Here is a 288,358-nt window from a genome sequence, read left to right as displayed (position 1 = left end):
TTTCTCATTATTGAAATCATATTTTTGGAGTTCATGAGTGTTTTTACTATATTTTTGATTTAGGTTTGGTTACGAAAAAAGGAAAAGGTTTCGTTATATTTCGTAACCTGACCTTAAATGGTAGGTTAGGAAATAATAGGAAAAGAAAGAAAGATTATATATACATATAGTGAATAGCTATTGAGGTGTTGATTATGATACGTGTGTATCCGCACAAGTGTCTTTAAAAATAAAAGTACAGTAAAAAAAAATTAATATTTTGTCAATAAACAATTTATGCACTAGTCCACCCATGATTCTAAAGAAAAAAAGTTAGGTTACCCCGTCCATTTGGGGGGGGGGGTTAAAGCTCCCATGGGATTCAAGTGGAGGTAACCTGACCTTTTTTTCACAGTTAGGGAATATTATTGATTTATAACATCTGTGAAGTGATACTATACTGATGTTATCATGTGTTGTATTCGCACATCAATCAGCAAATCGTTTGCCATGCCTACCTGTCAATCAATATATCATTCTCAACTTTGCTCCAGACCAATAACACCTACCGTCTATTTACCGAGGGAGCAGCACTAGAGTGCCGTATCGGGAAACTAATTTTCTGCGTAAGTTATCCGACATTTCTCATCGTTCTCGTGTTGGCTTTCTTGACCTTCGCCGAAAAAACATTTAACTGTCTATAAAGTGAAGCTTTCGGTTTGTTTACGATTTATATCTTAAAGCACTCCTTGAAGAAGATATTAAAGGGAACAGAGAGATAATTGCAAATTCAGATTGAGAGATTATATTTTGCATTTTATACAGAACCTTTCATAATGTAGTCAACATAAAAAAAAGTTAGCTAATGTAAACACTGTGTTACATTTCAGGAGCATTAGCCAATAGCAATAATTCACAATTTATAAATAAATAATAGCAATAAATTTTATGTCCAAACTGAGAACATTTTGTTTCTGCACATCTGCCATATTCTATTTGTCCGATTTTAATGATATTATCTGACAATTTTAATTAACAAATGTAATGTACTGCATACGGGTAGCAGTAACCCCAGGGTAACATATCAACTGGGTGGTACTACACTCAGGGTAGTGCTGAATGAAAAGGATCTGGGGGGTAATTGTGCAGTCAGATATGAAGTTTTCTGAGCAGTGCAAAAAAGCTACAAGAGTAGCTTATGGTGTCTTGTCAATGATATACAGGAATTTTGCTAGCAGGGATAAGGGGGTGATTGTCCCCTTATATAAGGCAATGGTTAGGCCACACCTTGATACTATATACAGGTCTCGAAGCCTCATTTTAAGAAGGATGTAGAGCTGCTGGAACGAGGACAGAGAAGGGCAATGAGTTTGGTGAGTGGAACAAAGGGTTGATGTTACCAAGAAAGGCTTAAGTTCTGCTGGAGACTAGGCACCTGTGAGGTGATCTAATTGAGGTGTTAAGGCCTTAAATGTATTGAGCAAGCTCAATGCTAATGGGATTCTTCCTCCTGCTCAGATTACTCACCTGAGGGGACATAAATTCAAATTGAGGAAAGACAATTGTAGGATAGATCTGCAGAAATTTGCCTTTAGCCAGCGGGTGGTTGATAGTTGGAACAAACTTTCATCTGTTGTAATGGAGGTCAGCAACTTAAATGGATGGGTGAAATGGGAAAGTAGTGTTTTTTTTTTTTTTTTTTCGTTGATGCTATATAAGCTTGCTTTCTTACATAAAAAAAAAAAAAAAAAACTTTCCCATTTCACTGTATACGGGTGCATAATTGGGAAGACTTGACAAACATTTCTAAAAGACCTTAATATAAAATTTCATGCAGACGAATGGATAAAGAAAATAATTGTTGGATTTCTATTGATCCAATGTTAATGAAATTTGGAATGGCTCTACAAATATTTCTAAAAGGCCCAAATATAAAATTTTATGAAAATCCATCCACTGGGAAATCGGGTTATTACATGAGGAGAGAAAAATAATTAATTGCCAATTTTCTATTAGTCTGATTTTAATGAAATTTGAAATGTCAACATTTTTTTAAAAGACCCAAATATAAAATTTCTTGAATCTGTCCAGTGGGAGTAGAGCTGTTACACGTTAGGAGCATTAGCAACTAAGGCCATATTGCTCCAGGGATATGCGGTGGTCATTCCCTGACCTTTCTGCATTTGGTGGTCACGGGCTCGAACCCCAGTCTAATCAAGAAGTGTGCTACGCACTACTGCTCCTGCCCACCTGGCTATGGAGGCGCCTGTGTAACTTGTGGACTGCAAGCAACTCCTTGCATCACACATAGACAACATTATGAAAGGGTCTGTATATCCATTTTTCCATTTTGAGAATACATAAAGAAAAAGGAAAGAAAAGCCACTTGTGTAGATAAATATAATGTAGATACAAATGAGGTATTTTGCTCTTAAAAAAAAGTTTTTTTCACACAAGTGTGTAAAAAAACATTTAGCTGTCTATAAAGTGACGCTTACAGTTGATTTATAATTTAAAGTGCTTTACAGGAGTTATTAAAGCATTTCTTACTGTAACTTGAATTTTTCAGTCTCATTGGTTTTTTTTTTCTGTATTAAGAAATATAAATTGCCATTTTCATCCAGCAGCTAACTAATATTTGGCAGTTTTAACTCAACATACTATTGACAGCTCAGTGCTGTCAATAGTGTGTTGGTATTAATAAAAATAAATAAGACTAATTATTTATTTGAGCTTTAGGGAAGAAATGTATTTGCTAAGTGAGAACAGAAAAAACATGTCTCATCTCCCACCTCAAAAGATTTTGATATTTCTAAAATAAAATGATAAAACAACATTTTCTAGATATCATATATTTTTATTTTTTCAGAAAAGTATTTCATAATATATTTTTTCTTTATAATTGTAATAAAAAATTGATAAAGTTTATTGAAACAAGCTGGAAAGAAAACTTTATGAAAAACATTCAAATAGCCCAACAATTTAGAGGCCAATTTTGATGATGCTTTGAAATCCTTATGGATATTGTTTTCAAGACTTAAAAATGATATCCACAAGGATTTTGAACCAACGTCAAAATTAGCCTCTAAATGGTTGAATTATTCGAATGTTTTCTGTGAAGTCTTTTTTTCAGCTTGCTTCTAATAAACTTTATCATTTTTTGCCTTTAAAATTTATGCGGATTGCAATGTTGTTTAATCTTTTATTAAAATTGGTTAATTCCCACATGTCTTTCTCCCAAGAAATTATGAGTATTTCTTTTGAAAAATTTTATGCAGCTTTTGCACTGATTACCAAATTAATAATATAGTACAGAAAAATAACCAAAAAATATTCCTTGATATTTCACGCCATTGATACATCAAAACTATTTCTATAAACCTAAACTATAAAATAAGTTTTAAAAAAGAAATGGAAAGGAAGTTTCCTGCCCCATTTCTAGTGTTTAAAATTTTACTGCACACCACCAGTTGATATAGAATCAAAAATATTTAAAATTTATCATGTTATACTAAACAATTTGGTGGTTAATTTGAAAGTAGTTGGGCTTTGCCTTTATTCAAGCATTGAATTTTATTTGTACAGTATTCAGTTACAAGCTTTCTTTTATATACAGGAAGTATTTCAGTAATACCTAAGCTTGTTTAAATATCCTTTGCAGTTTTTCATGATAGTTAACATGACAAAAATTTATTTAAACCCACCAAGCTAGTATCAAAAGTTATTTTAAAGTTTTATTTTTTGCAAAATAATCAAAGACTATAAGGATAATAAATACATTTCACTTTTAAGATGTCATCTTTTGAACTCCTAAAAATGCAAGACATTTTGTCTCTAGTAACACTATAAAAGTACTAAAAAGAAAAAAAAAACTAACTACCTCACATAATGCACTAAATTACATCTTAAGTACCATAACTTTCATAAGTTGTTTTAAAAAAAAACATTTAAGGAAAATAACTTGTAACTTCGTTTATCACTGTTGAGCATTTTACTGTCGAACATTTAAAATATTCTACTGAATACCTTAAATGGTTGTCTTTTTTAGCAGTTGTGCCACTATGTTTGAAAATAATTGGTATTCTGATACATTAACCAAGCCATCAACTCAAAATGGTTTCTATACAGAATTAAAGCATACAAAATATGGAGTAAAGAAAGTTACTCTAGTCCTCATGTTATACTCAAATAACATCAGAATTTGAAATATTAACAGACTAAAGACATAAAAAGAAGAAAAATAGATTGCTAAGATAGTTTTGTATACATCAGACTCTAAAATCACCATTGATCATTATCATTTTCAAAATTTGATCATCTCTCTCTCATAACTCCAATTGCAATATGGTTTAACTCTATATTACTGTTGAATGATGGTAACACAAAAGTTATATGATACACATTTCTTTTCCTAAATTAACTAAAAAGTTACTTGCAAGAGGAAGTATCATTTGATAACTCCCATTATCAAATGATACTTCTTCCTCTTGTAACTTTTAGAGTGCTCAAGTGTCAACAATGTAAATTAATAACAAATTTACTTGTATTTACATATTTTACTTATTTTAATTAAATTAAATTAATGTTTTAATTAAAGTTAGATATTGAGCTGCCACAAGCATATTTGTTTTTTCTTCTTGATGTTCTTTAAAATATATGTTTAGACAATTATTGAATAAATGCTGCTGTAATCCATGGCTGGGATATTAAAAAAAGGTGGACAAAGAAATCTCTCAGTTTGAGCAAGTTGCCGTTTTCTTGAATTATCTAGAAATTTACAAAAAGAAAAAAGAAATAAAGCTATCCATGTATATAGAGCAGATGATAATTCAAGTGCATCACTTTGACTGGTGGGAAACCCTGAACTAAAATTTGAAATAGACACTGTTTAGACCACTGCATGCAGTCCGTATGCAAATTAATTGCAACCACTGTTATATACATCTTCACTACAATAAAAGTAGATGCATCCACAGTAGCAAGCAAAAGTCAACATGATACCACAAATAAAAGATTGTGTTTTGTTGCCACGGCTCTTTTACCAAAACAGTAATAATACCTTGGCTATACTTTGGGAGTACCATTTTAAAAAACAAATTGCTCAAAATGATGGGGAAATTCACACAAACAGGTGCATTTCCAACAGAGGATCCATGTGTGATAGCCGTTGCTGTGACCAATGATGCCACATGATCAGTGTTGCAACAACTAGATAGTTTTATATATATCAGGCAACAAAGCACTTTGATCCCTCCTACAATGATTTTCTTGGCACAGTATAACTGCAGTCCTTTTTGCACCAGTAAAATCAAAACCAACCAACCACCTACAATGGTTTCCTTCCAAAATTGGTCCTTGAGGTTGTCACAGACATTCACTCAGATATGCCAGACAAGCTGTACTTGCTACCTGGGAGTCTAAAACACTGATGGAACTGATATTCAGGTGACACTCAAGTTCGGCAAAGTCCGGATGGTCTGTGACAGCCAAATCCTCTGCTTGCACCTTCACGATGGTGGGATTGTTAGTAAGCCTGGGTATAACCTCCATGCACAAGCACACAGTGGGTGACCACCCAGGTGTGAACCAACGTAAACAGGGGTCGAGGTGTGGCGCTCACACCACATGGAGGAATGCCGCCCCTCTGTGTTACCAGGCAGTACTAGGTGGTAGATGACTCTCATTAACCAGCGCAATACCACCACTTTGCTTATTGGAGGCTTGAAGTGGTGGAACCCATGTTTAGTCTCTAGAGCTAAGTTCTATTCAACCCTTCCCTATCTCTTCCATCATGCAATATCATTGATGACTTTTGAGGTTATGATGAACATCGTGGCAAGATCCAATCTTCCTTACATTTCGAGGGTACAGCTCTAAAACGGTGTTCACAGGACAGACGCTAGTTAGTACACCAAACCGAACCTATTGGTAACTTCTCTAGGAGGCTTCTGGATCAGCTAGTGTATAACCTTGCTACCTCTACTCTGCCAGATAGTCACTGGAGGGAGTCCGAGTAGTGTTTATGCGGAGGGCATTGTCGAGGCCACATTATGTCAAGGATCTGGGTATATTCTTACAATGTGTACGCCATATCCAAAAATTTCATTACTTCTTACAGCATGTTCCACCCACTTTTTCTTACTATTGAATATACCATGAATTGTCAAACCAATAGAGTAAGCTTATATGCAAAAAGATCTAAACCTCCCAAACACTTCTTTCTAATCTCAACGATGTCCATTTCCACTTGCAGTCTGCCAAACCCCATGTATTTTTTCTGACTGAATCTCAGTTATTGGTTGATTCAACTACTGCTCATCTCAGTTGCCCAAATTATTCGCTGTACGATTCCTTTCGCCTCAAAGATGGTACTTGTGCATATGTCCATTCCGATATTCCCTGTCTGAGACTTGATAATTTGGAATCTCCTCTTTTCGATCTTCTCTGGCTTAAAATCTGTCTACCTCATTTTGTCAAATTCATCTGTTGTCTCTACCGTTCTCCCAACTCCACTCATCAATTGGAGCTCTTTGACTTCCTCTCTTTGCAACTTGACCTTCTCTGGTCCAACTTTCCTAACAGTGAGGTAATTTTCCTTGGTGATTTTAATGTTCATAACTCCAGCTGGCTTCTGTTTTCTAGTCATACCGACCCAAATGGTCGAGATGCTGAGGCTTTTGCAATTACTAATGATCTTGCACAGATTGTTCATTTACATACAAGAATACCTGACAATCCTAACCATACAGCCAATACGCTTGATCTTTTTCTCGCAAACAACCCTTCTAAGTACACGGTTGAAGTGAGAGGTCCTTTAGGCACCTCAGATCACAACTTGATGATTGTCTCTTCTCCAATGGAACCTTTATCTCATGACTATTCCCAACCTCGTATTGTTTGGCATTACAAGAATGCAAAATGGGATGACCTGCAAGATTTCTTTTCCTTGGTCAGATTACCGTTTCAAAATTTCTGATGTCAACATTTGCTCAGATCGTGTCAGTGAAATTATTTTTGCAGGAATCCTTTATCCCACACTCCACTTTAAAATTTCGCTCTTTATCAAAACCTTGGTTTTCCATTAAATGTGCAAAGGCTGTTCAAGAGAAGAACGTTGCATATCGTAATTGGCTTGTTTCTAATCTTCAGTTTCATTTTCTGCCTACACCAAAACTTGCAACAATTGTAAAGCAGTATCAATCAGCCCAAACTGGAGTTTGTACAGGCTAAGAGTAGAAAACTTGCTTCTTGCCCTAATGGGAGCCGAGCATTCTGATCTCTTGCCAAAGCTATCGGCTGCAACTTTTGCCCATCTCTGCTCCCACCTCTCTCCAAACCAGATGGTTCTGTCATCACTTCAGCCAAGGATAAAGCTGACCTGCTAGCATCCCATTTTTCTTCCAACTCATGTATTAATGATCTTGGTAAAACACCTCCCACCATTTCTAACACACTCCATTCAATGCCTCCTGTGGTCTTCCGTCAGAAGGATTTTGATGAATCTTGATGCTAAGAAAGCTCAAGGTCCCGATGCTATTTCCCCACTTGTTCTCAAAACCTGTGCTCCTGAACTTACTCCTGTTCTTTGCAGCCTTTTTTTCACTTTCTTATTCCAAAGGTGTTTTCCTTTTTCTTGGAAATTTGCTCATATCCTAAAAAGGGTGACAAATCCCTCCAATCCAATTATCGGCTAATTGCAATTACTTCTTCTCTTTCTTAAGTAATAGAGAAATCAATTAACTGCCAAATTTTAAACTACCTAGAAACCTTCCGTCTGATCAACAATCGCCAGTATGGATTCCGTCAGTGTCGATCCACTGGGGATATTCTGGCTTATGTTACCCATTTGTGGACTAATTCAATGGAAAAGTTCGGTGAAACACAAGCAGTTGCTCTCGATATCTCAAAGGCTTTCGATCGTGTTTAGCATAAAGGTCTCCTAAACAAGCTTCCATCTAATGGTTTGCCAACTGTTTTTTGTATTTGGTTATCCAGTTTTCTCTCTGATCGCTCACTGAGGATGATGGTAGATGGCTCTCTGTCTTCTAACTTCTCCACTAATGTCAGTGTCCCCCAAGGTTCAGTTCTTTCCCCCACTCTTTTCCTCTTGTATATTAATGACCTTCTTCCATTGAGTGGAAATTCTATCCATAGTTTTGCTGATGATAGCACATTGAATTCAACTTTCCATTTTGAGAAACCTTGCCCTGCTCAATCAGCTTCAACTTCTCGAAAATCTGCTACCAATTCCTTATATGCCAATCTCCATGTAATTCTCCAGTGGGGCAAAGACAACTTAGTTGATTTCAACTCTTCTAAAACTCAGTCTTGTCTTATATCTCGCAAAAAAGATTCTTCTGCTCCTATGCTTATCTTTGGTGACACTCTGATTTCTAGGCAAAATGATATATCTCTTTCGGGGATTACCCGATTTCTAATCTCTCTTGGCACAAGCACATTACAAATATTGCTTCCTCTGCATCTAAAAAACTTGGTTTTTTTCTTTCGCTCTCGGTGTTACTTTTCTTCCAAACAGCTGTTCACTCTGTACAAATCGCAAATCCGCCCTACCATGGAATATTGTTCCTACATCTGGGGTGATGCCCCCAAAACCTCTCTCAGGCTTCTTGATTCCATTCAGAAGAGGGCAGTTAGGTTAATTAATGATTCATCTCTAACAGAGTCTCTCCACTCGCTGTCTCATAGACATACTGTTTCTGCTGCATGCCTCTTCTACAGATATTTCCATGGGCACTGTTCTTCTGAATTGGCTTCTATAATTCCCACTCTCTCTTTCAAAACAGTCCGAACATGTGCCGCCAACATCCATTTACTGTCCAACTTCAAACTTACAGAAACAACTTTTCATCTTCCTCATTATTCATTCAACTGCTGTTTTCTAGAACCTTCCTTCATACGTATTTCCTGAAAATTACAGTCTACAGAAGTTCAACTCCAGTGTCAACAAATATCCTTTTTTGTCTTCTGAACCTCCAATTCAAGCACAGTACTAAGTACTATAGGTTCTAATACCTCCCGTGTTTGGGGTTTACATTAAAAAAAAAAAAAAGATCCATGTATTGCACTTCCCCAACAATGCACCGACTTCACTCAATAATTTCTGGCTAGGATGGAGATAGATAACATCTGCCTTGGAACATCTTATTAGTATTAACCACATGGTGCAAGGAAGCCCTAAGCTTTTGCTGCACCACATAAAAATAATAATTAATTAAAAAATTATAAATAAATAATAAAACTACCTATTTGATTCCTTCCTTGTGTATGTGTCTATTCAGCTGATCTCTGAATTTCTCCAAGCTGTCAGCCTCACCCACCCATGGAGGTAACTTATTCAGGCTAAAGACATGAAACACTAGGTAAAAGAAAACTTTCTACAATCTGGTCTAAAAACCTCTTTTTTTGTAATTTGAATTTATGGCCCATAATTCTGGAATCATTTCTAATAGTGAAAAATTTCATGTTTAGTTTGCTTTCTCTTCTCAGACCCTTGTACACCTCAAAAAGGTCTCTTCTAAGGTACCTAGTTAAACTCTGCATTGTAGTCCACATATTTAAAGTTTTTCATATAGATGTCCCTTTGCCAATCTCACTCCTTCAAGAAGCAAGATACTTTTTTTTTTCTTTTTTTTAGGTGCAGCCTCCATACTTGAAACAATATTCCAATTGCCTTCTGCAATGGGCGCCTCCGTAGCCAGGTGGGAAGGAGCAGCAGTGCGCAGCACACGCTTCTTGATTAGAACGGGGTTCGAGCCCGTCACCACCAAATACGGAGGATGCGGAAAGGTCAAGGAATGATCACCGCATATCCCGGAGCAATATGGCCTTAGTTGCTAATGCTCCTAAAAAAACCAACAAAACAAACAAACAAACAAACAAGCCTTCTGCAATAGGATTATGAATTTTCTATCTCTACAGGGAAATCTTCAATAAATCATCAGGTGGGATGCTATGGATCTTCCTTGTCATGTATCTATATTCCACAAGTTTAGACAAATACACTAACCGTTTAAATAAACTGATTTAATGATAAAATAATACTGAATAGTATACTGAAATGATACAATAAAAACTGTAAAATAATAATTTACCAAAAACTGATTTACTTTAAAACAAATAAAAATGAATTGATGAATTTGACCGGGCCGCATAGATTCTGGGACCGCAAGTGGCAGGAGAGTTTGTGGATTGGATCATCTGGTAACAATTGTATGAATAGAGATAGGGGAGTTCAGCTCCACCCCCTTTTGGAGGCTGTGGTCCTTGCCAGAGACAAACGTTTTAATTTGCCTCACTCCCAGACCATTTCTGGTTCCAGCACACGTGAAAGGAGGTATTGAACATGTGCCTGGTCAGACACGTGTGCCGTGAGCCTGATATTTAAGGTTGTGTCGCTTGAACTTCATTATTGTTGAGAAAGGAGGCGGATGCCCCCGAAAGCTTCAATGGTGTTTTATCGCTTTTAAATTTAAAATTTTTAATGTATTTTAAATTCATCAATTCATTTTTATTTGTTTTAAAGTAAATCTGTTTTTGGTAAATTATTATTTTATAGTTTTTATTGTATCATTTCAGTATTATTTTATCATTAAATCAGTTTATTTAAAGGGCTGGTGTATTTGTCTAAACTTGTGGTATGTATAACCCCAACCTTAGAGGCCTTTTTGCAGATATGTATCTATATTGCTCACAGAATGTCACATCTGATGTATTGTAACAATTCCATTTCTTCCTTTACTGTCTTTAGTTAAGGCATAAGACTACATGCTGATTAAAACATAGCTGCCACTTTTCCAGCCACCCTGAAGTATATGTAAGCCATCCTTTAGATGTGGGAGTCATTTCTAGCTAAAGAGTAGTTTAAATATCCGTAACTGTTCGACATGGTAAACATCACCTCCATATATTATTGATGAAGTTCCTCTCCAGTGCTCACAGGTTACTGTTTGTTGTGAGTTCACAGAAAACTTCATAACTAAACCATTCCTTAGAGAGGTTGAAGCATGTGATTCTGAAATATACTATTAGGGTGAATGTCACTGTGATCTTCTCCAACACCACGCATTTCCTGCTCTTCAAATGAGAATATGTTTGAGCATGCAGGATAGAACTCTACTACACACTGCTCATTGGTAAAAAAAAAAAAAAAAAATGGTTGCTTTGAGCCACATTTGGAAATGATTGCATTTCCCATCATTTTGCCAATATTTGACCTCCCTACTCTCTCCAGAACTTAATGAAGATATCTCAAGGATAGGGTTTATCAAGGCAAATTCAGTCTCTGGCTGATGTAATGAAAGCATAGCAAGGCATGGTGCCAACATTCCTCATTGCATACTTCAGCAACCATGCTATATTATGCTTCAAGTGCACTTGCACTGCAAATGCCTATGTCGAGCAGTTTTATCTACACAGCCTGTAGCTTCTTCACACTGTACTACTAAATCCAGTGAATTTTGCTGGTATCAACTGTAGCTGCATGTAGTACCAATTTCACTCTGGTATTACCACATTTTTCATTTTCACATTGTCTAGACATTATCTGTTCCAAATTTCATTATTGGGCAATTAATGGTTGCCACCAGCATATGGTCAAAGAAAAGCACTTTCATTGTGTGTGTGTGTGTACACATATATAATGATATTTACATTCTTTTGTCTGCAGATAAATTATCTTAATACTCTAATTCATAAGTAACAAATCAGCATTATAAAATTTTTCTACCCCTTAAATGTGCTACAAAATTATATTTGGCCACATAAAAAAATAATAATAATAACAACAACAAATAAGTTTGAACAAGTCATACTTGAGGCTTTTCGTGGTTCAAAATAACGATTATGGTCTTATACCATAGGGAACTTTAATAAAAGTGAATAAATTGTTATGAAAGAGATGTCCCATCTGCACCAAAGTAGGCATAAAAATATTGGCAAGGTTTTTATTTATTTATTTATAGTATAGAAGGGTTGAGGATTTATTAAAATTGTTTACATGTACAGGGTCAGGCAAAAATTTCATATTTTAAAATTGATGCCATGTCATAGCAATTGCAGTGGGAGTAATGCAGTTTGTGTTGTGGAATAGAGTACACTAAAGCATTCAGTAAAAATGGAGCAGTGGTCAAAAAACATGCATTTGCTGCAAAAACATTTTTTAGATCAGGTGACTGATTACTCAAAATGAGTTCAGACACCACTTCAACATTGGAGGAAATGGTAGTGTTCCAAGTCAAAAGACCATAACACAATGGATTTACAAATTTAGAACAACAGCATCTATAACATACATGAAACTTCCAGATCAGATGGATATGGCACATACTCCACAAAACTTGAAAGACTACTGTTACAATGCAATCCTTAAATGTCTGTTAGTTGTCAATCAGGAGAATTGAACATTTTGGAAAACAACATATTGATTTAAACATATTGATTTAAAGTTCCATCTATATAAAATGCAAACTGTTCAACAATTACTTGTTTGTGACTTTTATACGTCTGAATTTTTGCAGTCTATTCCTACAAAAGGTGAATGACCAAACTTAATTATTTAATTTTGAGTGACAAGGCCCACTTTCATTTGAATAAGTATGTAAATAAACAAAATTTTTGATATTGGGCAGCCAAAAATCTACATCATCTTTGTGAACAACCAATTCATAGCTAGAAGGTTATTATTTGGTGTGGAGTGTCTGCATCATTTGGTGTGGGGTTTCAGCATCATTGGTCTATACTTTTTTGAAATACCAATAGTTCAGCTGTCACAGTAACTTCAACCCTAAACCTGCCCTTAGAAATTCTTGCAGATTCCTACAAATTCATCAGCCCTTACAAATTTTTTCAGCACGAGTAAACATGCTTCAACAATTTGGATCTTCACCAAAAAAGGAGCCAATTTCCATCTAGTTTCAAGGGGATGGTCTTATGGCACATACTGCAAAACTTTCCAAAGACAGTTTAAAGGAAATGTTTCCAAATCACATTGTCTCATTTTGATAACATAAATTGGCAATCATGATCACCAGACATATCTTTTTATGGGATTTCTTAAAATCCAAAGTCTATTATACTATCCATGGACACTTGTGCAGTTAAAACAAAACATTTATAATGAAATTGAAAGAATACCACCAGAAATATGAAACAGAGCAATGGACAGTGAGAGAATATGAGTAGAGGATTGCATTCACAAAGGTCTCTCTCTTTAAGGGACACAATTTGTTTGCAAAGAAATTTGAAAATGATGTCCCTTAAATGGCCACATTTAAGGAAAATTATTTTCAAAACACAGAGGAGTGTAGCATTAATGCTTTTGATGTATATTATTCAACTGCAATAAAAATATCTTTGCTAATTTAAAAAAAAGTCATTCATTCATTTTTGAAATGGGTAATTATCCTGTTGAAGATTTTTGTTCTTTTTTTTTTTTTTTTTTTTTTTTTAGAATGTGAGGAAAACAAGTTTATTTTATATATATATATATATATATATATGTTATAATAAATATAAAAATGTACAGTTACATGGAAAGCCAAAAGCCAAAAAAAAGAAGTAATAGCTGAAACATAAAAGAATACCACCTACTGATGCCAGCTACCATTATTTTTTTATTTTATTTTATTTTACAGGTCACTTCCCTTAAAATATTTCTTTTATGTTTCGGCTATTACTTCTTTTTGGCTTTCCGTGTAACTTATATATAAATTTTTATATTTATTATAACATGCATATATATACTACATCTGCATCCTTTGCACGCTTTGGTGCATTTGACATATTTTTCAGTCTATTTTTATTTTTCCCTTTATTTCCACTGTTTTTAATCCATTGGTACTATATTTGATATTATGTATATACAGGGTGTTTCAAAAGTGATGGTCAATAATTTAAAGGTGAACTGTGCAGACAGTTCACCTTTAAATTATTGACCATCTTAAATTATTGTTCACCTTTTGCATATTTTACAATATGCAAAAAAAGCCTAGTGAACATCGGTCCTTAAGTGAATCGTTTTTGAGATATTGCACATTTTTATTTGGGATCCACCACTAACACGTTTGTTTAGGTTAGGTTATCCTCATTCTCTCCGTTTCCCCTCTCTCAATGCTCTGAGACATAGCAGGCATACTAGTACTTGTCAAAGGATAGTCAATATGGAAAGATGTTACAGCAATGAAGAATATGCGGACATGCACTTCATGTATGGTAAAGCCAACGGCAGTTCACTCAAGGCTGCATGTTTGTACCAAGAAGCATTTCCCCACTGAAGACAGCCCAACAGGCACACGTTCATCAGGGTACATCAATGCCTTAGACAACACGGGAGCTTTGCACATGGAGTACGAACAGGTAGGCCCAGAAGCATAACACCTGATGTTGAGGAAAGGGTGTTAGAAAGAACATCCTGTAACATGTAACATCTGTAAAATCCTGTGGTGTTGAAACAAAAAATTAAAATGTATTATCTTATGTTTAATAAAACCACCCTTAGCAAAGGATTCACAGCATTATGCTAAACTGGTGCTCCCACAGTCAGTGGCAGATCTTAACAGAAAATGTGCATTATCTTGAAAACGATTTGTTTTACAGCCCGATGTTCACTGGGACTTTTTTGCTTATTTTAGTTTGTAGTTTTACTAAATTATTGACCATTTTTGAAACACCCTGTATATATATACACTGTGCTGCCACTTTACTAGGTACACCCCTGCTGTGCACACAAATGGTTTGTCCCACAATGTTGCAAGTCACATAACCACAGTTGTGGATATAAATGCAGCAGAACAACCTTTCTAGTATCAGTTAAGCGTACAAACAATAGCAAGAATGGGGAAAAGGAGTGATCTAACGGACTTCGAATGTGGCATGGTAGTAGGTGCAAGACGTGTTGGACAAAGCATCTCTGAAACAGCAGTTCTCCTAAACTTTTCACACACTACAGTTTCAAGGGTGTATTGAGAATGGCGCAACGAACAGAAAACATCCTCTCAACGGCACTCCTGTGGAAGAAAATCACTTGTTGATGAGAGAGGTCAGAGGAGGATGGCTAGAATTGTGCAAGTAAACAGATAGGCCACAATGTCGCACATCACGTCAGAATACAACCTTGGTGTGCAGAACAAAATATCGCAACGGACCACTAGTCTCAATTTGTCGCGAATGGGCTGCAACATCGCGTACCTTTGTTATCAATGAAGAACAAGAGAGCATGCCTCCTGTGGGCACAGCAACACCAGCACTGGACTATCGAGGATTGGAAAACAGTTGCTTGGTCTGACGAGTCGAAGTTCCTGGTGCATCATGTTGATGGAAGGCTCAGAATTTGGCAAAAACAACATGAATCCATGGACTCATCATGTCTGATGACTACTGTACAAAGTGGTGGGGGCAGTGTTATGGTGTGGGGGAATGTTTTCTTGGCACACATTGGGTCCATTGATACCCATAGATTCACATCTGAATGCCACATCGTTGCTGACCAAGTGCATCCGTTCGTGTTGACAGTTTATCCTCAGTTAGATGGTTACTTCCAGCAGGATAATGTGCCAGTGCACAAAGCCCGCATCACTATGGAATGGTTCCAGGAACGTGACAATGACTTTTCTTTGCTTCAGTGGCCCGCTCAGTCTCCAGATCTCAATCCTATTGAACAGCTTTGGGATAGGCTGGAAAGGGCTGTTTGCTGCAGGCCTACACCTCCATCGAATCTCAAGGAACTGCATGACACACTCATGTCTGCGTGGTACTCCATTCCTGCACAACATTTTCAGCATCTTGCTCAATCCGTGCCTAGACGAATTCAGGCTGTTTTGAAGGCTAAAGGAGGCTCAACACACTATTACTGTTCGACACACAGTTAGTGTACCTAATAAAGTGGCAGCACAGTGTATATACATATATATATATATTTTTTTAATATGAGCTAAGAAAGCACTGAACATTAGGTAAATAATGCAATATTAACTGTGACAGGATTTACATCCTTCTACACATTGCTGTAGTAAGGATGTAAATGTAAGGATGTAAGACTACAGTGACAAGTTGTCTTATGTTTGTGCTACTTATTGGTACAACGTAAAGCAACTTATCAACTTACAGTTTGAGAGATCAGACTTTTCATACATTTTTGTAAGAGTCTGCATATTTCTTTACCCGTGCTATATAACAAGGATGTGAATCCTACTATAATTGTACTGTGTTATTTACAAGTTCAGAACTTTCTTAGCTGATATTTGAAAAGTTACTATTGATATCTTTTGGTATCTCTCATTGTGTCAGTTTACACCATCACTGGGTTGTTGTGTCTTTTACTTGAGGTGCCTAACCACTCACTGATGAGGTGGCACTGCACACTAATAAGTAACATACTTCTTTTAGTGGAATGCAACATAAAGAAGAAGTGCAACCTGTGCTATATAATAAAGATTAAATCCTACCATTGGCATACTATATCAATAATCCATATAGTTGTTATCCTCTTCTAGTTTCTTTTGCATCCAAGTGCAATTGAAGGTGCAACTTTGTTTCGTGATTGTTGTTTTAAAGGTGAGTAAAAGTTGCGGAATTATATAACTGTACTATAATTCTGGAAATGTGATATCCAGAAGCTGTTATCTAAAAGCAAATTTTCATTCAAAGTAAATGTTTTTGGAACTAGTTCCATCAAATTTTCCCATAGTTCAAAATACTTCATATAACTGAAACTTGATTTAACGGAAACCTTTATCTATTCCTGTAATAACATTTATCATCAAGCCAATACTTCAGTATCTCTTAGAAGCACGGATAATTTGCCTTTCACAACTTTCTTTTCTTTTTTTTTTTTTTTTCTTAACTTGAAAAGTAAAAATTACTACCCTTTTCTACAAAATTTAATAAGTGTGAAGTCCATGTAATGTCTACATTAACGAAGCAATGTATACACTGAAGTGTTTAACATCTAAATACTTTCACTAGCTAATGTACTTCGAATTCTATTCTATTGGCTATAAAGAAAATGTATCACTAGTAAACAAATAATATAATTTATTAATATTTGATGTTCTGATGTGTATTTGTTATTCTGGTATATTTGGGTCATTTTTACCTTAAACAATATTTCAAATAAAAAGTCCTCAACAATGCACAAAACCGACTGCTTGACTGATGGGCTCAAGTGACGTTAGTGTGAATTTACATGACAGTAAGAAGTGCATATTATTGCTATGTGCATGTATGATGTTACTAAAAATTTGCTCAGGTCATTCTTACTCATGTATACTGCTGTAGAAATAATTATTTCATGCCCTTATTTCAAGCAAAATTGAATGGTAGAGAAATTCCATTCAGAGGTTCCCAAGGAGTGGGGCATGTCCCTGGGGGCACTTGTTTTTTTTTGGGGAGAGTATTTTTATGAAACTTATTTTTTAACAAAATACAAGGGAACAATCCCACTAATCAGGGACTCACATCTGGTGAGTATGGGTTTGGCACACTCAGGGTTCTGAGCTGGATATCATCATTCTTCTCTTTCTTGGTGATTCCCTTTTATTTCTCTCTCTCTCTCTCTCTCTCTCTCTCTCAGGGTAACTGGGGAATTTTTTTTTTTTTTGGCTGGTGCGGCATAAGCCTCAGGCTTCCTTGCACCATATAGCTAATAATAATAATCCTGGTAGGAAGCATATTTTATTCCAATCTTTGATATTAAATGTATTGAAGTATATATTAATTTATAAAATTATATATGTGAGGAGGGAGTCAAATAGGTAGTTTATTTTATTATTTTTAATTAATTAATTTTTATTATTATTTTTGTTTTTTTGGCTGGTGCAGAAAAAGCTTAGGGCTTCCTTGCACCAAGTGGCTAATACTAATATTCATAGCTAAATTATGTCAAATCTGTTCATCTGCACTTCTTCTGGAGGAGAGGGGGGGAATGAAATTTATGAAGTATTTTAAGGGGGAGGGACACAAGGTATAAAAGTTCAGGAGCCTCTGGGCTAGATAAAAGTTACTCAACAGGCATCTTGTGTCATTTTTACAATTATAGCACAGTGTTATGCCAGTGAATAGTATTTGGCTATACACAAGAAGTACGAGAAGGGGTCAAAAAAGATTTTATTCACCCAGAAATAATTGTGATAGAAAGACAATTTTTTTTGTTTGATATCTTGAAGTCTCTATAGCAATTACATAAATTTTGGTTTTGATCTGAAATTAGTTTTTTTCTTCTTTGCAGTGCTGAATGAAGAGAAGTATCACAATGGATAAAGTGGAATACAAATCACTGATTCAATTGCCCTTTCTGCAAGGGAAAAACACCCAAAATAATCCCAGCAGAAATGGTCGCTGTTTATGGAGAAGACTGCCCAGGTTACCATGGCCTACCTTAGGCCTAGGCAAACTCAGCATGTGCCTAGGGCCTGCACTTTGGGGGGGGGGAGACCTGTAAATAGCAATGAATACAGCCAAAATCAGTGATATCCAGTAGTGTAATAACAGGCATGAGTGCTTGTGTTCCTTATAAAATTTGCAAATAAAATATACTTTCAAATTGCAAGGTTGTAGCTTCTAGTCAAAGGGTGCATGCTTCCGAGATGTTAAATTTGCATATATTTCCTTATAAATATATGCAAATTTATTTGCTTTACATTTTTATATTGACTGTAATCCTAATTTTGGACTATATTAGATTTATGAACAGCCTTTAGTTCCGTGGAAATTTATCATTAAATAAATGAAAATCTTAAAATTCTCTCAACTGCTTTATCAATTAGTTAAAAATTAAATGGAAATAAACTTTTTTAAACTTTTTAAAATAATCACATCGAGAAAGGTGCACCATCTCAATGTATGTCCATAATGATATGAAGCACAAACCAAGATGGAGGCTTTAGTGATCATTATCAGTTGGTTAGTAAGGCCAGAATGAAGAGGGCTGATTATGTGTTTCAATTCCCGTGATGCAGTTTGTTCGGATATGGAAGTTTGATGTTTCTGAAATTCCAAATTGGTGAGAAAGCTGAAGGTAGTTTGGCATTAAGAATTAAATATTGTGTGTTATGTTTAGACCATTCTATTGCAAGTGATTCTATGATAGTCAATTTGTAACTGGAGAAGGGTTTTATTAAAACTATTACAGAATCAATTTTAGGTTGATTGTTTGAAGAGTGAACATGGGTGGTGAGTTTGGTGGTATGATCACTACCCATATTCTACACAATCCTCTTCATTCTGGCCTCACTAACTAACTGGTGATGAGCACAAAAGCCTCCGTCAGGCTCTTGGTTTTAGTGCTTCATATCATTATAGTTATACATTGAGAGGGTGCACCTTTCTCTATGTAATTATTTTAAACAATTCATTCCATTTAATTTCTGCCTAACCAATGAAGCAGTTGAGAGGTACATTACTGAGATTTTTTGTTTTCCATTTAGAGAGAGAGAGAAAAATCTTTATTGCAACACAGATGATGATTACATAATAGTGTTGTTGCAACTACACATCACAGCACAGTGGCCAGAGGTTAACAAAGTAATATAAAGGCAAGGTTGCCTGAATAAATCAAAAGGATAAAAGCATAAAATAATAATGAATAAGCTAATAATAAGTAAGATAATAATAATAAATAATTAAGTATACTAAACATTAAGTGATTATACACACACTTAGTTACAAATGTCCTAATTTTCGGATTATAATGTTAATTTTTAAAAATTTTTTTAAATTTATTATTATTAAAGTAGGGTCTAGGAGCCCCTCAGAAAATATTTTGCCTAGGGCCCAAACACCCCAAAGATAGGCCCTGCAGGTTACAGGGTTGTTGCACATTGGTATAAACAATTCAAATGCAAAAGAATCTTGGTGCATGATGAAGAAATCTCAGGACACCCAGCAACTGCTGTAACAGAAGACAGTGTTGCAAGAATTGAGGCATTAATCCTGGAACCTTGCCGAATTAGTGTCAAAAGACTAGCTGAAGAGCTCCAAATTAGTGTGAGGTCTGTGGAGAACATCATCCATCAACAGTTGCATATGAGTAAAGTGTTTGCTAGATGGGTTCCCGGACTTCTGACCTTACCAGGAGAAGGGGAGACATAATGTGCACACAAAATGTTATTGCCATGCTAGGAAAAGCAAGAGCTTTTTTCATGGCTAATCACCACAGATGAAACTTGGATCCATCACTATGATCTTGAAACTAAACAAATGCAAAACAATGGAAGTATGCAGAATCACTATCCCCCAAAAGGGCAAAGGTGCAACAAAGTGCTAGCAAGGTGATGCTGTCAGTTTTTTTTGAGATCAGTATGGTGTAATAATAACAGATTACCTTCAAAAGGGCTGTAATGGAGGGCAAAGTATTATTCCAGCCTCCTCATAAAAATACATGCTGCTATAAAGAAAAAAGAGAGGGAAAGCTGTCAAAGGTGTGCACCTGCTCCATGTAATGCCTCTACATATTCCTTGCATGCTGCAGTGAGGTGTGCCCATAAATATGGACTTAAAGTATTGTTGCATCCTGCTTATTCTCTTGACCTTGCACCCTCAGACTTCTTCTTTTCTGCCCTGTAGTTCTTTTTTCATGGAAAACACTTTGCTGCTGATGATGAGATGATTTCTGCTGCAAAGTCTTGGTTTGAAGGACAGTTTGAAGATATCTACAAAACTGGCCTGCAGAAGTGTACTGAGAGGTGGCCAAAATGTGTTATTTTGTCTGGTGACTACATTGAAAAAGTTTAATAAATGGCGTTTGTTTGAACCTTCTATCACAACTGCTTCTGGGTGAATATAAATCATTTTTTAACCACCCCCAACTGTAGAATCTATGTTTATGAATTCTGAATACCTTATTCATTTGTTTCTTCATTTCCTTCTTCTTTTTTTTCTCCATTTTCTGTAGCCTCACTATTTTCTTCTTTTGTGCCATCTCCTTTTTGGAAGATACGTTGTGCCTGCCGGGCTGCCTCACGTTTTTCTTCTAAAATCTGAAATGAAAGGAAATAGTTATGATAAGAACAAGACTTGAATCTGTTCCAACTGAGAATTATAAAACCGACTACAAACTTTTTAGAAACTAGGCTTTCCTTTCCTGCACAGCTTACATTGAAGGAGGGAGGGAATGCCTAAATTTCTTAATCTTTATCTTTTCATAATTCTTGGTTAGTGCAATAAGCATCTTGTTTCTGTTGTTGTGATTTCCAACCACAGAGAGCTTTTCTACAGAATGAGAAGAAAATAGTTATTCAATTCTAAAGGTATGAATCAATGTTGGAACAAGGGCGGGGTAGAGAGCCACTTATCCCATGCACAACAAAGTCAGGTGCATAACAATGTATACAAAAGCTAGAGACATTCTGTATGATATAGAATGCTTCTAGATATGTTTTTGTTCATTTTAGGAATGACTCAATTCATTTCTGAAATGCACACAAGGGTTATTTACATCCAGAAGTATAAATTGCAGGATATTTTATTTTATTTCTATTTCTTTGTCTTAGCATTTTCTCTTAAGATGTGCAATACAGTAGAGTATAGTACTGTTTTTGTTTTTGTTTTTTTTGTAAAATTAGAAATAAAATCTAAGAAAATTCTTTTACTGATATTTATTTTTACCATATATCATTATTATAACAAAGGAATTTTAGTATTTATTTAAAATAAATTTTTTTTCCAAACAAAAGATGGTAAGAAAACACACTCACAACATTATCACTAATATCTGGATACCTAGAGATCTGTAAACCTTTATTTACAGGAAAACTAATAATGTGTGCTGAAACTATTAGTCTTTATTAGTTTTTTTTGTTGACATTTACAGATATTTAATTATATCTGTAATATCAGACATTATATCTGTAATATCTGATATTTTCCACCTTCAGTCTTCAAAGCAGTGACCAGTTCAGCTCCGTTTTTTTGGGCAGTCTCTCCTTATACATGCTGAATGATCAAGTCATTCCACGTGTTCACTATACAATTGAGGTCAGGGCTCAAAGTTAGTCAGTCTAACTTTTTGAATCTCATGTCCTCAAATAAGGCTATTACAATTCATGCAGTATAATGTGAAGTGTTGTCCTGATCAGTGCCGGCCACAAGCATGTTCAACCGGTTCTGTCAAACAAGGCCCCCACTCAAACATACTAAATAATAATATCATCCGTGTCTTTTCCACATTTTCTGTCAACAAGCTTACCACTGTCTAAATATCTAGTTACCCACATTATCATCATTCCAAGAGCTCTTGCACGAGTCGACTTGAAAATTGCTAGAAGTAGAGCATATACTTCATCCTCAAAGTGTATGTTTCGTTTGATATTGAAATAAACATTTAAAATAGTTTCCGTAGAAAGAAGAAAATTTCCGCATAATGAACGGATTATGAGAGATTTAACTGGGAACACATTGTTCACACCCCAAAGTTCAAACTTAAAAAAAAATGTTCCTTTTTGATCATCATATGTTATCCTTTTGCACAGTTTCACTAAATTGTGTAAAAGGATAACATATACATTATACCTTATATTATACCTTATATGATAGATTAAATTATTGAATGTAAGTGAAATAATCCTTATTTATCTGTTCTGTTTAATGTAAATCTATTTTTTATTTTTCATGAGTTTCATTTGATTTTTTAATTTTTTGCTTGTATGCAAGCAGTAGTTTTGAAACAATTCTTATAAGTTTTACAAGGGTGTCTAATTTTGAACATTATTGGTGAAATGATTATTTCCATATGTATCTGCATTTTTTTACCTTCCATTTCTAGTATAGCATCAGGCAGATGCTTCTTATTAAATTTTTCTGTTATGTTTGCTGTACATTCCATTACCTATCAATTTGTAAGTGAAGCCAAATTCTCCCACGTACCTTTGCCTACCAATATTCTGTAACTAGTTATACAGGTTTTTCTGTTTTCATTTCAATAAATTATGAGACAACTTTTTATGTGGCATTTAACAAATACTAGCGAGCAAAAGCATCTATCTTTCTTCTACATAATTCTCACATAGCATCTATGAGATGGTAGTGACAGGTGTCTAATCTTTCTGTAGAGCTTTGATTTTGACAGGTAAAATATGGACATTTACTTATGTTGCATATGCCAGATGGATCAGTGACCTTTAAATTTTTTTAAAATATAATAAACTTAGTTATTTGTTAGTTATTTGATTTTTAGGAGCATTAGCAACTAAGGCCATATTGCTCCGGGATATGCGGTGGTCATTCCCTGACCTTTCCGCATCCTCCGTATTTGGTGGTGACGGGCTCGAACCCCGGCCTAATCAAGAAGCGTGTGCTACGCACTGCTGCTCCTTCCCACCTGGCTACGGAGGCGCCGATATAATAAACGCTTTCTTTATTATCATTATTATTATTGGTTTCTCTTGTTTATTTTTGTTTGCTATTTTTTTTAATTGGGTTTAGAAAGCCATAATTAATAGATCATCATTTTCAATTCAATAAAAAAGCTAAAAATTAATTTTTTATAATAAAAACAGAAAAGGTATCACACACTCCACATGGGTGTCATTGTTAAATTAAGGGCACAGCTGATAGAAGCTTAAGAAAAAATAATTTATACCTTATATGATTGGACACATTTTGCATTTTTGTTAATTCCTTTCATTATATATAAATACATTTTCACAGATTGTTGATGTTCCCATATTATAATATATTAATTAGAGTAACAATTCTGGCCCTGAATAACAAATTTAATTTTCTAAATTGGGAATGCTTAGAAAGTTCTAATTCTTCATGAGCCCATGAGTAACCATGAGGACTTGGTTACTCATGGGCACTGCTGCGCTAAACCAAATGTGCACATGTGTTTTGGATTTCCCTTCCCCGTTTGTGTTTCAAGCTCCCAAACAAGGAAAGGGGAGGTGCTGGATTAAGTTCAGCTGAAGAGGTACCTATCAATATTCAAAACAAGCCCAACAGCTGATGAATGATAGTGTAAAAAAGACATAAGAAAAGTTGGCACATACATCTTGCTCTAAGATATTATCATTACATCATTATATGGATATAAAAATTGCTCCCAATTTACAAACCACTTTTGAGGAACACATGATTTCGTTATCAATTCCCGCTATCCTAGTGGAACCAAGTTAGTAGGGTTTGTAATAATATGATATACAGTATTATCATCAAACTGGATATGATATATCCAAGGATTTTAAAAAAAAATTCAGATAAGTTAATGATCTTATAATCCTTGAATGCATAATGATAGCTAAAAGATTTTGAGTGGGGTTACACCAACGTCTTTTGAGTGTAAACGCTAAATTTTAACTTGTTATGCATTACTCTAGCTGAAAACAGCTTTGACTAAACAACTGTTTCTCTCATTTGTTACATGTACTGAAAATGACAAAATTTAAACAACATGCAAACTCTGAATTTTGCTGTAAACTTAGCCACAGAAACATGTGATATGCTCATTAGTTTATTGAGAAGATACTATGACATTGTTATCTACATTGTTAATATTCTGCATTTATCACTAAAATAATAATTATTTTTTTTTAAATGTCAAACTTTTTGATCTAACCTTGTTATATATACACTCAGTGATCAATGAATTATGACCACACCATCTGTAATGGACTATGCTACATAGCATAAAAAAAAACAAACAGCTTCTTACACTAGAGCAGTTGTAATTTCTATCTAATTGTGCAAGTTAAAGTGAGTCAGTGTAGAAGTTATGGGATGTAGTAAAGCTATCATGGACTTTCAAAAGGGCATTGCTTGTGGGAGCTCATGCGTCAGGTGCTTCTTCCATACCAGACATGGCATGTTTTGTCATCCATTCATGGCACTCTGTAATTAAGGTGTACAAAGAATGGGGTCAAACCACTTCCCGCCAACAGAACTGTAAAGGATTATGCAAGATGGATGTTCGTGGTAAGCAAAGGGTGTAGAGTGTTGTACGCACTCAACAGTAGGTCACTGTGCAACAGCTGCCTTCACAATACAATATGGAGAATGGAAGAAAAACGTTCCAAATGATGATGTGCTGCACATTCAAATGTATGGGGTTCCAGAGCTGATGACCCAAGGGACACCCTCTCCTCACTACTGACCATTGTTGACATCAAAAGCTGTGGTGTGAACAACACACTGATTAGATACTGGAGGGCTAGAAACAAATGTGCTGGTTGGAAGAGTCCAAATACCTGATGCAACATACTAACAGATGCCTTTATGTGTGTCACAAGCAACATGAGTCCATGGACCCATCGTGCATGGCTCCTGCTATCCAGACAAGTAGGGTGGTTGCTTAATGTGAGGCATCTTTTTTCTGGCAAGAACTAGGACCCTTGGTGTGTCTGGACCAAAATTCCTAAGAGCTGCTGGTGAGGTCCACCAGCAGCTCTTAGGAGACCATGTGCACCCTGCCATGTTGCATTTTTCTGAACAGAAATCGGATCTTCCAAGACAATAATGTGTCATATCATTGGGCCTGCACTATACAAAAGTAGTTCAAGGAACACAGTGAAGATATCACTCATCTTGATTGGCTCAAAAAATTGGCCTGACTTCAATCCAACTGAACACTTGTGAGATGTTTTAGAAGGGGAAAAAGAGATATATGGATACACAATTGTCATCTGTTACGAAGACGTGGAAAGCCTTGCAGGCAGCACGGCTACAGATCTCTATGGCCATCGTTAGACATCTAGTGGGGTTGATGCTAGGCAAACAGCAGCTGTTATCCATATGAATGAGAGATTGGGATAGTATTACCAAGATTGACAGTGATGTGCAACTGATGGTGAGATTAAGTATAAACTCTTCAAAGGGGTTCAGTAACTGTTTATATATATTTTTAAACATACAAACAAATGGCAATAACATTTATCCTTTATTCTCCACTTATCTTATAAATTTGACAGAAATAATAAATACTGAGGTTTTTATAAGTATAACTATAATAATTAATGTAAAAAAGTATTTTATGTGTTGTTTGCAAATATACATTAAGATTTTGTTTACCTCTTGTCTCCTTTCTTCTGCTTTTTGCTGCTTTTCTTCAATTTCCTGGACTGTCAATGCTCCTTGAGCCTGCTCTTCAAGACGCTGAAAGTATATATTAAGCCAGAAGAAGTCAGCAACTGTAGTAAAACTTATTCAACTTTTTATAGTTTATAATATCTAGGGCTTGTGTAGCATGCAAGTATGGAGTTACATATGTCGTAAGTTCAAGCCTGTGGCTTACCATAAATATTTGTCTCCGATTTCAGTTAGTAGGTGTGTTTTAAGATAACTTGGCAACCTTAATCTTCAGACTGCAGAAAGCAGGCTATCTAAGTGATGTGTGTCTTCTTTCTGACTCAGTGGTTCCAAATTAAGTAAAATGAAACATCAGTCTTTAAAATTTAATTTGTGTGTTTCAGTTTTGAGGAGCATAAAGTGTTATTCAGATATCAGTTCTTCTTGAGTGCCCTGCTAGAAACATGTCCAAAATCTAAGGGAAACAACTCTTTCCTACTATTGTTTACATGAGAGATAGTATTTGAACCCTAACCTTTCAAATTTGGCACTTTATGTAACCACCATCTTGTCATAAGAGATCAGTATACCTAATATTTAATATTTATATTGTTCTACAAAGTAAGCTTACTATTACATAGTGCAATAACTATGGATGGAATCCAGAGTTGCTTCTGCTGTACATAATATATATATTTAAGATTCTACTGTTAAATTGATTGCTTTATATGAGATTATCATTAATGAAAAACTTTTTTTTTTTCTGGATGGTAAAGTTAATTATTATATTCCTTGTTCTTATTAGTAAGCTTCTGGAATAATCTTCCAATTTGTTTATCAATCTGATTCTACAATAGGTTTTTGCCAGAAAACTTACGAAACAATATTTCCAAATAGTGCCCAATGCAACTTCAGACCTGTTGGATTCCTACTGCAAACTTCTAATTTATATACTACACAAAGTTGCATTCCTCTATGAAACCTCTCTTAAACAGCACCATCTCTGCTTAATTAAGTTCTTAGTCTCCTGTCATAGATTCTGCTTAACACTGATATTTGTAAGCCTAATTCTACTTTTTAAGCTAATTTTATTTATCATTTAAGACCACTAAGATTGGAAATTCTGTGTACCTGGAGTAGATAATAGAGTAAATGAAAGGCTTCCAAAATTCTGCCATCAAATTTTAAATTACCTTGTATGAATTCTGTTCCCTATTTTTAATCAGGATGCTTGTTGTGTTAAGACTAATTTGAAGACTATAATGGAGCTTGTATAAGGCATTGAGCCAATGCATATTTAATGATTTGTTAAATTAACAAAACATTCTAATCTGAGGGAATTCTATTCCCTCATTTTCTTATTGGTTAAATATATTAACCAATTAAACCAAATAAACATGCAGTTTATTTTGTTTTATTTTTATCATTTTAAATTCCATGTGGGTGCTGGGGGTGAAGGATGCCATGTTAATGTATTTTTTTTTTTATTTTGGCACTGTTAAATAAAGTCATAACAGTTTCAACTTTGTGTCAAAAGTTGTACAAATTTTCTGTTAATTTTATTCCAAGAGATGAACACAGAGTTTGTATAATGAAATAATCAATAACCTAAACGTAAATTTGTTTTTTCCATAGAAAAACTCATAAAAAAATTCAGTGCACCATTCCAAGATTTTCCATCTTAATTATAGACCATGTCTCTTTATAAAAGTTAGGCTTGTGTGTGGTACCATCCCACAGTGTTATAGTTATTACACAAATGACCACTACAGTAGACTTTCTTGATTTCTTCCATCTCATGCATAATTTAATTCCTGTAAGAGTGTTCTAAGGTAATTTTGCATATTCACAAGAGTAATAAAACAAGAATAAAGTAAAACTGAATTTGAGTTAAACTTTGAATAAATTAATGAATTCAATTTTTTTTTAACAGCAACACATACAGAATTCAGAGTGCATATGGTAGCTTTACCATGAATATTAATACACTGATGGAGTAATAGCTAAAGGTTGTTAATAACAGCAATGACAATACCCTACTGTTACTACTGCAACAGGATCTATTACTATTATTATTAGCCATATGGTGCAAGGAAGCCTGAGGCTTATGCTGCACCAGCAAAAAATAATTTCTGAACTACCCCGAGAGAGACAGAGAGAGAGAGATAAAAGGGAATCACCAAGGAAGAGAAGAATGTGATATCCAGCTCAGGACCCTGGGTGTGCCAAGCCCATACTCACCAGATGTGAGCCCCTGGGGTTAGAAAAGTTGGGCAGACTGGCTGAGAGGTGGCAACTGAAGTTTAACATTGACAAATGCAAAGTACTGCATATGGGTAGCAGAAACCCCAGAGTAACGTACTAACTATTGTGTGGTACTACACTCAGGATAGCGGAGAATGAAAAAACCTGGGGATAATTGTGCTGGTTATGAAGTTTTTGATCAGGGCAGCATGAGGTCTTGTCAATGATATACAGGAATTTTGCTAGCAGGGACAAGGGGGGTGATTACGCTCTTGTATAAGGCAGTGGCCAGGCCACACCTTGAATACTACATACAGGTCTAGAGACCTCATTTTAGGAAGAGCAATGAGATTGGTGAGGAGGAACAAAAGGGTGCTCTTACCAAGAAAGGCTTAAGTTCTGTAAATTGCAGCGCCTGGACACTACACACCTGCACAGTGACCTGATTGAGATGTATAAGGTCTTGAATGGTTTGAGCAAGCTTAATGGTGATGGGATTCTTCCTCTCACTCAGATTATGAACCTGAGGGATCATAACTCAAAATGAGAAAATACAGTTATAGAATAGATGTGCGGAAATTTATTTTTAGCCAGCAGGTAGTTGAATGCTAGAACAAACTTCCATCTGTCATTGTGGAAGCTGATAGCTTAAATGAATTCAAGGACGAACTAGACAAACCTTTGGAGCAAATGGATGGATGAAATGAGAATTTTTTTTTTTTTTTTGGCCAATGCTGTTAACCTTGCTTTCTTGCATCATATGCCTCTACAAATGCTAATGCTTTGACCAAAGCAAATGTTACCAATATGCATAGGCAAAGCTCAAGATGAAGTATAAATGGCATAGAAGTAAGTAGCAATGCATCAAATAAGATATCTAAACAAGGTATAATGATATACAAAATTGGCAAGTTATTTCAATATTAACAGTAATAAAACTTTTTCAAACAAAATTCAGTGTGTGTGGGGAAAAAAATGGAACAAGATAATAAATAAGATATGATGCTAGTCATATATCTAGAAATTTCATTTGTGGCGGCATCTGCCAAAGGGACAGAAAGAATTTATGTCAGAAAATATTCCTTCTCATAATACAGAATATTTTTTTTTTATTGGGAAAGAAACTGACTCATGATTCTAGACTAGACGTGCTAGTGGCAATTGTCTCATGCCTGACTTTGCCATGTGTAAATCTGCTGAATTACCACAGCCAAGCCTTTTAAATGATTCATATTATCTACTTACCTTTTGTATTTGTGGAGGGGGACATTTTTTGGGTGCAACATTTTCCTTATCTTCATCTAAGGGAATATCAAAAGCAACTGGTTTTGGAACTGTAGGCTGGCTGAAGGCAAATCTTGGGACATGATTTCTGCCCCATTCTGGTAATGCAAACAATATTGCTAACTTACTGAGAAAAAGTAATAATAAGTAGAGGTATGAAAATAATACTTTTACTATGTAAAGATTAATCATTTACTGTACAATCTGGTTGAAAAACACTATATAAAAGGAATTTTATACTAAGTGTTTGTAATAAAAAAAAAAATTAAAACAGTTTTTCATTTATAAAATAAATTCAATATAGGTTAATGAATTGATGTTGGTCCATACAGAATCAATGTCATGAGGAGCACACTAACACCCCTACTTACCTGCACTAAATTAATGTTAAAAAGACCATAAATATAAACTGTGGGAAATGATGCAAGAAAGCAAGCTTATATGATATCAGCCAAAAAAAAAAAAAAACTGCTTCCCACATCACTTGTCCAACCCCTTTAACAGATTGTCTAGTTCTTTCTTGATTTCTTCAAATTACTCACCTCCACAACACCACGTGGAACTTTGTTCTGACAATCAACTGCCGGCTGGCTGAAGGCAAATTATACTATATCCTTCCTCCATTTGAATTTATGCCCTACTTGTGTGTGTGCAGTCTAAGCAGGAGGAAGGATACCATCAGCAATGAGCTTACTCAATTTATTCAAAATCTTGAACACCTCATGCAGCTGTCCTCACAAGTGTAGAGTTTCCATATGCTGCAATTTACAGAACTAAAATCTTTATTAGTAAGAGTACCTTTTGTTCTCCCTTCACCATTCTCATTGCTTTGCTCTGCACACATTCCAACAAATCCACCTTCTTCCAGACCAATGCGATACTCAAGATGTAACTAACCATTGCATTATGCAACAGGGTAATCACCTCCTTATCCCTGCTGGCAAAATTCCTATATTATTGACAAAACCCCATGAGCTCCCCTAGCAGCCTGTCCGGACTGCTCAGTTACCATCTAGGTCTTTTTCTTTCTCTCCTACCTTAAGTGTGATACCACACAGATGGTATGTTATTCTGGAATTATTGCTACCCATAATGCAAATATTTAATATTGACAAATGCAAAGTACTTTGCATTTGTCAATATTAAACTTGATAAATGCAATACTTCTCAGCCCATTTTACTTAACTTTTCTAGATCTCATTGCAGTAGCATACCTTGATTACTTCATTAACCACCCTTCCAACCTTTGTATCATCTGTAAATTTAGACATTAAGCCTGACATGCCTTTATCAATATTATTAATGAATATTGAAAACAACAATGCACACAGCATTAGACTGTAAGGAACTCCACTAATAGCACTGGTCCATATTTATGGCCTTTTAGCATTTATTATTAGTAATAGTGGCATATAATCCAAGAGAGCAAGCTTATAAAGCAGCTAAACTTTCCACATCACTTTTCTATCCCCTCCAATAATTTGTCTAGTTCTTCCGTGAATCACCCCCTCACTAGCTGAAGGCAAACCTCTGCACATCTATCCTGCAATCATCCTTCCTCAATTTGAATTTATACCCTCTCATGTGTAGTCTGAGCAAGAGGCAGAATGCCATCAGTTGTGCTTGCACAATCCATTCAAAACCTTAAACATCTCAATCAGATCACCTCGCAGGTGTCTAGTCTCCAGATGCTGCAATTTGCAGAACTGAAGCTTTTCTTGGTAAGACCCATCCTTTTGTTCTCTTCACCAATTTTATTGTCCTCCTCATTGCCTAACACGAGGGCTCCATACCTGTATGCAGTACTTGAGATGCAGCCTAACCATTGCCTTGTACAATGGGATAATCATCTCTCGTTTCCTACTACCAAAGTGCCTGTGTATCATTGACAAGACCCCATGAGCTGCCCTGACAGCCTGTCTACATTGTCAGAGAACCTCATATCTGACTGCATGATTACTCCCAGGTCCTTTTCATTTTCCACTGCTGAATATAGAAGTACATTAACCCCAGATTAATGTACCACACTTTTGGTACATTAATCTGGGATTACCACTACCCATATGCAACACCTTGCACTTGTAAATTTTAAACTTCAACTACCATTTCTCACCCATTTGCCTGTATTTTTTAGCTCTTAATGCAGCAGCTTACCCTGATTACTGTCATTAACCACCCTGCCAACCTTTGTATTATCTGCAAACTTAGACATTAAGCCTGATATATCTTCTTGAATATCATTAATAAATACAGAACACAACAATCAGCCCAGCACTGAACCATGGGGAACTTCAATAATAACACTAGTACATTAAGAGCAGTGTGCATTAATAACCACTCTCTGTCTTCTCCCACTCAACCATCATTTTATCCATAGCAGTAACCTGCCCTTAATGTCACACTACTCCAATTTGTATATATTTCAGACTGCAGTATAATTGCATTATTTCTTTAACCAGAGACTCCATTATTTTCTCTAGAACAGAAATTAAACTAACAAGATCTGTAATTTCTCATCTCACCTTTTGATATCAATTTCTTGCAAGAAATTATGACTCAGGTTTCAAAGTGAAATTTAAACTCTGTGCTTAGTAATTTTTTACTTTGTTTTCACATGAAGAGCTGCACATGCCACAAGTATGACTGCATGTCATGGGTTGGCTACCCATAGCATGTGTGATTTAGACTATTTACAGTTCAATTTTAGTGTTGAATTTACATGTTATATGTATTTAATAACAGATGTGATATTCATAATATTCGCACAACTCTAGAATTACATCCTGACATCACAAGGGAATAATAAAGAATCTCTTTGTTGCAGTAAAATTTCTATTGTCCACCAGTGTGGTTTGCACCTGGCCTATTGTAATCATTATGTACCTTCTCCGGAAACCATCGCAATAGTCTTGTGTGTACGAGTGTGTGAAAACACTATGTTAAACAATCTCATTTTCTCTAAAAAAATAAAATCTAACAGTTAAAAAACAGAGGGACTATTAAGAAGAGGGGACTCTTTTCTTCCTCTCCTCTTTTACTGGTTCTAAGGTTTGCCACTCTTCTTTGGAGAGTGATAAACCCACCATTAACTGACAATTAGTATTACATAAAACCAAAGATATCATTCATTTTGCTTGGTATCATTCATATTATCTACTTACTTTTTGTATTTGTGGAGGTGGACATTTTTTGGGTGCAGCATTTTCCTTATCTTCGTCTAACGGAATATCAAAAGCAACTGGCTTTGGAACTATAGGAAGAAATTAGAATTAACTAATTTGAAACAAAAAATGATATTTTTATGTGTAAACATCTTTGACAACACCTACTAAATTTCTAACAGCTAGAACTGAAATCATGAACAATGTAATTTACTCTCACACCTGCTACTTACTCTACCGAATCAACGTTTGGAAGAGGTTAGACCAATAGCCTAATTACTCATTTGATTGTAGCTATTTGTTGAATAATAGATTGCAAACAATAGAAGTATTTATATTGTTACAATCATACTATCATGTCGGATCATTTACTCTTTCATGCTTTGTCGCAAATTACACATGCAGCGCTACGAGATCTGCAAAAAAAGACAGTATCCATTGCATAATACGCTATCGAAACTATGACAACGAAAGAAGTGCGAGATGGTAATGCTGCATATTCCATTTTGCAACGAGGAAACAGAGATACTGTCAGAGATTAAATATGTCAAGATCTATGATGACAATGAAGATCTCATACTAGATCATAAATTGTATGAATTGTACTTGGACATTCGAAAAATGATTGAAATACATGTCAAGACAATGACGACGCTGACCCTGACGAAGCATGCGGTGATGACCTGCATAGCCTTGTGATACGACTGCAAGAAGAAGACTCCTTTCGAAACTTTTACAATCATCCAAGCAAGTGAATGGGGATCTAAAGCTTGCCATGCTCAACTGACTCAGTGAAATTGCAAAGAAACACAAAAACTTGATGACCAACGAGGACTTCTGCAACTTAATGAGAATGACCAATGACAAGCAAAAGATTCTACTCGTACATGTAATTTGGAGTATGTTATCTCCCAATCTCAAACCGATTCAAATATTCTTCACCGACCCAGTGGTTGCAGAAAATCATTTATGATTTTCCTCTTGATGGAAATATGCAACCGCTTCAGTAATACAGACAGGTACAGTAATGCCTACATTACATGCACTTCAACTAGTAAGGCCGAAGCGCATGTAATGTAATGATGTTGGATGTGCTCAGAGCTGGTTTATGCCAGCTCTGAGCACATCCACTTCTCTGGTTACCAAAAGGTTTCTGCCATGGGTAGCAATGGTTAGCCCAAAGCCACCTAAGTGGTATGCCCTGAATCATAAACATTTTTCCATCACCAGCTGGTTTATGCCAGCTCTGAGCACATCCAAGATCACCTCCCATGATCCTTTGCACAATCTTCTCTCCCGACTCCGTTTTTCATTGTTATGAAACAGAAATACGTCAAATGATGCCATTTCCACGTCACAAAATCACAACAAATTAATTTTACTACCGTATGAAATTTAGTAGGTGTCGCCAAAGATATTTACACATCAAAAATAAATAAATAAAAAGTCTAACACCTTGCCCTGTCACTCCAGAGTCCAGTCCTGAATCGGATCGAACACTTTTGGGATGAACTGGAACACAGTATCAAGATGCAGACAGCATGTCCCTCTTCAGCTGAACTGCCAACTGTACTAAAGAAAGACTGGATTCAATAAATATAATGAAATATTTTGTACCTTACAAGTTATCTCCTTCAAAATAATTGCCTTGGGCTGTTCCATACATTTCTTCCAAGCACAAAAACATTTCTGGAAGTAACCGTTCTGTGCTTAGAAGTGTGTGTGTGTGTGTGTGTGTGTGTGTGTGTGTGTGTGTGCGCGCGCGCGCACGCACGTGCATGCACTTGAACACACACTTGTTTTCTGGCCAGCAACTGGTGAACAGAGAGCAGAGGTAGACTGGCCACAAGACTTACTAGAGGCTAATGGAGACTGGTGCGATTTTAGCCATAAACACTAGTATAAGCTTGCTACGAGTTTTCCCTGGTAAGAATTTCTGACCCAGTCCACCTCTGACAGAGTGCATTGTGAGCTGAAGCATTGTCGTCGTGGAGCATCCAACCATCCTTCCACAATTCAGGTTCCTTCCTTCGAATTTTTTAATTTCTGTTCTGGGGAAAATAATGGAGTTGCTGATTAAAGAAGTAATGCAGGTCAATCTAGACAGAATGCAGTTATACTGCAGTCATATCGTGGATTTGTGAAGAGGCAACCTTGTCTGACAAATCTGGATAATATGATTTAGTAACAAAGGAAATCGAAAGCTTTCCGAACAGCTTTTGATATTATTCCATGTAAAAGAGTACTGTACAAATCAGAGCAGTAGGCATTAAAGCAAGTTACTACTAAGGATAAGGGGATTTGACTGCAAGAAGACAAAGAGTGGTTATCAATGGGCACTTCTCTTCTTGGATTAATGATGTTACTGGAGTTCTGCAGGGTACATTGCTGGGCTCAGTGTTGTTTTCTATTTTTATGAATGATACTGATGAAGGCATATGAGGCTTAATGGCTAGGTTAGCAGATGATACGATGGTTAGCAGGGTGGTTAATGACAGTAATCAGGGAATGCTACTGCAACAAGATTTAGAAAAATTAGGCAGATGGGCTGAGAACTGGCAACTGAAATTTAATACAAAAATATACCAACTATGCAGTACCACACTCAGGTTAGGGGAGAATGAAAAAATCTTGGGGTAATTGTGCAGTTAGACATGAAGTTCTCTGGGTAGTGCAGATGGACTGGTAGGACAGCTCATGGAGTTTTTGTCAGTGATATACAGGAATTTTACCGGCAGGGGTTATGGTCTTGGAAGGCTCATTTTAGTAAGGATGTGAATCTATTAAACTGGTTGCAAAGAAGAGCAACAAAATAAATTTGACTTTTCATAGGAACATTGTACAGCCATAATATAAATGTAAAATTTTGGAAGCCCTCCCAAACTTCCCTTTGAATATATTTTTCCTAATTTTCTCCAGCACATACCATGGAATTTTCCTAGTTGGCCAAAGATTTACATCCCCAACTGCTTACCACTACATTTTGGCATCTACAGGCCATTTTGACAGCTGAGTTTAGACTCACAACTGGATCGCAGACAGTGTTCACCTTAATTGGTTCATCAGTGACAAATGCTATTGCAATTATTATTATTAGCTATATGGCGCAAGGAAGCCTAAGGCTTATGCTGCACCAGCCAAAAAAAAAAAAAAAAACTCCCTAGTTACTCTAAGAGAGAGAGAGAGAGAGAGAGAAAAAGAGAGAGTCGAAAGGGAATCACCAGGAATGAGAAGAATGATGATATCCAGCTCATTAGAGAGTGTCCCGTGGCTTTCAGAGGAAGGACTAAACAATATCTAGGCAGGGAGAGAGAGAGAGGAGTCTACTGCAGGCACTATTTCAATCATCAGCAGTTTCATTTTATGTTTTTCACATTTTCTTTATTTGTTTTTTTTCACAGCAAGAGTCTACTCATATACCGCAAACAAGACGGTTTGGTTGCAGCCTATAAACAATACATTTTATAAACTTTTTATTACATACGTATCTGTATTGTTGAAAGATTGCATGAAGATAAGCTTAGAAGGCCTGAATAAAAAAAAAATTAATGAAGCGATTGAGATATATGCAAAAAAAAAAAAGATTATTATAATACTTACATGTTTGATTATGATTTTTTTGCAAATTTTAATTGGTGATTTTCATATTATTAAATTTTGATTATTGTCAGTAATGTGTGACTTTTGTGAGCTGATTATTAGTATTTAGATGTTAAATAATAAATATTTCCTTTTGTTTCTTATTTTGTTTTCTCATATTCTCTTATTAAAACATTCATAAATATACAGAACTGCTTGTAATGTATACATATGTTGTAAACATTAAATAATAATAATAATAAGATATATACACATATACTACATGTACCCCCGAAGTTTACATTCCCCTGGTGCATGTATCCCCAAAGTTTACATCCCCCCTGGGTGCATGTACCACAAAACTCCCAAATTCTCCCCAGTGCATGTACCCCCAAAGTTTACGTTCTCCCCTAGATGCATGTATCCACGAAGTTTGCATTCTCTGCTTTTAGGTGTACACTATCAGAAGCATGAGTGTCAGATATATGGTGATTAAAAGTAATCGCCATTTAATTAGGACTACGAAAGGGTTACACTAAGTATTGTAATGGGATAGTCATGCCAAGGACATGCACTATGAGAAGAGGAGTTGGCCTCAACAAAAATCATAGCATTTGAACTGCTGATAGATCCAAATAAAGTTTTGCTTCTGCCACTCCACATCAAACTAGGACTTATGAAAAATTTTGTGAAGGCATTGTGAGTGAAAGGTCCTGCATTCATATACTTGCAAGAGAAATTCCCATGACGTAGTGCAGAGAAGATCAAGGCAGGCGTTTTCATTGATCCACAAATAAGGAAATTTTTCAAAGATGAACAATTCGAACGTGTCCTTAGTGACAGCGAGAAATCAGCTTGGAAAGCCTTTCGAAATGTTACGAATGGTTTTCTAGGAAATGTTCAAGCTGGCAACTACAGGCAGCTTGTGGAAGAGTTCATTACTTCCTACGAAAAACTGGGATGCAACATGTCATTGAAGAGGCATTTCTTGCACTTACACCTGGATTTCTTCCCACCAAACAGTGGTGCCGTCAGCGACGAACATGGCGAGCACTCCATCAAGCCATTGCAGCAATGGAACAAAGATACAAAAGCAAATGGAGTGCCACCATGTTAGCCGATTATTGTTGGATGGTGAAAAGGGATGCTCCCAAAGCTGAATACAAGCGAAAGGTAAAAAGGTCCCATGTTTGATACAGGTATGTTCGTAGCTACGTCTTACTGCCATATAAATAAAAAAATACCTTGTATAAATATAAAAAACTACTTTTTTTCGAAAACAAGGGCCAATCTGCCATTTTAAGCACTACTTCCACGTCGAGCACCCAAAACTCTATACTGTAAACTTACTTTCGTGCCAGTAACAAGATATGACCCAAAATTTGTTGTTTAGTGTAATCAGGCACCGAAATCCAATAAAACAACATCTAAGTGGGCCAGCTGGCAATGTTATACAGTGATCTCTCTCTCTCTCAACTCTGCTGCATTTTGTGTACAGCAGCACCTGAACTTAATTCAACTCTGCCATGGTACTCTATGATGATACATTATTATTATTATTAGCCATACGGTGCAAGGAAGCCCAAGGCTTATGCTGCACCAGCCAAAAAAAAAAAAAAAAAAATTTCTGAACTGCTCTGCCCTGAGCGAGAGTCAGAAGTAGAAGGGAATCATCAAGAAAGAAAAGAATGATGATATCCAGCTCAGGACCCTATGTGTGCCAAGCCCATACTCACCAGATGTGAGTCCCTGAATAACTGTAAAACGGCCAGAAATCAGTTTGATACACAAGACCTACACTGACATCAGGGCCGCTGCAACCCTATGGGTTGCCAGTAATCCAAATCAAATTTGCCGCCCCAAAATATTTGGATAAAAAAGGCGTAAATAATTATTATTAATTTATTAATAAAGAAAAGAATTACAACATATCTCACGTGTAATATAATGAAAAAAAACAAACAAAAAAAAATTTAATTCTTTAATCGTACCCACAATAATAAAATAAAAGGAAAATTATAATGCTAAAAAAATATTCAAATTTATATTTCCTTGCTTCAAGATGTGCGAATTTATTAATTAATTCGTTTATGTTTATTTTTTCCAAAAGATCATTTTCTATTGAAATTATTGCCAAATTAGAGATTCGTTGTTGAGACATCGTCGATCGTAAATAATTTTTGATGAATTTTAATTGTGAAAAACTCCATTCACCGGAAGCAACTGGAACTGGTAAAGGTAGAAAAATTCTTAATGCATCTACTACATTTGGAAAATGTCAGTAGCGAATTAAGGTCGGTTGAGGCCCCAGGTGCAGAAGAAAATATTGGGCCCATTAAAATAAGGGAGAGAGACAGGGAAAATAAAAATACATGTTAACCATTTTTTTAAATAAATAAAAAAATGTACTATTAATGTTTTATTTCCAATAAAATTTAAATATAATATATGTTTAACATAATTAATAATAGCATAATAATAATCACAAAGTTTTGAACTAATAGTTGAACATATTAGTTCAACTAATTTGTTGGGGTTTTGCGTGGGCCCTTCAGAAGTTGGGGCCCAGGGCGCGCCAGCCGTTAAATCCGCCTCTGGGAAAAGTATCTGTAATATCGTTTTTAAAAATATATTGTAAAACTTGGGTAATATTGTCTTTAATATAAATTTGAAGTACTCTATTATAAGTTCTTCAGATAATGCTAAACCATCAATATCGGACTCATTACATCAATGTCACTTAAATGATATAATAAATTGCATCTGACCATTTTTTTTAAATTCAGAAATATTATAAAACATTTTAAATATTTCTACATATTCCTTCATATTTGTAAACCTTTCAGTTAACGAGAAAATTATTGTGTCCGTAATTTAAAAGAAAAAAATAATTTTGAAATTTTATAGCAGATCCTGAATAGCTTGAATAGCGGATCCTGAATCTCTGTTTTCATAATCGAAATGGCGTTTTTTCAATCTTTTCCTTACAGTGCTAAGGCCTCATACACCAGTAAATAAATAAAAATTAAAAAACAATGAACTGAACTGAACCTTTGTAGACATTGTAGTCCCCATATTCAAATTCTGCATGGCGAACGATAAGCTAAAGGATATAGGCCATCTATTTATTTATTTTTATTTTATGTAAACCCCAAACACAAGAGGTATTAGAACCTAGAGTACGTACTTAGTACTTATTTTTTAATTTTTTTTATTTACTATTTTTATTTTATTTATTTATTTATTTATTATTATTTTTTTTTTATTAGTTTTACTTTGTTTGCTGGCATCGGTAGAATTTACTGAAGCGGGATTATTCCCTGCGGGCTGGTTAAAGAGAGGTGGGGAATTTGGGGGGGGGGATAAATTTATTTTATTTTATTATTATTTTATTTATTTATTTTTTTTTATTGTTATTTTTATTTCCGTTTTTTTTTTTTTTTTTTTTTGCTCCTAGGTTTGGGCAGCCTAGAAGCGGGAGACGCGGGCACCCATCAGACATGCACAACTGCTGGTAGATGCGGGATTTTTGCGTTACTTACACAGACAGTATAGTAGACCCACGTGCGGAGACGAACACCGGGATATGGTTGCCTATGTGTGTTGCCTGCTTCCTGGTGGATAAGTGGTCTGCCTACTGTTTTTTATATAAATAAATAAATAAATAAATATATATATATATTCCATTTGGATACATGAATATAGGTGGAGATGAACATCAGTCTGGGCGCCACCAGAGACAGTTACACATAAACTGAACTGAACTAAACTGAAGTACTTAGTACCATGCTTGGGTTGAAGGTTGAGAAGACGAAAGAAGATATTTGTTGACATTGGACTTGAACTTCTGTAGACTGTAATTTTCAGGAAATACGTATGAAGGAAGGTTGTTCCAGAAAACGGCAGTTGAATGAATAAATGAGGAAGATGAAAAGTTGGTTCTGTGGGTTTGAAGTTGGACAGTAAATGGCTGGTAGCTGCACGTGTTCGGACTGTTTTGAAAGAGAGAGCGGGAATTATAGAAGCCAATTCAGAAGAACAGTGCCCATGGAAGTATCCGTAGAAGAGGCATGCAGCAGAAACAGTACGTCTATGAGACAGCGAGTTGAGAGACTCTGTTAGAGATGAATCATTAATTAACTTAACTGCCCTCTTCTGAATGGAATCAAGAAACCTGAGAGAGGTTTTGGGGGCACCACCCCGGATGTGGGAACAATATTCCATGGTAGAGTGGATTTGCGATTTATACAGAGTGAGCAGCTGTTTGGAAGAAAAGTAACGCCGAGAGCGAAAGAGAAAACCAAGTTTTAGATGCAGAGGAAGCAATATTTGTAGTGTGCTTGTGCCAAGAGAGATTAGCAGTAAGGGTAATCCCCGAAAGAGATATATCATTTTGCCTAGAAATCGGAGTGTCACCAAAGATAAGCATAGGAGCAGAAGAATCATTTTTGCAAGATATAAGACAAGACTGAGTTTTAGAAGGGTTGAAATTAACTAAGTTGTCTTTGCCCCACTGGAGAATTACCTGGAGATTGACATATAAGGAATTGGTAGCAGATTTTCGAGAAGTTGAAGCTGATTGAGCAGGGCAAAGTTTCTCAAAATGGAAAGTGGAATGCAATATGCTATCATCGGCAAAACTATGGATAGGATTTCCAGTCAATGGAAGAAGGTCATTAATATACAAGAGGGAAAGAACTGAACCTTGGAGGACACCAGTATTAGTGGAGAAATTAGAAGACAGAGAGCCATCTACAATCACCCTCCGTGAGCGATCAGAATAAAACTGGATAACCAATTACAAAAAACAGTTGGCAAACCATAAGATGGAAGCTTGTTTAGAAGACCTTTATGCCAAACACGATCGAAAGCCTTTGAGATGCCAAGAGCAACTACTTGTGTTTCACCGAACCTTTCCATTGAATTAGTCCATAAATGGGTAACATAAGCCAGGTAATTGCACCAGTGGATAGACACTGACGGCATCCATACTGGCGATCATTGATCAGACGGAAGGTTTCTAGGTAGTTTAAAAGTTGGCAGTTAATTGATTTCTCCATTATACAGCTGAGAAAATACAGCTGCAAGTTACAGGCTCAGAAAAAAACGATAAGTTTTTGCTTTTTATTTACATAATTGTTATTTTATATTGTACTTAATATGTAGTCTTATAGTTCTAATTACGCTGGTTATTTTTATTTTAATTTGTATAAACAGTTTTTGTAGATATACGTAATACTTTATAAAACCGTTATTTCATTCGAATATTGCAGGCATTGTTTTTGTATATAGTGATAGGGAATTCAAATTTTTAATTGAGGTAGTTAGGTAGCTCTAACGTATAATTATAGAAACAGTAATACGCTTCACTGTTTCTATTAGATAGCGTAGTATTGACATTTAATTTAATTTAATTTCTTGATCTTATTAATTTAAAATATCATGCCACAAACTAGAGCAGCAAAGCAACGGGCACAAAGTGGCAGGAGTGCTGTGACTCGGGGAAGAACTGCGGGGGACGATTCTCCAACGCATCACAGCCTAAAAAAATGTGCAACTTGTGAAATGTTTGCCGAACTATCTGGAACGGAACATGATATTGCCATGGGGGATGTCTTTGTGTGTGCGCAATGTAAGGAATGTAAGGAAATCAGGGGACAACTCAGCGTTGTTATGGGCCTATATGAGAGTTTGAAGGACAGGGTGGATGCCCTCGAAAGATCTAAATTGAGGGGCCCATCAGGCTCTCAGCTGCCCACATCAACGCCAGAGCTTGCACTTGGTCATCAGGTTAACTCCATTGGTTAACTCCAGGGGCTCACATCTGGTGAGTATGGGCTTGGCACACACAGGGTCCTGAGCTGGATATCATCATTCTTCTCTTTCTTGGTGATTCCCTTTTACTTCTGACTCTCTCTTGCCTAGTACAGCATAAGCCTCAGGCTTCCTTGTACTATATGGCTAATAATAATAATAATAATAATAATAATCACGCAACACAGCGGCAACCCCCAAGGCAGATTGCGCTTGTCCCAAAGGAACTAGTTGTTGGTGACTCTATTGTCAGGGAAACGGGAAATATATTGTGTAAAAAGGATAGGTGGAACAGGACCAGGGTATGTCTGCCAGGGGCAAAGGTTGATGACGTTGTAGAGCAGATATCATCTTTTAAGGGCACAAAAGGTGATATAGTTGTACACGTTGGCACTAATGATATTAAGAGTAGGAGACCGGCAGAATTACTTAACAAGTACAGATCACTGTTGAAAAAAAGCCGTGAAGTAGGGTTGAATTTGAAAGTGTCTGCAATTCTGGTCAGACACGATAGAAGGAGTATAAGATGACAGCCTTGTCGATCAGTTCGGCCCTGGAAAGATTGTGCAAGGCTCAAGGGGTAGAATTCTTTTCAGCCTGGACTGTACTTGTTAACAGGAGAGATTGCTTCTACAGGGATGGGATACACTTAAATAGAAAGGGTGCAAGAATATTTGCTGATGCTATCGAGGCAGTGTTAGGTGGGTCGGAAAACTGATAGCTTGGGGGGATACAAAGACTAATAGTTTAACAGTAGCCATAGGCAGAGGTGAAGGTGATTCTTGCACAACTTCTATTAGAATAAGTAGCGACCTGGAGCGAGGGGTGTTGGGGGTTTCAGGGACGGATGTCAGTCATCGTGAAACAGGTGGGTATATGGGATGTGTTAGAGTGGCTGGGAATAGGAATAGGTGCATGTATACTTGCATGTATACCAATGCTAGAAGTATAGTAAATAAATTTGATGAATTTGAAGTGTTGGTCAAGACGTCAAAGGCGGATATTGTTGGGATATCAGAGACGTGGTGTCACCCAGATATAAGGAATGCCGAACTGGAATTTGGGGAGTACAATGTGTACAGAAAGGATAGACAGGATAGGAAGGGAGGAGGAGTTATGCTGTTAATAAAGAAAAATATAAAATCAAAAGTGCATCCAGTTGATATAGATGAACAGTGCACTGTTGAGTCAGTTTGGTGTGACATACGCACTGCGAAAGCAAAAATTAGAGTAGGAGTGTGTTATAGGCCTAATGACTCGAATGAGTACAATGAACAATTGTACAGAGAAATAGAGTGGGCTAGTAAATCGGAATGTCTTATAATGGGGGTTTTTTAACTTCCCAGATATTGACTGGAACTTGTAGGTTGGGCACTCACACACTAGTCAGACTTTTGTGGATTTATTGGATGATTGTTTTCTGCAGCAGCATGTTCGAGAGGCAACCAGAGAAAGTAATACTCTTGATCTGGTTATCAGCAGTGATCATTCATGTATTAGGAATTTGCAGATAAAAGAACCACTAGGTGGCAATGATCACAGTGTACAGACGTGGGATTTACTTAAAGATTTAATTACCATCAGGGGTAAAGGAAAGGGTTTTTGCTTCCGTAAAGGCGAGTACAGTGGTCTCCGACAGTTTTTAAATTCTGTACAGTGGGATCAACTGACGATGTTACCAACAGTAAATTCTAAGTGGGAAGCATTCAAGGAATTAATCGTGGAAGCTACTAAAAGTTTCAGTTAGTTTAACTTCTGTTCCGGGTAAAATAATGGAGTCGCTGGTTAAAGATGCATTGCAGGATCATCTAGACAAGACTGCAGCAATAATTCAGACACAGCATGGGTTCGTTAAGGGAAAGTCTTGTCTGACAACTTTGATAGGATATTATAATGTGGTTACAAAGGAACTGGATGCAAAAAACAATTTTGATACCATATATTTGGATTTCAGGAAAGCTTTTGACACTGTTGCGCATCGAAGACTATTGTACAAATTGGAGCAGAATGGTATTAAGGGTAAGTTGCTACAATGGATAAAAGGATGGTTAAGTGCGAGAAGACAAAGGGTGGTAATCAGTGGGTGCTGCTCTTCTTGGACTAATGTTATTAATGGAGTCCCACAGGGTTCGGTGTTGGGTCCACTGTTGTTTTGTATATTTATCAATGATATTGATGAAGGTATATCAGGCTTAATGTCGAAGTTTGCAGATGATACAAAGGTTGGCAGGGTTGTTAATGACAGTAATGGCAGTCTGCTACTGCAACAGGATCTAGATAATTTGGGCAGATGGGCTAAGAAGTGGCAACTGAAGTTTAACCTTGACAAATGCAAAGTACTGCATATGGGTAGAAATAACCCCAGAGAAACGTACCAACTGTGTGGTACTACACTTAAGGTGGTAGAAAATGAAAAAGACCTGGGAGTAATTGTGCAGTCAGATATGAAGTTCTCTGAGCAATGCAGACAGGCTGCCAGGGCAGGTCATGGAGTTTTGTCAATGATATATAGGAATTTTGCTAGCAGGGAAAAGGAGGTGATTATCCCTCTGTATAAGGCAATGGTCAGGCCACGCCTTGAGTACTGCGTACAGGTCTGGAGACCTCATTTTAGGAAGGATGTAGATATACTTGAGCGGGTACAGAGAAGGGCAACAAGATTGGTGAGGGGAATGAAGGGATCCTCTTACCAAGAGAGGCTTAAGTTCTGCAAATTGCAGTATCTGAAGACTAGGCACCTGCGCGGTGATCTGATTGAGGTATATAAGGCCTTGAATGGATTGAGCACGCTGAATTCTGATGGGATCCTTCCGCTTGTTCAAATTACGAACCTAAGGGGGCATAAATTCAAATTAAGAAAAGACAGATGTAGAATAGATGTGCGGAAATTTGCCTTTACCCAGGGGGTGGTTAATTGCTGGAACAAACTTCCATCTGTCGTTGTGGAAGTTGATAGCTTGAATAAATTTAAGGAGGAACTGGACAGGCATTTGGAGGGAATGGTGTGATTTTTTTTTTTTTTTTGGCTGATGCTGCATAAGCTCATACATTTGCTTTCTTGCATCACATGCCACTACTACTATTACTACTATTACTTTAGAAAGAGTAGAAGTAATTGCAATGGGACGATAACTGGACGGGGGGGGGTTGTCACCCTTTTTAGGAACTGGCCGGATATGAGCAAATTTCTAAGCAGAAGGAAAACACCTTTGGAATAAGAAAGTGAAAAAAAGGCTGCAAAGAATCGGAGTAAGTTCGGGAGCACAGGTTTTGAGAACAAGTGGAGAAATACCATCGGGACCTGGAGCTTTCTTAGCATTAAGATTCATCAAAACCCTTCTGACATCCTTTTGACGGAAGACCACAGGAAGCATTGAATGGAGAGTGTTAGAAATGGTGGGAGGTGTTTTACCAAGATCTTTAATACATGAGTTGGAAGAAAAATGGGATGCTAGCAGGTCAGCTTTATCCTTGGCTGAAGTGACGACAGAACCATCGGGTTTGGAGAGAGGTGGAGCAGAGATGGGCAAAAGTTGCGGCCGATAGCTTTGGCTAGAGACCAGAATGCTCAGCTGCCATTAGAACAAGAAGCAAGTTTTCTACTTTTATCCTGTTCAAACTCCAGTTTGGGCTGATTAATAACTGCTTTACAATTGTTGCAAGCTTTGGTGTAGGCAGAAAATGAAACTGAAGAATTAGAAACAAGCCAATTACTATATGCAACGTTCTTCTCTTGAACAGCCTTAGCACATTTATTGGAAAACCAAGGTTTTGATAAAGAGCGAAATTTTAAAGTGGAGTGTGGGATAAAGGATTCCATTCTTGCAAGAATAATTTCACTGACACGATCTGAGCAAATGTTGACATCAGAGGTTTTGAAACAGTAATCCCACCAAGGAAAATAAGAAAAGAAATCTCGCAGGTCATCCCATTTTGCATTCTTGTAATGCCAAACAACACGAGCTTCGGAATAGCCATGAGATAAAGACTCCATTGGAGAAGAGACAATCACCAAGTTGTGATATGAAGTGCCTAAAGGACCTCTCACTTCGATCGTGTACTGAGAAGGGTTGTTTGTGAGAAAAAGATCAAGCGTGTTGGCTGTATGATAAGTATTGTCCGGTATTCTTGTAGGTAAACGAACAATCTGTGCAAGGTCATTAGTAATTGCAAAAGTCTCAGCATCTCGACCAGCTGGGTCGGTGTGACTAGAAAACAGAAGCCAGCTGGAGTTGTGAACATTAAAATCACCAAGGAAAATTACATCACTAATAGGAAAGTTGGACTGGAGAAAGTCAAGTTGCAAAGAGCTCGAAGTGATTAGTGGAGTTGGGAGAACAGTAGAGACAACAGATGAATTTGACAAAATGAGGTAGACGGATTTTAAGCCAGAGAAGATCGAAGAGAGGAGATTCCAAATTGCCAAGTCTCTGACAGGGAACATCAGAATGTACATATGCACAAGTACCACCTTTGAGGCGAAAGGAATCATACGGCGAATAATTTGGGCATCTGAGATGAGCTGTAGTTGAATCATCCGGTAACTGAGATTCTGTCAGAAAAAGTACATGGGGTTTGGCAGACTGTAAGTGGAAATGGACATCGTTGAGATTAGAAGAAAAAGTGTGTGTGGGGGGGGGGGAATGCTGTATGAAGTAATGAAATATTTGATATGGCGTACACATGGTAAGAATATACCCAAATCCTTGACATAACGTGGCCTCGACAATGCCCCCCGCATACACTACTCGGAATCCATCTAGTCACTAGCTGATCCGGAAGCCTCCTAGAGAGTTACCAATAGGTTCGGTCTGGTGTACTAACTAGCGGCCAGTCGGCGAACACCGTTTTAGAGCTGTACCCTCAAAATGTAAGGAATATTGGATCTCGCCACGATGTTCATCAATCCTTCAAAAGTCATCAATCATACTGCATTGATGGAAGAGATGGGGAAGGGTTGACCGGAACTTAGCTCTAGAGACTAAATATGGGTTCCACTACTTCAAGCCTCCAATAAGCAAAGTGGTGGTATTGCACCAGTTGATGAGAGTCATCTACCATCTAGTACTGCCATAGAGGGGCGGCATTCCTCCATGTGGTATGGGCGCCCACCTCGACCCCTGCTTACGTTGGTTCACACCTGGGTGGTCACCCACCATGTACTAATGCATGGAGGTTATACCCAGGATTACTAACAGTCCCACCATCGTGAAGGTGCATGCAGAGGATTTGGCTGTCACAGACCGTCCGGACTTCGCCGAAATTGGGTCCACTTGACTTGAATGTCACCCGAATATCAGTTCCATCAGCGTTTTAGACTCCCAGGTAGCAAGTACAGCTTGTCTGGCATATCTGAGAGAATGTCTGTGATATCCTTAAGGACCATGCGGACCTCAAGGATCTGTGCGAGCTCTGCAGTTAGCGCACAGATGGACAGCATACACAGCTGTTCTCAAGTGTTTCAAATGTTTGTCCTATGGTCGTTCACCCAAGAAAGCAAAGCCCACATAATTTTTTTTTGATGTAGATAAGAGCATGTCCAAAGATCTTTCCTGAAGGCATATCTGAATTGCATGCTGTAGCAGAAAAGACAGTGAAGTAAGGCTGAAATTCACTAAGAAATTAAATACCACAACAGAGCTCTTTCTATTCAGACATATTCTACATGTTAGCGAGAGAATTTTTCACAGACGGCCAGCACACGGGTTAAGGGCATACACAACTGTTCTTGAGTGTTTCAAATGCTTGGCTTATGGTCATTTAACCAAATCATGTACAAAAATCCCCCACCACCACAAATCTGCAAACGAAATGAAATAGGCACACCTATTTCAATATCTTTTCGGCAATTGGAGTAACTGGACAGCATTACAGAAATGAAAGCTCAGTTGGATCAGGAAAGGGGCAATCGTCCCCCTCCCCAAGAGCGTGAATAAATTGGAATGAATACAGTAGGGCCTCAACATCCGATGGTAATTCATTCTACAAAATCCATTGTATGTTGAAAAAAATGTAAGTTGAAACAAATAACACATTGATTTCCTGTAATTTGTTCCTGAACAATACATAAAATAGGTATTTCTTACAGGTTATACTTCATTCAAGTCTTTACCTTAGACTTGAAGCGCAAAGCTGATGAAATAAATGGTGGCGTAGTGGTAGTGGTGGGACTATATGAAGCGTCAGGTGTCTTTTCAGTCTTTTGCTTGACGTTGGACAGTTTCTTTGCGAAGAAATTGTCCAAAATTAAGAAAAGTGGTGATGAGTGGCAAAAATTTGAATTGAACAAAATCAAATTGTGATTCAAGAGATTGAACAAAATCAAATTGTGATTCAAGAGATTGAACAAAATAAAATTGTGATTCAAGAGATTGAACAAGTTTGGGATCATGGCCCCTCGCATTATCCAGCAGGAGCAGTTCCTACATAGGAAGTTTATTTTCCTCTTCACTGAAGGACAGAAAACTCCAAGCTCACATTCACTGAAGATATACAGTATCCTGTAACCCAGGTCTTCTTGTTACTGCGCCAAAACACTCCGAGCATGCCTTTGTCGACCTTTTGTTGTTTAAATACTCTGGGGGTGTTAGAGTGACACACGCACAAGCAAAGGCTTCAGCTTAAAATCTCAAGAGGCATTGGCACCCAATGGGAGAGTGAGCCTATGTTTCATAGGCTTATACCCAGGTAAACTAGCCTCATCCTTAGTGATGTACGTTCTGGGCATTCGCTTCCAAAAGAGGCCTGTTTCGCCAGTGTTAAAAACCTGCTGGGGAAAATAATCCTCCTGATCAACAAACTCTTGGAATTCAATTTCAGCTGCTTTTTTTTTTTTTTTTATCAGCACTGGATGCGTCCCCATGCCTTTCAACACTTTTGATATTCGCCCTTTTATTGAAGCGCTCGAACCAGCCTCTGCTGGCTTTAAAGTCTTCAAAGAGCACAGCACTGCAACTGGTTGATGGAGCCTTAAGTTTCAGATCGTCATAGATCTGAAACTTAAGGCTTCAGATCTATACTTAAACCTTCTCCCAACTCCTAGAAAAAACGATCTGGATCCGCTACTGGTAACATGTAACCAGCATAAGAAGCAGAGATGTGATGAACTTTCAATGATGCATGGTTATTCGTGCAAGGCAAGAAAATATGTCCATCTCTGAGGCAGTGCATCTAGCGAGCTCTTCATAACTTACTGCTGTGTGGTGTACAGTGCCTTGACTAAGGTGGAACATGCAGAACACTTGCCTTGGGCGTGAAAAAACCAGCTGTGCAGTCTTATTAGGCACGTTAGCCTAATACATGCATAAAGCGCCTATTGTTTTCTTCATAACTAGTGGATGGATTTTTTTAGAAAATTTTATATTTGGCTCTTTTAGAAAGTTTTGTCAACAAATCTTTTAATTATCTCATAACCGAATTTATATTTAAGAAATATAATTTATATGCACGTCGTCTGTTGCGTGTGCTAGTGGAAGCTCTTATTTAAAATAAGAGGACCGGAACAGAATATTAATAAAATTACTTTTTTTGTAGACTGCAAGTTTCACAAACAACTTCATGCAGTCACCTTAATGATGATGTCTCAGATAAGACATGAAATATTTGAAGCAGATTAACTTCTATCACGACAAATCAATGTCCCACACAAAATGCTATCTAAAAAAGGGCGGCTACATCTTTGTCTATAACGGCATTATCTGACCACCTCACCTGCTTTGTGTAGACACATGCCAAGCGTTGCACGCACGAAACGAAAGAAAAAACGTTTTCCAGCTACTGTAGTTTCGAAATACAGAACTTACCTTTACACTGAATGGACATGGTAGATGAAATCAATGAATGGAACACGTACTGTTTCTAGTGAAGGCTTTCATAAAAAGAAAGATTCCGAAGTTCTTGGAATGATCGAAGTCTACGCCACAACTTTATTCTTTTGAACCATTTCAAGACAAAAGTGAACTTTTGTCTTGCCACACTGACACAGTGCTTTTCCACGGATTAAGAAATATTCTCAGAATGGTAACTATAAAGACTACCAGCGGCTTAGCAATACATGGGTTTAAATTAATTATAAATAACTGCAAACTCTAGGATGAGTTCAGTGAACCTACAAATTGATTCACAGTGTAGTATTTGATACCTTTCTCTAGGAAGAGACGTACGGTGATGAGGACCTCAGATGTTAGAAGAAATATTCTACTAGAGTGATACAACGGAAGGGAGCACACGGAGAACTTTTCCCAAGCTCAAAAAAAAAAAAATAAATAAATAAAATAAAATAAAATAAAAATAATCAGGAGTGTAAAATCTATACAAAAAATACAGCTAGAAGCATTCTACAAGCTGAGTGAAAATATCTAATTATGGTACTAGTGGGGAAGGCATGTTTTTCATGTTTTTTTTTTTTTTTTTTTTATATATATGGGCCGACTGCATAATGAATAAGGCATTGAATATAAGGCAACAAAATTCGTTTCTGAAGCGCAAATTAATTTAGAATAAATATGCAGATACCTTCTGAACACAGGAATGTCCAGAAGCTCGGCAAGGAATAGGGTGGTTAATACATTTAAATATAAGAATGATATAGGCAAGTTTTTGTACATAATAATAAAAAAAAAGGAAAAAAAAAAAAAGAGTTTTTTCCAACTCAATATTTATTGAAAATTTTCTTTTTCTCTATGCAATAGAGCAGAATTTCTCCATGCAATAGAGCAGAATTATCCCCGTGGATAAATCAATCGCCCCCTGGGGGGCGTTTGAATTATCCACAGGGGCGTTAGGCATGACAGGGGGCGGATGGAGCACCATCAATGATTGGCCGTTACAAGGGTTTTATGGCTTATTTAAAAAAATGCTGTGCCAAATATTATTACTGTTCATTGTGTCATCTGCAATCTATCTGGCAAAATAGATGGAATCTTACCACAAAAGGGCAAGTCACCAAAAAATTTATACCCTATGTCAGTAGGGTATATCCTATCTCCCCGTCCTGGTTTTCCCCTGGCTTGCACACCACCTTCCTTCTTACCGGACACTGCTCCTTCAGAGGGAAACTCCACGAGCTGGGAATCTCCGACAACCCGAGCTGTAACTGCGGTCAGGAGGAAACCTGGGAACATCTTATCCATGACTGTGACAACTATGAGGACCTCAGATGTCAGCTATATACACGCAGCAACTCCTTGCTAAGAAACCGAGAAGAAATACTATTGCAAGAAGAAGATAATTACCGGGCTTTCACCGTCTTTGCCCGCGAACTCTTTGAAAGACAAAGATCCCTTCCACATCATCACTAACCTATGAAAACACAGACGTAACTACCTGAGATGACTGCGAAACTCTGAACCAGTGACCACCTGAAGTAGATACAACACAGGAATGTAACGAACTGGACCTGACTTCTGGACTTGGACCTCCACCGGACTAATGCAAAGACGAAGATTGCAACTTGCATTCGGACCTCCGAAGGACCCGAACACAAAGGTAAAGATTGCATCTTATGATGCCATACAGCCATATGGCGGCCCGGCTCTGTCTAGCCTGCTTTTTACTCCTCTTTCTCTAGCGGGGGGGAGGGGCCGGCCTGTGTCTCCTCTCCCTCCTGCCACCCCTCTTTCTCCTCTGGTGGGTCATGGGCATGTCCCACTATTTCAACAGGGGTCATCTTCCCTATAGACCCCTTACTTCCAATTTCCAACCCCCCAGTCTTCCACCTCCCCTCCCATCTCTTTCCACAGCGCCTACTCCACACGTACAAATTTAAAACACCAAAATTCATGCCCGACCTATTAGGAAATCTTATCACCTCCAGCGCTTATTCCTTATAGTCCCTCTAAGCAGCGTATAATATACCATCTGTGCCCAAGAGAAAAGAAGAATTTTTATTTTATTTATTTTTTTATTTTATTTAATTTTTTTTTAGGTCCTAGCCACTGAAATCTCAGGAAAATAGGTGGTAGGACCTGCCAGAGCAAACTTTAAGGGAACACCTGGCTGGCCTCCACGTGGCGGAGTACGTAAACGACAGGTCCCATCTGGGGCCTGGCGGCTAACAAGCCAGAGGAACAAGGGGCGCAACACATGACCCACACACTTTTAAACCTCTGGCCTTGACAGCGTACTGTCCTCGATACAAAGAACATACGCGGAGATGGTGTAAATCCCTGGTGCCGTTAGACCCAAAAATACTCTGTACTCTCTGTGTCAGCATTTAGTTGCGAAAAAACTTGGTGATCAACTGCACAATTCTCTACAAACTGTTATTACTGCTATAAACAAAATTAAAGCACATTCTTTGAATGATCGTATATTTCGAAAGCTTTGTGATCAAAACAGTGAAGATTTTGAACGATTTCTACTTCACTCCGAGGTTCGGTGACTGTCAAAAGGCAACTGTCTCAACAGATTTTATGAACTCTTTGATACTGTTGTCGAGTGTTTTGAAGATAGCAACGACCTTAGTAATGACCTCAAGAAAATGAAAACTGATATTGCTTATCTTGCAGATTTATTTACTAGATTCAACTCAATGAACTTACATTTACAAGGACAAGATGTAACTCTTATTAAGGCGAAAACTCAAATTTCAGCATTTATTTCAAAATTAAAGCTTTTTATGCGCAACGTAGGACGACGTGAATTGTATCAATTTCCAAATCTGTTGGAAATAGAGAAAAAGGAAAAAATAGCTGATGAAACTCTACTAACTTTTTGTAATCATCTAGAAATGTTGCACAGAGATAGGCAGGAAAGGTTCGAAGATCTCCTTAATTTGAAAATTGCAGATTGGGTTATAAATCCTTTTTTAAATAATGACGATAGTGAACGTTTTATAGAAGAAGAATTGATTAAGTTACAAAATGAAGTTGAACTGAAGCCCAAATTCATATCAGGAATTTTTGTTACAAAAGAAAATCCCTGACCATTATCCTGCATTGTGGGGAATTGTAAAAAAAATTACTTATTTCTTTTCCAGCATCATATCTAGTCGAAACCGGTTTCAGTGCTGTATCTTCAATTGCTGACAAAACAAAGAAATTGTCTGGATGTTGTTAAACGTGGCGATTTACGACTTCTACTTACAGATATTAAGCCTAATATTGATAAGCTAATAAATCTCCACCAAGCTCATCCATCGCATTAAATATTAAAATATAATTAACTATTTCCATTAATATCGCGACTTATTTATGTAATTAACTTTATAATTTTTATGACTTAATTTAAGTGACTATAACTGACTTTATTTATCTAGTTGTAATTTTTTACGAAGAAGGAATAAAAATTTATTTTATTTATTTAAATAGTTTTCTTTATAATTCACACACATACATGCAGCGCTGCATTTACGTTTTTGGAGGCAAACAGACAAATATTCATTTCAGTTATTTAGCTTCACTTTATATTGGTGGGCTAAAAAAAAAAGCCCTGGCGAGGGCTTTTTTTAGGGGCCGGTGATCCAAAAAAGTTTGAGAAGCACTGCAATAGAGTAACGGAAATTTCAACGCGAGTTCACCCATTAAATTGTTTTGGATTGGGTTCTGGAAGGACCCAATCCAAAAAAATAATGAATGCCTAATAAGGAAAATATCCCTCATTACACCATAACAGCCAATGGTACGATGAATTTAAACATGGCTAAAAATATACTAAAGACAATCAAAAGGTACAGATGAACCATCTGATACTGCCAATGTTAAAACAATTGCCGATGTAGAATCACTATTGGAAAGCAGGCCTTGGGCTTCGGGTTGCATACCACAAAACTTTCTAGAGACTAGCGGCAATTTTAAATCAGTTTGTCGCTAGAAAGTTTTATGGTAGAAAAACTAATTGTGAGGCTTATAAAGATTTCAAGGATTGCTAAAGAGGTGAGTATATCAACTGGCGACATTCGAAAGACCACCCATAAGCATTGATACACGTCTAAAGCAGTTACAAGATGAGAAAATTTATCTTTACATGATCGCAATATCGTGTTGTTGTCCACTGATCTTTTGCCTCTTTTCTATGCAAACTGACCTTATTGCTAGTAATGTTCCAAGTGGTAACACGTGGTTTCATCACTGGAACCCAGAGATAAAATTCTCTTTTAAACAACACAGCGTTACCCCCTCCAAAATAACTCATGCTCAACCATTAGTAGGCAAGTAATAGCACAGTTGGTAAGATCGCCGTCCTCCTCGCACAGGGTGGAAAAGATCCGAGTTCGAGTCCCGTCGATGACGGGAGGAATTTTTATGGGCCTTTTTCACAACGTGGCCGAGTTGGTCTCAGGTGAGGATAACGTGGTTTTTTCTCTTGAAAACTCTGGTTTTTCATCCAGCAAAGCTACCTCAGAACATACGCAATTTACAGACAATGCATAATGCTCCTAAAACCCTATTACAGCAACAATAGCGTTGTTCGGTACGCTATTGAAGAATATCGTTGTGAGCAGTAAATTACCCATGTACAAACTAAACTATTATATTAGGCCGCCCGAATATTTTTATTCATTTGCCATGTATTATGTACGTAAATTGCGTGTGTTTCTACCCACTGAACAGGCCAGTTGGCTCCACAGTAGCTATCACAAATAAACAATAAATTTAACATTAAAAAGGCCTTGGAATCCGGTATTCACGATAAATTTTAAGTTTATACTTTGGGACTGTGCGATGTCCCAAAATGTCCAACCCACTGTGAAACTCCAGCTGCTCTTGACACTATGTATGGCTTTTGTATGCAATCACAATGAATTTATAAACTCTTCTAGCTTTTTACTTTTCAGTCGGTCACTAGAAGACTGAACCTTGCCATTCAACTATTTTCTTATTGGTTTATCTCAAACCTTTTTAAAGAAAGAAAGTAAGAGATTCTTAAATGCTAAATTTAACAATGCCTCGAAAGCTAGTTAATAATTCTAATATAACCGATGACAAACAAGCCTAGTAATATATCACTACCTCTTCCACCGATAGTAAAAAAATAACTGGATACTTAAGCCCTCGCCGTCGCACAGTGGTATAATCGTCCTTAGCTTAGGTTCTAATCCCATTAATGACAGAGGAATTATGGGCTTTTTTTTTTCACAACGTAGCTGAGTTGGTAGGTCTCAGGCGAGGTTTTCATCTCTGCTAAGCTGTGGTCTTTCTTTCAGCAACGGGCAATCGATTAGGACATTCAGCGTGCAGTGAATAATATCTGAATTCAACCAACTCCAGAACTGTCCTATTTTAACCAGAAACACGCGTAAGGAATTGAAGAAATTGGGAACTGGCAGTCGCCCTGCTTATTCGGAAGTCACTTGTTTTAGAGAAACAATCATTGGTGCTGAGAATATCATGATTGGACAATGGAAGAAAGTCATGTAGTCAGAGGAATCACGATACACTGTTTTGCATCAATGGTAGTCAGAGAGTATGGCGAGAACCTCACAAAGCGACGGATTCTTTGCTTTGTTAAGACAACCTGAGCATCTGGAGGTGATATCATGGTATGGTGAATGTTTAGTTGGCAAAGACTGGGTCCGTTGATATCGGTGGAATGTCGAATGTTATCCAGGGAGTACTTGAATTTTGCAATGTTACACTTTCATCTCGAAGGTGATGGCCACTTTATAAATGAGAACATAACACGGATTTTCACCATCTTCCCTGGTCCCCACATTCACCTGATTTCAATCCTATTGAGAATGTGTGGGATATACTGAAAAGAGCTATTCGGCAACGAAGTCCTCTTTCTTCAACTTTGTCACGGCTACCTATATGTTGCTGGAAGATGGTTACAATCTGATCAAAACGCACTAAAACACCTTATAGAATCAATGCCGTGCCGCACACTTGCTGTCATTCGAAACAAAGGAGGCCTGCTTCAATACCGAATAAAGGTTTTTATTTTTTTTTGGATAGGGTATGAATTAAAAATGGAAATAATTGCTACAAAAGATCAACTGTAATAGAATGAAAACTCCTTCATCCATTTAAGACATGAAGAGACAATGTTTTTTCCGAAATGATATTCTTCTTCTCCTCCGCAACACAAGCAGTTTATATTGTATAGGGCTATAATGATAATGCATATTATGTATTATATGTATATAGTCCTATATACATATAATACATAATATGCATTATCTCTCTATACATTAAAAAAAGTTTTCCTCTTAGTGATACTCATTCGAGCCAATGGGAGAAGAGGGCGAGGCAGTTACGTCACTACAAATGCAATTAATTATTGACAACTGCCTCCATAACGTTTACTAACCTCGTGCACGTGCTTCACTGTCTAACATTTAATGTTCCATTGTAACGTTTTTGTATATTAATGAATATTGTATATTTGTAAATAGTTTAGTATTTTGTAACTATTTTAAATATTTTGTAAATATCTTAAATATTTGTATAGTTTGTAAATATTTAGTCCTGCTCTTTTTCGGATGCAACAATATTCCTCATGCATTATGGAACCCGAAGCAAAAGGCCTTTTCCTAAGTGACCTATGCGAAAGAAGGTAAATAATTACATACTGATGTTTATTCGACCTTGAAAATTCCGCGCACTACAAATGCACAGGTAAATAATTACATGGGTTATTTACTGATTAGATATCGATCAGTGCGTTTCGACAGGTGTATCTTTTACGTAGAAAAGATTTGACTTACTCCGTATACCTCTACATTTTACGTAGAAAAGCGTGCGCGGGGGTGGGCGAGCAGGGGGCGAACCCCCCTAGTATTTATTGAAACAAAAAATTTAATGAAAACAGTTAATAGTTGCTGCCTATGCTAAATCGATAAAAGCACAGTTCAGTCGCTAAATAATGAATCGTCAGACCAAGGATAATCGAATTTCGACATTACATTTTTATGAGTGCCACTTAAGTTCAATTACGTGGCTTGTAAAGGTCTGAATGTTTCATATAGAGCGTAATGAGAATGGTTATAATAATTCTATACTATATAATAATAAATAATTATTCTTTAAGCTTTCTCATTAAGTGTTCCTGGTATTGGACACACGCGATACAACCGCAAACGAACAACTTTCTTCAGTTCAAAAGAATTCATTTTTTAGAATATGTGTGTCTTAAAAATTGTTTTAAAAATACTTTAAAACAATTGTTATTCCTACATACACGCTTTTTTTTTTTCCATACATATCACATAGGCTATTCATATATTGTAACTGAAGCACTGGATATTATGTTGGCTGACGTGGCTGATTGGAGGAATGAATGGGCAATATGACAAATGCACAAAAACGAAATGTTTTCTCGGTTGGTGCACAAATGCCTTTGGTTTTTGAAGAAAGAGTTTATGTAATTTTTTTTTCATCAGTTTCAGGCCATGAATCGATCCTGAAAACACAGCTCACATATTATTGATCCTGAAAATACAACCCACACTGTGTATCTACGATACCTGTGTATGAGGGGTGTTTGAAAAGTTCGTGACCTGAGTATGAAGGGTTTATTTGAGGAATATAGTAACATGTTACTTTTCAACATAGTCCCCTATTTCAACTGAGTCAATACACTTTTGGCACCTATGCTGCAATGCGTTGATTCCAGCTGCAAAGAAAATTTTCTCTTAGACTTCCAGGAATGCATCCATTGCTACAATGACGTCACTGTCGGTGGGAAAATAGGTTGTAGCCAGGCATTTTTTTTTCCAAATTAGGAAATAGGTGAAAGTCCGATAGTGCCAGATCTGATGAATATTGATGTTTTCATGCAACCGCCTCGCAAGTTCTGCGTAATATGCCCCGTGACTGTCTGAAGTCAATCCAACTAGCAACGCTCTATCAGCACCCAAAAAAAAAAAAAAAAAAAAACCGATGTCATCACCTTGCCAGTAGAAGGAATCGAATTTTGTTTGTTTGGCAGGTGGAGAAGAGCTGTGTTTCCACTGTTTGGACTGATCCTTTGTCTCCGGCTGAAAGTGATGAACTCGTGTCTCATCCATGGTTACAAACCTTGAAAGGAAATCTGGATCTGCTTGAAAACGATGCAAATGTTCAATATCGAACAGTGTTGCGAACTGTCACTCGTCAATCATTCATCACCAGCTCATGCACACAGTCAATAACTTCTGGAGTAATGGACGTTGAGGGTCATCTTCCTGGCTCTCCCTCCCTCGTTTAAATTCTACTGCCCACTTCTTAACCATGAAAATAGGCAGGGGGCATGCTCCCCCAGTATTGTAACCATATCTATAAGAATTGCCTTTGACCTTAGTCCCTTGTATTTCCAAATACTGGATGACTGCACGGTGACTGAATTTGTCTATCTTTCTTCATTCGCACAACTTTCTTGACTTCAGGAGCTGCATCATTAAAAAAAAAAAAAAAAAAGTTATTGAAACTTCATGATACTTGGTGGTCACTGTTTGAAGTGTTATATATTAAGTACAGAAATTTTTAACACTATCCCTTTCATACTCAGGTCATGAACTTTTCAAACGCCCCTCGTACATAACACGTTTTGGTAAATTAAAGAAAAAATTAAACATCTGGTTAGAAATGAGAAATTTTTAAGATCGAGTATGACTGCTACGGGCTTCAATGATCTCACAGGATTCGTGGGATTAAATAAACAGTGGAGACTTGAATAATGGAGGAATCTAATTACAAGAGTTAAAATAAAAATTCGAAAAAAAAAAAAAAAAAAGAATAATAAAGGGGATTATATTACGCTATATTTTCTTGGATTGATGCCGAAATTTCCACTGACAACTTTTCAAAGATGAAGAGTGTTTGCTAAAGAAGTGTCATGTCAGATAAATATAAGTAATATAAAAATATATAAATGAATAAAAAAATATTCAGCGCTGGAGATCCAAAAGAAACGGATCCTATCATTCAAACAGTATGATGGATAAAGCAGCCATACCAAACATTCTGAAACATATCGGAACTTATTTATCTTAACTGAGAGTCTAATTGAAATCACTAAGCAAATGAGACCAAATTTTAATATGCACACTCATATGCAATCTTCGCAACATTGATTTGTTTGTTATTCTTCTCGTTTATTATTCAAAGAGGTGATTGATGTAACTCATGCAAGTAAAGCCAAAATATTTTGAAATCAAAAGTGCACGTTACCTGGCACAGAAGATTCAGAATTCCCAGATGCTCCTGTGGACTGAGATGCTGCACACCCCATTGCGAGTAGGTTTTCCTGGAACATCATTAAGAAAACGTGAACGTGGTTAAATTCGAAAAGTACGAACTGAGAATTAATGAAGCTGTATCATTAAAAATGTAAACTGATTTGTTCTATTCAAAACAGCAGAAGATGAGGAAAAGTAGTGGCAACGATACTTATAGAAAGTACTATTTATTTGCATATCTTTGATAATTAGGTTCTCCATGATGGCAGAAAATTATAATAAAGTAATGTGCCTCCCCACCCACATACACACTTGGAGGCGATAAATAGAGTTCACAAACCATGAAGCGCAAAACGGGGCGAGAGAGAGAGAGGGCTACTTGAATGTGAATCATCGGTACCCCAGCATAGGAGTCTGAAAATGTTATATAAATCTGGACCTTTTCACTATTCCAAATGTGTACAAGTGACCTTCCTGTGGCTTGCAACATACCTTGTGAAAGGGTGTACCCCAACAGGGACCTTTCATCTTGGGAAGCAGATCAGGGTCAAAAGGAGTCGTGTCAGTGGAACATTGCGGATGTTCCAGTGTTTCCCAATTCTACTAATTTAGAATGATCTCTTGTTTCCGGGTTTTTCGTCCAGCAAACAGAAAATCGACCTCAGAACACACACAATTTACAGACAATATACACGGAGCAACAAGGCCTTAGTCGCCGATGCTCCTAAAACAATAATCAATCAATCCTCGTTCCATTCGATGAAAATGTTGTGCAAAAACCCTTATCTGTTGTACCGTTCCAGATGCAGCCTTTCAAATTTGTACCGGTGCCACTGTTCCATCATTTTCATTACTCTTTGAAACATTGTATATATCCTTAGGATGTTCTTCAACATATACAGTCAAAAGCTGAGTTATGTATCAATCCTAGCGACTTTTATATGGGCCTGGCTTCGTTCCTGAGGACGGAAAGAGGCAACCGGAAGGAGGAAAATACTTATTGTATATATACGTATGTGTGTGCATTAATTACAAGAGTTGGGATGCCAAAGCATGGTGAATTTTTTCCAGAGCCAACCCTGTAACTTATGATAATACACATAATATTTTCATAAATATTCGAATTCCCACGAACTTTGAAAATTATAAACTGAGTATATCTGCTATCCCATTCGGTCCACAAAATATCAACCTTTTCGGTGATCGATCCAGTCGGTCCCTGCGTGCAATACTGCTTTAAGGTCTATCCCAACATCAACTCCAAGTTGTTGCCAACAGAAAGATAAAGACTTTGCACTTGCTGTTTACCAGTGGAGTCGATGAGAACGTGGTTCCTCATAAACACATTGTCACAACCAAGACGAAGATAACAGCCCATCCATAGACAGTCCCACATTATGCAATGCATCACCCCTCATGATATCAAGCCTAAGCCTCCCTAACACAACGTCATCACGCGACATCATACTTTGATCAATGGTTGCTATTCGTGCTTTTTTAAACATTCTTCAGAATGGCTTGAAAATACTACTTCAGTAGTATTTTCAAGCCATTATACTACTACTTCAGTAATACTATTCCTAACACTTCCGACTGACTAACCACAGCGTTATGTAAACATCTAGTACATTACAGCAATGTAAATTGTACTGGATATTCTACTGCATAAGATGCTTTATGCTTACACAACAATGTTGCTACTACTTTTCCCACAGTCCTCGTATAGACAACATCAAATTATAGCAAAGAACAATTTTGAAAACGTACAAGTACAGAAGAAAATTTTTCTATTTATATCTCTAGTCATTTCACTAAAATTATAACTAACCAAGAACATTTAAAAATATTTTTATGTTATTTACTATCTTGGTTACAAAATAGTAAATAACAAATAAATTGAGAACGGGATGTAAGTGTAAAATGTTAGCGAAGTAAAGCACAACAATGTTAACATAAACAACAACAGCCAATTAGTCGGAACATTACATTTCCATGTAAGGTCTTCTTGCACTTATGTTAGAAGCATGGTTCAACGTTCAAAGTTGTGAGTTGGACAACAGGTAGGAAGCTACTAACAGGGTCCAACTGTTCGGGCATCGTGATCCACTCGAACGCCAACTTTCTGTGTTGCTTATCCAGCTTCAGACAACCCAATGTTCCAACATATCAAATAATTAGATAATGTTGACTCACGAGTATTAAAGGCACTGCATACTTTTAGACACTCATTTCCTCACTGTTTTGTTTGCCAACTAACATTTACACACGTTTTTTTTATAGCACATTCAGATTCCTACGTTAGGGTGGTTATGCACTGCGAGTTTTCAGTTAAAGTCATCCATTCTTTCTAGGTGGGCAATTTTAATGACACAGTGTATTTAAACAACCAGAACGGTGTGAGCTTAATTTTGTTTCAATCAGACACTCCAGCTCAATTCAAGTACTGATCCTGGCATATATCACGGTTTTAGGCAGAGTATTTTTCGGCTTTCCCCCCTAACGCCGAATTCCTTGCTTTGGCATCGAGGCTATATTACTCGCTTTCCCCGTTCTCACTTTCCCCGTTCTCAACAGAGAGGGGTATAATTTTCCAAAGACCTTTTTCTTTACATTTTCTGTTTTGTTTTTTTTAAATATATAATTTCATCCCACAAAAAAAAAAAATAATAAAATAAAATAAATAATAAACAACAGAAATAAATAAATTTGCTTTTGAACATGGATGGACACAATCCATTATTTCAATTAGGGGAAAAATCATTCCATGATTTCTATTATACTTGACTATATGATATTTCCATAATCGAACGATTCAACTGATTATGAAAAATAATTTGATTATGCCCATCATTAAATTTGAACACATCAAATTTACAGATAGGAAATACTAGAGCCTCACGATGGCGGTAATCTGAAATAATCGAAACCCTTAATGATTCCTTTTTATCTCTCTCTCTCTCTCTCTCGGGGTAGTTCAAAAATGTTTTTTTGGCTGGTGCAGTATTAGGTATGAAGCCTTATGCTTCCATGCACCATATGGCTAATACTACTACTAATAATACTTCGTAGGTCCTCCTTTTGCCCTCAGTACAGCAGATATCCGACGTGGCATTGATTCAACAAGATGTCGGAAGAGTTTGGGAGGTAGGGCCAACCAAGCTGTGCATAATGCGGTCAGCAATGCAGGTGTGGAGGTGATTGGTGTATCCAGACGCCTTTCCATAGTGACCCACAAGTGCTCTATGGGATTGATATAGGGGGAGTTCGGAGGCCAATCGATATGCTGGAAGTCAGAACTGGGGTCCTCAAACCATTCCTGCACAGCAAGTGCCCGATGGCTTGGTGCATTGCCATCTTGGAAGACACCATCGCCATTCGGGAAAAAGTGTAACATAGTGGGGTGTACACAGTCAGCAAGCAGTTGACGATAGCGGAGACCAGTGATACATTGTTCCACATGCACCAGGGGTCCAAGTTCCTGCCAATGAAACATGCTCCACACCATACAACCACCTCCATCGGCCTGCACTTTTGACACTATGCATGATGGATGAAGAACCTCATGTTGTTTACGCCAAATCCGAACACCACCATCTACGGTGTGGAGTAAATAACGTGACGCATCCAACCAGCACACCTTCTTCCAGTCTTATAACGTCCAACTTGCATGCTCTTTGCACCAGGCGAGTCTTTTACGCCGATGAACCTTGGTTAGGAGAGGATGCCGTAGGGGTCGTCTGCTGGTATAGCCCATAAATGCGAGCGTGCGACGCATGGTCATTCCAGATATTGTTCCGGGTTGGCCCATGTTGTATTGGGTAGTCAACTCTTCAACAGTGCTACGCCTGTTCGACTCCTCGGACCCGGCGCTCACCTCTAACATCAACCTTTCGCTGACCTTTGCAGTTTTGCCGTCAGGTCGTTGTTTAACCATTTTTACGCCAGTCCTGGTACACTTTAACTACGGCGGCTTTCGACCACCACACCAGTTCAGCCTTTTGGAAATCGAGTCATCAGCTCGTCAGTACCCACAATCTGTCCTTTATCAAAGTCCGATAACCCCTTCCTTTTACCCATCACGCTCGAAATTTTACTACCTACTGAACCACTGACACCTTATCTATGCTACGTAGGTCGACTAACTCCGCTCTCGTACCTCACGTGGGCAACGGGTTGCATTCAGTTTTCATAAGGGTGGTCATAATTCAGTGATCACTCAGTGTATATTCGTTGTAATAACATCGCGTAAGTTGACTCAACCCAGGGCTTCTAGCTGTGAAGGTCTTGTACAACAGTCATGTTCATTCTTCTCGATGTGCAATAAAGAGTATTTTATTGTTCCGATATTTTAAAAGTAAAAATGATTCTCTTTGTAATAACAATGGCTGTCCGGAAGGAATTCTAAGAGAGATGTAAAGTCACAGTGTCAGAAACGATTATTAAAAAGATGTTATTTCGGTTCCGACAAGAATGTTTAAAGGAAATTTGCATTTCTTTTAATATTGAATTAAATTCCTCTTGGAAAATTTTAGAAAAAAAAATAATATACACTCTGCCCAAAAGTTTAGAATTACAACTTATGACAACAGTTTTAGATAATTTTTTTGAAATTAGCTATGACAATGTAAGGTTTAATGTATAAAAAAACAACACACTGCAAACTATATTAAGAATTATTTTATTAAGCATTGGAAAATTTACAGCAAAAATATTGAAATGATTAATATTAACCACTATACTGATATTTTCATCAAAATATCCGCCACGAGGTTTTATCACTGCGTTACACAGACGTGGCAGTCTGGAGATTAATTTTATAATAAAATCTTAATAATATTATCAGATTATATTATAATATTTTATAGCAGATAATATTATAATATTATCTGCCTTACACAGACGTGGCACTCCTGGAATGTTGTTGCGGCACCTTAGGATGCCGCAACAACATTCCAGGAGTGCCACCCGAATAATGAAATTCATCTGCCGTGCTGTCTTATGTCTGTAAATTGCGTGTGTTCTATGATTGATTTTTCTGTTTGGCTGAACGAAAACCCCCAATTTCTGGGGGAAAACCTTGCTATCTACGACTGAGATCGACTAACTAAGAGACGGAGTGAAAAAAACTCATTAAAGTTCCTCGCGTCATCGACGGGATTCGAACCCGAGCCTTATTCCCCCTGGTGTGGAGAGGACGGTAACGCTACAACTGTGTTACACGCGCAGACTGATGTTTAGGTAATGTAGAGTATATTTAGTGTCAAGCGGCACCAGGGTTTTTCCCCATCTCGGCGTTGCTTTCATTGTAGGTGTGCCAGTTCACTGGAAAGGCCAGAGATTTAAAAGTGTATGGATATTGTACTGCACCCCTGCTGAGGCAAGCCAGGTATACCAGCATTATAATTATTTACTCTGGCAGTTCTTCCTGCCACCTAATTTTCTGAGATGATGTTTATGTAGATGGTAGACATCAGAGTGGCCAGCACATGGATGACTGGACCCAGGGTATCCCAAAGCATGACACCATTACCACCAGCTTGTTTTTGTTCCACGGTGCATCCAGGCACCATCACTTCCCCAGGTAAACGACGCACACGTACCCGGCCGTCCACCTGGTACAATAGGAAACGTGATTCATCAGACCAGATGACCTTCTTCCAATCACTCAAGGTCCAGTTTCGATGTTTGCGTGCCCATTGTAGGCGTTGTCGCCGGTGAACCATGGTTAGCATAGGCACTCGGAGCGGCCTGCGGCTACGCAGCCCAATTTTCAGCAAAGTTCGATGTACTGTGTGTTGTGACACATTACTCCCGTCAACAGTATTCCAATTACCGGCGAGTTGCGCCACAGTCGCCCTTCTGTTGCCACGTACCATCCGGGAGAGCCTTCGCTCACCTCGAGCATCGATGACCCGTGGTCGTCCAACATCTCGCCGGCGGTTCGTGGGTTTTTCCTCCTGGGACCACTTTCGGTAGGTACTAACCACGGCTGACCGTGAGCATCCCGCCAGCTGTGCCGTTTCGGTTATGTTCTGACCCAGTCATCTGGCCATTACAATTTTACCCTTGTAAAACTTGCTTAAGTCCGCTGCCTTTCCCATCTCAAGAACAAGAGTAACACTGATTAAGGGAGCTCAGTATCAGGTGTTTTTTATACCGTGTTCCGACCCGCGCACGCGCCGTAGTTCACCTGCAGTTGCTTCGATTTGCATAACGACTCGCTGGTCATAATGTTTTGGCTCATCGGTGTATAATATTGATCATCTGCTGGGGAAAAAAAAAAAAAAAAAAACTGAACTTAAGGTAATTTACTTCAAAATAATTATCTTTAATTATTTTGAAGTAAATTATCATTCATTGCGTACGGCCACTGCAACCAATAGAGGTCACAATTCTATTTTATTGATTTTCATTGGTTAATACGAATCCTCCATTAATGGTTATGTACCTACGTACAGTTTTATTTTATTTTTATACTAGCATGTTTTCATTTGTTATTAGGTGCGGCAGGCCAATAATGAAATCAGAAAAATCCTAGTCGTTTATGAGAGTTTAACAACCTTTTCTGTTAGTACAGATCAACTATTATCACACCATAAGTAATCCACTTATTCTGCTGCCAAGTATCAAAATTACGCGGTCTCCTTTAGGTATGACCGTTCTACAGATTCATGACTTCTGAGAAGTTCCTGATCCAGCTTCAATGCGTCATTGTTATTTATCACAGAGCATATATTCATCTTTCTGCTAATGTGGTATCCATACGAAACGTGATGTGGATCTATGCTTTTTTTTACTACAAATTTTGAAAGCTCACCACTTTAACATGGCTCTCGAGACTTGCTCGACTTCGGAATTCTCGACAAGACTGTTGTTAAGGTAATTAAGAATTCTAAACGGTTAGTTTAATTAACCTTAATCTGCTAGCATGTCGTCTGACAGACACTACTTTTACATTTTTCTGTTATTTTTTTAAAATCTGGATCTCTCCCTACCAATGAGGGTTCTCTAATTGGTTATGCTCTACTTTCAGTTTTCATTTCGATGTACTATGAATTATGAGACAACGTTTTTGTTTGGCGTTTAACACACGTCAGATGAGCAAAAGCGTCTACCTTCCTTCTAGGCAACTCATATTCCAATGTGGTGTCCGTGAGACGCCAGTGACAGGTGCCTAATCTTGCCATAATGCTATGATTTCGCCCACTAAACGTGAAAAAATGACAAAAATACTGACGTTAACGTTTCGTCTGAGTTTCAATCTCTGAAGTGATCAATGACATTGAAAATTCTAAAAAGAAGAATAATTTAAAAAAAAAGCGATAAAAACTATTATTAGTGTCTTATTTATATTCGCTCTATATTTTTAAATTAAATTTAGCAAATCATAATTTTCACAGTTTTAAATTCAGCAAAAAAGTTATGGATTATTTATTTTTTTTTAATCCCCCAAAATCGGCCAGTGAACACACTTGTACAGACTTAATACACGAATTATTTATCTATTAGTTTGCAGATTTCTAAAACCATACAACTAGTGCATTATGACTAAAATATTAGTGTCTTATTTATATTCGCTCTATATTTTTAAATTAAATTTAGCAAATCATAATTTTCACAGTTTTAAATTCAGCAAAAAAGTTATGGATTATTTATTTTTTTTTAATCCCCCAAAATCGGCCAGTGAACACACTTGTACAGACTTAATACACGAATTATTTATCTATTAGTTTGCAGATTTCTAAAACCATACAACTAGTGCATTATGACTAAAAGAGTCGATGCATCGACCTTCCGAAATAGATTTATGATTTCTTCTTTTTTACCAGAAAATTTTCAGTAATTTAAGAATAACGTTAAGAATAAGAAGTTGAAAATGTGTGATTATATATTCACTCTTAACTAAGACAAAAAATAAATAAGTGAATAAAATTAAAATAAATATATAAATGCACTTACCGTAATGATACTTTCTGTATACTGTAATTAAATTGCCAAGTGACTTGTGTGAGAACACACTTGCGCTTCGTAAAGTGGAATTAGTTGACAAGCAATAATAAAATTCCTGGAATAATGTTCCTTAATTTTCTATTACTTAGTATTAGACAAGATAACAAATAACAAATCTCAATTGACTACACTTTCCTTCATGAAGTTGATATCACCATTAGACATTTGCCTATTCTCGAAGGGTGGCAAATTATGCTAAATATTTTCGTGATATTGTCACTTAATTATAACAAACTTATTGATAACTGAACTTACCACCATCTGTCTGGTCACTGACAGGAATGCACAACTGCTCGTTTTTCTATTTGCCAGTGTTGTCGCCTTTTTCCAACACAGCCACGCGGTTACCATGACGCCAATAGACGATTCGTAAACAGACACGCGTGGCACTGATGGTTTATCGAAAGTTTTATAAACCGATGTATCCCCCCCGAATCGGATATGGGAGGATCAGAACTAACACGGTGACCCAGAGACATAGATCGTTATGTATTTCCACGTGTGATGGATGGCTTATTTACGCTTGAAATGGGAATGTAGATTGTGGCGCCGCGTGATGGCAGTTTAAATCAAAAATTGATTCTCGTTTTGTTTTGAAGCAGCAGACGATACACGAGTACAGTAGTCGATATGGTGAAATATTTGTGTTATTATTATTATTAGCCATATGGTGCAAGGAAGCCTGAGGCTTAAGCCACACCAGCCAAAAAAAATTCCCGAGTTACCCTGAGAGAGAGAGAGAGAGAGAGAGAGAGAAGAGTCAGAAGTAGAAAGAAATCATCAAGAAAGAGAAGAATGACGATATCCAGCTCTGGACCCTGGACTCTTCATTATGACAAGCTTGCCATAATGAAATATATGAGCCGGTGAAAATTGGAGTAGTGTAAATCATCAGTTTAAAATAAACTTAAAAAAAAATTACTTACACCCATCTACATATTCTTGCATCTGACATATTCTACTTAATCTTGCGTTATTTTATTTTGGGAGTGAATTAAGTTCCAAGAGTGACCACAGAGAGCAACGAGTAATTATCGTACTGAATGAAAATGGCAAACTATTTAGAAAGAGTGGTGTAAGTCGGTTGCAGGTTATGTTTCCATCGTGAAAAAGTTTGAGGAAATTGCGTTTACTCATTACTGTAATTATTTTCCAGTAACAATTTTAAAATTTTGCAAATCAATTTACATTTTCTTAATAATAAATCACTTTGGATAACCTTGATGTTGGTAATATTCATATTATTTTGAGCGTAGTTTTGCTATTATTATTATCCATATAGTGCAAGGAAGCCTGAGGCTTTTGCTGCACCGGGAAAAAAAAAAAGAAATTTTGAGTTATCCTGAGGGAGAGTCAGAAGTAGAAGAGAATCACCAAGAAAGAGAAGAATGATGATATCCAGCTTATATGTGGACATTTTTGAACAAAAATATATTAAAATAGTGAAGATGGCATCAAGCTCCTCACACAAAAATATTTAAGTCACTAGTTAAATATGCAGTGGACTCGATATGAAAAAAAAATCGTCCTTTTGAAATTCTGTGCAAGGACCCGTTAAGATTTTATGGATTTTCAAAATAATTGAGATCAATTATTGCAAACCAGAAATTAAGCTCAACAAAAGGACCAGTCACGAAGTTGAATAAAAAGAATATGATGGAACTCTTGCCATTTATCCTCCTGTGTGCTACACCCCCCCCCCCCGAGGAAATAGAAGACAAGTGCCCTTTAGGCTTAAATGAAAATAGAAAGATTAAAAAACATTTTTAGCTGTTAAAATTTCAGCATTTTCTAAGTTGTTCGCTTATTTCGTGCGAAAATTCAGAAAACACACCTTTTCGATGTTTATTTAATGATATTTCAACTCTTTTGCTATGACAATTACTAATATGTTTCTTAATTTTTTTTTTCATTTTGGATACAATGACATGTTCCTTGATTTTTCTGTCATAAGACACGAAAATATTCAGAAGAGTATAAATTTAATTTACATCATTCTGATTTTCCAGTTGATATGTAAGCTTATTTTCAGCTTAACTACGTTCTTGGCTTTATTTAATCTTAATTAAAGTGAATTATCTTTATTATCACATCTTATTTTTAAAAAAATAATAAAATAAAAAATATATGTATATACATATATTTTTTACTTATCACTTCACCACACTGCTACTAAATCACGGTGAATTTTGTATTATAAAAAAATAATGGATTACCGTGTTAAAAAGCTGCATTTTACTTGCATAAGTTTCTATTCTTGAATTCTTTAGCAGCATGGCATGCTAAATGGTAAAGAAGTTGGTTTCTTAATAAGGCTGATAGTTAGGTAGATGGATCTTCATGGGAGAAAATAAATGCATTCAGGGAGTGTGAATATAGTTATCCCTGCCTCCCAGGAGGGGATAACTATATTTTGAGTTGTAACCCCTAAACATACCTTTATATTCTAAGCCATCCCCCCAATGCTCTTTAATAACCATACCATCCTTACTTTAATAATCATTCCTCCCCGGGGACTTCGTGTACCCTTTACTTCCTCGATGGCAGACCTGGCCGTATAGTAGTTTTACCACTGATACTTTAATCACTGCCATTACTGATAAATGATTCTTCACCAGTTGGCGCACTTGTTGTTGTTATGTGGTTTTTAGGAGCATTAGCAACTAAGGCCATATTGCTCTGGGGATATGCGGTGGTCATTCCCTGACCTTTCCGCATCCTCCGTATTTGGTGGTCACGGGCTCGAACCCAGGTCTGATCAAGAAGCGTGTGCTGCTGCTGCTGCCCACCTGGCTACGGAGGCACCCCTGGCGCACTTGTTCAAGAAATTCTATTTTCATATCTATAATGAATCAAATCCTTATGAAGATCAAAAAATTCAAACAAGTCTATATGTAGTGTGAATTAAATCAAAATATTAACTGGAATGAGTTGCAACTGAATTTGAAAAGAACCCTACGTATCAACGACTGGCAATCTATATTTCATGACTTGATTAAGAATGAGAAAGAAAACGAAAATGAATTATTGTATTATTCGGTATTTAAAAAAACTCATACAAACAAGATATTACAAGGTGGAGTATTTAATTCAAATCAATAACAATAATATGATAATATGATACGATAATTGTTGTTTCAGATTTAGATCGCAAAACCACGACGTTCACAAAACAGTTCGTTAACACTATTGATCCATCTCGAGTTTGACTCAAACGAAAATAATGAAGGAAGGGCAACTTTCAAAGGCTGAGTAGTCTATGGAACGGTATTATAAAGGAGGGGAAGGTATCTTCTGCACGTTATTGGGTTTTAGAGGCATCAACCACTTTGATATATTGCACCATTGTGTATTATATCTCTGTTTCTTCGTAACTAGCATTTTTTTTTTTGCAAAGTAGCATTTCTTCGGATGTTTCTTCTGTGAGGGACACAACAGTTAAATAATAATAAAATCATCATTACCAGGTCATAAATTGAATTGACAATAACTAATATCAAATTTGGCGATCATTACTATAATCTGTTATTAAATAATGGTGCAGTTGTTCAGCAAGATAGTTATTTCAACAGTTCTCGAATTTTGCTGGATATGTACATTTAGGTTCTACACTACCCAGCAGAGTAGAACCTAAATGTAATTATAGCACGAGTACGGAAGATTGTGAATCGACAGATAAAGGGGAGAGGGGAATCTGAAAAAGCCCTAAATAACCCAATTTCCTGCGTGCCAAAACCAATATCTTATACGTATGCATTAAAAACGATAACAACAAAGGAGATTTAGTTCAAATAATGCAGTTAAAAGTTCGACGTTGAAAATTTTTATTCGTACAGTATCCTATTTCTCTCAGATTAAATGTATTGAGGTATATATTAATTTACACAAGTATGTGCATTCTAGCTAAATTTAATGTCCTTTTTTCACTCCGTGGCTGAGTTAGTCGGTCTCAGGCGTAAATAGCAAGGTTTCCTCCCCAGTTTCTGGGGTTTTTCGTCCAACGAAACCAGCAAATCGACCAGAGAACACACGCAATTTACAGACACAAATACGGGTTTATGTATTAAATTACGGGTAACCCTAATATAATAATTTGTGTTTGTGTGTGATGGTATAAACTGCTTGCTCAGAGCGTAAATTAGCTAGACACGGCCGTGTTTTGATGTAATGGGAGGAAGGATAGTGTTATTCTGAAAAAGTATGAAATGAAATGGGAAGATGGGCCGAGAAGTGGCAACTGAAGTTTAACATTGACAAATGCAAAGTACTGCATATGGGTTGAAGTAACCCCAGAGGAACGTACCAACTGTGTGGTACTACACTTAGGGTGATAGAAAATGAAAAAGCCCTGGGAGTAATTGTGCAGTCAGATATGAAGTTTTCTGAGCAATGCAGACAGGCTGCCAGGGCTGGTAATGGGGTTTTATCAATGATATACAGGAATTTTTCTAGCAGGGAAAAGGAGGCGATTGTCCCTCTGTATAAGGCAATGGTCAGGCCACGCCTTGAGTACTGCGTACAGGTCTGGAGGCTTCATTTTAGGAAGGATTTAGATTTGCTTGTGCGTGTACAGAGAAGGGCAACAAGATTGGTAGAGGAAATGAAGGAATCCTCTTACCAAGAGAGGCTTAAGTTCTACAAATTGCAGTGGCTGGAGACTAGGCACCTGCACAGTGATCTGATTGAGGTGTATAAGGCCTTGAATGGGTTGAGCACGCTGAATTCTGATGGGATCCTTCCACTTGTTCAGATTATGAACCTAAGTGGGCATAAATTCAAATTGAGGAAAGACAGCTGTAGAATAGATGTGCGGAAATTTGCCTTTAGCCAGGGGGTGGTTAATTGCTGGAACAAACTTACATCTGTCATTGTGGAAGTTGATAGGTTAAGTAAATTTAAGGAGGAACTGAACAAACATTTAGAGGGAATGGTTGTGTGAATTTATTTTTTTTGCTGATGCTACATAAGTCATATGCTTGCTTTCTTGCATCACATTCCACGATTACTATTACTATTACTATGTTTTAAGTTCAGTGGGTTATTCTAATTTGGAAGGAGCATACATGTTAATTTAAAAACGTTCTAGATTCCATGTTTATGATCTTAGCCAAAAGGCCGAGAAGCGACATACTACACTACTTTTGGATTAACAACACCTATATAATACCTCCTAGGGGTACCTTTTGCTTGTAACACAGCCTCTACATATCTTTGCATGGACTCCGCAAGGTGTTGTCCTGTGTTAGTTCCACCAATGCATTGCACAAGGTGTCCAGTAATGCCCGCACATTGTCAGGAAGATGGTCGTGGCATCAAATATCTTTTTCCAGTAGGCCGTCCTAAACATGCTCAGATGGGTCAAGATCAGGTGAATTGGCTGGCTATGGAAGAACAGAGAATCATTGTCATATTCCCGAAACCAGTTAGCAACCTGCATTATTTTTGTTTACGGACGCCAGAGTTGTCTTGATACGTTGTCCACAAGAAGGGGTGTACTTGTTCGGCAGCAATGATAGAAAAGTAAAAACAAAAAAAAAAAAAAAAAACCTGCCATATTAAGGCCACCCAAGAATGATCCATATAACCAAAAGAATAATAAACTTGTGGTCCCAAAAAGTGATAGGAAAACCAGGAATTCAAAGTATTCAAAGTATTTTATTATTTTTTTTTTAACTCCTCAGAGCAGAAGGAACAGGAAGAAGTAACAAACACTCAGGCTGACGTTGCGATTCCCAAACAACAGGGCTCTTACCCCCGCTGTACCCCACCCTACCAGATGGCCCAGTTCTCACGCAGATGCTAACATTAAGAACGCAACTGGAAGCGTTAATGGCAAGGTCCAACAGCAGGATCACGACAGGACTGAGAAGCGAAATAATCACTATATGGAACAAAATGGAAATTATTCTGGTCAATTCGCAACGTGAACAAGAGAAAGCCACAGCTAAATTGGAGGCCTGCTTAGACGAGCGGGGAAAACAAATGCAACAGCGCGCCCCCTCATATGCAGATGCGCTGAGGAACCCACAAAACAAGGATGCTAATGCAAAGGTGCCCCAGCAGAGGAAGCAACCCTTACTTAGAGCCCCCAACCTGGTGGTCCTCAGATCGGCGGTAGACACTAACGGCGCCCAGAGAAGTGAGGAATTGAAGACAGCTATCATGACTCAACTAAAGGACGACCTGAAAACAACAAGAATAAAGAGCATAAGAAAAACAAAGAACGTAGGAGTCCTAATAGAGACCGAAACCAGGAAAGACATACATAACATTATGACAAACACCAAAATTGCTATGATGGGACTCACAGCTGAACCTCCGAAAAGACGGGGCCCCTTGATCCTAGTCTTCCATGTGGATAAAGACATCACAGACAAACAACTGGAAGATGAGATCATCATAAGGAACCTGCAAATGCCTAATTCGGGAGAAGAACAGGGGGAGACTTGTGCAGCCAAAATATTACACAAAGGCAAGGACAGGCTCGAATCACAACTTGATTGTGGAGCTAGACCCGGCCGCCTGGCAAGTGTTAAAGAGCCAAACAAGATTGTACGTTGACTGGAGCTGTCATAGATTTCGGGAGCACGTGGCCGTACCTAAGTGCTATAAATGCTGCAGGTTCGGTCATACCTCCCATACATGAACCCAGGCCACACCAACCTGTGGACACTACTCTGCCAAAAGGTATAAGTATAAAAACTTCCCCAACAAAGGGTAACAACCCATTTGCGCGAAATGCAAGTCCCTGAAACTGGAGCACTCACATTCTATTAGAGATCCAAAATGCCCCACCTTCGTAAAAACAAAAAGCTTTTACCAGTCTAGAACCGACTATGGTTATACGAGCTAAAAGGTATAACACAACAAGGTTACTAATATTCCAACAGAATGCACAGCGGGCCAGGACAGTGCCCGAACAACTCAGAAGAAAGGCCGATGAAGAAAATGCCGATATCTTAATCATACAGGAGCCATACATTCACACAAGTCAGGTGAAGGGACACTCCGGGATGTACAAAATAGTGGAAACCCGTGGACTGCAATATTAGTACGAAACCCCAACCCGACTGTCACAAAAATAATCCAACTATGCACAGCCTGAGCTGCTTGTGCGCATCATTTCACAACTAGGCCCCTTTTACGTTGTCTTCTTGTACTGCAGGCCAGAAGAGGAGATTACCCCTGCAATCAGTTCGGTCATACCTCCCATACATGAACCCAGGCCACACCAACCTGTGGACACTGCTCTGCCACACCGCTGAATACACTTCCCAACCAGAAGATCATCATCGGGGCAGACGTCAACTGTCGATCCCCGGCCTGGCACAGTCAAACACCAGATAGGAGAGGGACACATAATGGGCGGCTACTCGAGGAGTTCCTGATAAAGTCTCCTATGGTAGTATTAAATCAACTATGCCACTTACCGACCTTCTGTAACACTATGTGGGAGGCCACAATAGATGTCTCCTTGGCAACCACCAATGTGGCCGGACATGTGGACTGAGCAGTCCAAGACGCCGGAACGACGTCAGACCACAGAGTGCTTACCTACCAAATCAACCGGACAGTTAGCAGAACTCCAGTAGTCAAACACATGATGAACCGTTTTGCAGCAGTTAACAAGGCAGACTGGGAATGCCCCGCCGCCATTGGTCAAGTCATTGGATGCAGGCTGACCAATGACTTGACCCAAATGAGATCCAGAGGAGGGTCACAAAAATGATCACAAACGCTAGCGAAACAGCAATGAAGAGGAAGATTCCAATCCCAGGCACAGTCCCCTGGTGGACCCCAGAAATTGAAACATTAAGAAAGCAGGTCATAAAGGCAAGAAAAGAGTTTCAAAGGGCAAGACGTATCTGGACGGAGCTGGAAGTAAGACTGTTAAGGAAAAGATACAATATCGTTAGAAATAGCTACACAGACCTGATACGCAAAAGCAAGCAGAAGGCCTGGGAGCACCTGGTCAACACAGATGGAAACGCCGATCCCTGGGGAGTAGTTTACAAAGTTGTTACTAGCAAACTCCCCAGAGGAGAAATCATAAATGCAACTCGAACCCCGCAGGGCACACTAGCCACCACCTGGGAACAGTCTATCAATAACACATCAACCAGATTTATCATGAACCAGCTGTCCCAACCTTAATGGAACAGGCACAGATATGTAGAGAAAATGAAGCATACAAAACACAGCAAATAGAACAGCCCTTCACCATGGAGGAATTGCATACCGCTGCGGCCCTCATAAGGAATAGAAAATGTCCCGGCCCAGATCTTCTGGAGCCGGAAATTATAAAACAGGTAATGGACACCACCCCGGAACTGCTCCTTAGATTATACAACGCATGCCTAAAAACAGGAACTTACCCAGCCGACTGGAAACTTGCAACAGTGAAGCTCATACCCAAGAATACTTCAAAGCCTGCAGAACAACCGGACTTTTATCGGCCAATTGCCCTGCTCCCAGTGGCAAGTAAGCTATTCGAAATGCTGATAGGTAAAAGAATAACTCACCACTACGAAACAGCTGGACTAAGCATGCCAACACAATACGGATTCAGGCAAGGAAATTCGACCATCGAAGCCCTCAGTGGCCTTTTGAGGGCGGCAGCGGGGTGTGACAAAAAATATTTCCTTGCCATCTCTGTCAATTTCGCTGGGGCGTTCGACGCCATTTGGTGGCCGAGCGTCCTAGCTAGACTAAGAAGGGCAAACACACCTATGAATTTGTACAAAATTATGGAATCCTACTTAACCAACAGAGAAATCCGGGTAATAGCACCAATAATAAGTTGACCATATCGCTCTACAGGGGCTGCCCCCAGGGTTCAGTTCTAGGGCCACTGCTCTGGAATATGATCCTAGACGAATTCCTGGCCCTGGACTTGGGGGGGGGGAGTTAACTCTCAGGCCTTCGCAGATGACCTAATACTGACAGTCGCTGCTGAAAGCCGAGCACAAATGGAAGTCCAAGCAAACCAAGCACTTAAACTCCTTCAAAACTGGGCCACTGTCCACTTCTTAAAAATATCAACTACAAAAACTAAATCTATACTGTTGAAAGGCAGCCTAAACTTAAGAAGACCACCACAAATTAAAAGCCATAGTCAGAAAATCAAACTAGTCGCCGAACTGAAGCATCTAGGTATCATTCTAAACTATTTTCTCTCAAATACTTGAGAGAAAAAATAAGAAGATATGCCGGATTAATAGCCAGAATAACAAGAAAGGACTGGGGACTCAAAAAACACACGCTAACACTGTACTATAAAGCCTTCTTCACTCCGGCGATTACATACGCTTCCCCGGTTTGGTTCCATAGAGTCACAAAGGTGGTTAATAAAAAGATCTTGGACACCATACAACGCTCAATTCTCCTGGTCATCACCCGTGCCTGCCACACTGTTAGTACTACCAGGACTTGGCAGGACCCCTGCCAAGTCCTGGCAGGGGTCCTGCCCCTCGACCTAGAAGTTATACGCTGCGGAATGACATACCACCTGACCAAAGGATTACGCTACACTCTGGGGGAATACACCATCAACGTAGCAGGGAATAGAAGAGAAGAAAGGACCAGACTTGAGAATCATGTGCAGCAGGCATGGCAGGAAAGGTGGTTTGCTTCAACCAAAGGGGAAATTACGAGGAAGTTCCTGCCTACAGTCGGACGCGTGTATCCTAGAGCCCTCTGTTGATTCCACCCAGGTCTATTTACAACGATTCTCCTGACGGGCCATGGTGCCTTCAACGCCAAGTTAACTTACTTTCGAATAACGGGACCACCTCTGCACAAGTGGAGAGACAGAAACATGGTCCCACATTATGTACAGCTGCAACCATTATGAGGACCTCCGTTGTCGACTTATGATGCAACTCACATATCTACCAGCAGGACTGGAGCATCACCTAGACTCGAGGGAGGAGTTCCTGGCCTTCACGAAGTTTGTGCAAGAGGTGTTTTTAGGCAGAGGACACTTATTGCTAATCATCACATCTAAAGCCAGTAACTGAATGAAACAACTCAACCTAATTGAACAGAAACATTCAAACGGAAAGATTGAGCTAATCACACTAAGGACCTTTTGCAACAGGACCAGAACCGGACACGAAACTGACGCAGTCCATTGCTCACCTGTCTCGAGATCCCTCTGCGGCGGAAGACACCAGTGATCACCAAGTCAGACTTGACTCTACACATTTCCTGAACCTGACACCAGCGGCTGTGACCTCTGAAACAAACTCACCGGACATGACTATTGCTGCAGCTTGCTGCTAAGGCCATCGGCTTCCCCATACCAGTGCACTCTTGCATGGTACTTTCTTTCTACTTCCTGGGTGAGGGGAAGAAGTCAATTGTCTCCTCCCCTCCTCGTCACTCCATTTTCTTCCATCTGATGGGGCATGGGCATGCCTCGCTGACCAATCTGGGGTCGCCTTCTCTATTGACCCCACCTCTGTCTTACCCCCCCAGTCTTCAGTCTCCCCACCCTCTCTCTCTCTAACTTTGCGACCGCGTCTAATGAAACCAAAATTTTTCAAACCCACACTCAAAAACTTAAGCCAACCATGCAACAACCCTATTACCATTCGGCCTACCCCCTTTCAGCATAAAATATAGTAACTTTTTTTTTCTTTTCTTTTTTTTTTTTTTTTTTTTGTTAGGTTCTAGCCACTGAAATCTCAGGAAATTAGGTGGCAGGGCCTGCCAGAGTAAATATAACTATACTGGGTGTACCTGGTCTGCCTCCACGGGGTCAAGTGTGGGCAACGGTGGGTCCCATTAGGGGCCCAACGGCTAAAAGGCCAGATGAACAACGGTACAAAACGTTACACATATACAAGATCCACACACTTTTAAATCTCTGGCCTTCCCAGTGAACTGTATCACACGACAATGTATACTATGCAGAGATGGGGAAAATCGCTTGTGCCGTCTGATCCAAAAACACTTTACACTTTCTACACATACCCAATTATTTATGTTTATAAACTGCGTCTTCTCTGGATATTCACTGCATATCCTCGTACCCAATCAGACTCAATGTGCTTTTTTCGATTTTTTTTTTATGGGTTTTTATGCGGTTATCCACGTGTTGGACAAGATTTTGCAGCTCCAGCGAACGCTAAGTTTTTTTTATATTTAGCAGTTTTATTGACTTAATTGTTATATTAAATTATTTTCTATAGATAGCTTTATAGTCCTAGCGAAGCTCCTTGGTTTATTTTAAATTTAGATAGCAGTATTGAAAGTTAATACTTGGTGTCCATAGATAACGTTCATAACTTGCTGCCATTGTTATACGATATGGAATAGCGTTACGTGTATCCCGAACTTGATAGCATAAGGTTTAATCTAAAACTAGATAGCGAAATACGTAGCACTGTATTAGAAATCTGTTAGATTAGTACAGTATTATCAATTAATCAGTAAAATTTATTAATCTTATTTCATTTGGTAAAACTCCAGATTAGGGTACCCCGTCCAACATGCAGATAGCTAAACGGTAGGAAAGCAGTGATTGACAAGTTGTGACTCCACCCACTGTTCTCCTAGGTTGATATGCCTAGGGTGTTTTTCCCCCACTTGCCGCTGTTTTTTGATGGCGAACACATTTTCCGATTCAAAAACAGCAGGATAGGGGATCAACACCCTACCTAAGCTAAGCACCCCCACCTCGATGGGGTTGCTTAGCTTAGATAGGGTGTCGATAATGATCCAATCACAGAACTCGACTGTTAATCACAGCGCTGAGTGGGAGGCGCTTCCACCTGTCAATCACTTCTTTCCTTGGCATGTTGGACTGGGTACCCTAATCTGGAGTTCAGCCTTTCGTTGTTAATTAAATTGTAATTAAACGGAATCATGACCCAGACTAGAGCAACAAAGCAACCAGCTCAAAGTAGCGGTAGTATTGTGGCTCGGGGGGTAACCGAATGGGGAGATTCTCTAACGCATCACACTCTAAAAAAAAATTTTGCAAATGTGAAATGTTTGCGGATTTTATAAAACAGTACATGATCTAGCTAAGGAGGATGTCTTTGTGTGTGCTAGGTGCAGAGACTGTGAAGAAATTAGGTGCCAACTTAGCGTTCTCATGGCATCTATGAGAGTTTGAGGTGTAGGATAGATGCCCTAGAAGAAATTAATATGAGTGGCCTATCAAGCACTCAGCTGCCCAACTCAATGCCACAGCTCACTCCTGTGTATCAGCAACACAGTGGCAATCTCCAAGGCAGAATGCGCTGGTCCCACAGGAGCTAGTTATTGTCGATGAGTCTATTTAGTATCAGGAAGACAGGGAATATATTAGGTAAAAAGGATAGGTGGAACAGTACCAGGGTATGTCTGTCAGGGGCAAAAGTTGATAACATTTTAGAGCACATATCATCTTTTAACGGCACAAAAGGTGATATCGTCGTACACGTTGCCAATAATGACCTAAAAGAAAGAAATCTGCAGATTTACTTCAGAAGTACAGGTCAAGGTTGAAAAAAAGTCGCGAGTTAGAGTTAAATTTGAAAGTGTCTGCAATTCTGCCCATACACGATAGCAGGGGGTACATGATGACAACCTTGTCAATCAAATCGGCCCTGGAAAGATTGTGTAAGGCTCATGGGGTAGAATTTTTTTCAGCATAGTCTTGCTGGCTAACAAGAGAGACTGCTTCTACAGAGATGGGAAACACTTAAATATAAAGGGTGCAAGAATATTTGCTGAGGCTATCGAGGCGGTGTTAGGTGAGTCGGAAAACTGCTAGCTTGGGGGGGATTCAGAGACTAAAAGATTAACAGTAGCCACAGGCAGAGGCGAAAGTAATTCTTGGACTGCTTCTGTTGCAACAAGCAGCAGCCTAGAGAGCAAGTTGCTGGGAATTTCAAGAGCTGCTGGGAGTCATCATGCAACAAGTAAATACATGGGCTGTGTTAGGATAACTAAGAGTAAGAACAGGTGCAGTACACCAATGCTAGAAGTATAGGTAATAAATTTGATGAATTTGAAGTGCTAATCAAGACATCAAAGGAAGATATTATTGGGATATTAGAGACAAGGTGTCACACAGATATAAGCAGTGCAGAACTGGAATTTGGGGAGTACAATATGTACAGAAAGGGTGGGAAGGGTTTATGCTGTTAGTTAAGAAATGCATAAAATCTAAGGAAGTGCATCCAGTTGACACGGATGGACAGTGCAATGTTGAGTCAGTTTGGTGAGACAAAAAATCGGAAAAGGAAAATGAGAGTAGGAGTATGTTAGAGGCCTAATGAATGATAGTAGGAGAGGGGGCACTTTGAACCAAACTGACCAGGGGGGGCGGCCGCTAGGTGGCGCTGCAGTCGAACTTTACCGCCCCCCGCTAGAGGGCGCATCGAACTGACCAGGGCGCGCGGTCTACCCCCCGCTAGAGGGCGCACCAAACTGACCAGGGGGCGCGGTCTACCCCCCGCCCGCTAGAGGGCGCACCAAACTGACCAGGGGGAGCGATCTACCCCCCGCCCGCTAGAGGGCGCACCAAACTGACAGCAGGTGGTCTTCTCCCTCCCCCCACCTCCGTCACCAGGTGGCGCTGCCATCGAAACACTTTGAACCGATTTTGTCAGCGGGTGGTGTTCCCCCCACCCCCATCTTTGCCGCCAGGTGGCGCTTCCACGAAATACTTTCAACAATACTGACGGGGGTTGTGTTCCACCCTCCCTCTTCTCACCCCCGCCGCTAGGCGGCGGTACCGTCGCACAATGTTAAAACACGCATAGTGTAACATGTCTTATGACGTCATAATCCTTTGTGGTAATTCTTGGAATTCAAAGAGAGGGTTTTGTTCCCCCATGAATTTGAAGGTGTTTTTTTAAATTTTGCTGCTGGTTGGTATATTTTTAAAAGAATTTTAAATGAGAAGACTATTTTAAACAACAGGCAATAAATTAAAGTATTCATGTTCAAATCAATGGTAATTTTTAAGTATTCATGAGCAAATCAGTGGTATTATTTGAATATAATTAAAGTATTCATGAACAAATCAATGGTATTTTTTAAAGTATTCATGAGCAAATCAAAGGTATTATTTTAAGTATTCATGAGCAAATCAATGGTATTATTTGAACATAATTAAAGTATTCATTAACAAATCAATGGTAGTATTTTGTCAGTTGAAAGTGATTTTAAATATAACTTTTAAGGAAGACACAGAATTATAATGAACGAAGTCTTTTATTGAACACTGTTAACAAAATTATTTACAAAGGAATCATTATTCTGATAAAATCTTGACACAGCTCTCTTTTCAAGGACAGTCCACAATTCTCCCATTACAAAAAGTATGAAAAGTACTATAAAGGTAAGTATCTTCTGTTCCAGAGTTAGTGTTGTTTTACCTGCAATAAAGAGAACATGTTAGAAGATTATTATAATCCTACTGTGGTGGGGAGCTTTGCTAGTGTTAATGCTTTACAAAAACATACAAAATTACCCAAACATACTGTGAAAGAATGGTTATCGGGACAGCCCACATATGTGAGACACAGACAGCAACGAAGAAATTTTCCTCGTAACCAGATGAAAGTTCCTGGTCTTCACCATACATTTCAATGTGATTTAGCCAATATGTCAAATCTTGCTAAAGCAAATAATGGTGTTCATTTTCTTCTCGTGTGTATTGATTGCTTTTCACGATATGGTTGGGTAAGACCATTAAAATCTAAACATTCACAAGAAGTAGTTAAAGCTTTCAAATCTATTTTTAAAGAAGAAGTACCATTTAATATTAATACAGTAGTGACCAAGGAAAGGAATTTACAAATAAACAAGTGCGTGCATTATTCAAATCTAAAAATATCCACTTTTACACCACTAGAAGTGAAAAGAAAGCTTCTATGGCAGAAAGATTTATTCGAACATTAAAAGAAAAAATTTATAAATGGGTTACATATTCAAAAAATGATAAATATATTCATGTGCTGCAAAAATTAGTGAAAACTTATAATGAAACTGTACACAGATCTATTGGTATGGCCCCTGCAGATGTCACTATGCATAATGAAGAAACAGTTTATGCTAAATTATATAGACCCCATCCAAAAGTGTCGGAACCCAAGTTTAAAATCGGTGACCATGTTGTTCTTAGTGATGATAGCCATAATTTTCGAAAAGCGTTCAGAGGGAATTGGTCTGAGGAGGTGTTTTTCATTGCTCAAGTAATCAAAAGGCACCCTGTAGTATATAAGGTTAAAGGGAGAGATGGTGAGGTGATAGAAGGGACATTTTATGAACATCAGCTACAGAGAGTCAGTTTTGATAACGAGGTACCAGAAAACGTGTATCTGATTGAAAAAGTACTTGGGAAGCGTACAGTGCGTGGCCAGAGACAGTTACTTGTGAAGTGGCTTGGATACCCTGCATCCTACAATTCTGGGGTACGAAGCAAAGATGTTTTACCTAACCCTACCAAGTAATGCAAGTATGGACATGTATCCCGATAACACCCAATCACGTTTCAAAGTTCAATTACCCCGGGAAATTAATCTGAGTGGGAAGTGGGTGGTGGCACTTTCTGAAATCCATCTACCAGGAGTGTGGAACAATATCACAAAAGGATACGATGAATTTCATGATTGATTATGTATTGACCGCGATGATTATGACTCTGAACAAATTTTACATGTGCTTTCTTTAAAGTATAAAGATTATCAACATCTTTTAGATGAGTTAAACAGTGTTCATCCCCTTATTTCATTTACAGTACACACAAAGACTGTTGCAAAATATCAATTTTCAGTGAATGTGCATGGAAAAGGTAAAATACAATTGCCCGAGAAACTAGTAAAATTATTTGGACTTCAAAAAGCAGGTGTACGGGGGAAAGGCTGCCGTGTATTTACAGATACATCTGTTGGTGAGAGTGTATTACCTATCAAAGGTCAAATTTCTTTTGCCCCAAGCGCAAGAGATGTTGTTTTTACTCTTGTTACTGGTGGCAGTTACCAGATGTGTGTGCTTCCACATGGAAACTATAAATCAATCTCTAGTATTCTTGATGCAATGTTGAGCGTCTGCCCGAGTTTAAGTGGAAATGTTAATTCAGACGATACCCTGACTTTACATATAACAGAAAACTTTTCATTAGTGTTTCCACAAGATTCCCCAGGTTTAGGTCTTATGCTTGGCTTTCACCAGATTGGTACTAAATTGAGTGGAGCTGTCAGTGGGAAGTACCCTGCAGATATAAAACGGGGTGTCTCAGAGTATTTTGTTTATTCCAACCTGATTCAGGACCAGATTGTAGGTGATACGTGTGCTCCACTGTAACGTGTTCTTCCCTGTATTGAACAGAACACATTTACATACGAAAACCCAGACTATTACCCCCTTTTGAGACATAGGTTTCACACCGTGTCCATCAGTATTTGTACAGACAGTGGACAGTTTCTAGAGTTCAGAACACTTTCAGCTGACAAAATACTACCATTGATTTGTTAATGAATACTTTATATTCAAATAATACCTTTGATTTGCTCATGAATACTTTAAAAAATACCATTGATTTGTTCATGAATACTTTAATTATATTCAAATAATACCACTGATTTGCTCATGAATACTTAAAAATTACCATTGATTTGAACATGAATACTTTAAAAAATACCACTGATTTGCTCATGAATACTTAAAATGATACCATTGATTTGTTCATGAATACTTTAATTTATTGCCTGTTGTTTAAAATAGTCTTCTCATTTAAAATTCTTTTAAAAATATGCCAACCAGCAGCAAAATTTAAAAAAACACCTTCAAATTCATGGGGGAACAAAACCCTCTCTTTGAATTCCAAGAATTACCACAAAGGATTATGACGTCATAAGACATGTTACACTATGCGTGTTTTAACATTGTGCGACGGTACCGCCGCCTAGCGGCGGGGGTGAGAAGAGGGAGGGTGGAACACAACCCCCGTCAGTATTGTTGAAAGTATTTCGTGGAAGCGCCACCTGGCGGCAAAGATGGGGGAGGGGGGAACACCACCCGCTGACAAAATCGGTTCAAAGTGTTTCGATGGCAGCGCCACCTGGTGACGGAGGTGGGGGGAGGGAGAAGACCACCTGCTGTCAGTTTGGTGCGCCCTCTAGCGGGCGGGGAGTAGATCGCTCCCCCTGGTCAGTTTGGTGCGCCCTCTAGCGGGCGGGGGGTAGACCGCGCCCCTGGTCAGTTCGATGCGCCCTCTAGCGGGGGGCGGTAAAGTTCGACTGCAGCGCCACCTGGCGGCCCCCCTGGTCAGTTTGGTGCGCCCTCTAGCGGGCAGGGGGCGGCAAAGATCGACTGCAGCGCCACCTAGCGGCCGCCCCCTGGTCAGTTTGGTTCAAAGTGCCCCCTCTCCTACTAATGATGAGTACAGCTAACAATTGTGAAGAGAAATAGAGAGGGTCAGTAAATCAGAATGTCTTGTAATGGAGGATTTTAACTTTACAGATATTGACTGGGACTTGTGGGTTGGTCACTTGCATGCTAGCCTGAATTTTGTAGATTTATTGGAGGATTGGTTTCTACAGCAACATGTTCGAGGGGCAACCAGAGGAAGTAATACTCTTCATCGGATTATTAGTAGTGATTATTCATACATTCAGAATTTGCAGATAAAGGAACCACTAGGTGACATTGATCAGGCACGTGGGAACCTTCCACTGCTGACCCTCGAGTAGGAATCATTACACTGTCTCTGTGACATCAGTGGCATGGCCACTTCACGTAATACAGAGCTACCAGTTCCACCTATTAACAAATTATCGATTAATCGAGAAGCCGAATGAGCAGACTGTTAGCAAGTTAAGATAAAATGCATTGGACACTGAATTATACATAAATAAATATCATTTACGTTTCAAGGATGATTACAATTTCTCATCATCAGAATGTTTCACAGCCACTCATTCTGATTATGAGCATTTTTAATAATGGGTATATATAGATGATATATTGACTAACTCTTCTGATCGAAAGATTCTACCAACAAACACGTCAATGATATGTGCTCCAGTACGAACTACCGTTATTATTCAATAAAATTATTTTAACCCTTTATATATATATATATATATATATATATATATATATATATTTTAACCCTTTATATATATATATATATATATATAAAGGGTTAAAATCATTTTATTGAATAATAACGGTAGTTCGTACTGGAGCACATATCATTGACGTGTTTGTTGACGAGTTTGCTAACTCTTCTGATCGAAAGATTCTACCAACAAACACGTCAATGATATGTGCTCCAGTACGAACTACCGTTATTATTCAATAAAATTATTTTAACCCTTTATATATATATATATATATTTTAACCCTTTATATATATATATATATATATATAAAGGGTTAAAATCATTTTATTGAATAATAACAGTAGTTCGTACTGGAGCACATATCATTGACGTGTTTGTTGGTAGAATCTTTCGATCAGAAGAGTTAGCCAATATCCATAGATGTTAGTATTTTCGTGGTTACGATGACTGCAATCCAGTACCGTGCGGAAAAGACTGGGTTTGAAACTTCCCTCTTCAGAAGATACTATTATAGGCTTTGTCTTCATTCAGCAGTAACAGAATTCCATTGTATTCAATATCTTCTTTTCCATTTAAATGAAGGAAAATATTTTAGCGTATTCGAGAATAATGAAACGCATCAATAAGAAAGGTCGTTCATAGAGCCTTCAAATAAAGACCAACTTGAATAATACTCCTCCAACCCCATAAAAAAGCATTGGAGAAGTTCATACCATAGGCCGAGTAGATTACTTCTTCTTCCCAAGACGTTTTGAGTCCAGCTACGAAATCCAGAGCACAAAATCACAGGTTAATCCATCTCTTATATAGTTTCATTGTTCAAATAGAATTTTAACAAACGAGTTCATAAAAAAAAAAAAAAAATTTGATGAGAATAAAATTTCAAATTTTTGAACCCACGGAAAATTTCTTATCTTGAAGGAGTTAAGGGACCCACAGAGAAAGTGATTCGTTCGAAGGAGATAATAGTAGTTGGATTTTAAAATGTGCAATTGGTATTCACGAGGATCAGAGGAGGAAGTGGAGTTCAAAATGTCGACAGCTTTCAGAAGATTGGTGCAAATAAGTGAGGTTGGTTTTTTGGTGGAAGAGTCACGTCAGGAGCACATGCAGTTTCGAACTAAGCTCAATTTTGTCATAATTCTAAAGTTATAAGGAAACCAGTCATCATAAATATTCTATGAAGAACAGATCTTCTTCGATGACTACAGCTATTTGAGTATTAAATATATTATTTACGAAGTCAAAATCAAAATTGCTTTGAAGAAGAGCAAATCTCAATTCTATTAATCAAATTACTTCAAGAAAGCCTTACTACTGATTAAATTATTATTGAAGTATCATACATTACTTACCAAAAGATGCGTCTCCCCAGCCGACGACAGTCGCCGTAAGATTGACGTACACCTGCCCGTACGTGGACGGGGTTGGTAAACACACGGGACGGACCATGTCAGTGAAGCGAACCGGATAACTCAGCTGGATGAGGGCGATGTCGAAGTAATTCACCCTCGAGCGATATTGCTGGTGCACAATGATTCTCCTGATTTAGAGGAATGGAAGGGTTTTTTTTGGCTGCTGCTGTATAAGGTACCTTCCGTGCATCATATGCCTCTACTAATGCTAATGCTAAACTTCATTTTCCAATAAATGTGTCGAGGCTGTTCAAGATAACAACGCTGCGTAAAATCTCCAAGTTCATTTTCTGCCTACACCAAAGTCTGCAACAATTTAAACCAGTTAACAATCAATCCACATTAGATTTTGAATAGTCTGAGAGCATAAACCTTACCTCTAGTCCAAATGGTAGTCGAGCATTCCGATCTCTTGCAAATTGGTTACAGATTTTGGTCATTTCTACTGCCACCTCTATCGAAACTGAATGGTTCTATTGCAACCTCAGCTAAAGATAGAGCTGACCTATTAGCATGATACCTCTCTTCTAACTCGTGTATTAAGGATCTTGGTAAACCACCATCTATTATTCTCAGTACACTCCATTCAATTCCTCCTGTGATCTTCCGTCAAAAGGATGTCAGAAGAATTTTGAACAAATTTGATGCTAAAAAAGCGCAAAGGTCCTGATGGTATTTCTTCACTTGTTCTCTAAACCTATTCTTCAGAGCTTAGTCCTGTTTTGTGTCGCATTTTTATGCTTTCTCATTCTATCGTACCCTTCTCCAAACTTCATTCTGGCATATAATGCACTCGGAGTAGATACTCTATGGTCGGAGTAGAACCAAACACGTGCCCCCCAACCAGTGAACATCCTTTTACTGTCCAACTTCAACCTCACCGAACCAACTTTTCATCTTCCTCATTTATTCATTCAACTTCCGTTTTCCGGAAAAACCTGCTTCATACGTATTTCCTGAAAATTTAAATCTACAGAATTTGAAGTCTAACGTCAACAAGTATATTCTTTCATCTTCTCAACCTTAAAATTACGCACAGTACTGAGTACTACGGGTGTCTCATTTGGGGTTCTCATAAAAACATAATAATAATAAAAATATGCTCACCGTAATCTTTCTGTCTTGTTTCGTCTTTTTCGAGTTATTTCTCCACAATAACTCGAATGACAACCGAAAATTACTCAATACCCCATTTGACCTTTGTCCAGTGTCCGTTGATCGAACGTATCGGGAAAAGAAGACGCGAGAAGGGTGGGCGGGGGTCACAGTTTATCTGCTGAATGAAATCGTATAATGAGTGGTTCCATTAAAATTTGGAAATCGCTGCTTATCGCGGGGGAAGGGGGTGGACAAATTCTACGAAGCATTTCAGCCTAGGTATGTATAGATCTGCCCTGTCGCCGGAGTATCAGCAGGGTGCTAGGACGGAGATGGGGACATTGAGGAAAAATTTCACTTTCTCAGCATCGGGTCTTTCGTGAAAATTATTTTGCGTTGATCTGACATCTACTTCTGCAGACTGTGGATGCACCCGTGGGGTTGGCACGCGGTGTTTTAACCAATTCTAGCATTACAAACACTGAAAAAGCAGATGAAACTTCCTTCAAAGAGAAAAAACAAATTATAAACAGACAGTGTGGTTGACATGTGATTGCTGAAGAACGCAGTTGGTGTGAATATTTTCTCTCAGCGACATCTGTTGGGATAATGAATTTTAGTTAGAAGATATCACTCGAACCCGAGTGTTTTAAACCGTGAATTTGAAGGTTTTTCTATACCGGAATCTTCTTTTGAGAAATCCAAGTTGAAAATTTGTTCTGGAGTTTCACAGGTGTTATAAAAGATTTCCATTTAAACACTGTGTCATCTAAATACGATTCCTCACTCACCCAATCTAAAAATGGCATTCCGTGGAATTTTGGACTCAGTTCAGCAGAAGTCGTCCACATTGTTTGGGTTTCAATGTGCTATCCTCAGATGAGAAATGTCTTTTAACCCTCACAAATTTCAACCCAACGCTCGGATATTTTGTCTTCGACATTCTCCCTTTCATGAGAAAGGGAGAATATCGAGGACAAAATATCCGAGCGTTGGGCTGGAATAGCGTTGGTCAGGGTATGCACGAGAAAAAAACTAAGCACTTCTTTCCAAAATGATAATAATCTCTCTATGTACCATCATTGTCACAATTTTCTCTGGTATTTCAGTACTGGTAAAAGGCACTTCCCTTCTGAAAAGGATTGAATTGCGGTGAAGACTTCATTCAACTCCAGAAGATGGTGGCGAATAGTGAGCTCTATAAATTCCTTTAAATGGTTCAGTGTTCATCATTTAAGGACATCCTCTGTCGAAAGATGAACTATTAAATGAAAAATTTGCGTAAATTATAAGGTCGAGAGGAAATAACGTATGTGAATGCACACTACAATTCTCCATCCTTTATGGTATAGTATCTGATTAATCAACCAGGAAGAAATGAGAATGCTTGAGTGAGAGGACTTGACAAACTTGAGGAAGAAAACAAAATAATTTCTTAACAGGCACTCGCATTTCAGTAATGTCCAATGTTTCTTTCCAGAACAAACAAGATGAAGATCACGTGGCTACTTGTAGTGGCTTCAGCACTTGCGAATATTTGCGCTCCTGTTCCCTGTCCCCCACCAGGTAAGTCAAATGGGTTTTTGTCAATTAATGCGGAATTCATTTTGTTTTCTATAAATAACGTGAGCTTCTTATATCTACGCTGGTAAAGAAAATTCTGGCAGTCACAAAGAAAGCGGAAGTGAGCAGTTAGTTCTGTATACGATTATATTCGAGATGACTGAAGAAATGTTGGATTTAGAGATTAGTAGAGAATATTTGTTTGTTTTTTTATTCATTTGTTTAAGTATCTCGTAAATTTGGTTTCTGTAATTTTATAAACTTAAAGAAGTACTTGTTATCTGATTAAAAATTTAGTTGCTTTAAGTTCATTACGTGGATAAATGTAGTTATTTGTAAAGAGCCTAAGTCCAAGCGCTGTAACCATCGCTGGAAGGACAACAGCGTCCCCAGACGGTCGACGAAAAAATTAAAGCAGAGTAGAATTATTTTATGACATCTTCAATAACCTAACTTTGTCGAAATAGCACCTCGTTTCTTTCTTATATCGAAGGGTACGGTTTTAAGATTCAGAGTCGATAAAGATCAGTGCCAACCAGTGCTTCTTCCAGGATGACTCGAAAAGATTTCAAAGATGTCAGGGAAGGCAGTCATGTTTTAATGCTGCTAAATGTGCAAGGTCTTTCACTTGGGGAACAGCGACCCACAAATAAATTATACACTTGGTAAAGTTGAATTGAAAAGAGTGAAGGAAGAAAGGGATCTGAGAGTTATAATACGGGCAAATATGAAGTTTTCTGAGCAGTATAAACAGGCGACTAGGAAAGTCCATGGTGTTTTATCGATGATTTATCGAACGGTATCCTGTAGGGGCAGGGAGGTCATAATCCTAAGACCACATTGTGTTCAAGTATACTAGTGGCTATGCTTTTTACCTTGTGAGGATGCTATTTTCAGTGCTCCTGGATTTTACCTGGTTTTTGTGCTTCAGACCACCCCCCCTCTCTAGTTAAAATATGGCTCCCAGATACTAGAAGACTTGGTGAGTTCAGTGGTACTATTTTTGGTTCAGTCAGAGAGGGTACAATGCCCTGCTAACTCTTTTTAATTTTGGCCTTTGCTAGCGTTTCTTTTCAATACGATATAATGGAAAAATGGCCGACGCTTAACATTATGGACCTTCATTGACTGAATTAATTTCTTGCTGTGGCCTTTGACCTTCCCTTCTGGGGTGGTTAAGGTCTTAAACACTATTCTGGAACATTAGGGAGGCTGATAGTGGCTTGGGGTTTTAAAACATATTGTTTTTGTTACCAATAGCCAGCCTGAAAAGATTGAATTTTTCGTTTGGAATTTTCCAACAGAATATTAATATTAAAGTTGTTGTTTTGACCATGACAGCCATACTGTCTTCCCCAATGGTAAGTGTTAGCGCGATTTTTTGGAGGGAACATTCTAATTTGGGCACTACCATTTTGTTTTTAATGGCTGCCTACAATGGAGGCAGCCATTTTGATTAACGCTATACTAAGCCTATGGAGTCTGTATATGTGTGACAAAATATTGGTTACACAAAATCTAAATATTGCAGTGAACTATGGGAAAATTTTGTAACTCTATGGAAATATGCTATGTGTATCTGTAATCCAAAATATTGGTAACATTATGTGTGTGCATTGAATAGAACTCTATTCTATGTATATTTAACCCAAATTATTGGGTGACTTAAGCTTTGTATATATATCAAAGTATATGCTTTTATTCTGTTTTCTATAGAGATGAGTTAACCCTACTTTATTATGGACATAATAGCACTTTTGGGCTGAAAACTTTGGAGACTTATTTCTCAGCCTCTATGGACTCAATGTGTATGAAACTTGTTTCATATACATTATAGAACACCCCTCTTCTGGTTGTCTTGGACTAGAGCGTCATCTGGTGGCTGGTTTTAAAGATCGGCCATATCTTCGCGTGAACCAAAACTTTTGAACAGTGCGCGTACGTGTACCTGACAGTCCTATCTACCTTCACACCAAATATCGTCCTAATTGGACTATTATTTCCGGAGTTACAGCCTGTCAAAATTTTACCTACTTTTCATCCAGCAATTTTTGTCATTTTTTAGTGGAAAATTTAAACGCTCATAGTTTCCCTCCTAATTGTTGGATTTATTTCAAATTTGAAATATAGGTTAATCATTACTTGTTCTTTGATTCTACACTGCCACCTGGTGGTGAAATTTAAAACTTGTATATTTAATTGTTTATCAGTATTTATTTAGTTATAACTTATCAAATATGTCTGAAAGCGACAGTTTTGCTTCTTCAGGCTCTTCAAACCTCATAAGTTCTGAGGTTTCTTGCCAACTGAAGGTTCCAGTTGACAAATCACTTAATACAGTTGTAGAAATGACTGATGTAGCCACTGTGATTGCAAGAGATCTTTCCCCCACAGAGGGTACAATTAACCTTACTGAAATCATAAGCAAAAATGGTAATCGTAATATTCCAACTAATCAAAACCTTTCTGAAACCTTAAAAAATTTAAGAATTAAGTTCTTTCACGTCTTTAAAGCAGATAATGCTGGGAATGTAGTCACAATCCCAATGATTACATTCCCAGCATTATCTGCTTTATGTGTATATGCTTTATATGCGTTGCTCTGGTCTCAATCAGGATATTACCCCTTATCTAAATTTCTTAGAGATGGTTTTACTTACTCTATCTGATAAACATATCATTATAATGGCTGATGCGAATGCTTCTTCTCCCCTTTGGAATAGTCCTAACTCAGACTCCAAAGGGGAACTCTTGGAGGAATTAATTCTGACTCAGAACCTTGTTGTGCACAATTCTCCAGGGCATGCTCCTTCTTTCTCCTCTTCTATGGGAGAATCATATATTGATGTTACACTTTCTAGTTCGTGTCTTATCAGATCCATTACTAATTGGGCATTACACCCCTCTTGGTCTACAAGTGATCACTCGGTTATCACTTTTGAATTTAAACCTACTTCTTCTTCTCTTGTCAGACCCTCCTCTGACTTTCCAAGGTTTCTGACCAAGTTTGCTTATTGGACTAATTTTGATAACCTTGTCAAGGACTCCTCAGATGAATATATTAATTCAACTTCCTCCTTGACTACCAATCAATTTGTTGAAGATTTTATGACCATACTTCTACACGTTTGTAACTGCACATTGCGCAGGAAACAAAGGACTGCTAAACATGTTCCCTGGTGGACAAATGAACTTACGACTCTTAAAAATTCTATCAAATCTGCCAGAAAAGAATTAAAACACGCAAGGCGTACGGGCAGACCCCAGGCTGAAATTGGTAGGCTACTAGAAATATATAGAGTAAATCGAAAAAGATACTTTAATCAAATTTACAAAGAGAAACACTTGGCTTGGGGCAAACTGGTTGAAAGTTCACTTTCATCTGATCCTTGGAGTATTGTATATAGACTTGTTTTTGAGCAAGTCCATCCAGGTGAAATTTTTTCATCAATAATTGACTATATTAGAAATGAATCTGTTTCTTGGACTCAATCCATCAATATGATTCTTGATGAAATTATAAAGCAGGATATCTCCGTTCCTGAAAGTACGGAGTTTCACCAACGTAACAACCGAGGATCGAGCCCACCTCGGGTAAAATTAAAAATAAATTGAAAAATAAATTGTGAAAAATACTTTGAACAGCTAAGATTATGAGGCGTCACTGTATTGTGCCTCTCAATTAAGCAAAGCAGAGAAATCCGCCATTCAATGAATGGCGGATTTCTCTGCTTTGCTGGATCGAAATTATTTAAAAATACTAAATCCGTGAACAGTCAATTTCGAGTCAGTTATTAATCCACGTATTCTACTTTTAAAAATAAGTTTTACAAGCTCGAGATGAAGGCACACTCGTCCGTATGGTTCTTCCACCATCAAAAGGTCTATCCGAGCAATTATTTGTAGGACAATTCGATATGAATTTGATCAGCACAAACACCCCATAATAAGGAGTTTGTGCAAAAGTATGAGGTTAGGAATAACTTCATAGTAACCCCATAATCATATGTGTTCTCCACCAATCTCTTACTTAAAATTAGACACCATCCTTTCAAGGATGGCCTGTTCCAATATTCCAATAATTAAATTTTAATTTCGTTTTTCCATCTCAGTTCCTTTTTACAGGCAAAGTCATAATCCGTGTTGACCAGTTTGTTTTTTCTTGAGACTTTTGAGTAGTTATTATTTCAGCTGGGTTGGTTACCAGCCATAAAATTAGACACAATCCTCTTAAAACAGTAATTCTATCAAATTACCTAACCATAGGGGTTCCCTCCAACCGTCCCCATGCTCCTCCAGCTGCCGACAGCTTCCAACTTCCGGATAATCCTCTTAGAACAGCCGTTTACTTCTATCAAGTTCCCTAACCATGAGGCCGTTTACTTCTATAAAGTTCCCTAACTTTATTGGCCCCATGTCCCTCCATCTGAGCACTGCTTCAAAATGAGGAGCAGTCCCCTTCGGAGAAACCAATTGCTTCTATCAAGATCCCTAACCGATAAGACTTGCCCGCCTCCTACCCCATACTCCTCCAGCTGCAGACCGCTTCAAAATTAGAAACGATCTTCTTTGGACAGCCGTACACTTCTATCAAGTTCCCTAACCACTGGGCCGTTTACTTCTATCAAGTTCCGTAACCACGGGGCCGTTTACTTCTCTCAAGTTCCGTAACCACTGGGCCGTTTACTTCTATCAAGTTCCTTAACCACGGGGCCGTTTACTTCTATCAAGTTCCTTAACCACGGGGCCGTTTACTTCTATCAAGTTCCTTAACCACGGGGCCGTTTACTTCTATCAAGTTCCTTAACCACGGGGCCGTTTACTTCTATCAAGTTTCTTAACCACGGGGCCGTTTACTTCTATCAAGTTTCTTAACCACGGGGCCGTTTACTTCTATCAAGTTCCTTAACCACGGGGCCGTTTACTTCTATCAAGTTCCTTCTCCACGGGACCGTTTACTTATATCAAGTTTCTTAACCACGGGGCCGTTTACTTCTATCAAGTTCCGTAACCACTGGGCCGTTTACTTCTATCAAGTTCCGTAACCACGGGGACGTTTACTTCTATCAAGTTCCTTAACCACGGGGCCGTTTACTTCTATCAAGTTCCTTAACCACGGGGCCGTTTACTTCTATCAAGTTCCTTATCCACGGGACCGTTTACTTCTATCAAGTTTCTTAACCACGGGGCCGTTTACTTCTATCAAGTTCCGTAACCACTGGGCCGTTTACTTCTATCAAGTTCCGTAACCACTGGGCCGTTTACTTCTATCAAGTTCCTTAACCACGGGGCCGTTTACTTCTATCAAGTTCCGTAACCACTGGGCTGTTTACTTCTATCAAGTTCCGTAACCACGGGGCCGTTTACTTCTATCAAGTTCCTTAACCACGGGGCCGTTTACTTCTATCAAGTTTCTTAACCACGGGGCCGTTTACTTCTATCAAGTTCCTTAACCACGGGGCCGTTTACTTCTATCAAGTTCCTTAACCACGGGGCCGTTTACTTCTATCAAGTTCCTTAACCACGGGGCCGTTTACTTCTATCAAGTTCCTTAACCACGGGGCCGTTTACTTTTATCAAGTTTCTTAACCACGGGGCCGTTTACTTCTATCAAGTTCCTTAACCACGGGGCCGTTTACTTCTATCAAGTTTCTTAACCACGGGGCCGTTTACTTCTATCAAGTTCCTTAACCACGGGACCGTTTACTTCTATCAAGTTTCTTAACCACGGGGCCGTTTACTTCTATCAAGTTCCTTAACCACGGGGCCGTTTACTTCTATCAAGTTCCTTAATCACGGGGCCGTTTACTTCTATCAAGTTCCTTAACCACGGGGCCGTTTACTTCTATCAAGTTTCTTAACCACGGGGCCGTTTACTTCTATCAAGTTCCGTAACCACTGGGCCGTTTACTTCTATCAAGTTCCTTAACCACGGGGCCGTTTACTTCTATCAAGTTCCTTAACCACGGGGCCGTTTACTTCTATCAAGTTCCTTAACCACGGGGCCGTTTACTTCTATCAAGTTCCTTAACCACGGGGCCGTTTACTTTTATCAAGTTTCTTAACCACGGGGCCGTTTACTTCTATCAAGTTCCTTAACCACGGGGCCATTTACTTCTATCAAGTTCCTTAATCACGGGGCCGTTTACTTCTATCAAGTTCCTTAACCACGGGGCCGTTTACTTCTATCAAGTTCCTTAACCACGGGACCGTTTACTTCTATCAAGTTTCTTAACCACGGGGCCGTTTACTTCTATCAAGTTCCTTAACCACGGGGCCGTTTACTTCTATCAAGTTCCTTAACCACGGGGCCGTTTACTTCTATCAAGTTCCTTAACCACGGGGCCGTTTACTTCTATCAAGTTCCTTAACCACGGGGCCGTTTACTTCTATCAAGTTCCTTAACCTTATTGGCCCCCATGTCCCTCCAGCTGAGCACTGCTTCAAAATGAGGAGCAGTCCACTTCGGAGACCAATTGCTTCTATCAAGATCCCTAACCGATAAGCCTTGCCCGCCTCCTACCCCATGCTCCTCCAGCTGCGGACTATTTAAGAAGTTGCAAACAGTCGTTGGCCACTTCTGTCAAGTTTTCTAAACTCGGCCATTGAAAAGGATTTCGACTCAGCTGAGTTCTGGTTGAAAAAAAAAAAAAAAAAAGGACAGTGGACTACCTCTTTCCAGATCAACCATCCGCTCAGCCAGGCTTTCTTCCATTCGAATGCTCCTTGAAGCTAGAATACTTCACAGCTGGTACCAAACTGGAACAAGTCGTTTCAATTTGGAACAAGCTGTTTAGTTCGTTAGACCTTTATATAGCAGTTCAACAATCCAAATTGTTTAATTCTTAATATTAGGTTACCGGAAATAAGTTTGCAACAGTTAAGCATTATTGCGTTTATTGTGAATCTGTTGCGATGCCCAGTTCATTATTGGTTCATTAGATCTGACTCCTCTTCATGCTGAGACCTGCAGTTCAAAGAAAGTAATTGTTTTTTTTTAATTAGAGAAAAGATTCCTCGTTCCTGTTAATTACTAGCTAATAATTATTATTACTAACATACTAACATTAAAATTACTAACATTAAAAGGATATCTCTTCGCCATTTGGTACAGTCCCTCCTTTCAAAAACTAAAGCGTTATTCTGCAAATGGGACACACGGTACAAACTTCCAACCACATCCGTGTGATAGAGGATATAGTTACTCTGCAAAGATCCCACCTGTAATCCAATCCTCCCATATTCAGCAAAACATATCCCTGTCAACGAGTCTAAATGCCTCACAAATCCCAGTTTCACGAATCATCAGATAGTAAAATCTAAAAGAGCCATATCAGTGGGTCCTGTTGATCGCACAGTTGGTCCTGCACTTCTAGTAATATCTTCGCTGTAGTAAGATGGTGGAGCTCAGTCTTTTTGGTAAATGAATTGCCATCATCAACTCCCCTGCAATTAGGACATTAAAAAATTCAGTATCATGTCCAGAAAAGATACACGATGTCTGTGACGGTAGTCTCAAAAGCAGAAAGATACGCACACTTAGAGAAAACTCACTGCGCAAAGGCAATTATCTCCTTGGGACTGTTAAATTCCAATAATTACAATTTTGCGATTATACTGCCATCTAGTGCACCGCGGACATTTCCCTGATTGCTGAATAAACTTGATGATACCCTCTATCACCTGGAAGTGTGTTAAGATTCATATCGTGTATCTTATTCGCGGAATAACGGTTTAGTTTTGTAAAGGAGTTTGTCTTTTTTAAACTGAAACATATTTATATTTTCGTCGTATGAAAGATTATTTAAATGATATGCATGCGCGAATCAAGAAGGAAAAGCATCTTTAGCATTGTCACATGCTCCTTGAAAGGGCTGCCATTAGTTTATACAACATGCAGGTATTTTGAAGTAAGACAAACACGAAAATTTCATTTAACACTTTTATTTTAAAAAAGTAACACTTTTGTTTAAGAATATTCTTTAACAAAACTTCTGTACAGTAGTTTGGAAAGACTCGTAAATATACATGAAGACGAGCAAAGTAAATGGAAAACATTTACATAAACTTAAAAATCACGTTCATAAAAACAGTAAAAACGTAACATTCTTCATAAACAGAACACATAAACATGAAATTAGTGTGATAATCTCAAAATAAAATTAAACGTACATATATAAGGTAAGATGGTGTAAAACTGCATCCGACAAAACCATATGTTCTTGCACAATTAGATGAAATACCGTATTTTTCCGATTATAGGCACACTTTTATAAAAACTTTATCTCTAATATCATTCTGTTTCGCAATTCAAAGCCAATCTTGTGATAGTAAGGAACTTGAGCACATTTAAAAATCTTGTGGCAACAAGATAATAAATAAAATCTCTCGTATCCGTGAAAGATCAAATTTATTAAAACAGCAAGACGTCCATCCTTATTTTATAATATTATTGAAACAAGGATGGAGTCGATATCTTTTTAAGAGAAAAAAATTTAAGGAAAAACATTTGATATTTCTTAAGAAAAAGATTACAGAAATCCTGATATTTTATTTCTACCAGGAAATAAAATACGGCGTTAAACTCTGCTGGCACAAGGACAGACAGCACCATTACAATTACAGACAACACGTTTAAAAAGTATCTGAACATACAAACAGAACAATAAATGAATGATATGCTGGCACAGGAGTATCACAGAAATTTAGGAGTTCCTTGAGCTTGGAGGTTCACACGAAATGCGTGAGGTAAGAACACAGAACGTGTGAATCCTTTATCCTCCGCTGTCCATATCTGGAAATTCATCAAGGCTGGAGGACTGGTATCAGCGATGAACTAGAAAGGTATCGGATAAGAGGCGCACTGGATTCAGGGTCTTCTTTCTTTCCCTCTTCTACTTCGAGCTGCCTTAATTGGCACGGACATTGGAGACTTGGTTGAGCAACCAGCAACTCATTCATAGTGCAGCAGGGTCCAAAAGAAGGATCTTCGCTTACCATCGCCTATTTACAGCGCATTTTCCATGCCGGTGTCATCGCTTACCCACTTCAGGTAGCAGGTGACTCTAGTATACACTCCGGGAAACGTGGGCCCTCCACATCTGTAACCAAAGGGCACGATTCCGACCAAAGTCCAGCCAGAGCCACGGCGATTAATGAACAGCGGTCCACCGGAATCTCCCTGTGAACAGAAATATGTAAACATTTTTATTTATTATAATTAAAAAGTAATTTTAATTAAATTAATTATTTTTAATTATAATTAAAATAAATTTCAATACGAAACAACTTTTAAATATTAAAATACTTTTTAAATATTTTACTAATTATCAAATGCAATTTTAATTAAATTATTTTTAATAATTTAAAAGTTAGTTAAAATAAAATTAGTTTAGAATACAATTTACGAAAAAAAAAATCTTTTTACTGAATCGGGGGCTCTCAACAGCCCTCGAAGTGTGTCAACTCCAAGGGAACTTCCTTCCATCAACTCCCAATTTTTATGCTTCACTGAAAATCTACTTTTATCATTCTTAGTTAGTTTTCTTACCTGACAAGCGTCTCTATCTCCCTCCTTCAGCCCCGCACATAAAAAGTCCTCTATCAGTCCACATGCCACAGTGTATTGATGTGGGACTTACTTAAAGATGTAACTACCATCAATTGTAAAAGGAATGGTGTTTGTTTTCGAAAGGTGACTACAGTGGTCTCAGACCGTTTTTAAATTCTATACAGTGGGATCAACTAATGATGTTAAAAATTAGAGAATTCTAAATGGGAAGCCTTCAAGGAATTAATCTTGGAAAATACTAAGCTTTTCATACCAACTAAGAAATACTGTTCAAGATTTAGACCTAAATGAATGTCAGATAAACTAATAAGGCTCGTGGCATAGAAGAAAAATGCAAGGGATGCATATAAATTATCAAGTGACACAGAAGCCTATTGTAGATTTAAGCGAGTCTGTAAGTCACAAAGGAGATTGGGCACGCGAAATCTGACTACAAGAAATCCTTGGCAAAGGATGCAAAGAAAAACAACAAAGACTTCTTTACTTATGTAATCTCTAGAAGGAAGGGAATGAATCAGAGTGGTCCACTTGATGTTGGTGGTTCGACTGTTGATGATCATGCTCAGATAGGTGATAAACTGAATGAGTATTTTGCATCTACATTCACATATGAGGAATTCTGTAAGATAGGGGAGGACAGAAGTTTACTAAACACTAATAGGGAGCTAAATGATTTTGCAATAACGGAGAGCAAAGTGTAGGGGAAATTGATTGTTGAAGTTAAACATAAAAAAGGCACCTAAAACAGGCGGAATCTATCCAGTTATATTGAATGAGGTAGATAGGGAGGTAAGCAAACCCTTAGCCATAATTATGAGTGCATCCTTAGATTCAGGGAAGGTCCCCATGGACTGGAGAAATGCAAATGTATCCCCAATTCACAAAGGGGATTCAAAGGGGGGACACAAATAATTATAGACCTGTTAGTTTAACTTCTGTTTGGGAAAATAATAGAGTCACTGGTTAAAGAAGTGATGCAGGATCATCTAGACAAGACTGCAGTAATAGATCAGACATAGCATGGGTTTGTTCAGGAAAAGTCTTGTCTGAAAAATTATTTGAATGGACTCTACGATATGGTTACAAAGGATGCAAAAAATAATTTTGATATCATATACTTGGATTCAGGAAAGGTTTTGATACTCTACAGCCAGAGCCGTATCGAGCGTGAGGCGAACGAGGCTCTTGCCTCAGATTAAAAGGTGAAAGGGGTGCCAAAAGAAAGATTAAATAATTGACAACCTTACCATGATTAACAGTAGTCTTCCATGTTGACATATGGAAGACTGCTGTACAAATTGGAGCGGTAAGGTATAAAGGGCAAGTTGCTGCAATGGATAAAGGGATGATTAAGTGGGAGACGGCAGAGAGTGGTAATAAATGAACACTGCTCTACATGGACTAATGTTATTAGTGAAGTCTCCCAGGGTTCGGTGCTGGGCCCATTGTTTTTTTGTGTATTTATCAATGATATCAATGAAGGTATATCAGGCTTAATGTCCAAGTTTGCAGATGATACAAAGGTTGGTAGGGCTGTTAATGACAGTAAAGACAGTATGCTACAGAAACAGGATCTAGAAAGGTTGAGCAGATGAGTTGAGAAGTGGCAATTGAAGTTTAACAATGAAAAATTGAAGTGAAAAATGCAAAGTAATGCATATATCCACTGAGTGACCACTGAATTAAGACCACCCTTATGAAAAGTTAATGCGACCCGTTCACCACGGAGGAAAGAGAGTGTGCAGTTAGTCGACCTACGTAGCATAGATAAGGTGTCACTGGTTCAGTCGGTAGTAAAATTCCGAGCATGATGGGTAAAAGGAAGGATTTATCGGACTTTGATAAAGGACAGATTGTGGGAGCTCGACGAGCTGGTGCCTCGATTTCCCAGACGGCTGAACTGGTAGGGTGTTCGAGAGCCGCCGTAGTTAAAGTGTCAAAATGACAACGAACCGACGGCAAAACTGAAAAGGTCAGCGAAAGGTTGAATTTATCAATTTTTGATCCGACTGGTACAGGCGAACAGGTGCAGCAATGTTGAAGAGTTGACTACTCAATACAACATGGGATAACCTGGAACAGTATGTGGCAATACCATGCGTCGCACGTTTGGGATGTACCAGCAGACGACCCCTATGTTATCCTCTCTTAACCAAGGTTCATCGGCATAAAAGACTCGCCTGGTGCAATGAGCATGCAAGTTGGACGTCATAAGACTGGAAGAAGGTATGCTGGCCGGATGAGTCACGTTATTTACCCCCACACCGTGGATGGTCGAGTATGGATGTGGCGTCAACAACATGAGGCTCTTCATCTAATATGCAAGGTATCAAAAGTGCAGACCAGTGGAGGTGGTTGTATGGTGTGGGGCATGTTTCACTGGCAGGAACTTGGACCTCTGTTGTATGTGGAACAACGTATAACTTGTCTCCGCTATCGTCAACTGCTTGCTGACTGTGTTACACTTTTCCCGAATTGCGATGGTGTCTTCCAAGATGACAATGCGCCGAGCCTTTGGGCATCTGTTGTGCAGGAATGGTTTGAGGAACACAGTTCTGAGTTCCAGCATATCGATTGGCCTCTGAACTCTCCCGATATCAATCCTATAGATCACTTGTGGGACACTATGGAAAGGCATATCAGGCGTCTGGATTCACCAATCACCTCCATACATGCATTGCTGACTGCGTTACACACAGCTTGGTTGGCCATACCTCCCGAATGCTTCCGAAATCTGGTCGAATCAATGCAACGATCACTCAGTTTATATGGGTATGCATTACTATGGTTAACCAGTAACCCAAGAGAAACTTACTGTGTGGTACTACACTCAGGGAGTTGGAGAACAGTGGCAGCTTGTGACTCTGATGTATAATAAGCTAGTTAAAAATACTACAAAAGATTAATTGGACACTTACCATTAACAGAGACACCACCACCTATGCCTCGACCGTGCGGTCACGTTTCTATGTGCTCTGATTAAAAGTGATTATAGTACCGATTAATCATGGATTTACCGTTCGCCAAAGATTTGAACCTGAAGAACTAAAGATACTGGATCACCTGGTGACTTTATGTAAAATTCTGTGTGGATTTAATGAATTCATATATATGATAGCGTTGTGCTTGTATGTAGCGCAGGCTAACGCCAATATGGCCGCATTCACTATCGCCAATATGGCTGCCAACCTCGTCGGACACGTTGTTCAACGCTCCGTCATTTCAGTTAATAACGTGTGGATTAAGTGTGTTTCCTTTCAGGAAAAGTACATCAATTAAATTTTAAACTCCAGTGGATTCTCCAGGTGAGAAACTTTTCTGTTTGTCTGGGCTTATTAGTTGAATACAAGCGTTTTTATCTGTTTCCTTTGTTTGCCAGACGGTACTGGTCACCATGCCGCTGACAACAGGGAAATAGAGAGTGCATCCAATTATTCTTGGCGGCCGCACTGGATCCAGCTCTTGACTGGGGAGGTGATCCATAACAGTGTAATTTTGGGCAAAGACTGCTCCAACAATTCCCAAAGATTTCCGTGTGGATACAACGAAGGGAACATTAGCATTAGCATTAGCATTAGCATTAGTAGAGGCATTTGATGCAAGAAAGCAAGCTTATGCAGCATCAGCCAAAAAAAAAAAAAAAAAGTAACATAAATAAATAAAAATAACCACTTCCACTTCACCCCTCTGTTCGTTCGAAATACCTGTCCAGCTGAGCCTTAAACTTATTTAGGCTATCAACTTCCACGACAAGGGATGGAAGTCTGTTCCACCCACCAACCACCCGCTGGCTAAAGGCAAATTTCCGCACATCTATCCTACATCTGTCTTTCCTCAATTTGAATTTATGCCCTCTCAGGTAATTTTTCTGAGCTAGAGGAAGAATCCCATCAGCATTGAGCATGCTCAAACCATTCAAGGCTTTGTACACCTCTATCAGATCACCCCGCTGGTGCCTAGTTTCCAGACACTGTAATTTGCAAAACTTAAGCCTTTCTTCGTAAGAGAACCCCTTTGTCCCATTCACCAATCTAGTTGCCCTTCTCTGTACTCGTTCCAGCAGCTCTACATCCTTCCTGAAATGAGGCCTCCAGGCCTGTATACAGTACTCTAGGTGTGGCCTGACCATTGCCTTATACAAGGGAATAATCACCTCCTTATCCCTGCTAGAAAAATTCCTATATATCATTGACAATACACCATGAGCTACTCTTGCAGCTCGTCTGCACTGCTCAGAGAACTTCATATCTGCCTGCACCACCACCCCCAGGTCCCTTTCATTCTCTACCACTGTCAGTGTAGTACCACAGAGTTGATACGTTGCTCTGGGGTTGCTGTTTCCCATATGTAGTACTTTACATTTGTCAATGTTAAACTTCATTTGCCACCTCGAAGCCCATCTGCTCAACCTTTCCAAATCCTGTTGCAGCAGCATAGTGTCAGTAGTGTCCTTGACAACCCTGCCAACCTTCGTATCGTCTGCAAACTTGGACATTAAGCCTGATATACCATCATCAATATCATTTATAAATACAGAAAACAATAAAGGCCCCAATACTGAACCCTGAGGGACTCCACTAATAACATTAGTCCACGATGAGCAGTGTCCATTGATTACCACTCTCTGTCTTCTCCCCCTCAACCACCCCTTTATCCATAGCAGCAACTTGCCTCCAATGCCACACTGCTCCAATTTGTGCAGCAGTCTTCCATGTGCAACAGTATCAAAAGCCTTTCTAAGATCCAAGTATATAATATCAAAGTTATTCCCTGCATCCAGTTCTTTTGTGACTGCATCATAGTATCCAATCAAATTGGTCAGGCAAGACCTGCCCTTAACAAAACCATGCTGTGTCCTAGCTATAACTGAAGTCTTGTCTAGATGATCCTGCAGTGCTTCTTTCACCAGTGCCTCCATTAATTTTCCGGGAACAGAAGTTAAACTCACAGGTCTATAATTACTTGTGTCAGCCTTTGATCCCCCTTTGTGAATTGGGGTCACATTTGCACATCTCCAGTCAATGGGTACCTCCCCTGAGTCCAAGGAAGCTCTCATAATTATGGCTAAGGGTTTGCTTACCTCCTTTGCTGCCTCCTTTAATATAACTGGATAGATCCCATCCACCCCAGGTGCCTTTCTTGTGTTTATCTTCAACAATTTCTCCTCCACTTTGCTCTCAGTTATTACAAGATTCTCTAGCTTACTGCTAGAGTTGAATACACCTCTGGCATTCCCCTCGCTGAATAACTCCTCATGTGTGAATGTCGATGCAAAATATTCATTTAGTTTGTTAGCTACCCGAGCAGGGTCATCAACAGTTGACCCATCGATCTCAAGTGGACCAATCTGATTCATCCCCTTCCTTCTAGAGTTTACATAAGTAAAGAACTCTTTGCTGTTTTTCTTCGCATCCCTTGCCAAGGATCTCTCGTAATCTGCCTTCGCCTGCCTAACCTCCTTTGTAACTTGGTTACAGATCAACTTGTATCTATCATAGGCGTCCGTGTCACGTGTTAATTTGTATGTATCCCATGCATTTTTCTTCTCTGCCATATGCCTCATTAGTTCATCTGACAACCATTTAGGCCTAAACCTTGAACAATATTTCTTAGTTGGTATGTAAAGCCTAGTAGCTTCCACGATAAGTTCTTTGAATGCTTCCCATTTTGAATTTGCTGTTGGCAATATCATCAGTTGATCCCACTGTATAGAATTTAAATACTGTCTCAGTCCATTGTAGTCGCCTTTACGAAAGCAATACCCCTTCCCTTTACCCCTAATGGTAGTTACCTCTTTGAGTAACTCCCACTTCAGCACACTGTGATCACTGCCACCAAGTGGTTCATTTATCTGCAGATTCTTAATGCATGAAGAATCACTACTGATAATCAAATCAAGAGTATTACTCCCTCTAGTTGCCTCCCGAACATGCTGATGTAGAAAACAATCATCCAATAAATCCACAAAAGCCTTGCTACTGTGTGAGTGACCAGCCCCCAAATTCCAGTCAATATCTGGGAAATTAAAATCCCCCATTATAAGACTCTCTGATTTACTGGCCCACTCTATTTCTCCGAACAGTTTCTTATTATACTCATCAGAGTCATTAGGCCTATAGCACACTCCTACTCTCAATTTTGATCTCCCAATGCTTATGTCACACCAAATTGACTCGACACTGCACTGTCCAGCGATGTCGACTGGCTTCACTTCCTTGGATTTTATGTGTTTTTTAACTAATAGCATAACCCCTCCTCCCTTCCTATCCTGTCTATCCTTTCTGTAGACATTGTACTCCCCAAATTCCAGTTCTGCATTTCTTATATCTGTGTGACACCACGTCTCTGAAATCCCCACAATATCTGCCTTTGATGTTTTGAGCAATACCTCAAATTCATCAAATTTATTTACTAAACTCCTAGCATTGGTGTACACACAAGTATACATGCACCTGTTCTTTTTCTTAGCTACCCTAACACAACCCATGTGTTTACTTGTACCCCAATGATTCCCAGCAGTCTCTGAAATATCCTGCATCTTATTTTCCAGGCTGCGGCTCATTCCAATAGAAGCAGTGCAAGAATCACTTTCACCTCTGCCAGTGGCTACTGTTAATCTATTAGTCCTTGTATCCCCCCAATCTAGCAGTTTTCCGACCCACCTAACATTGCCTCGATAGCATCAGCAAACATTCTTGCACCCTTTCTATTTAAGTGTATCCCATCCCTGTAGAAGCAGTCTCTCCTGTTACCAAGTACAGACCAGGCTGAAAAAAATTCTACCCCTTGAGCCCTGCACAATCTTTCCAGTGCCGAATTGATTGACAGGGCTCTCATCATATACTCCCTCCTATCGTGTCTGGGCAGAATTGCAGACACTTTCAATGTCAACCCTAATTCACGGCGGAAATCCCAAAGATTTCCGTGTGGATACAACGAAGGGAACATTAGCATTAGCATTAGCATTAGCATTAGTAGAGGCATTTGTAGAGCCGCATTCACTATCGCCAATATGGCTGCCAACCTCGTCGGACACGTTGTTCAACGCTCCGTCATTTCAGTTAATAACGTGTGGATTAAGTGTGTTTCCTTTCAGGAAAAGTACATCAATTAAATTTTAAACTCCAGTGGATTCTCCAGGTGAGAAACTTTTCTGTTTGTCTGGGCTTATTAGTTGAATACAAGCGTTTTTATCTGTTTCCTTTGTTTGCCAGACGGTACTGGTCACCATGCCGCTGACAACAGGGAAATAGAGAGTGCATGCAATTATTCTTGGCGGCCGCACTGGATCCAGCTCTTGACTGGGGAGGTGATCCATAACAGTGTAATTTTGGGCAAAGACTGCTCCAACAATTCCCAAAGATTTCCGTGTGGATACAACGAAGGGAACATGACTTGGTTTCCCCATCTCTTCCATAAACATTCTATGATGGAAGGCGATCTCCACAATTACTGCTCCTACGGAAAAACAAATCTCACCTTTGTGCTCACTGCCCCTGAAAACCCGCAGGAGAAAGTTGCTCCGGTCCTCTAGTGGTATTTTCGTGAATAGCTGTTCCCCCCCCCACGTGACTGTGGGGAACAGCCTAAATCTTCTTTAGTGCACAGAAATTCGCCAAATTGAACTACGAACTTGTAGCGGGTGTTTTTCAACACCAATAACAAAGCCCTATCGTACCAACATCCCACAGTCTCGGAAATCCGAACTTACCTGGATTATCTGAAATTATCCCAACATGCAGGGAAAAACTGACAAAGCTCAAACCACGACGCAGGAAACCAGCAAGGATGACATTACAGTCATAGAGCATCACGAAGGGTCGGCGGACCGTCGCGTGGGAACTTCCACTGCAATAGGAAAAAATTATAAATCCACTATTCTCATGTTGGAGCGGGATACCCGCTTACAAACCGACATGAGAGAATTACAAGAGACCCATGCATCGCAACGGGATTCCACCGAGGAGAAACAAGAAGATACACCATGAGACCCAACTCTGCCTGAGGGCACTGTCCTTCAACAAAAATTGATCTTGCGAACCGCCCTTGAAAACCTATTCAAGAAGCAGAGTTACCACAGGATTAAGAGCCGAAATAGTTTCCCTGTGGACTAAACTGGAAACAATTTTGGACCAAACCCGCCTGGAAAATGAAAAAATAACGGCCAGACTCGATGCCTATCTGGAATGTGGGGTAAACAAATTGCCACAGCGCACTCCCACTTTTGCTGAAGTGCTGAGGACAAACACTGCCAAACCAACAAACAATACAAATACAAAGCCAGAGGCAAGAAAGACACTACTCCCCAAACCTCACCTAGTGGTTCTTAAACCCACTACTCCGGACGGACACTAAACCAGCGAGGAAGTAAAAAAGAGAGTGATGGACTCCCTGACCGAGGACTTTAGGACAGCCAAAATAAAATCGATACGGAAAACTCGCACCACTGGGGTGATTATTGAAACTGAATCCAGCCATGATGCCAACGTTATCCTCAGTAATACTAAGATTCCAACACTTGGCCTCACGGCAGAACCACCCAGGAAGAAAGGACCCTCCATAGCCATCTATTAACCCCCGGGGCTCACATCTGGTGAGTATGGGCTTGGCACACCCAGGGTACTGAGCTGGATATCATCATTCTTCTCTTTCTTGGTGATTCCCTTCTACTTTTGACTCTCTTTCTCTCAGTAACTTGGGAATTTTTTTTTTCCTGGTGCAGAATAAGCCTCGGGCTTCCTTGCACCATATGGCTATTAATAATAATAATAATAATAATAATGACGTAGATAAAGTCCTTAGTCCAGCCACAATCCGTGATGAAATATACAGACGCAACCTACAACAGGACCTACCTAACCAAGACCCGGCGAGTGTTATTATCCCTAAATATCAGACAAGAAGCAGGTATGGCAACTCCATAAACTGGGTTGTAGAGCTTACTCCAGACGCATGGAAGATTCTCACACGGCAGACAAGAATATTCATAAACTGCGGATCGCACCGGTACAGAGAGCATGTACCCAAGTGCTTCCGTTGCTGTCGCTTCGGACACAAAACCCACATGTGTGCCCAAATCTTGACCTGCGGCCATTGTGCAGAGAAGGGGCACAACTTTGCAAACTGCCCCAACAAAGAACAAGAACCAACGTGCGTAAACTGCAAAAGCCTGAAACTCTCATACATCCATTCCATTCGTGACAGTAAATGCCCAGTATACCTTAAAGCCAAGAGTACCCACCAGCAGAGAATTGATTATGGGGACTCTGCCTAAAAAATATAACCACAAGTGCATCAGTTTCATGCAGATCAATGCGCAGCAGGCCAAAGCTGTGGCAGGCCAGATATGAAAAAAGGCAGATGAAGAAAATTGCGATATCATAGTCGTAGTTCTTGTTCAAGAACCCTATGCAGTAGCTAACGAAGTGTGGGGATACCCGATATCCTATAAAACCGTCCAGGTGGATGGTGAAACACCTTGAACAACCATTCTGGTTAGGAACCCAAACCTAACGGTCACAAAATCTCAGAGTTATGCTTGGCGTGGGCCTCCTGCATGCACATCATCTCTACCCGTGGAGATTTCTATGTCATATCTCTCTACTGTCGACCAGGCGAGGACATTCTCCCAGCAACACACTACCTGAATCAAGTTCTGGCAGAGCTTCCATGCTCCAGAATTCTAATCTCCACTGATGTAAACTGTCGCTCCCCCCTCTGGCACAGTGCCACCCCAGAGCACAGAGGATCCAGGAACAGACAAAAAATGGTGAAATTCTTGGCAAACAGTGGCATTGTCATACTAAACTGTCCAAATAACCTTCCAAATTTTGCCTCTACACTTTGGGAGGCAACTCTGGATGTTACCCTGTCAACAAGATCTCTCGCCTGCTATATAGCGGACTGGAAGGTCCAGGAGGGTTGGACCACATCCAACCACTGCCATCACTTTCCACATGCACAGAACAATACATCAAGAGCCCATTACCAGCTATAAGCTTCAGAGATATGCTGTGGAAAAGGCAGAGTGGAATGTGTTTGAGAAAGCGATCATTACAAATGCACAGAGACTGTTGACTGAGCACTACCAGACCCAAACCCCTGACCTCTACCAGTGTGCAGTCACCAACACAATTGTTGACGCAGGCCATCAAGAGAAAATCCCTGCGACCAGGGGCCATTCCCTGGTGGTCTAGGGAACTCAACCAAAAGAGACAAGCATTCCAAAGGGCCAGGAGTTCCAGCCCCCCAGAGGTGGAGGCCCTCAGGCAACAATACCAGGAAATCAGAAATGCCTACACTGCAATGATCAGACAGCGAAAAAAGCTGTCCTGGGAGCACCTGGTCTCCACGGTGGGAAAACTCAGACCCATGGGGAACAGTCTATAAAATCACAATGAACAAACTGCCCAGAGGTGACACCCTCTACCAGGATGCCCCAAGGAAGCATGACGAAAAATTAGAATAAATCGGTTAACAACATCCTAAACACCATATTCAAAATACTGGACAGCCAAAACTCCCCTGAGCAAGAGCAAATCTGCCGGGAGAATGACACATATCACACGATCCTCACAGAAGCACCCTTCATGCAGCTGGACCTAATATCTGCAGTCGGCAAACTAAGAAACAAGAAATCTTCAGGAATGGATATGATAGAACCTGAAATAGTCAAAAAGGTGGCAGAGCTTGCCCCAAATCTTCCCCTGGTCCTATACAACCACTGTTTCCGAAGCAGCCCCTTTCCCACAGACTGGAAAACTGCCAACATTAAACTGATTCTGAAAAGCCCAATCAAGCCACAACATATGCCTGATTCATACCGCCCAACCACTCTTCTCTCTGTACTAAGCAAAGTCTTTGAGCAGCTCCTATGCCAAAGGATAGAAACCTACTACAACTCAGCACAGCTTTCTGCACAGAACCAATTTGGATTTAGGAGAGACCGATCCACCACTGACGCACTTGAAAGAATCATCACTGTAGCTGAAAACTGCCAAAGAAAATACCTCCTCGTCATCTCTGTCGATTTTGTGGTGGCCGAGCGTCCTTGCGCGACTGAGGTGCTCAAACCTTCCCACGAACCTGTACAACTGCCTGCAGAGTTATCTCACCGAGAGACGAGTGGTGATCCAGGCACCTTACTCTAGAGTTGAAAGAGATCTACAGAGGATGCCCACAGGGCTCTGTGCTTGGACCGCTCCTTTGGAACTATGTATTGAATGAATTCCTCTCCATGGACCTTGGGGATGTCCGGACGCTGGCTTTTGCGGACGACCTAACCCTGATCTTGGAAGCTGACTCAAGGGCTCAGATGGAAACAACAGCAAATGGAGCCCTATCCGTCCTTCAGGAATGGACCAGAAAGCACCACTTGCAAATATCTCCAACCAAAACTCAGTCCATTCTCCTCATAGGATACCTTACACCCACAAGGCCTGCACAAATTAAAATTAACAAGAAAACCGGAAAACTGGTCATTCTCGACAGTAAACTATCTTTCCTACTACATCTGAACTATATCCATACAAAGATGAAGAAATACGCAGCAATTGTGGCAAGGGTCATCTGCCGAGACTGGGGCCTAAAGAGGCACACACGCCCTCCTCTACAAATCAGTCTTCATTCCAGCAGCTACATACGCCTCAGGTGTGTGGTTTAACAAGGCTACAAAAGCGGCAAATAGCAGGAAACAATATTACTCGGCGACCAGTGTTTCTTTCCTTGACACGTGCCTGTACACCGTCTCTACCCACACCCTGCAGGTGATCACTGGGGCCTTGCCTCTTGACGGGGAGGTGATACGCACAGGCATGCTGTACCAGCTTGGACGAGGAAAGAGCACGACATACAGGGACCACATTATGGACTCCGCTGGGAATCGATCTGCAGAAAAGAAACGACTACATACTATCTCCAATCCGTATGGCAACAACGTTGGATGGAGTCCACAAAAGCATTAGCATTAGCATTAGCATTAGTAGAGCATTAGCATTTCTTGCATTATGATGCAAGAAAGCAAGCTTATTCAGCATCAGCCAAAAAAAAAAAAAAAAAAAAACAACCACTACTCCCATTTCACCCCTCCGTTCGTTCGAAATACCTGTCCAGCTGAGCCTTAAATTTGTTTAGGCTATCAACTTCAACAAAGGGGGGATAACTCGCAAGTTCATTCCAGACATACAAACAATGTATCCAAAATCGCCTTCATGGTTCTCCCTGGGACTCTATTGTACTTACTTATTAACAGGACGCAGTGCTATATGCAGCAAGCTAACCAGACTGGGAATAGCCAACAATCCATTTTGTGCATGTTGATCACAGGAGACTTGGGACCACCTGACATATGACTGCCGACTCTATGAGGACCTCCGGGTCTATTCATCACTGAGCTACAGTTTATCCCTAAAGACAGAGAGCACCACATCCTAGAGGGTGACATCACCTACACAGCATTGTCCAAATATGCCCAAAGTCTCTTCACAAGAAGGCCAACCCTGCCACAACCACCAAGCCCACTTGACTAGACAGCAACCTGCTACTATGAAAACTACGGTGCAACCAACCCAAGCAGCAATGACTTGTTGCCTGGACAGAGGCACTTGACCACAATAGGATAGGATAACGCCTTCACGAAAATCAGAGCAAACCAGATTAAGACACCAATCCCCAGATGTGATTCAAATTCGGAGGAGACCGACTACAGAATGCAACGAAGCCTGGAGAGAATTCCACTTCCCCAACAAATCATCATTAAATGTAACTAACTGAAACACGACTACTGAATGACCAACAGATCCGGCCAGTAAACTCCACTTCCCGGACAAGAGTGATGAAAACGTGACAAACACTTGACTTGACTACCACTTGCAAAGACTACAATCAAGACAGAATGGATGGGACCTGAATCTCATGAATGACAACTACCTGATCAGACCTCTCTGAAGGCGAGACAGATACCACTGGACTTGACAGTGCAGCTCTGCTGCAAAGCGCCTTATTGGCGATTTAAATCGAGCTCCCTCTCTCTCTCGATTTACTTTATACGCTCCTCCCTGGTGGGGGGTTCTCCGTCTCCTCCCTGCCACCCCTCCTTTCCTCTGGTGGGGCCTGGGCAGGCCCACTGACCACTGGGGTCGTCTTCTATATCATCCCCACAAGAGTACGTGGCTTTCTCCTGCTACGCCCAAGAGCTCTTCGCAAGAAGACAAGTGCTCGCTGCAATGGAGCACAACTGAACCCTATACATGACAACCAGGAATAACAACTGAACCTACTTAATAAAGGATAAGAACTGACTTGATTAAACTGGACGGGACCTGGTCCCATGAGTGATATCACAAATAGGAACACTAATACCACTGAAGACCAACTGCAGCTTGCTGCTGGCCATCTTGGTTCTCAAACCATGCTCCCTTGCATGGTCCTATCTTTTCCCCTCTCCCCCAGCAGGGGAGGGGACGGTATTTTCCGTCCCCTCACCTCCTTGCCACTCCTCTCTTCGCCTGGTGGGGCATGGGCCTGCCCCACTGATTATCTGGGGTCACCTTCTCTATCGTCCCCATATTTCTGTCTTTTTTCCCCAGCCTTCTGTCTCCCCCACTCTACCTAATACGCAAGTGTATACCCACATAGTTTAAAATTTAATAATGAGTAAATTTAATTGCGTTCACAATAAACTCATTTGGCCTTTCTACTCAATTTTCTTCACCCCCACTGAGCGAAAATTTTATTTTATTTTATTATATATATATTTTTTTTATTTATTTTTTAGGTCCTAGCCACTGAAATCTCAGGAAATTAGGTGGTAGGACCTGCCAGAGTAAATATTTCAATACCAGTGTACCTGGTCTGCCTCCACGAGGCATAGTGTGGACAACGTTGGTCCCCAGCAGGGGTCTAGCGGCTAAATGGCCAGAAGAACGATACACAACACTACACTCAGACAATATCCATACACTTTTAAATCTCTGGCCTTTACAGTGAACTGTTACACCCACAATGAAAGCAACGCGGAGATGGGGGAAACACCTGGTGCCATTAGACACGAACACACTATACACTACATCATCCCCATTCTTGTCTTCCCCCCCAGTCTTCAGTCTCCTTCCCCCACTCTACCTATACATCAGAGTACACCCTAAACATCAAAATTGAACCTTGCACAACTTTTGACTACCAATTCTAGCGTTTTTCCTCCTTTTTATTTTATTAATATATTTTTTTAAGGTCCTAGCCACTGAAATCTCAAGAAACTAGGTGGCAGGACCTGCCAGTGTAAATAATATCTAAACTGCTGAGTACCTGGTCTGCCTCCACGGGACAGAGTGTGGACAACGCTGGGTCCCATTAGGGGCCCAGTGGCTAAATGACCAGAGGAACAACGGTACACGACACTACACACATACATAATCCATACACTTTTAAACCTCTGGCATTGACAGAGTTCCTCTTAAAAATATTTATTGCGTTGTATTGTTCTTCACAAATTTTCATATAACTCCGTTGACTGTATATTTAGATTTAAAAACCTGGGGGCGTTACAGTTTTCAGTATCTACCAACGAGCCGCCCCTCGTGGAGAATGCAACAGACCTGGAGTTGATTATCCCCTTGTATAAGGAAATGGTCAGGCCACACCTTGAGGACTGTATAGAGGTCTGGAAGCCTCATTTTAAGAAGGATGATGTAGAGCTGCTGAAACGAGTACAGAGAAGGGCAACAAGATTAGTGAATGGAACAAAGGTTTCCTCTTATGAAGAAAGGTTTAAGTTTTGCAAATTAGACACCTGCGAGGTGATCTGATTGAGGTGTGTAAAGCCTTGAATGGTTTGAGCATGCTCAATGCTGATGGGATTACATCAGTAGAGGCATACAATGCAAGAAAGCAAGCTTATGCAGATCAATCAAAAAAACCACTCCCATTCGTTCCAAATGCCTGTCCAGCTCAGTCTTAAATTTATTTAGGCTATCAACTACTACAACATAAGTTGGAAGTCTGTTACACCAATCAACCACCCGCTGGGTAAAGACAAATTCCACACATCTATTCTACAACTGTCTTTCCTCAATTTGAATCCATGCACCCTCAGTTTCTTAATCTCAGCAAGAGGAAGAATCCCATCAGCATCTTGCTCAACCCATTCAAGGCATTATACACCTCACAGGTACCTACTCTCCAGGCACTGCAATTTGCAGAAATTAAGCCTCTCTTGGTAAGAGCACCCCTTTGTTCCCACCAAACTTGTTGCCCTTCTTTGTACTCATTCTAGCAACTCTACATCCTTTCTAAAATGAGGTCTCCATACCTGTACACAGTACTCTAGGCGTGGCCTGATCATTGCCTTGTACAACGGGATAATCACCTCCCTGTCCCTGCTAGCAAAATTCCTATACATATCATTGACAAGACTCCATGACCTGCCCTGGCAGCCCATCTGCACTACTCAGCGAAATTCGTATTTCACTGCAGAATTACCCCCAGGTCTTTTTCACTTTCCACATCCCTGAGTGTAGTACCACCAGTTGGTACGTTTCTCTTGGGTGATTGCTACCCATATGCAGTACTTTACATTTCTCAATGTTAAACTTCAGTTGCCACTTCTCAGCCAATTTGCCCAACTTATCTAGATCCAATTGGAGAAGCAGACTCTCGTTAACAACCGTGCCAACATTTGTAGCATCTGCAAACATGTCAATGTGAAATATAACATTTGTCATTGTTAAATTTCATTTGCTACCTCTCAGCCCATCTGCTCAATTTTTCTAGATTTTTTTGGAGTAGCATACTGTTATTAACAACCCTGCCAACTTTCATATCATCTGCAAACTTGGAAATTAAGCCTGATGTACCTTTATCAATATCATTAATACAGAAAACATCAGTGGGCTCAACACTGAACCCTGGGGAATTCCATTAATAACATTAGTCCACGACGAGCAGTGTCAATTGATTACCACTCTGTCTTCTCCCACTCAACCATCTCTTTATCCATAGCAGCAATTTGTCCTTAATGCATATTGGATTTAATGTCTTAACTTGCAGATGATATGAAGTTTGGCAGGGTGGTTAATAACAGTAATAAGAGTATGCTACAGCAACAAGATCTAGAAATATTAGGCAGACATTCTGAGAAATAGCAATTGAAGTTTAACATTGAAAAATGCAAGGTATGGCATATGGTAGAAGCATGAGGGGCATTTGAAATGTTCCTGACCTAATATGAAGGGTTTAATTGAAGAGACTGGTTGTGTTACTTTTCAACATATTCTTGTTTGGAGTCAATATAATTTTTACCATTGATGCTGCAGTGCATTGAATCAACCTGCAAAGAACGTTTTCTCTTGGGACTCGAGGAATGTATCCACTCAGCAATGACATCATTGTCGGCGGTAAAATGGATGTTGCCAGGTATTTTTTCAAAGAAATAGGTGTAAGTCCCATGGTGCTAGATGTGGTAATAATGGGGATGGTCCAAGATTTCAAAGCTGCACTCATGTAGTGCAGCCATGGCAAGGCAAACTAGTGAGGTATCTTGTCCTGGTGGAACAAGACTTCTTTACTGTGTTCTTCGGCTTTGACTCTTGCCTCACAAGGTCTGTATAATATGCCCCTGTCAATGTCTGGCTTTTTAGAAGGTAATAATCCACAAGCAACACTACAACAGCATCCCAAAAAACTGATGTCACCTTGCCAGCAGAAGGAATTGACCAGGCTTTCCTTGCAGGGGAAGAAGTTTCCAGTTTGGATGGTTGAAAGTGATGAGGCATCTCATCTATGGCACAAACCTTGCAAGGGAATTTGCTGGATCTGTTTGAAAACAACGCAAATGCTTACTTGACAACCCTTGTGCATTTGAGACCCATCATGGTGACATCTTTTTCATAGCAAGAACTGTATTATGTTGTATACATGTTCAGATGGGATGCCCAAGACCCTGGAAATGTACCAAATTGTCACCTTCACCAGTCATAGTCAACAATTGGAGTGATGGACGTTGCCTGTCTTCCAGAGCATGGATCCTCTTCCAGGAGCTCTATCTCATTTAAATTCTGCTGCCCACTTCTTACCCATGTAATAGGAAGAAGCATGCTCCCCCATTGTTGTAAACATATCTTCCCGAATTGCTTTTGGCATTAGTCTTTTTTCTCAAATATTGGATGACTTTGTTTGTAGGATTTTAGGCACAACAGCGATTTAGGCCATATTGCACTATACTGTATATATTATGTCTCATGGGTAGCATGGTGGTATCATCACCAGCCTCCCCACACCGGGTGGAAAAGGCCCGGGTTCGAATCCCATCAATGACGAGGAACTTTAATGGGGTTTTTTCTGTGGCTGAGTTAGTCAATCTCAGGTGTAGATAGCAAGGTTTTTCTCCAGAACCCGGGGTTTTTTGTCCAGCAAAGCAGGCAAATCGACCAGAAAACATGCAATTTACAGAAAATACATATGGGTAGATGAAATAATTTTCTAGGTGACCCTAATAGTTATAATAGTTTAGTTTTTTTAACTTATGCTTGTCATTCATCCATTATTTTAAATCAAATTTTTATCATCTATCAGCTGCATCTAGTTAGGCACGTTAGCATATACAGGTAAAGCAAGTAACCTTCACCATGCCTGTCTGCCCGCATATAAAACTCGACTTTTGACGGATCGATTTATATAAAATTTTATATTTGGCACTTTTATAAAACATGTCCATCAGACCAATAGAAATCTGGATATTATTATTATTTGTGTCTGTCTGTATGTAATAACTCGATTCCTGGTGAATCACTTTTCATGAGATTTTATATTTAGCTGTTACTGCAGCCATCCTTCCTCAATTTGAATCTATGCCTCCTCGTGTGTATAGTCTGAGCAAGAGGATGGATTCCATTGGCACTGAGATTACTCAATCCATTCAAAGCCTTAAACACCTCAATCAGATCTCCTGAGAGGTGCCTGGTCTCTCTAGATGATGCAATTTGCAGAGCTAGTCTTTTGTGGTAAGCACACAAATTTGTTCCCTTAACTCATTTCGTTGCTCTTCTCTGCATTCAATCCAAGATCCACATCCTTCCTAAATGAAGCTTCCTGACCCATGTGAAACGCTCAAAATATGGCTTAACCATTATCTTATACCAGCATTTCTCAAACTGTGTTCTGCAGAATACTAGCGTTCCGTGAGATGTGAACAAGTGTTCCTTAAAAAATCGTAATTAAATTAAAAAAAATAAAATAAATTTTGCATATTTGTAGCCATAATAATAGTAATAATTTTTCATATTTATCTTACATGAATGAGATTATGGTTAAAATAATAAAGAATTCCATTTCCTTGCTTAAATGATATGGGCGAAGTTGGAAAGTTAATTCTAAATATCCCACATGGATCTTGTATTAACTTATAATTAAATTGGTGGAAAAAGGTAAATTTCATGCAAAATATATATAAAAAAATTGGGGGCAAGGCATTATTTCCCAAAAATTAAGATTTAATTGAGTTCAAGACTTCATGACCAGGCCATGGCATAACATATAAAACCTTCAACATTACCTCAATTTCCCCAGCAGTCTTAGTTAGATAAGTCAAGGAGTGAGGAGATGCTAAATGTTTTATTAGATATAAGTTCAGTTAATCAATATTATTTATAACAATATATTGTAACTGTCACTAAATTGCATTAAATTAATTTACATTCCTTTAATTTTTAGAACATGTATGGTCTGACAAAAGGATCCAATAAGGGTTCTGAAATGTCATCATTAATACAAATTTAGTGTAATTGGGTCTCAAGCATATAATAAACTAACTTTGTATTATCCACATGGTAAAAGAGTGGTTCATTACAAAATCAATGGATGGATAATCACCACAGTGTTATTCTGTAGCTATATGAGATCTAGGTATGGACCAGTTATGGTCTGTCATATTTGAGAACTTGAAAACTTTAGCATTAAAGAAACAAAAGCTAAATGTAGACATAAGCTGCTTGTGAGTTACCAGTTTAAGATTAAGAGATACCAATAAGAACTAATTTCCTACTCAGATTATCAATATCAGTGTTATAAATGTATGTGTAACAAAATCAATGATGGGACAACACAGAACTGAATATGAGAAATTGCTAACAAAGGGCACTGAAAATGGAGACAAAGGGTTCTTTTCATGTGTATATTAAAAAAAAAAAAACAGATAGCAAATCAAACAGGCTTCTTACTTGATCAAATTGGAAAAGTCATAGAAGTAGCAGATGAGTTGAATAGGTACTTTGCAATGATATTTAGGATCAACACACCCATTCACACATGCAAACCTTCAAACCTAACTCCTCTGTGCCAGTTAGACTGGTCGGGCAAGAATGCTTGGTTCTGTCACAGAACACTAACACATCCCGTTGTACACTTCGATGCATATTTGTGACCAAATTAACAGCAGATATATTCTTATATATCAATATGTATGCTAATATATCGATTTATTAATTTTTAATAATTGGTCTGCTTTCCAACCACCACAGAATATAGTGCTAGTTGATTTCTTTAGCTGGGCAGGATTAAACACTTGAGGTCTCAATCAAGAGGTGTGGGTGTGGAAGTGATTACTCAGGTTGGGGAACTACCACTGACCACACTTTTCATCAGATTTTATTACTTTTTTTTTAAGAACCAGTATTTTAAAATCGGATGAAAGTGTCAAATAATGAAGGCACAAAAGCTACAGCTTTGGCTGATATTCATTCATACCACAAAAACTTCAATGGAAATGTTCATATTCATGTCTTCAAGCAATTGTCACTAATGTTTCTGCACATAGAGCAGAAACATTAGTTGCAGGACTGTTAAAGCATTTACTCCAGGGGCTCACATCTGGTGAGTATGGGTTTGGCACACCCAGGGTCCTGAGCTGGATATAATTATTCTTCTCTTTTTTGGTGATTGTTTTCTACTTCTGACTCTCTTCTCTCTCTCAGGGTAATTGAGAAATTTTTTTTTTTTTTTTTGGCTGGTGCGGCATAAGCCGCACCATATGGCTAATAATAATAATAATCTGTGACTACCCTTACAGTTGAATGACCATTTTGAACCACACAGGAATAGTGACAAGGATTCAGACTGCTGTAAATTAAGCGAGATATCAATCTCAGAGAAGTCTAGGGAAAAAAACTACTGAAGTTGAATGAAGGTAAGGCTCTAAGAGTGGTCAGTTTCATTATACATCCTGTTATAATAAAAAAGGGTTTTATGTTAATACATAATCCCATTGGGATTGCTAATGAGATCATTAGACTCTGGGGCAATCCCCACTGGACTGGAGAAGTGCTATCAGCCCAATCCACAAAGGAGGGGCAAAGGATGTGATGGGCAAATACAGACCAGTAAGTTTGACTTCAGTGGTGGAAAGTTTATGGACCCTGTGGTTAAGAATACATTACAGGACTATCTAGAAATACAGGAAAATTCACATAGCAAGATTCAATGACAAGACCAGCTGAATAGTTGATTTTGAATTTATCTACATGAAATTTCCTATGTGAGAGACACATTAGCAGTTTTTGGTTTTTATTTTTTACTGTATAAAAATATATTCAGAAACTTTTTTTAAAGATAACTGACCTCATTAAACTAATTAAGAAAAACAGGGGAGTCACAGATACTATCGAATGCTATAGCTCAGGTTTCTATTCCCAAATACCAATTAAAAATGTTTAGAATCTTCTTGTTATTAGTATTTGGATAACTAGAAACCTTTTGATAGTATATTTTGTTTATTTTCTTTTAATTTATTTTGCTTATTTTTTTTTTTTTTTGGCTGGTGAGCAAAACCTGTGGCTTCCTTGTGCTACTATCAAAAGTTCTCTATGCACACATATTAGTTCATATATACCAATATAAATCTTTTGGATCTGTGCAGTAGTATTTCAGAAGCCAGTAGGTTTGGATTATAGAGTGATCTTACAGACTTACAATTTGGAATGGTGGCTGGATGCTACATCAGTAACTGTTCTGTGCACAAAACTGCAACTTATCTGAACCTCCCAAACTCCACTGTGGCAGATCTTTTTTCAAAGATGAAAGATTATAGGTGATAAGGTCTGAACAACTTCATAACTCATAGAACATATTTGATCATAATAAGGGCTGTCTGTGCCTTATGCTTGTCTAAAGAAAACATCTAGGCCTTTTTCCATGTGGTGTGGAGTGACCATATTCCTACCAAATGCCAAACTGGATAAAGGTGGTTTGTGGGGGGGGGGATAGTAATTGTATATTATGGAAAAACTATGGGTCCTAAAAAGAAATCTAACAACTTTTAATCCTATCATCGGAAAATACATGCTACCAAATTTTCATTCAGGAAAGAAATTTACTGTTATTCCGTGTTATTTGTTTTTAAATTTATTTGAATTTATATGAAATACACTGCAGCAAGGCATATAGTGAAAAAAAAAAAAAAAACGAAAGAAGGTAAACTGCAGCCATTATCAATCCACTGCAGGATGGAAGCCTCCTCAATGATTTACATTGAGGGAAATGGACTATAATCTGCCACGGTGGTCCAGTGCGGGTTGCCAGTTCAATTGTATTTAGCAGTCAGGAGCTTGAACTCAAAGAATATGTGTTACTGCACTCCCACTCTTGACTGTGGAGGCATAGAGTACTCTACACCAAATATCTGCATAAATCCAAATTAAGATTCACTTTAAAGTTATCATTCTAAAGTTATTCATAAATAAGAGGATATTCCACAAGTTTAGCCTTTTTAGATGTTTTCAGTTAAGTGTTTTCAAGTATACTTGTTTACTGTTTAAAGTTTATTTACTCTGATATGAGCATACTTACTATGAGATTATATACAAGTGTACTCAAGTTTAGCCATACTCTGCCAAGAGATACATGAAGTTGTTCACCTTGATTACATTACAAGGTACTGCCCTCATCTATGCCAGTGATAACAAAGACAAAAGAAATCATTCAAAGTTAGAATGTTATCATTCAAATTAGTTAAGAAATACATAAAATCCAAGGAAGTGAAGCCAGTGAACATCGCTGGACAGTGCAGTGTCGAGTCAGTTTGGTGTGACATAAGCATTGGGAGATCAAAATTGAGAGTAGGAGTGTGCTATAGGCCTAATGACTCTGATCAGTAACTCTCTGATTTACTGGCCCACAATAGAGTGGGCCAGTAAATCAGAGAGTCTTATAATGGGAGATTTTAATTTCCCAGATATTGACTGGAATTTGGGGGCTGGTCACTCACACACTAGCAAGGCTTTTGTAGATTTATTGGATGATTTTTTTCTACATCAGCATGTTCGGGAGGCAACTAGAGGGAGGAATACTCTTGATTTGATTATCAGCAGTGATTCTTCATGCATTAAGAATCTGCAGATAAATGAACCACTAGGTGGCAGTGATCTCAGTGTGCTGAAGTGGGATTTACTCAAAGAGGTAACTACCATTAGGGGTAAAGTGAAGGGTTATTGCTTTCGTAAAGGCAACTATGATGGACTGAGACAGTATTTAAATTCTATACAGTGGGACCAACTGATGATGTTACCAACAGCAAATGCAAAATGGGAAGCATTCAAAGAACTTATCTTGGAAGCTACTAGGCTTTACATACCAACTAAGAAATATTGTTCAAGGTTTAGGCCTAAATGGATGTCAGATGAACTGATGAGGCATATGGCAGAGAAGAAACATGCATGGGATACATACAAATTAACACGACACAGAAGCCTATGATAAATACAAGTTGATCTGTAACCAAGTTACAAAGGAGGTTAGGCAGGCGAAGGCAGATTACGAGAAATCCTTGGCAAGGGATGCAAAGAAAAACAGCAAAGAGTTCTTTACTCATGTAAACTCTAGAAGGAAGGGGATGAATCAGATTGGTCCACTTGATATCGATGGGTCAACTGTTGATGATCCTGCTCAGGTAGCTAACAAACTAAATGAATATTTTGCATCGACATTCACACATGAGAAGTTATTTAGCGAGGGGAAAGCCAGAGGTGTATTCAACTCTAGCAGTAAGCTAGAGAATCTTGTAATAACTGAGAGTAAAGTGGAGGAGAAATCGTTGAAGATAAACACAAGAAAGGCACCCAGGGTGGATGGGATCTATCCAGTTATATTAAAGGAGGCAGCAAAGGAAGTAAGCAGACCCTTAGCCATAATTATGAGAGCTTCCTTGGACTCAGGGGAGGTACCCACAGACTGGAGATGTGCAAATGTCACCCCCAATTCACAAAGGAGGATCAAAGGCAGGCTGACACAAGTAATTATAGACCTGTGAGTTTAACTTCTGTTCCAGGAAAATTAATAGAGGCACTAGTTAAAGAAGCACTGCAGGATCATTTAGACAAGACTTCAGCTATAGCTCGGACACAGTATGGTTTTGTTAAGGGGAAGTCATGCCTGACCAATTTGATTGGATACTATGATGCAGTCACAAAGGAACTGGATGCAGGGAATAACTTTGATATTATATACTTGGATCTTAGGAAGGCTTTTGATACTGTTGCACATGGAAGACTGCTACACAAATTGGAGCAGTGTGGCATTGGAGGCAAATTGCTGCTGTGGATAAAGGGGTGGCTGAGGGGGAGAAGACAGAGTGGTAATCAATGGACACTGTTCGTCGTGGACTAATGTTATTAGTGGAGTCCCTCAAGGTTCAGTGTTGGGTCCATTATTGTTTTCTGTATTCATAAATGATATTGATGAGGGTATATCAAGCTTAATGTTGAAGTTTGCAGACGATACAAAGGTAGGCAGGGTTGTCAAGGACACTACTGACACTACGCTGCTGCAACAGGATCTGGAAAGGTTGAGCAGATGGGCTGAGAGGTGGCAAATGAAGTTTAACATTGACAAATGTAAAGTACTACACATGGGAAACAGCAACCCCAGAGCAACGTATCAACTCTGTGGTAATACACTGACAGTGGTAGAGAATGAAAGGGACCTGGGGGTGGTTGTGCAGGCAGATATGAAGTTCTCTGAGCAGTGCAGACAGGCTGCAAGAGTAGCTCATGGTGTATTGTCAATGATATATAGGAATTTTTCTAGCAGGGATAAGGAGGTGATTATTCCCTTGTATAAGGCAATGGTCAGGCCACACCTAGAGTACTGTATACAGGTCTGGAGGCTTCATTTCAAGAAGGATGTAGAGCTGCTGGAACGAGTACAGAGAAGGGCAACAAGATTAGTGAATGGAACAAAGGGGTGCTCTTACGAAGAAAGGCTTAAGTTTTGCAAATTAGTGTCTGGAGACTAGGCATCAGCGAGGTGATCTGATAGAGGTGTATAAGGCCTTGAATGGTTTGAGCATGCTCAATGCTGATGGGATTCGTCCTCTCTCTCAGAATGATCACCTGAGAGGGCATAAATTCAAATTGAGGAAAGATAGATGTAGGATAGACGTGCGGAAATTTGCCTTTAGCCAGCGGGTGGTTGGTTGGTGGAACAGACTTCCATCCCTTGTCGTGGAAGTTGATAGCCTAAATAAGTTTAAGGCTCAGCTGGACAGGTATTCTGAACGAACAGAGGGGTGAAGTGGTTTTTTTTTTTTTTTTTTGGCTGATGCTATAAGCTTGCCTTTTTGCATCAAATGCCTCTACTAACGCTAATGTGGACCAAAGATTGCTAAAAGACAACATTTCTCATACAAACACATTAAGTAAACTTTAATAAATTATTTACAAATGGGGAATTTAACATTGGAAAAAGGCCTTGGGCATCATAATATGCATATCATAAAATAATTTTTGTCAACTGACAAAACTGAAGAAATAAGTTTATTAAAATATACAAATAAAATATAGTAATCCCTTGATTAATGCGCATTCGATTAATGTGCTAAATTTTTTGATACCAAAAATCAATTAGTGCGGTACAAAAATTCGATTAATGCGGTAGCTATAATGTGAGTCCATATTTTTCAAGCGTTTATTTAGTCACCGCTTCAATTTCATATAACTGAAATCTCAAATAAAATATTTTCTTTGTAAGCCACAAGTTTTCCTATGTCTGTATGGTTGTCTGCTAAATTAATTTATCAGACAACTGTATCAACTGCTAACAGTACATGTACATATTTTTTTTGTTTTTTCTTAAAGTTTAGCTAATACGTAATTTACCCTCAGCTATGAGCAAAAGAAATATTGAAGTGAAAAGTGATCGTATACAGAAGAGTCAAAAAGTTATTTCCTTAGAAGAAAAACTAGAAATAATAAAAAAAAAGCATGACAGTAAAAATAAGACAGGACCATCAGATGGGTGAATCAACAATATGAGCAATTTTGAGCAAAGCAGATGAGTACAAAGAAAAAAGTAAGGCTGTGCCAAGTTCCGAATGTATACAAACAACTTGAAATAGTTGAAGACTGTAACCAAAAAACGAATCTCTCTAAGTACAGACTAGAGCTGTATTTGAAGAATGGTTTACAGGCTATTTTTGCCCAACAGTTGAAAATTATTGCAGAAAAAATAATCATGATTTTAAAGCTTTAATTTTGGACAATGCTCCTGGTCATCCCATTGCTCTTGATTCCTTGCGTGAAAATATCAAAGTGATATTTATACCACCTAATACAACTTCCTTGCTGCAACTGATAGATTAAAGGGCTATCGCAACTTTTAAAGCTTACTACCTGAGAAGGGCTTTAATTTAAACAGGCAATTCAAGCAACATCTGTAGAGAATGCAATTTCATTAATAGAATTCTGGAAAAAGTAAAGCATCAAAGATGCCATTGAAAATATTCATCAGTCATGGTTTGAACTTACATCAAGCAATATGAAAGCCATGTGGAAGCATCTTCTTCCTCACTGTGCAAATGAATTTAAAGGCTTTCCAAAAGAAATGGAAGGAGTTGTTGAAGAAATAACTCGCATCAGAAAGGACCTTGGTTTTAATGAGTTAGACAACCAAAATGTTCAAGAATTAATTGAATCCCATTCTTAAGAACTGAGCAATAGCAATCTTCTAAATTTAGATACCCAACAAGCGTACGAAGCTGCTGATGATTGTCAAGGTGATGCAACTACCCATAAGAAAGAGGTTTGAAAGAGGTCACTCGAAAGGAGTTTGATGAGACTTTTTGCACTATTGAAGTTTTTAACAATGGCCAGCAACTAAGCGGCAATGCTTAGATGCTGACTCTAATGTAGAATGCAGCAGTAAAATTTGTTGAAAAGTGGAAGCTTTAATTTCTTATTGACAGATGTATGAAAAGAGGAAGGAGGAGGATACACATCAAACTACACTTACTAAATTTTTTTTAAAAAAGTAAAATATTTTCCTTTAACTTTTAATTTTGTTTAATTTTTATTGTGCTTTGTAATTATAATTTGTTGAAAGAAATTTAAAAAAATACAGTACTGTATAATTTCAAGAATAAATAAAAAATTCACGGAACCAATTACATTATTTTCCATGGGTTATTAAGTTCGATTTATGCGCTTTCGATTAGTGTGGCACTGTTTTGCGAGACGCATTAAGTGCATCAATCGAGGGATTGCTGTATATACAGTTAAAACTGAATATATTATTTACATAGTACAAATCTAGAAACATTTGGAGTGGTGTGTGGTCTTTTATAAACAAGCATGTGCTTTTATTCTATCGAATTTTAACTGTATATATTATTTATTTTATTCTGTATATTTCATCAGTGGTAAAACGATTTCATAATGAGAAATTTAACATTATAGCTTTATAATGTATTATATTACAACAAAGTTACATGATTCTTCTGAAATGTTAGATGTCATATTTTCATAATGCAGTAAATATTTTTCAGTTGTTTACACAGTATATATAGTAAATGAAAATGCTCATACACCATTAGTATGGTTTGTTCTGCTGGCTAAAACATCTGCCCTCATATTCAAATTAATAAAAATGAAGCATGACAAAACTTGCGTGATATTGAATCCTACAATAATGGAAGTGGGAAAAAAAAGTGTCATTTGATACTGGGAAGAAGTATGACCTAAAGAAATCGGGCTTTCAATAATATTGAAGGATGATATCAATTTCACTGGATCAATCATGAGTTTTTAACTGCCCATACAGAAATTTTCCTTCCTTTAACTTTTTCTTCTTCTTTGTCCTCGCCTTCTTCCCACGTTCATATGGGGTCGGCACTCTGCTCTTTCCATTCATTGCCCCAATGTTCCTATTCTAACACTTTTCAACTCCTTCTTCATCTCTAGCTGAACTAACTTCTTTAACCGGATCCGTCCTTTGTTCGATAGCCCTGACACATCTACTTTCCATGCCAACCTTCACCATTTATCCGGGCTAGGGATTTAAGCTGCCAATCTGCCAAGCCTTACGCAGCTCTTTCAATTAGTGATTTGGTATCCTGATATAGAAGCGGTAGCTCTTATACAATGGTGATGTCGCAGTTTAATAATTTTATGCAATTTATGCCGAATTTCTAATCCCACTGAATAAGCAGGTGGCACTGCTGTAGTTCTTTTATCTCGTGAAAATGGCTGACTCGGTAGACTGACTGTGACCTTGAAAATAACAGTAATAAATATTTGAGTATTTTTACATACAATTTGGTATCCTGAAAATTTCTATCGCAAAGCTATCAGGTAGCACAACTATTCCGCCAATAATTCCCAGTGACTGATTATAGTTCCTTAAAAATTTAATGATCTTGAAATTTCCTATGTTTTCCAAGAATAGTAATGATACTATCCAAGAATAGTAATGATAGCCATTTTAAAAAAAAGTTCATTTGTTTAACTTTTAATTTTGTTTAATTTTTATTGCGCTTTGTAAATTATAATTTGTTGAAAGAAAGATGCAGAATCTTTTTGAAATGTTATTGAAACCCACTTGAAGTGTCAAAATTTTCCCAAAAACAATCTTGTTGATTCAAACACAAAATAACAATTTAGAGGAACTGCAACTATTTGGTTGAAACCTACATAATTGATGAAAATATATTTTCTCCTGAGATATGAGCATCCCAGTCCCACTTCATCAACTGATAGAACTACAAATGTCTGAGTGTGTTTTTATGCAAAATTTAATTTAAGCTTTTACAATTAACATTTTTATATATTTCAGTTTGTTGAGATCCTAAAAAGTTTCAGGTCAATATATTCCACAGATAGCACTGTGAGAATATTGTTTATAGAAGAGTGGAATGATGAAGTGACCTTTCTACGTATTGCAATAAATGTGTTAACTTATCATATCACAATTATTATTTCCACTCAATAAATGGATCTGAATAGATTATTCAACAGGTTGCAGGATTCTTTATAACTGTTTCATACCTATGCTAAAATTAAAAGCAATTTTGGAGACTGTATATTAACAACAATTTTTAACTTATATTTAAGGGGATTATAAATTTTTCCCAGCCAATGGATAACCATTTTGATATTTTGCCAATTAATCTTGTAAGAGATGGGTATAAACTGGGAGCCCCTCACATATAAATTCTCAAAGGCCACAGCAGTCAATATGAACCACGAACATGGCATAGGAGAAAAGTCAAGCAGCAACATATTTTTTCCTGCAAACAAAAGTTGTCCAAATTTTGGCCATACAATTTTACAATTATAGAAGCTTGTTAAGCTGGTTTAACAAGTTGCTCTCACAGGTATGATATGAATCTTCCAAGTTATAATTTTTCAAAATAAAAAGTGTATTTACAATTTCCATTTCATACAATAAGCTTCAACAAAGCACAAGCTTAACAACATTTCTTTGATAAATTTTATATTCCACAGATAGCATTGTGAGAATATTATTTATAGAAGAGTGGAATGATGAAGTGACCTTTCTAAGTATTGCAATAAATGTGTTAAAATGTTTTTTTTTTTTTTTTTTTTAGGAGCATTAGCAACTAAGGCCATATTGCTCCGAGATATGCGGTGGTCATTCCCTGACCTTTCCGCATCCTCCGTATTTGGTGGTGACGGGCTTGAACCCCGGTCTAATCAAGAAGCGTGTGCTACGCATTGCTGCTCCTTCCCACCTGGCTACGGACGCACCACTCAATAAATGTATCTGAATAGATTATTCAACAGGTTGCAGGATTCTTTATAACTATTTCATACTAAGGTAAAATTATTCCACTGGTCATATATAACTAATCACATATTCCAAATGTAATGAATTACACTGCTAGTATTAAGAACATCAAAGGCAGAATTCAAGCTCTTTTCTAAAGTATTACTTAAATAGGATAATTTAACAATGACAAATTCTGAGAATAAACATGTTAATTTAACAGTGAAAAATTCAGAGAAGGAATAAGTAATAAGTTTAATGAGCTTGTAGAGAAAGAGAAATGATACGAAAAAGAAGATGGTTTATGAGATCTCTCCAAGAGTCATCATGTGGCATTGTATTTCTTTATATATTGAAATTAAATACCAAATTTATAAATAACTGATTAAGACGGCAAACTCTCTACTCCTAAACTTTTCAATATAACAAGGGTATCCTTCAACAATATATCAAAATTTTTGTACATGCTTGTTAGGATCCTCAGTGTTATAATTTCTATTTATTTCTACTTCAGCCTTAACAGAGTATATCTCTTGTGATGTACACTTTATACAAATTAAAATTTTTATGTTCATATATCTTCTTCAGAATCTACATCTACACACTCAGTATTTGGTACATTTCTGCTTTCATCTTCATATTCATCCCATGATGAATCAGAACGAAGTTGTTCAATTTTATCCATCAATGCTTGTAATTTGTGACTTAGACTCTTTGACAAAGAACTTAACTTTTCCTGCACTTTCTTTACAAAAGGGTGATCTAAAATAACAAAAAATGCAGCTTTTGAAAAAAAAGTATATTAATAAAAATATCAATATAAAATTTTCTTATGAAGAATTATCAATCAGAAATGTCGAATTATGAATAACCATTAAGTCTTGGAACATATAATAAGAAAAATACTGTAAACCAAAACTCATCAAAGGTATGTAGCAAAAATGTTTATAATATATTTAGTGAAGCAAATTTTCATACAAAATTACATTAATTATTAATTATCTCATAAATAACCATCTAAGTGGTTATTTATGAGATTACAAAACATATCTAGTGCTGTTAGGAGAGAATGTAATGATTTCACTGGCTAGTATGATCATTACTGTATATACTATATGAGGTGTGATCAGGAAGTTTGGGGACTGACTTTGTATCTTGAAATTGCAATGTTGTAATGCAGATGGACTGTGTGTCAATTAAAATTAATGTGCATTCTTGCCAAATTAGGTCTACATCATTTAAGTTAGGGATTGTTGAATCTCTTCTCCTGAAACAAAAATTCACAAAACATATTGGGAAGAGAGCAACAATCATTTTCAAGAAACAGTTATAACATTACATCAGGTTTTTATAAACAACTGCATCCTTGAATTACTATAATTCAAGTATATATCAAACTATAATTTAACTGCTCCCAAGTGACCTAAAGGGGATTCCCCACAGTTACACAGGTTTGAAACATGGTTTCAATTTATGATATGAGTTAGCACAGTTGCAAAGTGACATTTGATGAAGAACACAAAAGCCATTTTTGTGAAAAATGACTTTTATTAGTCAAAAGCAATGTTTTAAGAAATTCAAGGTTTCAACCAAACATATTTTCTATAGCTTTTCTTTCCTTTAAAAAAAAATCTCCACTTTAACAGTACAGTAGGCAAACAACTGTTCAAACCTCTAAGACTAAGTAACAGTAATAGTAAGAGCCATATAGTGCAAGGAAACCACAAACTTTTGATGCCTGGTAAAAAAAAAAAAAAAAAACTCCCACCAAGTAGATAAGAAAACACAAATTATATGCTTCCCTCCTCACACAGGTAAGTATCCAGCTGACCTTTGAATTTATACAAACTGTCAGCCTCAACTACCTGTGAGGGCAACTTATTCCAGCTATCAATGACTTGCTGGCTAAAATTTTTTTTTACAATCTAATCTAAACCTCAACCCCTGTAATTTGAATTTAATTCTGGAATTCTTTAGAACAGCCAAAATTCCACCTTCATTCATTTTACTGTCCATCTCAGAGCCTTGTAAACCTCAATCAGGTCAACTTGAGGTGCCTGGTTACCAAGCTCTGTAGCCCACATAATTGAAGTCTTTCCTGATACGGTTGCCTTCTGCTGATCTCACTATTCAAGTTGCATGTCTTTGGATCCTTTCAAGAAGTTCGATCTTTTTTCAGATGAGGTCTGTATACTTGAACACAGTATTCCAAATGTGGTTTTACAATTGCCTTGTACAGTAGGATTATGACCTCCCTATCTCTATGGCAGCAGTTTTCAACCTTTTTTGACTCGCGAACCCCTTTCAACGTAAAATCTTTTTTAGCGAACCACTAAGCCTATATTCTCTGAAATTGTATAACATTTCTGAATTTTTATTATAAAATATTTCCAGTACTACGTCTTTATAAGCAACATAGCATTAAGTATCATTTATACTTTGTAAAACAGGCTAAGAGCCGAAAAACTTGCTTCTCATCCAATGGTAGCCAAGCATTCTGGTCTCTTGCCAAAGCTATTGGCTGCAACTTTTGCCCATCTCTGGCCCCACTTCTGTCAAAACCAGATGGTTCTGTTGCCAAATCAGCCAAAGATAAATCTGACCTGCCAGCATCCTATTTTTCTTACAATTCATGTATTGATGATCTTAGTAAATCACCTCAAACCATTCCCAGTACACTCCATTTAATGCCTGCTGTGGTCTTCCTCAAAATGATGTCAGAAGGATTTTGATGAATCTGATGCTAAGAAAGCTCCAGGTCCTGATGGTATTTCTCCACTTGTTATCAAAACCTGAGCTCCAGAACTTACTTCTGTTCTTTGCCACTTTTTTCACTTCCTTATTCCAAAGGTGTTTTTCCTTCTGCTTGGAAATTTGCTCATATCCAGCCAGTTCTTAAAAAGGTGACAAATCCCTCCCATCCAATTATTGTCCCACTGCAATTACTTCTACTCTTTCTAAAGTAATGGAGAAATCAATTAATCGCCTACTCTTAAACTACCTAGAAACCTGTCTGATCAATAAACGCCAGTATGGATTCCGTCAGTGTCGATCCGCTGGTGACATTCTGGCTTATGTTACCCATTTATGGACAAATTCAACAGAAAAGTTCCGAGAAACACAAGCAGTTGCTCTTGACATCTCAAAGGCTTTGGATTGTGTTTGGCATAAGCCCCGGAGGCGACGCTGAGGCAATCTTTGACAAATCTTGCTTAGTTAGTGAGTGTGTCAACGCTTATCAACGCTCGTGCGAGTCACAAGTGTTGTGTTGTTCTGAGCCAAAACCAGTGTCCGAGCTCACACCTCCTCGTGGTCCGGGGTGGGCAGGCAGGGGTGATTTTCCCCTGCCTGGCGAAGTTGAGCTAAGACAAGGGGACGAGGTTCTTGTTTTGAGTTTCTCAAAAGGGGGTTTTAAATTTCCCCTTTTGAGGTGTTTTTGAGCATTTCTGTGCTCTTATTGTGAGTTTGAGTTGAGCTTTTACGCTCTTAAACTAAATTATTTGAGCATTTCCGTGCCCTACTTGGAATCAGTTTTGCTTTTGAACAAGGTTGCTCTAGATTACAAAACAGGCCTCTGGGACCTCCTCCTGTTTAACTTGGGCGGAGCTGTTTTTAGAGCACTCATTGAATAGTTTCTGAGTGATTTTAATATTCCATTTTGGCTTTGGATTAACGGCACCCTGTTTACTCATATTGCTTGGTGTAAATATTGTAAATAGTTTGCTGGTTGTCACTTTGATAATCAGATTTTAATTGTAAATAAATTGTTTTATATTTATATATAACATAATGTCTTCTTCAAGTGAAGAAAATCTTATTTCCATGGATGATAAGGATCTGCTGGCAGCCTCGGGTGAATTAACAGAAGAAGAAGTAGAAGTAATAAAGGAAAAAGTGTTGACAGAAGCACAAGAACTGACAGAATTAGAGTTATTTTGTGGGAAAACTTTGGTAAGAACACCTGTAAAGAAAAGATCATCATCTTTGCCAGATTCTCAACAGAACACGCAAAAAGAATCAAAGAAGAAAGAAAAAGTGAAGAAGGTGAGTGGTAATAAGACTGATAATGCAAGTAATGGTGAAAAAAGAAAGAAGAGAAAGCGAAAAGAAGATAGTGTGGGTGATAAATTGGATATAGAAGGATTTGATTATATTCGACAAGTAAGAAGTGAGTTGCATGCGTTTCTTTGGGACAGACAAACTAGAGTTCCAACAGCTGCAGTAGGAATGATTATGGAAAAATGGGACAAGTTGGAGAAAAAAGCTCAAGAAGTGCAATTGGAAAACATCTTGTTAAAGGATAGACTAAAACGAAAAGAAGTAAGACAGAGTGAGCAGACATATTCGTCGGTTGTGAAAAGTAACATAATTGATACGGTGCCAAAGGTAATGATAATAAAAGCTGCAACTGACAAGTATAAAACGAGTGAAGAAGTAAAATCAGATATATTGGAGCAAGTAAGACCCATGCTTTCAAGTATTAAAGTGCGTAATTTGAAGCCAATAAGAGACAGAGGTGTGTTAGTAGAGGCAGAGACGAGTGATGATCTTACCAAATTAAAGACTTGTTCAAAAATACAGGAATTGGGATTGAAATATGTTATTCCTAGGCCGATTTTCCCCAAAATAGTTGTGTTTGATGTGCAGCAAGATATAGCAAAAGATGATTTTTTGCAACAGCTATGGCTCAAGAATTTTAAAGAATTTGGAATTAGTGAACAGAAGTTTAAGGAAGGTGCTGAGTTTATGACTGTTAACATGAATAAAAACACTAAGTTAAATAACTGGATTGTTCAATTATCACCAAATTTATGGCAGGTTGTTAAAAGTAAGAATAGATTATTCATAGGATGGATGGCATACAAATTAAAGGAAGTGTTTTCTGTTACTCAATGTTTTAAGTGCTTAGCTTTTGGCCACGTCGCAAAGTATTGTAAGAGGGATGCTATGTGTGGTCGCTGTGCTGGAGCTCACTCATATAAGGACTGTCCTGATCGTGAGAAGAGTCCTATATGTTGTAATTGTAGAGGTAGAAATAGTGATACTGCTCATGCTGCTGTGGATAAGAAGTGCCCAGAATACAATAAAGCTATGGAAATTTACAAAAGGAAAATTGTTTATGGATAAAAAATTAAAGTTATTACAGTTAAATGCTCAAAAGGCAAAAGCTGTTTCATTACAAATTAATAAGTACATGGAAGAAGAGAATATTTCCGTGGCACTCCTGCAGGAGCCATACGTATTAAATAGTTGTGTTGTTGGATATCCAAAGTCTTATAAAGTTGTGTTTTGTGGGAAAAACCCTATGACGGCTGTGATAATTAAAGATTTTGATATAGTTGTAACGAAAGTTTTGGTATTGTGTAGTGAGAATTATGTATGTTGTGAAATACAAGGGAAATTTGGTAAATTGTATGTAGTTTCAGTTTATTGTCAGCCATCTGCAAATATTAAACAATATATAGAATATTTGGAAAAGGTTTATAGTATGATTGGCTCTTGTGGGGTTGTAATTGCTCTAGACTCAAATGCTACCTCTCCGCTTTGGGGAGGAGAAGTAACTGACGATAGAGGAATGTTGTTAGAGGAATGTGTAGTTGCCACGGGAATGGAAGTGTTAAATACACCTGGGCATGCACCAACTTATTCCACAGTGCATGGGCAGTCCCACATAGATCTTACCTTAGTAACAAATAGTATAGTGGGAAAGATTAAGAATTGGAAAGTTTGTGAGCAGTGCACCACTAGTGACCATAATGCCATCTCTTTTACTTATGATATGAATGATTTTGTAAGAGTAAGGTATGATGTGGATAGATATTTTGATAAAGTTGCGAGGTGGCCAAGATTCGATGATGTATTTTTAAGTAGAGTAAGAGAAATAGATTGGAATTGCCTTTCTTCCAATGATTATGTTGAACAACTTACGTTAATATTAAATGAAGCTTGTATTAAAAGTATGAAAAATAGGCAAGGTGTTATAAGACCTGTATTCTGGTGGACTCCAGAATTAACTGATAAAAGGAAACAGACATTTGTTAGCAGAAGAAAATTTCAGCAGGTGAGAAGGAATGGGAATAACGAGCTGTGTGAAATTTATAAAGAAATATATAAAAACAATAGAAGGGATTATGTGAGGTCTGTCAGCAGAACCAAACAGCAGATGTGGCAGAAGTATGTGAGTGAACAGGGTTCCAGAGATCCCTGGAAATCAATTTTTAGGCTTATTAACAACAAAAAGAATTTATCAAATATAATGTGTACGATAGGAAGTGGTTATGAACAGACCTTGACGTGGGAAGATTCTGTAAATAAGATCTTAGAGGAGCTCTTTCCAGAAGGTAGTGAGCATGGAAATTTATGGCAAAAGCAGGATCCGAGTAAATTAGTTTTGGAAGACAAATTGCAAATTCAAGACATAGATCAAGCAATGGACCAGGCAGGGGATGGCCGGTCACTGGGCCTTGACAAAATAGAAGTGTCAGTTATGAAAAGGACATATGGTATATTGCCAGAATTGTATCTAAATATGTACAATAAATGTCTGGAAGAGGGTGTATTTCCGGCTGGGTGGAAAAAGGCACGGATATCTCTTTTAATTAAAGATACAGATCGTATGTTAAATGAAGCAAGCTCATATCGACCTATTGCTTTACTTTCTGTGTTAGGAAAAACTTTTGAAAGAATATGTATTAATCGGCTTATAATGAAACCTAAATATAATGAAATGTCTTCTAGTTGTCAATATGGTTATAAAAAAGAGTTATCAACTGAGGATGCAATCTGTAAATTAATGCAGATGGTAGAAAGAAGTGATGAAAGATATGTGCTTGCTATCTTTGTGGATTTTAAAGGTGCCTTTGACCATCTTTGCTGGAGTAGTGTCCTCTCCAGAATTAGAGATATTAATAATACGAGTTTAAATATAGTCTTTGAAGATTATTTTTGTAATAGGAATGTGGTTGTTAAAACTGGATACAATCAGGTTGTTAAAGAAATAACAAGAGGATGTCCGCAAGGTTCGGTTATCGGTCCCTATGCCTGGAATATTGTGTTTGATGAGTATTTAAACATGGATTCTGATGCTGTAAAAATAGCGTATGCCGACGACTTGGTTATTTTAGTGAAGGGAAATGCAAGATCAGTAATTGAGAGTAGGGCTAATGAAGCTCTTGTGATCTTGCAAGAATGGACATTGAAGCATAGACTGCTGATATCAAAAGAGAAGACTGTTCAGATGTTGCTAAAGGGGAAACTAAGTATGAATAGAGTCCCATCTGTGAGGTTGATGGAGAGGCCTGTTCGGTATGCCCGAGTAGTAAAATATTTAGGTCTAAAATTAGAAGAAAGGCTCTTTTTTACCGAGCATGTCAAGTATTTAAAAGAGAAGATCTGTACATTATATGCCAAGCTTCGAAGAGTTATACGGAAAGATTGGGGTATTAAGGGAAGGGCATTAAATTTATTGTACGAATGTTTGTTTGTTCCCATAATATCTTATGGTGCTGGAGCTTGGGTTAATAAATTAAATAATGTTGTTATTCAAAAATACTTGATTCAAGCACAAAGATTTGCTTTGCTTGGTATTACAAGGGCATGCCGGACGGTGTCTTCAGACGCCTTGCAGGTATTAGCTGGAAAGATGCCAGCTTATTATGTAGTACTTGTTGCAGGACTCTCATATTTGACAAAAAGAAATATCAAGAAAACTGTACTTGGTGTGAGCACATGTCCAGATGCTAATAAAGAATATACAAAAGCAGATGTAAAATTAGAGAAGAAAAGATTTGTGAATGAAATTAAGATAAAATGGCAGGAATATTGGGATACATCAGAAAAAGGGCGGCAAACATATATGTTTCTGCCAAGAGTTGATATAGTTGATTTTAGAAATAAGAGCTGGTTACAATTTGGATTACAATCAACATTTTTGGTAACCGGACATGGATTGGCTCATAAACTATACCAACTAAGTCTGCATGATACTGGATTGTGCTCTTGCGGTGAAGAAGAGACATCTGAACATGTCATGATGTATTGCAGTCAATATGCAGATTTAAGGCATACTCTAGAACTATCTTTGGGCATTCTGGAGAAGGAGCTCCTCTATGTTATGTTTAATGACCGGCGTCTCTTTACTTATTTTAATAATTATGTAAATAGCGTATTTAAAAGAAGAGTAAGATTGCTGGATAGTAGAGGCACGCCTCCACGTGGCAGGGATGTCAACTCGGGCTATCAAGATCAATAAAGATGAAACTTGAGATTGATTTTCCTAGCACGAGGCTAAGTTGCCGAGCGTTATTGTTTTGTTAATTTCTTTCTTTATGGTTTATTGCGTTGCAAAATTTAATATAATAAAAAGGATTTCAGTATAGACTTTATTTCCCATTTTAGAACTAGCCACGGATGAGCCTCGGCTCAGGTAGTGGTTTCTATAATGGAGGTCAGAATGTGTTTGGCATAAAAGTCTTCTAAATAAGCTTCCATCCTATGACTACCAATTTTAAACACACACACCAACCGTTTATGACTGGTTGAATAATGAAATAAAACAAAATAAAATAATAGAAAAGACTGTAAAATAATATTTACAAAAAACTTTTAATCATTTACAAAAAACTAAACTATAACAAAAGTAAAATAAGTTAAAATGCATTAAAATATAAATATAAAAGCGATAAAAAGACGATAAAAAACACTAGAGCTTTCGGAGGTGTCTTCCTCCTTCCTCAGTAATAGTGAGACTTAAATGACACATCCTTAAATACCAGGTTCACGGCACACGTGGATGACCAGGCGCATACTCAGCATTCCTTTCACTTGTACCGGAACCGGAAGTGGACTGGACACGTGGAAAATTAAAACGTTTGTCTCTTGTCAAAACCACCGCCTCAAAAAGGGGGTGGTTTCGACAACGCTGTCATCCTTGACCGGGCGCATAGATTCTGGGACCGCAAGTGGCTGGAAAGTCTGTGGATTGGATCCTCTGGTAACAATAGTATAAACAAAGACAGGGAAGTTAGGCTTCACCCCCTTTTTGAGGGGTGGTTTTGACAAGAGACAAACGTTTTAATTTTCCACGTGTCCAGTCCACTTCCGGTTCCGGTACAAGTGAAAGGAATGCTGAGTATGCGCCTGGTCATCCACGTGTGCCGTGAACCTGGTATTTAAGGATGTGTCATTTAAGTCCACTATTACTGAGGAAGGAGGAAGACACCTCCGAAAGCTCTAGTGTTTTTTATCGTCTTTTTATCGCTTTTATATTTATATTTTAATGCATTTTAACTTATTTTACTTTTGTTATAGTTTAGTTTTTTGTAAATGATTAAAAGTTTTTTGTAAATATTATTTTACAGTCTTTTCTATTATTTTATTTTGTTTTATTTCATTATTCAACCAGTCATAAACGGTTGGTGTGTGTGTTTAAAATTGGTAGTATGAATAATCCCAACCTCAGAGGCCTTATTGCAGATATTCCATCCTATGGTTTGCCAGCTGTTTTTTGTAACTGACTATCCAGTTTTATCTCTGACCACTCACTGGTTAATGGTAGACGGCTCTCCATCTTCTAACTTCTCCACTAATGCAGGTGTTTATCAAGGTTCATTTCTTTCTCCCACACTTTTCCTCTTATATATTAATGACTTCCTTCCATTCACCGGAAATTGTATCCATAGTTTTGCTGATGATAGCACATTGCATTCTACCTTCCAGTTTGAGAAATCTTGCTCTGTTCAAACAGCTTCAACTTCTCAAACATCCACTACCATTCACTTAAATTCTGATCTCCAGGTATTTCTCCAGTGGGGCGAAGATAACTTAATTTCAATCCTTCTAAAACTCAGTCCTGTCTTATATCGTGCAAAAAGGATTCTTCTGCTCTTATTAGCATTAGCAAGTAAGCAAGCTTATATAGCATCAGCCAAAAAAAAAAAAAAAAAACCCTTATTTCACCCATCCACTCACTCCAAATGTTTGTCAAGTTCTGCCTTGAATCTATTTAAGGTATCAACTTCTACAACGACAGATGGAAGTGTGTTCCAGCAATTAACCACCCGCTGGCTAAAGGCCAACTTCCGCACATTTATCCTACAACTGTCTTTCCTCAATTTGAATTTATGCCCTCTCGTGATTATTCTGAGCAAGAGGAAGAATCCCATCAGCATTGAGCATGCTCAAACCATTCAAGGCTATATATACCTCAATCAGATCACTTCTCAGGTGCCTAGTCTCCAGACACTGTAATTTGCAAAACTTAAGCCTTTCTTTATAAGAGAGAAAACTTTTTGTTCCAACCCTTTGTTCCATTCACTAATCTTGTTGCCCTTCTCTGTACTCATTCCAACAGCTCTACATCCTTCTTAAAATGAGGCCTGCAGAATATACAGTACTCAAAGGTGTGGCCTGACCATTGCCTTATACAAGGGGATAATCACCTCCTTATGCCTGCTAGAAAAATTCCTATATATCATTGATAAGACACCATGAGCTACTCTCGCAGACCATCTGCACTGCTCAGAAAACTTCATATCTGCCTGCACAATTACCCCCAGGTCCTTTTCATTCTCTACCACTGTCAGTGTAGTACCACAGAGTTCATATGTTACTCTGGGGTTACTGCTTCCCATATGCAGCACTTTACATTTGTCAATATTAAACTTCATTTGCCACCTCTCAGACCATCTGCCCAACCTTTCCAGATCCTGCTGCAACAGCGTACTGTCATTAACAACCCTGCCAACCTTCGTATCGTCTGCAAACTTGGACATTAAGCCCGATATACCATCATCAATATGATTTATAAGTACAGAAAACAACAATGGACCTAACACTGAACCCTGAGGGACTCCACTAAGAACATTACTCCACGAAGAGCAGTGTCCATTGATTACCACTCTCTGTCTTCTCCCACTCAACCGTCCCTTTATCCATAGCAGCAATTTGCTTCCAATGCCACACTGCTCCAATTTGTGCAGTGTGGCATAATCTTTGTGACTTTGTATATGCTGATTACAATGTTTCTACAACTTGTGAAGTATTTCTGATGGACTTCATTTGGAATTGCTAATAGCTCCTCTTGTCATATTCGGAATAATTTCCTCAGATGTTGCAAATCTGTGATCTTTCGGGGTGGGGGGCTAGAGCTTTAAGCTTTAAAAACAAAAAAGAAAGGAAAAAAAATCACAGTCGCTTAATCCATTAAGTATGGCAGATGGGCTGCTACTCAAGAAATTCTTGAGTAGAAAGTGTCCAGTATGAAGGGGTTGTCGTGATGCAAGCTCCAATTCCCTAAAGTACACTTTTGCAGCCATTTTCACCAAACAGCATCACACATGTGCCATAGAACTATTTTATGCCGACCGGGCTAGCCAGGTGGGTAAAGTGCCTGCCTGGGAACCCAAAGGTTGTGGGTTCGAATCCTGCCTCGGGCTTGGATCAAAGTACTGCAAAAACCTTGGGAGGTGCATTATGGCCACAAAAGCCGATGCGCCAACAACTACCAAAAAAAAAAAAAAAAAAAAAAACCTATTTTATAGTATTCCTGGTCACTGTTAGACAATGCACATTGGGATATGTGCCAATGTCTTCTGCTTATCTGCAGTTTGTTTCTTCCATAATTACTTTCATAATAAAAGTAACAAATTGCAGGGACTATTATCTTTTATAGACCACTCAAAAAATAACCTGGAAAAAATGGTCCAGTCCTCTCAATGGAAAATTCCATCTTCTCCAAGGCCCAAAAATTGCAGAATTATCTTGAACAAATGTGAGGATCATGTTTATCTTACATTTCTGACTCAGAAGGCAATTTTTCCTGCATCGTCTAAGGCATGATAAAATGAATATCATAGGAACCATTTTCTGTAGTGAGGCAGTGGCAAAATATAGCATTAATGGGACATTTTTATGTAGTGGGCAGTGGGCTACATTTTTGTCTGGCCTTAATTCTGGCCTAAGAATCTTCACTTTAATCTTTCTTATGACAGAAATTATGACTCACAGATGCTGGATACAGTCACTTCCATATTAACACAGCCCTACTGAAGGTTAGTAAGCCAGTAAAGTAAGTTGTTGTTCCAGCTCTCCAAGTCCAAAGAAATTGTGAGCCATGCCACCTGCAACTGTAATTGTATGACCAGACAAATGGCCTTTCAGGAAAGGTGATGCTATACAGTTTTGGAAAAAAAATGGGGTTATTCTGGAGTTAGATGAAGTGGACAACTGTCAACAGTACTTCATACTGTAATTTGCTTGAAATCAGGACCAAACATTGAGGGTTAATATCAAGAGAGGAGGGGGAATTTATTTACAGCATGATAACACCTCTTTTCATGATGCCTGTACAAATGGCACCATTCAAGATCTGCATTTAGAAACATTGCCACACACTGTTTATATCCCTGCCTTTGTTTCAAGTAACTATAATCTTTTATGGACTACTCAAAGAGGTGTTACAGAGAAAGACCTTTCACTACAAGTGGCTCCAGCAAGCAAAACAATTGTATAACACTAAAGAGATATAGGTATACAATCATTAGTTTCACAAAGGATGACATATATTGAAAGAGGACACCGTATTAAAAAATGAGATTCCTTATTAGCATTAGTAGAGGCATACGATGCAAGAAAGCAAGCTTATGCAGCATCAGCCAAAAAAAAAAAAAGAAAGAAAAAAGAAACTGCTCCGATTTCACCCCTCCGTTCGTTCCAAATACCTGTCCAGCTCAGCCTTAATTTTATTTAGGCTATCAACTTCCACAACAAAAGATGGAAGTCTGTTCCACCAAACTACCCACTGGCTAAAGGCAAATTTCCGCACATCTATCCTACCTCTGTCTTTCCTCAATTTGAATTTATTATTCTGAGTAAGAGGAAGAATCCCATCAGCATTGAGCATGCTCAAACCATTCAAGACTCTATACACCTCAATCAGATTACCTCGCAGGTGCCTAGTCTCCAAACACTGTAATCTGCAAAACTTAAGCCTTTCTTCGTAAGAGCACCCCTTTGTTCCATTCACTAATCTTGTTGCCCTTCTCTGTTCTCATTCCAACAGCTCTACATCCTTTTTAAAATGAGGTTCCAGACTTGTATACAGTATTCAAGGTGTGGCCTGACCATCACCTTATACAAGGGGATAATCACCTCCTTATTCTTGCTACAAAAATTCCTGTATATCACTGAAAAGACAGCATGAGCTACTCTTGCAGACTGTCTGCACTGCTGAGAAAACTTTATATTACCCCCAAGTCCTTTTCGTTCTCTTCCACTGTCAGTGTATTACCACAGAGTTGATATGTTATTTTGGGGTTACTGCTTCCCCATTGACAAATTTAGTGCTGTTTAACATTGACAAAAGCAGTGCTGTGCATTTGTCAATGTTAAACTTCAGTTGCCACTTCTCAGCCCAACTTTTCTAGATCCCATTGAAGTAGCATACTGTCATTAACAACCCTGCCAACCTTCGTATCGTCTGCAAACTTGGACATTAAGCCCGATATACCATCATCAATATCATTTATAAATACAGAAAACAACAATGGACCTAACACTGAACCCTGAGGGACTCCACTAAGAACATTACTCCACGAAGAGCAGTGTCCATTGATTACCACTCTCTGTCTTCTCCCACTCAACCATCCCTTTATCCATAGCAGCAATTTGCCTCCAATGCCGCACTGCTCCAATTTTTGCAGCAGTCTTCTATGTGCAACAGAATCAAAAGCCTTTCTAAGATCAAAATATATGATATCAAAGTTATTCACTGCATTCAGTTGCTTTGTGACCACATCATAGTATCCAATCAAATTGGTCAGACAAGACTTCCCTTTAACAAACCCATGCTGTGTCCGAGAAATAAATAGTCTTGTCTAGATGATACTGCAGTGCTTCTTTCACCAGTGTGTCCATTAATTTTCCTGGAACAGAAGATAAACTAAGCGATCTATAATTACTTGTGTTTCCCTCGATCCTCCTTTGTGAATTGGGGTCATATTTGCACATCTCCAGTCCATGGGTACCTCCCTTGAGTCCAAAGAAGCTCTTATGGATATGGCTAAGGGTTTGCTTATTTCCTTTGCTGTGTCCTTTAATATAACTGGATAGATCCTATCCACCCTGAGTGCCTTTTTTATGTTTATCTTCAACAATTTACTCTCAGTTATTACAAAACCATCTAGCTCACTGCCAGAGTATAGTTCACCTCTGGCATTCTCTTCCCTGAATAACTCCTCATGTGTGAATGTAGATGCAAAATACTCATTTAGTTTGTTAGCCACCTGAGCAGGATCATCAACAGTTGAACCATCGATATGCAGTGGACCAATCTGATTCATCCCCTTCCTTCTAGAGTTTACATACGTAAAGAACTCTTTGCTGTTTTTCTTTGCATCCTTTGCCAAAGATTTCTCATAATCTGCCTTTGCCTGCCTACCCTCCTTTGTGACTTGGTTACCTTCTAGAGTTTACATACGTAAAGAACTCTTTGCTGTTTTTCTTTGCAACCTTTGCCAAAGATTTCTCATAATCTGCCTTTGCCTGCCTACCCTCCTTTGTGACTTGGTTACAGACCAGCTTATATCTATCGTAGTTTCCATGTCACCCATTAATTTATGTATCCATGCATTTTTCTTCTCTGCGACATGTCTCATTAGTTCATCTGACATCCATTTAGGTCTGAACTTTGAACAATATTTCTTAGTTGGTATGTAAAGCCTAGTAGCTTCCAAGATAAATTTTTGAATGCTACTCATTTTGAATTTGCTGTTGGTAACATCATCAGTTGGTCTCACTGTATAGAATTTAAATACTGTCTCAGACCACCGTAGTTGCCTTTATGAAAGCAAAAACCCTTCCCTTTACCGCTAATAGTAGTTACCTCTTTGAGTAAATCCCACTTTAGCACACTATGATCACTGCCACCTAGTGGTTCATTTACCTGCAGATTCTTAATGCATGAAGAATCACTACTGATAATCAAATCAAGAGTATTACTCCTTCTAGTTGCCTCCTGAACATGTTGATGTAGAAAACAATCATCCGATAAATCCACAAAAGCCTTGCTAGTGTGTGACCAACCCACAAATTCCAATCAATATCTGGAAAATTAAAATCACCCATTATAAGACTCTCTGATTTACTGGCACACTCTATTTCCCTGTACAGTTTTTTATTATACTCATCAGAGTCATTAGGCCTATAACACACTCCTACTCTCAATTTTGATTTCCCAGTACTTATGTCACACCAAACTGACTTGACACTGCACTGTCCAGCGATGTTGACTAGCTGCACTTCCTTGGATTTTATGTGTTTCTTAACTAATAGCATAAACCCTTCTCCCTTCCTATCCTGTCCTGTCTATCCTTCCTGTACACATTGTACTCCCCAAATTCCAGTTCTCCATTCCTTATATCTGTGTGACACCACATCTCTGATATCCCAGCAATATCTGCCATTGATATTTTGACCAACACCTCAAATTAATCAAATTTATTTACCAAACTCCTAGCATTGGTGTAGACACAAGTATACATGCACCTGTTCCTTTCTTGGTTAACCAGCACAACCCATGTGTTTCCTTGTACCGCCATGACAACCAACAGTCTGTGAAATCCCCTGCATCTTGTTTTTCAGGCTGCTGCTCATTCCAATAGAAGCAGTGAAAGAATCACTATCACTTCTGCCAGCGGTTACTGTTAATCTATTAGTCCGTGTATCCCCCACCCAAGCTAGCAGTTTTCCGACCCACCTAACACTGCCTCGATAGCATCAGCAAATATTCTTGCACTCTTTCTATTTAAGTGTATCCCATCCCTGTAGAAGCAGTCTCTCCTGTTAACAAGCACAGACCATGCTGAGAAAAATTCTACCTCTCGAGCCTTGCACAATCTCTCCAGGGCCAAATTGATTGACAAAGCTTTCATCATATACTCCCTCCTATCGTGTCTGGGCAGAATTGTAGACACTTTCAAATTCAACCCTAATTCACAGCTTTTTTTGAACAGATTTTTACTAAGAATTATTATTTTCATTTGAACTAACAAGACTTTTGTAGATTTATTGGATGATTGTTTTCTACAGCAGCATGTTCGAGAGGCAACCAGAGGGAGTAATACTTTTGATCTGATTATCAGCAGTCATTCTTCATGCATTAAGAATCTGCAGATAAAGGAAACATGATGTAGTAGTGATCACATTGTACTGATGTGGGATTTACTGAAAGATGTAACTACCATCATGGGTAAAGGGAAGGGTTTTTGCTTTCGTAAAGGTGATTACAGTGGTCTCAGAGATTTTTTAAATTCTATGCAGTGGGACCAACTGATGATGTTACCAACAGCAAATTCTAAATGGGAAGAAGCATTCAAGGAATTAATCTTGGAAGCCACTAAGCTTTTCATACCAACTAAGAAATACTGTTCAAGGTTTAAGCCCAAATGAATGTCAGATGAACTAATGAGGCTCGTGGCAGAGAAGGAAAAATATAAATTGTCAGTAAACACAGATGTCTATGGTAGATATAAGATCGTCTGTATGTAATCAAGTCACAAAGGATGTCAGGCAAGCAAAGGCAAATTACGAGAAATCTATGGCAAAGGATGTAAAGACTTCTTTACTTATGTAAATTCTTGAAGGAAGGGAATCAGTCAGATTGGTCCATTTGACTCCAACAACAGGGTCCACATCAACGTTTCGATTGCTGATGAACCTGCTGAAGTAGCTGACAAACAGAATGAGTACTTTGCATCTACATTCACACATGAAGAAGCCTGTAGGGAAGTAGAGGCCAGAAGCTTATCAAACTTTTGCAAGGAGCTAAATGATTTTGTAATTACTGAGAGCAAAGTGGAGGAGAAATTGAACATAAGAAAGGCACCTGTGGTAGATGGGATCTATCCAGTTATTATAAAGGAGGCAGTAAAGGAAGTAAGCAAATCTTTAACCATAATTATGAGAGCATCCTTGGATTCAAGGTAGGTCCCCATGGACTGGAGATATACATATGTATCCCCAATTCACAAAGGGGGAATCAAAGGGTGGCATGAGTAATTACAGACCTGTTAGTTTAACTTCTGTTCCAGGAAAAATAATGGAGTCACTGGTTAAAGAAGCAATGCAGGATTATCTAGACAAGACTGCAGTTATAGTTCAGACATAGCATGGCTTTGTTAAGGGGGAGTCTTGTCTGAAAAATCTGACTGGATACTATGATATGGTCACAAAGCAACTGGATACAAAAAATAATTTTGATATCATATACTTGGATTTTAGGAAAGATTTTGATACTGTTGCACATGGAAGACTATACAAATTGGAGCAGTATGGCATTAAAGGCAAGTTGCTACAATAGATAAAAGGATGGTTGAGTGGGAGAAGACAGAGAGCAGTAACCAATGGATACTGCTCTTCGTGGACTAATGTTATTAGTGGTGTCCCCCAGGGTTCGGTGTTGGGCCCATTGTTGTTTTCTGTATTTATCAATGATATTGATGAAAGTACATCAGTGTTAATGTCTAAGTTTGCAGACGATACGAAAGTTGGCAGGGTTGTTAATGACAATAATGATAGTACACTACTGCAACAGGATCCAGAAAAGTTGAGCAGATGGGCTGAGAGGTGGCAACTGAAGTTTAACATTGACAAATATAAAGTACTGCATATGGGTAGCAGTAACCCCAGAGTAACGTACCAACTGGGTGGTACTATACTCAGGACCTGAAATAATTGTGCAGACAAATATGAAGTTTTCTGAGCAGTCTAGACAGGCTGCAAGAGTAGCTCATAGTGTCATGTCAATGATACACAGGAATCTGCTGGTGATTTCCCCATTGAATTTGTTCAGCGGTCTTGCCACACCCGCTGCATGTGTGCTTGCAGTCTCCTCTTCTCCATTTTTTGTTTGGTTGTTGGTTAGATTCAGCAGTGCAAAGGTGATTGCATAGTCTGCACTGCAGTGCAGGCTGTGCAAAGTTGGGTTATCTTTGTGGCTGTAATGTCAGGTAACAAGATAAGGTAATGGTAATTAATCACTTGTTAACCATTTCTTGTATATTCAAAAAATTTTGTATAGTTATTGAATTAATAGCATCTGTTTTGTTTGCTGATTAATTCTGTTAATCTTCTTTTCCAATGAATAATTTTTTTTACTTCAAAGCTAAAGTACCATCTCCTTTTCTCATTTTATATATAGTTTCCCTAATTTCCTTAATTTAAATTTCATTAAACTAGCACTATAACTATACAGCCAAATTTTAGAACTCAGGAATGTTCAAATTTTTAATATTAATTAGCTTTCAAATGGAAGAAGTTGTAAAGTGGGGGGGGGGGACTTTTTAATGAGAATTCTGACATTATTCTTTAGTGTAAGTCAGGCTACATTAATTATACTTAGACAGAAATTTAATAATAATCCAGAATGTAGATAATTTAATTTAATTTACTGCTACTTCCTGTAATATTTAGGCTAATAAAATTAAATCAGTGTCAAGAAACTGAATATTATTATATAGCTTATCCAAACCTAATGGTGTGTACATCATTAGTGTTTGGCTAAGCTCTAATAAGAAAGACTCATATGTGAAACATTTCTGAATTTGAATTTTAAAGAAAAACAAGTAATTTATTTAAATTCTCCCATTCCTGCCTCAGGAAAGAATGTGTTAATTTAGTTACTGCTTTCATATCTCAAGTCAAGTCATATCTATCATATCTTATATAAGTATACAAGATATGATAGTCAAGCTATCATCCTTGTATACTTATACAAATTAGCTGCTATTAAATACTGTTAATGCACAATTGGTTCACAAATACAAAAACGAAGTACCATCTGATAATGTTTGATTTAATGAACAATCTGTAGGACATTAAGTGGGTAAGGTTGCTTTTAGAAATAAAGAAATAAACTTTCTTTACTTATAAAATGGAAATATACTATTTCCCCATAGAAGTGTTCGATATCTGATGCATTTGGAGAAAACAACACTCACAGAAAAGAAATTAATCTTGAGATAAGGTGCATGTTTTGAAAAGTATTATTAAAGAAAAATAATTAGAATCAACAATTTACAATTGAAAATCACATAAAAGCTGCTGTAAGCACATGCTGGACATATGATAAACATGCTAAATAGGAGTACAGCTGCCTAATAGCAGCAGTAAACTTGCCAGAAAATTGGAAAAGTGTGCATATCTTGTCTAGGATACATTTGCAAATTAAAATAAACACACAGAAATCAATAAATTTATACTATTTGACATATAATCTTCTTTTAAGAGTCTTTTATGTTAATAAATTTTCATTATTTGATAATCACACATTAAGAAACTTGCTGAACATTAAACAGCAGTACATAATCCTGTTAAATTTCAACTGACAAGTAATTAATTTTACTTATTCTATTCAAGAAAATTATACCATAAAGACCAAGACAAATGTAAAAACATACCAGTATAATGTATCTTTAGCACACCCAGAACTTTCACTTTCTCTAAGGCTAGTTTGCCATCTTCCTTACTTTCTAGTTTTGCTCTTGTGGGATCAAACTGGTACTTTAGCCAAAAGGCTGCTCGATCCTTCCACAAGTACTTCATTACATTTACTTGTGTAGGGACTGGACTTAAAAAAATAATAAATAAAATAATGACACTTGAATGAGAGTATAATAAATTCCTTAATAATGTCAGATATTTAATTAGCTTCAATGTTATTTATTATTGTTTTACTTTGTGTATACATTAGATAATTATAGAATGTCAACAAAATTGCAATGCTGGCTATATTGGAAGTACTACAACAAAATTTGGTTCCACTAAAACTTCTGATACAAGGCATATTATCACTATAACAGTTTCAGAACAGGACAATCCAGTACCGAGCTCACATTACACGTGCATTCCCACAACCCCCCCCTAGTCGATTCAGCCATTACCACAGTAAAACTAAAAACCAGTTACAAAATTCTCCAATAGAAGCCCTCATCATAGAATGATTCCATCACTATTCTAAATTAAACATTATAAATGCAAAACTACCCTCCAACCTTTCCCTGGTTTGGAATCTCACACATTTGAGATTTCTGCATGTCGCAAATTGCATCACGGGAACATAAAATTTTCTTTAAAATACAGCACGTGTTCTCTCTCCACTAAATTTTGTCAACTGAAGACGTTTTAACAAAACAAAATCTGTTTTACATATTTTAGAGTTCTTAATTAATTAATTCTCCATGACAACCAGGGATGGAGTTGTGCACTTCTGCTTCCTTGCACATATTTTAATTCCGTTTTCAATTAATTTATTCCCATCCTGTAAATTAATCTACTTAACTTTAAATTACCCAAACCCAAAAATTTAGTCATTTATTCACCCAAATAACAACTGCAGATCATCCAAGGTGAGTACCGTAAATTAAGCTTTTGCTATTGAAATTTAATTTACTTTGTGTATACTTATTAACTGTGAAAACATATAGACTTGCTGGCCAAAAAAATTAGAATCTTTATTCATATCTAGAAGGGCCACCTTTTATTTGAATTACAGCTGCAGCTCGTATACATTGTGGCATGAATTCCACTAGGTGTCTCAGGAAGTCTAGACCCAGATTTGAATATTCTTCTATCAAGATACAGCCACTCCCTGATTAACATAAGGGTTGCATTCTGTGGAACGCTACGCAAGTCAGAGTTTCCCTAAATAAGCAATTAGGGAACTTCTGCACTCGCAACTATGCGCACTGAATTTGATGGAAGCAAAAAAGAAATGTTCGACAAACATATAAATAGAATTATTCAATTTTTTTCTCAGGCACAGGAAAAATTACAAAAAGTGTACAGAATTACAAAAATTATAAAATTACAAAAAGAGAGAGGAGACAGGCATAACATCAGCAAGTTTTATCTTTTGAGCATCATTGCCAGAATTAACTCTCCAGCTGATAAGCATACCGCTGCAGAAGTTGAGGGCTGTGGAGATTTAGAAGGGGTTTTTTCACAACACATCACAAAATTTCCTTGCATACTGTTTTGGAAACCGGCATGATGCTTGAACCTATTAAACTACCCAATAATTCCAGTTATCGGAATTATTGCAAATGCAATAAGATTGAGTTTACTACCCATTTATAATTATATGCACTAACAGAAAAGCCCAATCAATTGGAAAGTACAAATTGTTTTTATTGTTGTATGGAAGTGATCTCCAGAAATGTATTTTAGAAAAATATCAAAAAGGCATTCAAAATTGATTCTTATAATGGAACATATGATAACGATGAAAGTGTAGTGCAATTTCCATTATAAAAATGATCTTTTAGAGAGATAAACAGCTTAGTTATATAGTGAAAATTTCAACTTCCGAGGTCTTGGAATGAATTACCAAAAAAAAAAAAAAAACGGTGTGCTATTGGGTTCACATTATGATATTTTCACGATACCTCCATTTATTCCTATGGGATGCAAAATACATTTCTATGATTTTTTAAAGTTTGCACCAGCCGGCAAAAACTTACGTAAAGTCGAATTACGTCACATATTACGTAAGTCGGAGAATGGCTGTATTTGTTGGCTGATGTATTGTGGTCAGTAGAAAACAAGCTGACCTGCTGCTTCCAACATATCCCAGATATTCTCAATTGGATTCAGATCTGGGGAATTAGGAGACAGGGTAGATGTTGGAAATCTTGGGAATGTTTCTTGAATCATTCAGATGCAATTTTTGCATGGTGGATAGTTGTGTTGCAGTCTTGAAAGAATCCATTGCAATCCAGGTGAAAATAAAGTACTGCAGAGTAAAGTTCATACCAACAGAATATACCCCATATCATGATACCACCTCTAGCATGATATGGGGTATATCATGACACCAGACTATCATTGGGTGGCTGAATGTATAGATTCATGAGGTTCACAGCATACTTTCACCCTATCATTGGCACAAAAAAAAATGTCAACTGAGACTTGTCACACCATATGATCTTGTTCCACAGTCCATTTTTGGTGGTGGTGGTGGTGGCAGCACTATTCCAATCAAATCATTTGATTTTTTGCAAAACGAAGTGGCTTTTGTATAGGCACATGACTACTAAATCCCAGATTGTTTAACTCCTGCCACATAGTTTGGTAGGAAATGTATCTTGCTTTGCCTAAATTGAATTTTCCAGTCATCTGCTGCATACTGGACCTTCTATTCTGATGCACAATTCACTTTAAAATCAGGTAGTCTTGTTTCTTGAAGCACCAAGAGCAAAACTACAGGAATTTCTGCTGCATATTTTCCTTTACTTTTAGAGCTGCTTCTCCATAAGATTGTTGCATTTGATTCCTTTTGTTTTTCTCATTTTTGGTTCCTGCAAAATGTGCTCCAACAATAACACCTTTTGGATCAGCTGAGAAGCCTCAGTAAAGTGTACGGTATTTATCTGATACCAAGAACTTGTGATCATACCATGTGACAACTTAAATTTGCGTACCATATGGCACTAACTATCTGTTGATGCCAATTGTAAAAGTTTTTCTAATTTTGCTAGTGAGTACATATTCCATTTATACTATTCTTTTTTTGTCTAAAATCAATTTCTTGCAAAAAAAAGTTGGGTAACCTACTTACATATTGATCTGTAAGTAGGCTTTAGCTTTCATAATTATGTTTGGTATTTATATAGGGTGATTCACTACCAGTGCGACAAACTTGCAGGAGGTGTAGGGGGCACAAAGACGAATCGGAATCACATAGCATTGCAGGGTCCGAAATGCCTTCGTCGTGCGGTAGAGGACGTTGAACAGGAGGTCGCGTGAACAGCAATCCCACTGGAAGTCAGCATTTGCAAACCGGTTCCCTAGGCAGTAGGATGGACGAGTATTCAAACGTTGAACTGGCCGACATGCACCTTGCATATGGAGCTGCGGACTGTAACGGGCACACCACTCTGCGCTTGTACCAGGAACGTTTCCCGCACGGGCGTGCTCCTCCCTACAATTTTCGCATGTGTGTACAGAAGGTTATGTGAGACTGGTTGTTCCACAAGAGGTACCATGAATTAATTACCTTGCAGAAGGCAATCCGAGTACGAGTACTCGAGCGATAGGCCAATGATTGGGTATTTCCCAATCCACTGTATGGAGGATACTGTCAACAAACCAAATGAGTTCATACCATCTGCAACGCGTCCAATCATTGGAGCCTGCAGATTATCCACTCTGGAGGACTTTTGCTACTTGGTTCCTTCAACAGAAACGGTTCGCGAATGCTGACTTCCAGCGGGATTGCTGTTCATGCGACCTCTCGTTCAACGTCCTCTACCGCATGACAAAGGCATTTCGGACCCTGCAATGCTATGTGATTCCGATTCGTCTTTGTGCCCCCTACACCTGCTGCAAGTTTGTCGCACTGGTAGTGAATCACCCTGTATATGTATCTAAGAAATTCAGTCACTTAATGAAAACAGTCATTAACCCTCTAGCAAGAACTCTATTGTATCCTAGCAACCAAAAAATCTTGCAAATTAAAATGTTCCTCAAGTATGGTCTTCAGCTTTGATCTGCATCATTGATTATTCTTTAATTGGAGAAGTATAGCCATAAAAAAAAAAACTTCACATGTTTCACAAAAAATAACACCCATGTTAATTTCCCACAGAGGTTTCTTCTAAAATTTTGCCTACTTCAGTGCCTTCAAGTTTAGATGTAATGCAGTCAGGAATTTTTATTTATTTTTTTATTTTTAAATAACAATACTTTTACTAAAGGTACTATTTGTTCTTATTACCTAATATAGTGTCAGAATTAAGATATAATAATATAATAAAATTTTAGAGTGCACTATTTCTTGCCTTCCCCCCCAAAATAATGATTGATGACCTTGTATAACTTGTCTGTGGATTTAACTTTTTTGACACACTCACTAAAAGATTAACTGCTTTTCAGAGATATTCATAATTTTTACCTAAAAATAACACATTATCACTTATAGTAAAAACTGTAAACTTACTATTGCAATATCTTCATCAATATCTTTGCTAAACTCTTCCATGCATCAATGTTATTAAGATTGGCATCATAGTCCAGAAAGGCAAACAGTAGTGGCAGAGATTTCTCTACACTGTACTCTGAAATAATCCAATAATATAAATTTCCAAATAATTTATACAGAATATAATATCATATTTATCTAATCAAAGGTAATTAAGATATTCTAATAATTTTATATAATATTATTTTACCCATTTCTTACTTTAGCACAATTTCATATCCCATCTTAGAAGTTTGTCTATCTATTTATCCAAATCTAAAGATATTTTTGAATTAATTTAAAATGCAAATAACAGTAATTAAACCACATGAACTGTAGTTATTAAGTGAATTTCATTGTGCACAAAGTATTACATTAAATAAACTCCTACACAACAGAAATGCTCAATAATTGGTAGTTTCTTTATTCTACATTAGATCCTATCATTAGGCCTAATCATGAAAGATAAGTGGTTACTAACCTGTATAGGATAAAAGACTATAATAGTCTTTTTAGACGGAGAATGTAATTGAATGTAGCATAACAGAAGACAGGGAATATTTTAATAATCGAAGAAACAAGCCTGTTGTCTTCATCAGAAAGCAGGTTTCTTCTATTGTTACCTGCACTGAACAGCAAATAATGTATTAAGTCTAGACAAGCAGCCAAGCTTGTTTAGACTTAATACATTATTTGCTTTCCAATGCTTTCACTTGATAGCCAAACTATCAAGTGAAAGCATAACAAAGATAACATTAGATAACAAATTTTCAAGGAGGTAAGGCACTGTTTATCTGAATTTCTTGGTATTTCTTTATAAATTTGGATAATTCTGATCAAAATATGACCTTAGTTTTTATAATATTCAATATTTTATAAAATATTGAATATTAAATATTTTAAATGTATGCATTTTACATACTTTTCTTTTAGAATCGTTTGCATAATTGTACTAGCAAGGTTCAACTGCTTATGATTTCATAGTTTCACAATCCACTACAAGTGTTTGAAAAATATATTTCTTTATATGCAGAAGTGGAAGCAAAACAGAGTCAGCATCATGTGTCATATACGTTAGCTCCTGTCATAAGTAATTTTCCTTTTTTTTTTTTTTTTTTTAAATCAGTGATTTTAAGGATGAACTACTAATCATAGATACTAGATCGTATGTATAGCTTAGCTTAATTTTCAGCACTCACCTCATAGTAATCCGCTTAGCTGGTGGAGGGTTTTACCACATACATAGTGGTTATAGGATTCTAATACTTTACAGGGATTATGGATTTAAAATTAAGTTATGGGCTATAAAAATTTTTAAGAAAGGAAAGTGCACCTTCCATGGTTGCCTAATTAAATTAAATTAAATGAAGAGAAAAAAATAAAGGAAAATATAAGCTAATAATTGCGCACGAGCGACTTTCGAGTTTCCTCGTCTTCAGTTAGCTATAGTGGAGGGGGGGGGAAGAGAGCGCGCTTGTGTTATATATGGGTTGGGTTCCCGAAATGCATTTCAGTGCACGTGGAAACTTAATACGTGCTAAATTCCAAATGGGGGAGAAATTGGTGGGAATCTTTTTGTTTAACACGTTGAGTGATTTTATAGCCCATAACTTAATTTTAAACCCATAATCCCTGTAAAGTATTAGAATCCTATAACCACTATGTATGTGGTAAAACCCTCCACCAGCTAAGTGCATTACTATGAGGTGAGTGCTGAAAATTAAGCTAAGCTATACATACGATCTAGTTATTACATTACAGCACATAAGGACTCCTTAAAAAATCAAGAGTTAATCATAGATACTTAAAAATTAGCAACGAGAAACAGATGCTTAGTAACATCAGAAGTATATCCTACAAAGTATGGGTTGTATTGAGCACTTCTATTGTGTGGATTAGAAATTAACTTGTGATAATAATGAAATTTGACATAGATTAAACTGATGTAAGGCGAGAACTAGTTCCTAGCATGGACCATTACTGGTATGACAACAATTCTAAGCTTAAAGGTACAAGTATCCTGGAAAGAGCAAGCTTCTTTTGTTTTATGCTAATCATTCACATGCAAGTGTTACAAGACTCTCTCTCTTGTCGGGTGACTGAACTTAGATTTTATGGCTTATACAAGCAATGGAAATTGAGTAATATAAGAATTTGTCATCGGAGATTGAAATGGTGACACTGCTTTAGTGTTGTGCATTTGATTCCCTTCTTGGTGATTCCAGTCTTCTGAACTAACGCAATACTTATGAGAACTTGTTCTTGATGCAGTATTTAGTCTTAATACATAGATTAAGACTGAACTTGGCTTTAACATGTTGATTTGTATTCCCTGGGATGAGAGTGACTGAGAAGTCATAGAACTGATATTCTGGAGCTCACAGTATTGATATTATTCTTGAACTGAGGATAGCATCACTGAATATGGTAAGACTCAGTGGCTTAAGTACATTGCTTACTCTCGAATTTTGAATCAGTCAGTTGGACATTTTTGTCTACTTCTGAACAGATGTACCTCATTCTTTGTAAGAAACTGTAAATCTGTATCTGTAATACTGTATGTATGATATTATAAATATATGGTTAAATAAAATTTTTGATATAAATTAAATTATGTAGCAAAGCTCCTTCACCTGTAACTAACCTTGAACTTTTATTCAAATATATATGTATATTTTAATATCAAATTTACATCAAAATACCTTCTTCTGCTCAGAGGTAAGTTATGAACTGTCTATATTTCAATTTTATTTATGCAAATTCTGAAACAACAACAAATCTGCCCTACTTTAGATGGCCACAATTCAATATCTTAGAGAAAACTGTTTATTATTTTTATTTTGCGTAAATTTCTTCCTTCCTAAATTTACAACTGAAGTGGAATTTAATAACTTATTAAAAAGTACTTACTATCATCCACCAATAATTCAACTAGGTCTAAAGCTCTTGGATCAGATTCAGACAGTTTGACCAATTCCTAAAAATAAAAAAATAAAAACATAATATAAATAAAAAAACAAGTAAAATATAAAAGGTTAAAATTAAGTTAAGATATCTTAATAATGTGAAAGAGCTAAGGGTGACAGCAATACTGGTGCACTTACAAGTCAGCAGTGAACCTTATGTTCTTGGAGAGTAGAACATTATATTCTTCTATGCATGTACACTTGCAATTGACAGTAAAATGCTAAAGACAGTGTTCAGAGTGTTAAAAATAAAGCAAGAGAGGATAAGGATGCAGCGTGAATGAAGCTGAGTGCATTTCTCAGCTGTAGGCAAAGAACAGAGAAAAAGGGGAAGCATGAGGAAAGAATGGGTCATATCCTCTATTGGGACCAGCTCATTGGAACTGACGAAACAACTAAAATGAAGAGAAAAAAAAGAAGAAAAAAAAAAAAAACATGTACAGCTCAGCTTTACCATTTATGGCTTTGACGTTTGCAATTTGAACATTTACAGAAAAATGACTGGGATTTTATCTGATATACTCATATCAAGCACTTAATCATTTCGTTGAATTTAATTCTTTTTTCCACTCATAGGATCTTAACCTTGCTGATCACAAAAATAACAGTTTTGTAGATACAGCATTTTGGAACAAGGTACCAAAATTCCAGTAACATGATGTCAAAAAAGAGAAAAAAAAAATTTCATTGAACATGTCATTAAGAAGTTTCAAATCAGTTTGTGATGATGATGTATAAAATGAGCATATGTTATGAAACACAGAAAAACTGTAATGTGGCCATATACACTCGTGATCCCCGAATTATGACCACTTACCTAAATTGGGCCTTCATTTGCATGGATAACAGCCACTATTCATCTAGGCATTGACTCCACTAGATGTCTGAAGATGGCAGGGATCTGCAGCCATGCTGCCTGCAAGGTTTCCCACAGTGTCAGAATAGATGACAGTTGCATGCCCATATTCCTCACCTACTGTTCCAAAATATCCCACAGGTGTTCAATTTGATTGAGGTCAGGCGATTTGGAGGCCAATCAAGATGGGTGATATCTTCACCATGTTCCTCAAACCAATCGCACATAGTGTGTGCATGATGACATGATGCATTATCATCTTGGAAGATCTCATTTCTTCCAAGGGAAGAATTTTTGTTTTCATAAAGATGACTACAGTGGTCTCAGATAGTTTTTAAATTCTATACAGTGGGATCAACTGATGATGTTAAAAACAATGAATCCTAAATGAATTAATTTTGGAAGCTACTAGGCTTTTCATGCCAACTAAGAAATACTGTTCAAGATTTAGACCTAAATAGATGTCAGATGAAGTGATGAGGCTCGTGGCAGAGAAGAAAAATGGGTGGGATGCATATAAATTATCAAGTGACATAGAAGCCTATGGCAGATATAAGCTAGTCTGTAATCAAGTCACAAAAGTGGTTAGGCAAGAGAAGGCTGATTATGAGACATCCTTGGCAAAGCATGCAAAGAAAAACAGACTTCTTTACTTTGTAAACTCTAGAAGGAAGAGGGATGAATCAGATTGGTCCAATTGATGTTGGTGGTTTGACTGTTGATAATCGTGCTCAGATAGCTGACAAACAATGAGCATTTTGCATCTACATATACATATGAGGAATATTGTAAGGAAGGAGAGGATAGAAGTTTACTAAACTCTAACAGGGAGCTAAATGATTTTGTAATAACGGAGAGCAAAGTGGAGAGAAACTGTTGAAGTTAAATATAAAAAAGGTACCTAAGGCAGATGGAATCTATCCAGTTATATTGAAGGAGGCAGCGAGGGAAGTAAGCAAATCTTCAACGATAATTATGAGAGCATCCTTAGATTCAGTGGAGGTCCCCACGGACTGGACATTAACATTAGTTGAGGGATATGATGCAAGAAAGCAAGCTCATACAGCATCGCCCAAAAAAAAAAAAAAACTCCTCCACATTTCACCAATACAGTCGCTCCAAATGTTTGTCTATTCTGGCCTTAAATTTATTTAAGCTATCAACTTCCACAACAACAGATGGAAGTCTGTTACGGCAATTAACTACCCACTGGCTAAGGAAAATTTCCACACATCTATTTTACAAATGTCTTTCCTTAATTTGAATCTATGCCCCCTCAGGTTCTTAATTGAGAAAGTGGAAGTATCCCGTCAGCATTGAGCCTGCTTAAACCATTCAAGGCTTTATACACCTCGCAAATGCTGCAACTTGTAGAACTTAAGCCTTTCTTCGTAAGCGCAGCCCTTTGTTCCTCTCACCAATCTTGTTGCCCTTCTCTGTACTCGTTCTAGCAACTCTACACCCTTCCTAAAATGAGGCCTCCAGACCTGTACAGTACTCAAGGTGTGGTCTGACCACTGCCTTATACAAAGGGATAATCACCTATTTGCCTCTGCTAGCAAAATTCCTATATATCATTGACAAAAATCTATGACCTGCTCTGGCAGCCCATCTGCACTGCTCAGAGAACTTCATATCTGGCTGCACGATTACCCCCCAGGTATTTTTCATTTTCCACTTCCTTGAGTGTAATACCACACAGTTGGTACATTTCTCTTCAGTTACTGTTACCCATATACAGTACTTTGCATTTTTCAATGTTAAACTGCAGTTGTTACTTCTCAGCCCATCGGCCTAACTTTTCTAGATCCTGTTACAGTAGCATACTAGCTTTAATGTTAATAATAACCCTGCCAACCTTTGTATCATCTGCAAATTTAGACATTAAGCCTGATATACCTTCATCAATATCACTGATAAATACATAAAACAATGGGCCCAGCACCAAACCCTGGGGCACTCCGCTAATAACATTAGTCCACATAGAGCATTGTCCATTTATTACCACCCTCTGCTGTCTCCCACTCAAACATCCCTTTATGCATTGCAGTAACTTGCCCTTAATGCCATAATTTGTATAGCAGTCTTCCATGTGCAACAGTATCAAAGGCTTTCCTGAAATCCAAGTATATAATATCAAAATTATTTTTTGCATCTATTTCCTTTGTGACCACATCATAGTATCCAATCAAATTGGTCTGACAAGACTTCCCTTTAACAAACCCATGCTGTGTCTGAACTATTACTGCTGTCTTGTCTAGGTGATCCTGTATCACCTCTTTAACTAGTGACTCCATTATTTTCCCTGGAACAGAAGTTAAACTAACAGGTCTATAATTATTTGTGTCACCCTTTGAACCCCCTTTGTGAATTGAGGATACATTTGCACATCTCCAGTCCACAGGGATCTCCTCCTGAACTCTGAGGATGCTCTCATAATTATGGATAAGGGTTTGCTTACTTCCCTTGCTGCCTCCTTCATTATAACTGGAAATATTCCATCTGTCTCAGATGCCTTTTTTATGTTTTACATCAACAATTTCTCCTCCACTTTGCTCTCAGTTATTACAAAATCACTTAGCTCCCTGTCAGAGTTTGATGAACATCTGGCATTCTCCTCCTTGAATAACTCCTCATGTGTGAATGTAGATGCAAAATACTCATTCAGTTTATCAGGTATTTGAGGAGGATCACCAACAGTCAAACCATCTATGTTAAGTGGACCAATCTGATTCATCCTCTTCCTTCTAGAGTTTACATAAGTAAAGAACTTAAAGAATTTTGCTGTTTTTCTTTGCGTCCTTTGCCAAGGATTTCTCATAATCTGCCTTCGCCTACCTAACCTCCTTTGTGACTTGATTACAGACTAGCTTATATCTGCCATAGGCTTCTGTGTTGCCTGATAATTTATATGCATCTCGTGCATTTTTCTTCTCTGTCACAAGCCTCATTAATTCATCCGGCATCCATTTAGGCCTGAACTTTGAACAGTATTGCTTAGTTGGTATGAAAAGCCTAGTAACCTCTAAGATTAAGTCCCTGAAGGCTTAGAATTCATCGTTGAATTCCCACTTAGAATTCACCATCAGTAACATCAGTTGGTCACACTGTATAAAATTTAAAAACTATCTGAGTCTACTGTAGTCACCTTTATGAAAACATAAACCCTTCCCTTTACCCTTGATGGTAGTTACATCTTTAAGTAAATCCCACATCAGTACATTGTGAGCACTGTCACCTATTGGTTCCTTTATCTGCAAATTCTTAATACATGAATAATCACTGCTGATAATCAGATTAAGGGTATTACTCTGTCTGGTTGCCCCCTGAACATGTTGGTGCAGAAAACAATCCTCCAATAAATCCACAAAAGTCTTGCTAGCATGCGAGTGGCCAATCCACAAGTTCCAGTCAATATCTGAAAAAGTTAAAATCCCCCATTACAAGACATTCTGATTTACTGGCCCATTCTATTTCTCTGCACAACTGTTCATTGTACTCATCAGAGTCATTAGGCCTATAACATACTTCTACTATCATTTTCCCTTTCCCAGTGTTTATGTCACAACAAACAGACTGAACATTGCACTGTCCACCCGTGTAAACTGGATGCACTTCTTTAGATTTTATGTGTTTCTTAACTAAAAGCATAACCCCTCCTCGCTTCCTACCCTGTCTGTCCTTTCTGTACACATTGTACCCCCAAATTCCAATTTTGCACTGCTTATATCTGTGTGACACCATGTCTTTGATATCCTAATAATATCTGCCTTTGATGTCTTAATTAGCACTTCGAATGCATCAATTCTATTTACTATACTTCTAGCATTAGTATACACGTATACATGCACTTGTTCTTACTCTTAGTTACTCTGATACAGCCCATGTATTTATTCTTCATGACGACTCGCAGCAGCTCTTGAAATCCCAAGCAACTTGCTCTCTAGGCTGCTGCTCATTACAATAGGAGCAGTGCAAGAATTACTTTTGCTTCTGCCTGCGGCTACCGTTAATCTTTTAGTCTGTGAATCCCCCAAATCTAGCAGTTTTCCGACCCATCTAACTCAATAGCATCAGCAAATATTCTTGCACCCTTTCTTTTTTAAGTATATCCCATCCCTGTAGAAGCAGTCTCTCCTGTTAGCAAGCACAGATCACACTGAAAACAATTCTAACCCGTGAGCCTTGCACAATCTCTCCAGTGCCGAATTGATTGACAAGGCTCTCATCATATATCCTTCCTATCGTGTCTGGGCAGAATTGTGGACACTTTCAAATTTAACCCTAACTCGCAACTTTTTTTCAGCATTGACCTGTACTTATTAAGTAAATCTGCAGATTTCCTACTCTTAAGGTCATTAGTGCCAATGTGTGAACAATAATATCACCTTTTGTGCTCTTAAAAGATATCTGCTCTACAACATTATGAACTTTTGCCCCTGGCCGACATACCGTCTATCGTTTTTGCATAATATATTCCGTCTCCCCAACAATAGAGTACCGACTCTATTGTCAGGTTTCTACTGTCTAGATGTGCAAATGTATCCCCAATTCAACATCAAAGGGTGACACAAATAATTATAGAACTGTTAGTTTAACTTCTCACATTTATATTCCAAGGAAAATAATGGAGTCAGTGATTTCAGTGATTAAAGAACTGATGCAGGATCACCTAGACAAGACTGCAGTAATAGTTCAGACACAGAGCATGGGTTTGTTAAGGGGAAGTCTTGTCTGACAAATTTGATTGGATACTATGATTTGGTTACAAAGGAACTGGATGCAAAATATAATTTTGATATCATATACTTGGATTTCAGGAAGACTGCTGCACAAATTGGAGTGATATGGCATTAAGGGCAAGTTGCTGCAATGGATAAAGGGATAGCTGAGTGGGAGACGGCAAAGCGGCAATAAATGGACACTGCTCTACTTTGACTAATGTTATTAGCAGAGTGCTCCAGGGTTCGGTGCTGGGCCCATTGTTGTTTTGTGTATTTATCGATGAAGGTATATCAGGCTGTTGTTGTTGTTGTATTTGGGTTTTCTGGCACAAGGGCCTCTTGGGCCATATTGTGCCTGTTCGATATTTGCTTATCACAAATTTCTCTTGTTATTGTGATCATAGGCTATTATAGAGATTTATCTGTTTCAAATAAGTAAACAGTTCCTCCAAATTTGCATCATTGCCAAGAATCTGCAATAAGGTTATCGGTTCCATCAAATGGGATAGGGAGGTAAAAGTTGATTTTCTGGTAGTTGAAAGTTGGGGACATTCAATGAGAATATGATATATTGTCAACTGCGACTGGCACAACAAACACTGAGGAGGGTTCTCTCCCATAAGCAAATACAGATGAGTTGAATGTGAGTGTCCGATGCGGAGCCTTGCTAGAATTACTTTTTGTCGCCTGTTTTTCCTGATACTAGATGTCCACAATTTTGGCTCTTTTTTTATCTGCAACAGTTTATTATTTATTTGAGCTTTCCAGAGGTCAGACCATTGTTTCCTACATGATGTTTCAATGATGGATTTGTAGTCGGTGTAGGGCACTGTTTGTTGAATGGAAGTGTTTGAGTCAGGGTGTTTAGCGGCGGTGTCCGCTTGTTCATTACCTGGAATGCCTGCATGACCAGGTATCCAGCAGAAGGTAACCTTCTGGTTGGTTTTTTTACAGTAAAATAACTTGGACCGTATTTCTTTAAGAATTGGATGAGAGGGTGACATGGTAGTTTGAATGGCAGTGATTGCGCTTAAGGAATCTGTATATATCAGAGATTGCTTTATACAGCTGTTGTGTATTCTATCTAGAGCTAGTTTAATTGCAAATAATTCTGCAGTATAGATAGTGCATTCCGTAGGAAGAGACACAGCAACTGAGAAGGCAGAAGAAACTGCTGCAGCACCAACGGCTGCATCTGTTTTGGAGCCATCAGTATAGATAGGTACTTTATCTGAGTTTTCCAACAAATGAGTTTTATGAAGCTGTTGATAGTTTATATTTGCCAGAGAGAATTTTCCCCATCTTGAAAAGAAATTGTCGCAGAGAGGTGAGAGCTCAGTCCAGGAGTTTCAGGAGTAGCAATGTCTTGGAATATGTTGTGAAATTTAAGATCCCAACTGATCGTGAGTTCTTGCAGTCGAATCCCTGCGGGGCGGTTTTCATTAGGCTTATTGTGATATAATTCAACATATTGAGGATCAAACAGGTACTGCCAGCTAGGGTGGAATGGCATGCTTTTAATTTTTGCTGCATAATTACACAATAAGGATTTTCTCCTGAGATGCAAAGGGGGGTTCATTTGCCTCAATATACAGGCTGTGGACCGGAGATGTTCTGAAGGCTCCCACAGCTATCCTAAGAGCACTATGCTGTATGGTGTTTAGACGTAATAGTGAACTTTTCCTAGCGGAGTCATAGACAGGTGATCCATAATCTAATCGTGATTTTATTAAAGCTCTATACAGATGAAGGAGAGAGCTTCTGTCAGCACCCCAGGACTTAGCAGAGACTGCTCTCAGGATGTTCAGTTTTTTAAGACATGTAGTTCGAAGGAAAGCAATATGGGAAGCAAAATTAAGTTTGTTATCTAAATACAACCCCAACAGACGGAAATTGTTAGTGACAGGAATCAGGTTTTTTTTTAAAAATATTTCTGGATCCAGGTGAAGTTTGCGTTTTTTACAAAAATGAATTGCACTGGATTTCTTTTCTGATAGGGAATAGCCATTCCGCAATGTCCATGATTCAATTTTAGCGATGGAAATTTGAAGTTGTCTTTCAATGGTGTTCATGGTTTGGGATTGACAAGAAACAACGAGGTCATCAGCGAACATATACGATTCTACTGTATTAGGTACATCCTGTGTCATGTTTGTAATTCTTATTGAAAATAACGTCGGACTAAGAATGGACCCCTGAGGAACACCCTCCTCTTGTTCAAATGATTTAGATAAATTGTTCATGTATCTAATCTGAAATGTTCTGTGGCATAGGAAGTTTTGTATAAAGTGGGGTAAATGACCTCTCAAGCCAAAAGAATGAAGATCTTGAAGTACACCGTATCGCCAGGTGTTATCAAAGGCTTTCTCAATATCAAGATTGATCATGACCAGATGTTGTCCCCTTATGAAGGCATTTCGGATGTTTGCTTCTGCTTTTATCATTACATCTAACGTGGACCGGTTCTTTCGAAACCCGTACTGATTTTTATTTTGCAAGTTGTTAGTTTCCAGGAACCACGTTAGCTGCCTGTGAACCATTTTTTCCAAGACTTTGCCTAAGAAGCTGGTCAGTGAAATCGGCCTGTAATTATGTGGAAAGCTGCGATCTTTTCCTGGCTTTGGAAAGGCTAGTATAATTGAGTGATGCCAGGAGTTTGGGTAAGTATTTTCTAGAAATATTCAATTGTAATATTTTAACAATGCCCTTTTTGTTCTGTTGTTTAGTTGGCTTATCATGACGTAGTAGATCCCATCTGGACCAGCAGCACTACTGGAAGTTTTATTAAGCGCCCCTAAAAGTTCTGTTAATGCAAATGGCTGGTTGTACGGGTGTGAAACTCTAGTGGAGAAATTGATCTTATGCTACTCTGATGATTTTTTAATTTTCTGAAAGATTGGGTTGTAGGTGGATTCGCCTGATATACTGGCAAATGATTCGGCTAAGGCATTTGCAATTTCTGCCGGAGGGGACAACTCCTTTCCTTTCCAGTTTAATATTGAAGCCGGGGACTGGACATATTTGCCATCAATTGTTTGCATTTTCTTCCAGATGAGTCTTATATCTGTGTCCTTGTTTATACTAGAGGAAAAGCTAATCCATGCTTCTCTTTTTGCTTTCCTTCTTATTTGGCGGAACTTAGCTTTCATTCTTTTAAAACTAATTAGGTTACTGGTTGTGGGGAATTTGCGGAACAAATTCCAAGCCCTTTTTTTTTCCTGTTTAGCATATGTACAATCCGGATTCCACCAGTAATTATTGTGTTTGCGTTTCCCAGGCAAGGACTTTGGTATTGTAGAGTTGGCAGCTTGTAATATTTGATTAGTTATATGTTGTGTGACATAATCTATGGGTTGAAGTTTAATTATTTCATCATCTAACTGAACATTTGAAGCATATTCATTCCAGTGTGCCCTACGAAATTTCCATTTGGAGCGACCAGGCAAAGGGGAGTTTACCCGTGTTTGCAGCTTGCAGAGAATTGGTAGATGATCACTATTTAGTGGATTTTCAAGAACAGACCACTCCGTATTTGTACATATGGAGGGAGAGCAGATTGAAAGGTCTATTGCACTCATGGATCCTGTAGAAAAATGTATATAGGTAGGCTCTCCAGTATTCAAAAGGGTAAGTTGGCACACACCGAGAAGATTTTCTATTTGTTTACCTCTTTTGTCGATTGTTGGAGATCCCCACAGCGAATGATGAGCATTGAAGTCTCCGAGCAAATAGAAAGGAGGTGGTAGCTGGTCTATTAGATTTTCCAGATTTTCTGAGGAGATTGAGGAATTTGGGGGAATATATATAGATGCTATTGTAATAATCATGCCAATTTCTGCGCGCATTGCCACTACCTCAAAAGGAGTCTGAAGAGCAACAGGTTTAGATGGAATATTATTTCTAACAAGAACCGCCACGCCTCCACGGGCCGGCGAGTCGATACTCCTATCTCTTCTGAACATGGTGTAATTTTTAATGGTAGGACACACTTGTGGATTTAAATAGGTTTCTTGTAGGGATATACATGCTGGTTCATAGCGGTTTACAAGATCATGTAAGTCATCTTTTACATTACGAAAGCCTCTACAATTCCACTGAAGAATTCTTTCCATTATGCGTTCTTGTTAGTTGTTTTTGCTTCTGACAGTTTTTTAGTTGTAGCTTGTTTATATCTCTCTATTTTTACTTTGTCTTTCTTAGAAAAGAAAGGACGTGTCGTGTTCATCTCATCAGTTGCGTGGAGTTCTAAAATTCCATCATCTGAATTTTTCTGCTGATCAATATCCATTTCCGTTGAAATCCATGGATGCACCATTGGGGTTTCTGTAGCTTTTGGTTTCATTGTTGACGCATCGGCTGGAATGGAGATTGGAGTGTTGCTGGCTTGTTCAGTTGTTTGTTGTGAAGGACACTGTTTGGGAGAAGTGAGTACGGATCGTGCCCAATTCGCGATAGATGTATTAGGAGGAACTGTAACGTCTGTTTGGATACTTACTGATTGCACCTGTTTGGCAGCTGTGGCATATGTACGCTTTGGCTCCATTTTGATTATTTCTCTTCTCGCCTCTGAATAAGTGACTTTGTTTTCCACTTTATATTTCTGTATTTTTTTCCCTTGCTTCCATAGTTCGCATATTTTGGAGAAAGCTGGGTGATTACCTTTACAATTTGGGCAATGAGGAGTGGTAGCATTGCAATCGGATTGGTTGTGGTCCTTCGATCCGCAGTTAGGACATATTGCCTCACCTCTACATGCAGTCTGAGAGTGTCCATATTTTTGGCACTTATAACACCTGATTGGGTTTGAGATGTAGGGTCGGACACGGCAATGGAGATAGCCTGCTTTGACAGATGTTGGTAAGATGGGAGAGCTAAAAGTGAGGATTATGCTCCTTGTTGGAATGAGAGTACCATCTTTACGAGTCATGATTCTCCTGGCTTGGATGACTCTTTGTTCTCGTAGCTCTTTGACTATTTCCTCCTCTGATACGGTTAATAAGTCCCATTCTGCAATTACTCCCTTGGAGGAATTTAAGGTGGCATGGGGAGTGACTTTTATTGGATGTCCGCCGAAAGTTGTCAGATTTAATAACTTTGCAGAATGCTGGGATTTCATGGTCTCTACCAGAAGATCCCCAGACTGGAGTCGCCTTACTGATTTTGGTGAACCTGCGACAGCCTCTAAGCATTTTTGCACAAGGAATGGGGACAATTTACTCAAAGGCTGGTCTGATGTAGAGTGCAGTATGAGGAATGCCGGTATCTCCTCTTGAGGATTTGTTTTCAACCTCTTGGGTTGGGAAAAGTCATCATCGGTGTGTTTTGTCGCTAGTTTTGAGCTCAGAGGCTCTAAAGGTGGGAACGTATTGTTATCCATCTTTGCTCCTTTCAGGCCCGGGAGAGTGGATTTCTTCTCCCAGGTTACCGGCCCCACCACGGGGAGGCAGGAGCAGTGCCACTAGAGTGACCAAACGGTATAAAAGTTAGTATATTAGTTTAAATGGAAAAAAGAAAGGTGATTTGCCTTTCTGAAACTTAGTTACACATCGTAAGTCTAAGTTTACTAGTATTTAATGAAAACGTAAGAAAACTTTTTTAACTGAACAAAAACTGCAGCTTCGAGAAAAACGCTCTAGAAATCACTGAGAATCGCTTGATCACTATAACGCTTGGCACCCGGGGCCGGTATATCAGGCTTAACGTCCAAGTTTGCAGATGATACAAAGGTTGGCAGGGTTGTTAATGACAGTAAAGACAGTATGATACTGCAACAGGACCTAGAAAAGTTAGGCAGATGGGCTGAGAAGTGGCAACTGAAGTTTAACATTGACAAATGCAAAAGTACTGCGTATGGGTAGCAGCAATCCAAGAGAAATGTACCAATTGTGTGGTACACTACACTCAGAGAGGTGGAGAATGAAAAAGACCTGGTGGTAATTGTGCAGCTAGATGTGAAGTTCTCTGAGCAGTGCAGATGGGCTGCCAGAGCGGGTCATGGAGTTTTGTCAATGATATATAGGAATTTTGCTAGCAGAGACAAGGAGGTGGTTATCGCTTTGTACAAGGCAGTGTTTCTCAACAGTATTTTAATTATCTCCCCCTAAAGGGCTTTTTTAGACAATTTTTTTCCTAATCGCCCCCATGAAAATTTAATATTCATGGGGGGGGGGGGCAATTAAATACAAAAAATAGTTAACTCTTTTTTATTCAATAGGATCTCTTAGCCTGATGCTTCTTATCTAAAAGTTCAATGTTCTGTGTGATATTAGTAAGTTTAATTCTAATGTTTCCTCTTGAATTCCTTTCCTTTGTTAATATTTTATTTACTGAACTAAAACCACTTTCAACCATATAAGACATTGGAAAACAAAGAAGTACTTTGGCCATTTCAGACCACATTGTTGGATAAAGAAGTTCAGTTGTTTTTGATCCCCAAAACTCAGCCATTCCATGTTTTTCGAATTTATGTTTGCATTCTTCGTTACTATTTAATTCAACGAGTTCTTGAATTTCTTCACTAGCAGACCGCATCCAATTGGATCTAACATCCATGACTTCACTTTGAAAGAAAATAAATCTGAAAATATATTTTTCATTTTACCTTTTAAAGAACAGAAAGGATCTGAATAATTCTTAAAACCATTCTTGGTGAGGGATTCATTGATTTCAGCTAAATCTTACATACCATGAAATTGTTTTCAAATATTTTCAGTATTTCAGTGAAGCTTTTAATATGCATTTCGCAGTCTATCACCATAATTAATTTCCCTTGAATTTAAAGTGATACGTCATTACATTTTTGAAAAATTCCAAGCCATATAGTGTACGTTGTTTTTGTGTTTGCTGATCACTATTTGCTAAATCTGTGTCTCCTTCGCTTTCTAAAAAACTAATTATCGTATCAAAAAAGGTTTTACAAATCTTGTTAGACAGTTTCCTTTAGAAAGCCATCTGACTTCTGTATTTAAAAGAATCCTCACATACTGTTCTTCATTATCAACACAAAATTTTCTGAAAAAGCGATCATATTTGCTGTGTGACTTTATTTTATTGATGGTTTTAATAACTATACTGAGAGATTGATAAAGAACTGGACTAATATTTTTTGCAACCAGATAATGTCGGTGCACAATGCAGTGTATTGCAAGAACTTTGGGACATATTTCCTTTAGGTGAGCTATAAAACCTTTGTCTTCCAACCATGGAGGTAGCACTATCAGTGGAACAGGATACTAAGTTTTCCAATGGTACTTTGTATTTCATCAAACCATGTTTTTACAGCAGCAAAAATGGATGCACCAGTACAGTCAGTTTCTATACATTTTACAAACATCTCTTCTTGCAATTCACAATCATCATCGAAATAATGGCTTGCCATTAGAAGGGCGTTATTGTCACTAACTGCGGATTCATCAATCTGAATAGAAAATTTTCTCACTGCTCTTGTCAACAAATTTTCTCAATCTTCAACATTAACTGACATCTCATCGATTTGTCCTCGAATTGAATTATTGCTCAATGGAAATGCTTTTAAAATACCGGAAAGATTTTGATGCATCACTGTTGAAATTACAGTCTCTAATGCAGGTCGTATACCAGTCTCAGCAACTGTATGAGCACTACCAGTTTTTTCAATGATTTGTGCAATTTTATAAGAATCGATCAGTCTGTCATCATTTGTTTGTGTGCACTTCTTAAATAAGGAAGTAAAAATGTTACATGGCTCAAAATTCTGTTTTAATTTTTTTTAAATATTCGATATGTTTACCAACTTTATCAGGATGTTTCCTTTTTAAGTGAACTAAAAGCCTTGATGGTTTCAGTGTCATTTGAAAAAGAACTATTACACATAAGACACATAGGCTGCCTTGAGTCAAAGGGGCTTTCAGTAAAACCATAAGTTAAATATTCATCCAGATACTGCTGACAGTATCTGGATGAATTCAACCCATCATGTCAAGTGCTTTTCAACACTTGACATGATGGGTTGAATAACTACAAAAAATTAAATAATAAAATATAAACTTTTTATTTAACTCATATAGCCCATATCACTCACAAAAGCGCTGTAGATTAAAAATAAACAACTTCCACAAGGAAATAATAAATCAATACTAATTGTCTCTTAAAAAGTAGAAACAATAGACTGAAACATTTCCTCATCCCATCCATGCCTCATATATTAACCAAAATGAAACAAAAGAATAAATAAATACACCATGCCACCGCCAAGGTCGCAGCTGTCAGAAAAGTGCAAATGCCAAGGATTGCCGAGACATTATCTCTGAAAGCACTTAGGCATTTAATGCCTATGAAAATCAAAGGTGGGTGAATTAAATCACACCAACTATCTTCCTTTTATTAAAATTTCTCACTCACTCTTAATAAAATATACCTATAAGTTAAAAATCAGTTGTCTTAGGGGAAAAGAAAACCCAATGAGAGAAATTAAATATTAAAGAATAAGATGTCATTGGTTAGCATTGAACTTTGGAAGGCCACAAGCCATTGTAATACTCATAATTTTTTTTCGTCCCCCAAAAACCAACTTTCGCCCCTGTTGAGAACCTCTGGTATAAGGCAATGGTCAGGCCACACCTTGAATACTGCATACAGGTCTGGAGGCCTCATTTTAGGAATGATGTAGAGTTGCTAGAATGAGTACAGAGAAGTGCAACAAGATTGGTGAGAGGATCAAAGGCATGCTCTTCCAGGAGAGGCTTAAGTTCTGCAAGTTGCAGCATCTGGAGATTAGGCACCAGCAAGGTGATCTGATTGAGGTGTTTAAGGCCTTGAATGGTTTGAGCAGGCTCAATGCTGATGGTGTACTTCCACTTGCTCAGATTAAGGACCTGAGGGGGCATAGATTCAAATTGAGGAAAGGGAGTTTTAGGATAGATGTGCAGAAGTTTACCTTTAGCAGCAGGTAGTTGATTGCTGGAACAGATGTTCCATCTGTTGTTGTGAAAGCTGATAGCTTAAATAAATTTAAGGCTGAACTAGACAAACATTTGGAGTGACTGGATGGGTGAAATGGGAAGGTTTTTTTTTTTTTTTTTTTTTGACTGATGCTATATAAGCTTGCTTTCTTGCATCATATGCCTCAATTAATACTAATGCTAATATTGTATGTAATGTCAACTGTCGCACAGTAACCTGCCATTGAGCCCATACAGTGTGCTGCACCCTTCATTCACTACAAACATCCACCTTGCATAATCCTTTACGGTTCTGTCAGCAGGAGGTGGTGTGACTCGTTTGATACCATTCTTTGTACACCTTAACTACAGCGGGCTTTGAGCAACCAACACAACATGTCATTTCCAATATGGAAGCACCTGTCATACCAGCTCCCACAATTATGTCCTTTCAAAACTCCTTATTACTATGTTACTATGTCCCATAACTGCTACTTTAACACTCTGACTTTCATGACTAGATGCAAATTACCACTGTTGTAACGTACAAGCTTTTTATATTGCGAGCTATCTGGCATAGTCCATTATGGATAGGTGGCTATAATCCAGTGATCATTGACTGTATAAAGTGTCCACATCAGCTTACTTGCTTTGCAATTGCTTTTAGACAACTAAGACAGACTAACTCGGCTACCCCCCTGAAAAAAGCCCATAACAATTCCACCCATCCACCCACGTATTCATGCTAACTTCTGTTAGCATGAATACGTGATGCTAGAGTGAATTACAAAAAATTGCTTATAGCCTACCCAATGGTGCCTGAAAGAGACCTATTACCATGTTTCACTTACCATTCATGGAAATGATATTTATCAATTGAAACACACACACACGCAACTTAACTAAATACTTTTCGAAGTATGTTTGCCGAACATTTTCATCCCTTTCAATAACCACATATCACTACCGAAATTTCTGTACCTTATTCTGAAACACCCTGTACTCATGTATTTTTTATTTGTATTACACAACTTTATTTTTTTCTATGATACACAATGTTTAAATCTATTGTTATTTATTTCTTTATTAACTACATATCCTATAGAAAATTTCCTTCCTAATAACTGGATACAAACCTTCATTAATAAATTAAAATTAAAGCTACACTTATCATGTTAAACAGCACACCTTAATATAAAATAAGAAATACAAGTGGTCATCTTATAGATACATATCTACACTCAGTGATCATTGAATTGAGACCACCTACCTAATACCATGTTGGGCCTTCATTTGCATGGATAACTGCTACCATTCACCCAGGCATTGACTCCACTAGATGTCTGAAGATGTCCATAGGGTTTTCCTACAAGGTTTTCCACAGTGTTGGAATAGATGACGGTTGTGCACATACATCTCACTTCCTGTTCCTAAACATCCCACAGGTGTTCGATTGGACTGAGGTCAGGTGAATTTAGAGGTTGATCAAGATGGGTGATATCTTCACTGTGTTCCTCAAACCAATTGCACACAGTGTGGGCCTGATGACATGGTGCATTATCATCTTGGAAGATCCCATTTCTGTCTGGGAAAAAAATGCAACATGGCATGGTGCACATGGTCTCCTAAAACCTGCCTGTAGACTTCACCAATGAAATGTTAGTCCATATGCAACAGGGGTCCTAGTTTTGGCTTGTAGCCATGAAGGGTATAGCAATGTGCCTTCTTTATACAATAAAGAGTTCTTTCTTGCTAGAAAAATATGCTCCACATTAAGCAACAATTGCCACCTGCCTGGATGGTGCACGATGGGTCTACTAATTCATGTTGCTTGTGCCACACATGACAGTATCCATTGGCATGTTGCACCAGGTATTTGCACTCATTCAACCAGCACACTCATTTCCGATCCTCCAGCGTCCAACCAGTATGTTATGTTGCTGACACCACAGCATTTTCCGTCAACAGTGATTAGCGGTGAGGAGAGGGGTGTCTCTTGGATCATCTGCATATGTCTTAGCGTTGTGTGCATTGTCATTTGGGATATTCTTGCATTTCCCATATTGCATTGCGACGTCCTATTCAGCCCATACAATGTGCGACACCCTTCGCTCACCACGAACACACCCCTTTAGGTAATCCTTTATAGTTTTATTGGCAGAGGTGGTTTGACTAATTCAACAATATCCTTTGTACACCTGTGGGAAAGTGGAAGGGATTTAATCCCTTCCACTTTCCCACAGGCCTTTAACCCCACTCAACAGTGATATGGTCCCAAGAGACTAGAGGTATTCCCAACTTCATTATAATTGCTTTATATGGCATCAGGAAACAACATCTTGCAAAGATTAATGAATACATTCAGGGCAGACAGACTGTCCTATCTGTGCTACAGCACAGAGTTAATGTTCTTGGGAGAGCCCAAGTTTCTATTATGCCACTTAAAAAAAAAAAAAAAAAGAAATTTGCTCATATTCATTCTTCATCAAACAAATATGAAGACAAATTCTTCATCAGATGGCCCACCCGAACCATTTGACCATGAGTACCAAAAATCTCAAGAGGTCACTAAGCACAGTGGATAGCTACCTACCATTACACTTTACTGGAAACAAGACAGGTACAGTGTTTGTTTCTATTTTAATCTCTCAATTAACTTGTATGTGGAGTACTGGTGATAGAAATTAAATTTATATGCTGCCTGATTGGAAAAGACCTTGGACAAGACTATTTTCTGAAGCTGTAATGCTTCCCATAGGAAATAATTTAATCCCTGATAACTTATTTAGGTAACAGTGTATTATCTATCTGGTAACTTACTTTCAAGCAGGATAATATGCTATATTATAAGGCATGGTTTTCTCAGTTTCAGGAACATGTTGGCAAGTTTGCCATGCTTCACCAGACTGCTCAGTCATCAAATCTCAATGTAACTGAGTACCTGTAAGATTATTGGCAAAGCCCATTATTAAGAACCCTCAGAATGAAGTTTAAATGTATGGTTTTAAAATAAAACCTTCCTGATGCAGTAAAAATGCCCTTTAGCAACCACATAATAAAATAAAATTTATAATTCCTAAATAAAATATTTATTTATTAAGAATAAATGGAATTTTATTATTTTTGGTTGCCAAATAATCAGAAGGCAATAAACCTGTATTAAAAAAAAAGAAAATTATGAAATCAAAAGAAATTTAGAATTTTTATACCTGTAGATATTTAATTTTCTTGTTATGTTGGCCATGTCTCTTTAAAAATTCATACATATAGATATATGCATTAAGATGTTCAGGATTAATGTCAATGTATTTCTGAAGAGCTGCTTCAGCACCAGTCAAATCCTCCTCACATTCCAAAATCTGGGGAAAATAAAAAAAAATGTAATAAACAGAGATAACAAAACCAAGCCTAACAATTTTTATCTGGACAAAAATAATATAAAATAAAATAAATTAAAAAGCAGCAAACATAATCAAACTCAAGGATGTTAACTTAATTTCTATTAGTATTAAAATGGCAGAACAATTCAAGGGAGCAAACTTTATGTAGCCTCAGCAAATTTTGCTACTAATTTCACGTTTTTTCTACTTCTTCCAAGTATTTATCTAATCTCACTTTAAATATACATAAGCTCTCTGAATCTAGAAGGCTGGTGGTAACTTTTTCCAATAGCTGATTATTCTTTGACTATACACGTTTTCTTGCATCCTGCTATAATAATGTTTCATCATCACTATCTGCACCTGTTATGTTTGACAAGTTTTAATCACTATAGTAATATAAATCAGTCCTCCTAAAATGGTATTCACATGTCATGTGCAGCCTTCTAATGTTTGTTATGCAGCCCCCGATGTTGTCAACATTTACAAGTTAACATCTTTGAGTTTGATTATATAATTATATCATATATTATTAATAATTTGGTTATATAATATATAATTTATTATATAATAATAATGATATTATTATTAAATCAGTTTATTGAACCGATTCTCCTGCAGACCATATTTATTTGGTCAGCAGGAGAAAATATGGTCTGCATCCCTTACACAGCCATTCAGCCAAGAAGGCGATCCATAATACAATCAATTATTTACATTATGTATTTGATAATAGAGAGCTATTAAGTGCTCGATATTTACTATATTCTATTATATTATGAAAACAACAGGGATTACCTTTATTTTAGATATAGGAAGCTTCTTTTCCAGCCAACCCTCTCCTAGTCCAACGTGCTAATAATTCTTTGGGAAGGGGATATCAATTTTACAAAAAATGTGGGACATCTTCCCCACTGTCAGAACCTTAGTGTTTAGACCCCTCGGTCTCAAACACTGAGCACTCAAGACTTCTGTCTTCAAACACCATACCTCTGGCAGCAAGGAAACCATTACGTGGATTGACAAAAATTAAATTTTGAAGGTCTAAAAAGCTTAATAAATAAATATGGACCGAATATTCTCTTTAGTCCTGTAGCTTGACTTTAGAATTAAATTTTAGGGGTCTAAAAAGCTTAATGGATATGGGGGGATTATTCTCTACATTCCTTAAGTCGGACTAGAACTTTTCGGGGTGTCATGTTCATAGGAATAGAGCAACTCACAATTAATCTGAAACTTTTGTCTTATGTTGTATTGTTTATTCTTCACACATGCATATAAGTGACCAATCGTTGGACAATAGGAATGGTCTACGGATATTGATTAAAATTTCTGCAATGAGTAACTTGTGGTAGTTGCGTTGAATATTTATAATTTTTGTTCAAATGCATCGGAACTTTCGTTCCACGCAATAAATGAACGACATTCATTCGGCTTTAATGAAACAAAAATTATAAATATTCAACACAACTACCACAAATTACTCATTGTAGAAACCTTAGAGATGAAACTACATGAAAATTCAATCAATATCCATAGACCATTTCTATTATCCGATGATTAGTCACTTATACGCATGTGTGAAGAACAAACACTACAACATAAGACAAAAGTTTCGGATTAATTGTGAGTTGCTCTATTCCTGTGAATATGACACCCCGAAAAGTTCTAGTCCGACTTAAGGAATGTAGAGAATAATTCCGCCATATGCATTAAGCTTTTTAGACCCCTAAATTTTAATTGTAAAGTCAAGCTACAGGACCGAAGAAAATAATTGGTCCATATTTATTTATTAAGCTTTTAGACCTTCAAAATTTAATTTTATGTCAATCCATGTAATGGTTTCCTTGCTGCCAGAGGTATGGTGTTTGAAGACAGAAGTCTTGAGTGCTCAATGTTGAGACAGAGGGGTCTGAACACTAAGGTTCTGAGAGTGGGGAAGATGTCCCACATTTTTTGTAAAATTGATATCCCCTTCCCAAAGAATTATTAGTGCATTGGACTAGGAGAACTGGCTGGAAAAGAAGCTTCTTATATCTAAAATAAAGGTAATCCCTGTTGTTTTCATTACATTAGGTATAAACAAACAAGTTTACATTATATATAAATGATATAAATTAATTTTTACAAACAGTAGATTTCACAAGATCAACTTACATAATTAACTGCCATAAATAAGAAATATTTACAAATTTAAGTAGCAAATTTAACAGCAAACAAATTTCAGTAAAACTTTAGCTACAGGAGTTGGGGCGAGCCTGGACACATCTCAGCATCTTGGTTTCTTAGGCTTTTTCAGTGGACAGTAGATATCATAGCTCCATTCATATGAAGGTTTCCTGCAGTTTCTTCGATCTTTATAGTTTTGAGTCACAGAACTTGTCTAGATCAATTGCTAGTCTATTGATAAGCTAGATTGTGTTTCCGGAAACATATTACTTAAGTGACCTAGATTATCTAGCCCTGCTTGAAAAGGAAGCCGAGGGTCAGCCGGATAGCATCTTGCTATCCTGGAAGTCCTGGGCAATATCATCAATTTTGGGGGCATCGATGTATCAGGTTATAAGTTTAATAATTAAGTTTATTAAGAAAATAATGATAAATACTGATACATAAAGGAGATTTAACAGTTTAGGTTTACAATTGGTGAATGCAACATATGGGTGGCAGTAATCCCAGTATAATATATCAGTTGAGCAGTATAACTCCTAGGATGATGGAGAATGAAAGAGACCTAGGGATAATTGTGATAATGATAATTGTAGCCTACCTATGGATAACTGCACTGTCTGACATAGTTCTCTGAGCAGAGCAGAGCAGACAACCTACTAGAACAGATCATGAAGTTCTGTCAATGATATACAGGAGCTCAGACAGCAAGGACAAGGAAGTGATTATCTCATTGTATAAGGCAATGGTTAGGCTACATCTTGAGTACTGAATACTGGTCAGGAAGCATAATTTTAAGATAGATGTGGAATGCTTAGAACAGGTGCAGAGAAGAGCAATCAGATTAGTCAAGAACACAAAGGGTTACTCTTATGGCAAAAGACTTCAGTTCTGCAAAGTGCAGCTTGGAAATAAGGAAATGGCAAGGAGAACCTGATTGAAGTGTTTAAGGCTTTAAATGTATGGAATAAACTTGATGATGATATTCTAACTCTTTCTCAGACAACATACACAAGGAGAACTGAAAAAAAGATGGCTGCAGGATAGATATGTAAAACTTAGCTTTCAGTAGAGAGTAATTGATTGTTGGAACAAATTATCATCTAGTGTTGTAGAAGTGGGTAGTTTGAATAAAAGAATTAGACATATTATTAGAGGGGATGGACGGATGGATGGATGGATGGATGGATGGGGTGGGGGTGTTATTTTTTGACTGATGCTATACAAGCTTGCTTCTTGGTTTCATTTTCCACTACTATTACTACTACTTTTTTTTTTTTTTTTTTTTTGATTTGGTAGTTGTTGGCACATTGGCTTCTGTGGCCATATTGCACCTCCCAAGGTTTTTGCAGTACTTTGATCCAAGCCCGAGGCGGGAATCGAACCCGCGACCTTTGGGTTGCCGGGCAGGTACTTTACCCACTCGGCTAGCCCGGTCGGCTATTACTACTACTAATAATAACAATAATAATAATGATGTTATTATTATTATCAGATTTAAATAAAATTCATAACTTATATGAACCATCATAAATGTTGATGTTCATGAGGTTGCATATTTTTGTGCCAGGAGAAATATGTGAAAATATGTAATATATTTTTCTCAGTAATGTCATGTCACTGATGTGCCATATACATATCAGTGTGGCCTACAAGTCCCCCCCCCCTTGCTCCAGAACTATTTATGTGACCCACTAGCCTCTTCCCCAGAAATGTTTGTGCAGCCTGCAAGCACTTCTGAGTTGGACACTCCTGTTTTAGGTTTATCAGCTTTCCATTCACCATTTGCTTCCATGGTATTCTGTTTTTGATTTTTAGCCTTAGCTAGAGTATGTCCACTTTTTTCTAATGCTTGCTTGCTTGCTTGACACTGACACCATTTATCTATTTTCTTCTTGGTCTGCCACCATTCATTTTTGTTTCAAATATCTATTTAGCTAATCTTCCTTCTCCCATCCCTTTGATATTCCCATAGCTACTTAAGTTTGTCCCACATACTTTGATTGGATATTTGCTATCCAAATATTTTTTCTCATTTCTTCATTTGTAATATGGTCATGCCACTGCTTTCTGTTAGTTATATTTATTTATTTATTTTTTATATTCTCATTTCTGAACCTGCTAATTTTTGGTCAATTCCTTTATTTCTTACCGCACTCCATAGGTTAAAATGAGCTTAAAAAAAACTTAAAAAAACATAAGATATTATCGCTTACATGCCTGATATATATATCAATGTATAAAAACATGTGTAAATACAATCCTTGATATGGATCTACTTTTAACTCCATTTAATTTGATTACTGTACTGTATATGCAAAATTAACAATTTTCATCTGAAGGTTACTTCTAAAACCTGCTAATTTTGTCCTTTGGCTAATTCCTCTTTTGCTTGAAATTTAGTTAACTGGTTTCCTATACTTCTTTCTTGATTTACTTCCATCTCTCATCTCCATTAAAGACTGTTCCCAGATACATTAAATTACTTAGTCCATTTATTTGTTATTTAATATAAATTCTAATTTTCCTCACCTGCCTCTCTCGCTCTCGCTCTCTCTCTCTGTGTTCATAATTTTTGTTTTGTGTAACTAATGCCATATTCTCTACAATCCTTATTTTATTCAGAGACTACCTATATGAATGATCCAATTTTGACAAATCTCACACTAAACTTTGTTAGTAACTTACATTCTCTTATTAAACAAAAATTATAAAAAAATGTACTCCTTTGCTATTTTTATTCATTTTTTAATCCTCTTAAAAGATTATACTTGATACTATATTTTTATAAAATTTGAAAAAGCAGATTTTGAAGAACCATTTCCAAGACCAACAAATACTAAATACAGGTTCTTGTTATGATCTCATAACTTTTCTATAAAATTACCAAAAATCTGACTGTTCTTCCTCTAGGTTACATTCAACAATACTTCTAATTCTCTTACCCAGTTTATCCAATATAAAAGGGCTAGAAATTAAATAATTGCAGGAAACTAATGTCCCTGATAGTATAATTACATAACTAAAAAAATATAAATTTAATATACTGACAATTATTAACTAAAGCACTAGAGAATATGGGCCAATATTTTAAAATGGGATAAAATTTCATCATTACTGATCTGATGTTTGTTCATATTTAATAACATTTTTGCTTATATACATCAGATACATTAGAATACAACCGAATTGTCATTAAGATCAAGCACAGTTTGACCTGTACTTGATCTTAATGCAAACATAAAAAAAATTTAAGGATAATCTTGCGTTTATAATTCCCAACTAATTCTAACAATAGCACAATAACTATCGGTTAAAATTACTTTCAACATAAGATATTATCGCTTACATGCCTGATATATATCAATGTATAAAAACGTGTAAATACAATCCTTGATATGGATCTACTTTTAACTCCATTTAATTTGATTACTGTACTGTATATGCAAAATCAACAATTTTCACCTGAAGGTTACTTCTAAAAACAGGAACTGCTATGCTTTTTTCTTCCAATTACAAAACATATTACCATAATACTTCAATAATATTTTTATTTACATTTTTCATTATATACTGAATAGCAAAGATAATTGTCATTGTTTTTCGATAATTTTTGAACAAAAGTACACAATTTTTTTCAATATTCTGATTTTCCAGAAGGCAAAAAACCCTAGGGCAGAGAGCGGGAGTTGGTTCGAATTATCAAAATGCTTGGATTAGTGGTATTATAATGCAAAAATACATTTTATTATGTATTTATTAATATAGTATTCATATTTCAATAAAGAAAACATGGATTTTTTCCATCTTACTTTGTTTAGCCCCTTCATTAAAGCACATCTAGTTGATATAAAAGCAGAATCTGATCAGCTGAAATCATTTTCTGTAGCCCATTCAATATGTGTTAAGACATCATTGATGTGATGGTTAGCCAAATTATTTTAACCAATTATTTTTCACCATATTTATATGACTGGCACTCCTTTTTGATCCTCTTAAAATTTTCCTTTTTTTTTTTTTTTTTTAAATCTTGTAAGGTGTTATTTATGATTTTGCTATTGGTCTGAAATTCAAAATAATTTTTATTTTTGCTTTAATCCAATCTTTAACCTCTTCACAACTCATTTCACCTTCTTGGCTCATTCACAGTTTTAGTTCAATAAAAAATATCATTTCTTCACTATCCTCAATTTCACCCCCCCCACCCCATGATTTCTAAATCTTCCAATTTTGGATGTTATTATTAAAACCTACAATGTTGTTATGTAGCAACCATTCAGACAATGGTAAGTTGTTTTCTTCATTTCCGTCATCATCTACAATTGAAATTTCATTTGAATTTAATTTCGATTTCTTGAAGCAATTTGATACGGTTGTCGAAGTAACATTGTTCCACACATCGTTCAATAAATTTATAGCATCCAATATCGATATAGACTCAGTAAGTTTCTGTTCTCTTTGACTGATCAGATGTAGAACTAGAAATCTTTTATAAACTCCTTCAATCTATTGATTACACTTATGTCCATTGGTTGTAAAATTGATGCTGCATTGGGAGGCAGAAACACCAGCTTAACATTGGACAAATTTTGAATCTGGGGATGTGCAGGACAGTTATCAACTAACAATAAAACATTTGTTTTCTTTTTGAATAGCTCCTAATAGCTCCTTATTCCAATCATTTACATATTGCCGAAAAATATCTGAAGTCATCCAAGCTTTCTTGTTTGCAGTGCAATCCACAGGAAGTTTCCTTACATTTTTGAAACACCGAGGTTTTAAGAATTTTCCCATAACAAATAGTTTTTTTTTTTTTTTTTTTAATCAGTTCCTGTCATATTTGCGCATATGAGCACCGTCATGCAAGCCTTTGATTTTTTTCCATCAACTCATTTCATCCCTTTGAATTTAAATGTATTGTCAGGTGTCAAATTTAAAAGTCCTGTTTCATTGACGTTGTAGATGCCTTTGTCATTGAACTCTTTCCTGATTTCTGCCCAAATATGGTTAATCCATTCATTTGCCATTATTAAATTTGCAGATCGAGATTCTCCACGAATTTTTGCATAAACGTTATGTTGGTTTTTAAATTGATCCAGCCAACTGTTGTTACATACAAAATTGTCATGTCCAAATTGTTTAGCAAATTTTTCCACTTGAGTCTTCAAGATCGAACCATCTATTGAAAATCCAGCACTTCTTTGTGTAGCGAACCATTGAAGCAATGCTTCATCAATGTTTGCAACCTTGCACTTTCTAAAATTTTTTTTTTCTTTTCGATTATGTTCTTTTCCAGTGCCAATATGTAAACATCTTTATTCTTCCACAATGTCAACACACTTGAAGAGGACAGATAAAACTTTTTACACACTTCAACAATTTTTGCGCCACGTTCTAACTCACAAATATTTTTGACTTTTTCACAAATCGAGAGGTACTTTCTTTTGTTAGTAGACATGTTCATGATGTTTATGAAGGAAGGGTTCATTTATAACTGATTTTACTTTAAAATGATAAAGTTATCTGCATTCTTAGAAGTCCCGAAATGCATACAACATTCTTAGAATGTCCTGAAATGCATACAACATTCTTAGAAGTCCTGAAATGCATACATTCTTAGACGTCCCAAAATGCATACAAAGTTCTTAGAAGTCCCGAAATAAATTTATGGTTCAGTGAATACAAGACAATTTGTAAATAGGGCAATGCAACAAGTGGAATGGCAATGCATTATTGTATAGTCCCCGTTTCTGGAAGGACAAGGTCATAAACTGGCCACTAATCCGATGCAGGTGGTCATAAAGCTAATTTGCCCTTTTTATTTTTGTCTCTTCCAAGGATTGGGCTTTTTCAACTACCTGAGCAATTAAGAATGTTTATGTTTGCATAGTTACCAAAATTTTTTCGGTATATCCATTTAGTATGCTCATTATAATAGTGAGCAATTGTATGGGAATATGTGTAAATTAAAATCATTATGGCTTTTTGCTCGTTATTTCCATCCTCGTTATAACCAAGTTGGACTGTGTATCAATTTAATTTTTTTGTATACTATACAATAATTTTGTTTTATCAATTTGATTTTTTCTTGGCACTTTGTTATATGCATACTATACAATAACAATGTTATATAAATTTTTTTTCCCCAGCACTTTCTTTATATTGCCTGAGATTCAGATGATAAACCACCTTAAAGCATTTTTATCTCCCCCTCTCATTCAAATATAAAAAAAATTTAACTTTTACTTTTTTTCCCTCCATAAAAACCAAAAGTACAAATCATGAAAAAATAGAATAGCTGGCTGTGTTTTGTAAGGAATAAAAGAGTGGACTAAAAATATATATATTTTTTTGCTACAGAATTTTTATTCAATAACTGTAATGGATAAAAATCATAACAAAACTAAACACTTAAATTATTCATATATATAATTTAAGTGTTCAATATTGCTGCCATGCTGAATATATCCATGCAACAGGTAGAACAAAACTGAGGCTATATTTATAGAGTCAATTTGTTGGGGCATTGTTGTGTGCAGATATGTGGGGTGAATCTAATCAATTTCTGAGGGACACTAAGAGAAAGTGTGTAGGGTGTGTTTTTTTTTTTTTTTGCTTTTTTTTGGATTATTACTCTCTTCAATGAAGTGATGGCAAAAGATACACAGATGGAGCAATAGATCCCTCTTTCCATATCTCATAAAATAATGCATTAGGCACCATTTCACATCAGAGAAATGAGACATGATTCCTTGTCATTACTCTTGGCTCAGAGTACCCCACCCCCATGCCCACACCCTATAAAAAGAAGTTGACTGTAAATAAAAGTGAGGGAGACAGATATCCTGAATATGCTGCTACCATCATATAACTACCCATAGTAATTTGTTATGACACTGTGATGTGCCATGGCAATTCACTTTTGAATAACTAACTATCTAGTTAGCTTCCACTTCTGAACTTGCTATAACAAGTGACAGTCATGCCTCTCTTCTCCCAAAATCATTTAATTCATGCAGAGTAGGCGAGCTACTTTAGTTGCTATTAATACAGACATTTTTTCTTTCTTTATAATGTGAAGTTAAATATGGTAAAAAGGGAATATTAAGAGAATTAAAGGCTGGGATCCATGCAGGAGGGATCCTAGCCAACATGAACAAAATATACAGATATAATATGTGCACAAACCTCAATTATTTTTGGAATAATAAAATCCCACATTCCTGGTAAGTCAAGAAGTTCCAAGAATACCTGTACAGTTCTGAATCCCAAAGTCTTTTTTTCAGCATCTTGATGATGGTCTATATCATCTACAAATAAACAAACAAAAATATTCTGGAATCACAGTTTATTCAGATTTCAGTTTAAATTTTGAAATAATATAACAAATCAAAACTTAGATTACAAAAACTGTCTTAATTATAAACTGGTGAGTGGGGTAAATTAAGCCAATTTTGTCACAGAACTCATCCTTTATGCTGCATTAGTTTAAGCTGATTCATACTGTAGAATTCAAAACTAAAATTAAAAAAAAAAAAGAAAAAAAAAGCACATACTGTTTTTCCCTGCTATGTGTATGCAATGGATATAATTCTGGATCTGGGATCTCTTATGATACTGTATTTAAGGCTTAAAAAAGATGGATAAACTAAATGCTGAGAGCACTGTTACATGAAAATACAGGAAAGGAGGTATAAATTTAAAAAGTACTCCTTTTGCCTGAAAATTTTCCTCAATCAAAGAGTGACTGACTGTTGCAATAACCTCTTATCTATTCTTATGTAAGTTCAGCTAACTTTAAAGGAGAGAGATTGGAGAAATACTTGAAATACAAGACAGGGGAGGATGACATTGCTTACTCTCTATTAGTTGTTTCCTTGAATCATTTTGCCAGTACTAACAGGTTGAATTTAAATCATAAGTATCCTAATAAAAATGTTAGTGATCCAATGAATTCGCTAGATACTCGTAAATATATAATAATGCTCCGTGGATAGTTCATATATACTACTGGGCACCCTTTCTTGTATGGTATATAATATACAGCAAGAACATGAAGCAAATATACATCCAATATTGCATATTGGATGGATATTTGTTCCAAATTTTGGTTTAATTAATTAAATCAATTTTTTGAGCTTTCACTTTCAGTATTGTTTTTTCAATTACTGATTTGCACAGGACAAGCCATATTCGCTTGATTTGCAGTTTTCCTACAAATCAAGCGAATATGGCTTGTCCTGTGTACGAAGTGACAACTTGTGGTGAGTATAGCTCTACTCAATGGCACACCTCCTGATTTGGAAAAAATAACACAATTAAATTTTTCAAGTGATTTTAAAAATCAGAATTAAATTAATTAAATAAATTAATCTACAGTTTCAAAACAACTGCAGCCTATAGTTCATATTTACTGCTTTCTAGCATCAGTTGAGTGCAGGTAACTGGGTGCCAGTGAGTTCCTCATGACTTCACTGTTTTTTAAGGATATCTTTATTCATTAGCCTATATTAAATTTATTTTTTATATATATAGTTTTTTTTTTGTTATTTCAAAAAAAGGAAAACAATTTTATGTTCTGTTTTTTTGAAAATCTACAAAAAATTCCTTTATGTGGTTATCAAAAATATTAGGTAGCACCAAGTGCAAATCAGATGTGGGATGGGAGAATGATTGATTCTTTTTTTTTAAGAGTTTTTGTCTGCTGCATGTTAAAAACTTTAAAGTTTTTGTAAGGGGTTTTTTTAGTTTCTATATAATCACCTCCTTACTTTTAGTAAGGAGGTGATTATATAGAAAAGTTGTGGTAGCAAAATTCTTAACTGCTATATATATATATTTTAGATCTTCCAAATTCAATTTGTCTTGGGTAGCTTTTGGATCATCTCCTAAGTGAAATGTCACATATTTCCAACATAATATATTGCAGGAAAAGGCGAGCCACCACTGGGTTAATTTAGAGTGACACAATGATTAAATGGTGTCACTCTGATATAGGGGATGCAAAATTCCAATATGGTAATACAATGTGTGCAGAAAAAACAAACATGAGAAAATGGGGAGAGGATTTATGGTTTTGCCTAAGAAGAATATGGATTATAAAACAGTATACTCAAAGACATGGACTGCCAGTGTAAAACTGACTTGGTCTACCACAACATTTGAAAAAAAAAAAAAGGAGTATGTTATAGGCCAAATGACTATAATGAGTATAATAAACAATATACAGACAAATATAATGGCCCAGTGTACCAGAATGCCTTATCTCAAAGGATTTTAACTTTCAAGATACTGACAGAAATTTGGCAACTTAGTCAATACAAAAAACAGTTTGTATCTACATTCATGCATAAAAAGTATTTATGGATGGGAATACCAGAAGTATACAGAGTTATAACTGGGAGCTAAATGATTTTTTGATATCTGAGAAGAAGATGGAAGAGAAATTGTTGAAACTAAAAGTAAATAAGGCACTCAGGGGCGATAGTATCTATCCAATTATATTAAAGGAAGCAGCAAAAGAGGTAAGCAAACCTTTTGCCACAATTGTGACAGCACCACTGGATTCAGGGGGGAGGTCCCTATAGACATGATATCTGAAAATGTCTGTTCTATTCACAAAGGGGATCAAAGGATGAGATGAGTAAGTACAGAGCTGCAAGCTTAACTTAGGTTCCAGGGAAAAAAAATGGAGTCAGTGGTTAAAAGAAGTATTTCAGAACCATCTTCACAGGAATGCAGTTATATGAAAATCACAATGGTGTACATTGATAAATACAAAGTAGTAAATTTGGGTAGCAACAAATTCAAGGTAGCTGATGAGGAAAAAGGCAGGCAATTTTATAGTACAGTCTGATATGAAGAACCCTGAGCAAAGTTGCTTGCAAAGCCCTTGGGGTTTTGTCAATATGCAGAAACTTTGCCAACAGCAGCAAAGGCATGATTATTCCATTGTATAAAGCAGTGGTGTCCAATCTTTTCTTGCAACATGCTAATTGTGTTCAAAATGTGCTAAAAAATTGCCACAGATTGCATTTAAGGATTGTCTTCACTTTTCATTAAAATAGCCCCACATGATCTGTGCTTGGCACCTTTCATTTTTGCTAATTATATAAAGGGGATTTACGGTAAGCATTTAAAATAAAAAAAAAAAAAAATACAATTTTATGTTTAAAAAATAAATGATTATCCTTGGAGAATTAATGTCATGAGGAGCTCACTAGTATGCCAAACAACACTAGTAGGCAGTAACCATGACCACAGGTTCCTGTAATCTTGTAATCTGGGTCATAATTTTGATATCATATACTCAAATTTCAAGAAAGCTTTTGGTACTGTTGATACTGCTGTGCAAACTAGAGCAGTATGGCAGTAAGGGCAAATTGCTGCTATGGGTAAAAAGATGGTTGAGTGGTTGTTGTTGTTATTTAGTTTTTAGGAGCATTAGCAACTAAGGCCATATTGCTCTGGAGATATGTGGTGGTCATTCCCTGACCTTTCCGCATCCTCCATATTTGGTGGTCATGGGCTCGAACCCCGGTCTAATCAAGAAGCATGCTACACACTGCTGCACCTACCCACCTGGCTATGGAGGCACCTGGTTGAGTGGGAGAAGACAATGGTAATCAATGGACATTGTTTTTCATGGATTAACGTTAACAGTGGAGTCCCTCAGGGTTTAGTGCTGGGCACATTGTAGTTTTCTATGTTTATTAATATATATACTGACGAAAGTATAGCAAGTTAAATATCTGTTGCAGATGACATGAAGGTTGGTTATGGTGATTAATGACAGTAATGATGGTATGCTACTGCAATATGATCTAGAAAAATTAGGCAATTGGGCTGAAGAATGGCAATTGAAGTTTAAATTGGATAAATGTAAAGTACTGCATATGGGTAGCAGTAATCCCAGATTAACATACCAACTATATGGTACTACACTCAGGGTAGTGGAAAATGAAAAAGAGCTGGGGGTAATTGTGCAGTCAAGATATGAAGTTCTCTGAGCAGTGCAGACAGGCTGCCAGGATAGCACATGGGGTCTTGTCAATGATATACAGCAATTTTTCTAGCAGGGATAAGGAGGCGATTATTCCATTTTATAAGGCAATGTCATGTCACATCTTGAGTACAGGATACAGGTCTGGATGCCTCATTTTAGAAAGGATGTAAAGCTGCTGGAACAAAGGCAACACGATTGATGAGAGGAATAAAGGGGTGTTCTTATCAAGAAAGTCTTCAGTTCTGCGAATTCAGTAGCTGAAGACCAGACACCTGCGAGACAATATGATTGGGATCTTTAAGGTCTTGAATGGATTGATAAAGCTCAATGCTGATGGGATTCTTCCTCTTGCTCAGACTACTACACACACACAAGGGTCGTAATCGAAATTGAGGAAGGATGGTTGCAGAATAGATATGCAGAAGTTTGCCTTTAGCCAATGGGTGGTTGATTGTTGGGAAAAATGTCCATCTGATGCTGTGGAAGTGGGCAGTTTGAATAAATTCAGGGAAGAACTAGACAAACCGTTGGAGGGGATGGATAGGTGAAATTGACAGGTTTTTTGGCTGATGCTGTATAAGTTGCTTTCTTGCATCATTTGCCACTACTTTTAGTAATATTAAATAATTTCTAAAAATAAAAGTGAAATTTAAATTGTGTTTAACTTCTCTACAATCTTTCACATCAGTTTGATAATTTTTTGTTATTCTTTCCAAATTAGGGATGCACATGTGCTGCAGGTTGGCAATTCTATGGTATAAAGCAATGGTTAGGCCATAACTTGAATAATGCATACAGGTTTGGAATCCTCATTTTAGGAAGTATGCAGATTTCTTGGAAAGGGTGCAGATAGAAAAGGACAATGAAATTAATTGGGAGCACAAAAAGTATTTTTCAAAGAAATACTGAGGTTCTGTAGATCAGTGTTCCCCAACCTGTGGTCCATATCACTTATGAAAGCAGTCCATAGGACCTGCCACTGACGGTAAACACAGATATTCCTAAAACAACATAAATATTCTTATAATATATACTACACATTAACATATGTATGAGTATGAGTACATATAACTGCATTTAAAAAACAGTTAACATATTTGCATATATAGTTTAATATTTTTTGTGGTCTGTGACTTTTCAGATATAAAAGTGTTCTATATCTGGAAAAAAAAAAAGGTTGGGAAACAATGCTGTAGATTGCAGTGTACAGAAACTAGGTATCTGTGTAGTGACCAGACTGAAGTGTTTAGAGCTATAAAAGGGTTGAGTAAAATAAATGCTGATGGTATTCAAAATCAATGTTTTAATGTCAATTTTGCAGTGATGTGGCCGTAGAAATTATTTCTAAATGGGTATCTAGCTACTTGAAAGAAAGGTGAGATATCTCAATTTTGGCTGAGGAGGCTCTCGCTCTCTCTCTCTCTCTCTCTCTCTCTCTCTCACACACACACACACACACACACACACACACACACACACACACACACACACACACACACACACACACACACACACACACACACACACACACACACACACACACACACACACACACACACACACACACAGAGATGTAAACTGGAAAAAATAAATAATGGCTACAGAATAGATGTATAAAGTCTTTGGCCAGAGAATAATTGATTATTGGAAACAGGTTCTGCTGTGTGTTACTAAAAAGGGTAGTTTGAATAATTTAAAGGATTGGACAAATCATTAGAAAGCGAATGAAGTTGGTATAATTTTTTTTAGATTTTTTTTTTTGACTGATACCATATAAACTTGTTTCCATGCATCATTTTTCCGATAGTAATACCAATACTAAAAATAGAAGCAAATAAATAAAACTAGACAATACACAGTCTAGTCAGTTTTTAGCAGGTATATCATATACTTACTAGTTTACCAAACTTTTAATGTTTGTTTTCTTTTACTACACAATTAAATTTATTGTGGTACATTTAATAGCTGACTTTAGTTTATTCACAGCTTTAAGTGTACTGAGAAAGAAGACAGATTATCTCTGATACAGTCATTAAAGAACAATACACTTCATTATCTTCTTATGTTAAAGAATAAATGGTGAAGGTAAAGAAAGTTAACATGAGAACCATGGCAAACTTACTGGACAAATTGGTTTCCCGCTACAGCAGTTTCTCCCTGCATTCTCGGTAAACAGATGGTGAGTGTTGTCAGTAGTGGCAGTAGAAGTCGATAATGATGTATTGATTAGTTTTTTCTCATTATTAAAAGCAGATTATTGGAGTTCGTGAGTGTAATGCCTTTGTGGCTGAAATTTACTTACGGGTACACCCCTCCAGACTGCTTCAGTCTTAGGGTGTTTATCCCCCCTTCCCGCTGTTTTAAAATAGGAAAACAACTTCTACAGATGGTGCATGTTATTGGTAGTGGCAGTAGAAGTCGTTTTCCTATTTTAAAACAGCGGGAAGGGGAGATAAACACCCTAAGGCTGAGGCAGTCTGGAGGGGTGTACCCGTAAGTAAATTTCAGCCGCAAAGGCATTACACTCACGAACTCCAATAATCTGCTTTTAATAATGAGAAAAAACTAATCAGTACATCGTTATCAACTTCTACTGCCACTACCAATAGTAATATTAAATAATTTCTAAAAATAAAAGTGAAATTTAACACACACCATCTTGTTTACTGAGAATGCAGGGAGAAACTGCAGTAGTAGGAAACCAGTTTGTCCGGTAAGTTCCCCAAAGTTTGCCGTGGTTCTTGTGTTGGCTTTCTTTACTTTAGCCAAAGAAATTTATTACGGGGAAAAATTTAGATACAGTACATTTTGATGTAAATTTTAATTTAAATAAAGCCAGATGTTTTAGACTATTACAGCCCCACCTCAGCAACACCAATGATAGTAAATTATACAATAAATAAAAACTTACATATACAATAAATAAAAACTTACATAGCAGGTGCCAGTTACCTACTATTGAAGCCTGTGTTCAAAAGGGAGTTTTGTTACCACAGATTTTTGGTAACAAAAATTCCTGATGTACTAAACTTGAAACTATCTTTTGATTGATTATCTTCCCCACACTCGCACTGTATAGATAAAATAAAGATCTGTTGTTATTTTTGTTGAAATTTTATTGGAATGTTGCCAATTATGGCTTTCTCCATTTATAGCATATAACTGTAAATGGAGAGCTATGGAAGTCTGATTTGTTGATTGTGTTGGTGCATCTTATACACCAGCACAATCAATGTTTTAACGTCAGCTTTGCAGTGATGTGGCTGTAGAAATGGCTTCTAACTGGGTAGAAATTTATCTAGATACTTGAAGGAAAGGAGAGGTATCCTGTTTTTGGCTGAGGAGTACAGTACTCAAGGTGTGGACTGACCATTGCCTCATACAAGGGGATAATCACATCCTTATCCCTGCTAGAAAAATTCCTGTACATCATTGACAAGACACCATGAGTTACTCTTGCAGACTGTCTGCGCTGCTCAGAAAACTTCATATCTGCCTGCACAATTACCCCCAGGGCAAGGGATTGAAGGCTGTCATTGCTGGATGGATAATGTGTCCCTTTGGAGGGGGTTTGTTTTTCTTTGATGGTGATATGGCTGAATGAATGGGTTCTGAGAGTTGGAATCTGGTGAATAGCTTACATAGAAAGATCCAGGAAGTATGGGGGGATAAGTTAAGCCTTCCCCTGTTTCTGTGGAAGGTAGATAATGCATGATGAGCTGGTGCAAGTAGAGCTGATCTTTTTTTTACAATCTTATGAAAGGTCATGTTGCTCCTGACTACATTTTCCAACTTGATATCCTTGGAATGTCCTAGTCTAGACTATAGCTTATATCTAATCACTGTGTCATTTGAAACATTAGCAATCAACTAGGCACATTGTCTTCTTGACTTCTTGTGGGGGAGGAGGACCCTCTTAGGACCCACTTGAGATTTGTGTTACTTATGTAAAGCACTATGCTTCTTCACTCCTCTTGATATCTACTTTCCTATTCTTGGCTGATAGGCGACAGTAAAAGTTGGTAGGATGTTTTGTTAATCTCCCTCTCCATTCAGTTCTAGGGGGAATCACCCTAGCTGCAAAATGCCACTAGGGTGTTTTACATAACTTTTTCATAGAATCTCTGGTGGCATCTATTATTTTATAGTATTTGCCTGATGGTGTAGTTTTCTTCATCTTGAAATTAGCATTAGCATTAGCAGAGGCATATGATGCAAGAAAGCAAGCTTATTCAGCATCAGCCAAAAAAAAAGAAAAAAAAAAAAAAAAAAAACAACCACTACTCCCATTTCACCCCTCAATTCGTTCGAAATACCTGTCCAGCTGAGCCTTAAATTTGTTTAGGCTATCAACTTCAACAACAAGCGATGGAAGTCTATTCCACAAACCAACTGCCCGCTGGCTAAAGGCGAATTTCCGCACACCTATCCGACATCCGTCCTTCCTCAATTTGAATTTATGCCCTCTCAGGTGATTATTCTGAGCAAGAGGAAGAATTCCATCGGCATTGAGCATGCTAAAGCCATTCAAAGCCTTGTACACCTCTATCAGATCACCTCGGCGATGCCTAGTCTCCAGGCTCTGTAATTTGCAAAACTTAAGCCTTTCTTCGTAAGAGCAACCCTTTGTTCCATTCACTAATCTTGGTAGATAAGGGCTGTAAACCTAAGTGCCCTCTGAATCATCCCATTGATGAATCCAGTTCCAAGACTGTTTGAATGGTAAAGATGTGGTGTCCATAGATTTTCTCTATATTACTATGAAAGAACTGTTTGAGATCCCATGGCTGTTTCTAGTTCCAGGGTAAAGCTGATGTTTGTGCCTTTGTTGTGAATTTTTAATACATCCCACCTCCCACACAGAGTTGGCTTTGTATTAGTAAAATCCCTTTGTGCAGGAATAGACTGTTGCTCTGTGACACTGATGAAGGCTCTAAGTTGGGAACAGCTGATATAAGATTGCCGTTCACACATGGTGATCAAATTTTGAGTGTCTATGAAGAATGGGTCAGCAAGGTCTTCCAACTTTGAATGTGAATGACTGGGGACAAGATGTGCAGGTGCCAGGATCTTGACAACAGCCAACATTGTTAAGTGCTCCTGTTCTGTGATGTCAAGAGTCTACTGACTGGCTTAACAGCAGCCAACCAGCCAGCCAAAGGTCACACGTGGGACAGCCACACACGGTTGATGCCCGCAGTGAGTGAACATCATGTGTCTCATCTCGTAACATAGCAGTGATGCAGCACAGTGGCCCAGCTAACTACCCAGTACAATGCAAAACTAATGTGGATTATGTGCCAGATATTAACCCATACAGGCTATGGCAGTTGACAACTGTCATGGGTGCACATGTTCACTGTGAAACAAGAAACTGTGCCTTGCATGGGCGGACAAGCACTGACACTGGGCCACTGACATGTGGAAATCTGTCACCCAGTCTGATGAATCCCATTTCCAACTCTATCAGGCTAATGGGTGTATTTACATTTGGAGAATTGCAACATGCAACCATGATGTGCTGTTGGTGTTCAGCAAGCCAGACGCAGTGGTGTTATGGTTTGGGGTCTGTTTTCTTGGCATACACCTGGGTCCTGTGACCACCATTAATCAACAGCTCGATGGGAATGCCTATCTTTCTATTTTCACCAACCAAGTACACACACCTTCGTGATGATAGTGTATCCAGACAATTCCAGAGTATATGAACAAGATAATGCATGATTCTACAAAGTCAGCAGGTTGCTAACTAATTTCGGGAACGTGACAATAAATTTTCCATCCTACAACCCAACTTACCCAATTGAGCATATTTGGGACCTACTGGAAAATGACATTCAATGCTACAACTATCCATTGGACAATGTTTGGGCATTAATGAACACAATTTGCAATGCACAGGTAGCACTACCACAGGATACAATGCAACACCTTGTAGAGTCTATGCCAAGATGTGTACAGGGTGAATTATGGGCAAAAGGTGGCCTCAAGTATTAAGTAGGTGTTGATAATGCAAAGCCAACTCAATATATATACAACTTGTATATTGGGATAAGGTGATATGGGCATGCACATGTGCACATACAAACACATACCCACAAGAATCATCTATTTCTTTGGTATGTTTATTATGTTCCCATTGTCTTCAAAGTAGATACAGTAATACCCCGAAGTTACGCGATAGGTGGGTCCGACGAAAATCGCGTAAGTCGAATTCGCGTAAGTCGGGGTACAACTTTGCATATAAATACATATAAGTTTTTCTTAATTGGGACCAAGGACTAACAAAAACACTAGTTTAGAAGAAAAATATTAATAAAATTGCAGTTCTTTATACATATTAATACAAAATATGTATTAAAAAAACAAATGACTTACGTTAAAAAGTTATTTCGATGTCGATGGCTTCATAAAATCTAACAAATTCGTCTGACGACACAGCGCGTTCTTTTTTTCACGCAGAATTTCTTCGTAGCAAGCTAATAATTTTTTTATTCCTTGCTTTGTAGCTATAACGCGTTCTTCGTTGGAGTCTATGTTTTCTAAAATTTTTAAGCCCTTTACAATTGAGCCCTTTTCAATTTTCAACCTGTCAAGTTTGCAATTGTCATGTGCTTTTCGCCGTTGCTTCATTTAGGCCTGCAGCACGTGCAATATCACATGGTCTTTCATTTCGCTCAAAGCGTTTCACAATTTCATATTTTTTCTCTATCGACAGAGGCGGACTGGCAATAAGCCTTACCGGGGAAACCCCGGTGGGCCAGTGTGATTTTGGCCATAAACCATAGTATGAGGCCACTATAAATTTTCCCGGGAAAGAATTTTTGACCCAGTCCGCCTCTGTTTATCGATAATTGCTTTTCTTTTTCTCTCTGAATCTGCAGTGCCTTCACCAGGACGCTTCCTTTTCATTTTTAGGGAATAAAGCACAATTACAAAACGAGGAGGCACGCTTGATACGCATAAACAAAGCTGCGCGCATGTAGCAACTGAATAAACAACACCATAAAGGCAGAGATACACTATTAACACCTCACATTTCTAGGGGTTACTACCATAAAACAATAAAAATCCAGTTGCATTTCTGCTAGTGGAATCTGTTATAAACTGGTAGTAAACTCGATCTAATTGCATTTGCGATTATACCGATAGCTGGAATTGTGTTGGTTTTTACGTTATATTATGGTGAAATGTGTTTCCCCTTCACTGATATAAAAAACATAAAAGCAGCAAAGTTGAATTTTGTTCATATTTCGCTCTCAGTCTCCGCCGTCGCACCGTATATCGATAACATATGAAAAACGACCTTGAAGATAGTGGGCGGCAGCGTTGCCAAACGAAAAAATCAGGAACCGCGTAACTCCGAGTTCGCGTAAGTCGGGGTAGCGTAAGTCGGGGTATTACTGTACTGAATAGTAAGAGTAAACATACCACTGCCGTATCTCATATATCTATGTCTGGCAATGTTTCTGCCATAATAAAGAAGCTTTAGATTCTACTTCCACATCAACAACATAAGCAACTTTATCCTAGAAATAGAAAACAACCATGATCATTTCGATAAATAGTAGTCTCCTCTTTCTTGATGTGATCATTAGGATCTTTCTTTCTCTCTCTTTCTCAGCAAACTTACCAACATCCAATCCTCTGAACATTGACCCTTGAAAGTGCTCTCTCTCAATCTCTCCATCCATCTAAATAAATCGACAGACATCAAATCTGTACTGCACTTCAAATCCAACTTGAAATAAGAGAAGTCAAAGAATCCTACTTTCACCTATCATATTAGAATAGGGTAGGAGGTTTCAAGTGTAGTGAAGAAACACAATGATAAAATGTTTTATACAGTGTAACAGGAAGCTTGAGCAAATTCTAAGAGCATTCCCCCCCCCCACAAGATCAGGAACATAGTGTATCAGGTTGACTGCCTACGTAGCAAATGCTACATAAAGGAGTCATACTGGAAACTGTAAAAACTGAAAAACCATTCCAGGGACAGCAGGAGGACACAGCCATTTCATAGTATTGCAGAAAAATACCAGGAGGACACAGCCATTTCATAGTATTGCAGAAAAATACCAGGATCACCTGACCAACATTCTGTCAGTGGTCCACAACCACAAGGGATTCACAATACAGGATTTAAAGATTCATTAAAGCTTGATGATACTATCCAGCCCGCCATCTGAATTAAACAGAAATTAACAAATTGGACACCATGATCACCCTATTTGAGCAATCCACCAGGCTGCATACATGTGCCTTATTCCAACTCTTGGAGCCTAACCAATCATATCAGATTCCAAGAAAGAACAGCATTTCTACCCCCCGTCACACACACACACACACATCCCCAGGAAAAATAAGACAGCTATCCAGACTGTGAGTGATTTTAACCTAAGCAATTTTTTTTTTTTTTTTTTTATGTGAAAACATCTTTGGTGGCATTTACTAAATTTCGGACTGAAGTAAAACCAATTGATCGCAAAAATTTGAAGCCAAAATGACACAAATTACGTCACTTCCTAAATGACGCTAATGAAATCACTAACATTGATTCTTGATGTGAAAACATCTTTGGCAGAACCTACTAAATTTCGGTCCGACAGTCGGTGTTTGGTCTGTTGGCGACAATGTGGAATGGAAATGACACAAATTACGTCACTTCTTAACTTACGGTAATGCAGTTGCTAATGTTACATTGTTCATACTAAATATTTCGGACTGAAGTAAAACCGACTGGTAACGAAAATGCAAGACAACATTTAGGAAGTATGCAAGAAGTGGGTGTGAGCATAAGCTCATGGCTGCTACTTCCTAAATGACACTAATGTTTTTTCTATAAAGTAATTACTTTAGTTTTGCATTTTTGTAAGTTTCCATAATGTCATGTATAATGTTTAAAAATTGTTATATTGAATGCTGCTTTCTTTGTGTTTGGTAACAAAAGGAAATAAAAATATGTTATCATAATATTTACTTGAAGCTTTATTAATTTTATACCAAAAAGGGATTCAGATCATGATAATTTAATAACTAGTAAAACAGATTTAGTGCAGTGCAGTGGCATAGTTGGTCCAGATGCCATTAGACCTTGAAACACCACTCACTGTTGGTCCAAAGCTTCTGTAAGCTGATTTTAAGGGCCTCTAAAAATACGTGCATCAGTGTCTCTCAGACTACTTAAATTCAGTATTACACGCTAGTTGTCCCTCAAAAGTAGCAGGGTGGTTAAAATTATTATCTTCCTACACCAGGTGGAAAAGCCTGAGTTTGAATCTTGTTAATGATGCAAGGAATTTTTATGGACTTTTTTTCACAAAGTGGGTGAGTTAATTGATCTCAGGCGAGAGCAACATAGTTTTTTTTCTCCTGAAAACTCGGGTTTTTCATTAAGCAAACCGACCAGAGAATGCACACAATTACAGACACAATATACTGATGTCTCATAGCCTTAGTTGCTTTGGTACTTAACATATACTTTACCACCCACTAGATCCACTATTATGACTATGGGAGGTGGAAGCAATAAATGTAGTGTTATTTTGTTTAAGGAGACGACTGCATACACATAATAAAAGTGCAGATTATAAAATTTTGGTATATAAATGCAAAACCACATTATCTGAAACCCATAGTTGGCAAATCTGTGGTTGGGGAGGGAGTCCTCTTTTTCCAATGATTTCATTATAAAAATAATTTACTAATTAATCAATTAATGAAACTAAAGTTTCATTAATTGATTAATTATTAAATTATTTTATATATTTTTAAAATATGTTGAAAAGTGTGAAAATATTCAGACAACAGATATTTCTGAAAAATATCATCACATAAAATACAAAGAAGAATAGTTGATAAGCCCACATACACCCAGTGGTATATGTGATTTCGTCAAGAAGTCATATCTAAGAAGAGGAGAGAGAATCTATGCATGCAACCTGTTTTAATAATAACAGGTTGCATGTATGTATTTTCAGAAAAAGAATATACAGTAATAACCCGACTTACGCAAACTTGGAGTTACGCGGTTCTTGATTTTTTCGTTTGGCAACACTGCCGCCCACTATCTTCAAGGTCATTTTTCATATGCTATTGATATACGGTGCGACAGCGGAGAGTGAGAGCGAAAGATGAACAAAATTCAACTTTGCTGCCGCATGAGCTGCACACATATACAAGAATTTGTATTCCAACTGTCATATTTATATGTGTGTGTTCGAATTCGTGCTCAACTTTTGTCGGAAATTACATTGTTTTCACGAGAGAAATGGATTGTGTTGGTCGAGCCGTATATTGATGGCATATGAAAAACGACCCTCATTGTTTCTCTTGCTGTGATATGCATTGGACGTGTTTCGTGTGAACTCTACGTGCACAATTACGATTCTACGATCGACGAAAGTTAAGATTATTTTGTTATACATTTTCTAAACCCTTAAAAAAACTATGTCATTTAAACAAAGTAAATCTGATTCTCCTGCACCTAGTAATAAAAGGAAAACGATATCTTTGGAATGTAAACTTAACATTATCAAGGATTTTGATAGCAGAATGAAAATTTGTGATTTGGCAAAGAAGTTTGAGCTACCGGAATCCACAGTAAGAACAATTATAAAAGATAAAGAAAGAATTCTCGAAGCAGTGAAAAATGCTCAATCCTTGAACTCAAGCATAATTCGTAAATGTCATGGATGGAAACATTGCTGAGATGGAAACAATGCTGAAATTATGGTGTGATAATCGAGTAAAAGTGAAGAATTGTCCAGTCGATCAGAACACTGTGTGCTATCAAGCGAAACTGATTTTTGAGAGGTTGAAAGAAGAAGCTGGGGAGGCGGGCAAAGATGAAAACTTTGTAGCTAGTAACAGTTGGTTCAATCAATTTAAAACTCGCTGTAACTGGCACAGTATCGCAGAGAGTGGAGAGGCGGCAAGTGCCGATAAAGAAGATGCGTCTTCTTTTCCTGAGACACTCAAGGCTATGATAGAAGAAGGTGACTATAGCAGTGAAACCGTATTTAACGTGGATGAGACTGGCCTGTTCTGGAAAAAGATGCCTAAAAGAACTTTTATCGCGTGTGAAGAAAAAACTTTCCAGGCTTTAAGGTTTCTAAAGACCGATTGACAGTGATGGTTGGCGGGAATGCAGCTTGTGACTGCAAGTTAAAACCTCTCTTAATTTATCGCTCCGAAAATCCAAGAGTTTTAAAAAATATCTAAAATTAGCTTACCAGTGATTTGGAAGTCAAATCACAAAGCTTGGGTGACAGCTTCCGTTTTTGAGGACTGGTTTGGTCACCACTTCATATCCGAAGTCGAACGTTATTGCAAGTCTAAACAGATTCCATTTAAAGTGATGCTTCTTATTGACAATGCACCCGGTCACCCTCCTACCCCCCTAATTAATTTTGACCCACGTGTGAAAGTTGTGTTTTTGCTTCCAAACACAACCAGCTTGCTTCAACTGATGGACCAGGGAGTCATCAAAACATTCAAGGCCTACTACACGAGGCGTTCGTTTGCACGCCTGAATGAAGCTATGAGACAAAATACTGAGATATCTGTTAAAGACTTTTGGAAACAATTCAATGTTTTAGATGCCATAAGAATCATTGAAGAATCTTGGGATGAAATTCACAAAAAACATTGAATGGTGTCTGGAAGAAACTTTGTCCATTTTTTTTCAAAAATGAGATGAAAACAATGCCAGAAACTGATCATGTCGCTCATGTGATAGGAGAAGTTGTTAATCTTGCCAGGCAATGGTGATGATGTCAACGAGCTGTTGGATTCACATAGTCAGGAGCTGACAATGAATGAGCTCACAGAGATGTGTGAGCAAAATGTCACTGAAGTATCTGACACTTCAGACCCAGTTCCATCAGAAAAGCAAATGACAATTGCAAGCTTGACAGAAGGTCTCAGCTCAATTGAAAAGGGCTTAAAAATTTTAGAAAACATAGACTCCAACGAAGAACGAGTTATAGCTACAAAGCAAGGAATAAAAAAATTATTAGCTTGCTACAAAGAAATTCTGTGTGAAAAAAAGAAGGCGCTGTGTCGTCAGACGAATTTGTTAGATTTTATGAAGCCATCGACATCGAAATAACTTTTTTATGTAACTCATTTATTTTTTTAATACATATTTTGTTGTTGTTTTGGTTTTTAGGAGCATTAGCAACTAAGGCCATATTGCTCAGGGGATATGCAGTGGTCATTCCCTGACCTTTCCACATCCTACGTATTTGGTGGTCATGGGCTCAAACCCTGGTCTAATCAAGAAGCGTGTACTACACACTGCTGCTCCTGCCCACCTGGCTACAGAGGCACCTACATATTTTGTATTAATATGTATAAAGAACTGCAATTTTATTAAATATTTTTCTTCTAAACTAGTGTTTTTGTTAGTCCTTGATCCCAATTAAACAAAATTTATATGTATTTATATGCAAAGTTGTACCCCGACTTACGCGAATTAGACTTAAGCGATTTTCGTTGGACCCACCTATCGCGTAACTTCGGGGTATTACTGTATTACATATTCAGTGGAAATAAATAATCAACCCAGAGTTTGTCTGATTAAATTATGATTTACATAATTAAATCGATCAAACTTTTCTTTTTTTATTTTATTATTAATTTCTTTTTAATGGTCATCCAAAGACTATTAGAATGTATGATATGCTTTGTACTGTTGATGGCATCTGGGTTAAGAAGTTAGGAGAAAGTTGTTGAACTGGACTTAATTTCTATAGGTTGTAATTTTCAGAACACATAGTAAGAAGGTAATTCCATAAAATAAAAAGTACACAGAATAAGCTAAGAAAAAGAAAAGTTAGTTTGACAAGTCTGACATTAACTGTGAATAAATGCTGAATAGCTGATTCATGTGTTCTGACTGGTTTTGAAAAAAAGAAGCAAAATTCAGAACAGTATCCAAGGAAATACCTTAAAAAAAAAAGGAATGCAACAGAAAGTAAATGTCCCTGTGATAGGGAATAGAGTAAGTTCTAGGGTAAGGAAATTACTATTAATTAACAAGACTGTTCGCAATTTGTACAATTAACAACTGCTCGAAAAAAAAAAGTTGGAAGAAGCAATGATTTTCATATGCTTTTATACTGTCTAAAAGTCAGAGTTAATTTGATAAAGACATTTGTTGTTAATGATGAGCATGGGAATGACAAATTCTCCTCATAAAGGAAAAAACAGACTGCAACTATTTTCCATCAATATTGGCACACTTGAGGGGAAATCATGGAAAACAAAGACTATGAAAAATCAAGAGACTTTTCAGTTTAGATCTGTAACAGACAAGTTTACCCATTCATAAAGATATAACAATTTTTTGATTTAATTCTTTTATTTAAAAATTACCAACTATTTCTACTGATTTTTTCTAATGCTTATAGAAATATATAGAAATTTATATATTAATGATAATTCTTAAAAGATTTTTTTTTTTTTATATTTATTCTCTATTTTGAAGTCAATTTATAAACAGGTAAGGCATATTACAAAGATTAAGTAGCGTTTGCAAGAATTTCATTGCATACTTACCTGAACTGGTTATTTCATACTGCATCTGAGCCCACTTTACGTAGTCTAGTACTGCTATATATGCTTTCAAGAGGGGATCTATGATATAATTTTTTTTAAGATTTCGCCTCCGCTTTGACAAAATATGCTAAAGTTTAAGAAAATGAAAAGTTAGGATGATAATGATAAATATCTAAATGACATATATAAAACTTTAGACAAATATCTAAAGGAGTTATCGCTTTTTCTCAAACCCATTTAAGTTTCACTCACACACACACACACACACACACACACACACACACACACACACACACACACACACACACACACACACACACACACACACACTTCATTGTATCTTCCTGTGTGCAATGTCATCTGAAGGTATCAGTTCATTATCCTGTAATAATAATATGCCATTGCACCATGCTGAATTCTTATTTGCAAACTGCATAACAGGTGCATGCTTCTGCATCATCTTGAATATACAGGTAACCATCAGCTAGCAAATTTCATTAGTTACTGTTCATTAGTCGTATGGTATATAAGTAGTTAATTCCAGGAAATAAAAGTGCAATTATTGCTCTTGATAGAGAGGGCTTTTCTAGTTGATATATTTCCAAAACAGATGGGCTGTAATCATCTTCTGTGTGAAGAATTCTTAAAAAGAAACAAGAGGAGAATGCCAAAAGAAAATCTGGAACAGTGAGGTGGATTAGTAGTCTAGCACACTTTTGAAAACAACTAAGCCTCCATGATTGTCATGCACGATCCACAGACCTAAAACCCATGTGGTAGAAACTTAATGGTGTAAAGAAGTGGTTTTCAACCGGGGTGACGCAACAATGTTCTAGGGGTGCCGTGTAATTTGGGTTTAAGTTACTTAAAGTTATTATTATTATTATATATTTTTTAAATTTGTATATTTATTTCATTATAAAAAGGTGTACAGTATCCATTGTGCTGTATCTTTTTAATTTTGTAGTGATCTATAGTTGATCTTTATTTAGTACCTCTATATAAAGAAAAAAATATTATATAGGAATATTAGTAAATTAATAAGAGGAGTTTACCTCAATATAGTACGTGGAACACTTCCGTATGATACCCTCCAGAAATTAAAACGGAAAAAACGAAAAAATCGACAACTTACCGGTACATTAAAGTAAAATATAAATAATTAAATAATTAAAGTAAAATATAAATAATTAAATAATCAATTTAACACAATTCAAAATCAATTCAAAACAATTAAAATTCAAATTAACGCAATTAAAAGAATCTAACGAAAATATTCAAAACGATTTTCCTTCCTGAAGCTGACAATGCTTTTCGACCGACTGTCGTGATCACAGGAATGAAAATTACCGAATCAGGCTAAACCTGCAACTTAAATAGTGATTATATGTCTTCGCGCATGCGCGTAAAGGTCCACGCATCGGAGATCAAATATGGCCGCCGAACATTAACAGAATTCTCGTGTAATTTAATTTCAACGGTTTCTGCAATTAATAGTCGCGTATAATTACGTTGAACGTTAAGTATTTTGGCCTCGTTAAATAAAAAAGTATGTTTTTCGTTAATGGCATGAAAGGCTAATTCTGACGCTGCTGAACGAGAAGCACGAACTGAGGCTTCGTGTTGATTTACACGAATATTAAGCGAAAACCGCGTCGAACCCTGGTAAGATGGGTCGCAATCACCGCAAGACATGTTGTATACTAGATCATTAATTTGTGTTGCGAACGCGGACAGAACCGAGCGATTGTTCAGTATAGTGTGTAACTTCCGTATAGGCCTAGCTATAATTTTAAATTCAGTATCTTTAAAGAATCTGTTAAGCTGTTTGTGCCACTGTTCAACATATGGGACAGAAATAAAGTATTTTTTGATATTACTATTGTTGATTGGTGTAGTATTTTTTATCCTATCCTTGGCTTGTACCCTAATTCGATTTATTGTGTTAATGGGATAACCCCTGTTCAAGAATCTGCTAGTTAATATTTGTATTTCTGAGTCCAAAGCAGAATCCGTCGTTGAATATTTATAGGCATTTAGAAATTGATTAAAGATAATCGATCTTTTGTAGGTGAACGGGTGGTAGCTATTATAATGTAGAAGCATACCGGTGTTTGTGGGTTTTCGATAGATGCTAAATTGTATTTTGTTCGAGTCACGGGTAAACGTGAAATTTAGAAAGTTTAATGACTTAGTATCCGTATCTTCCCTTTCCAATGTAAATTTGAGTCTAGAATGAATATTATTAAACGAATGTAAAATGTCTTGGATAGTACTACTATCAGTAATAACTAGAACATCGTCTAAATACCTCCCATAGTATGTGATACGGGGATGAAAAGGTGTCAAATGTATCTGCTCAATCGTTGAGAGATAGATCTCTGACATTAAGCCACTCAGGCTCAAACCCATTGGTAATCCAAAAATTGTTTGTACACCTTGTCTCGAAAGGTGATGTAGTTAGCCTCAACTAATAGTTTAATTAAGTGAAAAATTTCCTTAATGGGCAGCTTTGTATAATTAATCGGTGTCGAGTTTTTATTTAACATATCCCAAATAATATCTAATGTGTATTCAACTCAGACTCAAATTCTAGACTCAAATTTACATTGGAAAGGGAAGATACGGATACTAAGTCATTAAACTTTCTAAATTTCACGCTTACCCGTGACTCGAACAAAATACAATTTAGCATCTATCGAAAACCCACAAACACCGGTATGCTTCTACATTATAATAGCTACCACCCGTTCACCTACAAAAGATCGATTATCTTTAATCAATTTCTAAATGCCTATAAATATTCAACGACGGATTCTGCTTTGGACTCAGAAATACAAATATTAACTAGCAGATTCTTGAACAGGGGTTATCCCATTAACACAATAAATCGAATTAGGGTACAAGCCAAGGATAGGATAAAAAATACTACACCAATCAACAATAGTAATATCAAAAAATACTTTATTTCTGTCCCATATGTTGAACAGTGGCACAAACAGCTTAACAGATTCTTTAAAGATACTGAATTTAAAATTATAGCTAGGCCTATACGGAAGTTACACACTATACTGAACAATCGCTCGGTTCTGTCCGCGTTCGCAACACAAATTAATGATCTAGTATACAACATGTCTTGCGGTGATTGCGACTCGTCTTACCAGGGTTCGACGCGGTTTTCGCTTAATATTCGTGTAAATCAACACGAAGCCTCAGTTCGTGCTTCTCGTTCAGCAGCGTCAGAATTAGCCTTTCATGCCATTAACGAAAAACATACTTTTTTATTTAACGAGGCCAAAATACTTAACGTTCAACGTAATTATACGCGACTATTAATTGCAGAAACCGTTGAAATTAAATTACACGAGAATTCTGTTAATGTTCGGCGGCCATATTTGATCTCCGATGCGTGGACCTTTACGCGCATGCGCGAAGACATATAATCACTATTTAAGTTGCAGGTTTAGCCTGATTCGGTAATTTTCATTCCTGTGATCACGACAGTCGGTCGAAAAGCATTGTCAGCTTCAGGAAGGAAAATCGTTTTGAATATTTTCGTTAGATTCTTTTAATTGCGTTAATTTGAATTTTAATTGTTTTGAATTGATTTTGAATTGTGTTAAATTGATTATTTAATTATTTATATTTTACTTTAATTATTTAATTATTTATATTTTACTTTAATGTACCGGTAAGTTGTCGATTTTTTCGTTTTTTCCGTTTTAATTTCTGGAGGGTATCATACGGAAGTGTTCCACGTACTATGTTGAGGTAAACCCCTCTTATTAATTTACTAATATTATTATCAACGTAGAACATATTGAGTATTACAGCTCTGATTCATACTATCTATATAGGAATATATATTAAAAGGTTGAAAACCACTGTGTTAGGTATTTCTTTTGGCCTAGGGGCGCAGTAAAAAAATTACTAGGACACTAAGGGCACCGTGAACAGAGAAAGTTTGGGAACCTCTGGTGAAGGGCAAGTTAATGAATCGACTGACAAAGACTTGTCAAGAGTGGCCCAAAAGCATATTGATCTCATAGGACAATATTGACCAAATCTAATAAAAAACTGCCAACTTAGATTAAATAACATGCTAATTGTATAATTGAATGGTGAGTCCAAATTTAATTTTGTTAAATTTGGACTCCTCTGATGAGTCCAAATTTAACCAAATTTAATCCCCTGATACTGCATCTATATGTCATTAATGTCCTGGTGAAACCTCTCACCCTGTTCTTCCCTAACACTTCCTAGATGTCAAAATTTGAAATATTCTAATATAAAATCATAATTACATATATATTTCAAAATTTTGTATTCAACCTTTCAGGGAGAACTTCCCATGGACTTTGTAACCTTTTGCTCATGGGGTCCGCTTCATACCTTAGAATGTAACTCATCACACCCTTTTAGCCAATGGCTGTCCCAGGGGTGTCTCTTTTTTTTTTTTTTTTTTAGGAGAATTAGCAACTAAGGCCATATTGCTCTAGGATATGCAGTGGTCATTCCCTGACCTTTCCACATCCTCCGTATTTGGTGGTGACGGGCTCGAATCCCGGTCTAATCAAGAAGCGTGTGCTATGCACTGCTGCTCCTTCCCACCTGGCTACAGAGGCGCCTCCAGGGGTGTCTCCTCAACAGAGAAATAAATTGATAATAATAATAATAACTCCTCCAAGGATCAGATGGGAACCATATTCTTGCTGTAGGTTCAGTGAAACTCATTAAACTGACCACATTCAATCAACAATGAAATTTCCATTGATCCAGATGGTGTGGAAATGCGTAAGGAGAAAAGGAGTGGGAATAACACAATTTGTAAATGGTACTGTTAATGGTGACTACTAAAAAAAAATTTTAAAAGAGATTTTTCTGCATGTTATCAGACTACTTTCAGGACACTGTATTTTTCCCAGCAGGACTTTGCCCTTTTTCACGTTAGAAGCAATGTAAGTACAAATAATATGTTAACAATTAATTTGTACCAAATATTCTAATATTGTTTTATCTTTAGGTAAAGAATTTTATGTGAGTCTCTCATATCCATTGTTTGTAATGGCCATGAAATAGTGCAGATTTAAACTCCACAGGGCAGCATGGCAAGAAGTCCACTAAACACTTACCTCATTTTAAAAACTGATCTATGATGAGTCAAATTTCTGTCCATTCATTTTCTTGCAGATCCTTCTACTTTACAGCCTATCTTCAGCATCCAGCAATAGTCAGTCATCATGTTGACATTCCCTCTCCCTTGGTACCTCATCTACATGTATTTAATGTCGTGTTGAAAACTCTCACTCTGTTCTTCACCAACACTTCCTAGATTCTCTGGGAAGTAATTGAAGTGGGAGTGTAAAAAATGTATCTTGACACTCATGTTGCAGCCCAGCTTCTTCAAGTTTGCCAACATATTTTCATTATATTCTTGCAGTCTGGATCCTTGTTATTCTCTAAGAAGTTCTCAACAACAGATCTGAAGCTAATCCATGCCTGTTTTATTCATAGTTCCCTCAAAATCTCAGTCCTTCATCAGATTACTTTCATCAAATTTGCATCAGCTTGCAAATTTGTAATCCAACAAAATACACTGTTTTATCTTCTCTTGGGAGATATATGGAAATTTACCACAAAAGTAGTTGAAGCAGGGACCTTCTTGAGGTAAAGCTTTCACAAACTGTTTCATCAATCCCAGTTTGATATGCAAGGGTGGAAGGACAGCAGTTTTGGGGTCTACCAGTGGTTTATGAACTGTTCTTTGATCCAGGCAGAAAACTGGCCCTCTTTGTCCAGACCTTGACATCCCAGTGCTTATTCCTTGCCTGACTGTCCCATTCACACAAAAAGCAAGGCATTTTTGTGTAGCGAGGTTGCTGTCCAAGTAACATCATTTTAAAGCCAGCACAGACCAACAAACCATGTACTTCATACTTAATATTTGTCAACAACTTGAGGGGGGAGATGGGATTAGGGAGAGAGAGAGAGAAATATTGCTGCATTTCTCTAATTATTATCCACCAAAAACATTATCCACCAAACTGTTCTAAAATAGAACAGTTTGGTGGATAATGTCCATGTCAGCATCATCATCATCATTTATGGTCTAGGGTTGGTGAAGTTCTCTACATTGAGAAAGAATCTGGTTGTAGTTGGATCAAAGCATCAACAGTGGTCAGTAGGCGGTTGTCTAGCTGAAAGTTGTTTTTGGTGAAGGAAACAAAAGCTTTGGTAGCAGAGTCCTGAAGTAGTATAAAGTTCTACTTAGAACTTAACAGAGTTTCTTCCTGACCAGGAATAAGTGAAGGTAAAAAGTGTATCATAGGCAGCCGTAAATCTGCACACAGATAACAAAGGAAAAGGACATGTTCCCAATTTTCAGTATCACCACAAATACATGAAGGTGAAGCTGTAAGATGGAATTCAGCCAGTTTGGCATTTAATAACCAATGCCCAGAAATGGGAAATAACATATATAAGTCTGGAGTAAACCAGAAGAATTATTTTCCACAGATGCAAAAAGACCATTTGGAATGAATGTGAAAGTTACTTGTCTCTTAAGGGAGTTATTATCATGCCACTGCCGAATCAAAACCCTCCACAAGCAACATGACTTTTCAACCTTGGGATCAATGGCAGTGTTAACTGTAAGACCCAAAAAAACCAGTAGCAGTCCCATGTCTTATATAAAAACTAATACTGTGGAAATTAAGCAGTAAATCAAGGAGCAAACAATTGTTAAGGACCTGCAGGGCAGTTGATACTGCAGGCCAACACATTGCCATAAGTATAGACTGCTGGATGGAAGATAGCTTATTCTGCACACTGACTTTATGGGGATGCAAAAAACCAGGCATCAGTGCCATAGGTACAGATGGGAGCAAATGCAGCTTTACATGCAGATAATGACAATTCAAAACCACAAGATTGTTTAGAAATGCAGATCAGCATGGATGTATCTTATTGTATGTAAACTGCTTCTTCTTGAAATGAGCTAACATTATGAATTACACTAATATTTATGCAGCTAATCAACGATACCTTACAGATAACTGTGTCCATTGCTCTGCACAACCCCATTATCCTACCTTTTTGAAATGCTGCGATGACTTTACTTCTGCTATCATTAAAATGACAAACAACAGTTAGTCTTAAAATTACTGTTTTTTGATGGCTTGCTTGTTGAATGGAAACACTTGTAAACAGACAAGCCATAATAGCATAATCAATAGTTAAGGAGTGAATTAACTGTCCCACATGTAAAACCTATTGTTCCTCATAAAATTTGTTTAGAGCAATAAATTATTTACATTTTTCATGAGTCCTGATTTACAAGGAGGGTTCAGAAAAGATTTGTATTCATACAGAAGTAGTTCTGATAGAAGTCTGAAACAAACATCATGCATTACACTTTTCAACATAGTCACCAGACAAAATGACATTTTTGCCAGCTCTCAAAACACATCTGCAGGCCAGTTTTGTAGAAGTCCTCTGGCTGTCCTTCAAACAACGACTCAGCAGCAAAATGATTTCCATGAAGAAATGACTTTAGGGCAAGAAAGAAGTAAAAATCAGAGGGTGCAAGGTCAGGGGAATAAGCAAGATGAAGCAATATTTCAAACACACATTTGTGGGCACAACTTGCTGCAGTATGCAAAGAATGCACAAGGGCATTATCGTGGAGAAGGTGCACACCTTTCGACAGCTTTCCCTATCTTTTTTCTTTTATAGCAACATGCAGCTTTACGAGGAGGTTGGAATAATACTTTGCTATCACACAGTACAGACCTTTTTTAAAGGTGTAATATTATTATTATTATTATTACACCATGCTGATCCCAAAAAACTGACAGCATCAATCAGACGGCACTTGGTTGCACCTTTGCCTTTTTTTTTGGGAGGGGGGATTCTGCATGCTTCAATTGTTTTGACATTGGTAGCAGAGTCATTGGATCCATCATTATAATCCTTAGTGTCAGGATTATAATGATGGATCCAAGTTTCATCCATAGTGACTAGCTGTGAAAAAACTCTTTTCCTTTTCCTGGTGACTAGCTATGAAAAAACTCCCCTTGCTTTTCCTGGCCTATCAATAACATTTCATGTGCACATTGTGCCCTTTTCTTCTTCTGATAAGGGGTCAGAAGTCTGGGAACCCATCTAGCAGACACTTTACTCATATGCAACTGTTGATGGACAATGATCTCCACAGATCCTACAATTTGGAGCTCTGTAGCTAGTTCTTTGATACTAGTGGGCAATCTGCCAGGATTAATGCCTTGATTTTTGCAATATTCTCTCATCTGTTACAGCAGTTGCTGGGTGTTCTGGGATTTCTTCATCATGCACTGAGGTCCTTCACACTTTTGAACTGTTTATACTAATGTGCAATGACCCTGTAACCTGGGAAGTTATTGCCATAAACAGTGACCATTCCTTCATGGATTGTTTTGAGTGTTTTCCCTTGCAGAAAGAGGAACTGAACCACTGATCTGCATTCCACTTTATCTATTGTGACACTGTACTTCATTCAGTGCTGCAAAGAAAAAAGATGAATTGTCAGATTGAAACCAAAATTTGTGGTTGCTAGATATCAAGCAAAAAAATTTATCTTTTTATCACAACTACTTCTGGGTAAATAGAAATCTTTTTTGAATCCTCCTCATACATAATAATAATAATAATATTATTATTATGTTATAATGTTATATTATGTTAATTAATATTAATAATAATAACATTATTATCATTGTTGTTGCTGTCGTTATTATTGTGTAATATTTCTTACCTGTATAATATCTTGAGCTTGTTGAACCTTGTTCTGCTTTACCAAATAAATGAGATACTCAAGGCATATCTCTTTCTTATTTATATAATTTAAGTTACCAATATGTCTTCAGGTAACAGCACATACAAAAAGAAAAATAAATAAATAAATAAATAAATAATAATTAAAAATAATATATATATATATATATATATATATACATACATGAGGTATGAAAGGTGCAGAAAAGCCATGTTAAGGCAACAAAGCTGCCAGTACATGCACCATGTTCACTTCATTCAATGCTGTAAAGTTATAGTTGTAAGTTGGTGTGCATTTATTGTGCCTCTCTTAATATTAAATTAACTTCTCGATTAATTTCTGAAGTGGATTTTGCTTCAAAAACATAAAATTTGTGAAAGTGTAAGGAAATGAAATTTTGGGTTAAACGGATGGGGGACTCTCACCGAAACTTAAAAATTGTTAAAAAAAGCTTATGAGAAGTTTGTAATGTTGAAGGGGTGAGAGTTTGGGTAGCATAAATGATTTTACAAAAGAGGAACCGCATCCATGATAATTCTTAATCTGGCTGTCCAACAACAAGGAAAACAGATGAAAATCAGTTTTCATTGTTGTGGTTTCATTGTTTAAGAGCCAATCTGCATGCTGTGTGGGTTGAAAAACCCAGAATAACTCACTGAGAAAATCAAACTCCCTCTACTTGAGATCAGCTAACTAGAGCCACAAATTAAGAGGACTTAAGAAATTCCACCAGCTATAGGTGGGAATTGAATCCAAACCTCTCTAAATGAGTGACAAGAAACAAACCACTATAGTGTCACAGAGGACAGGATGGAAAAGCAGAGCAAATGGCTGAAGCAACAGTAAGCAAGGATGAGCAAATCAAAATTCAAGGAAATACTCAGTGTGTTCTTCAATAAAAAAAAGGCACTGTCCATGCAGAAATTTGTTCCTGAAGGAAAAACTTTGATTATATATTTTGCCTTCAAGTTCTGAAGATTTTGAGGGAAAATGTGTTCTTAAAAAGTCATAAACTCAGGCCAAATAAGTAGGTATACAATGTTATAACTGATAATGCAGTGAGGCAATTTCAAATGAAAAAATTGCCCTATTATTGCCTGATTTGTCTCAATCTTTCTATTCTCAAGTATTAAAATCTCACTGAAATACAGATTTTGGGTATTTGGAGGAAGTCTAATGGTGAAGGCATTAAAATTGACACCAGTAGAGTTTCAGAAATGATTTCAATTATAGCAGAAGAGATCAACTTTGCATAGAGCTGTCCAAGGGAACTATGCTGAAGGGGAGAAAAGCAAATAATTAACAGGTTCAGTTTTCATTTACTTATAATATCATTTGTGGAACTATCTAACCATACTCGGTAAATATATATATTTTAATGTAATGCAAAATTATATTTTGAAGTCTACATATTTATCATTCATAAATCAGAATAGCAAAAGCTTGTTTTTATAGAGAAAAAATGATAGTTGATATCAGATAGTAACACCTAACACTGAAATTTACAACACTATGAAATACAGAAATCTATTTGGATAAATAAGCTGGGATAAGATAAATTTTTTAAAACTAATTATATAACTACAGTAAACTGTCGAAATAACAACACCCCAAATAGTGGAACGTTCGAGCTAAAGGCAAATTCAGATCAGATGTTTACATACAGCTCAGAAGTCTTGCAATGCCAATAAAAGAAAATGGCAAGTCACGTGATTAATGTATTTGTTTACTTTCGCAATTTTGAAAGTTTGTTATTGTTATTTGGTTTTTAGGAGCATTAGCAACTAAGGCCATATTGCTCCGTGAATATGCGGTGGTCATTCCCAGACCTTTCCGCATCCTCCGTATTTGGTGGTGACGGGCTCGAACCCCGGTCTAATCAAGAAGCGTGTGCTACGCACTGCTGCTCCTTCCCACCTGGCTGCAATTTTGAAAGTGAATTCTGTACTGATATCATAAGATTAATTATACCACTGTTTTACATTTATTTCAAATTAAAAACCCCTCACTACAGCTTCTAAAGTTAATAAACCTCATACAGAGAAGAAAAGAAGAGCAACATTAAAGTTTAGCAACAAACTTGATATAATAAAGAAAATAGAATGGAGCATAAGTAGGAGTGTATTGATGGCAGAACATAACAATGGACTGACAACATTGTATGATATTGAACAATCAAAGCACAAACTTTTAGAATTTACTGCATGTTCAGAACCTAACAATAAGAGAGCTGATAAAAAAATGTTTACACAAGCCAAAATTAGAAAACTTAGATAAAGTGCTGCATGATTGGTTTTATCAAAACGATCAGCAGGTATGGTTATATCAGGGTCAATGATTATTGCCAAAACTAAAAAGACTTTGAAGAAAAAAAGGGCATTGATACAATGATTGCTTTTACTAATGGATGGTTAACTAAATTTAAGATAAGTTAACTAAATTTAAAATAAAACTTTCTAGATAAAAGAAAAACCGAAATAACAGCACCTTCAATACCTGAAAGTGCCATTATTCTGAAGGTCTACTGTATTGCTAATTACCATCTTTACACATTAATATGCACTTCGACGAGGTCAACACACACATCGATACACTGAGAAATTGAAAAAAAAAAAAAAAAATTCTCTCCATTATTATTTTTCTTTTAATCAGCTACTGACTGTAAAAATCACAAATCCACACTGGCAAATAATACTCTTCCTATACCTGGGTTAGTGCCCTTAAACTCCTAGATTATCAAAAAGAAAGTAGCAAGGTTAATTAATGATTCCTCAATTACAAACTCACTAAACTCTCCATCAGTATGCCTTTTCTAGTTATTTCCATGGGCACTGGTCTTTTGAATTACCATCAGTAATTATAATTCCACCTTTATCTACTAAATAAGTTAAAACATGAACATTAGCTGGGTGACATCCATCTGTTCACAATCCAGCTCCAGATTCAATGAGCTAACATTCCTTCTTTTATTTCAGTTCTTTGGAACAATCTTCCTTTTTACATCTTTCTCAAGAATTACAATCTATGGAAATTCAAGTTGATTATTTATTATTATTATTTCGTTTTTTTTTAGGAGCATTAGCAACTAAGGCCATATTGCTCCGGGATATGTGGTGGTCATTCCCTGACTTTTCCGCATCCTCCGTATTTGGTGGTGACGGACTCGAACCCCGGTCTAATCAAGAAGCATGTGCTAAGTGGGAAGCACATGCTTCTTGTATGAGCTCCTTCCCACCTGGCTACGGAGGTGCCAATTCAAGTTGAAGGTCAATATCTGTCCTCTCGGGAGGATTTAGAAAATTTGGGCAGATGGACTGAGAACTGGCAACTGAAGTTTAACAATGACAAATGCAAAGTACTGCATATGGGTAGAAGTAACCCCAGAGTAATGTACCAACTGTGTGGTACTACACTTAGGGTGGTAGAAAATGAAAAAGACCTAGGAGTAATTGTGCAGTCAGATATGAAATTTTCTGAGCAATGCAGACAGGCTGACAGAGCAGGTCATGGGGTGTTGTCAATGATATATACAGGAATTTTGCTAGCAGGGAAAAGGAGGTGATTATCCCTTTGTATAAGGCAATGGTCAGGCCACACCTTGAGTACTGTGTACAGGTCTGGAGGCCTCATTTTAAGAAGGATGTAGAGTTGCTTGAGCTCGTTCAATTATTGTACTAGCATCTATTTATAATTCATATACAGAACCTTAAGCATAGACAGTGGCACTACTGGCCACTATCTATGCTTAACACAGTTACTGTGTTCTCCTGGATTTTATGTTAAAATGTGATTTTAAGAAGAGTTTTTTGATTTTTCTTAGTGATCACCTTGTTAACAAGTTGCATTGTAATTAGGGTTGAGTGTTTTTGCACCATATCAGGTAGTATTCAACTACTTATAGACATGCATTTATTTGACAGTTGGGAAATGTTCTTATTTCTAATGGTCAGCTGATTGTTTGCCTATGACGGCAAAAGCCGAGAATTAGGGTTGAATTTGAAAGTGTCTGCAATTCTGCCCAGACACGATAGGAGGGAGTATATGATGAGAGCCTTGTCGATCAATTCGGCCCTGGAAGGATTGTGCAAGGATCAAGGGGTAGAATTTTTTTCAGCCTGGAATGTACTTGTTAAAAGGAGAGATTGCTTCTACAGGGATGGGATATACTTAAATAGAAAGGGTGCAAGAATATTTGCTGATGCTATCGAGGCAGTGTTAGGTGGGTCGAAAAACTGCTAGCTTGGGGGGAGACAAAGACCAATAGATTGACAGTAGCCACTGGCAGTGAAAGATATTCTTGCACTGCTTCTATTAGAATGAGCAGAAGCCTGGAAAACAAGATGCATGGTATTTCAGAGACTGCTGGGAGCCATTGCGGTACAAGTAAACACATGGGTTGTGTTAGGGTAGCTAAGAATAGAAACAGGTGCAGGTATACTTGTGTGTACACCAATGCTAGGAGTTTAGTAAATAAATTTGATGAATTAGAGGTATTGCTCAAAACATCAAAGGCAGATATTGTTGGGATATCAGAGACGTGGTGTCACACAGATATAAGGGATGCAGAACTGCAATTTGGGGAGTACAACGTCTACAGAAAGGATAGACAGGATAGGAAGGGGGGAGGGGTTATGCTATTAGTTAAGAAACACATAAAAACCAAGGAATTGAAGCCAGTCGACATCGCTGGACAGTGCAGTGTTGAGTCAGTTTGGTGTGACATAAGCATTGGGAGATCAAAATTGAGAGTAGGAGTGTGCTATAGGCCTAATGACTCTGATGAGTATAATAAGAAACTGTACAGGGAAATAGAGTGGGCCAGTAAATCAGAGAGTCTTATAATGGGAGATTTTAATTTCCCAGATATTGACTGGAATTTGGGGGCTGGTTACTCACACACTAGCAGGGCTTTTGTGGATTTATTGGATGATTGTTTTCTACATCAGCATGTTCGGGAGGCAACTAGAGGGAGTAATACTCTTGATTTGATTATCAGCAGTGATTCTTCATGCATTAAGAATCTGCAGATAAATGAACCACTAGGTGGCAGTGATCACAGTGTGCTGAAGTGGGATTTACTCAAAGAGGTAACTACCATTAGGGGTAAAGGGAAGGGTTATTGCTTCCGTAAAGGCGACTACAATGGACTGAGACAGTATTTAAATTCTATACAGTGGGACCAACTGATGATGTTACCAACAGCAAATTCAAAATGGGAAGCATTCAAAGAACTTATCTTGGAAGCTACTAGGCTTTACATACCAACTAAGAAATATTGTTCAAGGTTTAGGCCAAAATGGATGTCAGATGAACTAATGAGGCATATGGCAGAGAAGAAAAATGCATGGGATACTTACAAATTAACACATGACACAGAAGCCTATGATAGATACAAGTTGATATGCAACCAAGTTACAAAGGAGGTTAGGCAGGCAAAGGCAGATTACGAGAAATCCGTGGCGAGGGATGCAAAGAAAAACAGCAAAGAGTTCTTTACTTATGTTAACTCTAGAAGGAAGGGGATGAATCAGATTGGTCCACTTGATATTGATGGGTCAACTGTTGATGATCCTGCTCAGGTAGCTAACAAACTAAATGAATATTTTGCATCGACATTCACACATGAGGAGTTATTCAGCAAGGGGAATGCCAGAGGTGTATTCAACTCTAGCAGTAAGCTACAGAATCTTGAAATAACTGGGAGTAAAGTGGAGGAGAAACTGTTGAAGATAAACACAAGAAAGGCACCCGGGGTGGATGGGATCTATCCAGTTATATTAAAGGAGGCAGCAAAGGAAGTAAGCAAGCCCTTAGCCATAATTATGAAAGCTTCCTTGGACTCAGGGGAGGTACCCATAGACTGGAAAAGTGCAAATGTGACCCCAATTCACAAAGGAGGATCAAAGGCTGACACAAGTAATTATAGACCTGTGAGCTTAACTTCTGTTCCAGGAAAATTAATGGAGGCACTGGTTAAAGAAGCACTGCAGGATCATTTAGACAAGACTTCAGTTACAGCTCAGACACAGCATGGTTTTGTTAAGGGGAAGTCTTGCCTGACCAACTTGATTGGATATTATGATGCAGTCACAAAAGAACTGGATGCAGGGAATAACTTTGATATTATATACTTGGATCTTAGAAAGGCTTTTGATACTGTTGCACATGGAAGACTGCTACACAAAATTGGAGCAGTGTGACATTGGAGGCAAATTGCTGCTATGGATTAAAGGGGTGGTTGAGGGGGAAAGACAGAGAGTGGTAAACAATGGACACTGCTCATCGTGGACTAATGTTATTAGTGGAGTCCCCTCAGGGCTCAGTGTTGGGTCCATTATTGTTTTCTGTATTTATAAATGATATTGATGATGGTATATCAAGCTTAATGTCCAAGTTTGCAGATGATACAAAGGTTGGCAGGGTTGTCAAGGACACTACTGACACTATGCTGCTGCAACAGGATCTGGAAAGGTTGAGCAGATGGGCTGAGAGGTGGCAAATGAAGTTTAACATTGACAAATGTAAAGTACAGTCTGTCCTCGTATAGCACGATAGTTGTGTTCCTAGAAACCCTCGTGCCATGCAAAATCGTGCAATATAAACAACACAGGCCCTATGGGAAAAGTGGGGTTAGGGCCGACCACCCAAGATTGAACACACATTTGGAACCAAAACATTACCAGACACAATAAATAATTGGGTAATTTTAATCGTTATAAAATACTTATGTATTCTATAACGATTTTATAACGTATTTTAATCGTTATAAAATACTTACGTATTTTATAACGATTAAAATTTTATAACGTTATAAAATACGTAAGTATTTTATAACGATTAAAATACGTAATAAAAATAATATTATAATATATTTTTATTTTTATTATAATATAATAAATAATAAAAAATATTTATTTTTTATTATTTATTTAAATAATAAAAATTTATTAATAAAATATTAAAAAATTATTATATTAAATAAAATAGTCGTAATAAAATATGTAAGTATTTTATTACGACTATTACGTAATAAAATATTGCTAATGCTTTTGCTTCTATCGTAAGCAAACTTGTTTTTTGTTTGATTTTCTATCCAAACAGATGACAGCTGTTCCATCTCTTCCAATTCTTGTGTCTTAATCTAATGGATTTTAATTACACTTTGAGTTGTTCCTGCTATGAAAGTTGTTTTTATTTTCTCCGCATTCTTTGTAATTCTCGGCGTTGCCTCATTTCGGTCTGTAGCACGTGCAATATCACGCGGTCTTTCATTTTGCTCAAAGTGTTTCACAATTTCATATTTTTTCTCTATCGACAGAGGCGGACTGGCCATAAGCCTTACCCGGATAATCCCGGTGGGCCGGAGGCCGGTGTGATTTTGGCCATAAACCGTAGTATGAGGCCACTATAAATTTTCCCGGGTAAGAATTTTTGACTCAGTCCGCATCTGTTTATCGATATTGCTTTTCTTTTTCTCTCTGAATCTGCAGTGTCTTCGCCAGGACGCTTCCTTTTCACACCTTTTAAGTATTTTACTAATTTTTATGGAATAAAGCACAATTACAAAACAAGGAGGCACGCTTGATACACATAAACAAAGCTGCGCCCGTGTAGCAACTGAATAAACAACACCGTAAAAGCATAGGTACACTATTAACACCTCACATTTTACTAAAGCAAATTTCTGGGGGTTACTACCATAAAACAATTTCCAGTTGCGTTTCTGCTAATGGAATCTGTTATAAACTGGTAGTAAACTCCATCTAATTGCATTTGCGATTATATCGATAGCTGGAATTGTGTTGGTGGTGAAACGTCATTATGGTGAAATGTGTTTCCCCTTCACTGATATAAAAAACATAAATATATTTTCAGAATCTTCTCTTCATTCCTATCGTGTTGCGTTCGGTTGGGGTGATTCTGCGTTCGACTGCCATTTCTTGTAAACACAAAGGCGAATCATGTATAAGCGAATTCGGTTTGTGTTATATAAGATATCGTTCCCCTATTTATAAATCGTGTATGATCGAATTCGTGTAATGTAAACATGTGTTATACGAGGACCGACTGTACTACACATGGGAAACAGCAACCCCAGAGCAACGTATCAACTCCGTGGTACTACACTGACAGTAGTAGAGAATGAAAGGGACTTGGGGGTGGTTGTGCAGGCAGATATGAAGTTCTCTGAGCAGTGCAGATGGGCTGCAAGAGTAGCTCATGGAGTATTGTCAATGATATACAGGAATTTTTCCAGCAGGGATAAGGAGGTGATTATTCCATTGTATAAGGCAATGGTCAGGCCACACCTAGAGTACTGTATACAGGTCTGGAGGCCTCATTTCAAGAAGGATGTAGAGCTGCTGGAACGAGTACAGAGAAGGGCAACAAGATTAGTGAATGGAACAAAGGGGTGCTCTTACGAAGAAAGGCTTAAGTTTTGCAAATTACAGTGTCTGGAGACTAGGCACCAGCGAGGTGATCTGATAGAGGTGTATAAAGCCTTGAATGGTTTAAGCATGCTCAATGCTGATGGGATTCTTCCTCTAGCTCAGAAAAATCACCTGAGAGGGCATAAATTCAAATTGAGGAAAGACAGATGTAGGATAGACGTGAGGAAATTTGCCTTTAGCCAGCGGGTGGTTGGTTGGTGGAACAGACTTCCATCCCTTGTGGTGGAGGTTGATAGCCTAAATAAGTTTAAGGCTCAGCTGGACAGGTATTTGGAACGAACTGAGGGGTGAAGTGGAAGTGGGTTTTTTTTTTTTTTTTGGCTGATGCTGCATAAGCTTGCTTTCTTGCATCAAATGCCTCTACTAATACTAATACTAATGTTACAGCATAGCGTAAATACTTAACATTTTATCTGGCTATAATTTAAAATTTATTCATTGGGACTAAGTCTGTACAAACCACCATGAAAATGTGTTTAAGAAAATTCAGAAATTATTAATATATTGGACATTATTAGCTGGAGACTGAGAGAGGAAGAGTGATAATGCGCCACCTCACTGAAGATTAAAAAAAATAATAATGGGGGGCACTAAGTGGGGTTTTGCTATAGTCACCTTTCCTCTTCAAGAGCATCTCGTGGGATGCATGATGCTCTCCCTATAATTAAAGCTGGCCCCTTTCAAAATCGGTCATGTGGTAGGCAATGGCATACCACCACATTATCTGATGCCACAGAGACCATAACAAAACCAACTCCAAAAAACTGCTGTTAAAGGAAGACCTGCAACTAGGTGGAAGGACAGGATTAGTGAACTTTTTGGCATGACATTTTGCGATGCCACTCATATAGCATATGATCGATACAGTTGGAGGATTTTGTTGATGGCCACAACAGCTCCTCAGGGAACTATGTGACTGGAAGAAGAAGAAGATACAGAATCCGAAAAACTAAATCTCTGTTTATATTCAATTGTTAACAGCAGGCAATATTTTCTTTTTTTTTTTTTTGTCTTCTTAAGTCCAAATTTCTCAACTAGCACGCAACCATCAGAATTTCTGAGTATTGGATTTGTTTTCCTGCTGTACTGCCATCCATTGATACTTCATATAAATGATCTGGAAAACCAAGTTGATGTTTATTGATGTTTACATTTAATTCTTAATGACAGATGCCATTGTTGTTTTTTTTTTGTGTATAAGTCACAAGTAACTTATACTGTGTTAGAGCAAAGTATTTAGATATGCCGTCAAGATCTATCAAAGGTCTTCCTGATGACAAAATTGAGATATTGTTAGTTGTTGGGTTTTTTGGCACAAAAGCAACTTTGGCTATATTGCGCCTATCTATTAATGTTTAGTGACAAGGACGTTTATATTTCTTAAATATGATTTATATCTGGTCAAAATATCCTAATAATTTTAAATAAGTAAATATATTTTTAATGTTGGAGTTATCGCCTAGGATTTGTGATAAGGTCAGAGAATCTTGGAAATGTATAGGGAGATGGAAGGCTGATTGTTGCGCCATGTGGTATTGTGGACATTCTATAAGGAAATGTTTTACAGTGAGTTGACAAGAACAGTGAAAACATTCTGGAGGGTTTGCATTGGTGAGTAAATAAAAGTGCATGAGATGTGTATGTCCAATGCGCAGTCTGGTTAAAATGACTTCTTCGTGCTGATTTTTACGAAGACTCGAATTCCATGGCTGAAGTTCATGTTTTATTTCAAACAGTTTATTGTTTGATTCATTTTGCCACATTTGTGACCACTGAGTATAGAGAATTTGTTTTATAATAGGCCTGTAATCGGAATGTGGAACTTTGTAAAGACTTAGGTTTGTATTTGTAGGATTCTTTGCTGCTCTATCGGCTCTTTCATTAACTTCAATGCCTGTATGTCCTGGGATCCAACAGAATTTTACTTGTCTCATTTTACTTTTGAGTTTCACAAGATGAGCTTGTATCTAATAAAGAATGGGATGCAATGGAGTCTGCCGTTGTTGCAGAGCATGTATTGCACTCAATGAATCAGTGTATATGAGATGTTTCAGATGCGGGGAAGATGCTATGTATTTTAAGGCCATTAGTAAGGCGAATAGCTCGGCAGAATAGCTGCTGCATTGGTTTGGGAGTTGCTGTGAGATAACAGTGTGTGGAAAGACCACTGCAGCACCAACTTTGGTGTCTGTTTTAGAGCCGTCTGTATATATATGAAGGTATTCAGAGAACTGTGATGAGTGGGCTGCATGCATCTGTTTTATGTTGACATTTGCCAAAGTGCTTTTTCCCCATTGTTGAAAATAAGTGTCACAGTTAGGCATGGAAGTGTACCATGGTGGAATACTTATGCTATTATCCTAATGTATGTTGTCAAAGCTTAGGCCCCATTTTGAAACTATTTCTTTCAGTCGTATTCCAGCTGGTTTATGTACTGTGGGTTTATTGTTGTAGAGAATTTCCCACTGAGGGTTAAAAAGATGCTGCCAAGTAGGATGATGAGGAAGACTTCTTATTTTAATTGCACAGTTTAATAGCAGCATTTGCCTTCGGATATATAGTGAGGGCTCATGGGTCTCTGCATATAAGCTTTGGACTGGTGAAGTTCTGTATGCCCCTAAGGAGATTCGTAAGGCACTATGATGTATGGAATCAAGCCATTTGATGATACTTGGTCTACATGAGCTATACACAGGGGTGCCATAGTCTAGTCTTGATCTGATTATAGCATGGTATAGGTGAAGTAGTGTGAACCGATCAGCTCCTCACTTCATTGCAGAAAGAACTCTGAGAATATTTAGTTTTTTTTGACAGGTTGTTCAGAGGCATTTGATGTGTTCCAAAAAGTTAAGTTTTTTATCGAGAATCAGGTCAAGGAAAAGTATACTATTTGGTAGGGGTATCAGCTGGTTTTCTAGTCTTATTTCTGGATCTGGGTGTATTTTTCGCTTTCTACAGAAATGTATGGCCATTGTTTTTTGTTGTGATATTCTGTAGCCATTGTTTTTAGTCCACGATTCTATTTTTTTCACTGCGCTTTGTAACTGCCTTTCAATCATGTTCATGTTTTGTGAATGGCACGAAATAGTGACATCATCTGCATAAAGGAATGTTTCCACTGTTTTTGGCAGGTCTTTTGTAATGGAATTTATTTTGATTGCAAACAAGGTTACACTCAGTACTGAGCCTCGAGGAACTCCTTCCTGAGTATATTTGTGACAGATTGTTTTGATATTTTACTTGGAAGGTTCTGACTTTCAGGAAATTTTTTACCAAGAGTGGTAAGTTACCTCGCAAACCAATGCTGTGGAGATCATTAAGAATGCCATATCGCCAGGTAGTATCAAATGCCTTTTCTATATCGAGACTGATCATTATTAGATGCTCATTCCTTAGAAAAGCATTTTGGATATTTGCTTCTGCTTTTATCATGGAATCTAGAGATGATCTATTTTTACAAAAGCCGTATTGATTTATGTTAAGTACATTATATGTTTCTAAAATCCAGGTTAATCTGTTGTTCACCATTTTCTTGAGGATTTTCCCATGGCAACTTGTTAGGGCTATTGGACGATAATTTGTGGGGATCGTATGATCTTTGCCAGGTTTAGGAAAGGCAATTACAAGGGAGTGAAACCAGGAATTTGGATAGTAGTTTTCCATATAAATTCTATTGTATAGCATAAGTAATGCCTTTAGAGATTTTTGATTAAGTTGTTGGATCATTTCATAGTGAACTCCATCAGGTCCTGCTGCACTGTTCCTAGACTTAGCCAGAGCTTTTTGCAATTCTTCTATGTTGAAAGGTTGTTTATATGGGAGTTGTTGGCTGGTATTAAAGTTTAGTCTGTATTTTTCAGCTACAGTTTGAGTTTTCTGAAGGAATGGGGTATATGCCGATACTGCTGATATATTTGCAAAAGTAGTTGCAAGTAAGTTTGCGATTTCCTTGGAGTTAGTTATTTCCTGTCCATTCCAGATTATTAGTGGAGTTGGAACTGAAAGAAATTTCCCATTAAGTCTTCTGATTTTGTTCCATATGACACACGAGTATCTGTATTTTTGTTAATTGTGGAGGCGAATCGTATCCATGAATCCTTTCTACTTTTACGCTGGATATATCTAGCTCTGGCTCCAGGTTTTTTAAAATTTATGAAGTTGATGGAAATGGGATACTTTGGGAAGAGATTCCAAGCCTTATTCTTCTCTCTTTTGGCTATACTGCAATCTTCATTCCACCAAGCTGTATCATATTTATGATATTTTCCAGATGACTGAGGAACTGTAGCTTCAGCTGCTATTAGAATTTGGTTTGTGACATGAGCTGTAGCATCGTCTATGGGCTGAGTGGTGATTACTTGTTCGTCTATTGCTGCAATTCTTTTATATTTTGTCCAGTCAGCTTTATGAAACCTCCATCTTTTTTGACCATCGTGATGTGTAACATCATTTGTTAATATTTTGCAGATCACTAGAAAATGGTCGCTATTAAGAGGATTTTTCAAGATTGTCCATTCAATCAGTGGATATAGGACAGGTGAACATATGGAAATGTCAATTGCACAGGCTGTTCCACTGGGCAAATGAATATATGTCGCAATTCCAGTATTAAGGAGAGAGAGATTTTGCTCTTCCAGTAATTTCTCAATCAATTTACCACGTTTGTCTTGGTGATGGGACCCCACATGGGATGGTGTCCATTTAAATCTCCCGTGATACAGATCAGATGTCAATCGCAGAGGCTGTTCCACTGGGCAAATGAATATATGTCTCAATTCCAGTATTAAGGAGAGAGAGATTTTGCTCTTCCAGTAATTTCTCAATCAATTTACCACGTTTGTCTTGGTGACGGGATCCCACATGGGATGGTGTCCATTTAAATCTTCCATGATACAGACCGGGGGTGGTAGCTGGGTTACTAATGCTTCTAGGTCTGAATATGCATACTCTTGATTTGGGGGAAGGTAGAGTGAGACCAGTGAGAAAGTAAACTGGATTGAGACTCGTACTGCATGTGGTCTAAAACTGGCACCAAAAATTTGTCACGACAAATTTAAGCAAGACTTTTGAAAGTCATAACTTTGAAATAAAAACCTTTGGTACCTTCTTCTTTGGGCATTCCATTTAACATCTGCATGAATTCAGCCTAACTAAATATGAGCTCTTATACTTGTTTGCTGGCTGAGATAGACTCAATCTGAGTCTATCTTTGATCCTTCAAAGATAGACTCAAAATTTGACCTATCTTTAGGGACAAATATCTTAATGTGGGACACCTTCAATTCTCTCGTTTTTGCCACCACTGGAAAGAGCAGGTTTTAAGCAACAAGAATCATGGTTTTGCAGTTTTGTGTCTTGCTATTTAAAGCCAAAAAATGGTCTTAAACATTTTATAGTTTCCACATAATATTTGCATACTTATTTGATGGTGAAGTTTCACATCTCAATAAAGAAAGAACTATTGTATTTACAAGAGTGAAATTTTCTGCAATTACTCTGCCCCTTTGGTTTAAGGAGAGAGGATATATTGCCAATGCACAAAAAGATCTGTATTTTTTACAATGGGGGTGCAGGTGGTAGATGACTCTCATCAACCGGTGCAATACCACCACTTTGCTTATTGGAGGCTTGAAGTGGTGAAACCCATGTTTTGTCTCTAGAGCAAAGTTTCCGGCATCCCCCTGCCATACTTCTCCTTCAACCCATGCACGGTACTAAGTACTATAGGTTTTGATACCTTTCGTGTTTGGGGTTTTCATAAAAAAAAAAAAAAAAAAGGCAAGAAAAGAAATTGAATGGGTTTCTTTAGTGCAAGTTCTCAACCCTGAAAAGTGGTCTTTATTCAGGATTCCAAGCATAAAGATGATGTTCTATTGGTTTCTAAGCTTGAAAGAAGTTGTAACTGCAACAAAATTTATTTAAAACACAATATAATTTGAAATAAGCAAGTGAGTGTGAAGATATTGAATCACTGCTTCATAATGGACTGGAATTTTTCATTGATGGTTGATATTACTATTTCAGGCAAGCTATATTTTCATCCCATTGCTGTTGTTTTTGGAGCTGGAAGATTGGCAATAATTTGTTGTTCAGGAATCCAGCAGACATCTAGCAGGTCAGTGAAATGAGCGAGCTGCTCCATGAGGATGCATGAAATTTACCAATACATCATTTCTTCAAATGAAATTTCACAAATATTTCAAATCCATCAATTATTGTCATAAATACAGGCAAAGTATTGGCCAGGTTGTAAATTAACAATTGGCACTTACTGAATATTGGTTTCACTAGTTTGATCTACATAAGTTAAAAATGATGATGGTGTGTCATTTGATACTCTGTAAACATGAATCTGTATTGCATGAATAGGAATGAAGTGATGATTTTCTCTTGTTCCAGCAATAGTATGACTGACAGATTGAATCTTTTCTCTTGAAATGGCCTTACTTGCTCAATTTCCTCTTTAGAAACAAAACAGAATTTTTATTCCGGTCACATGCTTTTCACAAAATTCAAACATGTTTCTTGGTGTCAGAGGATTTGGTTTCAATTGGGCATTGGAGACTTGTACATGCTGCTAACTGTTTTATTGTTCCACCAATTCCATCACATGGTGACTTGCCGTAGCTAGTGTCAAAGAAATTCCATTCAGCACTGATGTCAAAATCCTTCTGATGATGACACAAGTTTAATAAAATTCTTGAAATTCTTGTATTGAGCTGCGGAATCATCACTGAAGTAGTAAATTTCTGTCAAAACTCTTCAAATATTCAGTTAAGTTGGTTAGAAAAATATGCACTGCAATTGTGCCATGTCGAAGGCAGTCACTGATTATGCAGAAACTTATATTCTGAAGTTCACATTCCTTGTAATAAAATGACAAATGGATGCAATGTAGCCTGACTATTCTCCCAGTGAAACCCTTGAACAGCATCTTGCACAACAAATGAATAATTTTCTGCAGAATCCACGAAGATGACCAGTTTTCCTGTCATTAGGCTTTCCTTTGTTGGCTTCAAATGGTAGCTTTGATGTTTAGCAATGTAGTGATGACAGGAAAAGTTAAATATCTTTGTACTCAATTCTTCAATAAAATCTTCTGTTGTTAATTGCTTTGTGTCCAGTGCATCACTGTCAGTGTGTATCCATTGCTTGAATTCAATAATATCTTCTGGTTCATTGTTTTCAAATATATTCTCTAGAAACTTTTTTAATTCATCTATTCCTGGACATTTTTCACACCGATGAAGTATACAATCTTTTGACTCCAAATCACAGACTGTTTTACCAATGAGAACCTTGTAATCACTTCAACAGGCCTTGCTGCTAGCATTAATTTGACATTTTGATGGATTGTGCATATCCATATAGAATGTGTTCCTGGTGCACCAACTGTGACACACCACTTGGGTCGAAGTTCACAAAATTTAGAAAATCCAATGTCAGATCCATTTCTATCTCGATAAGTTATAAACATTTCCTTCAAGTTGCTGAGTAGTAGCCGCTTTTGCATTTGCATTTTTATTCCATCTGCATTTCTAATGGAAATGTAATCTTTCTTTCTAGGGTATATCCGACTAAATTCATCATCTTCAAAAAAATTCCATCACCTTTTGCTTTACTTGCTCAGAAAGCTTTTTTTCCTTGCTTTTTTCCAGGTATGGCCATGATTCCTTCTTCTGCTTTAAGTTTTCTAGCTTTCTTGACCATTCTTTCTGAGACACTAAACTCTTCCACTGTTTTCTTTATGGACCAACTAACTGGAGCTAGTGTTAATATTTGAAGTATTTCTGAATAACTTGATACCATCAACTTTTCTTTCGATTCTTTCAGCAGCTCATTGTAATCTAAGCAATTTCCACACTGATGACTTGCACTCGGCTCCACGATGTCATTTGGATCCAAGCCACCAACAGATGCAATTTTACTGGCAATTACATCTTGTACTTGACTTGCCTTCCTTTTGGCATAGCCTTGTGAGTCTCTCTTAGCCATTTGCTGAAATTTCAGAGGAGAAATACCAATAGCCATCAAACTGATCGCTATTGGTATTTCTCAACAACGTCTGATCCAGATGAAGTTGATGTTCCTGTTGCTGCTTTTTGGCTGTTAGACTCTTTTCGGCATGATGGGCAGGCACAGCTTCTAGCCTGATTTTATGTCTACCTTTGTTAGGTCTTGCAGGTAGTCTGCCACTGACAAATAAATTAGTAGTAGACTTTTTTCACCATATGATTTTTCTTCTGAAAAGGATTGCAACATGAATGCTGAAAAAATTCAAATTTTGTCAAAAGCAAAGCTTCATGATGTAGAAAAATTGTATCTTCTTCACCTAGTTTTAATCCACAACATCAACCTATGAGCTGCTGTTCTTCAAATTCAAATTCTTTAAATAATTTTAACCCAGTTTTGCATGTTTAGGATAGCACATGACATTTAGAATTATCCATATGACTGATGGTGCATGAGTCCAGCTTATCTCCAGCAAAATATTCTGATTCTGTTTCTGCAAGCAATGAAACTTAATTAACTTTATTACAGTCAAACAATAAAAAATAGAGGAACAAAATAAACAAACTGTTCATCATGAAGATAAAACACATTAATAATGGCATGGTTCAAATATCAGCTATTTATACTTTTTTTTGTATGATTCTAGAATATTTCAGAGTTCTAGAACATTCATCAGGTTTTTTTTTTTTTTTTTTTTGGGAATTCAAGAATATTCTAGAATGTTCTGGCTAGAATATTCCAAGATTGTAGAATATTTTAGAATTCTAGAATATTCTATAATTCTTGGGCATTCTTATAGAATATGCCAGGATTCTAGAACATACTTTATTTATAGATTATTCTAAAAATTAGGCAGGATTAAGGAAGTGTTCTGCAACCTAAAGGGACATAAATTCAAATTAAGAAAAGACAGAGGTAGAATAGATGTGCAGAAATTTGCCTTTAGCCAGCGGGTGGTTAATTGCTGGAACAAACTTCCATCTGTCATTGTGGAAGTTGAATTTGAAGGGAATGAAGGGAATTTGAAGGGAATGATGTGATTTTTTTTTTTTTTTGGCTGATGCTGCATAAGCTCATACACTTGCTTTCTTGCATCACATGCCACTACTACTACTACAAAAAAGATTTCACAAAATAACAATACAGCACATAAAACTACTTGATGTTTAGGCTTAATTTTAAGGCCTTAAGTGCAAAGACACAAAAAAGATAAACCATGATCCTTGTAGCTGAAACTCTGCTCTTTCTAGTGGTGACAAAAACAAGAGAATTGAAGGTGTCTCACATTAAGATATTTGTCCCTTAAGATAGGTCAAATTTGACTTTCAAATTTTGAGTCAATCTTTGAAGGAAAATATCTCAGCCAGAAAACAAGTATAAGAGCTGATATTTAGTTAGGCTGAATTCATGCAGTTGTTAGGTGGAATGTCCAAAGAAGAAGGTACCAAAGGTTTTTATTTCAAAGTTATGACTTTAAAAAGTCTTGCTTAAATTTGTTGTGACAAATTTTTGGTGCCATTTTTAGACCACATTGTTAAAAATGTGAAGGTTTTTGAGACTGGACACCAAACGTTTTGCATTCTCTGCCAAAAGTTAACTAGGTATACCAAGTTTCAGAGCACTACCTCTCACCATTGTGCAACAGTAACATTTAAAACTTTAAAATTTTTTTGTGATTTATTCCGCATAACACAAATGACCTCCACAAAAAATGTGCTAGTGCCTCAAGCATACTATATTTTGAACTGAAATTTTGCACAGCTTCATTTGAAACCTGTCTAAACATCCACACCAAGTTTAAACAAAATTGAAAATGGTTGGCAGGAACCCCTAGGCCACTTGACATGGAATGACCCTCATGTAACCTTAAAAATAAATAAATTTTGAACATCACGTTTCAACTAGTAATATTTTTGATTAGTTGGACTGCATGGGAAAACGTGAAAATAATGCTGGACTGAAAGGGTTAAGTTTACTTGAATTCTGAAATATCAATACCCTTTGGCACTCCCATTGTGGAAATGTTCATCACTGGCTCTCGAGCCCTATTCAATCTCATATGGTGTAACTAAAAGTATTACAAAAGAAGAGTAACATATCAACCCCCTAGGCAGCACTACTATTTATTTGAGGTGCAAGACCAAAGCAGGTCATGATTTGTTTCAAAATAATGGATTAATGAATTTATTGGCAAATGCAGTTTGTTCTTAGCTATTTATGAGGTACCCAGCTAAGAGCAAATAAGGCTTTTGCCAACTCTTGTACAGTAATGTAAATAGCTCCTACATGCCTGAAGTTTTTTTATCTAAATTTATGCAAGTGTACATTGGTTGAGAGAGAGAGAGAGAGAGAGAGAGAGAGAGAGAGAGAGAGAGAGAGAGAGAGAGAGAGAGAGAGAGAGAGACAGACAGACAGACAGAGAAGCAATAGTAACAATCCTGGTGGATTTCCTGCAACTATGCATAAAAAAAAATAAATAATAGCCTATGGTTTCTTCACTTATAGCTTGCTACTCCCTTTCTTTACACAAATAAATAATTTATGCTACTTGTTTAACCTCATTTCATGTGATATTGATGTTGGTTTTAAACGCAGCTGATTAACCGCATTTATCAAACTGAAATAGAAAAATTCATTTTTGTAAATAGAAGTGGCTCCACTTTGATTTACAATGGTGATCTTATTACCATTGTAAATCAAATTATGGCTTAAAAAATTTAGGGCTTATGACACCACCTACAAATCTACAGTGTTCCAACTAAGTAGGTATAAATCCTGAAGTGTCAGCTGAACAATAAGAAAATTTCTATTGTTATTGTTTCAAATATAAAAAATTAAGGAATTCATTACATATGCTCTAGCAGTACATATACTCATGCAGACATGCTTACATATGAAGACACTTTAAGAAAGAATATTCTTATACAGAACTTATTTTTGAAGAATAAGTTTGTGGAATTAGTTATTGGGGGGGGGACCATATGGTTATTACCTCACTAGTTGGTCCAGATCTTCTGATGACGCTCTGGGATGATTTTCCAACACTAAGAAACCAGCCTAAATATAGCAAAAATTAATACCCATTTAAACAAACAACAGGAAAACAACATACACATTTTAGCCTGACTTGTTAAGTTAAACTACTGTAATATGTTAAGTTCAAATTGAAGTAAACTTGTGAAAATTAATAACAACATTCAAAAATAATAAGTAACATTAAAACAATTCATATATAAAGAGGTGTACATTAACTTTTTATGGCAATACAAGTAAATGCAAATATGTATATAAAATTTTTTGTTAGAGTTTAATTATTAAGATTTCTGAAAGTGGTTTGTTAAATATCAGCTAAATGTTAATTTGTGCACAAAGTTTTAGCTTGTACACATGACTAATGTAGAGATTCTGAAACCTTTTATCTTGAACAGAACTCTCTCTCAGCATAGTTTAACAAAGAATTTGATGTAACTATATACATTTAATAACTAATAGTTATAATAAGCATAAGTAGATGTTTCTATATCCATTTAATACTGTTGATAATTCTTGCAGATATCTTTAGTGCATTAGCAAGCAATATTTTAGAACAAAAATACAATAAGAAACAGATGTTTAATAACTTATGAATGACAGAAATGATAAAGAAGCCAATATTCACAATGAGTGTTGCTACAGCTCATCATGAGGTCACTCTTTAATTGGTTAGATTCCTCTGCTCTACAGCACGATAGTTCTTAGCTGAGCGTGGGTGACCTCAACAGGAGAGAAGGGCAGCTAATATCATCTGTATTGACCTTTTGGGTGACTGAAGGATTCTGCAGTAGAGATTTTCAATAGCCTTTTCTACCTCAATAATACAGAATAGTCAATAATTTCCTCTATGTCAATATTTTCTTCTGCAGTGATGTTCTTAGCTACTTCATTTAATGATTAGTATTCATTCCATATTTCTAACAATTTTCTACCCTTCCATTTTAATTTTGTTCTTATCATTTCTGATTACCTTAATTATGGTTCCCTGCCCAGTCCCTTCAAAAAATTGTGTAACCAACAAAAAATTTTGTTGGTTACACAATAAAACTGACTGTGGACTGGTCAAACTCACCAGTCCACATTCTTCCTCCTTAGATAGAAAAAGAAATATTTCCATCTATAAGGGACAAGAAATATTAATGATTCTCCACTCTAAAGGTATCGTGTGGGATCTAATGATCTTATTAGACTCTAGAATGATCCATCTCACACTCCACCTCTGAGTATAACTTAATGTATACTGTCCACTCATAGGGCCTTACCCTATCTCAGCAGCACTTTTCTAAATGACACTCCACAATGATAATTATATCCCTTATTTTATAGCCAAGCCATCTGATTCCTCTTCACTGTTTTCCCTTGGTTCAAATATGCGTTCAATTGTAAAAATCCTTGCAAAGAATGTTAAACTTGTCTGCCACTTTGGGTTGTATATGAAAGGATAATTCCTGGTTCTTATCCCTGGCATATGAAGCTGAGCCATGTGCAACTTGAAACTCTTCTGGGCAATCTTCAGTCCCATTGGGTGGTGGAGAGAGAGAGAAACGGGGGGGAGGGGGGGAGAGAGAGAAAGAGGGGAAAAATGAAACAATGGCTATAACTGAACAAAACTTAGTAAAATTTTAATAAATTAGGTTTAACTACAACATAGGAGAGAATTTAAATAATGCAAAAGAAAATTAAGTCACTGAAAGTAAAATATCCCTAAATAATTGGTAACATAAACTAAATAAATAAAGTATGTCCCTGCTAGTTATATATTTAGCTAGTCTGTCACAACAAGATTACCAACATAACAAAAGTACAGCTCTACAATGCACATACTAAAGAGTATAAGCAATGTTTTCTTTTTCCTCTTCCAGCACTTGCTAGGTTATAGAGAATTCTCCTCGTAGGTAAATTCTTGTTGCATTTTGTGCCTCTAGGTCACTATGACAAAGTGAAATTATTATTTTACTGGCATTGGAGCTTGTTGTATATGTACAGGCAGTTCCCGCTTTAGAGGTTCCCGGGTTTATGGGTTCTTTATATCAAGTATCAACAAAATCGAAAATATGAACATTAATTGCAATAAATAAAGCTAAACATTTATAAATATGGCATTTCAAACCACACGCATAGCTATATAATACAGTGTTAATGTTCATGAATTTGTTTGTTCAGGCAGAGATGAGGGAGGTCAAACTCTTAAAGAATTTTGGAAAGAATTACATATTTTAGATGCAATAAAAATAACAAAACGAGTGGGACAAAATTACAGAGAATATGAAGTGTGTTTGGAATAAACTCTGTCATCAGTTTATTGATAACTTTGAAGGATGCCAAGAACCAGTAGAGATTGTACAAAATGAAACAGAAGCAGCTGAAAATGTTGCCAACCAGTTGCAGCTTGAGGTTTCTACAACTGACGTCACTGATCTGCTTCAAATGCACAATGAAGATCTCACAAATGAAGACCTAACTGAAATGGCAAAATGTGAAGAAGTGGAGGAAGAAGAAGGAATAGCTGAAACTCCTGTTTGTTCCTTCACTCTCAAGGGGCTTAATGAAGCTATTCAACACAAAAAGCAACTGAGATTTTCAAGTGACAAGATTCAAATTTCGAGCACACTAGAAAAGTTGCTACAGATTTAAAAAATGCTTATGCATGCTATTGTGAAATTTATAAAGAAAAGACTCGTGGAAACAAACAACTCTTGAAGCATTTCAGAAGATGATTCCTTGTGCTTCCAACAAATCAACAATGAGTGAGGAACCATCAATGCGTGTGCATTTAGTTGATGATGTTGAAGAATAAAAATTCTTTAACATTTGTATGACATAAATAATTTCTTTATTGTTATAATTTGCTTGATTTTAAAAGCTATGCTTTCATTTCTTTGGATAATAAATCATTGTTTTGTTGACCTTTACTTAACATTACTATGGTCAAATTTCACTGTTGAGAATGTAACCCATTTTTAACATTACGTCTATGGGAAATAAACTCTCACTTTACGAGGGCGCACTAGGAACAAATTAACTCATAAAATCCGGGAACTACCTGTATATTACACAACATATTGTATATGTATATTTTGTCAGTATATGAGTGTTTACAAGTTGATTTGCATGATGTGCGGCTGAAAAAAATGGAATAATCCACAGAGAACTCCACTCCTGTCCAGTGGTGAGCTATAATGGGCTTGTATGGGCTCATGAGAGCCCATTGTTATTTTTTTTTGAAAATTTGTGAGCCCATTTTTGAGATAATCATTTATTTTACAAATGAAATCCTGAATGCAATTATTGAGTATCCAGAGCCAAAACTATGGTGGGGCGAGCGAGGCCCCATTCCCAACATTTTAATGGCACAATCGATCAGTTACGTATTTTAAAATTGCTTCATTTTTGATTTAATTACAGTCTGATCTCTGTTTAATGAACTTCTTTATAGTGAATTTTTTTAAATTCTTCTTGGTAATTACATTTAAAATAGTTTCTGTTGAATGAAGAAAATTTCCATGTAACGAAAAGATTAGGAGAGACAACTTTGTATGCATTGTTCTCACCTCTGGCTTTTAGGCAATTTAGGTAATTAGAAAGTGCGAATTAAGGGTGAAAGGGATTACCATTTCACAATGTTAGTGGTGTCCATAAAACCTGTGCAGTCACATACCGAGAAGTCGCGCTAGTCAATATGCTTTCCATAGTCAGTCAGAGGATTAAGAAGACTCCCAACATGGATAACAGTCTCTGGTCAACCTGTGTTGTGGTTCCCCTTTACTCTGACAAACAGGCATGATGTTTTTCAGAGAAGTGAGTGATCCATGCCTTCCAGTAAATTTCTCCTGTCTATGTTTACATGGTCACAGTAGCTGAATATCCATGTAATTCTGACATTTTGCTCAATATTCAAAGAACTAGTGACAGTAGCAGTGTAGAGGAGGGAGGAATTGAGGCAACTAAGATATTATATAAACTTTATGAAGATGAAATGTTGGCAGATTTTGAAAGTTCATCGAGGCTTTCACTGTGTTGAAAATGTTCTAAAATATAATGGCATACAGGCAATAATTAAAAAAAACACTATCATCAATCTCCAAAAAACCAGCATGAATTAAGGATGATTGCTAAAGAACTTGATGTGGAAACTATTAAGATCGGTCGTGTGTTCGGGCCACGATGGGCAGCTTGTAGCTTGCAGACGGCAATTGTGGGTTGGAGGAATTATCCTGCTTTGTGCAAACATTTTGATTCAGAAGTTAAAAATTCCAGATTAATAATCAACTTTTAAATCTAGAATTTCTTAACCATTTAGCACTAATGATCAACATCCTGCAGGAGCTCTCTTATATTTCAGAAGCTTTAGAGAATCACAATGGTAAAAGCATATAAATTAATTATTCGAACTATTAATATTATTGCTAATTTTAAAAATTCTGAAGGAAATTATGAAGCTAAAATTGAGAGCATGTTGAAGTGGAAAGAATCTGAAGGAATCAAAATCAAAAGTAAAAAAAAAATTACCTTGTGACAAGTTATTAAATGCATTGTTTTATCATTAAAGGATAAGTTATTAATGCAACAGGATGATTTTAAATTAAATAAAGAAAATAACAATACCATTGAAAGAAATTTTAAACATATGCTACCTGAAATCGTAGAATGTAAAAGAACTTTCATCTTGGTGGCAAGACTGTGAAAACCGAAGAAATTTAAGTTATCTGATAAAATATGAAATAAAAATTAATGATTTTAGAGATTTTGTCAAAGACAGTTTATCTTTAAAATCGAGTGAAATTCCCTTTTCAATTAAGAAAGCCAGAAAATATCTTTGAAACCACTGCAATTAGCAGTGCTGAAGCTGAGTGAGCTTTCAGAGTAATGAATAATATTGTAACAATTAAACATGCTGCAGATTATCCACTGTCGATCCACTGCAGGATGCTGGCCTTCTCAACATGTTTCCAGCAACTGCCATCTTGTGCTTTCTGTTGCTATTGTACACCAGAAAATTTCATGATTTCATCAATCCACCTCATCTTTGGTCTTTTTCTTGGGCATTTTAGAGTCAAGTGGTATCCATTCTAAAATTTGTTTGGTCTATTGTATGTGACCTGCCCATTTCCATTTTAAGTGCTTTGTTCTTACAATGATGTCACAGACAAAATCAGCATTCCATACTTCTCTGTGTGACCCTCAGTCTTTGTAAAGCTTTGGCATTTAATGTCTATGTTTTGCAACCATATATTAGGACGTGTATGTATGTATGTGTAACCTGTCTATGGTGGCTCTCAAACTAATGTCCATCTCCACCTAATGTCACTGTGATGAAATACAGAAACTCTATAAAACGGTCCTGACATGTGGTTAATGAATGTTCTGTAGTATGTGTTGTGAGCGTCAGGTCTCTTTGCCACCAGGAAGCAGCCATCACCTGGACAACTGCTGCCCAGTGCCCATCCTTGGCATGTGGAGCCGAACCTGTTTCCTGTCTATTATTGCATCCAGTGGAGGTAGTGCAAAACCAGTGGATACACTGGCCCTGTACTCAGGTTGCCCAGTCCTGAATACTATACTGTCGTAACCATGGACCTTTCAACTGTCCATGGGGAATACACAAAATCTCATACCCAGGCTACCCAAACCTGGGTACCCGCAAAAAAAAAAAAAAAATAATAATAATAACGTAAATGTAACGTAACATAATAATAAGAACATAACCCCCGCAATTCGTGGGGGTTACGTTCCTGAGAAATGCCACGAATGCCAAAAACGCGAATACTGAGTTATGGCTCCCACAGTAATAAAGGGATTCCGTTTCACAGTATGAAATATATAAGAAAAACTAGTCTAAAATTCTGTCTATGTATGTATTATATGTACCTTCATAATATGACTATGTACATAGACAGTACATAGTGAAATGCAAGCTTATGGCATCGAAATGAAAATAAGAAACAATTTAATATTAAATGTAATATTTATTAGAAATTTCAAACAAATCTTTCAAACCAGCACCTTTGCTAGCTAAAAAACTTATCCCGCCAGTGTTATCAACAGTTTCGCTAAAGTGTTGATAAAGCAGTTTTGCCTTTTCACGAATGATGAGTGAACTTAACGGAATTTTATCTTGAGTTCGGTCTTCTATCCACAGATTTAAAGCTTTTTCCATTTTTTTAAATTTAACATCATGAGTTACAGAGCAAATTTTTGAAGTAATTAGCGCATTTTCACGGACACTATGGCAGATTTTTTCTTCCGATTTTTTGATTGATCGTACTGCTGACTCATTGATTTTATGTTTTGCCACTGAGGAGACACTTTCACCATTAGAAATTTTGTCTAATAACTCAATTTTATTCGCTAATGTCATCACCTTCTTTGATATTTTCACATTTTCCTTGTTATTCGTAGCCATATTTTTGTACGGGTTAGAAAGAACTTGTCCACAATAAAGTCACTTTCTTCCATTAACACACTCGAAAAAGTCTGTTTTACACTGCAAAACGGTAGATTTATCACTTTTGTAAGCATATAAATTAAAAGCAAACGACAAAACCTTCCATGACAAGTGCATAACACATATTGAACAAGGATTAGCGAGAAACATCCACGCTCACGATTTTGTCACCCCTCTCCCCTCACCCACTGAGCGCTGTTTTGACCGGGAAAGATAATTTTAGCCACGTCCATGTTTTTTTATGGCGGAAAATGTTCACGGCACTTTAAAATTCACATTTTTTTAGGTTTCATTTATTATTATTATTATTAGCCATATGGTGCAAGGAAGCCTGAAGCTTATGCTGAACCAGCCAAAAAAAGAATTCCCGTGTTACCCAGAGAGAGAGAGAGAGAGAGAGAGAGAGAGAGAGAGAGAGAGAGAGAGAGAGAGAGAGAGAGAGAGAAGCAGAAAGGAATCACCAAGAAAGAGAAGAATGATGATATCCAGCTCAGGACCTTGGGTGTGCCAAGCCCATACTCACCAGATGTGAGTCCCTGGGGTTAAAATCAGCGACCGCAAATACAGATACCGCAAATAGCTGGGGTTTACTGTAGTTATAAACATTGTAACCATGGTATATATATATATATACACAACTATAAACAAATCAAAACATGCTAAAAGCAGCCAAAGAACAAAATACTCTCTCAGGTTATTGTCCAAGATTCCAGTCTACTCCAAAGTTAGCAATGCATTAGCATTCATAGTTCAGCAATGCATTAACATCAGCAAATTAATTTTAAACATACGACACTTAATTATGTTCATTAGAAATCTCACAATATGCATACTATAAGAAAAAGGCTCTTCTTGAAAATGTGGCTCAAGAATTGCTATAGAGCCATAAAATTATTGTAGTCTTCAAGAAGCACATCATCATTATCATCACTATCCTAACACCTACTTATACCTGTGCTTCCTGAGCAATAAGCTCATATGCAGTTTATTCCTCTATCCTATCAATTTTAATCTTTTGATCCTTAGTCAAATCCTCTGTATGATAAATCAAACATTAAGGATATGTTGCCACCCCTACTCTGAAGAAGCAGACCTCCACTATCTAGAACTCAATTAAACCTTAAACTTCCAGCCAGATTAAAAACACTAAACATTAAAATTCATCAATATATTTTTGTATTTTATACTTTTTATACAACTCTAAACAATAAAATTCATCAATATATTTTTTCAACATTTCCTTTTTATACAACTATAAACTATAAAATCAATAAACTCCAATTCCAACTAAATCTCAACTCCATAAAAACACTATTTACATATATACAAATTTTTACAATTGTCTAATCCTGCTTACTTCTCTAGCGAACTCAGCAAAAGCTTCATTCCTCTCTCTATTCTTAAACAAGTCACTCCAGGTGCATGATGTAGGCGCCTCCGTAGCCAGGTGGGAAGGAGCAGCAGTGCGTAGCACACGCTTCTTGATTAAACCGGGGTTCGAGCCCGTCACCACCAAATACGGAGGATGCGGAAAAGGTCTGGGAATGACCCCCGCATATCCCGGAGCAATATGGCCTTAGTTGCTAATGCTCCTAAAAAAAAAAAAAAAAACCAAACCAACCAGGTGTATGAATCGGACCCAATCTGCCTAATTAACATATTCCTTGGTATATCATATCTTACACACTGCCGTAAAATATGATCTGTATCCTCTACCATCCTTATACACATTAGATTTTTTTCTACACCAAGCTCTACCAGTCTTTTCTTTAACCCATATCCAGTTATTAACATTGTTTAGAACATTCTTAGACTAGACCAAGATGAAGTCTCTTTCATAGTTTTCATCCCAGGCAGAAAGGCAAAGGTAACACACCCCTTAGCAGAACCACTCCAGCTTTCCTGCTATACACAGTCTATATCTTGCTGTAACCTTTTCTTTTCTATTTTCAAATCATGTCTTCCATACTCTCTTCTCTAGAAGATTTTATTCTCTTAAGTTCTATTCTTTTATTATTCTCAATAGCATATTCCACTGTCCTTTTAAGTATAATCGGATCCACTGGTTACTTTCATGCAATAACTTGCACAGTATCATTTGAAACAATTCTGCAGGACTGCGTCACCACCAGAAGGGCAAATCTCTGTGCTGAAATAAGACTTCTTTTAACGTGGCTATTAGTAACTATGTCCCCAAGTGCCACATGCATATGTCACAATCGGTAGAAATATACATTTATAGAGGAAGTCTAAGGACTTGCCTGTCACTTCCCATTCTATCCTTGTCTTTCCTAATTTTTAAATAAATCATCCTCACTTTATCTCTTAATTTTTGCACACTAACATTGTTTTCAATTATTCCTGGAACAGAGATGACCAATTCTCACTTATTCCTGGAACAGAGATGACGTTGTAGAGCGGATATCATCTTTTAAGGGCTCAAAAGATATCATTGTAGAGTGGATATCATCTTTTAAGGGCTCAAAAGATATCATTGTAGAGTGGATATCATCTTTTAAGGGTCATATTGTTGTACACGTTGGCACTAATGATATTAAGAGTACGAGACCGGCAGAATTACTTAACAAGTACAGGTCACTGTTGAAAAAAAGCCGTGAATTAGGGTTGAATTTGAAAGTGTCTGCAATTCTGCCCAAATATGATAGGAGGGAGTATATGATGAGAGCCTTGTCGATCAATTCGGCCCTGAAAAGATTGTGCAAGGCTCAAGGGGTAGAATTTTTTTCAGCCTGGTCTGTACTTGTTAAGAGGAGAGACTGCTTCTATAGGGATGCGATACACTTAAATAGAAAGGGTGCAAGAATATATGCTGATGCTATCGATGCAGTGTTAGGTGGGTCGGAAAACTGCTAGCTTGGAGAGATACAAGGACTAATAGATCAACAGTAGCCACTGGAAGAGGTGAAAGTGATTCTAGCACTGCTTCTATTGGAATGAGCAGCAGACTGGAAAACAAGATGCATGGTATTTCAGAGACTGCTGGGAATCATTGTGGTACAAGTAAACACATGGGTTGTGTTAGGGTAGCTAAGAACAGGAACAGGTGCATACATACTTGCATATACACCAATGCTAGGAGTTTGGTAAATAAATTTGATGAATTTGAGGTATTGCTCAAAGCATGGTATTTCAGAGACTGCTATTAGTTAATATGCAATTAGTTAAGAATGCTATTAGTTAATAGAATGCTATTAGTTAAGAAACACATAAAATCCAAGGAAGTGAAACCAGTCGACATTGCTGGACAGTGCACTGTCGAGTCAGTTTGGTGTGACATAAGCATTGGGATATCAAAATTGAGAGTAGGAGTGTGCTATAGGCTTAATGACTCTGATGAGTATAATAAGAAACTGTACAGGGAAATAGAGTGGGCCAGTAAATCAGAGAGTCTTATAATGGGGGATTTTAATTTCCCAGATATTGACTGGAATTTGTGGGTTGGTCACTCACACACTAGCAAGGCTTTTGTGGATTTATTGGATGATTGTTTTCTAAATCAGCATGTTCGGGAGGCAACTAGAGGGAGCAATACTCTTGATTTGATTATCAGTAGTGGTTCTTCATGCATTAAGAATCTGCAGATACAGGAACCACTAGGTGGCAGTGATCACAGTGTGCTGAAGTGGGATTTACTCAAGGAGGTAACTACTATCAGGGGTAAAGGGAAGGGTTATTGCTTTCGTAAAGGCGACTACAATGGTCTGAGACAGTATTTAAATTCTATACAGTGGGACCAACTGATGATGTTATCAACAGCAAACTCAAAATGGGAAGCATTCAAAGAACTTATCTTGGAAGCTACTAGGCTTTACATATCAACTAAGAAATATTGTTCGAGGTTCAGGCCTAAATGGATGTCAGATGAACTAATGAGACATATGGCAGAGAAGAAAAATGCATGGGATACATATAAATTAACATGTGATACAGAAGCCTATGATAGATATAAGTTGATCTGTAACCAAGTTACAAAGGAGGTTAGGCAGCCGAAGGCAGATTACGAGAAATCTTTGGCAAGGGATGCAAAGAAAAACAGCAAGGAGTTCTTTACTTATGTAAACTCTAGAAGGAAGGGGGATGAATCAAATTTTTCCACTTGATATCGATGGTTCAACTGTTCATGTTCCTGCTCAGGTAGCTAATAAACTAAATCAATATTTTGCACTAACATTCACACATGAGGAGTTATTCAGGAAGGGGAATGCCATAGATGAAGTAAAAACTGGCAGTGAGTTAGATGATCTTGTAATAATTGAGAGTAAAGTGGAGGAGAAATTGTTGAAGATAAATACAAGAAAGGCACCTGGGGTGGATGGGATCTATTAAGTTATATTAAAGGAGGCAGCAAAGAAAGTAAGCAATTCGTTAGCCATAATTATGAGAGCTTCCTTGGACTCAGGGGAGGTACCCACAGACTGGAGATGTGCAAATGTAACCCCAATTCACAAAGGAGGATCAAAGGCTGACACAAGTAATTATAGACCTGTGAGTTTAACTTCTGTTCCAGGAAAATTAATGGAAGCACTGGTTAAAGAAGCACTGCAGCATCATCTAGACAAGCCTATTTATTTCTCGGACGCAGCATGGGTTTGTTAAAGGGAAGTCTTGTCTGACCAATTTGATTGGATACTATGATGTGGTCACAAAGCAACTGAATGCAGTGAATAACTTTTATATCATATATTTGGATCTTAGAAAGGCTTTTGATACTGTTGCACATGGAAGACTGCTGCACAAATTGGAGCAGTGTGGCATTGGTGGCAAATTGTTGCTATGGATAAAGGGATGGTTGAGTGGCAGAAGAGAGAGAGTGGTAATTAATGGACACTGCTCATCGTGGACTAATGTTATTAGTGGAGTCCCTCACGGTTCAGTGTTGGGTCCATTGTTGTTTTCTGTATTTATAAATAATATTGATGATGGTATATCAAGCTTAATGTCCAAGTTTTCAGACGATACAAAGGTTTGCAGGGTTGTTAAGGACGCTACTGACGCTATGCTGCTGCAACAGGATCTGGAAAGGTTGAGCAGATGGGCTGAGAGGTGGCAAATGAAGTTTAACATTGACAAATGTAAAGTACTACATATGGGAAACAGCAACCCCAGAGCAACGTATCAACTCTGTGGTACTACACTGACAGTGGTAGAGAACGAAAAGGACCTGGTGATAATTGTGCAAGCAGATATGAAGTTCTCTGAGTAGTGCAGACGGGCTGCAAGAGTAGCTCCTAGTGTCTCATCAATGATATACAGGAATTTTTCTAGCAGGGATAGGAGGTGATTATTCCCTTGTATAAGGCAATGGTCAGGCTGCACCTTGAGTACTGTATACAGGTCTGGAGGCCTCATTTCAAGAAGGATGTAGAGCTGTTGGAATGAGTACAGAGAAGGGCAACAAGGTTAGTGAACGGAACGAAGGGTTGCTCTTACGAAGAAAGGCTTAAGTTTTGCAAATTACAGTGTCTGGAGACTAGGCATACTGTAATGATACAGAAGTAAGTAAAATGGCCAGAAATATGTGTAATGTCACAATGACAGCATAAATCAATCCTAGAATATCAGCCATCAATTCACTATTTTCCTTCCACATCATCCTACTTTCTGTTAGATTTTTAGTCCTAAAAAGAGTAAGTCCTCTTTCTTCTAATGCTTGCTTGACAACATTAATCAACCTTTGCCTTAAACTAAACCTATTACCATCCATTTTTATTCAAATATCTGCTTAGTTAATCTCTTCTTCCATCATTTTTATATGCCCATGTAATCTTAAGTTGATCAATTTATCTTTGACTATATATTAATTACTGCAAAATTTATTTCTTATTTTCTCATTATCTTAGCTCATGGAAAACCAATGGGAAATATATAATAATAACTAACTAAAACCTGTATGTCAAAAGCATTAAAAAAAGTGCTAATAAAAAGAATGTACTGAAATGGTAAATAAACAATGTGAAAAAAATGGTACTTATTTTTAACGTTACTGTTTTTATTAGTTCAAAATTTGAAAAAAAGAAAAACAAATATGAAAATGGAGCTTAGATACTTTAAAGATAAAATGATTTGTCTTGTGTAGCTCTAGACAAATTGCTTGCAATAACTGAGCTGCACCATGGAACCTGTGGCTTATAAGGCACCCTCTCGCAACGTCCATTAAACTGCTAGCAAGACTGTATCCTGCACCTTTAAAAGAAGAAAAAAATCAATCAAATAAATAAATAAATAACTGACTTTCAAACTATTTATATATGATTAGATATAAATACTGTAACTCTTTCTATTTAAATGCTAACATTAAAATGGATGAGTTTGAATAAGTGAAAAGTTGGTGTAAATGAAATGCATTAATACAAACAGATTAACATATGTAAGAACTTTCTGAATATATGAGGTGTGATCAAAAAAGAAGACTTTGTATTTTTAAATTTTGGTGGTGTAGTGCATTGAAACTTGCCATAATATGTCTGGTGACTCATATAGACAAAGCAATGCATGAATCGCCTGTTTATCTGCAGTTAGACTGAATTAGTGCACATTGAATGGAAGGCATTTTGTGTTTCATTGCATTTTAAAATAAGTAATTTTACTGGGCAGTGAATTTGTGTGTGTATAAATATGTTTATAGAATTTCATTTTAAATCAGGGAAAAATGCAACAGAAATCCATGAAATATTAAAAACTTATAGAGAAAATGTTATCAGTTGTTCAAAAATTTTTCAGTGGTTCAAAAGTTTAAAGAGAGCTGCTGTCTGTTGAAGAAGATCCACATTCTAGCTAACATTCAACTTCAAAAAAACTGAACTGCTCATTTGTTATCTGATCAGAAGTGATTGACATGAAACAATTTAAGTTTCTAGTGAAACTGGTATTTCTTATGGAACAAGTCCATAAGAAATACCAGTTTTTTAATACTGGTATTTCTAAGATTTCGTAATATGATGCATTTAAGTGAAGTCCGTGCCTCCAACTCTCAAAGTCCTCACTGATGATCACAGAGCGTTCTTGCACGTCAGGATACAAATACAGAAGCAAAGAACAATTTCAATGCAGATATTGAAATAGTTTGAGAAAATAACACTTCTCTGTGTTATTTTTTTTACCATTACTGCTTAGTGAAAATATCGTCACTCCTGTGACAGAGCTTGGGCTCTTTTAGAAATAACTATTTAAAAACTCAAGTGTTGTTGTGACTGGTTTTAGAATTATTTGGTTCCATCATCAGACAATAGGTAATCTCAAATAATGAACTGGTGCTGAGTGTTGAACAAATGTATTGAATCTACAGTGGCGGACAAAAAAACTGCATCACTTATGAATTTTGCAAATAATGTGTTTAGCGCTGCATTGTGGGTTGCAGTAATATTCAACATGCATTTGTTAGATAGGATATATATCTCTGTGAATGAAATCCAATAAAAAGACTCCACCTGATATACCTAATTGCCGTAAATATCTGCTCAAAGGGAAAAATACATAATTAATGGAAATATGAGAAATCATGCAAATGGCAATATGACAAACAAACATACATTTTATTGCATTTACATGTACAAACTGAAACAACAAGTTAACATAATAGTATTATGTACTGTAAATCAGCAAAATAAGTTCTCAATATTTTGTTGTTTCTCCTTGAGCTGTAATTACAGTCCTGCAATGATCTGGCATAAAGTTAATTAACTTCTGGATATACGGTTACCCAATTTCCTGGTACCACACCCTTACAATGCTCTCCTGCAGCTGAATCTTACTTGTTGGCTTCTTCTAAGCAATTTTAGACGACATTATGTACCGGCAATTTTCAATAGGGTTCAAATCTGAACTGTTGCCAGGCCAGTCCAACTCTGTAATGCCAGCATTTCTGAGGCATGAGTGCACCTTAAGAGAGAAAAATGAGAGAAAACATTGGTGTAAGTATGTTTTAAGCCTTCTGAGACAAGAAGACACACTCATCATTAAATCTAAATAGCATAAAACTTACCAATTTGGTGTGTGGCAGTGTGTTGAGTCCTGTTGAAAAAATGCAGTTTTAGACGTGTGTGGTAATCATTAATAACGGGTTTCAGGCACTCCTCCAAGATAGCAGTGTAGGTTTCTACATTCACCGTTCCGTTAATAAACTTCATTCATTCCCCCTCCGTAGCCGAGTGGGCAGGAGCGGGAGTGCAGTAGCACACGCTCTTTGAGTAGACTGGGGTTCAAGCCCCGGACTGCTGAATACGGTCAATCTGCCAACCTGCACTGGACCAGCATGGCAGATTATGGTCCATTTCCCTCAGCATGAATTGTTGAGGAGGCTTCCATCCTGCAGTGGGTTGATAATGGCTGCACTTTACTTTACATTCCCCCTTGCTTGTTGTGCATCCCCAGACCATCTGACCAACGGGGAACTTTACAGTCTGTGTTATGCAGTCCGGATGGTATGCCTCCAATTTTCATCTGACATATCGCTTCCCATCCGAGCCATGCAGGTTGAATTTCGATTCGTCAAAAAAGATGGTGTCCCATTGCTCTTTTGTCCATGAAACATGCATTTTAGCCGAAGCAAGTCACTTCTTCCTCCTTTGTTGGGTCAACAAAGGCTTCTTCTTGAACCGATAGGCATACAGACCACACCCTGAGGCCATCTCAAAGTCCAGTTTTAGATCAGGAGCACTAGCTTGGTGACTACGAAGGCATAGCTGTTTCAAATATCGATTTTGGGAAGGCATAGTCACTCTCTTACAGCCTGATCCAGGTCTTCTCTTTACATCACTGGTTTCGCGATTTAATTTCAGCACCCAGGATACTGTTGACTGGTAGCAGCCTATTTTATCAGTGATAGCACACATAGAAAGCCTTACCTGGGACAGAGCAACAGCTACACTTTTTTTCTTGGTGTCAACTGAATGTATGGAGCCATGCTTACACCTCCGCAAAACAGGGTACTTATGAGTGTATAAGTACCCTATTTTGTGGAAATGGCTGATGCAATATCTTGCAATTACCGTCTAATGCAATCAAAGCATTATCTGATGCAATACCTTTGCTTTGCAATAAACAAAACTGTAATCAAACAATATCTTATACATTTCACTAAAAATGGTACTTTTTTTTTAAGGTGAAGCAGTTTTTTTGTCTGCCACTGTAAATGAGCAGCTACGCAGTGTTTAGAAGAAAAATTTTCAATTTAAAATGTTGTTTGGTTTTTAGGAGCATTAGCAACTAAGGTCATATTGCTCCGGGATATGCGGTGGTCATTCCCTGAACTTTCTGCATCCTCCGTATTTGGTGGTGACGGGCTCGAACCCAGGTCTAATCAAGAAGCGTGTGCTACACACTGCTGCTCCTTCCCACCTGGTTACGGATGCGCCCCAATTTAAAATGTAACCTTTTGTTAAGTGAATAATAAAACTCCTATGAGTGAGCAGTGTGGGCCCAATGCAGCATTCAAATACAGAAGTGGGGTACCATTTCAACGCAAATATTGAAATAGTTTGAGAAAATAACACTTCTCTGTGTTATGTTTTTCTCACAGGAGAGAGAATATAGTGCTTCCTGTGACAATGGCAGATCTTGAACTTAGTCTCTTTTAAAACAACAATGAATCCATGAGTCAACCTAAAGAGAAGAGCATTATTTGCTCAAACTATGTCAATATCTGTATTGAAATAGTACCTGATTCTGGCACTTTCCATTCCATTCAAGAATTTGTAAAGCACTTCATTATTCTGGTCTCCCATCTGCTATACACACTAGACTTAGCATCCTATGATTTTTTGTTTCAAAAGGGTAACACCCCCTTAAAAGATCACAGATTTAAAAATTTTGAGAAAATTATTCAAAAAGAAACATATGAACTATTAGCAATTCCATGAGGAGCCGATCAGAAATACTTTCAGAAGTTGGAGAGGCATTGGAAATGGTTCAACTTCTGGAAGAAAGTACTTCAAAAGAGATTCATTCAAATAGCCAAGTAAGCTTCATGACTTCCCAAATATCAGTTTGGTCCAGAACATTTTGCTCTCACTTCATATTAATAAAAAAAAAAATGAATCAAACTGATATATAGTTGCTAATGGTAACTACAGATTGTCCATGTTTCTTTAAAAAAAGATCTCAGACCACAAAAATTAAAAAAGATTGGGAGGAGACAAAACTATGTCATTCAGTTATTATTCTATAATAATCAATAAAAATTCTATCAATCATCCACAGACAAATTCCATGGATATGTTTGTAGAAAGTTGAGTGTGTTCTAAATTTCAAAGGCATTTTACTAGATATGACATTAAGGCTTCTATATCCTATGTCCAGTTTTCTTTCATAATTGTTGGCAGAAGTTCAACCTGAGGCTTCTTGCCAATGCTACAGCCCCAATCTTTGGTTCTTTCACTAACATTTTTTTCATTTCTATATTTAAGATTAGACATCTAGTTATAGATATCTAATAAATATTTATAACTAGATATATCTAACTATCTAGTTTTAGATTAAAAAAAAAGCGATTTAACTAGAACATGTCAAGTTAAATGCTCTTTTTGTTCCTTGTCACTCATTTGATGAGACCTGTGTCAAGTTTCTTCATTGGAGGAATTTCTCAGGTCCTCTTTAGGTGGAAATGAGTTAGTTAATCTCAGGCAGAGGAAGGAGTTTTATCTTCCCTACCTCCATGTGAAGCTGAGTTACCTATCAGTCAATCTGGAGTTTTTTCAGTTCAAGAAGCATATAAATCAGCCTGTGAACATAAGCACGGAATAAGTAGAATAGACACAGACATGGAAGACAACAGGATCCACTGTTTCAAGCTTGTATAATTTCCCTGGAGTGTCTGAGCATTTTGTACCCAGATTGCATGGGATATTAACATTAGCATTAGTTGAGGCATATGATGCAAGAAAGCCAGCTTATACAACATCAGCCAAAAAAAAAAAAAACCACCCCTTCCCATTTCACCCACCCGGTCACTCCAAATGTTTGTCTAGTTCAGCCTTAAATTTATTTAATCTATCAACTTCCACAACAACAACAAATGGAAGTCTGATCTAGCAATCAACTACCCGTTGGCTAAAGGCAAACTTCTGCACATCTATTCTACAACTGTCTTTGGAGTGGTTAGAAGAGTGTGTGGAGATGGGGAAAGGATTACAGATGCCAAAACTGAAGAACAGCACTCATAAGAAATATCTATATAAAAGGCAAGTAGCAGAAACTGAACTTTATCTGCACTTTATCTCATAGATAAAGTGCAGATAAACCCGCCTTTGAGACATGGAATACTGTCAACTGGTATTGACATTATTCCATGTAAGGTGAATTTGCGCAACACAAGTAGTTGTTTAGAAGAAAAGTAATGCTGAGAGCAAAAAAGAAAACCCAGTTTTTTTTTATATCTTCTTCAGTTTTCTGAATATTTATGATGTGCTTATGACAAAACAGATTAAAAGTCAGGGTAATCTCTAATAGAGATATGTAACTTTGTCTAGAAATCTGAGTGTTATTCAAAGATAAGAATAGGAGCAAAAGACTCTTTTTTGTGAGATATAAGAGAGGACAGCTTATTTCTCACAAAAGGATTGAAGTTTCCTTCACTATGGAGAATTATCTGGAAATTGGCATTTAAGGAACTCGTTATGGATATCTGAGAAGTTGAAAACATTTGTGTAGGGCGAGGTTTCTCAAACTGGAAGGTGGAATGTAGCGTGTTACCTTCAGCCAAACTATGGATAAGATTCTGAGTCAGCAGAAGTTCATTAATACATAAGGGGAAAGGAGTAGGAGAAAGAACTGAACCATGGGGGGAACGCCAGCATTAGTGGAGAAGTTAAAAGACAGAATACCATCTAACATCCATCTGCGGGAGCATTCAGAAAGAAACCTGGACACCTAATTTCAAAAAAAAACAGCCAGTGAGCTATAAGATGGAAGCTTGTTTGGAAGGCCATTATGCCAGACACTCGATCAAATGACTTAGAAATGTCAAGAGCAATTACTTGAGAATTTACATTGAGTCAATCCAAGGATGAGTAGCTAAAGCCAACAGTGTTGATCCAGTGGATTGACCTTGGCAGAATCCATTAATCAGATAGAAAGTTTCAAGAATGCTTAAGAGTTGATGAATTAAGGAGTTGGCCAACTGCGTAATCCATCAGCTGCCAACTCAAGCAATCTTGATGTATTACTTTGCAAAGAGTAGAGGTAAGTGCAATGTTGCATAATGGGAAGAGATGGATTTATAACCCTATTTAGAAACTGGCTGGATATGAGCAAATTTCCAAGCAGAAGGAAGAATGTCAATGAAATAAGAGTACAAAGGTGACACAAATGGACTCGAGCTCAGAGTACAGGTGAAGAATGTCATCAAGACCTGGAACTTTCTTGACATCAAGGTTGTTCAGAATTCTTCTAACATACTTATGTGAACACCATGGGAGGAAATGAGTGGAGCGTAACAAGTTTTCTCAGACAAACTTATGTAGTAATCATACTCTTTGAAGAACTGAATTCTTTAAGAAGTTTCCAAATATCATTTTTACTATTGTATACTCCTTTTACTTGTGTGATACTTCAGTAATGGTTATTTTGGGAATTAACATAGCCCCAATCAATATAACAATGAAACTTTGCTTAGCTTTAACAGCAAAAAATTTGTTTTCATCCATTAGATTTCGCTGTAATCAGTAGCAAAATGCTGCACATTTTGTGAAGTCAGGCAGTCTTCATTTATGGACAATGCTTGTTTTGTATGGATTTAAATACAAGTTGGTGAAGTGCTCTCCTCCAAGACTCCCTATTTACACTCAACCATTTTGCTAATGCCTTTAGATTACACATGATACACTCACACCTGTTGTTTTTTTGTTCAATTGCTTGTCTAGAAGCTCCCATTCGATAATTACATTTTGGCAGGAAAGCTAATCCTGTGATGAACATTTTTTTTTAACAATGTGTCCTTGAAAATAACAATCAACAATAAAAACACTTAAAATGAAGACACTCAATCCATAAAGGAAAGCAAATAGCAAATCAAATTTTACCAACAGAACAGTGAGGCTAGTCTTATTACTACTCCATACATTTAAGTCATTAACAGAAGGAACTGAGGATCACCCATTCTCACAAGAAAAACAAATAAGTATAAAATTTTATTAGCAGAACAACAGGGCCAGTATTATTTGTGTCACTCCATATATTAAGTCATTAATATACACCAAGCAAAATGATATATTACTTACTTTCATTTTTCTCATAAAATTCCCTATACACATCAGTTGAAAACACTGTATTACTACAATCAACTAGATCAAGAACTTTTACCTAAAAAAATTGCATTTATGAAAAATAATACATACTGCATTTTATAATGAAAAAATTTTTCTTAGCATATAACAGGACAATATTTATTAATAAGAAACAATACACATATGAGATGTGGTTGAAAAGACTAAGGACGTAAATAACATATGGGGGTACTTTGTGGGCTGTTTCCCCTTCAAAGTGGTCCCACCATAGGCCTCAACACAATGATTTCAGCAAATTTTTTGCTTATGGAAGCATTCTTTATTCAAGGTCTTTGGCACATTCAGTGCATTTTCTCGGGTCAATTCATCAATGTCAAAATTTTACCCTTTAAGTGAAAATTTCATTTTGTAGAGAGGGAAATCCAGAAAATAAAGTAGTTACAGAAATGTGGGAACCTGAAATTTAGCCAAAATTGGCCACAGCAGGCGTACATTATCATGATGCAGAATCCTGCTCTTATTGTGTCAAAATCAGTCCAATTTGTCCTCACTTTTTTTAACAGTCACTCTAGTATACTTTTGTAAGATTGCTGACTTACTGTCTGATGTAAAATGAAGTAATAATAGTGAACGATGCCCAAAAAGAATCAAAAAAATTGATCAACATTATTTTAATGTTTGCCACGCTTGTCATGGTCATTTTTTAGTTAGGGAAAATCTAAACTCTACTACATATACTGGGCCTTTGTTTCAAGGTCATAACTGTAGACCCATGTCTCATCACCTGTAACAACTGAATTCATGAAATTATGTCATTTTCAGCCAGCACCAGTAGTTCCTAACACATTTCAATGCATTGTCTCTTCTGGTACTAAGGATTCTTGTAATTAATTTGTCATGCACTTGCCATCTGCAATCTTCACTTCAGATGGACTAAAGTAAAAAATCAATTCTATGTCATTTGCAATTTCAATTATTGTAAATATGCAACTATTATGCATGATCTTTCTCACTCAAGTCATGTCATCAGCTGTTTTTCAAGTGAAGAGGTATCCACTGTAAGGGCTATCTCGAACTGATTCCAAGGAATCTTTAAATTTCATATTTACTTTTTAATTTTTTTTACATTAAATCTGACACCCACAAATGGTACTTTTGTCAAAAGAACAGCCTCAAAAGCTTCTTTTAACAGTTCATTAGTTTCTGTAGCTGATTTTCCAATTTTATATCAAATTTGATGCAAATTCTTTGCTCAATTGTTTCATACATTTTTTTGCAACATAAAATCTGCTAAAACAGAAAAACACATCTACACTCAACAACTGACTGTACAACATATGAAAATGGGGTGAAGGCTTTGTGTTTGTTTGCTTAAGAGTTTTATGGTGCATTAGCATCTGTGGCTATAATGCACCAAGTAAAAGGGGTAAAGGCATGGTGTGCAAGATTAAACATGCCATTTAGACACTACGTATGTGTATATCTCTCCCTCTCTCTGGTCTGGCAAGTGTAGGGGAATTAGTCCACATGCTTTTCAATCCCATCCTCTGTGCATGCGTGCGTGTGCATGTGTAAAAAGCTTCATAGCTGTATTTAAGAAAGAAAATTACACTGATCCTAATACAAAATATTGGAATAAAAACAATGTCTATATGGCATTACCATTTTGTTACTGTATAATTAAAAAAAAATTGATAATCTTTCTGTCTAAATAATACACATGAACATTATGTTTCTATTAGTGTATATACATTCCTCTTTTAAAAACTGTAAAAAATTTTAATACAAAGAAAACTGTACACATTTCTTAAGTTTAATTTCTGTCTGAGGATGCTTTCATCTCTTCAGCGACAATGGGCAAAAATTGGCTGCCAAGGATTGAGCCTGCATTAGAGATACTATTATCAATGGACTACCTAAATTTCTAACATAATTGTGTAGGGCAAATATGACCTATATGAACATTTAAAGGTACATATAAAAGAAGTTGTGTAGTTAATGGAATTAAAATAACCATTTGGCTGTTCACTTAGATCTCATACATTACTTATAGATTGGCAGAAATTTGCTAACTGTGACTATCCATCATCTGATGAGAGACCAGTAGTCTTGAAACAGCTGTCACTAAAGTGTTTCAGTTTTAAAGAAATGGTGAATAGTATGCTTATCTCCAAGTAGAGATAGGCATACAAGGCTATCAAAATGTTTTCAGAATATGAGAATACATTTAAAACCAAAGACTCGTTTAACTTACCTAATTTTGCATAATGTCCTCTACAAAGTACACCCATTAGGACTTACTACAACAAGCCCAAAGCATCTTCCATTTTGGAAGCATATTTTTTTTTTTGTCACTGTGAAATCTGCAATTTTTTGCACTGTGAAATCTGCAAAAACAGAAAAACATATCTGCACTCAACAAGTGACTTTGGAACATATGAGGACAAGGCTTTACCATTTTTTTTTTTTTTTTTTTTTTTTGTAATACTATCAAGTAATCCAAATTTATTGACTCTCCAAGACTTCATTAAATCTCTTTCTTTCGAGCTTTGGTTTCATCTTTAAATACGAATTCACTGGAAGGAAGGTCCACAGAGCAGGAGGGGAAGGAACAAAAAGCTTGGTTTTTGGCCAGAAACTGTCATATAGACTATTTCTGTTTCTAAAAACTATCAAAACATTTTTGCTTTGCTTGAACGTTTCCAAAAGTCATCACAGTAACGTTTTACATTTCTGAAGCTGTTTTACCAAGGCCTTACCTGTCAACATTTAGAAAATGGAAAATGAACAACTTTTCACAGAGATGCAATTTTAGTTCTGACACTATCCAAATGGCATTCCTCAACTTTTCTTCCAAATTAGTAGCTAATTAATGCATGTCACATGCTGCAGAAGGTAAATTATGCATAATTATGAAATATAATTTATTTTTCATTCTATTCAGTTACATAATATTGGCTAATATAAGGTCTTTACATTTCACAACCTGGTTGAAGCTGACATTCAAATTTAGGTGAATTACCACAGTGCAATCACATCACTCAACAAATTCAATGTAATCTTCTTACACACAAAAATTCTTTTAAAAAAACGAAAAGAAAAAAAATAAATAACCTAACCTTCTTTTAAACAATTACAAAACAATTATAATATACAATTTTTGCACACTGCAAATAAACTACACAATAACCAGTAACAACAGTCATGCACTAAACTCTGCCCTGAATCATCAATGCTATCTAGAAAAAACAAGCATTGAAATTAAGATATTAAAAGTTAAATCTTCATTAAAAAATTAAATAGGTAAACATACCTGTCAAAACATGATATATGAAGTCCAGATATATTTTTTCCCAATGCCATTATGTGTTTACACATACTGGAAGTTTGCATGTAATGTGTAAACACATAATGGAATGTAGTAGCTATACTTAAGCTAAACACAAATGTGACCACCTAATGTTAGCTTTTAAGTGACATTAAATTCAGAAGGGTACAATTAAAAAACCAAACATTTGTGTATTTGTAAAGTAACAAACTTAATCAAAAACTGCAAGAAAATTAAACTTATTGGAAACCTAGAAGAAAGATAAATTTATCATGAAGCCAGAAAATACTTTATTGGAAAATGAAGAGTTGGCAAGTATGATAACTTGAAAGAAAACTTGATATAAATCATTTGTTCTTTGAAATCTCTATTTCTAAAATAATTGTACAGAACATATTATACATGTTACTAATCAGTTGCATATGTGACTAATGAAACACCAAATATCATATGATGAAGAAAACCACAATAAAAGTATACTCCCTCATCATGTAACTGAAAAAATTATATTACTATTGGGTGTTGTTATATGACCATTCTCAGCTTCAAGGGTAGCACCATATGCATGAGAGGTATATGCTATCAATAATATTTGTAACAAATGTGTTGTATAAGCATATATAGATCAGCACAAAGATTATTTATATCATAACAAAATTTAATACAATAATGACCATTTGTGGAAATTGGCAACGCAGTGAATGAATAATACACTGAAGGATAACTGACCAATTTACAAGGTATAGGTAGTAACTGTGTCAATGGCATATATGGGCAATATAACAGATGAATAAGTAACAATTTCAGGGGAGGGAGGGGGGGGAGAGAGAGACTAGGATGATCTGAAATGGCCAGGTGCAACAATAATTCCATATTAAATATGAGGATATAAGGAAAAAAAACTCTTAGTATAAAAATATTCAATCAAAAGGTTAAGTGTAAAGTGTGTTAGTTGTCTGATGGCACCAGGGGTTCCCCCCATCTCCGTGTTGTATCTTTTGTAAGTGACACAGAACTCTGTGGAGGCTAGAGATTTAAAAAGTATGTGAGGAGTAGTCTGTTGTGTAGCATTATGTTCTGTTGTTTCTCTGATCATTTAGCTGTTGGGCCCCTACTGGGACCCACTGTTGCCCACACTTTGCCACGAGGAGGCAGGTCAGGCACCCAGTAAATTATTTAAGTACTCTGACACACTCCACCACCTAATAATTTCCAAGGATTTCAGTGGCAAGGCCTATAAAAAAAAAAAAAGGGGATGAACACTAGAATTTGGCTGAAAGAGATTTACAAGAAAGCAGTAGAATTTAGACGTTGATTAGAATTTGGCAGCATTATTAGGGGTGTACTTGATCAGTTTAGTGAGAGAGGGGGATAGAAGAATGGGAACGATAGAGTAAGCATCCCCAAAGAGATCAGTAAGAAATAGCCATAGTAAGAAATAGGAATAAATTAGAATCGATACAAAGGACAATACTACTCACTATTACCAGAGTGTGTCACACAGTAAGCACATCTGCACTAAAGTTGCTGGCCAGAGTGCTCCCATTTTACCTGGAAGTAGTCAAAAGAGGCTTATATTATAGGTTTAAAAAGAGCATACCAACAGATTTTCTGGAGATAGCCCTTGATACAGCTAACATCTTCAATGCTGAAAGAAAAAGAATAGCCACAAAGCTCCATGAGCTATGGCAAACAAAGTGGGAGCAGGAAACCAGAGGTCTGGCTATCAAACGGTTTCTGCCACAGGTGGCAATGGTTAGCGTAAAGCCACCTAAGTGGTACGCCCCTGGACTTTTTACAACATTTATATTGACAGGTCATGACTCCCTAAAGGCTAAACTAACTTCCTTAGGGCTGACTGATGACCCAAACTGCACCTGCGGCGAGAGTGAAGACTGGGCACACATTCTATATGAATGTATAATATATGACATCCCCAGAATAGAGCTAATAGCACAGATTGGCCCCCTTTCCAGGGGAGAAGAACATCGGTTCATCATAGAAGAGGAAAATTATAAAGCCTTTACATCCTTAAAAAAAAATATTCGAAATGTGCAGAACTATCCAAAGAATGGCAATTAAACAATAATCAATAATTAAAACTGCCCACATTTCCCGCCAAGCCCAGACGATGGCTTAAAAACTGTCAAGATAGCAGTATTCTGTGCCCTGACAGAAACCTGACATGGCAAACCTCCCAGGACTACTCTGCCATATATAGGAAACTGGGGCCCACACCAAACAAGTAACCAAATAGGGGAGGGAGATGTACAGGCAGCCAGGGAAGCAGAAAAATATCAGTAAGCTAATAGCAAGAGGATGCAATGTAAAATGAATGAATAGGCTGGGCACTGAGTGAACTAGGAATTATGGTAAAAGGGCATAAATGGCAGTTTTGGTGAAAGAAAGAGTGCCCTAGCATGAGGGAAAGAGAGAGTGAATGGGAATGAGTGAAAGAGCAAATGTAATTGGCCAAAAGAATACAGAGTTAATAACTTAAGGTGAACCACGCACCGGCTCCATAGGTGATAACAAGTAGGAACATTGCACGGTATATGATTGCCAGGGTCTTTCTTTTGAGCCTCCAGTCTGATCGACTGATCTTGGCAATCATACCTGCATAATTTCTCACTTTCTTCGCCAAGTAGGTCAAATGGGGATAAAAAGTTAATTTAGAATCAAAGACCACTCCAAGGTATTTTAGCTCTGTTACCATTTTTATAGTGGTTGTGTGTTAATTTTGATTTGTGGACATCATATGTCCAAATTACCTTTTAGAAGTATTTGTTTTTTTAGGTGATATTTTGAGCATGCATTTGTGCCCACTCCTGCAGCTGCAGGAGGGCAGCATTTGATCTTTGCTCTACAATCACTCACATGTTACCTTTTACAAAGAAAATCAAGTCATCTGCAAAGGTCAGGTTTTCCACAGGGCCCAGATCCAAAGCCAGAAATTCGTCCAGAACAACGTTCCAGAAGAAAACGCCACAGATTGAACCCCTTGGGCAGCCTTTATTCACAGGGTGTGCCAATTCCTGGAACTTTGTGCATACTGAGACACTTCTGTCTGTAAGGTAGCTGTTTATTACCTTATAGAGGTTTTGTGGGGCATTTGCCTGGTGGCATCTCTTAATGACAATAGGCCACCAGAGTGAATCAAAAGGTTAGTGAAGGGAACTTAAGATGGTACAGAAAGGATGGGAGAAGGAAAATTAACTAAGCAAAAATGAATGGTAATAGGCACAGAGACAAACCAAGAGGATAATGAACTGCTGGTAACAAGCAAGTAAGGCGCCTCCGTAGCCAGGTGGGAAGGAGCAGCAGTGCGTAGCACATGCTTCTTGATTAGACCGGGGTTCGAGCCCGTCACCACCAAATACGGAGTATGCGGAAAGGTCAAGGAATGACCACCGCATATCCCGGAGCAATATGGCCTTAGTTGCTAATGCTCCTAAAAACCAAATAACAACAACAACAACAAGCAAGTAAATTAGAAAAAAGTGGGCTTAATCCAACTGGAGTTAAAAGATCTAATAGGATAGCATGGAAGCAATAATAAATGGAACGCTGACAGTCTAGGACTCATTTATATTACCACAGTGAATGTATGCCCATGGGAATAAGAAATGTGGATTATGACTCTATATCAGAAAAAAAATTATTTAAACTGAACGTAAAAAAATAATTGATATCATTTTGTTTAGGTATGACACAAAAATTTTACAGAAGAATTATTGATTTTTCTAATTATTATTACTATAATAACAATATTTTAAGCAGCATTTTTATATTTATATATTTAAAATAATTTTATATGCATGTACTATCTGTTATATACTACATTTTTATAATTTTTTTTCAATTTTACAAGTACAGTATTATCAAAAGAAATTACAGTTGCAATTAACCATAAGGAGTAGTTTCTTAACTCAGAACTTAATTTCATTAACTGTAATCGTTGCACTTTTCGTTTATTGCATCTTAATCCACTTGTTAATAAATATATCACTTATCATATATTGTATTGCATCAAGATTTTGATTTTAATTGTATAAAAATTTAATTATGTCATTTTGTTTTAGAACAATACACTCCCTTCTTCTCTAGAATAATTAGTACAATATACTGAACATCAACATTCACTATAAATAAGCAATACCTTGATCCTGAATGGCAAAAACTGGAAAGTTAAAAAGGTTGGTTGTTTGATTTTTTTTAATGGCACATCAATAGATTAGGCCATAATACGCCAAGTCTGATAAAAGAGGAAATTGCAAATAAGCAAAACTGTGATTAAGGACTGCAATCAGCAAAAAGATAAGCACTTTTTGAAATAGGCACTTAATGAAAGTCATTAGTCTCAAAGTTTAAAGTGATTGTAACATCTCGATGACTACAATCAGGCAATTCTCCCAACATTCATTCTAACATGTCGTGTGTTGCATGAAAAAATTCAACAGTGTAACATGTAAGAATCATGTTGTCCACAGAATTCGACTATCTCATTCTGCCTGCATCCAAAAATTCATGAAGAAAGAAGAGAAAGAAGAAAAAATTCTGTCGGCATCCAGAAAGAAGAGAAAGAAGAAAAAATTCTGTCTGCATCCAGAAAGAAAGGAAATGGGGAGAGGCATCTTGTTGATACAAAGACAGATGATCTAAGTTAATTTCAATGATCTGTTCTAGCAGAATGTTTTCTAACTTGTCAAAATATATAACTCTGTGGATGATTTTTTCAAAAAGAAAAATGGAGTGCACATCTTTGAGTGACTGAGAGCACAAAACATATTCATCCATAAACATATTCATTGTGTGGGACAGCTGAAAATAGCTATACATGAAAATAAAAATAATTAAGTTTTTTGGAAGCAAAACCAGTGGTGAGCTATAGTGGGCTCGCATGGGCTTGTGAGAGCCCATCGTTATTTTTTTTTAAATTTGCAAGCCCATTGTTGAGACGATTATTTATTTTACAAATGAAATCCTGAATGCGATTATTGAGTAAGTACTGAGAGCTGAAACTATGGTGGGGCGAGCGGGGCCACGTCCCCAGCATTTTAACGGCGCAATTGATCAGTTATTTATTTTAAAATTGCTTCATTTTTAATTTAATTACATCAGACCTCTGTTTAACCAACTTCTTTATAGCGACTGAAAAAAAAATTTTTTTTTATTCCCCTTGGTAATTACAATAGAACGTCGGTTATCTGGAATAATTTCAAAGGATGATCTTTCTTTTTTATTAATGGTAGTACAATAAGCACCGGTTATAGTGATTACGTTTGCAAATTGAATTTCGATTCTAATAAGCAAAAGATTACTACCCATTTATAACAGATTGTACAATCAAAAAGCCCAATAAACCGAAAATTGCTAATTGTTTTTATCGTTTTATGGTTGTGACCTCTAGAATTCTATGTGACTTTCAGAAAAATATCAGAGACTCATAGTTTCCGAGAAAACAACGAGTGAATTTCAGATTAGTTTAGCCCCAGATTCGGTAAGAATAATATCGGCCTGAAACTGTGCGATTTATTATTTTTCTCAATTTTTTAGGTAAAATGTGAACAAAATAAAAACGTGTAGATGCATAGTTTTAACATTGCAAAAAAAAACCGGAAATTATTAATAGAATTAGAAAAGGTGAAAATTTAGAAAATTTCCCCAAATAGTTTAATGTGGGGACTTCAACAATTTACATCTAGAAAAATTCCAATACTATAACAGAATTTGTGTCGATTATGGATAGTGAAGGAGGATCTAGCAGGAAAAAGACATGTCAAAACTTGAAAATGCCGCTTTAGAGAGTGCACTTTATTTGGGGTTTCCCTAGAAGCGAAGTTTAGGTGAACCAGTGTCTGGTCCAATGTTATGTGAAAAAAAAAAAAAAGCAATGGATTTTAATCGAAAATTAACAGGTAATGAAGAGCTTAAGGCAAGCACAAAGTTGGCTGAGAAACTTTAAACTGAGACAAGGTATACGTGAAGTAGATATTCAAGGCAAGAAACTTTCTGCAGACGAATCGGCAGCGGTGTCCTTGCAAGTTTGCTTCAGTTATAGCAAATTACGAGAAAGAAAACGAATATAATGTTGATGAGGAGGGCTTATTATGCAAAGCATTACCCAGAAAAACCCTAGCCACTAAAAGAAAAATGCCTGCACCAGGTTTTAAGATGAGGAAAGAGCGAGTTACAATTGCTATGTGTTTTTTTTTTTTTTTTGGTAGTTGTTGGCGCATCGGCTTCTGTGGCCATAATGCACCTCCCAAGGTTTTTGCAGTACTTTGATCCAAGCCCGAGGCAGGATTCGAACCCGCGACCATTGCTATGTGTGCAAATGCTACTGGGACATGCAGATTGCCCGTGCTCATTATTGATAAGTTGAAAAAAACCGATAGCATTTAAAAATATTTCTAATTTTTCTGTTTTGTATAAAAATCATAAAAATGCCTGAATGGGTATTTCTGTTTTCTGAGATTGGTTTATGATTTTTTTTATTTAATCTTACCTTACAATCAATTATCTGGAAAATTTGGCTATTTGGAAGAGGTCTGACAGCAGTTATTTCAGATAAATGATGCACTACTGTACATTTAAAATAGTTTCCGTTGAACAAAGAAAATTTCCATGTGACGAATGGATTACAAGAGACAACTTTGTATGCATTGTTCTCACCTCTGGCCTTTAGGCAATTTAGGTAATTAGAAAGTGCAAATTAAGGGATTACCGTTTCACAATGTTAGTGGTGTCCCTAAAACCTATGCAGTCACATACTAAGAAGTCGTGTTAGCTAATATGCTTTCCATAGCCAGTCAGAGGATTAAGAAGATTCCCGACACAGATAATAGCCTCTAGTCAACCTGTGTTGTGGTTCCCTTAAGTGTAGTACTGTGTGGTACTACACTTAAGGTGGTAGAAAATGAAAAAGACCTGGGAAGAATTGTGCAGTCAGATATGAAGTTTTCTGAACAATGCAGACAGGCTGCAAGAGCAGGTCATGGGGTTTTGTCAAAGATATACAGGAATTTTGCTAGCAGGGAAAAGGAGTTGATTGTCCCTTCGTATAAGGCAATGGTCAGGCCACGCCTTGAGTACTGCATACAGGTCTGGCACTAATGAAATATTTCTTTAATGATGTTTTCGTTATTCCTTAAGTGCTTTACTTTCGCTCACACACACACACACACACACACACACACACACACACACACACACACACACACACACACACACACACACACACACACACCAAATATATTTGTAAGATTTTGTCTTAGTTTCATGATGTTTTCATGTTTCCGTTGCATTTCTACTGTGTATAATGATCCCTCATTTGCAAATTCAGCAAGTATCAATGATTTATTGTTGTCGATTTTATAACCTTTATGTGAATAAATCATGGATAAATATTTTTTAAATTTGATACAAAAATACCGAAAAAACGGTATTTTTGTATCAATACCAGGATTTGAATACCGGAAAAAAAATGACTGGTATTCGGGATCCCAGTAAGCACTAGTGCAAACATTTTGAATCAGAAAAATATTCTGGATTATTAAATTGACTTTTAAACCTGGAATTTCTTAACGATTTAGCACTATGATCGACATCCTGCAGAAGCTCTTTTACCTTTCAAAAGCTTTACAGATTCACTATGGTAAAAGCATAAAAATTAATTATTCAAACTATCAATGCTATTGATAATCTGAAAAATTCTGAAGGAAATAATGAAGCTAAATTTGAGAGCATGTTGAAGTGGAAAGAATTTGAAGGAATGAAAATCGAAAGTAAGCACATGTTTAAAAAATTACCTCATGACAAGTTATTAAATGCATTGTTTTATCTTTAAAGGATAAGTTATTAATGCAATAGAGTGATTTCAAATTAAATAAAGAAAATAATGATACCATCGTCAATGAGGAATTGAAAGAAATTTTAAACATAGTTGAAGCAACATATGCAGCTGTTAACAATGGAATGTAACGAAAATGCAAAACGAAAAAAAGAAATTGTTGACAAGTATTGTTTCAGTCGTATGACAAATACTTGTATCGCTGCAGTCGTATGATAAATACTTGTATTGTTGAAATCATACCATACTGCAGCAGTAACTTCAGGAAGTATGATTGCGACATCATACTATTCGAAAATTCTAAAAAGTTAGAACTCCAGACACTATTGTATCCAAGTATGACAGTAAGGGGAGAGAGGCATGACAACCAGGTTTTTAAGTTTTTTTTTAGATAGACCTAGGAACATTATAGACATACACTTATACGAATGATTAAAGGGTAATAAGCCCCATCTGTCCACCCCACTGAATCCGCCCGACTCGAGATATTACAAAGGGTTTTTGCTACCGTAAAGGTGAGTACAGTGCTCTCCGACAGTTTTTAAATTCTGTACAGTGGGATCAACTGACGATGTTACCAACAGTAAATTCTAAGTGGGAAGCGTTCAAGGAATTAATCGCGGAAGCTACTAAAAGTTTCATACCTATTAAGAAATATTGTTCAAGGTTTAGGCATAAATGGTTATCTAATGAACTAATGAGACTCGTAATAGAGAAGAAAAATGCATGGGATGCATACAAATTAACACGTGACACAGAAGCCTATGATAGCTACAAGTTGATCTGTAACCAAGTTAAAAAGGAGGTTAGGCAGGCGAAGGCAGATTACGAGAAATCCTTGGCAAAAGATGCTAAGAAAAACAGCAAGGATATCTTTACTTATATAAACTCTAAAAGGAAACGGATGAATCTGATTGGTCCACTTGACATCGATGGTTCGACTGTTGATGATCCTGCTCAGATAGCAAACAAACTGAATGAGTATTTTGCATCTACATTCACACATGAGGAATTATTAAGGTTTGAAAATGGCAGAAGGTTATCAAATTGTAGCAGGATACTTAATGATTTTGGAATAACTGAAAGCAAAGTAGAGGAGAAATTGTTGAAGTTAAACATAAGAAAAGCACCTGGGGTGGATGGGATCTGTCCAGTTATATTAAAGGAGGTGGCAAAGCAACTAACCAAACCCTTAGCCATAATTATGAGAGCATCCTTGGACTCAGGGGAGGTTCCCACAGACTGGAGATGTGCAAATGTAACCCGAATTCAGAAAGGGGGATCGAAGGGTGACACGAGTAATTACAGACCAGTTAGTTTAACTTCTGTTCTGGGTAAAATAATGGAGTCGCTGGTTAAAGATGCATTGCAGGCATCTAGACAAGACTGCAGCAATAATCCAGACACAGCATGGGTTTGTTAAGGGAAAGTCTTGTCTGATAAATTTGATAGGATATTATGATGCGGTTACAAAGGAACTGGATGCAAAAAATAATTTTGATAACATATATTTGGATTTCAGGAAAGCTTTTGACACTGTTGCGCATGGAAGACTTGTACAAATTAGAGCAGAATGGTATTAAGGGTAAGTTGCTACAATGGATAAAAGGATGGTTAAGTGCGAGAAGACAGAGGGTGGTAATCAATGGGTGCTGCTCTGGGTTCGGTGTTGGGTCCACTGTTGTTTTGTATATTTATCAATGACATTGATGAAGGTATATCAGGCTTAGTGTCGAAGTTTGCAGATGATACAAAGGTTGGCAGGGTTGTTAATGACAGTAATGGCAGTGTGCTACCGCAACAGGATCTAGATAATTTGGGCAGATGGGCTAAGAAGTGGCAACTGAAGTTTAACCTTGACAAATGCAAAGTACTGCATATAGGTAGAAGTAACCCCAGAGAAACGTACCAACTGTATGGTACTACACTTAAGGTGGTAGAAAATGAATAAGACCTGGGAGTAATTGTGCAGGCAGATATGAAGTTTTCTGAGTAATGCAGACAGACTGCCAGGGCAGGTCATGGGGTTTTGTCAATGATATATAGGAATTTTGCTAGCAGGGAAAAGGAGGTGATTATCCCTCTGTATAAGGCAATGGTCAGGCCATGCCTTGAGTACTGCGTAGAGGTCTGGAGACCTCATTTTAGGAAGGATGTAGATTTACCTGAGCGTGTACAGAGAAGGGCAACAAGATTGGTGAGGGGAATGAAGGGATCCTCTTACCAAGAGAGGCTTAAATTCTGCAAATTGCAGTGGCTGGAGACTAGGCACCTGCGCGGTGATCTGATTGAGGTATATAAGGCCTTGAATGGGTTGTGCATGCTGAATTCTGATGGGATCCTTCCACTTGTTCAGATTACGAACCTAAGGGGGCATAAATTCAAATTAAGAAAAGACAGATGTAGAATAGATGTGCGGAAATTTGCCTTTAGCCAGCGGGTGGTTAATTGCTGGAACAAACTTCCATCTATCGTTGTGGAAGTTGATAGATTGAATAAATTTAAGGAGGAAGTGGACAAGCATTTGGAGGCAATGGTGTGATTTTTTTTTTTTTTTTTGGCTGATGCTGCATAAGCTCATCTGTAGTAGTGGCATGTGATGCCACTGATGTAGTAGTGGCATGTGATGCCACTACTACTACTACATCAGTCACGCAAAAAGCATCATGCACTCTAATCACATTACTAGCAGTACATGTGTGGGAAGCACCTCTGGTGGAAGCTGCAGATGATGTCAATTCTGTGACCGATCAAATTTACTTGGTAGAAAGTCAGAAAAACTGCGAGTCCATTGTTAAAATAATCACAGCTCACCACTGAGCAAAACTCATTAGTTACAACAATACTTTTATTTGGTAAAACAGTGTTTAATTTCAATTTAATTCATTACAACCTTTATCTAATTTATTCAGAGAAAATTGAAGATCTGCAAGCTATTATTTTACAGCACAATATTATCAAGCACACAATGACAATACAAATTTTATATATACTGTACTAAACTTTGTGAGCAAATTAAATTATTTTATTAAATAGTCAGTGAAAATTATAAAAAGTAGCAGCAATAAGGTGTGGTTGTGCCTCATTTCAAATTTAGCCTTAGACCTTTTTCAATGTTTCCTTCGATCCTCACTGCAGATTTGCTATTTTTATAGCAAATTTTAGAGATCTGCAGTACGTAAAGGGAATACACTCTTTTATTCCCCTTAAAAGTAGAATGATGCTTTGATGCTGTAATTTTCAAAAATTCTAAAGGAAAGATGTCTAGATTTCTATGCTTTTCAAGATATCCTAAATATAGGTTTGTAATGCTCTCATGATGTTTCCATAATATCTTAGAACAAATATTTGATACTGATATTCCCTCTTTAGCTTAAAACCTTATTATTCTTTCCCAAGGTTACAGTACTCAACCCTCAATACTCTTAACCCACTTCTCTAAAATACATACATATACTTTAGCTGGCATACTAAGAAATAAAATTCCTCTGTAATTGCCACATTCAACTTTATTTCCCTTTTTTCTTATAATGGCACAATTAATGTCTTTGCCATCCAAACTTTCCAGGCATGTCCTTGGAAAATGACCTCTGGATACTGTGCTATTAATACCACAACACTTTTCCCTCTACCTTTCAGCATTTTAGGTTTTTAACTTTGAACTACACCTACAGAAAGGCCGCCGTAGCCTAGTGGTCAGGTGCGTGGGTGCACAAGTACACATGCCTTGAGTGACCGGTGTTCAAGCCCCTGACTACTGAATACGGTGCTGTTTCTTGTATTCTGTCTATCTTGTGAACTCCTGACCGTTTGGTCGTCCCGGAGTATAAACAGAAAATTTAAGGGCCGCCATAGCCTAGTGGTCAGGCACGTGGGTGCATAAGTACACGTGCCTTGAGTGACCCGGGTTCAAGCCCGTGACTGCTCAATACAGTGCTGTTTCTTGTATTCTGTCTATCTTGTGAACTCCTCTGACCATTTGGTCATCCCGGAGTATAAACAGAAAATTTATTTTTAAATAACTCCTCTGACTGTTTGGTCGTCCTGGAGTATAAACAGAAAATTTATAATTTTTTATTTACTGCCTTTTGATATATTTTGATTTGAAGTTTCTGTGGTGTAGTGGTTATCACATGTGTCTAACGTGTATAAGGTCCTCAGTTTGATCCCAGGAGGAAACAATATGATTTTTAGTGGCTGCCTGTGGTAATGCATGGCACAAATTCTCATACTGAGAGATCATGCTAATTTGCTGCAGTAAAATGTTCTCAGCTCATTGTTAGTTGCTGTGCTGTTATGTTGGCTGTAAAGTTGTTTGAAAATGTTCTCAGCTCATTGTTAGTTGCTGTGCTGTTATGTTGGCTGTAAAGTTGTAAATTCTTCTGGTCTTGGCCATCCAGTGTATTATTTATATTTTCCATGGTTACCTCAGCACCTTGAAAATAGCAATAGTATCCAAAATTTCTTAAGCTTCAATCCTACTCTATTCTTCATTAATGTTTTTAGATCCTCCATTTAGCAATTTGCCAAGGTATTTACTCTCATACTTCAAAAACAAAACAAAGATTCTAACGTTTGTTTTTTGCTTCACTTTTATCAATTTTGATTACCTTAGTTATGGTTTCCCCTATGATCTGCGATATTTAACTAATTTTCAAAAATATTTGCCACCACCTTGGTAACTGTTTTCAGATATACACAATATAATATTTTCTGCTCTCCTTTAACTCACTGGAAGTTGTGTGAAATTATATAAAAAGATATAGTTATTTTGACTCAATTCAACAGATTTTCAATTTTTTAAAAAGAATTACTGACAAAAAACTACTTTCAAAATAATGCAAGTTACTTCTATGGGCAAAATGATGTGTGTCTACGTGCACATGACTGTGTGTGTGTGTGTGTGTGTGTGTGTGTGTGTGTGTGTGTGTGTGTGTGTGTGTGTGTGTGTGTGTGTGTGTGTGTGTGTGTGTGTGTGTGTGTGAGAGAGAGAGAGAGAATTTTTTCTTACTAATTTAGGAGTCATATCCTCTTGATCCTCCCCAAATTTCAAGTCTATTCCTACACATGATTTGTTCATGTTCTAGTAATTTTTCTGTTTCAGTCCTATAAAAAAGGTAAAAACATGATAAATACATAATTTATTTAGTTTTTAATTTTTTCCTTAAAAGAATGCTGCTATTTCAAAATTAAATACTTATTGAATTCTATTAGATGAAATAAAAATGGTGACTTACAAATGACAGCATAATTATAATTATTATTTTAATTTTGGGTGTATTTTTTCAGTATAAACTGTATGTTTTGCTCAGCATACACCCAACATTAATTCAGCTATTTCCATGTACACATCAGCATGTCTTTGGTAAATATAACTTCCAATATTCTTCCTTTTAACTACTTAGGGATGTCACTGAGGAGTAAACTTCCTCCTTCACATAACCTCCAAACAAAATCTAATGGACCACCCACTAGTTTCTTTTATATCAGATGAATGGGGATGCAAAGAAATTGGTCTTCCTCTTCTTATCAACTTATTCGGAAACTAGTCAGTGCATGATTGCTACAACATTACAAAATTTGGACGGGGAAAGAACTCTTGCTGAAAGGAAACAAAAAATCTTTCAAAGCTGTGGAAAAACATAATTATAGTATGTCCAAACCCACATCAACTAGTTTTCTGTCTGAATGAAAATATTTCAACCACTTCTGTTTTTGTAAATGTATACTACATACTCAACTTAGGAGTATCTCTTCCATGTTTTAGGTATTCACTGGGTGAACTAAAATTTTTGAAATTATCAGGTATGCTTGTCCAAACCCAGTTTGCATGTCTTTCATTTCTGCCCTGTCCTTTTATAATTTTGGTAACTTACACTATATTATCTGGCCATGTTACCAAGACCATGAGCTAAACATTGGGTTATTATTATTAGTAATGGAATATGATGCAAGAAATCAAGCTTATAAAGCATCAGCCAAAAAAAACCTCACATTTGTCCATCCTCTCCAATTGTTTGTCTAGTTCTTCCTTGAATTTATTCAAACTACTCACTTCCAAAACAACAGATGGAAGTTTATTCTAACAATAAACCACCCACTGGACAAAGGCAAACCTCAGCACATCTATATTGAAACCATCCTTCCTAATTTAAATTTATGTCCCCTCGTGTGTAGTCTGAGCAAAAGGAAGAATCAATCTATTCAAAGCCTGAAACACCTTAATCAGATCACCTTGCAGGTGCCTAGTCTCCAGATGCTGCAAAAGACTTTCTTGGTAAGAGCACTCTTTCATTCCTTTCACCAATTTTTTTGCCCTTCTCTGCATCCATTCCAGCAGATCTACATACATGCTTCGTAAAATGAGTCTTGAGACCTCAAGATATGGTCTAACCATTGCCTTGTAGAATGAAATAATCACCTCCTTATTCCTGCTGTCAAAATTAGTAATAGCCATATAGTGCAAGGATGACGGGTTTTTGCAGTACTGGTCAGGAAAAAAAAAAAAAAAAAGTAGATAAGAAAATATAAATTATTTGCTTCCCTCCTCACATAGATAACTATCCAATTGGCCTTTGAATTTATTCAAACTGTCAGCTTCAACAAACTTCCTAGTCTAGTCTAAACCTCTTCCCTGTAATTTGAATTTATGCCCCCGAGTTCTGAAATTCTCTATAACAGTGAAAATTCTGCCTTCGTTCATTTTATTAACCCCTCTCAAAGCCTTATAAACCTCAATCAGGGCACCTCTGAGGTGGGTGGTGGTTGTCAAGCTCTGCAGCCCACATATATGCCCTTTTGTCAATTTCACCATGCAATTTGCCTGTGTTTGGTTCCTTTCAAGAAGCTCAATATCTTTTTTCAGATGAGGTCTCTATATACTTGAACACATTATTCCAAATGTGGTCTTACAATTGCCTTATACAGTGGAGGTTATAGCCCTCCATATCTCTACAGGATAATATATGATAAATCATCAAAAATTAATTCTTATCTAATATTGAAAAGAACCCCATGAGCTTGTCTACATTGCTCATAGAACTTCATATCTCACTGCACAATTACCCTCAGGTCTTTATCATTTTACACTACCCTGGGTGTAGTACCACACAATTGGTACATTACTCTGGGGTTACTGCTACCCATATGCAGTACTTCATATTTGTCAATGTTAAACTTCAACTGCCATTTCTCAGCCCATCTGCCTAATTTTTTTAGATCTTCTTACAGTCGCTTACCCTGATTACTCTCATTCACCACCCTGCCAACCTTTATATCATCTACAAAACTGGGACATTAAGCCTGATGTATACCTTCATTAATAAATATAGAAAGCAATGGACCCAGCACTGAATCTTGGTGGACTCCACTAATAACATTAGTCCATAATGGGCAGTGTTCAATAATAACCATTCTCTGTTTTCTCCCACTCAAACATCACTTTATCCATAGCTTGCCCTTAATGTCATACTGCTCCAATTTTCTGAAGGAAATAATACCCAGTTAGACTGAACAGAAAAGACTGCTTCTTAACAAATCCATATACCACGACAGCAGTATAATGACATTCCTTGTCTGAATGGTCCTGCATTATTTCTTTAACCAGAGACTCATGAGCTGTATCACAGTTGGCTCAAATCACTGCTCCAACAAAACTTAGCTTGGTGTCAACAAGAAACTGAAAATGTCATATAAGAAATACTGGCCACTCACGTAAGAAACTGTTCTCAATTTTTGGAGTGATGTGGGAAGAGGACTGACAAACATGCCTTTCCATTTCATCCCACCGATGCTCGTTGGGATTGAGATCCAAGGGATGACAAGTGCAAATGCTTGATGCATTCCTTGTGTTCCTCAAACCATTCTATCACATATCTGGTGAGATGCATGATTGCAATGTCATCTTGAAAGTAGTTAAGTAGTCCTATATGCATGCATAAACATGCAACATTTTTGGGTACACCTGATTTGCACATGCACTGGCATTCATGGTATGCTTTAGTGTTTTTGTGGTATACTTATATGTCACAAAAGCATGCTCCACACCCATTACATCTCCTCCAGGAACCTATACTACCAGTATGCAATGGACAGTTCAAGTGCCTCATAAGGTTTTCTCCATATGTGCACTCTTCTATTGTTGCTGAAAAGAATAAACAGACTCACTGGACCACGATTAGCCTTCAAGGAGACTATCATTCTGTATAGAATGATGATAATTTAATAATGTATGATAATTTATGGTATTGATTAATGATTGTAGATATTTTAAGGCTGCAAAATTATAATAGCAATAATCATTTGTATTGCATATCTATTACAATGAATTCTTTTCTGCAAAAATTATAACAGCAATAATAATTTGTGCTGCATATCTATTAAAATGAATTCTTTTCTGCAAACAGTATTACACAAACCTGTAAATTGGCTAACTTCTGTTGACTTTCCAGCTATTATTTTTAATTTTCATTTCACAGCGTGCATGCTCATGTGAAAAAGAAGAAAAATAACGTTGCCAGCCTTCAAGTTTTAATAACAATTTGATGCAGAGCCTGTATATTTCCACAGAAAGTGCACAGCATATTAAAACCTATGACCAAAGCTGCATATAAGTTATATGGCAGTATACTGTATAACTTATATGTGGTTTGGCCGGTGGTGATAATATAAATCAGCTACTAAAAACAGTTACAATGATGTTGTAAACTCCTCTTGCCACCTTGGTGCCATATTGATAAACTGACTACTCATACCGGTTTCACTCAGTACTATTCTGGTGAAAATGGTATTCAGATTGCTTGTCCCAAAAGGCCAAGTAAAACACATCTGTACAATGCAAAAGCTCAAAACAACTGATAAAAATCTGCAGCACTTGACAAAAATGTAAAATAATACATCATGTGGTAAATGTACTTTTGTAGCAGTGGTAGTAGAGGCATGTGATGCAAGAAAGCAAGCTTATGTAGCATCAGCCAAAAAAAAACCCATTTCACACATCCATTCCCCTTTAAAACGTTTGTTCAGTTCCTCCTTGAATATATTTAAGCTGACTTCCACAACAACAGATGGAAGTTTGTTCCAGCAATCAACTACCCGCTGGCTAAAAGCAAATTTCCACACATCTATTCTATAACTGTCTTTCCTTAATTTGAATTAATGCCCCCCTCAGGTTCGTAATCTGAGCAAGAAGAAAAAATCCATCAGAATTGAGTTTGCTCAATCCATTCAAAGCATTATACACCTGAATCAGATCACCTCACAGGTGCCTAGTCCCCAGAAGCTGCAATTTGCAGAAACCTTACCAAGAAGCCTTTCTTGATAAGAGGACCCCCTTCGTTCCCCTCACCAATCTTGTTGCTCTCCTCTGTACTTGCTCAAGCAACTCTACACCTTCCTAAAATGAGGCCTCCAGACCTACACGCAGTACTCAAGGCATGGCCTGGTCATTGCTTTGTATAATCACCTCCTTTTCCCTACTAGCAAAATTCCTGTATATCATTGACATTATCCCATGACCGGCTGGCGCCTCCGTAGCCAGGTGGGCAGGAGCAGCAGTGCGTAGCACACGGTTCTTGATAGACCGGGGTTTGAGCCCATGACTACCAAATATGGAGGTTGCAGAAAGGTCAGGGAATGACCACGGCATATCCCGGAGCAATATGGCCTTAGTTGCTAATGCTCCTAAAAACCAAATAACAAACAAACAACCATGACCTGCTCTGGCAGTCTGTCTGCTCTGCACTGAACTGCTTAGAAAACCTCATATCTGACTGCACAATTACTCCCAGGTCTTTTTAATTTTCTATCACCCTAAGTGTAGTACCACACAGATGGTAGATTTCTCTATGGTTACTTCTGCCCATATGCACTACTTTGCATTTGTCAATGTTAAACTATAGTTGCCACTTCACAGCTCATCTGCCCAAATTTTCTAGATCGCTAGATCCTGTTGTAGTAGCACACTGCCATTACTGTCAACCTTTGTATCATCTGCAAACATCAATATTAAGCCTGATATATCTTCAATATCATTGATAAATATACAAAACAGTGGGCCCAACACCAAACCCTGGGGAACTCCACTAATAACATCCACTTGGATTCAAGTGAATCACATTGTGATTCACTTGGATTTATAAAATCTTTATCTATAAATAATTCAAGTTGTTAAATAACAATGAATTTTGCTGACTATTATGCAGTGTGAAACTATAAACAGCTGAACTGCAGCATAGGGTACACCGATGAAAGTGAGAAAAGACGGCAGTGATTGACAGGTGAAGGCACCTCCCACTCAGTGGTGATTGACAGTTGAGTTCTGTAATTGGGTGATTACTGTGGAGGCATTTTCTTTTTGATGGGGGGTATAAACACCCTATGTAAGCTAAACTAACTGCTTAGCTTTGGTAGGGTGTTTATCTTCCCATCCTGCTGTTTTTGAATTGGAAAATGAGTTCACAATCTAAAAATAGCGGCAAGTGGGGAAGAAACACCCTAAACCAGAGGTGGCGAACCTATGGTACGCGTGCCCAAAGTGGCATGCATTCAAATTTTTTGGACACGAGGAATTCAGAGCGTCCCAAAAAAACTTCGAAACAACATCACTCCAGGAATCCACCTTAAGTCATGACCTGGGCCCGCCCATCCTCTCTGGAAGGCACGTAGTGACGTTACACCATTCAGTAAATAGCTGTATTTATGCGGTGATTTGTTTGAAGGCGGAGACATACTGGCGAAACCCTGACAAAATTGCCTTCTGAGGGGCACGCGTGATTTGTTTTTAAAATTTAGCCAATTTTGGCACACACCCTTAAAACGGTTGGCCACTCCTGCCCTAGGCATATCAACCTAGGAGGGCAGTGGGCAGAGTCAATTTATCAATCCTGCTTTCCCACTGTTTTGCTAGATGCCATGTTGGCCGGGGTACCATAATTTGGAGTTTTACCCTATAAACTCTGGACAACCATCGCCTGATCTTCAATAATCATACCAAAACGAGCTCTCAAGTCCTTGGGATTACCCCCGTGGCGTTATGGCAGTTTCGCCACTGATACTATGTATGGAATTGCTATATATCCGGCTTCAAGTTGGACAATCCGCTTTTCCATGAAGAGGACGTCAACTGTCCGGCTTTCTCAGTTAAAATATAAATTAAACAAATTCCAGTGAACAAGTATTTACGACAACAATGTCGTATTCCCCAAAGTTCGGCTCATTCCGATAGTATTTATTCTAAAGTTCGGCTCATTCCGATAGTGTTTATTCTAAAGTTCGGCTCATTCCGATAGTGTTTATTCTAAAGTTCGTTCTCATCCAATTTCTTTTATAGTAGAGATTAATAATCAAAACCACAGCAACTTCACTGTCAGGCTTACTAAAAGCAAGTCACGTAGCTTCACGTTTAATCGATTTAAGAAGAAACGATTTAATCGTCCGCTTAAAAGCGGGAGATTAAACAAGACAAAATTACAAAGCACTAACTCACGTTTCAATATTCAAGATTGGCAGTTCCTAACTTACAAGGTTAAAGTTTACAAACGGGTACGGACACCTACCTTGAATGTTCGGTGGGCGTGGTCTGCCTGACGCCGTGTTTGACAGGCGTTGCTTCTCCGAAGAGGTCACGTGGTGTTTATGACGTCACTTCCGATCATGTGACGTATGACGTATTTGGTCATGTGACATGTGTGCGTGTGGAGGCTGCCGAGACTGCGCATTGCCGTAGTAAGCTGGTCACATGACATCAATGGCGTTATGCCCGCGCTTTTCTTTGAACTCACTCAGCAACCGGCAGTCTCACAGAATGTACATCAATGGCGCTATTCCCTGCTGCTTTCCTCGGATGTCGGCAACAGCAGTCTGAGAGAATGCGGGCATCCACTTGTACACATGCGAAGTAGCGCTAAAATGAATGCATTTTTAACACCGGCTGCCTGCGTGCTTGCCACACACACATGACCACAGAACTGGCTAAACTTTCGAAAGCTAGTCACGTGTGTTACACGTCATACACTGGTCATGTGACATGCCGTTGCTTACTCCGATCTCGGCGACAACCAGTGAGAACATCCGACCACAGAACTTTAGCCAGTTCTGTGGTCATGTGTGTGTGGCAAGCACGCAGGCAGCCGGTGTTAAAAATGCATTCATTTTAGCGCTACTTCGCATGTGTACAAGTGGATGCCCGCATTCTCTCAGACTGCTGTGGCCGACATCCGAGGAAAGCAGCAGGGAATAGCGCCATTGATGTACATTCTGTGAGACTGCCGGTTGCTGAGTGAGTTCAAAGAAAAGCGCGGGCATAACGCCATTGATGTCATGTGACCAGCTTACTACGGCAATGCGCAGTCTCGGCAGCCTCCACACGCACACATGTCACATGACCAAATACGTCATACGTCACATGATCGGAAGTGACGTCATAAACACCACGTGACCTCTTCGGAGAAGCAACGCCTGTCAAACACGGCGTCAGGCAGACCACGCCCACCGAACATTCAAGGTAGGTGTCCGTACCCGTTTGTAAACTTTAACCACTTACAACCTAGCCCCACACAACGGTAAAAATATCTAAAGAAGTTTTAAAATAAATAAATAAAATGTAAAACAATATAAATAAATAAACAATTCTTTAAACTAACTCCGTTTCTTTTGCTATATTAATATGAGGATTAGGTGTGTAATTTAAAAGTATTTTAAATTTATGTATTTATGTAATATACAGGGTGTCTCAAAAATACACATAACTTCAGGAATGAGTTCCTCATATGGAGGCAATAAAAATATTTTATATCAACATAGTTCCAGAAATGCTTGGCTCCCGAGTTATTAACCGGAATCCCGCAGGTGATTTCCTTCATCACAAGGTACTGACAGAATCTGGTGGTTTTCCATTCCGACCATGTACTCAAATCAGGAGAAAGCGGATATGAACTTTATGTACGCAGGGTACTCTGCTGGTGACAAGGCCTGTACCCGTTGTACCGGTAATCTGCTGGTGACAAGGCCTGTACCTGTACCCGTTGCAGATGATAAGGATACAGTTGGTGTTCTCACAACACTCTCCAAATAGTCGAACTTTGAACAGCCAGGTGCATTGCTATTCTGCGTGTGCTGATTCCAGGAGTGGCATGCACAACATCCAAAATCTCCTCCTCTACTTCAGGAGGCGTAGATCTTTGTCTTCCTCTGCCGGCAGCACGAGGTGTAAAGGTATGGGACCTTTACACCTCGAGCGATGTTTACACCTGTTCACAAAAGCGGCAATGGATACCTTCAAACGTTTTCCTGTCTGGACATCTTCGTTCTGCGAACCTTTCGTGGTATAAACGACGAGCCTCCAGAGCATTGCCGTCCGCCAAACCGTACATAAAGTGCATATCCGCTTGCTACTGATTTCAGTACATGGTCGGAATGGAAAACCATCAGATTCTGTCAGTACCTTGTGATGAAGGAAATCACCAGAGGGAGATAAAACATTCCGCTTAATAACTCGGGAACCAAGCAATTCAGGAACTATGTTGATATAAAATATTTTTATTGTCTACATATGAGGAACTCATTCCTGAAGTTGTGCCGTGTATATATATGTAGTTTTTTTTTTTTTTTTTTTTAGCGCTTAGTGAAGTTCTCGTTCGAGACACGACGAGACTCGATGCTGATAATGACGGAGAAATTTTTATGCGCCTTTCTCACACCGTAGCTGAGTCTGTCTTAGGCGAGGGTGGCGTGGTTTTTTTCTTCTGGAAACTCGGTTTTCATTCAGCAAACAGAAAATCAATTTACACGGAGCGATATGGCCTTAATAGCTGATTTTAGCATTAGCATTAGTAGAGGCATTTGATGAAAGAAAGCAAGCTTATGCAGCATCAGCCAAAAAAAAAAAAAAAAAAAAACCACTTCCACTTCACCCCTCTGTTCGTTCAAAATACCTGTCCAGCTGAGCCTTAAACTTATTTAGGCTATCAACTTCCACTGCAAGGGATGGAAGTCTGTTCCACCAACCAACCACCCGCTGTCTAAAGGCAAATTTCCGCACGTCTATTCTACATCTGTCTTTCCTCAATTTGAATTTATGCCCTCTCAGGTGATTATTCTGAGCTAGAGGAAGAATCCCATCAGCATTGAGCATGCTTAAACCATTCAAGGCTTTATACACCTCTATCAGATCACCTCGCTGGTGCGTAGTCTCCAGACACTGTAATTTACAAAACTTAAGCCTTTCTTCGTAAGAGCACCCCTTTGTTCCATTCACTAATCTTGTTGCCCTTCTCTGTACTCGTTCCAGCAGCTCTACATCCTTCTTGAAATGAGGCCTCCAGACCTGTATACAGTACTCTAGGTGTGGCCTGATCATTGTCTTATACAAGGGAATAATCGCCTCCTTATCCCTGCTGGAAAAATTCCTGTATATCATTGACAATACTCCATGAGCTACTCTTGCAGCCCGTCTGCACTGATCAGAGAACTTCATATCTGCCTGCACAACCACCCCCAAGTCCCTTTCATTCTCTACCACTGTCAGTGCAGTACCACAGAGTTGATACGTTGCTCTGGGGTTGCTGTTTCCCATGTGTAGTACTTTACATTTGTCAATGTTAAACTTCATTTGCCACCTCTCAGCCCATCTGCTCAACCTTTCCAGATCCTGTTGCAGCAGCATAGTGTCAGTAGTGTCCTTGCAACCCTGCCAACCTTTGTATCGTCTGCAAACTTGGACATTAAGCTTGATATACCATCATCAATATCATTTATAAATACAGAAAACAATAATGGGCCCAACACTGAAACCGGAGGGACTCCAGTAATAACATTAGTCCATGATGAGCAGTGTCCATTGATTACCACTCTCTGTCTTCTCACCCTCAACCACCCCTTTATCCATAGCAGCAATTTGCCTCCAATGTCACACTGCTCCAATTTGTGTAGCAGTCTTCCATGTGCAACAGTATCAAAAGCCTTTCTAAGATCCAAGTATATAATATCAAAGCTATTCCCTGCATCCAGTTCTTTTGTGACTGCATCATAGTATCCAATCAAATTGGTCGGGCAAGACTTCCCCTTAACAAAACCATGCTGTGTCCGAGCTATAACTGAAGTCTTGTCTAAATGATCCTGCAGTGTTTCTTTAACCAGTGCCTCCATTAATTTTCCTGGAACAGAAGTTAAGCTCGCAGGTCTATAATTACTTGTGTCTGCCTTTGATCCTCCTTTGTGAATTGGGGTCACATTTGCACATCTCCAGTCAATGGGTACCTCCCCTGAGTCCAAGGAAGCTCTCATAATTATGGCTAAGGGTTTGCTTACTTCCTTTGCCGCCTCCCTCAATATAACTGGATAGATCCGATCCACCCCGGGTGCCTTTCTTGTGTTTATCTTCAACAGTTTCTCCTCCACTTTACTCCCAGTTATTTCAAGATTCTGTAGCTTACTGCTAGAGTTGAATACACCTCTGGCATTCCCCTCGCTGAATAACTCCTCATGTGTGAATGTCGATGCAAAATATTCATTTAGTTTGTTAGCTACCTGAGCAGGATCATCAACAGTTGACCGATCAATATCAAGTGGCCCAATCTGATTCATCCCCTTCCTTCTAGAGTTTACATAAGTAAAGAACTCTTTGCTGTTTTTCTTTGCATCCCTTGCCAAGGATTTCTCGTAATCTGCCTTCGCCTGCCTAACCTCCTTTGTAACTTGGTTGCATATCAACTTGTATCTATCATAGGCTTCTGTGTCATGCGTTATTTGTATGTATCCCATGAATTTTTCTTCTCTGCCATATGCCTCATTAGTTCATCTCACATCCATTTTGGCCTAAACCTTGAACAATATTTCTTAGTTGGCATGTAAAGCCTAGTAGCTTCCAAGATAAGTTCTTTGAATGCTTCCCATTTTGCATTTGCTGTTGGTAACATCATCAGTTGGTCCCACTGTATAGAATTTAAATACTGTCTCAGTCCATCGTAGTCGCCTTTACGGAAGCAATAACCCTTCCCTTTACCCCTAATGGTAGTTACCTCTTTGAGTAAATCCCACTTCAGCACACTGTGATCACTACCTCCTAGTGGTTCATTTATCTGCAGATTCTTAATGCATGAAGAATCACTGCTGATAATCAAATCAAGAGTATTACTCCCTCTAGTTGCCCTCCGAACATGCTGATGTAGAAAACAATCATCCAATAAATCCACGAAAGCCGCGCTAGTGTGTGAGTGACCACCCCCCAAATTCCAGTTAATATCTGGGAAATTAAAATCTCCCATTATAAGACTCTCTGATTTACTGGCCCACTCTATTTCCCTGTACAGTTTCTTATTATACTCATCAGAGTCATTAGGCCTATAGCGCACTCCTACTCTCAATTTTGATCTCCCAATGCTTATGTCACACCAAACTGACTCAACACTGCACTGTCCAGCGATGTCGACTGGCTTCACTTCCTTGGTTTTTATGTGTTTCTTAACTAATAGCATAACCCCTCCCCTCTTCCTATCCTGTCTATCCTTTCTGTAGACGTCGTACTCCCCAAATTCCAGTTCTGCATCCCTTATATCTGTGTGACACCACGTTTCTGATATCCCAACAATATCTGCCTTTGATGTTTTGAGCAATACCTCAAATTCATCAAATTTATTTACTAAACTCCTAGCATTGGTGTACACGCAAGTATAACATACTTGCAAGTATACGCAAGTATGTTAGGGTAGCTAAGAATATTCTTAGCTACCCTAACACAACCCATGTGTTTACTTGTACCGCAATGGCTCCCAGCAGTCTCTGAAATATCATGCATCTTGTTTTTCAGGCTTCTGCTCATTCTAATAGAAGCAGTGCAAGAATCTCTTTCACCTCTGCCAGTGGCTACTGTCAATCTATTGGTCTTTGTCTCCCCCCAAGCTAGCAGTTTTCCGACCCACCTAACACTGCCTCGATAGCATCAGCAAATATTCTTGCACCCTTTCTATTTAAGTGTATCCCATCCCTGTAGAAGCAATCTCTCCTGTTAACAAGTACAGTCCAGGCTGAAAAAAATTCTACCCCTTGAGCCTTGCACAATCTTTCCAGGGCCGAATTGATCGACAAGGCTCTCATCATATACTCCCTCCTATCGTGTCTGTGCAGAATTGCAGACACTTTCAATTTCAACCCTAATTCTCGGCTTTTGTTCAACAGTGACCTGTACTTGTTAAGTAATTCTGCCGGTCTCCTATTCTTAATATCATTAGTATGATGCTCCTAAAACCTTACTACAAAAGCAACAAGTTATTAAAAGCCAACATTTCCAGTTAAAATGTGCATTAATCTCACTAACACATAAGATTTATTAACGCCTCCTTAAAAGCGTTAATGTATCTATCATTCCTTATAGCCCTATTTTCTGGAAATCGTTGTCCTAGCTGTCTGACAAGTTAAAAGAAAATATGCATACATCTGTAAGGTAAAATTTACACTATGTATATTAACAGATATATAATAATAAAATAACACTATTATACCATGTAAAAGTTCCTAACATATAGGTTTCGCAAACTCGTATATAATACAAGCTCAATACTACACTAATTTGTTAGCAGGTGACGTTTTGGGTCCTTGCCGAACCTATCTTCCGGCATAAATTGTTGTTGCTGTTGTAGGGTTTCAGGAGAATTAGCGACTAAAGCCATATTTACATATTGCTCCATGTATATTGTCTGGAAATTGCATTTTTTCCGAGGTCGGTTTTCTGTTTGCTGGACGAAAAACCAGCATTTCCAAGAAAAAACCATGCTACCCTCGCCTGAGAACGACTAAGTTAGCCACGTTGTGAAAAAGGCCTATAAAAATTCCCCGGGGCTCGAACTCAGGTCTTCTACACCCAGGATAGGTAGGACAGCGATCCTACCAACTGTGTTACCCATGAAGGCAGACCATAAATGCTATGGAGGAGAGGGGATATAGGAACATCTTCACAACATAAAATTATTATGAAATTAACAAGAAATTAAAACTAATGTAACTAAGGATGTATACACTCACATTAATATAATATTGAGAATAAAAAATGTAGAGCTCTGTAATCAATTTAAACCACAAGCTAACCATAGGGGATCACATTTGGTGAGTATGGGCTTGGTACACCCAGGGTCTTGAGCTGGATATCATCATTCCTCTTTTCTTGGTGATTCCTCTCTCTCTCTCTCTCACACACACACACACACACACACACACACACACACACACACTCTCTCTCTCTCTCTCTCTCTCTCTCTCTCTCTCTCTCTCTCTCTCTCTCTCTCTCTCTCTCTCTCGGGGTAATTCAGTATTTTTTTTTTTTTTGGCTGGTGCAACATAAGCTTCAGACTTCCTTGCACCATATAGCTGATAATAGCATGACAAAAAGCCTAGTAGCTTTTACAATTATTTCCATTAATGCTTCCAATTTTCTTTTGCTGCTGGCAACATCATCAGACAGTACACAATTTATAGAATTCAAAACCTGTCTGAGACCACCATAGAGACCCTTATGGAAGCAAAAGCCCTTACCATTACTCGTAGCACTAGTTATGTCCTTAAGAAAGCACCACATCAGCACATTATGATGATCACTGCCACCCAGAGTGTCTTTTACCCGCAGGTTCTTAGTGCGCGAAGAGTGCCTGCTAATGATTAGATCAAATGTTGCTTCTCTAATATCGCTGTAGAAAGCCATCAAATAAATTTACAAGTCTTCCTAGTGTTCCAGTCAATATCTAGAAAGTTAAAATAGCCCATTATAAGAAATTCTGATTTAGTCTTTCTTTGTATAATTCTATGTTATACTCATCCAAAAACCATAACACAACTATTATTTTTAGGCCACCCGAATAATTAAATTCATCTGCTGTGCTGTGTGTCTTATGTCTGCTAATTGTTTGTGTTCTATGGTACATTTCTCCGTTTTGCTAGACGAAAAACCCCAGTTTCTGGGGAGGGGAAAACCTTGCTGAGACCGACTAACCCAGCCATGGAGTGAAAAAAAGTCCATTAAAGTTCCTTGTGTTATCGATGTAATTCGAACGCGGAACTTTTACATCAGGTTCTTTCGAACGCGGGCCTCTTCCATCAGTCTGTGGGTACGTCCTCTGAGTCCAAAGAAGCTGAGAGCTTCTTTGGACTCAGGGGAGGTACCCATAGACTGGAGATGTGCAAATGTGACCCAAATTCACAAAGGAAGATCAAAGGCTGACACATTCTGATGGGATCCTTCCACTTGTTCAGAATATGAACCTAAGGGAGCATAAATTAAAATTAAGAAAAGACAGATGTAGAATAGATGTGCGGAAATTTGCCTTTAGCCAGCGGGTGGTTAATTGTTGAACAGACTTCCATTTGTGGTTGTGGAAGTTGATAGGTTAAATAAATTTAAGGAGGAACTGGACAGGCATTTGAAGGGAATGGTGTGATTTTTTTTTTTTTTTTTTGGGCTGATGCTGCATAAGCTCATAGACTTGCTTTCTTGCATCACATGCCACTACTACTATTCCTACTACAAGTAATTATAGAACTGTGACTTTAACTTCTGTTCCAGGAAAATTAATGGAGGCACTGGTTATAGAAGCACTGCAGGAACATCTAGACAAGACTTCAGTTATAGATGGACAGCATGGTTTGTTAAGGGAAAGTCTTGCCTGACCAATTTGATTGGATACTATGATGCAGTCACAAAAGAATTGAATGCAAAGAATAGATTTGATATCATATATTTGAATCTTAGAAAAGTCTTTGATACTGTTGCACATGGAAGACTGCTGCACAAATTGCAGCAGTGTGGCACTGGAGGCCAATTGCTGCTATGGATAAAGGGATGGTTGGGTGGGAGAAGACAGAGAGTGGTAATAAATGGACACTGCTCATCGTGGACTAATGTTATTAGTGGAGTCCCTCAGGGTTCAGTGTTGGGTCCATCGTTGTTTTCTGTATTTATAAATGATATTGATGATGGTATATCAAGCTTAATGTCCAAGTTTGCATATGATACAATGGTTGGCAGGATTGTTAAGGACACTACTGACAGTATGCTGCTGCAACAGGATCTGGAAAGGTTGAGCAGATGCGCTGAGAGGTGGCAAATGAAGTTTAACATTGACAAATGTAAAGTACTACATTTGAGAAAGAGTAACCCCAGAGCAACGTATCAAATCTGTGGTACTACACTGACAGTAGTAAAGAATGAAAAGGACCTGGGGGTAATTGTGCAGGTAGATATGAAGTTTTCTGAGCAATGTAGACGGTCTGCAAGAGTAGCTCATGGTGTCTTGTCAATGATATACAGGAGATAGGTGTGCGGAAATTTGCCTTTAGCCAGTGGATAGTTGGTTGGTGGAAGAGACTTCCATCCCTTGTTGTGGAAGTTGATAGCCTAAATAAATTTAAGGCTCGGCTGGACAGGAATTTTTTCGAACAATCGGGGGGGAGCGGTGAAATGGGAGTGGGTTTTTTTTTTTTTTAATTTTGGCTGATGCTGCATGAGCTTGCTTTCTTGCATCATATGCCTCTACTAATGCTAATGCTAATGCTAATGCTAGGTGTGGGGAGGACGGCGACGTTACCACTGTGCTACACTCGCAGACTTTGTTATATTCATCACTGTCATTAGACGTCACAAGTTTTGCAAATTACAGAGTCTGGAGACTAGGCATCGGCGAGGTGATCTGATAGAGGTGTATAAGGCTTTGAATGGCTTGAGCATGCTCAATGCCGATGGGATTCTTCCTCTTGCTTAGAATAATCACCTGAGAGGGCATAAATTCAAATTGAGGAAGGACGGATGTCGGATAGATGTGCGGAAATTTGCCTTTAGCCAGAGGGCAGTTGGTTTGTGCAATAGACTTCTATCACTTATTGTTGAAGTTGATAGCCTAAACAAATTTAAGGCTCAGCTGGACAGGTATTTCGAACGAACGGAGGGGTGAAATGGGAGTAGTGGTTGTGTTGTTTTTTTTTTTTTTTTTTTGGCTGATGCTGAATAAGCTTGCTTTCTTGCATCATATGCCTCTACTAATGCTAATGCTAATGCTAGACCTATAGCACCTCCAACTGTCATTTTTGTTTTTCCAGTGCTGTCCCACGAGACTGACTCAAGATTGCACTTGTCATCCATGTCTACAGTGTGCACTTCTTTAAATTATGCTCCATAACTAAAAGTATGATCTCACCTGCTTCTTTGTGTTCTTTCTGTTGAAATTCTGCATCCCTTATGTCTGAGTGACACGACTTCTCTCACATACCCATATTGTGTATTTGATGACTTAAACAATACTTCACATTCATCAAATTTATTTACAATGCTCCTAGATTAGGAGCTAACACAACTTTTCACCTAACACAACCTATGTATTTGCTTCTTTCATGATGGTCTACAGAAGGGCTTGACATCACTGACAACTTGCTTTCCAGGTCGCTGCATATTCTAATAGAAACCGTGCAAGGATTAATTTCATTTCTGCCTGCGGCTCCAGTTGGTATATTAGCATTAGTTAGTAGTAGCACAAAGAGCAAGAAAGCAAGATTATACAGCATCAGCCAAAAAAAAAAAAAAAAAAAAAAACCCCTTCCCATTTCGCCTATCCATTCGCTCCAAAAGTTTGTCCAGTTTAAAGTTGTTTCTTGAATCTATTTAAGCTGTCAACTTCCACGACAGATGGCAGTTTGTTCCAGCAATCAACTACCTTCTGGCCTAAGGCAAATCTCTGCACATCTATCCTGCAGCTGTATTCAGCATGCTGAACCCATTCAAGGTGTATACACCTCAATCAGATCACCTCGCAGGTGCCTAGTCTTCGGCCGCTACAATTTGCAGAACTTAAGCCTTTCTTGGTAAGAGGACCCTACGTTTTCCTCACCAATCTTGTTGCCCTTCTCTATACACACTCAAACAACTCTACATCCTTCCTAAAATGCGGTCTTCATACCTGTACACGGTACTCAAGACATGGCCTGACCATTGCCTCATACAAATAGATAATCAACTCCTTATCCCCACTATTAAACTTCCTGTATATCATTGACAAGACCCTATGAGCTGTTCTGGCAAACTGTTTGCACCCTTCCGAAAACTACACATCTTAGTGCACAATTATACCCTACAGCTTTTAATTCTCCACTTCCCTCATTGTAATATCTTATAATTTCTACTTTTCTCTGTGATGACTGCTACCCATATGCAGTTTTAAATTAGTTATAGCTTTACTAGAATAGCCCAGTATTTTAGCATTAGCATTAGCATTAGCATTAGTAGAGGCATTTGATGCAAGAAAGCAAGCTTATGCAGCATCAGCCAAAAAAAAAAAAAAAAAAAAAACCCACTTCCACTTCACCCCTCTGTTCGTCCAAAATACCTGTCCAGCTGAGCCTTAAACTTATTTAGGCTATCAACCTCCACCACAAGGGATGGAAGTCTGTTCCACCAACCAACCACCCGCTGGCTAAAGGCAAATTTCTGCACGTCTATTCTACATCTGTCTTTCCTCAATTTGAATTTATGCCCTCTCAGGTGATTATTCTGAGCTAGAGGAAGAATCCCATCAGCATTGAGCATGCTTAAACCATTCAAGGCTTTATACACCTCTATCAGATCACCTCGCTGGTGCGTAGTCTCCAGACACTGTAATTTACAAAACTTAAGCCTTTCTTCGTAAGAGCACCCCTTTGTTCCATTCACTAATCTTGTTGCCCTTCTCTGTACTCGTTCCAGCAGCTCTACATCCTTCATGAAATGAGGCCTCCAGACCTGTATACAGTACTCTAGGTGTGGCCTGCCCATTGCCTTATACAAGGGAATAATCACCTCCTTATCCCTGCTAGAAAAATCACTATATATCATCAACAATACACCATGAGCTACTCTTGCAGCCCGTCTGCACTGCTCAGAAAACTTCATATCTGCCTGCACAACCACCCCCAAGTCCCTTTCATTCTCTACCACTGTCAGTGCAGTACCACAGAGTTGATACGTTGCTCTGGGGTTGCTGTTTCCCATGTGTAGTACTTTACATTTGTCAATGTTAAACTTCATTTGCCACCTCTCAGCCCATCTGCTCAACCTTTCCAGATCCTGTTGCAGCAGCATAGTGTCAGTAGTGTCCTTGACAACCCTGCCAACCTTTGTATCGTCTGCAAACTTGGACATTAAGCTCGATATACCATCATCAATATCATTTATAAATACAGAAAACAATAATGGACCCGACACTGAGCCATGAGGGACTCCACTAATAACATTAGTCCACGATGAGCAGTGTCCATTGATTACCACTCTCTGCCATCTCCCCCTCAACCACCCCTTTATCCATAGCAGCAATTTGCCTCCAATGTTACACTGTTCCAATTTGTGTAGCAGTCTTCCATGTGCAACAGTATCAAAAGCCTTTCTAAGATCCAAGTATATAATATCAAAGTTATTGCCTGCATCCAGTTCTTTTGTGACTGCATTATAGTATCCAATCAAGTTGGTCAGGCAAGACTTCCCCTTAACAAAACCATGCTGTGTCTGGGCTATAACTGAAGTCTTGTCTAAATGATCCTGCAGTGCTTCTTTAACCAGTGTCTCCATTAATTTTCCTGGAACAGAAGTTAAGCTCACAGGTCTATAATTACTTGTGTCAGCCTTTGATCCTCCTTTGTGAATTGGGGTCACATTTGCACATTTCCAGCCTATGGGTACCTCCCCTGAGTCCAAGGAAGCTCTCATAATTATGGCTAAGGGTTTGCTTACTTCATTTGCTGCCTTCTTTAATATAACTGGATAGATCCCATCCACCCCGGGTGCCTTTCTTGTGTTTATCTTCAACAGTTTCTCCTCCACTTTACTCCCAGTTATTTCAAGATTCTGTAGCTTACTGCTAGAGTTGAATACACCTCTGGCATTCCCCTTGCTGAATAACTCCTCATGTGTGAATGTCGATGCAAAATATTCATTTAGTTTGTTAGCTACCTGAGCAGGATCATCAACAGTTGACCCATCAATATCAAGTGGACCAATCTGATTCATCCCCTTCCTTCTAGAGTTTACATAACTAAAGAACTCTTTGCTGTTTTTCTTTGGATCCCTTGCGAAGGATTTCTCGTAATCTGCCTTCGCCTGCCTAACCTCCTTTGTAACTTGGTTGCATATCAACTTGTATCTATCATAAGCTTCTGTGTCATGTGTTAATTTGTATGTATCCCATGCATTTTTCTTCTCTGCCATATGCCTCATTAGTTCATCTGACATCCATTTTGGCCTAAACCTTGAACAATATTTCTTAGTTGGTATGTAAAGCCTAGTAGCTTCCATGATAAGTTCTTTGAATGCTTCCCATTTTGAATTTGCTGTTGATAACATCATCAGTTGGTCCCACTGTATAGAATTTAAATACTGTCTCAATCCATCGTAGTCGCCTTTACGGAAGCAATAACCGTTCCCTTTACCCCTAACGGTAGTTACCTCTTTGAGTAAATCCCACTTCAGCACACTGTGATCACTGCCTCCTAGTGGTTCATTTATCTGCAGATTCCTAATGCATGAAGAATCACTGCTGATAATCAAATCAAGAGTATTACTCCCTCTAGTTGCCTCCCGAACATGCTGATGTAGAAAACAATCATCCAATAAATCCACAAAAGCGCTGCTAGTGCGTGAGTAACCAGCCCCCAAATTCCAGTCAATATCTGGGAAATTAAAATCTCCCATTATAAGACTCTCTGATTTACTGGCCCACTCTATTTCCCTGTACAGTTCCATATTATACTCATCAGAGTCATTAGGCCTATAGCACACTCCTACTCTCAATTTTGATCTCCCAATGCTTATGTCACACCAAACTGACTCAACACTGCACTGTCCAGCGATGTCGACTGGCTTCACTTCCTTGGTTTTTATGTGTTTCTTAATTAATAGCATAACCCTCCCCCCTTCCTATCCTGTCTATCCTTTCTGTAGACGTTGTACTCCCCAAATTGCAGTTCTGCATCCCTTATATCTGTGTGACACCACGTCTCTGATATCCCAACAATATCTGCCTTTGATGTTTTGAGCAATACCTCAAATTCATCAAATTTATTTACTAAACACCTAGCATTGGTGTACACACAAGTATACCTGCACCTGTTTCTATTCTTAGCTACTCTAACACAACCCATGTGTTTACTTGTACCGCAATGGCTCCCAGCAGTCTCTGAAATACCATGCATCTTGTTTTTCAGGATTCTGCTCATTCTAATAGAAGCAGTGCAAGAATCTCTTTCACCTCTGCCAGTGGCTACTGTCAATCTATTGGTCTTTGTCTCCCCCCAAGCTAGCAGTTTTCCGACCCACCTAACACTGCCTCGATAGCATCAGCAAATATTCTTGCACCCTTTCTATTTAAGTGTATCCCATCCCTGTAGAAGCAATCTCTCCTGTTAACAAGTACAGTCCAGGCTGAAAAAAATTCTACCCCTTGAGCCTTGCACAATCTTTCCAGGGCCGAATTGATCGACAAGGCTCTCATCATATACTCCCTCCTATCGTGTCTGGGCAGAATTGCAGACACTTTCAAATTCAACCCTAATTCTCGGCTTTTGTTCAGCAGTGACCTGTACTTGTTAAGTAGTTCTGCCGGTCTCCTACTCTTAATATTTACGAACGGTAGCATAGTTGAAACCCTTACCGATACTTTTATGCAATTACAAGGCCGAGTAAAGAATAAATACACCAAATTAATCAGAAAATCACAAAATAATGTTATACTACTAAATTTAAATCAAAAGTTTTAGAAAAACAATAATTTCAAATCAATAAATAAGAAAAATCCACTTAGCGGCTTTGAACACGACCGTCTCTATTTTCTGTGGTATCCTTCCAATTTGTGTTTTTTAGTGACCCCTCTTCAATGGTAGAGTTGATTATGTATACACTTAACTGGGTTAGTCACCCTTTGCCTAATGAGCTTATGGATGAGCTCCCAATGGTTGTTGTTACCTTCATTTTGTACTAGCCTGTGCCACATGTTCTCCTTCTGGTGATATATTTTGTTGGATAATTACGTCCATATGATCCAAATGCTCAAGGAGCTGATCAACAAGGTTGGGTTTGCCACACCTACAGGCACTTTGAAGACATTTTCTGATGGATTTCAAATGTTCTGAGTTCTGCTGTCTCCCACGTACACTTTTGGATGGCATTTTCTTTTGATCATTTAGACTTGTGATGCGTGCTGTAGGATCTCAGTGACAAGATTAACATTTTATGTGGCTGATTGTAGTCGTTCTTGTGAATGCTGTTGTTGAAGCAGCTGGATGGCTTGGTAAAAAATATTCCATTTGGCTGATTTTACAGTGAACCTTGCTGTCAATAGTAATGAGGTGGAGTAGGGATGACGTTGAAGATTTTGAATGTGATCACTAGTGGTGAGATCGTTATCCATCGTTTTTAATGTCTCACCAGAAAGAAGCAAATGTGAAATCAATATTTTATGTGAAGCTGATTCAGTGGAATATCATGAGGCCAGGAAACCCTCTGAAGTCTGTAATCTGGTTATGCCACAGGGTAGATTTGGCATTCGAATCCATCACAATGAGGATGGTTATTCCCAAGATCTAGAGTTCTGTCAAGCTCAGCCAGGTGGAGACACATCCAGTGAGTATTGGAAATATGCAGATATGAGTGTTATCTTTCCAAAGATTCCTTCCAGTGTGGCAGCTACTCGATGTGTTGGGCAAAGAGACTAAAGTCTTGTAACAACAATGTCCAGGTTTATGATTATTGATGCAAAACTGTTTCGATTGGACTATCGTATCTTCCTATGCATTGGGGTAACCTGCTACCCAACCCCTAGTGCAATAGGGTTCCTGGAGGAGTGAGTTCATCTAAGAAGTCTTCCACAACTTGGTGCAGTTGTCCAGAGACTGTAAAGGCTTTGCGGGCATTGACTTGAGCAACTTTGAGTCTGTATTGCTTGATATGACAGTTATCTCATACCATAATTGGTGACTTTGGTTTCAATCACAAGTTTATTGCTGTTCATTTATATGATGGACATGTCACATCACTGACTGGACATGAAGCCACATCATATTACAGTTGATACAATGTGGATGAGCTCTGCTCTAGCATTCCTTGTAAATATGCTTCTCTTCTCCACAGTGCACATGGAGAGATTTCCTTAGACACCTAGTAGAAGTATGTCTACACTGATGAGCCAAAACATTATGATCACCTACCTAATATGATGTTAGTCCTCCACATGCAACCAAAACAGCTGAAACCCAGCGAGGCATGGATGCTACAAGATTTCTAAATGTCTTGTGGTACCTGATACCAACACATAAGCAGCAGATCCTTTTAACTCCTGTAAGGTTCATGGTTGAGATGCCGCAGATTGGAATTGCAGTTCCAACACAAACCACAGATGTTCGATGGGATTGATATCTGCAGAATTTGGGTCGGGGCAATACCTGGAAGTCTTCATGTTCTGTGAACTGGTCTTGAACAATCTGGGTGTGTGGTATGGCACATTATCGTGCTGAAGGACGGCACCACCAGAGGGAAAGGCTATTGCCATGAAAGGGTGTACCTGGTCAGCAATGATATTTAGGTAGGTGGTAGATGTGAAAGTGTCCAGCAGAACATCGCCCAAAGCATGACACCACTGCCACCATATACTTTTTGTCTCACGGTGCATCCAGGCACCATCACTTCCCCAGGTAAACGATGCACACGTACCCAGCCTTCCACATGGTGCAACAGGAAACATGATTCATCAGACCAGACGACCTTCTTCCAATCTGTTAAGGTTCAGTTTCGATACTTGCGTGCCCATTATAGGCACTGTCGCCAGTGAACCATGGCTAGCATAGGCACTCAGAGCAGCCTGTAGCTACGCAGCCCCATTTTCAGCAGGGTTTGATGTACTGCATTGTGACACATTACTCCCATCACCAGCATTCCAATTACCGGCTAGTTGCACCACAGTCGCCCTTCTGTTGTCACGTACCATCTGGGAGAGCCTTCCCTCACCTTGAGCATTGATGAGCCGTGGTCACACAACACTTCACTGGCAGTGAGCATCCCACCAGCCGTGCTGTTTCGGATATGCTCTGACCCACTCATCCGGTCATTACAATCTGGCCTTTGTTTGTTATTTGGTTTTTAGGAGCATTAGCAACTAATGCCATATTGCTCCGGAGATATGCGGTGGTCATTCCCTGACCTTTCCGCATCCTCTGTTTTGGTGGTCACACTCGAACCCAGGTCTAATCAAGAAGCGTGTGCTACGCACTGCTGCTCCTGCCCGCCTGGCTATTGGCCTTTGTAATGTTGGAGTAAAACCTACTCCAACATTAACACCCTGACCTGGTCTTTTATGTCTACAGAACACACACATTCTAGGTTTCTTGAAATAATTTCATTAACCAAGTCTTGTTTGGTAACTTATCTACATCAAAAACCAGTAGATTTGTTCTGTGATGCTTGGGTATCTCTGCTTGAAGTCCCAATTTCTTAAGAGCTTTACAATTTTTGATTTGCTGTTTTTTCCAGTGCTGTGGCTGGTTTCATAAAGCTGCAGCCACAGCATCCTTATCGCTTCAGTGGAAGATAATACAAAATGTTATAAATTATCTCATTGTTCTCATATTGGAATAATCTCTTCAGAGGGTGAGTAAAACACATATGGAATGGTCTGTAAGACTTCAAACTTAGAGCATGTGTGGGATGCTCCTGGAAGATTAGTCATATTCTACATCTTCCAAAAACCTCATGATCTTGCTTCATTCCCAAGAATGGGAATTCATACCTCAGCTCTAACTTTCACATCATGTGACTCTGACTTCATGATACTGATCTGTAATGCAGTGCCCAGCCACTTTATTATAACAAGCTAAGTGTTTGCTCTAACACCTAGCATAGTTGACAAGGTCACACATGTATTGCAATCAACAGATAATATGGCTTAGTATGGTATGTGATCTCTGTGGGTTATTTTGATGCAACACGTTTGGCTGCTCAAATTCAGCAAATTTTAAATTTGTGCAGCCACATTAAAACAAATCTCTTAACGTTTTGCCATAATCTAATAACATTAAAAATAGCATGAAATTTCTTTGTGATGTTGATCTATCTATATGCTACCTATCCACTTTATTAGGACTATGAACATAAATGTGTTGGAAATTCACTGCTGTTGGCCTGATTCACTACTTTGACACAATATAGCACAAAGACAAGGTGTTAAAAAGTTATACAAAGAATACTGACAATTCAGAAAATGTCAATTCTTTAAGGACCTCATGAAGATTTGGCATGCAAGGTGTGGCTTCGAAGGTTCCACAGTTGGTAGAATCGCTGCTCTCCCACATCAGGTGGAAAAGACCAGAGTTCGAGTCCCATCAATGACATGAGGAATTTTTATGAGCCTTTTTTTCACAACATGGTTTAGTTGGTCTCAGGCAAGGGTAGCATAGTTTTTCCTCATGGAAACTTTGGTTTTTTGTCAAACAGGTAGTCAACCTCACAACATACACACGAAACTGTATGGCTTTAGTCACTGATACTCCTAAAACCCTACTACTACAAGTAAATGTTTAATTTAAAACATCATTATTTGATTCCACTATGTTTGTCTTTCATGGTAGCACAATCCAACTTAACAGTTGGATTTTGCTACCATGA

The 288,358-nt window shown here is 37.6% G+C and overlaps 2 protein-coding genes across 2 annotated transcripts; both read right to left on the bottom strand.

Annotated features, from left to right (window-relative positions):
* Positions 1-20,831: 20,831 nt before the first annotated feature.
* Positions 20,832-67,234, bottom strand: LOC150076865 (uncharacterized). Its single transcript, XM_090385706.1, has 5 exons — positions 67,129-67,234; positions 59,162-59,237; positions 32,679-32,767; positions 25,993-26,076; positions 20,832-20,969 (listed from the first exon to the last, which is right to left on the bottom strand). The coding sequence occupies exons 2-5, from the start codon at positions 59,220-59,222 to the stop codon at positions 20,832-20,834; spliced, it is 372 nt and encodes a 123-aa protein (XP_090241832.1). The 5' UTR covers positions 59,223-59,237; positions 67,129-67,234.
* A 61,277-nt stretch (positions 67,235-128,511) lies between these two features.
* On the bottom strand, positions 128,512-269,726 carry LOC150076864 (TATA box-binding protein-associated factor RNA polymerase I subunit A-like). Its single transcript, XM_090385705.1, has 13 exons — positions 269,520-269,726; positions 263,723-263,817; positions 247,526-247,607; positions 240,358-240,494; positions 227,805-227,869; positions 208,326-208,431; positions 199,535-199,661; positions 182,155-182,276; positions 172,627-172,776; positions 154,864-154,930; positions 151,933-152,050; positions 147,395-147,564; positions 128,512-128,702 (listed from the first exon to the last, which is right to left on the bottom strand). The coding sequence occupies exons 2-13, from the start codon at positions 263,789-263,791 to the stop codon at positions 128,512-128,514; spliced, it is 1,404 nt and encodes a 467-aa protein (XP_090241831.1). The 5' UTR covers positions 263,792-263,817; positions 269,520-269,726.
* Between the last annotated feature and the right edge of the window lie 18,632 nt (positions 269,727-288,358).

The sequence above is a fragment of the Mastigoproctus giganteus genome, chromosome 12 (assembly GCF_048544385.1).
Source record: "Mastigoproctus giganteus isolate SK-2022 chromosome 12, ASM4854438v1, whole genome shotgun sequence".
Lineage (NCBI taxonomy): Eukaryota > Metazoa > Arthropoda > Arachnida > Uropygi > Thelyphonidae > Mastigoproctus > Mastigoproctus giganteus.
The sequence above is the reverse complement of the archived record's forward strand: the minus strand, read 5'-3'. Positions and strand labels throughout refer to the sequence as shown.

What these genes read in the sequence shown, in the direction of transcription:
- LOC150076864 (XM_090385705.1), bottom strand. Translation starts at nt 263,791, where the DNA reads ATGAACAAATCATGTGTAGGAATAGACTTGAAATTTGGGGAGGATCAA. An exon ending in ATTTTATGAGAAAAATGAAA is followed by an intron (nt 240,495 to 247,525) that starts GTAAGTAATATA and finishes CTTCTTTTAAAG; the next exon opens with GTGCAGGATACAGTCTTGCT. An exon ending in TTGATGAAGATATTGCAATA is followed by an intron (nt 147,565 to 151,932) that starts GTAAGTTTACAG and finishes TATTTTTTTAAG; the next exon opens with TCCAGTCCCTACACAAGTAA.
- LOC150076865 (XM_090385706.1), bottom strand. Translation starts at nt 59,222, where the DNA reads ATGGGGTGTGCAGCATCTCAGTCCACAGGAGCATCTGGGAATTCTGAA. An exon ending in TTCTGAATCTTCTGTGCCAG is followed by an intron (nt 32,768 to 59,161) that starts GTAACGTGCACT and finishes TTCTTCCTATAG; the next exon opens with TTCCAAAGCCAGTTGCTTTT. An exon ending in CACCTCCACAAATACAAAAA is followed by an intron (nt 26,077 to 32,678) that starts GTAAGTAGATAA and finishes ATATACTTTCAG; the next exon opens with CGTCTTGAAGAGCAGGCTCA.